The sequence below is a fragment of the Lichenostomus cassidix genome, chromosome 20 (assembly GCF_008360975.1).
Source record: "Lichenostomus cassidix isolate B80296 chromosome 20, HeHo_3.0, whole genome shotgun sequence".
Taxonomy (NCBI): domain Eukaryota; kingdom Metazoa; phylum Chordata; class Aves; order Passeriformes; family Meliphagidae; genus Lichenostomus; species Lichenostomus cassidix.
Window position 1 is genome coordinate 13,492,805 of NC_139500.1, and position 279,980 is coordinate 13,772,784.

Genomic DNA, 279,980 nt, shown 5'->3' on the forward strand with positions numbered 1-279,980 from the left:
TAGTCTCAAAGGAGTCATTCTGGAGATACCCTGTTAAATGGTAGTGTTTCAATTTGGTTTTAAGCTCTTGAATTCAACTGCTCCTTGTTCATAAATGCAGGAGACTAAAACACAATCGCGGCAGCTATTATCTTAAATGTAGAAGTACCAACTTGCAAATCGGGCAGAGTACACAGCCTCTGATTTGGGAGGTGCATGATCACTTCATAGTTCAGTCCCTCCCTAGTCCTGCCCTTTTTGTGCATCAATGGGGAGTCTCTGCTTTAAGATATCTTTTAAGAACATGTCTTTCAGAAATAGTTCTTGGGAAACACGCACAGTCCTTGTTCTTATCAGAGGACCTTGTAGTCTTGTTGCCATGTAGTTCTTGCTTCTCTAAACAGCTCAGGCACCCAAAAAGAGTCCTGAACTAATGCTGCCTTATAGTGAGGGCTTGATAGTTCAGCGTGCTCTTGCTGCAAGCCTGCATTGTCTCCTCACTGGTGGAAGTGCCACAGCCTGGCTTTTAGTGGGAGTGCAAAGCCAGGGATCTCAATCTCCAAGTGCTGAGCCAGGGCCAGCCTCCATTCTCACCAAGGAAAATCTGTCTGTTCTTGGTGGAAGAAACACCTCTGGCTATTTAGGTCCTTGGGATGCCAAGGGAAGAGTGCAATAGCAGACAGCTTCTGCTACTTGTGAGTGGCCATTTTAAGTAAATGATCTCAAATAAAAACTTCTTTATTTTCTCCACTGTATCCCCAAACTTGCTCAAACTTTTAGTCTGCTACTTTCTTTTCCTCTCCGCTCAGCTGAAATCATTAACTTCCCATGAGAATTGCATAGCCTGCTAGTTCTAGGTCACCCTTTCCTGCTGGCATCTGTCTGCATCTTAGCTGCTCACAGCCATCAGTAAAACCATTGTATACTTGAAATGCTCCAATAAATGTTGCCTGAATAATCCACTGTGCAGCTTCTGTGTCCTCTGGTCTTCGATTTTTTTGTAAAATGGTGGAAGTGTGGGATTCCTTTCAGAGCTGGATTTTTTGGTAAAGTTTATGGGGTTCTCAGGTCTCCTGTGCTGCACTTTGAGAAGAGGCCAGAAGCATTTGCAGTGGTAGCTAATGCTTAGATCCATGCTTCAGCTAAGCAAGCTAAGCTTAGCTGAAGCATATTGTCTGAACAACATGCTGAACTTAGCTGAACACATGTTGTCTGTGCAAGCTGTTCTGCTCCTTTAGTCACTGTCCCTGCCCTGTGACACACTGAGCCACTGCTCATCCCAGAGTTCTCAAGTGTGGTCTGGAGCAGGACTTGGAGCACTGCTGTACCATGTGCAGAGAGAGTGCAGAGCTGCTTCCCTGCCCCTTTGCTCTTTGCCTGTGCTCCCACCAGTTCAGTACAGTTCTAGTGGCTGAACCTGAGTGAACCTGAGCTGGGGAGGATTCTCTGTTGAGGATCATGACCATGAACAGACATTGGCCTCTGGATTTCTTTAATGCTTCTGGTAAAGAATTTACTGATTGCTGTTGCTTAGCTGCAGGCTTTTTATCTCTTCAGGTTCCTATTTTAAGGGGTGCCTCAGGGGCTAGGAGCAGGTATCCCCTGTGCTGGTCAGCAAGAGAACTAAAGCTTTGGCATCTGCCCATGAAGGAAGGAGTTAAAAAACTCAAGGGGATGTGGCAGCCAGTAGAAGGGAGCTGAGCATCTTACAAATTAAGAGAACTGTAAATATGGGGGGGGAGGGGGGAATTGCAGAGATTTGAGAGGTTGACATAGGAATGGTCAAGCAGAGAACATGGTTTGGTGCTGGGAGGACAGGAGCAGGGAATGCTGTGGGAGAGCAGCACTTGGGCAGCTCCCCTGCCCGTGCAGTTCTGCACTGGCACAAGGAACTTACTCTACACTCTCCACTCCTTGGTGGGAAAGAGTGAGCTGGTGGCTGGTGGGGGTCAGTGCTATCTTGGAGCCTCAGCTCAAGGAGAAAAGGGTCCTTCCTGTACTGGAGAGCTGGGCTATGGGAGCCCCAGCTGTTGGGCTACAGTTCCAGCAGGAGCTGTAACCGTACGGAGATGACACAAGGATGCAGAGAGGAGGCTGTACAGTGGAACTCCCTGCTAAGCTGCAGACCGGCAGAACATCACCTTGGCTTTCAGCAAAGAGCAACCAGTCCCTGGCAGGAGGGTGAGAGATATCCCCATGCCTAACCTTGCTGAGAAGGCGGGCAGCAAGTGTGTGGTGGGGAGGAACTGGTAAAGGAGTTTCTGGTGGTCCTTGGGCTTCAGGCCCAGCACTAGCTAAAACTTAATGCAAGCTACTGTGAGTGTTAAAGGGAGAAAACCGGGGAGGGCGCCAAGGGGTGCTGGCGGGTGGCTGTGCCCCCAGGCATCTGGAGTCCTGCCAACCCCAGCTGTCAGAGCCCAGCTAGACTCACCACTGGCACCAAGAGGTGCCTGTTGGGGTGGCAGCACCCCCCCAAGGAGCCTTTCTCCCCTCCATGGGGTGTCACCATCTCTGCAGTTCCCCAGCTCGATTGCCAAGCTGGCAAAGGCTGTGCTCACAGTTGTTCGCTTTCAGCTGCCCACAGGTGTCATGGAGGCTTATAAGGTGCAGAAAAAAAATATATTCAAATAAACTTATTTTATAAATCAATTAAACCTCAGCCAACAGTTGCATACAGATGCATGCTGTGAAGTAGAATTGGAACTACCTGACTGTAAGAATTATCAAGATTTTAGAAGGGTATCCTGGAATGCATAATCCCCACATGGTGAGCCGAGGGCTCTCAGCCTCAAGGAGTTTCTTGCTGATCCTTGGGGAGAGTCCCTGACTGCTGATCCACAGCTACGAGGAGCGACTCCGCTGCCCCCCGGCATGGCTACATCCAGAGCCCTCTCAGATCTGATCTGTGGTCGGATAGAGTCACATTAACCCTCACTGACCGGGGCTCTGACCTTCTGCCCTACCACAGCCACAGGGGCCGGTCAGGCTGGACCCAGCCGTGACATGACCGAGTGGGGTGGCAGATCACTGGCCAGAGGGGCTGAGGTAGCTGCTCCTGCCACAGTCAATTGGTTTGGGTTTGTCATAAACACCAGAGAGTCTGAGGCTGGGTTGGCGTGTTGATCCTCTGCAAGAAGGATGCAGTATGGACATAGTTCCCAGACTTGGAGAAGCTGCAGTGGTGGGGAAGAGACCCCTCCAGCTTCTGGAGATGGGGAGACTGGAGAGGTGCCTGAAAGTGGAGCAGGCTGAGACTGGCTTGCAAAAGCCAAACTATGCTACTCCAATCCCTGTTCCTATTTGTTTATCTACTATAGCCGGCAGTGGCCATGATGCCCCCAGGTTGCTGGAGGCACAACCAGGACTTTGCCACTGCCACGGCAAAAGGAAGATTTCCAAGTCTCTGCATGGAGGAGCACTGTGCCAGTGGAGCGGTTCACGCAGGGGATTAGCTGGCTCATTGGAGGATGAGAAAGTAAGACACGTACCTCTCAGGTGATCTCCACAGAGCCCAACAGCCCAGCACTCCACATGCTCTGCCTCCCAAAACAACAGATGTCCAGGATACGTTGGGGCAGTAGATGGATTTTTCAGATCTGGCAGCCAACAGCCAAGTGTGTGTGCCAAGTCAAGAGAGAGGACAGTATTGTTGCAGGGATAAGGAATTTTCACAGACTTGGACCATGGAAAGAAACAACTTCTTCCATTAACCAGTTATTTTACTGCTGGTTTTTAGATCAATCTCCAAAAGTGTAGGGGGAAAAATGAAATGTTTCAGCCAGTTTGAGCTCAGAAACATCCATGTAAAACCAGGGCCCCTGCCGCATGTTTGTCCGCCGCAACTCTTTGCCAGTTGGGGGCTGTTGGTGACCACAGCTCAGGCCTGTCCCAGGCATGGCTGGTCCTGTGCCACCCTTTGGGCCCCCCGCAGCTCTGTGCTGGCTTGCTGTGCTGCCCAGCAGCCTCAGCCCCTCCTGACACCTGTGCCAGTGCTGCTGAAGCCAGGAGCAGGGAGAGACGCCAGTGCCAGGTGAGCCTGGCCAGCTGCACCTGCAAACACCAAACCAATCCCACTGTGCTGCGGAGAGGACCATGATCTCCAGCTCTCATCCCAGAGACACACACACGAGCAGCCTACAATGGAAGGCTGTGGGAGAGGAGACACCAGGCTTCTCTGGGACAATGTCACAGCATCTCTTGCTGATGGTCCCACTGGGTGCTGGTGCCCCCTTGCCCTGTGGCAAGCGGCGACGTGTGAGCCCCCTTACTATGGGCTGGCTGCGGCAACGACATAATGTCCATGCACATCCCTTGGAAAACTCTTCCAGCCTTCTGGAGGCAGAACCGAGGAATCTCGGATCCAGCTCCCTGGAGGCTTGGCCCGGGAGCCCGATCCAGATCCCCATCCCGGGTGGCTGTCCCGAGCTGCCGTGCGGGCACGGCGAGAGACCGGCCCCCAGCTCCCGGCCCTCAGAGCTCAGCCGCCGCGGGGAGGAGCCGCCCCTGCCTGGCCCGGCCTCTTCCGGCGGCTCCGCCCGGCCCGGCGCGGGGCGGCGGTGTTTGACCCAGAGCTGTGGGCCCGGCCTGGCTCGGCTGTGGGACTCGGCTCGGCTCGGCTCGGCTCGGGGTGTCCCGGCTCGGCGTGACCCGTCTCGGTGTCTCCCGGCGATGGCGGTGCCCGCAGCGGCGGAGGCGGGGCCGGGCCGACAGCGGGCCCTGGCCGCCGACTCGCCCGTGGACTACATGAGCATCACCAGCTTCCCGCGACTGCCCGAGGAGGAGCCGAGCGGCGCGGCCGAGAGCGGCCTCCGCGCCCGCAAGGAGGAGGACGCGTTCCTGGGCGAGCAGGACACGGGTGAGGGGCGGCGGCAGAGCCCGCCCGCGGCCCCCGGCACACCCCGGCCCCCGGCCCCGCGCCCGGAGCGGGGCTCCCCGGGCTCCCGCTGTCCCTGTGCCCCGGCCCCGCGTTCACCGTGAGGGACGGAAGGCAGCCAGAGATCCAGGGGTTCGGCACAGAGCATGTAGGGCAGCCTGGAATGTGCTCTCCCACAGCTTCCGTGGCCTTCAAGCCTGGATTACTTATACATGGCCTCCTTGGATGCTCCTCGAGCATCTCTCCATCTGGCATGCTCCTTAAGCACCCTTCCAGCCTGGGGTGCTCCTTGCACATCCCTCTATTTGGGATGCTCCATCCCTCCGGTGCTTAGCTGGAATAAAGACAGGTGATCATTTGATCCATGAGAAAATTCTCTGGCTATTTTTAACTGATTGCTTGCTCCTCCATAGTTGAGAGAAATGTTTCTTCCCCATGCCATGTTTCTTCAAGCGGCGCTGCCCTTCCACCCTGGGGCTGCTTCCCAGTCCGGGTGCCTGTCAGCCCCCAGGCCCGAGTTTGCACAGCCCCAGGCTCCCCTTGCCCTCTGCCCTGTCCCACCGTGCCCACGGGTGAAGCTCCCATTGCCCATTCCTACCCTGTGCTCTCCTGGCCATCGGGGTGAAGCTGCTGCCTGCAGGGGTGTGGGAACAGCTCTCTTGGAAGCACAAGGCCTCTCATTGTACCCCCAGAATCTGGTGCAGTTTTGGCTGTGTCAGTGCCTGCAGATGGGGTGGCTGGAGGAGCTGCTGCTCTCCCAACACTTGTTGCAGGAGCACCTGCAGAGCCCTCCAGCAGCTCCAGTCTCTGCTGTCCCCTCTGCAGCAGTTCCAGAGCTGCGGTGGCCCTGGTTTTCCAAAGCATTGGCTCCCCCATGGAACCACATCTCCTTCACAGCTCCTGTGGAAGTCAAGTGGGATTTGGTGGCTTCTCTTTCAAAGCATGGATGCCAGTAGTTGGGATGGGCAGCTGTGCATTGGTGGTGCAGGCTGCTCCTGGCTCCCAGTGCTCCCTTCTGACCCCTTCTAGCTGCTCCTATCCCCAAACAATGGTGCTGCTGTCCCTATGCAGCACCGGTGGTCACAGAGACTAAAAGTGGGATGTCCATGGCAGAGAATGGAGGTACTTTTTGTGGTGGGAGGGCTGTGGTCTGCCCTCTGCCACAGTTGCTTCCTGGGTGTTCATGTCCCCTCATGCTGGACTGGCCTGTCACCAGAGCTACAGGAGCAGAGCAGAGTGACAGTGTCCTGGAGAGATTGGGCAGAGGAGTCTAGCTCAGTCCTCACTGTTTCCCTACAGATGAGGCTGGAGCCTTGCTCAGGTGTGCCAGGGGCTTGTATGTGACGTCCCTCCCAAATGGCAGCCCCTGGCAGGCCATTTGGGGCCCCCACCGAGGCCACCAGCCAGTCCTCCCACTCCAGCTCACTTAGACCAGACAAGACAGTGAGGGGCCCAGTGTGTGCTCAGAGGCTCGGGCTGGGAAAACTGAGCCTTTCCCAGTCCCACTCCTAAAACACTATGACACATATGAGATTAAATTCACCCTGAGGGGATTCCCTGGTTGTGGGAGTTTACTCCTTATTGCAGCCTCACTGAAATAAAAACTCCCTCCCTCCCTGGCCTCTGGAGAGCTACAGCCAGGTCGTGTTAATGCCCTGGCAAGCACTGGGCTGGCAGTGCCCAGGGCGATACCCCTGCCAATGCAGATGGACAGGCAGGCAGGTGATGAGGGATGTGGGCTTTCCTGCTCACTTCCCTCTCCCTTTGCAAACCCAGGAAGCATCTCCTGTATGGAGAGACTGGCTTCTCAACTTGTCTTTTCCACTTTGTGCTCCTCTTTTTCCCACTATGGGTGCACAGGGCACTGGAGCCCCTGAAAAAAATTCTTCCTGGATGATGCCCTTGAGCTACTTGGTCCCCTTCAGAGCCCAGCAGGGATGGGCACATCCTCATGCTGCCCCAGCAGCTACGTGTTCCCTGCACCAACCGGGATGGGCAGGGCATCCTCAGCCGGTGTCATTCCCAGCACAAGGGCAGCAGCTGACACAAAGATTCGAGGCATCTTTCAGAGTAAAAAAGAGACTTTTTCATCCTGCTGAGGCCCAGGAAACCCTGCCCCACTGCTCTGCTGTCTTGGAGCCGGGTGTCCAGTGTGCGGCTACATTTCACAGTGGGCCTCATCTGCCAGAGGAAGCAAGGAATTAAAGCAGAGTCCTTCCTGCAGCGGAGCGAGTGGATGTTCCAAGGCCTCCGGTTTGCAGGTTTGCTCCTCCCTGCCCTCACTTGCTTCCCTAGAGGTATTTTCTGTGCCCAGGCCAAATGTTTCGCTTTACCTCTGTTTTGCTCAGGTGCTTTAACTCAGTCACAACTCCAGCTAAAGCTGCTGCATTTTTAAAAATATCTTAATTTCCTGTTCTTCAGTCCCACTGCATTGCAGAGACCTGTTTACTGTGTTAAGAACCCCTCCAAATGGAGCATAGGAGTGGGCCTATCACTGAAGACTGATGAATGGACTGAAATGGAGTAAAATTCAGGGGTTTTCTGTCTCTCTTAGTCTCCAGGGAAGTCAGTTTAGCTCATAACTAGAGCTGAAGGAAGGGATCAGTAAAATGACCCAAAGCAGTATCTGAGCCAGAAAGACTCCTGAGAGCTGGCATCAAGAGGGAACGTGATAGCCATGCTGGACGTGGCTTGGTGTAATGGTAGTGCTGTGTAAACATTGCAATAAGAGTTCCGAGTTGCTCAGTAACTCACACTTGTTTTCTCCCTGCTGCCCACAAAGACCCAGACTCCTTCCTGAAGTCTGCGCGTCTCCAGCGCCTGCCCTCGTCCTCTTCGGAGATGGGAAGCCAGGACATGTCCCCGCTCCAAGAGACCAGTAAGGACCCCTTCTCGGGAGACTGCAGCTGCCGGCAGGATGGGCTGACTGTCATCATCACTGCCTGCCTGACCTTTGCCACGGGCGTCACTGTGGCCCTCATCATGCAGATCTATTTTGGGGACCCTCAGGTAAGACAAAACAGCAGCTTTATGATTGGGCTTTGGCTCCAAAGATAGGAAAGCTCCCTAGCTTTCTTTCTGGTCAGCAGTTTGGCAAGGGGAGTACTGCAGAGCCATGGCTGGTGTCAGCGAGGCCCTGGGTGCTCATTCTCCCTCTGGTTCCTCCTCAAATTGGCTTGAAAGCTTTTTTCTGCACTTGGGGGTTGTGCTTGGAGAGCCAAGCTGGACTCTTGGAGCTTGTCCCATGGCCTGGGTGGAGGGGGGGCTGTGCCAGGCAGGCTTGACAGTGCTGCTGGGGGGGAACAGGCAGCCCCACTGCTGGGACTCCAGCTGTGATTTGAGCCAGATGGGAGCGCTTTCAGAAAATCCTTAGTTAAACAGTAGGCATCGTGTCCACTCGGAGAGAGTTTTATGGATTATGGGCATACATGCCCAGATTCACCTCTGGAATATTCATCCAGGACCAAGAAGGGAAATAGCTAAAAACAGAGGTGAACCTCCTCTTAATCTGTCCCACAGTCCAGTGCTAGATTGTAGAGCCAAGGCAGTGTGGCCATGCGGTTGGATTCACATACAGAACTTCTGCCAGGGTCCCAGTCAGCAGGAGTCACCACCACTTCTCCATATGCTGCTGTGGCCCTTCTGTCTTCACATGTCCCCAGGCCAGCATGGCTCATGCTCAGATGCTGCAATTTGTGCCATAGGGATGAAATCAACTCTTTAAAACATCCTGTGACTGCATGGGGACACCCTTGGCACAAGGATGAGATCAAGCTGTGGTCCTGGGGGCGTGCTGCATTCTTTGCAGTTGTATCCCCATTCCCAGTGACTGCCTGGCTGCAGCACAGGGACAGCTCTGGGGTTGTGAGGGATAGAGGGAGATGTGGCCTCCCCAGCTTGGCACGCAGACTGTGGAAAGCTGTCTGAGCAGGTGGCTGAGATTACCGGCAGCTGCCCTGGGGCAGGGATGTGCCAAGGGACTTCCAGCTCCCACCGGCATTTGATGGATCAGCTACGGCCTCTGCACTGGCCCAGGCTGTACATCCCACACTGATGGGTGCAGATCTGGGCAGCACCAGTACTGCTGTCCAGCAAACCCTCTCCTGTCTGGCAGCTGTTCCACCGTGGCGCTGTGGTGACGGATGCTGCACGCTGCACTGCGCTGGGCACTGACGTGCTGGCCAGGCACGGCTCCTCGGTGGACGCGGCCATTGCCTCAGCCCTCTGTGCCGGCATTGTCAACCCCCACACCTCGGGGCTGGGAGGGTAAGTGTGGGGCACTCACCCCCTGCTCTTGTCTCTACATGTCCTCAAGTGAGTGGTTTCACAGAATCCCAGACCGGTTTGGGTTGGAGTGACCACAAAGCCCATCTTATTCCACTCCCTGCCATGGGCAGGAACACTTTCCATTAGACCAGATTGCTCCAAGCCTTGTCCAACCTGGCCTTGGACACTTCCAGGGATCGGGCAGCCTGTGCCAGTGCCTGGTGTCCCCACCACCTCCCCCTCAAATGGAGGATTTCTGCCAAACGTCATATGTAGACCTGCCCTCAGACAGGTCTACATATTTAAACAGGTTTAGACAGGTTTAAAGCCATTCCCCCTTGTCCTGTTACTATGTGCCCTTGTAAAAAGTCCCTCTCCAGCTGAGAAATGTGTTCTTGGCAGTGCTAGGCCCAGGATGTGGTTACAGCACTCTGACATCAGGCAGTGGATATGTCCACATCTGTGCAGGGACAGGGACCCTTCCTGTGCACTGTGTTGTCAGCAAAAGACAAAGACCCCCCAGGCAGGGAAATTTGTGGCTGCCAGAGAGACATCCAAACCCCAGGCTTGAGAGGGCTGGTGAGCCCCACTGTGAGTGTGCCAGGAGCTGGAAGCACTCCAGGCTCAATTCCAGTGCTTTCAGAGCTCGAGTCCTGCCTTCCACGAGCTCTTCTTCTGAGGCTGGTGTGTGAGCCCAGCTCTGGGCATCTGCCAGAGAGGCATGGCAGTGAGGGGTGGCCTTCTCCCCAGCCCTCATCTCCGGGGTGGCATCCACGTGAGCCTGGTGCTCCTGGCTCTCTCTGCAGGAGGGCTCAGGAGCATTGCATAAACTGCAGCCACCTGATCAGTGCTCCAGCTGCACCACCCATTGCTGCTGTAAGAAAAAACCCTCTTTTGTTGCAAAACTGCTCAGATTAGAAAGAAAATCCCAGATGGTCCCAACCTGGTGGTGGAACAGAGCCAGCGGCTCCCTGTCCAGGCAGGCAGGGACTGCTCCAGCCTCACCAGGCTCAGCACAGGGCTGTCTATGTCCTGCATCGGCCCTGCCTTGGCTGTCCTGGTGTGTGCCCTAGGGAAGGACAGCATCATTCCCTGCACCTCTGGCCACCCCCAGGCTCTTCTGGGGCTAGTGACCTGCCACAGTGACCTTTGTCACACTGGAGCTGCCCTGGCCCCAGTGCCACCGGAGCTCTATGGCAGTGGCTGTTTGTCCCGGGTTAATGATAAGACTCTCTCTCCTCCGAGAGCGAAGGGCCCCGACACCCCCTCCCCCACTCACAACAGAACCTCTTAGATGGAAGTGAAGAAAAAACTATTTATTTGACAAAACCACGCAGAGTGCCCTGCAAGGCACAGGGGAAGGGGAAAACCAAGGTGAAAAGGAGTTATTCAACCTGATTAAAAAGTCCTTTTCTCAGATGCAGCCCCTCTCCTCCTCACCCCTCCCGGGGCCGGGTGGAGCTCCCTGGAGAGCTCTGCTGTCCTCTGGCCCTCCTGGGTCTCCGGGTGGCAAAGCAGATCGAAGAGAAGGGGTCCAAACGAGGAAAAAGAAAAAATGGGAAAAAAAACGGGAACAGAGCTCACTCCGACCCCCGTCCAGCACGCAGTCTCTGCTGGGCGACGAATCCTCCCCCGGAGCGAGGCTTGGGGAAAATGTTTTCAAAACAACCCGCGTTTCTCTCTTTGGCTGGGTGTAGTTAAAGAGACAGGACCACACATTTTTTCTTTCTTGGGCATATAAGCAAACGATAGGGGATCAAGGATTATCATAACATCAATCCAAGACACTGTTGCAGGAACAGCCAGTGCTGTGCCCTGATCCTGTCTCGCTGCAGGGGCGGAGTGATGCTGGTCCATGACATCCGCAAGAACAGAAGCTGGGTGATTGACTTCCGTGAGGTGGCTCCCCTGGGCATCCCACTGGACAGGGACTTGCAGCAGGACACCAAGGTGAGAACCAGTATCCCAGCCATTCCCTCCAGGGCTGCTGTCTCCAGGTCTCCTCCCTCCAACTTTCAGGCTGAGGGGCAGATGCCCACCAAAGCAACAGGAGGTCTCTCTCATCATGGGAGATCCTGAGCCCTGCAGACATGGGGAATTTAGGGAAAATCCTTCTTTATCAGTCCTAAAATTCCAGCAGAGCTTTAGGGAGTTAAGAGGCATGTCCTTGTGGCAGCCGGGTGCTGGGAGCTCCAGGAAGGAGCATAATCCCAGGTTCTGCTGAGTTAATTCTCCTGACCAAACTGGGTTGAGAACAAGATTGAATTTGCCTCTCTCCTTCCAAAACCTTTTATTCCGTAATAAAGTGTGTTGATACAGACCTCTTCCACTCTAACTATGCAGATAGTTCCAAAGTGAACATGACTTGCACCTCCTTGACTTGCAAATAGGGACTATGTCCCATGTCCTCATGGAAAGGAGACTACTCTTCCTTCTTGTCCTTCCTATTTTATAGCCAGGTCTGCTTGTGGGGGTGCCAGGCATGATCCAAGGAATGCACCAGGCACACCAGTTACACGGCAGGTAAGACATGAGGCTGGCACAAGCTGTGCCCTGGGGTCCCTGCAGGGAAGCTGGGAGCACACAAGCCCTTGCCATCAGACCACCTTCTCAGATACCAGTCAAAACCATTAGCTAAGGGATATTTGGAGGCTTCTGTTGAAAGATGTTTATTTTTTGGTATTTAATGTAGAAAAGAAAGAATTCAGCTTGGTCATGTTTTCTGCAAAGTGAAATTTTGGCTAAGAAGATGTACAATAAATGTTCTCTTAGAGGTGCAGCTCATTGCCTGGCATGTCTGTGCATTTTCATTCTCTCTTCAGCTGGATCCTAGGATGTGTGCCTGTCCTTAGTGCCCTGTTGGGATAAGGAGGGAAGACTCTGAATTACTTGCTCAGGACCAGAATCTGGCTTGACATTTTGCTCCTGAGATGCCCTTTCCCTGGTCCATGCATTGCAATTCCTCTCTGGGGCACATCTTGGAGCAGTGAGATGATCCTGATAAGGAGGAACACAAGCACTGAAAGCTCAGTGCTCCTTTTGGCCACTGCCAGTCCCAGAATCTGGTATTCCAGGAGCCCCTGACTGCAGAGCCTAGCCTTGTGCTTGATCCCCACCACCCTGCCCCACTGCACCCCTCCAAGGCCCATTTCTCCTTGTCCTCTCTCCTTCGGCAGACTCCCGTGGTCTGAGCTGCTGGGCCTCACGGCTACCATCGCCCAGAATGGCTTTAATGTCACACACGACCTGGGTGAGTACCTGATGGGCAGCTGCCCAGCACAGAGCAGCCCATTGTGGTGGCTGGGGACATACGTGGTTAGTCATGGGAAATCTGGGCTTTGTGGACCTGGAGATGGATGGTGTTGGGAGCTGAGCATTGGTGTGAGCCACAATATGCCAGGGGACCAAGTGGTGGCAGCCAAACTGGAGCCCTTTGCCATGGCTGGGCAGAGCCAGGGCAGAGCAGCCACACTGGGCAGTGCCCAGGGCTGGTGCCAGTGCCCAGTGCTCAGGGAAGGGTGCTGGGGTTTCTTTGGATTTCTTTCCCAGTTCCAAAGGATCCATGATCCAGCTTCCCCCTCGTTTTGCAGTAGGGCCAGAGGGAGCAGCAGGCCTCCGACATCCCCATCAGGCGCAAGGTGACTCCAGGTCTTTTGCGCCTTCCTGACCCGTTTTTTCTGGATGTCCTTCCCCTTCTCACCTTCAGCCAAAGCCCTAAGTGAACTGAAGGACCTGAACTGCTCTGACCGATTCCGGGAGATCTTCCTACCAGATGGGCAACCCCTGCTGCCTGGAATGTTTGTCCGGCGCCTGGACCTTGCGGCCGTGCTGCAGCTGCTGGGGACAGAAGGGGCGTCAGCATTCTACAGTGGAAACTTGACCCAGGAAATGATCTCCGAGGTGAGCCAAGACTGTCCCTGTCACCTGCTGGGCTGGGGCTGCCACCAGATCAAGGTGACAAACTGGAGATAAGCCTAGTGCCAGCACAATGATGGGGGCAGATGCCTTCTTTTCCTTCCTGTCCCTGCAGCAGTGTAAGTGACACACAGGCCATTCCCACAGCCTACAGAAGTGAAACCTCCATTTCCTCTATAACCAGGAGAGTCTGGAAGGAAAAAAAAATCAGTTTGAAGCCCCCTCTGGGCTCTGTTATTTTGGGTGACAAAACCTTTTCCCCCAGAACGAAAGGCTGTTGAGAAACAAGTTGTTAATGGGACTGTAGGGTACAGACTCCAGGAAGATGGTTTAAAAATAAACCTGAGCCTTGTGAACAGAGGATTAGACAAGCTTGGTCCCACTTGGGGTTGCCCTAGTTTAACTCCTGTTAGAGGTGCTCTGGAAAAATGCCAAAAACAAAGTAATTCTGGTAAAAAAAAAAAACAAAAAAAACCAACAAACCATAGCAACTCCTACACTTGTGTGGCTGCAGTCAGGGTTGCTGGGGCACCATTTTTTTCAGCCACCATGGTTCAAGTGATGCTTCTTCAATATCTCATCAGAATCTGAAATGTGTTCATTCCACTCAAGCATCAGACATTTGTGGGCTCTGTGTTTGGAAATCTACAGTTCACCTGGACCATAGCAGAGGTGAAGGATGAGGAGCAGGAAAAGTCCCAAGTTCATGAGCATCTCCACAGCTAAACCCTGCAGTCCCAAGCTTGTGAGCATCTCCACAAGCTAAACCCTGCATTGTCACCCTCTTCCCCTGACCTGGGGGCTACCACTGGGAAGCACAAATTCCCTACAGAGGAAGGAAGGCCCAGGGTTGCCACATGAAAGACCCTGACAAGCACTGGGATCCAGTGCATAATTCCAGCTTTGGTTGCAGAGCAAAGTGCTCTGCACTTTAATGTCACATTTTAATGTTTAGTGTTTATTGTTCCAGTGCAGGGAGGGCATCCATGTGGTGAAATCAAGAACAACTCCAAAACACCCACTCTGCTTCCAGACATAGTGCAAAAAAGTGGTCTCTGGGGAATTTGAGATGTTGTCTGCGGCATGTGGCCGACTGGGGCTTCTCCACTTTCTCTGCTCCTCCTGCCCCATTCCCCACTGACCAGGCTCTGGGGAGCCAGGTCGTGTCTCAGCACAGCCCTTGGGTTCAACCAGCCTTTTCTCTGGGAAGGAAACAGGGATCCCAAGGGAGAGACATCTTTAGCAGCTTTGGGGTTGTTTGACATTCTGGCCCCACAGAATGCCCAGCATTAGTTGTCCTGCTCCAGTGATTCATCCCGTTCTGCCAGAGGAGTTTTCCTGACAAGAAAGCTGGCTGGGTAAGAGAGCAGAGCATGCAGACACCCCAGTCATCCCACCTTATCCCTGAGAGCATTGTCCAAACACTCGTAGAGCTCTGGCAGCCTTGGGGCCATGCCCATTCCAACAGGAAGGCTGCAGGGCAGGGCCAGTTCCCATCTTCCCGAACCGACAGAATGTCCTGGGAGCACCTCTGGGGTGGGTGAGCTTTTGGAGGTGTGTCTTGGTTTGAAAGACAGGTGTCTGTTAAGGAAGGTGGGAACCTCCCTTAGAATAGAAAGTATGACCCCCCCCCCCTTCCCTCCGAATAATTATAACTTTGGAATCAAGGGTTTCCAGGCAAAGATTTGGGAAAAGGAATAACAGTTCTTTACTAGTATCTGTAACGAAGCAAACAAGCAACAGCAACAGCAGCAACAACAAACAAAACCAGAAACTCGGTGGGCAGCTTGCTCTGGGCTGCCCGGCACCCTTTCCCTTTGGTGCAGTTACGGTCACAGCCAGCAGGGGCGCTGTTGGGGTCCCGGCCAGGCAGGGCGGGTGCGATGATTCCCGCGCAGCCGCAGGGGGCGCTGTGGCGCGAGGTCGGGCGAACTCCCCTCAGGCAGTAATGGCGGGCGGGCTGGGCAGCAGGACGGCGTGCAGCAGAGAGCTCCGAGCAGCACGCTGGAACAGCAGAGCTGGCTCACTCCGAGCTAGCCAACAAAGGTGGCAGGAGCTCCGCAGCTGTGGCAGGGGTCGCGGTGTGTCCTGGGGATGCACAGGTGTGGCCACAGTGTAGCAGGAAAGCCGCAGGGCTAGGGAGCGGCAGCCGGACTCCTCCATAGAGGAGAGAGCCCCTGGGTTTCCCCTGAGGCACCCGAGTGGATGGTAAAGGTCCTTCCCAGTCAAAATTTGTTGTTAATAAGGTCCCAGTTCAAACGGCTGCTCTTAGAAACAAAAGCTCACCCAGCAAGGAAGAAATGCAGATGCTGGGCTCTGGCGGTCACAGAGAACCCTCTCCCAGCTGCGGAAGCTCGGCTGTCTCCTCTGGTGACCCTGAAAACCAGAGTGTTACCAGCGGCCAGATGTTTCCCTCCCCTCCGCCATACCTCCGCTACATCTTTTGTCTCTTAAGTATGTGGTCGTTAGTGTCTTAACAACAGAATGGAGAAAATTCCCCAACCTCCCACAAGGTGAGTGCAGAGCCTTCCCTCAATGCTGAACATCGAGCCAGGTCACCAGGGCTGTGAAAGCATAGATTTCCAGGGTACCCTAAGGAACCCGGCACTTGGCTCAGGAATCGCAATGCAGTATGTTCGACGGTGAGGAGTGTGTTCCCCTGGGCCAGCATGAGGAGCACGGAGAGCCTTGGCCCAGCCTGCTCAGTGTGCACTGCTTTGCTCCCATGCAGGTCCACAACTACGGAGGAGTCTTGGTGGAGGAAGATTTCAGCAATTACAGTGTCACTGTGGAGGATCCCATGCACACAATCTATCGAGGTACACCCTGACCCACTGCCATGCAGCTCCAGGGGAAAGTTTGCTTCACCTGGGAAGGGGTGGGAACAGTACTGAACAAGAGCTGAAGTCAAAGCTGGGCTGAGGTGTCTGCAGAAAGTTGTTGCAGGGAGTTTCCTGCTATTCCATGCTGATACTGATGGGTCATGGGTGGTTCAGGAGGTTTTCAGCATTTTGAAATTATTTTTCCCTTGATAGTGTTAAAGTCCAAACATGGTCACATCTCCATGCCACCACTCAATAGAAGCTGGACCACAAACCAGCACCTATGGCTGAAGACAGTTCCAAAAGGGACAAAAGCTGACCTTATGCAAGAAGTTGCTAAAATGTCATTCTTTTCTAGCAGTCCCTGTATATAATCTCCTTATAGCTGTAATGTTGAAAACCCACTTTTTTGGTGGCCTTCCAGTATGTAAACAGGGTTTATTAAAACGAGGGAAAGTGACTTTTAACATGGGCAGATAGTGACAGGACAAGTGGGATGATTTTAGACTAAAAGAGAAGAGATTTAGATTAGATGTTAGGATGCAATTTTCCCTGTGAGGGTGCTGAGGCCCTGGCACAGGTTGCCCAGAGAAGCTGTGGCTGTCCCATCCTTGGAAGTGTACAAGGCCAGGTTGGAGGGGGCTTGGAGCAACCTGGAATAGTGGAAGGTGTCCCTGCCCATGGCAGGGTGGTGGGACTAGATGACCTCTAAGGTTGCTTCCACCCTAAGCCATTCTCTTTTTCTATGATTCTATCTCCTTTCTTCCACACTGTAGTCTAGAAACCAACAGCCAACCAATGAGAACTGAATTTCACAGGTAAAAAGCCCTGTTTGGGCTTCCTTCATCCTTCATGAAGAAACAGAAAGATACAACAGGGATGTTCTGGGAAACCCTTCTCAAATCATGTTGCTTTCTATTATTTCCCCTTGAATCTGGAAGGGTTTCCCTGTCCTCAAGTACACTGGCTCATGGACAAGTGTTCTCACTGGATGGTATCTGACAAAGGCAGCTTCATTCCTCTCCTCTTCCCTCCACAGGTCACCTTGTTTTCACTGCTCCCCCTCCACATGCAGGTCCTGCACTGATCACAGCACTGAACATCCTCGAGGGTTTTAACATCACAAGTCAAGGATCCAGAGGGAATATCTTGCACTGGATGGCAGAGGTAAGAGGAGGTTCAACATTTGGGTTAATTGCTTGTGCTGCCAGAGAATGGTTTATTTATTTTGTGGCTGTACAAAAATGTTTGTGGGTTATTCCCAGAGGAATATGAGCAAATAGACTGCTGAAGTGTAAAACTGAGCAGTGCTGCTGTCTCAGAGGTTGAGCAGGAGGATCTTTCATGCTTAGAAGAACTTTTTCAGAACAAACTGTGGCTTTTTCCCATTTCTGGTACATGATCATCTCTGCAGAATGACCCCATAGCACCTGAGTGTGGTCCCACATAATTCTACCACCTCTTAGCTCCAGTGGCCCTGGCCATTCCAGAGCATCCGAGGGTACTGCAAGGTGTGCTGCAAACAAAAGTCTCTACGTGGTGATGACAAGGAAAATTGACCCAATACTTCATATTTGAAAAGAAATATTTACATTTTTCCCACCTCATGATCTCTGTGGTCCAGAATTTTTCCAGTATTTAGACCTGTCCTACCAAAACATTGCAGCTTCCCAGGAGGTTGTGCAACTGTCTCCTGCTCTGTAAGTAGAGTTATGCTCTTAGATGCTCCACAGATCCACAGGCGTTTATGAGCTGGGAATTTACACAGATTTTCCTCTCCTTCTCCTCCTCTCTTCCTCTACTCTTCTTCTCCTTTCTTTCCTTTCTTTCTTTAGACATTAAAAATAGCCTTGAGTCTGGCAAGCAACCTAGGAGACCCATCTGGTGACGTGTCTATCACTCACACAGCAGAAGGGATGGTGAGGTATGTCTGAGAAGGACAGGCACTGTGACAACTGTAGGATGTGTGGGCTGGATATCATTCCTGTGTTTGCTGTGCCCTGAGCTTTTTCTCCCTCTATTTAATGAAGGAAAGGTCAGGCCCTGAGTGTCGTCCAAGGGCTCACTTTTCCACAAGGATCACAGCTGATACCACAGGGCTCTGGGGATGGGTCACAGGATGTCCTCACTGAGACATCCTGGAGACAGCTTGAGCTTGAGGGTTCCTCTCACTTTGTCACAACTCTACACATTCCCTTTGAGCAGGTCAGACAAACAGGCATCTCTGTGGGCATGGCCACACGTGCCATTTCTGCCTCTCCTAGCCCCACCTTGGGGCTTGGGGCCTTGCAGAGCACCCAGATGTGCAGGAGAGGCCAGGCCTGGGGTTTCAGCCTACCCTCTCACCTCAGAGCCAGGTTTAGCCATGGTTGGTTGCTGGGCTGGGCCTGACTTGTCCTCCTGCTGAGGACTGGCATTCAGCTGGGGTTGTCACCTTGGCCATTGGGGGTGGGTTTACTCCTGGTGAGGGCAAACAGGGGTAGACAGAGCCTTTGGAGATCATTGCCTTTCTGTGCAAACTGAGCCAGCTTGTTACACCTTCCTTCCTTGGGGTGAACCAAAGGAGCTCCCTGTCCTCGAGCAGCCCCTTGGGGACACCTGCCTGTGGCTGTATAGAGATACTAGGACATGTCCAACTCCCCAGCCTCATGGCTTGCTTTACTCTCTCCCTGCCTCCCTGCTGAAGTAAATCAGAAGCCAATGCCTTGCGCCAGCTGATCAATGACTCCCATTCATTCCCATTCGATCTCCGTGTGCCTCACTTCCCCCTGGAGAGTGGAACTGCTGCCAGCCAGGTCCTCGTTATGGGCCCTGACGACTTCATTGTCACCGTGATGAGGTAAAGGATTGGCCTCTTCCCTCCACAATGAACTCAGGAGTGGGAGCAGGGAGGAGGGAGTAGGTTCAGCAGGACAGGATGGGTCCAGACCTGGCTGCTCTGTCCCAGTCCATCCTGCAGCAGAGGAATGGGAGAGATGGGGTGGAGATCTATGGGCTGGGGCTGCTCTGCCCTGTGCAATCTTGGAGCCCTCTCACAGTGAAACGTGGCTGGAGTGGCCTGAATCTGCTCCTTGGGGGAGAGGTAATGGCCAAATCTAGGACTGATGTGGGCATGGAGGCAGATCCATCACAGCAAAGGTAGACCTTAAACACAGGCAGGGACAAAGCTGCTGTGGCTCACGTGGTTCCTGCTCCGAAGTGCATGGAAACTGTCGCTCCTCAATATCACCAGCCCTAAGGAATCACCAAAGAGTCTCTGTCAAGCCAAGGTGGGACAGAAATTTGGAGCCCTGAAAGCCTCAAGGTGTGGAATCTTTCCAAATCTCTGGTATGATTTTTATGAGATTTTTTGTGCTTCTTTTCAGTTCTTTGAATCGTCCCTTTGGCAGTGGAATAGTAACACCCTCTGGAATCCTCCTGAACAGCCAGATGTTGGACTTCTCCTGGCAAAATAAAACAATGAACCATTCCGTTCCCAGGCCGGTAATGAATGATATGACAAATGCTTTATTTACTATCTCCACAGCAGGGAAGATGTGTAATGCTTTATTAATTACTGAGGGACAACAGTCTGTAGAAAGCTGCTATTTTTCATTGTATGAGCCACTGAAAATGAGGAAACAGGGCTCCATGTCCATTATTTATCATTACAATGCAGAATTATCAAGCACACTGTTACCTACTCTCCTTGCACAGATGCACTTTAAATAACTGTTGTCTTGAATTATGAACACTCTTTGTGAATTCTTGCTCTGCAGGTTAAAAAGTAACAGGTAGCAGAAAAAACGTCTTCAGGTCTCAGAAAGAAACAAATACAGAGCTGTGCTCTTGGCTTCCAGTGCTGCCTTATGCATTGTAAAACCACCGCACTTGCTGGGGCGCTTCTTTGGAAGCAGATGACCAGCTCTGTGTTCCTTCTGTAAGAGAATTCTTTTTGACATTTTTTTGCTGTGTCATTTCTTCAACTGCAGCAAAACGTCCTTCAGCCTCGGAAGCGGCCACGGTCCTTCCTGCTGCCCACCATTGTGAGGCCGTCCGCGGGGATGTGTGGGACCTACCTGTGCCTGGGAGCCAACAACGGGGACAGAGCCCTGAGCAGCATCGTCCAGGTCAGTGCTGTGTCCTCCCAGAGCCGCTCAGCTCAAGCCTGAGTAGGGTCCCCTCCTTTCCCTTCCTAATTGTCCCAGGCTGGGTCAAAACGGGTGGCCACAGGTTAACAATCCACCTGTGATGTCACCAGTTCCACACTTTGGTTTTTTCAAATCTCTAAAAGTTGCCAGTTTACTTTTATTGCACCTTTCCTGGTGGTACCACTCATAGTTGTAGAGGAGAAGCATTTTGGCAAAATCTGTAGTGGTTTTTGTCATTCTAATACATGCTCAAAGTTTGTCTTGAACATCATGAAGGAAATAGGGAGCATTTTGTTACTCAGAGAGTTGCAGGGAAGTGGCAGCCTTTTAGCCTTTTTTTCGTATGAAAAGCTCCTTTTAGTGCATTCCAAACCAAATTCCTGCTGCTCAACACTGACTATAAATTGGGCAGTTCCTCTTAGTTTATGATTTGGAATGAGGTGAGGTGCTTGCCAATAGTTTGATTGCATGAACAGCAGTAATGGATAGCTAAAAAGAAAAGCACAAGAAGGGCTCCCAGTTTCCTTACCTCTTGGAAAGCATTATTCAGAGCAAATCCAAAGCCAAGAACTGCTTCCTAGTGCTTTGTTTGGAGAAGTCACATGCTGAACTTTTGACTGTAGCAAACACTTACTTAGAGCTTACATCATGTTCCAGACACTCAACTCTGCTAGTTTGGCAGGAACTATGTGCAAAAAGCCCGTGCAATCCTGAAAATGTCCTACTTTACAACCAACATAATACAGGCCATATTCCAAGGGCCTCTTAGTGTGTGCACACCCCTGCAGTAGTTCATGCAGTTTAGTAAGTGCTTCAAAATGTCCTTTGCCTGCTGCATGTGCAGATGTTGGAGCCACCAATTTGGGGGATGCTCAAGAAATTGGCTTCTCCTCATCACTTTTTCTTATTATTGAGGATAATTTATTCTCTTGCAGGTTTTGGTAAATGTTTTAACGTTTAACAAGAATCTGAGTGAAAGTTTGTCACTTGGTCGACTTCACCCACAGCTTCAGTCCAACACCTTGCAGGTTGACAGTGAGTATGGACACTGGGTGGGGTGCAGCCTACAAATCCAGCAAGTTTAGGAAAAGAGCAGGATTTTCTTAACACACTGCAATGGAAGTGCCACAGCTTACCGTGTTTTAGGGTCCCCATGGGTGCGGAGGATTTTGGGGAAGACAAAAGTCAGAATTCAACTTCTTCAAAGCCTGTAGCCCTTGCTGAGCCATGTCCTCTCCCTCTAGTCCTGGAATGCTCCCTGACCCCTCCAGCACCATCTATTTGAAGCTCTTTCAGGTGCTTCTCTCCAGCCTTCTCTCTGTCCCAGCTCACCTCCTGGTAGTGGCCTTGTCCTGTCCTTAAATCCTTCTGGAGATCAGATGCCATTGAGGATTTCCAAATCAACAAGATTGCAGCTTCAGCTTCACCCATACAGATGCTCAAAACTTCCTGCACTTTATTCCCACTGCCATAAATTATGTTCCTTCATTTTCCAGTCCATGTCTCGTAATTCCAGCAGCTGGGAAGAAGGCAAGGCTTATGGCAAAGCTTGTAGCTTGACAGTGCTGAAAACACAGCATCAATGCTGGCACTCTGGAGTCTGTACTGTCAGCTCTTGTCCTTGTTACTGCAAGTCTTGGTCTATTTGGTGTTTTTCACGCAGCCTAAATCTTACCAGAGCGAACCATAAGTGAAATTTGGCTCTCCTTCCACTACAAATAGTTTCTGGGCTTTCCCATTTCAGAGGAAAATCCAAAAGGGGTCTGTCCTGGAGTGTGCCCTGTAGACTGGGAAACTAAAATGGAATTAAATCTTAACACTTCACAAGGTCCTGGCTTGTGAGTTTTTCTTGTTGTATTTGTCATCAACAAGATACACGTTAAGACACAACATACAAAGCTTAAATACCAGTGGGGTTTCTGGGTCCCTGCTCCATTTGTCCAGCTGCACACCCAGCTCCAGGGCCTCTACTCATACAGAAATTGCAAACCATCAAATGAACTAAATAAAAGCAGAAGAGGAGCAACCTGAGGTAGATGTCTGGAAGATTAAGAAATATGTCTGGGGAAGCTGGGAGGCTTAGCACAAAGTTTATAATTTGGCAACTTGTTTTACTGTCCTTTTTTTGAGCTATCTTGCATCTTATTTTGACTAACAATTGTTAATATTCTTATTTGTAACTAAAAATGGGCACTGCCTCTAAGAAGGCACTGTTCTCTAAGACGAATAACTACAATTGGTGTCAACCACATCTTTTCACCTTCTTCCAAAGGGGAGAATCTTTCATATCTTTACATGGTCTTGTAGATCCTCTCATACCCCACAGCACAGAACAGTGGTCCCTGGCCCTTGGCTTGCCCAGCTGGAACCTTCTGAAGGGGCTGCAGGCAGGTTCCCCCACTGCAGACCCCAGCAGGGTTAGAGAGAGCTTTGCATCAAAGGCAGCACTGGCTTCAGTTACCAACTTCTCTTCTCAAATCCCTGCAGGTGAGTTTACTGAAGAAGATATTGAATCTCTTGTGGCCAGGGGCCATCAGGTGAATAAAGTCCCAGTGCTGTCCCTGGTTCACGGGGCCAGGAGAACCAACAGTTTCATCATTGGCCTGAAGGACCCCAGGAGTGTGGATGCTGCTGGAGCCACAATCTTGTAGCACCTCCCAGGGAATGTGTTCTGTGACCAAGGCTGACACACAACCCCAGTGATGTGAATGTTCTGAAGTGGCCTCTTCTCCAGCCTCACACACTGCTGGGAAGATGTTCTGCACTCCCTTACGCCGACAGCACCAGAGGAGTCAGCAGCACCAACTGAGCTCTCTGAGTTTTTCTTTTATTTTTCAACAATTTGGATTGCAAGCCGCCCAGTCCTTGTTATAGAAGTGGCAGGAGCACTCTTTTTTTTTGGCAGTCTTGCTAAAAGTTCACTCTTTCCAAAGCCCTGTTCTGGCCAGAATCTTAATTTTAGGGAGCAGGAACATGAGCAAGGGGAAAAAAAGGTGTTGCTGCTGTTGTTATTATTGATGATAATTATCTTCATCTCCCCGTCTTTCCCGAGTTCCTTCTTTGCCTCTAGTGTAAGCCAGTAATTCATACAGCTCAATGTAGTGTTTGTAGGTGCCTTCAGCTGGAATATTGGGGAGTCCTCTAATACTCCATCTGGGCCAGCTGATTTTTATGAGTGTGCAGCTTCCCAGGAAAGTTCCTGTACTCACAGTACTACATACTTTGAATTTTGGCAGTGAATATTTTGAATCCAGTTGCTGCACAGACTCACTGGCAGTCTGATTTTTTAACCAGAGCAGTGGTTTTCAACAGCTCTAACAACTTCTTCCTGCAACAACTTGTGCACCCCACAGTAGTTCTCTTACAGAGGTTCAGCCTCCTCAGTGGTGAATTTCAGCTTAATGGTAACAGGTTTGATCTTCTTAGACACTTCTTGGAGATATCTTAGCAGTACTCCCCAGACTTGTGAAAAACAACAGTCTATGGACTGAAGACCACATGAGCGGAGCACCCACATAGCTTTTGGGTGGGTTCAGAGCTTTCCTTCCACTGCCTTACCTCAGTCTGCTCCAAAAGCCTGGGTCATGCCTACAGAGAGGCTTGGGAATTTCTGCTGACTGAATTCATGGCTGTACCATAGTTCTATGTTTTGGTACTGGTGAATCTTTTGGACCAGCTGAAGAGAGTGAGAGAAAAGGTAGAAACCAAACCAAACACTGCTGAGATCATTTTCTGTCCACAGCATGTAGTGAAAATAAAAGAATGCCCCTGCATTTCATGTCTGAAATTGAGAAAGGAAGAAGCTGACAGCTGACCCCTGTTGATAGCTGCACCACTTCAGTCAGCAACATACAGACATTTCCTGCTCTTTTTTCTGGCAAGTTAGAGACACCTGGCACTAAATAATTCTGGAGTTTGATAATTTCCTGCAGTCTAAATGTGATGTTTTCCTTCATGGTGCAAATTCACCCATGGCCACTGTACATATTATATATGTATGTCTGCTTGTGGTTGTCATGCTCTTTGATTTGACGATCACACCACTCACCCTGACCTTCCTCCCTGTGACACGCTTTTTGTGCCACCCTCTGGCACCCAGTGCCATGGGGAGCATGTGGCTCATTTTGGAGTAGTCAGGGTCACAGGGCAGATAATCGGATTAATTTTTCTTGCCACCTGAAAGCTGTGGATCTCGTAACACCCCAGTGAAGCATGTTGCGCTGAGTGAGAGGTGTTTTCGTGCTCTGATGAAGTGTAGCCACCCATGAGAGGAGCCCAGCCGCCCCCACTGACAGGACCGTCAGTAGCATTTCCCGTTCCAAGTGCATCCATGCCCTCAGCTGTGATAGGGAAAGCACAACATTGTATTTGGGATGTGTTCTGTGCCACCAAGAAGAGACTTTCTTCACCACAGGAACATCAAATCTATTTATTTATTTTTTTGTCATCAACACTAGTGTTGGTCGCTGCCCGAAGATGGAGAGTCTTGGAACAGACCTCTCCAAGCTTCACAGGAAGGGAAGGAGGCAGTTTTGTGTGTTGAACCTCCCTGGAGGAGATCTGGGAGTTTCTGGTCTGTCCCAGTCCAGATCTGTCCCTCAGGCATGGAGGTTCACTATGAACAGATGCAAAGTATCAGTGGTCAAGTCACTGTTAATGCAGGACTTTGCATGAAATGTCACAAAACACTTTGAAAGATTAAATTCTCCTTATTAACTGAATTCGACAACTTCTGATGCTGGAAACTGTGTATATGTTTGGGAGTAAAAGACTTTGGTCTTGATTCAAAAGGGCACTCATGTCCCAAGGTACAATTTCACAGCAGTTATTCAGAATCTTAAAATAAAGCATGTTCCAAAGTGCTCTGCTTGATCATGGCCTGTGTTGCAAAACAGAGAAAATTGAAAATAATTGGAAGATGAGACTTAGGCCCCTAGATCCCAGCTAAGAGAAGTAAAGGTATTCTGAATTATTTCCCATTTTCTTTATTTAAAAGCAGCATCAGTATAGCACAGATGTATCCAACACAGAAACCTTTAATCTGCTAATTGGCCTAGTGTCTCTGGTATTTTGAGCCCATCTGTTGTGATCTGATGAATTTAATAGCTAATGAATTTAACATCTAATGAATTTAAGATCTGATTAATTTAACATGAGGTACCAAGAAATACCTGATGTTTCCCTTGGTACACGTGAGACAGATTGTGCAATAAAGGGCTGTATTGCAGAGATGTGTGTGTGCAGAGTACCTGTACTGATTTCAGCCTGGCCCATGCAGGCATCTGACAGCTCTGAAGCAGAATTTGTCCTGAAATTTTGTCATGGAAGTGTGAGTGAGGAGCTCAGAATGTAAAATACGAAGGGGCTGAGAAAAACAATAATGATTTTTAAAGGAACAAAATAAACACAAATCTGGAAAAGATGCCTTTGCTAAATGTGACAAATTATGATCTGGAATGTGGCCAGCTTGTCTCTGCCCAGGTCTGCATTACTCCCCTTTGATGTGTACAGATTTCACATGGGGACAAGCTGGAGCCAGGCCACTGAGTTTATCCGTGTTTCTCCCAAGGGCTGGATGTCCCTCTCGAGCACAGGTAACAAGCTGCCTGGCGGCTTTGGGCACTGCTGCCCTCCTGGGCACATTGAGCACCCAGAGGGGGACAGGGCAGGAGCCAGCGCTGCTCTCCTGCAGCAAGGGGATGAGGAGGCTCTGGCCCCTGGCCCGTGCCATTCTGTTCCTGTCATTGTCCCTTGGGTGCCCACACATTGGAGAGGGGCTCGAGCCTGGCTTGCTCCCAGCACTCTAAGTGGGGCAGGGACTGCTGGGGTGGTCAGTCACTGCTGGTGTGGCTTGGCACAGGACAAGGGTCCCCTGGGCACGTGCGTGTGACCTGCTGAAGAGCACCTGGGTGCAGCACACCAGGTGCTCCCGCGCTCCGGCAGCTCCCGCAGCGTATCCTGCTCCATCCCCGGGAAATGGAGACTGCCAGGGGCAGGGGAGGGCAGAGAGCAGCCGCTGCTGCCATAGATAGAGCAGCAGGTTCGGGTCCCCCGTCTTCAGGGGCGATGGCCAGAGTCTTGCAGCTCTGCCAGTGTCTCTGAGAGGTCCTTCAGCTGGGGCGGCAAGTCTGAAAGTGCCATTGAGTGTCGGCCGGCCCGGTCACCCTCCGGCCGCCTGCTGGAGACTCCGCCCAGACCATCTCAGAGCTTCCTTCCACTGCTGGCCAACGCGACAGGACTGAGCCCGGAGAGAAAGGGGAGTCGGGCCTCCGTAAACACCCTGAGAGAAAACCTGCATCTCTTTTATGAACATCAAAAACACTGAGGTGTTTGTAAGCTTTTGCAAAGAATCAGATGGAGCATGAAGAGCTCCTGTAGCATCCAGGTACTTTCAGCAGTTTTGGAAAGTTCTTCCATGCCTCAGTGATGGAAATTGGCACCTAGCCAGGGAAAGGAAAGCTCTGTCAGGCAGAGCTGGTTTTGGAGAGGCAGGACACCATTAAAAATGAAGGAGGCACATGGAGTAGGAGCACCAGAGCGCTCACTCTGCCCTCAAAGGTTTCTCCAGCAGCCAGAGCATTTTTAGGCACAGATTGTCCTGGCAGAGCTGACTCTGGTGCCTGGGTTGAGTACCCCATGTTACAAAAACCCCTCGGCAGCCATGGACCTTCACCCACCAGGACTGCTTCTGGCAAAGCCAGGGCTTCCCACCCAGCAGGTCCCACATTTCCAAATCCTTGGAGTCGAGGAGAAGAGATTAACTCCTCTGTACACGTGCCTTGTCTACCACATCTGTGGCCAATTACCCACCTCACTCTTTCTCACCACACTCACAGTTTAACAAAACACCAGATCAAAAGTGATAGTGCCTGCAGTGCAACAGATTTCCCTTCCTTCTCCCCAAGTGAGCATTGTACCAGCATTAGAGGGGATATTATTTTGTTCAAGTCATTGTGTAATATTTAAGTTAGGAAAAATCCAAAGCTTGTCATGATCCACCTCCTTTTTCTGCGTAATACCTGTCCTTTGAAAATATTGCCATATGAAAATGTGTGTAAATAAACCCACCATTTTGATTGTCATGATATCAAATGCATTTGTGTTCTGTTGTGGACAATGAAGCAGCTCAAACATCTGTCTCTGCTGCAGGTAGGCCTCTTTCCCTGCAGGTGCTGTGGTATCAGTATGTGTCATTGTTTTGCAGCAAAGCTTCAGCATCCCAAACAAACTGAGGGTCTGCTCTTCAAGGAGATCCACAAACAGAATGACAAAAAAATCTCAGAATGGTTTGGGCTGGAGGGGACCTTAGAGATCATCCTGTTCCAGCCCTTGCCCTGAGCAGGGACACCTTCCACTATCCCGCGTTGCTTCAAGCCCCATCCAACCTGGCCTTGGACACTTCCAGGGATGGGGCAGCCACAGCTTCTCCTGTGTTGGTTATGGTGTACAAAGGCTGGGCAACACCTAGGAACATCCAGGCTGGGCAATAAGCTCAGCTCTGGAGATCAGCCTGCAGAACACCTTGCTGCAGGGACATGGTGTGGGAGGGCTGGAGCTGTCCCATGTTTCTTTCCTCTTGCCCCTCCACATCACGTTATTCCCGTTTCCCCACTGCCTTTCCTTTGCTTCCTCACACTTGTGACAAGGCTATTTCAAGAGAATTTGTTAATTTTAATTATGTGGAGATTGAGCCAGTTCTGGTCTTTCCCAACAGTGAGCAGAAGCATCAGAAGCCATGGGAAGCAGCATGCTCCAAAGTGTGGAGAGGATGTCCAGGCATCGCGTTGCTAAGGAAGTGAGGGCTTATTTGCACACTCCACGTGTGTAGGCACAGGGAAGTTGCCCGTGTGGGATCTCTCAAGCTCAGAGCAGAAAATCACAGCACTTGGATGGCTTGAGCAGACCTTGGTGAGACACCTCAGTATTGTGCTTCCAGAAAAGTAAGGTTTTGGAAAACGGCATTTGTTTGCTGCGATATTTGAGATGTGCACAGTATTAATGTGCATAATACTGACAAAACCAAGCAAACCAAGAATCCTGAGGGACAGTCAGGCATGACAAGCACAGCAACAGCAGTGGGAAACACAGGGGTTTTTTGGAAGCAGCACTCTGATCTCTCTGTGCTGGGGGTATGCCTTTTGGGGAAGATGAGGCTGGGAGAGAAAGTTCAGTGCAGCTGGTTTGAGTCTCATGAAAACAGGAAGACATGAAGTCAAATGGGGAAGGAAGGTTAATTTTCAGTACCAAAGAATTTTTCTCTCAGCTTCCTTGTTCTTTCAGACAGCCTCAAAATCCATGGAAACTCCCTGACAGGTGATCAGATTAATCAAACATTCCTCGTTACCAGCCCTGTGACCAATACCCGCCTCCTCTTCTGACACCCCTGAGGGTCTCAGGGGTGGGGGGGGGCTTTGCCCTTGTCTCAGCACACTTGAGAGGTGCTGGAATTGCTGCCTCAGAGACTGGGGAAGACACAGAAAGGCACAAGCAGAACAATCCTTGGGCAAAGAATTCCTCACCCTCTGCCAGTAGGGAGCTTGAGAGCAGCACACGCAAAGGAAAGCAGCAATCTGCCTGCAGCTCTGCACACACCAACCAGATTTAATGCTTGAAATAAGTCCTATACTAACCATTACATTAATTATTTCGTTTTGGTGGGTTTTGTGGAATGCAATTATATGTGAATTTATAAAAAGGGTTTTTCTCTATGTTGCAAGCTACAGTGCCCGATGAGATGTAGGTTTGTTGTATTTAAAAGGTTTTGCAAAATAAAGGAAAAACAAACGTTTTCCCTTTTTCACATCATTTGTCCAGCAGTATTCCGCATGAAGCCAAGGGGGGCTGTGAGGGCTGGCTCCAGCTGCACACCCCTTCCTGAAACCAGTCCTCAAGCCACAGAACCTGCTCAAGTTACTGAATCATGCATGCTTTTCTCGAACCACAGTCTTTATTTTCCCCGTAAAGGACTTTTGATTGTTTTCCTGCCCTGAAATAGGAATTGCCACGTGTTTCACTTCTTCCCCAGTGCCAGGCAAGAGCTTTATCCTCACTGCAATGATGGGCAAGAAACCAGACATTTGAGATTTTTTGTACTAATCAACCATTTCTCATACTAATAAAGGATGTAGGAAGAGACAAACCAACGGGCTGTGTCCTGCAAGGGTTCCTTCAGGTATGTAACCCCTGTATGCTGATGGGACATTTTAGGAATCAAACATTGCCCACAAGGGATTTTGGGCCAATAGGACTGTTCATTAGTCACATTAATGGACTTCTAACTAAAATTCACCATTGTGACCTTTGCTGAGTCCATACCAGGTCATTCCCTGGCTTCTTCCCCATCCCTCCAGTGGTAAAATGAAAGAAGAATTCAGTGATATTCAAAGAGTCTGATGAAACATTATGAATTAAAATTCATCCGATTTAAAATCCTCATTTCCCGAAAATTTCCTATAAAGGCCGCAATTATTAATTTTTCTTCAGCTTCATCCGGCAGATACTTCGTCCCCATTCCCAGAAGCAGCCGCCACCGCGGCCCCCCTCGCGGGGCGGCACAGCTCTCCCGGGCCGAGGGAGACCGGCGGGGGTCCCTCTCGCGGGGGGCGCGGCGGGGCCGAGGTGTCCCCGCGGTGTCGAGGAGAGCTCCCGGGCCAGGCCCGGGGGTCGCGCTGCCCCCCCCCCCTCCGCGCGCTCGGGCGCAGGCGCGTGCGGGTCACGTGCGCGGCGCAGGCGGCGGCGGAGCGGCGCTGGAGTCCCGGGCCGCGCGCGACCCCCGCCCCGCGCGCCCCCGCGGCCCCGCGCGCGCCCCCGGCGGCGGCGGCGGGTCCAGGTGAGGGGAGGGCGGGGCGGGGCGGGGGTCGGGACGCGGCGGCGACGGCGACGGCGACGGCGGCGGCGGGGCGGGAGCGGCGGGGCCGGGGCCAGCCCGGGCGGGGCGCAGGCCGAGCCCGCGGCGCGGGGGAAGGGGTGGCGGGGCCTGGCGGGGCGCGGACGGGTGCCGGATCCGAGCCGCCGGTGGCGGAGCGGCCGGGCCTGGGTCGTTCCGGCGTTGCCGGCGGTACCGGGGCGCTCGGCAGGAGCGTGTCAGCGTGCGGCGGGGCCGCGGCACCGGCACAGCCCGTCCGCCCGCGGCCTGCGGCCCCGCAGCGCCCGGCGCGGAGCCGACCCAGCCCGGCCCGCACTCGGCCCTCGGCCGCGCTCCGAGGCGGCGGCTCGGCCCGGCCCCGCCGGCCCGACAGCGAGCGCGTCCGGGCCGGCAGCGCTGTCAGCGCCGGGAGCTGCCCCGCGGTGCGGCCGGTGTGTGTGAGCCCGGTCCCTCAGCCCTGACCTCATGCGGGCGGTGACGGCTTTGTGCCGTGTCAGCCGGGGCGCGTTGACGTTTCGCTTTTGTTCGAGTCTTCGGTGGCTCCTAAAACAGTCCGAAAAAGGCTTTCTGCTAGTCCCCTCCGTGTGATTTCTGCGTTCCTCTAAATTTCGGCTATTTTTAGAAGACCTCTGAAAGCTCAGGGCTCTGGGCTCCTGCTTCTTTGGGGAATGGAAGGACAGAGCTTTTCTGTGCATCTGTAACCTGGCAGCTTGGAGCTGCATGAGCTTTGTCTCCCTATAAGCCTTCAGCCTCTTGATGGGCACGTCTATGCTCGCTCCTTTCACTGGGAACTATAGTTAAAACCTTTCTCAGTGCCTCTTGTTGGTTTTATAATTATTGTGCATGGTTCTGTCTGGTTCTTTAGCTAAAGGCACCTTCCAGTATTTCCTATACGTGAAAACAACCGCACAGAACAAATCTGGCATTTTCCATAGAGGTTACCGGCTGTAATAACCACAGCTTTTGGATTAGCATCTCTTTTCGAGTTACAGCAAATCGTCCCAGCTTTTCTGTGCACCTTGTGGAGCAAGAAACAAAGATCTCAAGGCGTGTGTTCAGAATGGCCGTGTCTGGGGGCCTGGGGACCTTACGCAGTGCCTGCAGCTCAGCATGGAGGTGTTTGTTAAAGATTCTAAGTGTCCATTGAGCCGTGTGGCTTCCTCTGAAAGTTACCCGGCTCTAGGAGGAGATGTTTTACAGTAACACTGTGTCTGTACTCTCCTGTGAGAAGAAGGGAGATCAGAAGGTGCGGGCCTGCACACAGACTGGACCTTCAGCTGAGAAATTACATTCCTCAGTATTTTAAATCGAAGGAAGGGTCTTGTATTAGGATTTGGATTTTGGCTGGAAATCTCCCGGCAGTGCTCTCCAGCCATTCCCTCTGGAAGGCCTGTCCTGTAGGACTTGGGGGAAGGAGTTGTTTGCAGCAGGCTTCCAGGAAATGCAGTAATTTTACATTATTCTAGTAAAAAAGTAGGTGCTTCTCTAAAATAAGAAACAACTGTGTGTAGAGAAGCCAAAGAATTCCAGGTCCTTGTGCATCTTGAAGTGCTGGTTGTTTCCATTTTTCAGTGGCTTAAACATTTGAAAATACAGATTGTGGAGGTAAATTCTGCTGAACAGCTGTAATGCCACTCTTTGTGCTGTCGTAGTACAACAAAGATTCAAGCCTTTGTGGGAGATGTTAAATGTTTCAACATGGTAACTGCACCTTAGATTTGCAGTATATTTTGATTTTCTAGTACCATAGTGATTGCTTTCAGATGGAAGCTGGAGTTACAACCCTATTATACATACTCACTAAATTTAATAGATTTGCAGTGACAAAGGATTTGGTGCTAAAGGGATTGGAGAGTTAATGTGGCTGTAGCAGTTTGATTGCATTGAGAATGGTGAAATTTTATAAGTTGCTAGAGAACCTCTAAAGGGCAGAAGGCGTGATGGGGATGTCTGTTTCAAAATCATGTAGTCTCTGTTGAGAAACACAAAGCTGTGGTGCAGGGAGGGTGTGAGGGAGCAGGAGGCCTGGTGTTGTGTAGGGCACTGAGCAGCAGGACTTGACCCTTGGTGCTGCAAAAACTGGGTTCAAGCATAAGCTTTTTCCTTAGTGCACAGCAGGAGCAGAAGGGATGAGGGAGAGTGCGTATGGCTGGGATAAGGTAAGGGCCAGCAGTGGAAGGAGAAATAACCCCAGATGATACCAAGCTGAGGTAGGGGAGATGCTTCATCAGGCTCCAGATGAGGTGTTCTCCATCTCCAGGCGAGTCTTTCCATTTCCACCCACCAGACAAGCAGCTCACCTTTTTTGTGTTTTGTCTTGACACTGTTACGGATTCTGCTGTGCCCTCTGGAGCAGGTCACTAATGTTCTTCAGCAGGAGCCACCCATTAGTTGCAGATAACTGAGCGTTTCAGCCATGTACACAGTGTGTTCCTGCATGGAGAGCTAGAGATTTAGCTCAAGACGATGAAGACACCTCAGATTATCTTGTGTCCTGGTTAATTAGAGTGATGCTGCTGGAGTTTAAAGTTAATCTAAGCTTTGAATTATGCAGAAGGAGAGTAGTGGAAACCTTCTGGAGGTCCAGGAGCTGGAGATTTTTCTCAGTCCATTGGTCACTGAGAATCATTTTCCATCCAGTGAAACAGCATCCCACCTGCATGCTGAATGGCACATCTAAAATTGCTGCTCTAGTAACCAAAAAGTGAAATAAGTACAGAATTTGTCATGTATGTGTCACAGCCCAGAGGCTGTAACAAAGCAAATAACCCATCTTTATGTATTTGGGGAAAAATAAAGGCAACCAGCGCATGTCACAGTGCTGTTGGTTTGAGAGCTAGGGTGAGGGAGGGAGGCACAGCTCATGAGAGCCACTGTCTTGGAACTGAGACCTGTTGTCTGCTTCTCCAGCTTGCATGAGTGCCCTGAAGCACAGCCCTACACAAGGCTTTGGATAGGATTTGTATGAAAATAGAAAAGTACAGGAGATGAATGATACCTTGTCTAAATTAATTTGTGTAAACCAATAATTTGGGACAGGAAGTTGCTTATGCTCCATTGCATATGTGGGAGCCCAGTCTTTAGGTCTGATGTATGAAAGGGAATCATCTAGTTACTCTACAAAAAGATGCATGCTATTGAATTCTCCATGTCCTAAGCAAATCATTTTAATTTTATAATTGTTATTGTTTTGAAAATCAAATTACCTACTAGGACCACGCAGCTGGTGTAAGATTTTGTTTCTCATTGTGGTTTCTGTGTGGTGCTCACAGAGACTGAGTTAAGCCTCTGTTCTGCATTTACAGAATTCCAGAATGGTTTGGGCTGGTGGAGACCTTAAAGACCATCTTATTCCAGCCCCCTGCCATGCATGGTGAAGTGTTCCTTCAAAGGGTTTTTTGGGAATTCTCTTCCCATCCCTGCAAGAATGCATTGCTCTCCAGTTCTGCTGCATCCACATTTTTTACCAGAAGGTCCTAAGCTGCTTACATGGTTCTTAATGGCAGTAGTGACAGTAAATAACACTTGAAATTTGATTTTTCTAAAAGCCCAGAACAGTTCAAAATAAACTACAAGTTTTTTTTACAGTAAGGAAACTTTCAGCATAATCTTGATTTTAACTAAAGCTGTACCTACTTCTGTTGTATGAAGATTAGTTTTTTAGTCAGGGAAAACGATCTCTTTGCTACTGGGTGTCTCTTGTCAAAGAATTACTTTTAAGCTGTTTGTTTTGGCTTTAATCCTTTCTTCATCCTATATGTAGTTCCAGAATTCTGAAAGCTTCACTGAGATTTCCTAGGCATTTAGTGGATATAAGAAGGAATAATATTGCAGAAGGTGCAGTTTTCAGTCAAACCTTAGTTCAGTACTGATGATCATAAGAATTTCTGAGCTGGCTGCTTAGGAAGCCCTGTGAGAATCTGATGATAAAGGAGCACCTGTGGGGTGTGTCAGCCCAGAAAGGTGTGGTAGTGGTTAAATTCAGGTTTAAGTAAAAAGCTTGTTGTAACACAGTACACAGATTTCTACTTGAAAAGGCATTTTTCATAACTTTTGAAGGCAAGATCAAATACAGTCTCTTGTCAAGATGCTCCTGATTTTAAATAGCATCTCATTTTGTTTGCTGATTGCATTGGTGGATCGTGGTGGAAAGTTATGTACTGCAAAGCTCTGTCAGTATTCACAGTGTGCTTCTTCCAAATGGAAATATCCTTAACATGGGAAATTACGAACTCAGCTAATGGGAATTGATTGACCAAATATTGTGCTGTGTAGGCTGCAGCTTCCAAGACAATTGCTGATTCCCCGTTCCCTTGTGCCTGGCAGCTGCCTTGTTTTGCATCTCAGCTGCTGAAATGGGTAATTTCTGTATGGCTAACTTAGCTGCTTATTCTGGAGTTATCATCTTGCTTTTTAGAGCAGTCCTGAGCTTCTCAGCAGTCAAATTCAGTTGGAATAAAACTGAATGGCTTAGCTGAGGCGTGTCAATAGCAGCTTGGCATGAGTCGTGGGCTTTCAGCAAACTTCATGAAACTTTAACAAATTGATGTTTCATTAAACCTGCTGTCAGAGTACATCAGGATATCACTGCAAAGAGTTGTGTGTTTTATAACAAGCTGTAATTTTACCCTTGTTGGAAACATTCGGATTTCAGTGTTTTATGCTTGAGGGGTTGTGAGAGTGCAGCAGACCAGTGTGAGGAGTAGTGACCAGTTCTATGTCAGTGTGCATGAACAAAGCCTACCTTGCTGGAGACTGACTTGGTTTGTTTTCTTGGTGTTTGGCAAAGCATCAGCTCTAAACAAAACTCTTGCTATAGCTGGAACACTTTGCAGGGCTGTTTCTGTGATTCCTTGGGGTCTACTAAGGTGTATGCTCAGTCTCCAAGTCTGTGTCAAATAACTTAATGTAGTGAAAGTTGGAGTTAATGAACCAACGTTGGTTGCTTATTTTCCTTAATCAAATTTGGTTTCATCCCATATGCACAATGGGAATGGAGACAGCAGCAGGTATTTTTTTCTTCTGCTTCCTATAGCCCAGGTTGACCATCCTCAGTTTCTCACTGGGTCTTGCTAGGGCAGCTTGTCTTTCCCAGTCCTTCCTTGGAGCAGTTGGGTGTTGTGGTGAGGGACACTCAGAAGAGACAACTGGCAGAACAAAAACCCTTCCGATCCTTGTATCATGGGGTTCAGAGGATTTTTCCTCCCTCCAATTCCCCACCCTTTAGCCAAAATCACCCTCACCCTGCTGGGCTAAGGCACAGGTACTCTGCATGGGGACTGGCTGCTTCCATGGAACCTTGGAGGCTTCCTTAAAAACAGGTTTTACAAGGCCTGGCCTTTCCCATGAAGTCTTGGCCTGATGTTGGAGGTAACCAGCTAGTTTGTTACAGGACTCAGTTTTAGGCCATGAAACATCATTTTATTAAAAGGGTGAAAAAGTAGAACTAATGCAGTATCTGCTGTAGAAAGTGAAAATATATTTTCATTTTGGCTTGCACAACAATGTTAAAATTTCCTGTTTCAGATTTTGGTTTTGCTCCTCAGCTTGGTGTCATGGTATTTAGGCAGGTGCATATAGCTAGAAACAGGCCACTGCTTGTGATTTAGTCATCAGGCCTTTGACTTGGTGCTACACTTCTTGAGTTACTAAAAAATACAAGAAGATACAAGAGGTTGAAAAATGTTAGGTGACTATTAAAAGTGCTGTAGAGCATATATGATCTGATTTTATGTAAATCCTCTTTCCTTCTCTCCAAGCTGCTGGATTGGCAGGAGCGCAAAAGCTATGGCACAATAAGGCTTTCAAATCAATTTTGCTTTGTTGTCTGGATGGAAGACAACAAATCTCTGCTTTGTCCTTCTGAGTCTTCTCCCTTCTGCTTCCCCCGTTTGTTTTTGGGCAGTCCCCTTTCCACTGGTGACCAGGCAAGCATGTAAGCAGAAAATCTCCTTGAGAACTGTCGCTGGGCTGTGCCTATAAATCCCGTTGATTTGAGGGGCGGTGTTTTGTTGTCCCAAAGCCATTTAGCTTTACTGCTGTGTTTTTATGATCCCAGGAGCTGGAGTGCAGTTTGGTGAACCCATGACCAGGAGCAGGGCCTGTGCTGGCCACCTGCAGCAACAATGTCTGTCTGAGGTGGTCCTGATGAGCTTGGAAAGTGTTTCTGGAATGAGCTTAACCTGAGCCGGTTTACGTACCTGCTCAGGATGAGCTGAGGGACATCCTGGCTGTGCTGGTTCCTCTGTCCTGAAGATTAGTTTAATCTAGATGAGTTTGTCCTAAGACTTAGATAAATACATTATTCTAGACAAAACTTGCCCCATTTAGAAGAATAAAATGCCATTTCCAACTAAAGGAAGTATTTCATTTTCTGCCTGTAATGAAAGGTTGATTTTTCAAGTTCCTCAGGTTTTGCTGTTCAAATCTGAATATAGTAACATGTGCTTTTTACATTGCTGAGGAGAACATTTGACTTGGTGCAAAACTGTATATTAAACAATTGAGCTATTTACTGTGATGTTGAGTGTTTCTGCTACTTTGCGTCATTGTCTGATGAAATGTGATGGTTTTCTTTCAGGATTCCATATTTGAGAGTTGCTCTTTAACCATGTTTGGCAGTCTGGAATTACCTGAAGTCCTGTTGCACGCCACAAAATACTGAAGTTGTGAAATTTGTTTTGGTAGGTAAAATAAGCCTATGATGCATCTGAATATCTCGTTTTTATACATTCTCCCCCTGCCTGTCCCCACTGCTGTGTGTGTTTGCAGGACTGGGCTGGCTCCAGAGCTGACTTCGCACTCTGCCATACAGGGTTAGGGGTATTTGCAATCAGATTTGTGGCTGTTCCCAGACCTTCCTCCCAAGGAGAATGGTTTAAATGCTTTAATGGTGTTATCTATCTAACACCAACATTTGAAATTACTGGAAATATCCCTTGCTGAGTTGTTTTAGAGGAAATTTTAGCGCATGTTTAAGTTTATTTTTAGGTATTCTTTCATATTATAACAGTGATTCTTAGCCTTGTTTAATCTCCATATTGTTATATGACAGTTGCCTAGAATTTGTTTAAAAGTCTTCTTTTTTGTTTATTTTTGTCCCAAACAATGATGTTATTTTAATCTTTGTATCGTAGAATGGTTGTGGGTGTCTGGGTTTATCCATTGCTCAGGTTTAACAAGCCCCATGATCACTATGCTAGGCAACAAATGAAACAGTTGTAGAAGGATAATACACTGTTAACAAATCTCCAGCGTTGTGATCAGTGTTCCTGGGGTTCATAGGTGGTACACTTCAAATGTAGCCAGTGTGACAGTGTATGAGTGCTTGTTACAGGTTAAAAGAAACCATCGTCTCAGCAGCATTCTGGCAATGCTGAACCTCCTCTGCTCCCATCATGAAAATCTCTTTGTGTTTTTCTCACTGGCACCTGAAACAAAGGAAGCAGAAAACATTCAAGTGTATTATCCAAGATATCCTTCTTGATTTTTTTTTTAGTAAGTTGCTTGAAAACTACTTTTCAGTGATAGCAAAAGCAGTTTCTACCCTTTCGAAATTATGTTGCTACTGCTACCCCAGACTTTTCCTCCTCACTCTCAGTTCTGGTTTCCCCAAGGGATTTGGCACCTTATTTCTTTCTCTTCCCTGTTGCAGCTTTAAATAATGGTCAGTGTGAAGATGAGGTCCCTGCTTAGTGCCAGCTTGTGCCATCTGCTACTGAAGGGCATCAATCCATCCTTCCTTCCACTCTCACCCTTTCCAATCTCTTCTGTAATTTGGAAGAGTACTTTTTGAGATGTAGAGCAGCATCTTATTACTTTTTATTTATTGTGGGAGAGTGCATGTTCTGGTGTGACATCAGTTGTGAAAGCATTTATTTTGAATACATATAAACAGCTTGTAAATCAATAGACTGTGGCAGAAAACCTGGGACAGGTGGCCAGACAAAGCCTTGGTTTGGTTTGTGTGCTCTGTGTAGTGCAATCAGCGGGAGAAAGTAAAGCAAGATATTTCAAGTTCTATTTAAGAGACAAAATGGCGTAAGTTTGGATCAGTTGAGCAAATCTTGGGATAAGAATACCAAGATACCAGTTGGGGTTTCTTTTCTTTGTGTTTTCTTTCACTCCAGAGACCAGTACTTCCAGGTACTCCAAAGCCTGCCAGCTTTCCCATGTTCAGCTGCTCCCCAGCTAGTGACAGATTTTGCTCTAATCCTATCTCTCCAGAGGATTGGATTTTCCAAGCCTTGCCCAGCCACGTGGTGCTGGATTTGTTGTGCAGGCTGCCTGTTGCTGTCAGGCTGCTGGTGGGGACAGCACAGGGCACGACAAAATGCCTTGGGGCTCCCTGTGGTGTTCGTGGGACCCAGCTGTCCATCAGCCCAGGTCTCAACTCTGGCATACTGTATCCTGTAGGAATTTTTCCTCTGAAGAGTCTCTATTTTGCACATTTTAGCGGGTCAGTTGTTTTATCCATATGCCAAGCGTGCCTGGGAGCTCCAGGCTCCATCAGCCCAGGGTGTGCCCTGCATCCTTCAGGTTGGACACTGTGGTCTTTATGGGCCATACCCTGCCACCTCCTGTCCCCGTACAACAATGCAGGTGCATTTTGGCCATCTGTCTGTTATTTGGCTCTTTATCCCCACCTCTCTTACTTCAGTTAGGTATTTTCAATAGTTAGACTGTACTGCATAAGACCAACTTTATAATAAAGAAGTGTAACATTGGTTTTGCTGCTGTAGCCAGTTCCAGGCCAGGTTTGAGGCTAAATGGATGGTTGCCATGTGGTGGCACTGGATTTGCTCTGAGTTTCCAGAAACAATTGTATGATGGGAAATACTAATTTGTAAACTCTAAAGGAGCAGGTGCAGGGACAGGAAGGAGGTTGTGTGTGCTTTTTGAAGGGAGGATAACAGTCAGAGACCTTTTTGTGCTGCCGGGTGAGGTGCTTTAGTTCCTGAAGTGTGCTGTGGTTGTGCAGATCAGTTCGGGTGTGGCTCTTACTCATCACAGGGCCTCCATAACCTGCTGGGAGTTCTGGCTTACAGGGATGTTGAATGACCAGCTTTTTACCTGCCTGTGCTTATGCTGAAGGCTTTCTGTGTTTGTGTGGAAGAGTGTTGAGGGAAGGTACCTGCTAATTAAGGCCACATGCTTGCTCAGGGTTTATGGAAGCCAACCCTATAACCATGAGATTACAGAAGTTGTTAGGATACTGTGCAGATAGGATTCATTTGCTCTGACATCGATGGTGTGCTGTGCACTGCCTAAAGAGGAAAATTCTGCGTGTCATTGGTTTCTCCTGTCATAAGTGATCCCTGAGTACAGGAACGGACTAAATTCCGTATGTTTGGGAGGGAGAGAGGGCAGATAGATGTAGCAGAGATCCTTTGAGGAGCATGATGTAAAGAAAAAATGCCAAGGGATCTGAAGCTACATGTGCTGATCCAGGAGGTAAAATGTAAAGCTTGGTCTCGGTTTGTTTTCTTCACTCACAATATTCCTGCAGTCCTGTGATTCTGTGAGTCAAGTGAAACAAGGTCTGTCGTCCTTTGGGATTTAGCAAACTCAATTTTAATACTGTTTACAAAGGGCCATAACTTCAACATGTCCTGTCAGATTTTGGCACATCCAGGTGAGGCTGATGAAATTTGGTCTAAGGTGCAACATTTGCATGAATTATTTAAAAACCATGATTTAAGCAGCCTAGGAGTCTTCTGCACTTTCACAGTTAAGAGGGAGGCTTCAGACACTTCCATGCAAAAAATATTTGAAATGTTTGTGTTCCTGTAGATAAATTTTTGTTTCTTTGATGTTATGGATTGTCAGGTGTACTCATGTTTCTTGCTGCAGATGCAACACCCCATCACCTCCAAAGAGTTGCACTTTTTCAACATGTAAGAGTCTGTATTTTGAGCTGAGGTTTCTCTCCCTGAAAAGTTTACTCAAGATTTTCAGGCAAATAATGTTCTATGTAGTTTTCATCAAAATATAGTGCTTATATTTCACAGGATGCTTGCCTCATTCCTTGCACAGAATGGCTGTGCTTAGTCATTAAAAAAGCCATTTGTGTAGGACTCCCAGCTCCTCTCTCCCTGGAGTCAGCCGATGTGGAATGAAAGATGTAGGAATGCAGAAGGAGAAGGAGTGCTCTCCTGGTTGGTGTAAAACCACTTGGGTAATGACATTCCCTGTCCAAGAAATTGTGTGAAAATCAGTTAAAACATCTTTTCACAGATTCCTATTAATTGTGATTCTCATTTTCTGGGCACCTGACGTGAAACGGAAGAGTTTGATTTAATGGAGGTGCCAACCACTCAGAGGTGGAATTTATATACAGCACCAAGCAGCAAGGAATCTGGGGGGAAAAAAGGGAAGATTTAATTGTCTTTGTGTTCATCTGGTAATGAATTTTTTAAATCTATGTCTCTATTGCCCATCTGTAAAATTTCCACAGGAATAGTAGGTATATTAAAGCACTATGGAAATAGATCAGAGCCTTTGAAACATTTAATTTATTTTCTGATGCAGAACTGCAGAAGAGCTTGTGAGACAAAATTAGCTCAGTTTTGAATCTGAGATTTGAGGATGAAGGCTGGTGCTGCAGGATGAGAAAGTAATTCAGTATAAAACTGGGGATTACTCCTTTGTGCCTGTGTTGGATTATTTCTGTGTTGGATTGCCTGATGTGGGGTAGGGTTGCAAGGGAGAAAAAAACCTGTATTTTGTAAATATAGGGAGTGTATGTGTAGAGATCTGACCAAAAGCTGAGGGGATTTTGTGACTTCCAAGTCCCTAATTTTTCCTGTGTAACGCTGTCCCCTCAGCAGTGTTATGTGAGTGGGCAAAGAGTGTAGAGCTGAATCTGTGCTTGTCTAACATTGTGAGGTTTTTTATTAGAAAAGGCTGTTTTCTGGCCATTTCTGGCCAGTATCTGCAGCTCACTTTTAATCTCAAAGTTGGCGTTTTAATTTATGTTGGAAACTTGAACCTCTGCCAAAACCCCAATCTGTATCCTATTCAGGGGTATGTTGTCCTGAGCTAAACCTTCTGGGTGGGTTGTGCCAAATACCCACAGCGTTGGAGTTATGAGGTCTTGACAGTCGTGGCTGGTGAATGGATTTGGTTTTGACAGTGGTGGTCAGGAACAGGTCCCGTTTTGTCTGTTTCTACAGATGGTTTGAATCTTTTAGCAATGCTTGCAAAGTGCTGAGTGTTTGAACAGATGTCTCACCTGGAAAGGGTAGTGCCATTGCCCTCATGATGGAGTGGGCAAATGTGTATCTTAACATTGGTGGTGTCCACGGTAGGTTTAGGGATAATTTTGTCATAGATTGTAGTTCTGTAGCAGCTTAGATAAATGTGTCATAATGTCAAAATTCATTGCAAAGTTTAGACATTTTATTAAGCAAAATCCATCAGGTGCGGGACTTGACTTAGTGAATTCATTCTTATCTGGGTGTGATGTGGGGGCATGGGAAGAATTGTGGGTTGTGACAGGAGGAGCAGATTTCAGGTTGTTATGTGCATAAGCAGCTGAAAACACCTAAATCTTTATAAACTTTAAGAAAGTAGGCATAGTATGCCTGAGATTTCCCTGGCTGTGAGTAAAATCTTTCTCAAGTGTCACATTTCTCCTGGTAAAAATGTCTTGTGGCTTTCCTATTGCTTTGCACCTATTGCACCTGCAGTCTCTAAAACTACATTTGGAGGGTCTTCCTATCATTCTGTAATTCAGCTTTTGCTATGAGCTTTATAGTTCCTGGCAGTCAAGCAATGCTTGTCCCCTCTATGATATAGAGATGAATATAATTATTTTTCCTCTGATTTTTTATCTTCTACCTTGCATTCTACCCATCTGTCTTTTAGATCATCTGAAATACTTCTCAAGTCACGTGCAGCAAGATTCCATCAGAAAACCCCTTCTGTTTGTCCTCGTGGAGGAACAGCTTGGACACTGCCATGGCCACTGTTTTCAGCCTCACACAGTTGGTCTCACAGAGCCCAGCACTGGGTCACCAGGTAGGTTTTTCTGTCAATGACCAAATGTGCCATTGAAAGCAGTTGTTCATGTCTTTACACTATTATTATATGTATTATAATTCTTTTTTTCCCTTCCAAGCATCACCTTGACGTCTGACAGGCTCCCATTGTTGGAAACAATGGTTTTGGATGATCTCCCTAACTTAAAAGATACATGTGCCTCCTTGTACTCCTCAGCTATGGAAGACTTAGAAGTGGATTTTGATTCAGGGCTGGAGGAAGATGAACTGAAGCAGGAGGCTGCTCCTGGGGATTCCACAATCTTTGTAGCATTTAAAGGAAATATAAGTGACAGAGACTTTGAGCAGAAGCTGGATACCATACTGGAGAATGTGCTTGGCCTTTTACACATGGGTAATGTACCTTATCATTTTTCAGCTGTCCTTAAAATGCTTATTTAGGTAGTCAGGGTATTTGCACGAAAATTAGATTATATTGGGTTTGAGCTACTTAGTTTGTAATGATATTTGTTGGGGTTATTCTTAGTGAATTTGTGAGCTGTTCTTCTCAGAAATGCAGGCTACAAGTGTCTGCAGTTGTTTTGTTGTTTAAAATTGATTGATTTAGCAAGTTCATTCATTCCTCTTCAGTTCCCACATTTTGACTGGGTTTTTTGTCCTTCATGTTCCTTCATTACACATAACTGTGTTGTATGAAAGTGAAGCCAGGCTTGTCCACTCAGGAGATGTGTTTTGCTGCCCAAATGATCCAATTTAAACTACTGCAGTTTATCTGAGAATGGGTTCACTCTCAAGTACCTGTGATGTTACTGCCCTTCTGCTGACCTACCCTACCTGATTGATTGATTGATTGACTGATTTGTGTTGGGGTATGGGGAGTGCCCTCACATACCCATGAATGCCCACCCAGCTCTGGGGACAGCTACATGGAAAGGGAGTGGTAACAGGCTTTTTGGGACATCTTTTACCAGCGTGGAAAAAGATATGGAAAAATACATTTGTCCACTGTCTGAGCATCCTTGCAAAAGGCCTTATGCTAGTTAGGTAGCCTTGATTGTTTTCTTTAACAGTGTCAAACACCTTTTGAGAAAAATATCGCATTACTTCTGAATGATCAAACGCAATTTCTTAGTCACTTTATTCCTTTCTATTTTGTTCATGTAGTCAGCTGGCATCCGTTTATTGCGTCCTTGCTGTTGTTGCTTAGGGAGATAAAAAAGCTGGGATAAGACAAAAATACTATGAGGAAATATCACAGTTTTGAGCTACAGCTTACAAACAGTTGGAAGTAGATGTAAACTAACAGATAGTTTACTGGTGTGAAGGGATGTGTCTAATACCGCAGATGAATTGTGTACTTTTTGAATGGAAATAAAATCAGTTTATAACTGCACAGAGTCACCTTTGTTATAAAGACGCATCTGCATGCTGAGTCTGTTAGAAATATTAATGCCAAGATCAATAAACCTGACTCAGACCTCAGCTGAGAAAGCAAATTTTTTTAAATCATTGTCAAATTAATTTGAAAACTATCCATGTGTGAAGTTATTTTAACTGATTCAGAGCAAATTAGGATATTCAGAATGTGGAGATAGTAAATAACATGGGGTTATCTTGGCAGATGCAGTGTCTGAAAAATGAGAAACTTGGGTACAAATACATAGAAATACTGAAACTGATAATGCAGTTTTTCTATGTAAAATATCAGAACATTAATAACAGAAAATATGGGACTGTTCAAACCTCCACAAAGGGGGATTAAAAAACTCCTCCTGCCATATTTCCAGCCAAAACCAGGTTTATATGAGGATGAGGATGAATTTAATAATTGCATTAGTGTAGCGGCAGAAGGGGCTTGGTGAATTAGTGGTGAAAAAGAGATTCCTAAATAGGAATGAGATGTTGGCATCCTTAACTGATGTGTTCTTCAGAATCCAAAAGTTAGCAAACATTTAGTAAATCTGAGGTTACAGTGGAGGAGCTGGCTGATGAAAATTTGGATCAATGCTTTCTGTTTTGAGAGGAACTTTCTTCGCAGAAAGATAGAAACTGGAAACTTGTGAAGCTATATTGGGAGTGTGTTTTTAACTATCCTTAACTGCATTTTGTAGCAATCATTCAGGTAGGTGTCACTTTGGATAATGTATCCAAAATAAGTGCCCAACCTTTTTGCTGTTACTTGGAAAACCAGTGATCTATGTAGAAACACTTGTATGTAGAACAGGTTTTCAGAAAACCTGCAAGTAAATATTTTGCATGACTTTGAGAGGCTTTTTGGAAGTGGATTTGACATACTTATTCAGAAAACTAAATAATAAGGTAGAAATCAATGAAATATTGCTAGGACTCTGTTGGCACTGGTTTTGTAAAAACAAAAAATCCCCAAACAAACGAACGAAAAAACAAATCAAAAACCAACCAACCAACCAACCAACCAAAGAAAAAGATGGTTTCACAAACACTGGTAGAGCAAATATTTAAAGATTTTAATTTCTGTAGTCAGGAATCCATCTGGTTCACAAACAAATTTTCTGTATCACAGGGCTGGAGCCCCTCTACTATGGAGCCAGGCTGGGAGAGCTGGGGGTGTTCAGCCTGGAGAAGAGAAGGCTCTAGGGAGACCTTAGAGCCACTTCCAGTGCCTAAAGGGCTCCAAGAGAGCTGGAGAGGGACTTGGGAAGAGAAAGGGAGGGACAGGACAAGGAGGAATGGCCTTAAGCTGAAGGAGTGTAGATTTTAGATGTGATACTGGGAAGAAATTCTTCCCTGTCAGGGTGGGCAGGCCCTGGCACAGGGTGCCCAGAGAAGCTGCAGCTGCTCCATCCCTGGAAGTGTCCACGGCCAGGTTGGACAGGGCTTGGAGCAACCTGGGATAGTGGAAGGTCTCCCTGCCTGTGGCAGGGGGTAGAACTGGATGGGTTTTAAGGTCCCTTCCAACTCAAACCTAATACCTATAATTGCATAAAACTGTTTTATTAGATATTTTCTTATCTTTCCAAAGACTATTTTGATGTTTCAGTAACACTATCAAGTGATTGTCCTGTCTATTGCATTGGTTATCATTTGAGTAGTTTTTTACTGCTGAGTTTTTGGAAAATCCCTGATGTGGCTTGGCAGCATTGGTTGCAGTACACCTGTGTGGGGAAAAATCTCCTGTACCTGAGACTAAGCACTGGCAATTTTCCAGGCCAAGTATTGTGTAATTTTTTCAGCCTTTTAACCAAGTTGTTTCATCATACGTGTTCAGAAACCGCCTTTGCACTGACTCTGACTGTTTTTCTGTTAAGAATCCAACAAGTTAAAAGTGCAGAAGATAGAACCTTGGAACAGTGTCCGTGTCACCTTCAACATCCCCCGGGAAGCTGCCGAGCGACTGCGAATCCTGGCTCAGAACAACAACCAACAGCTCCGAGACCTGGGCATTCTCTCAGTTCAGATTGAAGGTATTTCAGACTGAATCTGCTTCCAAAGCTCAAATTTAAGTAGACTCACAAGGTGTTTTTGTGTACTTGGTTAATGTCACAAAACTTCTAAGTTACTACTTTGGCTTTAATGAGAAAGATAGCTCAAGACTTTTATTCTTTCAAGAATAAAATTTACTACTAATAAAAATGAAAGCTGAAAATGCTCTGGGCGTCAGGAACCCTCCTGAAAAATGTTTTCTCTGTGTGTGGACTAGGAAAGGGTTGGCTGATTTTCTTTCCCTGTGTTTTCATATGAGGCTTTCTTTATGACAAGTTTTCAGTGGATTTCACAGTTACAATATCAATTCTGGCCAATTGTCCACGAGCACCCTTAGGATAAAACTAAGGGCAGGTAATGCTTGTCAAGTAATTTGTTCTTAAAACTGAAATCCAGAAGGGTGGTGTGATGTGTAAGTGTCCTTCTGATGTGTGCAGTGGAGGTGAAGCCTGTTCTTCTTTCCTTGGCATCTCTTAAATGTCCTTTTGCAAATGTCTGAAAGAAAATGTCTTTTTCTGTCTCTTCTGTTCACCCTACCTGTGCACGACTTTAGGGGAAGGTGCTATCAACTTGGCTTTAGCCCAGAGCAGGAGCCAGGATGTGCGGATCAACGGGCCCCTGGAAGCCAGCAGCGCCGTGCGCATGGACACAGGATTCCCCATGCAGGCAGGGCAAGGTAAATCCCCTCAGGGCTTCTTTGTGGAGCTTCAGACATTCAGAAATGTGTTACTGGACTAATGAAACCCCACTGGTTACAGCAACTATTGTTTGCAGAATTCTAATTGCGATTTGAATTAATGTTTGTTCTTGTTCTGTGCTGTCAAACCATGTCCTATGTTATGTAAATAAATTGTTGGCTTAGTTGTGTCCCACAAACATTGGAGTGATTTTGGTGGGCCAGGTGGTTTGGTTTGGGGTATTTTGAGGGTGTGGTGGTTTGGGGTTTTGTTGATTTGTTGGTTAGTTGGTTGGTTTGGGTTTTTTTTACATAAAGCTTATTAAAGCAGATGAGTTGAGTGTAGTGAATTCAGTTTGAAATATGCACAAATTTTCACAGTGTTCTGTTTGGTTCCCTTTTTGGAAATGTGCACAAGCCTTTGTTCAGTGTGCAATAAACTGATTTAGATTAAATCTATTAGAATTATGGGAAGAACAGGACACTGTCATTGTTACTCTCTCTTTTTATTTTCTGATAAATTTTTGAGATCTGATTATAAAGGAGTTTTTGTGGAGATGTGTAGTTTTATTAAGCTATATTTTAAAGCATGGTATATGCATAAAGAATTTTTAACTACAAAATGCAGATTTTATGAAGAGTTTTTACAAAGCAAGCTACTATGTAATTTATTCAAATAGCTGACTCATAAGGCAAAATAAATAACTAATATTTTAGTAAATAAGATTTAAGGCAATTAAACCAGGAGCGCTTTTGGTCAGTTTCTCTAAGATACATTTGTAGCTGTTGATGAGAAGGAATGGAAAGAACACTTCAACTTTGTAGAAACCTGATTAAAGAGTAGTGAAATCTTTGTCCTTAACAAAAAATGTAACACGTTTAAAGAAGGGCTCTACTCTCCACTGTGTTGTTCGGCACCTTCATTTCCTGTCTTCAGGTCAACAACATAACACCAATATAACCAACAGAGCAACAATAGCAAACATTTTATATAACAGCAGCCTGTGGATGTGAAACATTGAATTTTTTTTCTCTTGCAACACCTCGGTTACTTTCTCATTACAGATTTTGCAAAAGTCTGAGTTACATGTACAGCTTTGATACAATATTGTCACTTGGTGCCTTCGGTGACAAGTCAGGCTCACATTAATTCAGGAGTCGGTAGTGTTTCCTTTTATACTCTTTTTAAGACTTTGGTGCTAAAGAAAGAGCTACACCATGACCCAGACTTGTTTATTTGATACCAGGGAATCTGTGTTTTCAGAGAGGTGTGTCCTCGGGTTAGTTCGGACAAATTATTCTTGAAGTCTAAAGAAATATTTTATTGGCAAATATAATTTTTTCTTGATAAAAGAAAAATTCTAAAGTTCTTCTCTATGTAAAAACTGCAAGACTTGATAATTTCTGTTTTTATTTTTTAAGGTTTAATAAGAATGAGCAGTGCTGCAGCTGTCATGATGTCCCAGGGTGGAAATGTGCCCTCCTCTATGGTGGCAAGTGGTGCTAGTGCTGAGCTGCAGCCACGAACACCTCGGCCTTCCTCACAGCCAGGTGGTAAAATTTAGTCATAGTACTGATCTGAAAATGTTCTTGAATTTTGGTTCTTCAGCTCATAGACTTGAGTGTGTACTCATGAGAGTGCTCCAGAATTGTCCTGGAGCATTTTCCCTGCCCTTCTGGGAGCTACTCTTTGTTTGAAAACCTCCCTTCCCCCTTAATCTGTTAAATTTTTTCAAATAATGTGGTTGCGTGATAAGTCACCAGCTTGCCCTGGTATATTGTTCAAATGTGTTAAGCAGTGGCAGTGGTATTTTTGCAGTTGAACTGTTGTGACTGAGCTTTATGTTTTGTTGAAGGTAAGAGAAGGATTAATTCAATGAGGCAGGAATGTTTCTGGTGCTCTTTCCCCCCCCTCTTTTCAGGAAGGGTAGATAGACTGGAAGTTTAAGGATTGGGGGTCTCGTGGTTGTGAATTTTTACAATTTATTCTTCACAGGTTCCCCAGGGAAGTGGTCATGGCACCAAGCTTGACAGAGTTCAGGGAGTGTCTGGATGGACCACCAGTCCTGTGGTTTGATTTTAGGTGGTCCTGCCAGGAGCAGAGATTTGGACTCAATGGTCCTTCCAGCTGAGATATTCTGTGATTCTGCAGTTCTCAGTGTATTGAAGGCTCACATTAGGTGAGCAGCTGTGGAGCTGCTGTGCTTTATTTTAGAGGGTATAAATTGATAAGACGTGGCTTCTCTGGAGCATGAATTTTTATGGAGTAAGCAAATGCAAGCTAGCAATTTAGCCTTTCTTGTTTTGCGATGCATTTTGTCTACAGTAGGTTATTTTTTTTCTTAATTTTCTTTGCTATTTTAATAGATGCAATGGACCCACTCTTATCTGGGCTAAATATCCAGCAGCAAAATCATCCATCTGGATCTTTAGCTCCCCAGCTCCATTCAATGCAGTCAGTTCCTGTAAACAGGCAGATGAACTCAGCCAACTTTCAGCAGCTGCAGCAGCAGCAGTTGCAGAATCGGCCTCCCCAGCCACATCAGCAGCCACAGCAGGGTATTCGACCTTCATTCACTTCACCAGCACAGGTTCCAGTTCCCCCTGGCTGGAACCAGCTTCCTTCTGGAGCACTTCAGCCTCCTCCAACCCAGGGAACATTGGGTACATTGACAGTAAACCAGGGCTGGAAAAAGGCCCCGTTGCCTGGACAAATGCAGCAGCAACTTCAAGCAAGACCATCTCTAGCAACAGTACAAACTCCTACTCATCCTCCACCTCCATATCCTTTTGGAAGCCAGCAAGCGTCCCAGGCTCACTCAAACTTTCCCCAAATGAGCAATCCTGGCCAGTTTACTGCTCCTCAAATGAAAAGCCTTCAGGGAGGCCCTTCACGCGTTCCTACACCACTACAACAACCCCACCTGACCAACAAGTCTCCTGCTTCTTCACCCTCCTCCTTCCAGCAGGGCTCTCCTGCCTCATCTCCAACTGTTAACCAGACGCAGCAGCAGCTTGGACCAAGGCCTTCCCAGAGTAGCACACTTCCCCAGGGATTCCAGCAGCCTGTCAGTTCTCCTAGTCGTAATCCTATGGTGCAACAGGGGAATGTACCCCCCAACTTCATGGTGATGCAGCAGCAAAACCAAGGTCCACAAGGTTTACACCCTACTTTAGGAGGTAAGAAGTACTGAGACCTTCTTTTATTTTAAAAAGAAAAGAGACATAAAGTGGCTAGAACTACTGTTACTGTTAGTTTTGAGAAGATCCTTTATGAGACAGAATAAAGACATAGATGAAATATGAGGTGGGTATTGGTGAATGAGCACCAGCATCACTTGGTTCCTACTCTGCCTCTGCCCTGTAGTGTCACAGAGATGTCCCAAGGGTCGGCTCTGGGCTGCTGCAGGGAGGAGTTGCTGTGTGCATTGCTATTGTTACTGCCAGTCGTCCTCTTGACAGCTCTTCTGTTGCCTTTAAGCAAGTTTAGTATGTTCAGAGATGGTCATGGGGTGTTGTTTAGGCTTGGGGTTGAGGAAACAGGGTTTTTTTGAGACAGAGTGCAATAAACATTTTCTTTCTTCAGCTTCCTCTGTCACCATTTACATTTTCTTCTAGAGCAGTTAAGCACTGTTTTGTATCTTCCTTTCTAAGCTGTGGGTGTTTCTTCTTGACCCTGTCTTTGTCACCAGCTTCTTCCCATTTAAATAGGAAAGAGCTATTATTGCCGTGCTGTTGTACTCCCTATCGTAAAATTCAGAGGTTAAGGAATGTTTGAATTTCTTATTTGGCTGTGTTGTCTTTAATTTTCTGTTTGGACCAATCCACTCACATCTTTTCCTTACTACTCCTAGAGTTCTTCTCTAACAAGGAAGGAATTTCTTTTGTCAGTCCCAGGATCTCTTCTGTGTCCTTGGTGTGTTCTTCCCCTAGAGCCCTTGGTGTTTCCATGCAGACTTGTCATGCTTCTCTTTGCTCACTCATTTCTTCATCTTCCTTTTGGATGGCTGCTCTCAGGTCCCATATACATGCTCTTGCTTAAGCCTTTGAAATAATTTCTTTATGTACTTACAAAATATAGACCATCTTCTTTTTCCACCTACACACACATAAATGTATTCTAATTTCTTGCCTTCTCATGCTGTACATCCACAATCTGTCCAAAAACTGTAAGGAATTCCTGTTTCTTGGTCTGCTGATCTGGACAAGCTTCTTGTTTTCACTGTTTGTACCATGAGTGTCATTTGAATTCAGATGAATTGTCTCAGTTTCAAGGTTCTCCTCTTAGGATCTGCCAGTGCTCTACACTTGGTGTATCTTATTTTGTCTCCATTTGGAAGCAGTTATTCATTATTTATCATAGTCACATTTCCCTCCAGTTTTGCCTCACTGGCCCCATGTCCGCATCAGAAATCCTGGCCACGACCTTTAGCCAGTATAATCTCCGTGTTCTCCTTCCTTCCTAAGTAAACCTACTACAGACTAACCCCTGCTTTTTTGAGTTAAAAATGACGCCACAAATAAACTATAAAAATATGTTACTTGGTCTCATTGTAGACCAAATGTGTTTGGTCTCATTGCTATAATCAACAATCCTGCTGTGAGCTGTATCCTCAGCTGATTTTAAAAGACAGGATTCCTTGGTTTCAGCAAAGCTGTGTTGCTCCCACTGCTGAGACTTTTGCCTCATTTCTGTACACGCTCATTCTTTGCTGCAATCTATATGTTAATTTAAGTCATCATCATAGATCTTTCCATTTTTAAGCCACCTTGCATTTAAAGGTTTGGTGTTAATGAATGCATTCAAACACTTTGTATTTCACATAGTCAATTCAGCAAATCAGAATTTATATCAGATTTGGAATAGGGCAAGCTAACACATTCTTTTTTTTTTTTGGTTCAAGCATTCCTATGCGCAAAACTTCCCTCAAAGTTTAGCAGAACTAAAACCAGCGTCCAGTGATGTGGTGTTTCAAGAACATGTGGTGTCTGTTTCTGTATTTGCAGATGTATTTGGTGTTTGACCTGTAGACTTGATGACGTTGAAATATCAATTACAACCTGAGACCAGATAATTAGCACAAGCAATACAATTAATTGTGCAAGAAAGTTGTAACTGTAGAAGTCACATTCTGGCACTGGATCAGAAAATAAAAGGGGATGGTGGGCACTGTTGCTTCTAAGTCTGAGGCATTGTGTGTTTGACAGTGAATTAAAAAGAAGTGGGTTCTCTTAAATCCATCCACACTGCTGCTCACATTGGCAGGTAGAGGCGAGGTTTTTCTTTCCCAGGGCAGCAGTGCTGTTTGGATGTGCCAAACTGTGGGTGTTGTGCCAGATAAGGGCCCAACACAATTCCTTGGTCTTGCAGCACGAATAGCAGTTATATGAATGAGCAGCAGGTCTGGATGTGCAGAACCATGAGGTTCCTCAGACCTCTCTGGGATGAGAGGATACTTTAAGTGTGTGTGCACACAGCAGCACTGATAGGGAGTGTGTGCCTGGTGTCGTACTGTCAGAGTTGGTGAGAGGAGCACATCACTAACAGAAAAGCCAGTTATTTGTGTTTGTGTCCATGGAGTAACTTAAGGTCCTGCTAGGAGCTGAGATGCAGTAGAGCAGAAGCCAACAAACCACGTAACTTTAATTTCTAGTTTCTAAAAAGTAAAACATGGACTTCTCGCCTTCTCTGGGCAGTAGGTTTTGTACTTAAATTACAGTTTGAAATGAATCATAGTAATTCGTTAGACAGAATTATTGCACAGGTAAGAACTCTAAATGTCTTTAGTGGGTTTTGTATTTTGGCAAAAACCACTTTCTGCCTAAACCTGTCATGTGAAAGCACAGACTCAAAGGTATTCTCCAATTATAGGTTTTGTCTGTTTTCCTCCCTGTTTTCCATACTTACTAATCAGAAAATTCTCATGTTCAGGAATGCCCAAGCGGCTCCCCCCGGGGTTCCCTGCAGGCCAGGCTAACCAGAACTTCCTGCAAGGTCAGGTGCCTTCCGCAGCCCCAGGAACACCAGGGAACAGCGGAGCGCCACAGCTGCAAACCAGCCAGAACATGCAGCACACAGGTCTGACTGCAGTGGAGTGTTCCGCAGCTTCTTCCATTTTCTATTTGTAGCACGTGATGCCTTTTCCTGTGTCACATGGATCCCAAACCATTAAACTCTTGCCATTAACAAGGAGCTGCTGGCTGGGGCTACAGCAGCACTCTGGGTGGATGAGGAAAAGGAAAGCATAAGGCTGCTCATGATTCTCAAACAACCCAACTGTTGTTGATGAGGACTGTGGGTCAGGGCTCCTGACAGAAGTAGCTGTTAAGAAATTGAATGGAAGGTAGCACTGAAATTTGGAGGTGAGGGGTAATAAAGATGCAACACAAAATGAACTTCTCCATTAAAAAAAAAAAAGTAATTATCTTAGAAGCAGAATAGCAAAGTAATCTTGTTCTGGCTTGAAAAGATTAATCATTACTTCCTTCAGAAATCTGCTTACAGTGTGAAAATGAAATCTTTAGTTCACAAATGTCTCCATTTAACAATTCAGTTACTAGTCTTTTGGCTGGATTGCAGATACCCTGATACTGTCATTTCATCAGTAATCTGTGTGCATTTGTTCTTTAACCCATTATAAAATAACCTCAGGGTTTGAACCTTATTTTGGTTAGGCATTATTCTGCTGAGTTATGGACAATTTTCAAATTTAGGTGCAGGTAACAACTAAAATTAAATTTCTGTTCTGTCTTCTGCAGTGGGTACAAGGGCAGTACCAGTCCGAGTGCTTATTTTGAGATGTATGGTGTTCTAACAACTAATGTGTATCTATTACATCAGATGTTGCATCCCAGAACTGCAAATATGAGATATTCCAGTTAACTGGAAAAGGGAGGAAAGTTGGAACGCTCAACATTAAAAGGTGTGAAACCTCTTTCATCACTCCAGTTAGTTTCTTACTGGTATTTTCGTTTTATTTTCTTAAGGTGGCCAAGGATCTGGACCTCCTCAAACTCAGATGCAAGCAGCACATGGCCCACCAAATATGATGCAGACCAATCTAATGGGACTTCATGGAAATATGAACAACCAGCAGGCTGGTGCTAGTGGGGTGCCACAGGTTAACATGGGAAACATCCAGGGACAGCCTCAGCAAGGACCACAGTCCCAGCTTGTGGGGATGCATCCGCAGATCGTATCCTCTCAAGGACAGATGGTGAACATTCAGGCTCAGGGATCTCTGAACCCTCAAAACCAGATGATACTTTCTAGAACTCAGCTCATGCCACAAGGCCAAATGATGGTGACTCCACAAAACCAAAATCTTGGTCCCTCTCCCCAAAGGATGACCCCACCCAAACAGATGATGCCCCAACAAGGACAGCAGATGATGTCCACACACAATCAGATGATGGGACCTCAGGGCCAGGTCTTGCTGCAGCAAAATTCAATGATGGAACAGATGATGACCACTCAGATGCAAGGAAATAAACAGCCTTTTAATACTCAAAACCAGTCCAATGTTATGACGGGGCCAGCTCAACTGATGAGAGGACCAACCCCAAACATGCAAGGAAATATGGTGCAGTTCACTGGGCAGATGATGGCACAGCAAGGCCCCGTGAATGGGAATCCTTCTCAGGTGATGGGAATTCAAGGGCAAGTTTTAAGACCCGCTGGACCCGGTCCTCACATCTCTCAACAACTTGGGGATACTGCTACCACAGCAAACAATGATGTGAACTTGACACAGATGTTACCTGAGGCTCCTGTGCAGCAGCCAAACATGGTGCCTTCTCATATGCAAGGAATGCAAGGAAACAACAATGCTTCAGGGAGTCATTTCTCTGGCCATGGGCTGCCTTTCAGTGCGGGGTTTAGTGGAACTCCCAATGGGAATCAGGTTTCCTGTGGGCAGAATCCCGTGTTTCCTGTCAATAAAGATGTGACGCTCACAAGTCCGCTCTTGGTTAACCTTCTCCAGAGTGATATCTCAGCAGGGCACTTTGGTGTGAACAACAAACAGAATAACCAGAATGCCAGCAAGCCAAAGAAGAAGAAGCCTCCAAGGAAGAAGAAAAATAATCAACAGCTAGAACAAACAACGTAGGTTTAATATTACAGTGGGTTTTTTTAAGGGGCATGAAGAAGCTCCACAGGCACCTTGTTAATATTTTATGAGCAAGTAATGGGTGAGAAAGGACCTGTATTTAATTCATGTTGTAGCAGTTTCCCTCAAGAGTCTGTCATTGGAATGTTTGTTCAAAATTAAAAATAATATGCAAATATCCAAACTCAATTATAAACCAGATTTTACCAGCACTGCTTCTTACCTTTGCTGGGTGAAGGAAGCTTAGCATGTGGCCCATGGTGCTACAGCCCTTGGAAGAGGAGGCTGCCTTTTTTAAGCAGTCTGACAGCTATGATCAAAGGGTGAGAAGTACATTCAGAAGAACTAGAAGCCTCTGTATAACATGTACAGTAGAGATTTGGGGGGGTTGTTTCCTGAATTATGTGCATATCCTGACACATTTCTGGCTGGAATTGAGCTGGACTTCTCTCTTGGTTGCAGCTGCTGTTAGAATTTAGAGGGAGGAGTCTGGTACTTTCTGGGTATGAGGTTAACAAGTCCAAGCAATGCTGATCTTCCTGACCTAGCAGAGATTAGGAAGGAAAAATCTCCACAACCCTTGAGAGGGAGGAGGCCAGTAGAAAAAAATGAAAGATAATGAATGAATGTGTCCTTTTAATGAAAATACAAAATTACAGAATCTCTTCTTCCCTCTTTGGCCAGCATGTTCGTCCTTGGCCAGCTGTTGTGTAACCATTTGCTGTTGACAGTCCACTAACTGCCACCCAGCACAGGGGGGTAGATCCTGCTGCTGTGCCATTATTCAGCTCAAATGGTGAAGGCAGATATGCTTTATCTAATTATGCTGATGCTGCAGATGAGCCCCAAGGGCATTGACAGGAATCCACCTGATGGAACTTCAGGGGATTTTTTTCAATCAGGGAAAACAAGGAAAAATGAAAAAGCTTTGCACAGAAAATTATAACACAGAAATAGCCAAATATCAAAATTAAAACCAAGCAAAAAGGTGGCAATAGCACATTAAGTTCCTGGTGTGGCTCTGGTTCCACCAGTCTGGCCCCTTTAATCTTTATGTCTCTAACCTGAAGTTTATGCTGCCTTTCCTAGGGACACTTGTTCAGTTCAGTGCAAAGAAAAGATGGCATCAAGTACTAAGCAGCTGTTCAGTATTTTAATTTTTCCCTTGGTTATTCAGTGTGTAGCCCTGGCCTGCATTTTCTGCACAGTGTCAAGATTCCTTTGTGAAGATGGAATTCATAATCTCATGGACATTTTAATTGTGGACTGAAACAACTCACAGCATCTATAGCAAGTTATCTTCTGTGGCAATCATCAATTGGCTTAACTAGTACAAAAATAAAATGCAGAAATGCTATAAGGTAAAGCAAAGCATGCTAATTTAATAGGCCTTGGAAAAAAGCTTTTCAAGCCCCTCTTGTATGCAGTCATGGTATGACTTGTCCGGTCCTCACTGCTACTGTGTGATCTCAGATTACAGCTGGAGGAGGACACACTGTGGCCAGATGTGGAAACCTGGGTAAAGTAACTTGGCCAGAACCAAGTGTGTGGCCAGTCTGCAGCTTTGGGGTGACTTACACCAGTTCCTCCAGCCCAAATAGATTCCAATAAAACAATGGTAACCACTGCTGTAGCAAGTGCCTTGCTATGGAAGTGACAGAGGATTCAGGGGGAGCAGATGAGTTGGCACCATCTTCTGAAACAAAAAATCCATTCATTATTAAAGAAAACTCTTCTTAGAATTTTGTTTTCATTGGTCTCACTGATGAGCACCCAGCCTCAGTGTGGCCAGGGAATATCAATAAATGGGTCTATAAAGCTCTTCCTCTGAGCTTACAAAGCCTTACAAGACTATTTGCTTATTAAGAAGTTTTTACAGTAGAAGAGGTCTAAATTACAGCTTTTCTAATGAGCTGTGACAGCTCAATTCCTAAATAAGGCTTTGAATCAGATTTTGGTGTAATTAACAAGGAACCAGAATGTTGTTCTGATATGGATGAGCATTTTGGTTCTACATGGACTGTATAAAATACGTGATCCTTGCAGAAGCACTGAGGAGGGAGCTGCCGTTACAAAAGTTCCTGAGTTTAATCTCCAGCAAAAGAAGGGAGTGAAAGCTGTCTGTAACACCTTCCTGCCTCCCTCGCTTTCAGCTTCCCTCACATCATTAGGCAAACTCAGCATTTTCCTGCCTTGGAATTGGCAGGAATTAAATCTGATTTGGATCACTTTCTCTTACATCAGAAGCAGATAGGATGCTTTTCATCTCAGCTTCCTCTCTGTCATTCTTCCGCAGAAATTTTAGAATTCAGAGTAGCAAACCTTGTGTGGAAATGCAGATAATTTGATCAAAACACTAAAAAGAAATAATTTCTGGGAACTAATAATATAGCAACAAATGTACAGTTAGTAATATGGAATGCAGACTGAGTCGTTGCAATGTAAATAGGGTAAGTGAGCTATTGAAGAGTTTATTCAGCTGAGTCTAAAATAGTTTCAAGGGTTTGCTTAATTGAGCAACTTTGCATTGGAATGAAACCCAGGACATTTTGGTTGTTTAAAAGTGTTTGCATCTGTCTGCTGAACCTGAAGACTGTGGGCAATGGGATGTAAACTGAGGAACAAGATGCTAGTTGAAATGGGATTGTGGAGAAAACAGGTTGGTTAATTCTATTTAATCCATGCACGAACAAGCAGTTGTTTAATGTTCCCCTCTGTACAGACTATGAACACGCTGTGCATTGGCAGAACAGAAGTAATCCACTGTGGAAGGTCATTCCCAGTGCTGCCACTCAGGTTTGCAGTGTTCAGAGCAGGTGGTGACAGCACTGCAGGACAAAGAGGCTTTTCCCGACCAGACTCGAGGGTTTCACTGCAGTTCTGGAGGTGCCAGTCCCCTGGCAGAGCTGGGAAATGCCCTCCCTCAGCAGCAGGGGAGGAGCCTCTTTGGACCGCCAGAGCTGCTGCTCCTGGGCCGGGCTGGCTCTGCCACACCTGGCTATCATTGTATGTTTGCCCTCCTTGTGCTGCAGCTGCCACCTTTTTTGGTTTGGTTGGTTTGGGTTTTCCTGGAGTTCTCTCTCCACTCTGATGAGGGATTTGTATCTGAAAGTTGTACTTCAGAGTGCAGCTGGTGGAGCAGAGGTGCTGCTGATGACAATCCAGACTGTACCTAGCGTGCATTTACTTTTTTATGGTTTTTTTATATCTAGAGCAATAGAAAAGAATAAATACGGAATATTTTTTCCGGAATATTACTTCTGGAATAAATTACGGAAAATCCCTCATACAAACATCTTGTTATTCATATTCTGGTTATTTTTCATGAGTGATGGTTGCTAAACATGCCTGGTGAATTGCACCTGTATTTGATATTCAGTTGATGTTTAAATTTTCCATCAATGACAGAAGCAGCCTTTTCTACCGTAGCTGCTCGTTGCTAGCAAACCACGCTCAGGTCTGTTCTGCTAGATTTGCACAGACCCATGTGGCAGGAGGTGTTTGCTGAGGATGCACTGTGCACCAGGTTTGTTTTCTAGGTTAAACCTGTCTGTGCTGTGATGCTGTGTAACAGCTTTGAGCTGAACTTTAACTGTAGCATTTTTAATCTCCGACCATTGTAAATAAATAGCAAAATTGACAAATTTAAGATTGCATTCACAGTTTTGGGCATTCTTTCAGTTCATGTGGCTGGCACCTGCACCAAAGGCTGCAGCTTCTCTGGGTGATTTTGCTGCCAGAATTTTTGATTATTCGTGGCTGTTAATATAAGGCTCTGGGGCATATCTCTGCATTTTGCCAGTTTTCATCAAATTTATTGGTGGATGTATGTAAGCCTACACCACCTGCATCACAAGAATTGGTGATGTGATGGATTAGACACAGCATTTCACTCCAGGTGCTTTCCTTGGCAGTACTTGCCCTCAGCAGCAGTGTCTGGAACAGTTCCATGTTTGTCCCATTTTCACCTTTCTTCTCTCTTGTTTGATGGTCTCCCCAGTTTTGACCTATAAAAGTTCAGGGATTTTCAGTCACATGCTGCTTTTTGGAGGTTGATCAGGTAGCTGATAGATCATTAGGACAGGCCAGGGTGTCTCTATGTCAGCTGTATAGGTGCCAGAAACTGTTACTCTCAAGTAAAATTAAAAAGGCTAAATCTCCCCACCTTTGTGTATTTCAAACTCATATTTTGCTGAAAACATTACTTTTGTCCATGGCATTTCTGCATGATTCTGCCTCTCTTTGTTGGCAGTGTACTTTTCTTCATGTCTTAATTTTTCTTTAGGGCTTTTCTTGCATAGATCTCCCCATAGCCTTCATATATTCTTGAAGGTGATAAGCAATTTAGTTCTTCTGCTGTTCATCCCTCTTTATTTTACATCCTCTGACCATATATATTGATAGCTATGGAAACTTGGGGGTTTTTTAAGTCTGTAAAAGCTGTCTTGATATAGTGGAAGTATTGGGCATTGAATCTGAACAATTTTAAATTGTCCTAGAGAGTCTCCTGAAGCATCATATTCTTCAGAAGAAGGACTTGGGGGTGCTGGCAGATAAAAAACTGAATGTGACCCAGCAGTGTATACTCACAGCCCAGAAACTCCCTGTGTCCTGGGCTGATCCCCCAGTGTGGATAGCAGGTCTGGGGTGATTCTGCCCCTCCGCCCTGCTCAGGTGAGACCCCACCTGCAGAGCTGCCTCCAGCTCAGGGGCACAAGAAGGACACTCCTCTGGAGCAAGTCCAAAGGAGGCCACAAAGATGATCCAACAGTTGGAGCTCCTCTGCTATGGAGACAGGCTGGGAGGGCCGGGGGTGTTCACCTGGAGAAGGGAAGGCTCCAGGAGAGCTGGAGAGGGACTTGGGACAAGAGATGGAGTGACAGGAAAAGCAGTAATGGCTTCCCACTGCCAGAGGGCAGGGATAGATGGGATATTGGGAAGGAATTCTTCCCTGTGAGGGTGGGGAGGCCCTGGCACAGGGTGCCCAAAGAAGCTGTGGCTGTCCCTGGATCCCTGGAAGCGTCCCAGGCCAGGTTGGACAGGGCTTGGAGCAACTTGGGATGGTGGAAGGTGTCCCTGCCCATGGCAGGGGGTAGAACTGGATGGGTTTTAAGGTCCCTTCCAGCCCAGATCATCGTGTGATCACTTATAGCGCCCCAATACCACACAGGTCTGTACTCTGGAGGGTGACTGCAATGCCTGGCAAGTCAGTGCAGTTGGGCTGTGATGTTATCAGAGGTCTTGGATACCCTGAGTCACTTCTGGGTGCAGAACTGGAAGAAAAGGTGCTGCCATTAAAATAAATTAAAAATGCCTCTACTCAAGGCACTTGCTTATCAATACAGATGTCATAGGGAAGCCTGTTTAGTTGAAATATATATAGTTCTATCATTTGGGATATCCACTGACATTATCTTAGTTATAAAGCTCAGATTCAAGGTAGAAATAAATATTTAAGATCAACAGAGCACCAGGCAACTTGTTTCCTTTTCCGTAGTACTTAAGGCAGTGACTCCACACCAACCTGGGATGTATATTCCAATCTCGCATGTTATATCAGAGGCATTTCAGTGAGTTATTCTAGGTCTGTGGAAAGTGCTAGAAATTAATTACTTGAGTACTTAGTTGTAGAAGTAGAAACCAAACACTGGTGTATGGACTGGATCTTAATTTCAATTATTTTTCTTTCAGTTCTTCAGAATCACGTCCAGCTGGCCTGGAGGAGAGCGATCAGTCGTCGATGTCTGGAGACCAAGGAATGAATTTAGATAAGCCAGGCCCTAAACTCTCAGATTTTGCAAGTAGGCCACCAGGTAGTAGAATTTTTCTGTGGATTATCTGAATGTGATAACTATAGGAGAGCTTTTAACTGATCTTTGTGACCATTCTATTTTATTTGTGCTATCACACATTCAAGTTCAAACATTTTTTCCTCCTAGTAAGTCACTGGTACTGTTGTTTTAAGTGTTTTCTTTGGATTAGCTCAAAATGAAGAGGTGGTCACATTCTCATGTATCATCCTGCGGGTATCATACTGAGTACTGTAGAGTTATTCAGTGGTAACATAACTGATAAAAAAAATGTTGTGCTTCTAGCTGTAGCACAGACTGATGTCTTAAAAATTTAGCATTGACCAATAGCTGATTTTTCAGAAGAAACAGGGGTTGTAGTTGGAATGATCCTTTGCATGTAGAGAGGATTAAATCTAAGGTCTGCAATAGGATTTATATTATAAACCACATGGGGTGTTCTTAGCATGTTTTTGACCGAGAAACACATGGCAGATTCTACTTTGTACTCTAGGAAATGTCAGGTCTGTAGCAGGTGTGCTGGTCCATGACCCTTAGGCGCTGTCAAACTCTGATGTTTGTTTTAAGGAGTAATAGTGAAAGGAAGCCCATGGGCAGTTGCGGAGACTTCTCAGGTGGAGTAAACCTGCGTTAGCAGATGATACAATACATTAAGAAATCTCCAGTTAAAGCTCATGCAAGTCATACATTAAGTAAAACTACTTTCATTAATTAAGTAAAATATTTGGCCTTGTTTGTAAAGTCTGTTTTGTTAATGTGGCTCTCATCCAAGATAAACAGGTTCCAGGCTGTACTTTCTACCCAATCCTATTTGTTACAGAAATTCTGCTTCCTCTGATCTTTGGTTGGTTTTAATGAATGTGTCATCCTGTTGTCTTAGGTTATCCATCTCAGCCAGTGGAGCAAAGGCCACTTCAGCAGATGCCACCTCAGCTCATGCCACACACGCAGCAGCCCCAGCCCCAGCCCCAGCAGCAGCAGCAGCAGCAGCCCCAGGCAGCCCCACAGCAAGGCCAGGCACCCCCACAGACACCGCAGCAGCAGCAGCAGATGATGATGATGCTGATGATGCAGCAGGATCCCAAATCAGTCAGGCTGCCTGTGCCCCAGGGGGTTCACCCCCCCAGGGGGACCCTGAACCCAGATGCTCAGCGGATGCCAATGCAGCAGAGTGGGAATATGCCAGTGATGGTGAATCTCCAGGGGCCTGGGCCGGTGCCTCCATCTCCTGACAAACAGAGAATGGCCCTGCCTGGCAATCCTCCTCTGGGAAATAATGCTAGAAAAATGGTTTATCCCGATAATGTACAAAATCCTTCCAGCTCACCCCTCAGAGAGGTGTCATCAGTATCCTCTCTGCCAGAAGGAGGTGGCGCTGAGGGCCCTCCAACATCAGGAGCTCAGAATAATTTGACATCTCATTTAGTAGTTTCACAGAACCAGTTAATGATAACGGGACCCAAGCCTGGACCATCCCCACTTTCAGCTGCCCAAGGTGCAAGTCCCCAGCAGCAGTCTAGTTCTCTGCCTAGTGCTCTTACACACCATTTTCCAAACGTTGCTGCCCCATCACAAACTTCAAGGCCTAAAACCCCAAACAGAGCAAGCCCAAGGCCATATTACCCTCAGACTCCTAATAACCGTCCACCCAGCACAGAACCCTCAGAAATTAGCCTGTCTCCAGAGAGGCTCAATGCTTCTATAGCTGGTCTGTTCCCTCCCCAGATCAATATTCCTTTACCTCCCAGGCCTAATCTCAACAGAGGATTTGATCAGCAGGGTCTGAATCCCACTACTTTAAAGGCCATTGGACAAGCCCCATCAAATCTCACAATTAACAGTCAGTCCAGTTTTACTGCCTCACAGTCACACAAATTGGAAGGTGTGGTCATTAATTCGGGCAAACAAACCAATGCTGGAGCAACAAAGAGAGCAAGTCCAAGCAATAGTCGAAGGTCCAGTCCTGGATCCAGTAGGAAAACTACGCCAAGCCCTGGCAGACAGAATTCAAAAGCAGCTAAATTATCACTGACAACTCAGCAGAATCCATCTCTCTTGCAGAACATGGAATTACAAAGAAATATGATGGCTGGTCCCTCTTCTTTGCCAACACCTGTGACTACAAGTTTTCAAAATAATTCCATGCTAAGTAACCAGAATCCTGCAGTTTCTGTACCTGCTGTGACTGGCATTCCTGAAGACAATAAGGAGAGCCTTAGTGTGCCTCAAGATACTGAGAGTCAAAGTGCACAAGGTGTCCAAGGTAACAAAGAGCAGCCCAGTATTGAACTGAAAGGTGTCCCTACTCCAGAAATGAAAGTGGTGGTTCCTGAAGAGCAGGCAAAAAAAGATGGGCAAGACTTAGACAGCAGTAAGCTCCCAGTCATGGAGGAAAGTAAAACCGTGGTATCTCCAGCTATGAGAGAGGCACCAACTTCTCTAAGTCAACTTCTTGACAATTCTGGAGCTCCTAATGTGACCATTAAGCCCCCTGGGCTGACTGGTCTTGAAATGGCACCAGTAGTCTCCACTGGTGAGGAGCTAAAGAAGACAGCTGTCATTCCTCCACTGCAGGATTCATCCTTGAGCAAGGAGCCATCTAATTCACTTAGCCTGCCTCAAAATAATGAGCCCTGTCCAAATACAGGGCACCAGGAACCGGGAGAAGTAAATTCAAGTGTGGCACAGAGTGTTCCTCCAGTAATGCAGAGGCCTGTTAGTTCTTCTATTTCAGGTCCTTTACCCCCCAACCAGATAACAGTTTTTGTGACTTCCAACCCTATTACATCTGCTGCTAATACATCAGCTCCATTGCCATCCCACTTGCAATCTGCATTAGTGTCCACTGTTGTCACCATGCCCAATGTGGGGAGCAAAGTGATGGTTTCAGAGGGCCAGTCCGCAGCTCAGTCCAATGCCCGGCCACAGTTCATCACACCCGTGTTTATAAACTCGTCCTCGATCATTCAGGTGATGAAGGGCTCTCAGTCCAGCACGATTCCAGCAGCCTCCATGACTTCCAACTCGAGCCTGATGCCTCAGTCGGTCGCAGTTGTTGGTCCTTTGCATATCCCACAGAATATCAAGTTCTCCTCTGGGCCTGCTCCTCCCAGCACCTCATCCAGCAGTCCTGTGTCCAGTATTCCCACCAGCAGATCACTTGTTCTGAATCCCTTGGCATCTCCTGTCCAACTGCCTTCTTCCACTCCAACTCCTTCCAGTGCTCCTTCACACCTTCCTGCTCAGCAAGCCAAGGACTTCAGCCCAGAGGAGACTTCCCAAGGTGCTGGGTCGGGTGAGCAGTGCCCTGTGCCAGCAGCCCAGTCGGGAACTGTTGTTTCCCCTCTACTTACGAGCAGCCCAGGATCTGGGAACAGACGCAGTCCTGTTTCATCCAGCAAGGGAAAGGGAAAAGTAGACAAAATTGGCCAGCTCCTGCTGACTAAAGCATGCAAGAAAGTCACCGGCTCCCTGGAGAAAGGGGAAGAGCAGTATGCTTTGGATGGAGAAACAGAAGGTCAGGCACTAGAAACGTCGGTTCCAAGTAGTTTGGGAACAGAACAACCACCAGCAGAACTCGATAACAAAAGTGGGACACCTCCAGCGCCCAGCCTTACAAAACAGAGTACTTCTGGGCCCGGCAGCTCGACCCTCAGTCCCGCGGCGGCCACTCCCTCCTGCGCGTCCCCGGGCGCGCCCCCGAGCACTCCCGCCCCCGGCGCGCTCCCGGCCGCAGCCCCCCCGGCAGCGCCGGAGCCCCCGGTGCCCAGCGCCAACGGCGGCGACCCCGGCGGGGAGCCGGAGCAGAGCGGGAGCGCCGGGGCCGAGGAGAAGGCCGCAGCAGCCCCGGAGCTGCTGCCGAGCGCAGGTGAGTGCGGGGCTGCCCGGGGGAGGGAGCCTGGGAAGGAGGGCGCGTCCGGAAAGCCCAGGGGCTGCTCTCCGTGAGCACCGTGACATGTGGGCGCTGCAGCTAAGGCTGACAGCTGCTAGTCTTGCTGCTAACGGCTCAACGATACACAAGCTCGTATTCACCGAGATTCGAGTTACAGATGTTCTATTTCACTTTCCATTTACTGCTTCAGTGGGGTATTTGCCATGAACGTGTGATTCAGTAACAGGAGTGACTTCGTGTAACTACTGGAAGCAAGGAGCAAAAGTGGATGTATCAGTGATGACAAATACTTAGGGTGTCTTTTACACTGATAGATCCACTGGTATTCTGCTTTGGTCTTGCCAGAGACGTTTGCTTTTGTAAATTATTTAAATTTATTAATCATTATATTTTGAATTAATCCTAATAATACTATTTCCCTCTCTGAATAGCCTTCATCCTCTAGGGAAATTACTGAATAACCTCCAGTACAGAAGAAAAAACAACTCACACCAAAACACCTTTTGTATAGGGAAAAACTTAAATGCTCATTTCAGAGAAATTAATGAAAAAGTTAACTGCATTAAATTTGAAAACATAAAATACCTTCACATCTGAGCTTTGCTGTTTTAATTTGAGTGTCTGGCAGACTTTATATATGACATTGATGCTATTTCTTGATGCCATTTTTAGCCTATTGAATCTGGTGTGGGTATTAACCCATCACTCTTGAAGTGAGCTGAGTGTTGTGCTTTACAACATGAATTAGATACAGAAGATAAAATCATGGATGATAAAATCCACAGAAGTCAGGGGAACTGAAAACCTTGGCCTGAGTGTGACGTTCACTGTGGCTGTTGGATGTTGTAGCTGTATGCCACTGGAAAATGGAAATGCTACCTTTGAGCTTCACAGAAGGAAGCTTTCTAGGAGAAAAATGGAAGTGGTGTTGTTTATTTAAGCAGGAATGTTTAACTTTTTGTCTTCCTGTTCTCTGTAAGTTCACTATCACATAGAAGACTAGAAAGCATTAGCGCAACAGAAGTTATTTTTCCATCTGATTTTTTCACTTGGCAACCTGATGTTAAGTCACATCATCTTATTGCCAAAGGCCTTCAAGGGCAACTCTGGAGCATATTGTGCACTTTAATTGAAAGACTGAGGGCATGGATTAATTTTAAAAGGTACTATTTTCCCCCAGAACCTCTGCTGAAATGAGCACTAAAATAAAGGAGACTAAACTTGAAATTTTAGGACTTCCTTTAATGTCTCAGTCTGCTGAAAAAGTGTTACCTTTTAAAATGTGGTTTATGATTCTTCATTTTGTCACTCATTCTGGTTTGAGAAAACTTGCTTGGGGTAGTTTTGCCAAAGTTTGTTTTAAAAAGGGGGAGGTGTGTGGTGGGGAGGAAGTGGAGGGTAAATTAAAAATATTGCATCTGTAAATGCCAAAGTGCAGTCAGCTGGGAGAGAGAGCATTTTGTACCAGCCTGATCACAACACAGGAACTCCTTTGACTCCCTTTGACAGTAATGCTTTTTCCCTCCACTTTTATTCTAGCATCCTCTCAACACTTAACACAGAAAAAAAGTTCAGTTGCAACATCAGAAAGTACTGTTCAAAGAACAGGTAAATCTTCCTTTGGAAAAGCAGAATAGAGGTGAACTAAACCCTTTATGTTTGGAACTGAAAATGCATTTATTTGAATGCATATTCAGTGGTCACTAACACACTGGGTAGTTTGGGGGTTGGGTGAGGGTTTTATTTTTTTCATGCTTTTGGGATTGTTTTGCTTTGTTAATTACATTGTGCTTTTGGAAGTCTCCAAAACCTTGTGGGAGATTTAGGATGGGGTAAAATAAAAAAAGGAAAAATCACAAAGGAAGGTTTTAGATATTCAGTGGTAAATTGGAGGGACTGGATTTGTAATGATACATTGTGTTTAAATTTTGAAGTTCTATTCAGAGCTAGTAAGAAGGTGGTTTTTTCCATTGTACCCTTCTGAATATAGAAATATGTTCATATCTTGCTGGGAGTGTGTCTTAGAGTTGTAATCTTTTCTGTTCAAATTTTAATGCCCCCTCAGCAGTGTTTCAGGATGGAGTCCTGGCAGCTGGCTTTTTGGTGTTGCCATCTATTATCATGGTGTTTCACTGTCAGTTCTGGAGTGTTTTAAAAAAGTAATTCCCGAGTTGAGTAGGGAAAACAGATAGATATGGGCTTACTTATGGAAAGTGTCATTCTCCATCCATTTGCCATCTCTCATCTGATTAGAAGTAGTTTCCAGAAGGTAAAAATGATACAAGATTGTTTTCTTTGAGCTTCCACTAAAACAAAGATGGTCATACACTCTGTTGTTTCACATCCGACTCATTGCCCTGTGCTGCTTTGACTGTACTGGGCAGTTCCTGCTGGGGAAGCACTGATGCTATTCATTTTGTGCTTTTGGATAATCTCCCTGTTCAAATTTGGGGTAGGAAGAAAGGTCTTTCTTTATGTTATTTAGTCTATTCTTCCTTTGTTCCCAAGACGTCTGTTTTTCCCAGACGGAGCTATATCCATTTACACTGAAGAGGCTGATGTTCCAACACTGCAAATTTACCCTAGGAGGACAAATAATACAAATAATACCCATTTTCTTCTTTTTTTTTTTTTTTTAATACCTCTGTTCCTTGTGCACACTGTAGCAAACTTTGGGTGCTAAATTGATGTCAAAGGCAAAGCCCCAGTTAGTGCCCCACTGGCCCCAAGGTTTGATGGGGGATTGAGCTGTGGGCAATGAGACAAAGCACAGGGAGTTAAATCATGACATTGCAATGGTAATCCCTAAATCTCTGGCAGTTTCTCATGAGAGGGGCTGTGTTTAGGTATAGGTCTTCCCTCTCAACAAAGGATCTGGTGGATATGGAGAGAATTGAAAGACAGTAAAAAGATGACATTTTATATGCTGAAAAGGAGAGCTGTTTACTGAGGTGAAGACTCCAAAAAAACCAGACCTGTGTGTATAAAATCACTGAAAGAGAGAGAGAAAACAGGTCAGGCTTCTCTTTGCATCATCTCCCCTGAGATATTTTCTAATTCTGTACAAGTGCAATTGGGCTTCAGAAATTTGTCATTAAAAGGTATTGCTGTGAGAGGCGGTTGGGTTAAGGCAAATTTTTACATGCGCCATAGAGCGAGATGGGTACTTTTAAGGTTTAAAAACTAATAAAACTAGAAGGTTAAGAAGAAATAAGCTGTCTAAAATGGAAGTTTAAAAAGGGAGAAGAGTGTAGCCCTTGTCAGGGAGTTTCTCTGCAGTTTTCGTCTGCGGGGCTTTAACTTTTCCCTCTTAGCTGGTGCAGGCTGTGATCAGACTGAGCGCTTGGCCAATGTGGTGTTTGGTATTTTGGCTTGCTTTGCTTTGAGAGAAGTTTATCCTTGAGATCTAATACGTAATAGAAAAATGTGAGCTAGTCATACCTTGTGAGTGAGTATGTACTTCTACAGCAGACTTTAAAAACTATCTTTTTCTTTTGTAGAACTTGAGACAAATGCTGCAGTAGTTGCTGGTCAAAGGTAAGGAGATAGTTTGTAGATTCAGAGTAGATATAGCTTTCGTGTGAGGAAGTCTCCCTTTCTCTTTGCTTCAATTGCTCAACCTCTGCTACTGCTTTATATTTTCTTGGCCATACCCTTTCTTTCCTGCTCAGAAATCAGGCCAGTTGAATGTTCCAAATCATTGCTGAAATGCAATGAATATAAGGTAACTTTTTCCTAAGTCTGTGCTTTGGGCAATGTTTCAACCTTTCAGGCCTCGATGTTTAATGTTCTGGAAGGGTCTTGATGGTTGCACAGCAAATCACAAATAACCCCCCAAAACCTGCAGCTTAGCTGTTATGGGAATTTTTGTTTTCTGAAAGGAAGTATTTCAAAAGTTTGTTCTTCTGCCTTAAGGATTGTTTTCAACATTTTTCCTCTATTTGCTTGTTAGCACTCTGCCAAAGCCTGATAGGAAAGTCAGGTAGAAACTTCATGTTGTTCTGATTAAGACATTTGGTAATTACCAGATTGTATTTCAAGCAGTTGTGTTCTGTCAGAAGAAAATACCATTTCCAAGATCTACTTGGAAGATTCTAAGCACCCCAGGCTCTCACTCAGCTGGCAATGAGAGCCCCTGGGGAGGTTTATGGCTAACGGTGCTGGCACAGATGGCTGTATTTTGGACAGTGCCCCCATGGGTGGAGCGACCCCGTAGGCCAGGGTGAGAGTGGCAGCCCCTTGTTGTGTTTCTCAGGAGATGAGGCAGTGCCTTCCTTCATAAGGAAGGGAATGCAGTACATTTCCTCAGATCAGGAACGGCTCTGAATGGAACATTTAACCATATCTACCTTTATTTGGATTGACATCTTTCAAAGATAAACTGAAATTTCACAGTGATGAGTCTTCTTCAGGTTAGAATTTTTCTGAAAAGCTGAAGGTCGGACATTGGCAGCTGAGCAGGTTCTGCAAAGGAAGTGTCCTTGTGTGACCATCTCCAAATTCACCCAGCACATCAAATTACCACAAGGGCATTTCTCAGGGTTTTTCTGATTGATGCTTTTCTGAGCAAGACTGGAAAAGAAGGAAAGTTTGCAGGCAAGCTGGGTCTAGTGATGGCTGATACAGTGGGCAGCTTTGGGCTCCTGGAGTTGAACCACACAGGACAAACCTTGATAGAATCACAGATGATTTGGGTGGGAAGGGACCTTAAAACTTACCTTGTTCCACCCCTTGCTATGGGCAGGGCACCTGCCACCAGACCAGGTTGCTCCAAGACTAGTCCTGTCTAGCCTTGGCCACTTCCAGGGATGGGGCAACCACAGCTTCTCCGGGCAACCTGTGCCAATTTCTCCTTAATATATAATCTAAACCTACTCTCAGTTTAAAGCCTCTAAAACCCTTTAAAACCTTATGGGACTAAAGCACTAGAAATATTTTTGCTTGGAGTAACTTGATTTCCTCCTATAAAAGGAAGGAAGTGATGTGCTAGTTCCCCTGAGACAATCCCTGCTCCAGATTTAGTCACTAGAATCTGTAAAAATTACCTCTTCTAACAGAACTTCAGGTGCTGATGCCTGTTTGCTTCCCTCCAGGAGTCCTCTGAGGTAGGTGACTGCTGATTCAGCTGTCCCAGTTCCACAGGAGAAGACCAGTTTGACACCACTGTGGGGGATCCAGTTTATAGATTGCCCATAATACTTCCTTTAAGGGAAAATAGATTTCAGTATTTATTTTATATCTGAGACAATCTACTGCCCATAGTCTCCTCTGCTGTGTGTCCTTGCTTGAAAATGTTTGCGTCCCCTTCCACTGAGAAATTATTTTATTTCAGGTTTCTGTTACTTAACCCTAAGGTTTGTGTGGTTTGAGTCCTTGCACTCAAAGCAGAACTTGTCTGAAGGGTGACACTACAGTGGGACTTCTGTCACACACAGGTCACCCTGCGCTGTGTGTTCACTCCAGTCTGTGATTCAGCCCGCCTTTCTTGAAATCCTGCAAGTGGCACCCAAAGGGCCTGAAATGAGCTTTCTTCTTTTCCATTATCAGCAGAATAATTTATTTAGTTAATTACTTACCTTTGAATTCACAAGAGAGAAGTTTAGTTTAATCTTCTGAAACTGCTTAGTCACCAGAAATTGTTTGGCATTAATGCATTAAGGAGAAAACACCCAAAGCTCAGGATGAGTTTACAGGGTTAAGAAAGATAAAATAAAAGAGGTATTTAATTACAAAATGCAGCACTCCATTTATTGTCTCTGTGGCAAGAAACAGATTTCCACAGTACCTAAAACCATAATTTTGTAGCAGAAAACTTTTCTGTTACACAAAAAAAAAAAAAAGAGGATTTTGACTTCAAGCTTTAAAATTTGAAGTTTTAAAGAAACTTTTTTTTTTTTAACACATGAAGAAATTATTTGGATCAATGGAGTAAGTCTTTTTAGCAAAACTAAAAGCTGGCATACTCCCTGAAGAGTTCTTAATTCCTCCTGATGTTCATCTGCAATTTCAGTTCTGTACCCCCATACTGCATCAGTCTCTAATGTAACCTGTTTGCTTTTCCTAGACTTCAGTAATGGTGGCACCTGTGGAAAACAGAGCAGACAATTTATAATGCATCTAATTTTTTGGTCTTCTAATGTTGAAAATATTCTCTTTGAGGACTTTTCAATTCTGTATCCTCTGATAATTTTTGATAGAAATGGACTATACTCTGGCTTACTCAGGTCATTCTTCATCTGGTAGAACTTCTGGTATCTCTAGTGTTTCATATCTTCAGTGCTAATAGTCCGGAACTGGTACCTGTGTCGGGCCATCCTCCAGCTTGTCTGGCTTGCATAGAAAAACATAATTCTTCTCGCACTTCATCAGAAATATTTTGTCCCACTTTATTAGTAATGAGACAAAAGAGAATTGTGAAAAGTCTAAAACTCCAAGCAGAAGAAATTCAAGAACAGAGGATTCTGCCGCTTCACAGGACACTGTAGAGAACGGGCAGCGCAAGAGATCCTCGCGACCCGCCTCTGCATCCGGCACGGCAAAAGGTAACATGCACAGCTGCCCTTCCTGGGGAGAGGGCAGCTCCTAACCTGCTTCCCCAGGTATTTGCCCCGGCAGTAGCTGCCTTGTAGCACTGGTTTGCAGCTCGTACACCTTGGGTGCTTTATCTCTAGTTTCAAGGATTTAGCCACAGGCTGGTATTCAAAGCGTTTCCCGACATCTGCACTGGCAGTAAATCCTGTATGAATTCCTCTCTGGTACATCTGTGGAACTTGCTTTCTGCAGCGCTCGCCACCGTAGTGTTCAGCACCTTGCCTAGTAGAAGTTGAATTCTCTTGGCAGAAATGTGTTGCTGTTGGAAGGACTGTACTCAGATCAAAAAGTGACATCTTCCTTTTCCTGAAGCCTGAAAGACACAAGACTTAAGTCTTCCCACGTGCACAGTCAGTTCTTGCCAAGTCAAATGCCATGGTTGAGGCATGCTCCAGAGGCTGCTGGTGTGGCAGCCAGGAGCATCAGGGAGTGCTGTGATCTAGCACAGAGCCTCAGTTCTGCTTCCCAACAACACCTGAACTCTGAAGTTATTAACCCATGGCATTAGCAGGTGCTGACATACCTTACTCCTACCCAGGTTACAGTCTTTAAACATTTATGTAGTGTTTGTGTGATATGCATGGCCCAGTGCCAGGCTGAAGCTAATTCTGTCAGCTTCTTGTGTTTAAGGGTCAGAAAAATGCTGATGGACCAAAGTTATGCAAGAGAGTAGAGAGAGACCGTCAAGAGGCAACATTCGACCAGTGTTTTAAAAATAATATACAGAACAAAGAGATATTAATATAAAATTATTACAAAAGGAAGTCAAGTTGAATTCAGCCACCATTTCCATACTGGAGGTACTAAAGTGTGATGGTAAGAATATTGTGTTTTCAGAGTTTCAGAGAAGCATTCCAGCTTTATGTCATTGTGCAATGACTCCTAAAGATTACAAAGGGGACCTATATGTTCTGCACTTTTGTGACTGCTGAATTTAATTACATTTACTTCTCATGGCAGGACTGTGCAGAGGAATGAGTCTGTATTGTAAAAATAAATTCTCTTTCATCATGGTGAAGAAAAGTTTGAAAAATGTGAAGCCAGTGTAAAATCCCTGCCTGAGTTTGAGGGGATCTGGAGCATGTGACCTGCCCCACATGCTGTAAACCTAAAGATGACAACCAGTGACACATCAAATTCTGAAAATGTGGGAACAGGAAAGTGCATCAAATGTAAATAATACCAAAACTCTCACAGGGGTTTGTGCTGACTATGTAATTTGTTTACCTCTGTAAATAAAATCCTTGTTTTTAAATCATGCATCTGAAGCTGCCACAGTGTCCAAGGGCTTTGCTGGACAGTTGGGTGCAGCTCCTTGGGGACACCTGACTGTGCTGCCCTACCTGCAGGCACACAGCTGCTCCCGAGCTCTGAAGAATGAGCCAAAGCAGGTGCTCTGTGGCAGAGGACAGGCTGCACATTAGTGAGGTGGCTGCAGAAGTGTCACCTGGTTTGCCACCTGTGCCTACTCTGTTGTACATTTTCGTTAGTGAATCAGAGCTTAATTATTCTGGCTTGGTTGCTCCTGTCCTTATTATGTTATCGGTGTCCTGAGAAAACCCCTAATCCGTGGTAAAGGGAATGTGAGACTGGGAGGAGTTGCCTCTTGAGATAGAGGCTGTTTAAAGTTGTTATAAAAACAGCAATTAGGAAAGAAACAATCAGCAGGGAGAGAGAAGCAGACTTTGACCAGCTGGAGTAGGAGCTCTGTTTCTAAGTCTCGGGAAGGAGGAGGCAGAAGGGTCACTATGAGAGAAGAGAAGAGCACACACGGAGGGTCAGCCCTGTCCTTGTGTGTCCGGCACACTCTGGGATGCAGGGTTTGGGGAGGAGCTGGTGATGCTCCCAAAGGACTGGGACAGGGACTGAGCACTGCTGGCCCATTCCTCCTCCCAAACATGGAGCCTTGAGCAGCAGCAGGGGTGGCAACAGCTGGTGCTGCTGAAGCTAATTCAAAGTCAGCCCTGCTGCCTGGAGGGGCTCCAGGCTGGAGTCGAGCCTGTGGAGACTTTTGAAAATTGGTACTATATTGGTGTTTTCCCTTTTTGGAGTACTTTTCCAGTAAGGGCTACTTTTATTAATTACTGAGTTTGTTAAATTTTGAAATGTTGATTGTTTTTTCTAATTCCACGTGTAACAGCCATGGAGTTGTACTGCTGCTGTTCTAATTTTAGATGGGCTTGGAATTTTTTTTCCCTTTTGACTCTTAAAATACACACAGCTGCAATAGTTTTTGGAAAACATTGTAAAGAGCCAAAGAGACATTGCCAACGTTTAAAATAATGTTTTAAAAAAGATCTAAAGATGCAAATGCCCTTGGTCCTTACTCTTTTTTCATTTTGAAATGGAAACTTAGTGCCTTGGTAAGTGCACTGGACATGTCATCTGCTGTCACCGTTGCTCTGCAGGTGTTAATATTTGTGTCTTTCTGCATCATCTGTGTTCCTGTGGCTCAGTGTACACTGCAGAGACTTGTTTTCTAATGACTTGCTAAGAACTCAGACAACTGGTTTGTTAACTGGCATGGTGGGCTCCAAAACACCTCCCCAAGTGGTTGTATGGCCCCATCTCCGTGGCGCCTGGGGCTGTGCTTCCTGCTGGGATTACAGCTCCCCTGTGGCACAGGGGAAACTGGACTCAGGGGACAGTTCAAAATATTTGGCTCTTCTTTTAAAGACTGTTCTGTTAGGGCTTCATAAATGTCCAACCTATGCTGCTGGTGTCCGGAGAGTGGCTCGGGGGCCCTCATGTGTGACACGACTGTCAGGGTGATTGGCCAGTGGTGTTACAGCTGCTGAAGAGTCAGTCCCAGTGCTGGGGAAGTCCTGCTCTCCAGAGGTTTCCACTCTGGTGTGAGTTTGGAAAAATGAGAGGGCAATCTGTGCCCCTCTGGGGAATGGCTTACCGACTCCATATCCATGCTTTTTTTCTTCTCTTGATTTCAGAAACGAGTGCCAGTGCAATGCAGTCAAAAAGAAGAAAATCCAAGTAAATTACTGCATGGAAACATGAGACTTGTAAATGAGTGTGAATTTACCAATAGCAATTTTGAGCTGTGATTTCTCTTTTTTAAATAAAATTCTGTACAGTAAGTCATTTTAATATTATACTGTTCCCAGTAAATGATTTTTTTTCTAAAAAACAGATAAATAGATATAAAAACTGGGTTCTTCTAAAACCCCCTGGATTTGCAAAGTGAAGTCCAGGGTTAGCACACTAGGGTAATGTGTTTGTATGAAATGGAAGGGGAGGGGAAGACAATTGTAAATTTATTTGTTTCCACATTTCATAAACAATTTAGAATACAGGGTTGTCATTTTTAGGTATTAAAATAATGTAATGTGCTGTTGTTTAAGTACTGTATGTGAATAGAAGTCAGAGGGTTTATAAACAAACCCCATGTTGTTTGGAATTGTAAATAATTTTATTATATAGTAGATCTGATGTATTTGTTGTAGAAATGGACCAGTGAAACAAAAAATAAATTTAAGGGTTTGTATAATGTGGAATCCCTTATGCTCTAAATAAATGTTATTGTCCTATAAATTGCGTGGAATTATTATTAGCAACAACAGCAGCAGCATCATTCCAAACAGGAGGATTGAAGGGATTATTTAGAGCTCTGGGCCTGCAAGCTCCTTATATGGAGCTTTAGCAAGGAATTTGTTTAACCACAAACAAATTAACTGATGCAGCTGTTCCTGCAAAGCAAGGGGAAACAGGAAGGACACCCTGCCACCCTCGGGGCTGGAGGAGAGGAGCCTCAGCAGCCTGGCTCCCCACAGAGGGCTGCACAGCAGGGAACAGGCAGGGAAAAGGCCCAGTTCCATGGGGTAAAGGCTTCTGCCAGGCAGCAGCCTGGGGTCCCTTTATCTGGGTAACTCTGCTGCCATCGGCGGTGGAGGGTTGGGATGTGCTGCCATGGAAAGTAGGTCAGGCTCTGTGTTCCCAGGAGCTGCCGGGGAGAGCCCGGAGCTCGGCTGTTCCCATTGCCTGGGCTCTGTGTACACATTTCCACCTTTCCTTTCTTGCTGAATTCAAAAATATATATCTCAAAAGGCTGATAAAATATAAATTATCATTAAATATAAGTTGTCAGCTTTTATAATCACAGAAATTATGTATTTGTGCATAAGGTAACAGGCATTGAGTGAGGCTGATGTCACAGAATCACAGAAGCATTGGGACTAGAAAAGCCTTTTAAACCATCAAGTCCATCTGTTTCCCCAGCACTGCCAAGGCCAGCATTAACCCCTGTCCCCCAGTGCAGCATCCACACTTTTGAAAAATCCTTCTAGGAATGGGGACTCCACCTCTGCCCTGGGCAGAGTCCTGTGCCAGGACCTGACAACTCCTTTCATGAAGAAATTTTCCCCAGTATCCAACCGGAACCTCCCCTGGTGCAACTTGAGGCCATTTCCTCTGTTCCTGTCCCTTGTTCCCTGGGAGCAGAGCCCGACTCCCCCCCTGGCTGTCCCTTCCTGTCAGGAGTTGTGCAGAGCCACAGGGTCCCCCTGAGCCTTCTTTTCTCCAGGCTGAGACTCCCCAAGCTCTCTCAGGTGGTCCTGGTTCTCCAGCCCCTTCCCCAGCTCCGCTCTCTTCTCTGGATACACTCCAGCCCCTCACTGTCTTTCTTGCCATGAGGATGGGAGATGCCTCACCAAGATAGTCACTGCCCTGGTCCTGCTGCCACACCATGGCTGGTACAGGCCAGGTGCCCTTGGCCTCTTGCACACCTGGGCACACCTGGCTTATGTTCAGCTGCTGTCACCAACACTCCCGAGGCCTTTCTCACCAGGCAGCTTTCCAGCCACTCTTCAGGGTCTCCATCCTCTCTGCCAGAGTGTGGCTTCTCTGTGTCCCTGCACAAGCACAGTTGATGCGGGTATGGGAGCACAGCCTCAGCAGCCCCTCTTTTCTGGGCTCCTGCTCCCCCTTGGGCTCCACCCTGCTCCATGCTTGGCATCACTGCTCCTGTTGCTGCTCAGGTTGATTGGGAAGTTTTGGAGAATGAGGACAAAGTCCACAAAACTGGAAGGTCTTCACAGGCAAGGTCCATGTACCAATAAACCAGGGGAAGAGAGGGGATGCGCTTCAGTTTGTGGAAAACACCACTTTGTGGGGAGCAGAAAAGCTTGAGATCAGGGTCACCATTTACAGGGACATGGACCTTGGGAAAGGAGAACTGCAAGATCCTACAGCAGAGAAGGCGCCTTGAATGGAGCGAGGGGCTCCTTGGTCCCCTGAGCAGTGCTGGACTGGGGAGCAGCTCTGCAGTCAGAGTGCTGAGCCAGGTTGTGGCCAGGGAAGGCAGCCCATAGGGCAAGGAAGTGATTGTTCCCCTTGGCACTTGGGGATCTGGAATGTTATCACCTAGTTTCCACCTCCCACCCACCTACAAGATGTTGATAATACAGACGAGACACAAGAGAGGGCCACCAGGACGGCCTGGGGCTAGAACACCTGGCCAAAAGGAGATATTGAGGGAGATGGGCTTCACCACCCTTTCATGCTCTGGAGAAGATGGAGCCAGGCTCTTATGAAGGTGGGTGCTGGGAGAGAGGGACATCACCAGGATAAATGGAAGGCGAGGAGGTTCTGACTAAACAGAAGAAAATATTCCCTTTGGGATGCAATGGCAGGATCATTCTCTTTGGAGAATTTCAAGCATTGGAGAACAAAACCCTGTACAATGTGGTCTGAATTCAGTATTTGCCCTGCTCTGAGCAGGGTGTTGGACTGGACCTCCTGACCTCCATCCATCCCAAATAAACCTAGGCTTTGTCTCCAGCTGCCAAATTTGGTTTTCCCATGAGAAGGTTTATCAAAGCTATGAAAGCTCACTCCCAACTATTTTTTTCATTCCCAATATCTAATCTAACATTTCCTTGGAGTGCTTTTCCCAGCAGCTGGAGGGTCACAGGTGTAACACCAGGAGTACTCCTTGGCTTGGCTCTGCTAGAGGAGCAGGCACAGCCACTGGGCTGAGCAAGCCCCATCCCACCCCTGCCCAAAGCTGCTCGTGGCTGTGTCTCCTCTCATCTTGGGTATCTCCAAGGATGAAGACTCCCCAGCCTCTCAACCGGCTCCTGTGGCCAACCACCCTTGCAGTGAAAAAGCATTTTATATTTAAGTGAAATTTCTTTTTTCTTACTTCAATTTGTGCCTCTCACTCTGTTCCTGTGCTAAGAATGTTCCAGTTCTGTCTTCTGTACTCCCCCCATTAGGAGTCCACATACAGGGCAGGATCTCCCTGAACCTTCTTCAGGCTGGGCAGTCCCAGCTGTCTGCCTCATCTCCAAGCCTTAAATCACTATGGAGGCATCTCTGCCTCTCATGGGTGCAGAGAACATCTCGCACAGTGCTTGGAGAAACAGCTGATGCTGCAGAGATTGGCTGATCTGGGATTTCTCAGAGCAATCAACATCTGCTTCAGCTTTGTCATCATCTGCTGAGCTGTAGGGTTTGGTAATGGGGAAGGGGAAAAAAATCCTCTCCAACCCTTCAGCCTGTGCCAACCCCTCTCCTGTCCTTGCTTCAAAGAGGACATTTTTCTGTTACTTGTCTCTTACACCATTGACTTTTAAAAGCTTCTTTTTAAAACTAAACCATTTTGCAGACAGATTTGCTTGCAGGCTTTAAAGGAGTACTCACAAAATAGATTTTAAATATATATATTTTTTTTATTTCTTGTGATTTTTCTTTATATTAGATTTTTTTTTCAGTCAAGAGACAGCATTACAACCTAAAACCAAAACCAGGTTACACACACACAAGCACACTACACAACATATCCCAGTCATGTCCTTCAGTCTGTCGACACATGGCAAATGTTAACACAATGTCCTACGAAGAGGAGACACCCTTCCCTATGAACCCTGCTCACACCAACTGAACATACAACACAGAAAAAGGACGGATTTTGTTAGCTTCGAGTTTCAGACGAGCTCTCAGTCCCACAGCATAGGTGATGTAGAAAACATGGGGCTGGTTGTTCCCTCTTCTCCAAGATCCCCAAGTGGTGGCTGTGTCCTGTGTAAGGCATCCAGCAGAGCCCAGTGTGGGAGCTGCTCTGCCCCGGGCTGCCCACGGGCACAGGGCGGGAGGGCACGGGAACATTCTCCAGCGCATTTTAGGGCTTAAGGCAACCTTTTCCAACCATCTGTCCTGGCGCTCATCCTTCCTGTTGCACCTGCTCCTGCTCCTGCTCCTGCTCCTGCTCGCTCTCCAGACACAGCCCGGTGAGCAACTGGGGCTTAGGCTGAGCTTTGCAAAGCTGCCTAAGAGATTTAGTATATCCAAAAAAAACACCCCAAAGTAATCTTAATGCTTTTTGGGGCATTCATTCTATTGGGCTTCTCTGAAAAACTCCATGGTAACTTTGAAAAAAACACAGAAACACAGAAATATTGAAAACTGACTCCCTGGTCACCTCTTGCATAGGACTTGTAACTGCAGTTCAGTGATTTATTCAAGTTCTGTAATTGTGTTTTAAAAAGATGCCAAACCATGAAAAAGGGTGAAGGCACATGTACAGTCAGTCCAGCACGGGGGTGGGCAATGCATGGGCATGAGTTTTACAAGCAGATACCTGGGTGGATACATACAGATAGAATATTGCAGAGCTCGGTGGCTCTGTACAAGTACAGTTCTCATACAAGAGGAAATTTCACTGGTTTACTGCTATGCCTTGTGCTGCTCCCTCATCCCCAGACTTCCTGAAGCATGAAGCTGAAGGTAAGATTTCAGTGAGACCTGGGCACAGCTGCTCATAGCTTCCCCAGCGAGGATACATGAGATGAATGTGAAAAGCAGAGGAACTTGGGGCTGCCCTGTGCAACCCATTTTTAAGCTACACTTAGAATTTACTGGACTGTTTTCCCCTCCATTTGCAGAGAAAAAATCTTCTCCCCCACATGTAATTAAATAGGGTCAGAGTGAAAGCAGAGTGAAAGGCAGAAGGATTTCTAGGTTTAGCTGCAACAGTCAAAGCTTTGCAGCCCATTTTGTGCCCTGGAGCATGAGGCAGCATCCCTGTATAAAATATGGGGTTGGAAAAGCAACCCACTTGCCAGCCCAGGAGGTGTCAGCTCAGAATGAGTGTCAGGGGACACACCTGGGTGTCACCACTCTGCACAGAAGAACTGAAAAGATGATCACACTTAAAACCACCTCTGCTATGAAACAGAGCTGCTCATTCTCATAATCCTCATTCCTCTGAGGCAAGAGTTATGGATTTAGTTAATGACAAATGTTTTCAAGAAGCAGAAAGAAAGGCAGATGGAGGATGGATGGCCTGGAACAGGGAGACCTCCCGCCCAACCATGTCAGGCTGTCCAGAGCCCGCAGCTAGGGAGTGCTCTGAGATCCTGGAGGCGAGCGAGGAGAAGGTGGCATCTCCAACAGGTTTGGGGACACCTCTCACCAAAGGAGGCACTCTTTAGGCAGGCAGAGCCTCTCCCACTGTTGCATCCAGCTCCTACAGCCACATTCAGGCGACCTGTGGCAGCCACTCCAGTGACAGGAATAGGATGAGGACAGAGCCCATGAGGATGACAGGAGATTATTGACTTTGTATGGAGCAGATCTGAGAGATGGAAAGATGTCTCCCATCTTGAAGAAGACAAGCCCTGAGGGCATCAGCCCCTTTTAAGGCCTGTTCCTGTCTCCAGTGGGTCTGACCATGGCAGTCCACTGGGAGGGAGGGGCTGCCAGTGCCATGGGTGTCCTTCCTCAGGTTCCAGTCCCTGCCAGCAGCTGTGCTGAGGAGGTCCCTGGACAGTTAAGCAGTGGAGAAGGGCCTGGGGGGAAGCTCTGAGAAGCCAAGGGGATGCTGGGGTGCTGGTGCATCCCTCCTGCCACCAGCAGCTGTTTCTGAGTGCGTGCAGCAAAGGAGGAGCAGCAAAATGGAGGCACATCAGAATCATCATTGGGAGTGGTGGCAGCTGACAATCCCCAGTGGCTTGAGAGTCCCCGTGGCACCAGCTGGGCATGGATGGCCTCTTGTTTTAACCTGGACACTCAGGGAACACTCGAGGACTGCCACCAGCCATTCCCAGGGCAGTGGGGCTCAGTGGCGCCTTCTGGCAGATGCTGAGAACCATTTCTCTTGACTTGAGATGACTTATGTCTTCTTACTGTTTCCTAATTATTAGATGTTTGATCTTTGGGGACTCATATGTTTTTCAGTAAATTCACATGAAGTTTAATTTTACTTTATGCAGGGCAATGGAATTGATACTGATCAGAGGGGCAACTGCAAAGCTCTGGGACTCAAGAGCCTAGAACCTCACTGGAGTATTCCTTCCTCCTTTTTTTCTTACTGGTGTGGTAAGACATCTAAGTGGGTGTTTTGCTCCCCAGTAGGGCTGGATAGAAGAAGAAAAGTATCAGTATAATGTAAATGTAAAATTATTGATTAGAAACACACCTAAAGAGAGAAGATTCCCACAGCAATGATCTTTGGGATGAGCTATGCATTTATGACATCCACAGGGAGAAGGAAACGCAGACTCCCATGGAAAGAATCGTTTTCATTTCAGACCAAGCTTTGCAGCAGAGTTTCTTAGAAAGCGCATTTGTGAGTGCAAGTTTCAGAGCAACAGGTGAGGAGGACTTTTGCCCCTACTCCCCTGGCAGCCCCCAGCCTTGCAGTGCCAATTGAGAGCCAGAATTCAGTGTGAGGACTTTGTCGTGGCTGCCGGTGAGGGGTCCTGAGTGTGCCGTGGCCACAGCCTGGCAGTAAGCACAGCCCTGGGGGCCTGGGGGCACTAGGGGGGTCCTGGTGCATCCCAAGAGGTGGCACTTCTTCAGCAGGGCTGCCCTCCTGGCCCTGTCACACTTCAGGGGCTGATCCCTCATGCCAGGATGGGGCAGCTGGAGCAGAACAAGGCAATGAGATGCAAATCTTGCTTGAAGAAGATTCCAGCACCACGGGGGCTACAGTGGTGGAAAGATCCTTCCCTCCATAAGGGGTCTGCTGTCTCCACAAGCTCCAGACATCACTGACAGCACTGCCCCAGGCTGTCCCAGTGCCCCCAAGCCTGCGATTCCACTATGGGGCTGGGATGCTGATGCTGGGCTGGAGCCAGCTCAGGTGTCTGAGCCCAGCACTGCCACACTGCCCAGCAAGGTTGCCATTTACTGAATAGGGATTTGCCCAGGTTTCTCCACTGGGAGTTCTTCTCTTTCTTATGCTTTCATTGCAAGAAATACAAAAATTCTTTTCAGTTACCTGCATCACCATTTCTCCAGGTGATTATTCTGATGGCTTCCCCATCCTGGTTGTCTCCTGATCCCAGTGATGTGGTGGGTCAGGCCATAACACACAGCTCTGCTGCACCTCCCAAACCCTCGGATGCTCAGTGCTGAAAATCTGTATCTGCTTGTTCACAAGCAAGTCCAAAAAGGGACCAGCTGCATTCTAGCAGCTGTAAAGGTGAATTTTCAGGGCACAAACAAATGAAGAGCGGCTGCAGCCCAGGAATGATCCCACCGTGAATGGCCACAACTTTTCCACACAGGAGTGTCAGAGCACCCTGCAGCTTCTCTCACCACCATGTGCTGCCACAGGCCACCTCCCTGCAGCATCCCAGAACCAAACCCTACATTGCAGCAGAGAACCTGGGAAAAAGACATTTTTAAAGACCCCACCATATTGGTTTGTCCATGCTGTAGTTTCCCCCTACACAAGTACAGAAAAGAAAGCGAAATTCATCTCACCTGTCCCAGCAGGACCAGCCCAAGAGCTCCCTGCAAACCAGCACCTTCCCACTGAGAGCACCACACAGTGAATCACAAACACTGGGTGCAAAACCAAACCCTGACAACCTCCTACAAAATTCAACCCACACCCCAAAACAAGCTACTGAATACCCACACTGGGCTGTGAAATATCTACACATGCACACCTGTGCACACACAGGAAGTTCTCAGTTTTTAAGCACCTTTCATTTGTTTTAAGATTCAAAGAGAAAAAGAACATCAGTGAAAAATAGTTTTCTTGCTCTGGCAGCACTGGGCAGGAGGCTCAGGACCAGGCCAGGCCTTGTGCTTGCTGCTGGGCAGGAGCAGAGCATTGCAGGGCTTCTGCAAAATACAGGTTGGACACACCTTTGCCACAGCACAGGGAGGACGGGTCACACTGGGGGTGACAGTCGCCTTGCAGAGGTTGGCAGGCGAGTGTTACATGTTAATACATGGCAAGAATGCAAACAAACAGAGAGGGGCTGCAGGAGAAGCTAATTTGCTGTGGTTTGTGCACTCTGCTGAACGGCCAGAGACTCAGGCTCTGGATTAACCTCTTCATGAAAACATTATTAATAATTTATTAATCCTTTATAAACATACTCTGAATATAAAGTGTGATGATAGTTCTGCTTCATGTCCTGTGCTGGCTGGGCACAGTGTCATGAAAGACACCTCAGACTGGCACAGAAACAAGAAAGGGAAAGAAAACAGTTTAAATTTGCTTCTGAAAACCAGGATGGAGGAATAACATTGCCTGTTCAAAATGGGCACTGGGGGCTGCGTGCTGGTGACAGTGCCAGGCTGAGCCAAGGCCCCCAGGAACTTGGCCAAGGGCTTCTGGCTCACAGCAGATAAGTGGGATGCACGGGAGAATTTCCATAAGGGATTTCTCCTGAGGTACCATTTCCAGCAGTCAGGCAGGCACAGGAGAGCCTGGCAGGTAAAACATGGCAGGATCTGCCCCGAGGCCCCCCCCAGCCGATTCTTCTGGGAGCTACCGAGGGGGCAATGGGGTGGCAGCCGGGCTCTGATTTCTGGAGTGCTCTGGAGGGACTGGCAGCAACTCGGATGCACAGGAGGAGAATTTGCAGTGGAGGGGCTGGGGGCTGGACAGTTCTTGGCTTCTCCACTTCTTGGTAGGTATTGGGGCTGAAAAGAAAATGCTTCCTCTAATGCTGCTGCCCAGTGTCCACAGAGCAGCTCATCCAGTGACATGGGAAGAGCGGGATGGGAAGGCAGCACCTCATCAGACATCTGGGAGCTCAGGCTCAGCCCCTGTCTGTCGTCACAAGCACCTGTGCCAGTGTCTCTGCACATGCCCTGCTCCCAGCGCATCCCAGGCATCATTGCAGGGGGAAAAAAGGCATTTTTTTCTGACGTCCAGGAAGCCAAAGGATGTAAACGCTCCCCTGAAGTCAGGAGATGTCATTCTCTTCGCCAAGAAGACACCAGGGATGGGACAGGGTGATCTGCAGTGTGGTCTGAGGCTCGGCGAGGGACAGAGGTTGTGGTGAGGCCCAAGGAGGACAGGGAGATGCTGAGGGCAGGGAGTTCCCCAGCTCTGTGCTTTTGGGAATGCCCAGGCAGCGCAGTGAAGGGGAAATGCTGCAGGTGAGCAGCAGTATCCGACTACTGCAGTCCAGGCGCCCTGGCCCAGAGCTGGGGGCTATTGCTCCTAAGAAGGTCCATTTTGGTTTTAATCTCATTAAAAGAATTAATAACTATCAGCTGTCTGATGCTGGGTTCACCACAATTCCTTCAGCTGAACCCCCAAGCTGATGTTAAGGGATTGCAACACGGTGAGTGGAAGAATCTCCTGTGAAATCAGAATTTTCTAGGAGGTTGTAAGGGTATTTCTTGTCTCAGAGGGTGAAAATCCAGACTGTGAGCCAGCCATGAGCAGGCCTCTTTCCCAGGGCACAGGGTGCAAAACCAGTTTCTAAAAGGAGGGACCGGAGGGGCGGGGTTCAGCAAATTTCTGCTGTATTTGGAGCCATCACAGCTGGTGCTGGAGCCAGTGAAAAGTCTGGACCATGTTCTTCCAAATGCAGGAGTCCATCACAGAGAGGGGAGAGATTTGCATTAAAAATTAGCATTGCCTATCAGTGAAATTTGGCCCTTCATGGGAAAGGATGCAATTTTTAGTGGGGAAAGAAGATGCTTCCATTACAGCTCCTGTAACAGCAATCCTCTTGTTCAAGCCTTCCCCATCCTGACCCGTTGCAGTGGCTTCCAGATCCATCTTTGTCCTCACTTTAGCCTCTTCCCTCCGGCCTTCTCTTCAGCATCCTTTCACCACCACCATCGACGTGCTTTGGCCACCTTGGGGAAGCTGTGCAGATCCCTGCCTCCTCTCCCCTTCCAGGGGCTGACACCAGACAGACAATGTTCCTTGGCTTAACAGTGCCCCTTCTGAGTACAAAGGTACAGAAAGAAATATATACACACACATATACAGGTGTATCCACAGGGATACAGGTGTGGCTGGGACAGGTGACTGGCTCCAGGAGGAAGGGGCTCACTCAGATGGGACCACCAGCCACAGCGATGCCACCCAAGGCTGGCCACCCCTCCTGGCACGGCAGCCAAGGGCTCTGGCATGGCGCTGGGACAGTACTTTGATTCCTGAGATTCCTTTAAAGGTTGATTTTAAAAAAAACCACCATGAGGCATCAGGAGCCACTTGGCTGACCCAGCCACAGAGATTCCACCAGCGCTTTTGACCAAGAGCCCCTTCAGGACTGGCAGTGGGGGGTTATCTTATCATGGTAAAAATGTAGCTAAGAAATCAAGGAAGGAAGAAGAATATTTGCTGGTTTTGCAGGGCGGAAGCATTATTTAGTGTCATTGATGAGATTTTCCTAAAAATCCCAAATCTTGTGGCTTCATTGCTCTTGTCACTCCTGCTCAGTGTCTCTGTGACATCCCAGCCAGGCTGTACATGAAGTGTCGATGTAAGGAAAGGCACTGATGTCACAGGCTTATCAGCACAAACAGGTTTCACAGGGAACAGGTGGATTTTGGGAACAGGTGATTTCACTGGGAATAGTGATTTCCCACGTGAAGGCTGGCGAGGTTGTCGAGGAGGGGTGGCGTGGCCCTCCATGCCGGTGGCTCCAGGGGTTGTGGCCCAGACAGCATCGAGGACGAATGGTGAGGGGCGCGGTGAGGGCGGCGGGCGGAAGATGAGGAGTGCAGGCCAGGCGTGTGGGCGCGGGGTGTGGAGTGAAGCCGCCGCCGTGTCCCCGGTGTCCGTGGGGGCCGCGCTCCCGGAGCCGGGGCCTGCCGGGGGAGCCCCTGGGCGGGGGAGCGAGGTCAGTAGTTGCAGTGGCGCTGGCAGGGCTGGTGGACGAAGGCCCCGGGGAGCTGCTTGGCGCGGCGGGGTGGGCGCTGCCGGGCCCGGTTCTGCCGCTGCAGAGCCTTCTGGCCCAGGCGGTGCCGCTCCGCCAGCTGCTTGGCCCGCTGCGCCCGCTGCGCCTGGCCCGCCTTGTCCAGCGCCGCTGCCTTCACCGCCAGCGCCCGGCCGTGGTGCGCCACGGGCCGCTCCGGCCGAGGCTCCGGCACGTCCCTGTGGAGATAGCGGGGTCAGCGGGACAGCACTGCCCTCGTCCCCCGGCAGGGAGGCCACCGCAGTCACCAACCCCCGCTCTGCACTCCCTGCCCCGGGACGGCCCTGCTGCCCCAACAGCCTGCCGAGGGGAGGGATGCTCCTGCAAGGAAGGCTCTGGGATACACGGATAAACCCAGACACTGCCAGGAACGGGGTGTTTCCACAGACCTCCACTATGGCTAAGTCCCTTGAGCCAGTCTGTCTCCATCCCACGGTGACCCCTTTGGCTAGTCTCAGGTTCCCTTTAGCCCTTCTCTGCCCCCCTCCAGCACTGAAGAGCTCCTGAAGTTCTGGAGATCAAGCTGTGGCCCTTAGGCAGATTCTGGAAAGAGAGAAGTCCTGAAGGAATGGTGTCACCTAGACAGGAATGGTGTTCACTAGCCAAGACTGGTGTCACTTAACCAGGAATGGTGTTCTCTAGCCAAGAATGGCATCCCCTAACTAGGAGTGCTGTCCTCTAACTAAGAATGCTGTCCCCTAACCAGGAACAGTGTCTCCTGGTCTGGGCCAAAGCTCACCCCAAATTGTTACTCCTCCCCTGCCCCAATGAGGGGTTCCAGAGGGAGGTCTCAGAGGGCTGGGACTGGGGGGACAGCAGGGACCTCATGGCACCACAGCAGCCAGGGCTCATCTGGCAGCGGCCTGGCTCAGCATGTGCACGCTCCAGGCTTTTTCTGGGCTGCTTGGCAGTGGAGGGCAGCCCTGGTGGGAGGCCAGAGCTTCAGGATGTGCCCCCAGGAATGGGTGTGGAGGGCTCCAGCCCACAGGCCTGGCAGGACAGAGGGGCCATGTGGGGCATTTCTGTTTAATTTCCCTACTGCTAAGCTGAGGTTTGGGGCACGGAAAACCTGGTGGTATCCCCCACTGCCCACAGGTGTGGGATACCCCTGTGCTGGGCCAGTCTGGGGCCAGAAAGGGGGGACTGTGAGGGGGCTGCAGCATTCTCCTGCCTGGGGGACCCAGGGGTCTTCAGGGGACCACTGTGCCCAAAAGCCATCCTGTCCCCTTGGGTTTGCTTTGCTTGGGCCATACCTATGCAAAATCCCAGTGTAAGCCCTGCCTGACAAATCCCCCTCCACCCCTCAGAGGTGGGAGGGTGACAGGTGGCATCAGCAGGAGTGGCACTGGTGGCCGTGCCAGAAAACTCTGCTGAGGGCAGGAGAGAGGGACACAGCCCTCTCCCACCACAGCCTAATGCCAAGCTCATGTCCTGCACCAGTGGCCACCCAAATATGCTACTGAGACCCCTTAGCAGAGGATTTTGGGACACGTGGGCTGCCAGCCATGCACGGTGCTGGCTGGGGCACCCTGCCAGACGTGCAGGCTGGATGTCCTCCACTGCCCCGCTATGTCCCTGGGTGAAACACTCCTGGGTGCGGGTGGGCTTTGGGATGGCAGGACCGACCATCCACCCTGGTCGCCCAGTGGATGCTGGGGCTGCCAGCCCACCAAACAGCCTCAAAGTGCACTCACGCTGCAGCATCGTCCTCGGGGCCCTCCCCATCCACCTCGAGGGTGCTGGTGACGTAGACAGACATGCTGGGGTGCTCGATGAGCAGGTCCTCCATGGGGCTGCTCCCCACGCCATCGGGTCCGGGCTCCTCTGCAGTAAAACAGGGGGGAGGGGTGACAAACCAACTCTCGTCCATCAAGCAGGGACCGGCCGGAGCCGGGGAAGCGGCCGGTGGCGGTGGCGGACTGGGGGCTGTCGGGCGCGGTCGCACCGAGCGCCCGGTACCGCCAGCACCCGGGCGCCGGGCGGGGCCGGGGCGGGCACGGCTGCCTGGGGCGGGGGTGCAGAGCCATGCGGGGCGCAGCGGGGAAACACACACATACCATGTACAGTGGGGAGGGAGGGGGAGAGAAAGGGGCATCGTTAGTGCAGAGACACCCACCGCCACCACACCGCCACACGCGGGCCCGGCACCGCGCGCCGGCCAGAACCCCCCGCTCCGGGGACCCGGCTTGGCACGGAAAAGGGTCTGCTTAGACAAGATGAACTAAAAAGTGGGGAGACCAGCAGGGTTTACTGCAGCAATGGTTTTTTCCTTCTCAAAAGAAGTTCAGCCAGTGAGAAACGCTGCTTCCCTTGTTCTGATGGCACCTGAGCCGGGCCGCGCCGAGCCGTGCCGGCGAAATGCCGACACGCCTGTGCTCACAAACACCACCCAGCACTGCGCAAACATGGAAACCAAGCACACACAGAGCAGAAAAACAGTCCACACCTTTTCTCTGGAAGAAATCATGGGAATAAATTCTTCAGCAAAGGTTTTCACTGTGCCTTCAACTTCAGCCTGTTAGGGGCCAAATTTTGAGCGGCTGATCCAGAAGATGACTCCCCTCCAGACTTCCATACCTTCCCCTCCTCATTTCTACCTGGCAACAGCACTTGGGCCGGTGCTTTTCTGAGCTGTCTGTGCTTGGAATTACTGGTGGTGTAATGAGAAGGGAGCCTGCACCTAATGTTGGGATGCCCATACCCATTTCCACACTCATCAGCGGGATTTGAGGGAACTGGTGTCTGTGAGGGGGAGAGGCAGTGCAGTATCTATATAAACATGTGACCCTGCAACTGGGTGAGGGAGCAAGAGGAAGCACAGTTGAATCTTCTTGCATGGAGAAATGCAGAGCATGGAGCTGGGTATTCCTGCCTTGGTGCATCCCCAGCTCCTCCTGCAGCTGATGCCCCAGCCCAGGGTTCGGGACAGGCCACATTTGGCCTTGCAAATACGAGAACATCTTTCTCCAGGTCAGAGGATATCAATCTATTAATAGTTGTTGACATGCTGGGCTAGAGATTTTTTGTCAGCCTGGAAACAGCCACTGAGCCTGGCTGGAGTGTCTCTGGTCCAGCAGCACTCCCACAACAGGAGTCTGTGGACACGGGGAGCAGGGGGCTACCCTGTCCCCATCCTTTGCCAAGGTGGGTTTTAGTGTCACAAGCAATATTTTGGGATCTTCAAGCACCTTGGTGATGTAGCCACATCATGAAAAATGCTCTTTTTTCCCTCCCTAGGTGCTGAGCAGAGCCAGGCTGAGCAAAGGGGTGAGAGTGGCATCTAAAACATTTTGGGAAGGTCTGAGTAATTTGGGTGCATTTTGCGACATGGGGGCAATGACCTGGGCTGACAGGGGCTGAATCCAGAGGCTCCCTAGGCTGTCCCTCTGCTGCTGGCAGGGAGCCAGGCTGGGAGCTGCTGCTGGCCACCATGGCTCCCAAGGCAAGGATGGGGCTGGAGTCTCCAGGTTTGGTTCTTGGATTTCTTGGTGTAACTCAAGCCCCAGAAATAGAGCTGAAAGAATCCAGTCCCCCACTGTTTAGGGATTGCTGTGGGAACAGACTGCAGCTGAACTAGCAGTGGGGTGGCATTCACAGGCAGACACTGCTGGAAGCCAGCGCTGCATCGAGAGCCAAGGCACTTCATCAGAAAAACATGGGACTGTTTTGTGCCCTGTGTCAAGCTCTGGTCCCCTCTGAGCCAGCTGCAGTCTTGACCCAGGGATCAGGGCACAGCCCAGCATTTCTCTGGCTGGGGAAGCTCCTGGCTCCTCCTGACATGCTTTAGGCCTGCTGCAGCTGCTGCCAGCTGGCCCCAACACGTGGCGGCTGCATGCCTGCTGCTCCAGGGACCTCCTTGTAACAGCCCCCTGCCATGGCACTGCTGTGATCCTCCCCGGACAGTCACCTGAATGCCCAGAGGACAGGGACTCTTCCACAGCTGCCCATGCCCACACCACCCATCACCTCCAGCAGCCCTTCCCAGTGCTCCCACCAGGCACTGGGCTGGCCCTGTCCCCCCACCCCAGGCTTGTCCCTGCTCTGTTTCCCTCTCCAGGTCACTGCATGTGGGAAAAAACCCTAATGGATAACTTAAATCACAAAAACAAGCACGGGGAACAGGCAGGGAACATCTGCTCAGAGACCTGCTGCCTGCAAGAGGGAGGACAAAAACCTCCTCCTAAACCTGCAGGATACATCTGTGGTCCCCTAGGCTGGGGCATCACAGCTACCCAGGGCTGCCAAAGCAGAGCACAGCCATGGGGAGCTCCTGCACAGGCAGGAGGGTTTGTCTCCAATCGCTGCTGGATTTGCAAGGAAAAGGTCATAAAAACATCATTGCAATCGGCTGAGTCATCAATCTGCAACAGAAACCCCAAAGTCTGAACAGAGCTGAAGATCTGCACAGGAGGAATTCAATCTGCCTGGTTGCTGTCAAACAGGGCTCTGGATTGCTCTGGGAATGGAGAGCCTTGTAGGCTCTCTAGGGACAGGGACCTGGTGCCAAACATCCCTTCTGCTTGGCATGGGCACTGGGAATAATTTGGGAAGATAACGCCTATGGAGTTGAGATTTCCTCCCCTCAAATGACCCAAGCATAGCTAGGTCGCTGGTGGCACATCTCCAGCTGTGACAGGCACTGCCACCTGCCCTCACATGGGGATAATGCCAGTGCCCCAGCAGTGCCCTGGGACTGGGGTCTCCCAGGGGAGCAGTCTCCTGGTTTGCTTTCAGCAGGAGCAGGGCAGGGAGCAGCTGAGCCTGACTCTTCCTGGAAAGTGCTGTCCAGGGCAGAGCTCAGCTGAGGCCATAGCAGTGCCACAGCCGGTGGCAGAGCCCTCCAGGGCCTGGGTCCCCCACCCCACTGACCCCACAGCAAAACTCCAGGTGATCTCCCTGGCTGGTGCGTTGCCAGGGTCCCCTCCTGGCATGGAGGAGCCCAGATGCTGCTGGACAGGAGCAACCCCAGCTGGAGATGCTGCCTCCCACACTGGCAGAAAGTTAAGAACCATCTCTGGGAGAGGAAAGGGAAAAAGGAGGAGCAAGTCAGGGGCTGCTGCAGTGATCACGGGGCTGGGCACCATGTGCAGGACAAGGGGACCAGGGGAGGAAAAATGAAGGGCAGAGTTGATCCCATGTGGTGTAAGCTCATCTGCTGACATCTCAAGGGGTTTACCCAGCTCTGGAGAAACAAGGTGCAGCAGAGGCCGTGGAAAGCCAGTTCTGCTGCTTTCCTCACCTGCAAGATCAATTATGAGCCAGCCATCCTCCTCCTCCTCTTCCTCGACAAAGGGTTTGGATTCCTCCAGGCCCTCTGGTGTGTTGCTGTCACTGAAGAAGAGGCTGGTGAGACGCTGAAACATGATGGGGAGAGGTCCAGCAGGTTGAACAGGGAGGTAGAGCTACTGCTGGGCACCAGCTTCCAGGCACGGACACAGGAGAGATGGGCAGGGAGGAGAAAAACAGCCCTTGAGGTCTCGGTGACAGTGATGCTTGGCTGCCAGAGAAATCAGAGCTAAGTGGTGTGTAGTGCAGTTGTGAGGTCCTTCACTTGGCTTCAGTGCAAAGGCCTGTAAAAGGAAGAGAAAAAGGAAAAGCACATTAAAACAGGCTGGTAATGTGGCCCTCCTGCATTTCCAGGGCTCAGATAGGCTCAAGGGGACAGCAAAAAGATGGCTCTGGCACTGATCTGTGCCATGGGCTGTCCCAGCTGGTGGCATCAGGTGTCGTGTCTGAAAGCAGCAGTGAAGGGCTGGGTGCCTGTGCCCTGCACTTTCATCAAGCCCCACATTGTGTCCCAGTCCTCATAGGTAGGGTATCCCAGGAGATCCATCCCTTGTAGGTGGGGGACACTGACTTAGGGACACTGTCCCTAAGTCAGGCAAACATGCAGAGTCCCTCGCAGAAGGCAGGGCGAAGACAGCATTGTCTCAGAATCCCAGACTGGTTTGGGTTGGAAGGGACCTTAAAGCCCATCTCATTCCACCTCCTGCTGTGGGCAGGGACAACTTCCACTATCCCAAGTTGCTCCAAGCTCCATTCAACCTGGCCTTGAACACTTCCAGGGATCCAGGGACAGCTACAGCTTCTCTGGGCACCCTGTGCCAGGACCTCCCTGCCCTCACAGGGAAGAATTACTTCCCAGTATCCTATCTAACCCTGCCCTCTGGCAGTGGGAAACCATTCCTCCTTAACCTGTCACTCCAGGCCCTTGTCCCAAGTCCCTCTCCAGCTCTCCTGGAGCCCTTTTAGGCACTGGAAAGTGCTCTGAGGTCTCCCCAGAGTCTCCTCTCCTCCAGACTGAATATCTCCTGCTCTCCCAGCCTGGCTGCAGAGCAGAGGTCTTCCAGCCCTTGGAGCATCTTCATCGTCTCTTCTGAACTCACTCCAACAGCTCTACATCCTTAGGTTGGGTCCCCAGAGCTGGAGGCAGCTGTGCAAGTGGGGTCTCACCTGAGTGGGCAGAGGGGCAGAATCCTCCCCCATCTGCTGCCCACGCTGGGAGATGAGCCCAGGATGCTGTTGGCTCTCTGGGCTGCCAGCACACACTGTTTTTCACATCCAGCCTCTCATCTCAGCCCTTGGTGGGTCTCTGCTTCATCTCTGGTCAGCTCATCACTGTTTTACCCCTGGGGAAGCAGATTCCCCCCAGCATGGGGGGAAGTCAACACTCATTAATTTCATCCATGACTGCCAAGCTCCTGGATGGGAGCATGGGAATGGCAGCCAAAAGGTGCAGAGTGTTATTTGTGTGTCTTTTGGGCCAGAGACATTAAAAGGGCATTATAAGGGCATAAAATGCCATCAGAAGCTCAGTGCAACGAGCTGGGTGCTGCCATGATTGGCACACTGATGTGGGTGCATTTAAAGGGTAAATTCCCAGGTCATGGCAAATCCCCAGTTCATGGCCCTGTCAACCAAGGGGCCATGGAGCCTGTGAGTGATCCTCCACCCAGGGGAAACCCCATCTGCTCTAGGCAGCATGGGATGGGAAGGGTACAGGAGGCACCATGTGTCCAGACACATCCCAGACCCCAGCAGCTGAAGTTCGAGCTCAGACCTGCCTCCCAGTGAAGTGGCTTCCCCAGTCCCAGCATCCTGGGAAGGTGGCTGTCCTTGGCACTGCAGTTCTGGGGCTCAAGCATCCTGTTATTCATCCCTGTAGGATGGCAATGCTTTTTGCAGTCTCTGGTGCCTCGGGAGGAACAACACCTGCTCTACAAGGCAGAAAATGAGAAATCACGGGAGCCTTCCCCCTGGACCTCAGGAGCTCTGACCTCTGCCACCCCTAGATGCAGAAGGGAGTAATGGAGCATGAAGCAGCCCTGCAATACCCAGCTCTCCCTCCCTGGTGTGGTCAGGGCAGCAGTTTGACACTTCCTGTCCCCTTGAGCATGTCTCAAGCCCCTGGTGACTTCAGTTGCCCCAGAAGCACAGGGGCAGACCATGAGCCATAGCCATGCCTTACTCTGGATCTCAGTGCTCAGGGGTCCAGCCCAGCTTCCCACTCACTCTGGGATGGCTTGGATGAGGCTCATGGAGCCTTTCACCAGGATGAATCGGAGCTCAGGGAGGACGCCCTGCTCTGTGCCCTAAGAGGGTCCCTGGCTTCCCCTGGAGGCACTGAGCAGAGAGGGCTTGGTCACTGAGACATGACAGAGTTGTTTCTCTGACCCCACAACCACCACGATCACAGCAAGGCCTTGGCCATTCTGTTACTCTCCAGTACTCCCGATGAAATCGGGCAGACACCCCCTTTACCTGGATCATTAGAGCATAACCATAAGTTAGGGAAACAACACGAGGAGAGGCTGATGCCCAGCTGGGCTTTGAATGGACTCATCAGCGCTCCACGCTGGGCACAGTGGGATTTCCCTCCCATGGGATGTCCATGTGCACCTATCCCCCACGGGCCAGGCTGGTAAAGGCCACCTTGGCCAGCCTTGAGGGCTGTGGCACACAGCCCCAGCTTCATCATGCCAGCTCTGCCTGCAAACCTGGCACCTGCTTGAGCACTTCACTAGTTAGTAAATAGCTTTTAATATGGCATTAATATTATTTATTTAAGAAGTTTATTAAATATCTGATTGTGGCAGAAACCCCACAGCTCCCAGGTCCCTGCTGGTGATGTTCCAGAGTCTCTTCCATTGTTTGCTCCTTCCCACATGCCCGGGCAGGACGGAGTAGGGCAGCTCGTGGCAGGCACAGGGAGGGTCACAGGAGGCTCCAGTCCCCCAAGGCCACCAGGGCCCTGGCTCAGTGCAAGGCCAAATGTGGGTTCATGTGCTTATTGAGCTGAAGCATTTCCAGGCTGGCAGAAGTGGTGAGCCAAAGCTGACCCCAGTGTCACCAGGCGCATCCTCAGGGTGACACACTGGGGCTGGGGGCAGCAGGGTCCCCTGTGCTGTGCCCCAAGCCCACCATGCTGGGAGAACACTATCAATACTCTTGACCTGCCTCATGTAATTGTCAGTCTTTTTCCCTGCCTAGACATGGATGTCACCCAACAGCAGAGCTGGGGACAAGAGCTGGCACACAGGGACAGGGGAAGGCAGTGGCCCCAGTCTGGTTGCGAGGGAAAGGTCACCCAGAAATGCACCCAATCAGCTACCACAGGCCAGGGGCTGAGCCAGGCAGGGATTTGCCCTGTTGCCTCAGCAATGCCAGCCTGGAATGTTTTGCTGCAGTGAGTGCTTCCCTCGATGTGCAGGCTTGGCTTTGGGAGCCCCCAGCAAGGGACTCATCCTCCAGCAAGCTCAAAGTCAAATGACCAATGATATGGTCAAAACCTTTTCATTTTCTTCTGTTAAGACATGACAACAGCTTTCACAGGATAGCAAGAAAGCTGTTTCCCCCAGAAACAGCTCAGAACACCCACCTGCTTAGGGACCAGTTCCCAGAAAACCACAGGGTGCAGCTAATGGGAGCTGAGGTGCTTGGACTCCCCAGGTGCCCACCCCAACCCAGAGGTACCTTGTCTTTTATGAAGACACAATAGACACAATTATTTTACATTGTTCCCTCTCTCAAATTTAACTTCCTAGGTTAAGGCACAGGGCCTCACAGACAGCTGCCACAGCTCTGGACAAAGTTGGAGAGGTTTAAAAGCTTCCCTAAAAGCAAAACTTGAAATGGATCATTTTAAAGAATCATTCCCTGAAGAATTCAAGTAAATCACCCGCCACCACCCTCTCCGAGCCAGAGAGCGTGGGGTGGCCCTGACACCCTCCCTGGGGGGGGTCCATGCTGTACTGTGGGCCATGGGTGGGCTACAGAGGCAGGATCAGCTCCATGGTGGTGCCCAGGGAGCTGCAAGAGGCTCCTGGCAAAGCCTTGAGGATCAAACCTGCAGGGTCAAGGTGGGAGTGAGGCCAAAATGCAGGCAAGGTCTAAAACAAGCATTAATCCTCCCCTTCACTGTGGGGGAGGATTCCCCCTTCCTGTCTGCTTTGAAAAACTCAGGTTAAAGAAGCGGGATGAGGCTCTGATCTCCAAAACGCTCAGCAGGTTTGTGGGTGACACTGAGCAATGTAGAGCAGTCAATTCCGCAGAGGGAAGGGCTGGGGCATCCAGAGGGTCCAGGGCAGGCTGGAGGAGTTGGTTCATGTGAACCTCATGAAGTTCAACCAGCCCAAGTGCAATGTCCTGCACCTGGGTCACGGCAGCCCCAGCACCAGGCTGGGGGCTGTGTGGGTTGAGAGCAGTCCTGGGAGAAGGACATGGGGATGCTGGGGGTGACAAATTGGATGTGACCCAGCCATGGGCACTGACAGTCCAGAAACCAACCTTGTGCTGGGCTGATCCCACAGCCTGGGCAGAGGTAAGAGGGAGATTTTGCCCCACCCAGGTGAGATCCCACCTGCAGAGCTCCTCCAGCCCTGGAGCCCAGCACAGGAAGGACCTGGAGCTGCTGCAGTGAGTCCAAGAGTCTAAGGGCTGGAGCCCCTTGGCTCTGGAATCAGGCTGGGAGAGCTGGGGATGTTCAGTCTGGAGGAGAGGAGACTCTGGAGAGACCTCAGAGCCCTTTCCAGTACCTAAAGGGGCTCCAGGAGAGCTGGAGAGGGACTTGGGACAAGGGCCTGGAGTGACAGGTTAAGGAGGAATGGTTTCCCACTGCCAGAGGGCAGGGTTAGATAGGATTTTGGGGAGAAATTGTCCCCTGTGAGGGCAGGGAGGCCCTGGCACAGGGAAGCTGTAGCTGTCCCTGGATCCCTGGAAGTGTTCAAGGCCAGGTTGAATGGAGCTTGGAGCAACTTGGGATAGTGGAAGTTGTCCCTGCCCACAGCAGAAGTGTAGAATGAGATGATCTGTAATGTCCTTTCCAACCCCAACCATTCTGTGAGTCTGCAATCTCCCAGCCCCCCTAGAAGGAAGTAGCTCCTGGCCCTGAGCTGCTCCAGACGCTCGCTGGCAGCCACCAACCTCTTCCATCAGCTCATCATGGAAGGCTCAAGGTGATCTGCTCAGCCCTTCAAAAGAGAAAAGACTCCTTGGGTGGCTCCTACCCAGACAGTGAGATGGCCACATGCCACTTCAGTCCCTGCAGGTTCCACCAAGCACTTCTCTGGCTGGGGCAGCAGATCAAGCTCTGAAGTTTATCCAGGTATTTGGAAAGCCTCTGCTTTCCCTGTGGCAAACATTTGCCCCATTTACACCAGGGGAAGAGGGCCAGCAGCCTTATGGGAGCAGCAGCACAGGAGGGACTCGAATGTGTCCCTGACAGGGGATTGAAGTCACTGCTGTGCCTTGTCACCAGGCAGAGGTGGTGCCCACAGAACCAGTTTGGACCAGGAAATGGCTTCTCTGCTCCAGCTTTCCTGTATCTGCAGGTGCCCCATGTCTGTCCCAGGTGTCCCCCCTCAGGACACAAGGGGACTGCCTGTGCACCAGAGCTGCCCCAGAGACCACACACTGAACCTCTGTTCCCTGACAGAGCTGCGACCACCATGACAGGACAGCTGCCATCCTTCCCAGGCTTCCACAAACCCCCTTACTCAGCATGTCAAACCCATTCCAGGCACTGCCAACACAAGGGGACAGCCCAACAGGAACACTCACTTGGGGACAGATGAGTTTCTAAATTAATTATCTTTATCAGAATCCTTCCAGAAAGTCCAACAGCCTTTTACAACAAGCCAGAAGGTATTAAATATTAAAAGTTAAAGTGGGAGTAAGGAAACCACAATGCATCAAGTTATTTTTTCCCCTTCAGAAACCTCGACAAGATAATTAGTTTTCTGAGTCACCATGGCTGCAAATAACTCCAGGAGCTAAGAATAGGGAACAGGATCGGCAGCAAAGCCCCGGGTTGCGCCAGGAGCTTGCCGGGGCAGGAGCTGGAGCATCGCGGGGCTGGCAGCTCTCAAAAGTCACAGTCTACAAGAACAACAGCAACTCGCCTTGGAAATGGCAACAGGCTCTCTGAAACTTTCCATAAATACTTGGCGGCAGGAGGGATGCTGCTGACAGGCAGCAGGAGCGGTCCTTCCTCAGCAGAGCTAAGAATACCCCGTGCAGTCATCCCAGCCAGCAGTGGAGGTATAAATCAGGTGCCTTCCTCCAGCCCACTTGGGAAATGGGATTTTCAACTCATTTAACCTAAATTAGACAAGCGTTTCACAAGCTCACTGTGCTGGATGTATGAAAATCCTAAACCTGGCACAGAAACACAAAACACAGGAGAAGGTGATCTGGCAGCTGGGCAGCTCAGGGGAGCTCTGCTCATCACCCCAAAAATGACCCGTGAATCAACCCTTTGCTGTCCTCTATCCATCTCCATCACGGGAGGGACCAGAGCTGGCAGGGACTTGGCTGGGACACTTTGGCAGGGCTGGATTAATGCATTTGGTTCCACAACTGTGCTACAGCTCCGGCCGATCCCATTGCTTTGCCAGCAGGCTCGTTATGGGTTTCCCTGGGGGAAGCCCTGGGCACAGGGGCAGAGCTATACCCCGAGGCTGCTGCCAGCACAGACAGGCTGATTCCAGCAAAACAGAGGCCAATTCACAGCCAGAGCCTCTTCCGTGGCAGATCGGGGGAGTAGAGGGGGGTAAGGCAGAGAACAGTTTGAAAAATCCCAAAAAAACTCTTCATCATGAAACTCTTCTTATTAATGGCAGACCAAGCCAGGACCTGGAAGGGCAGTCCAGGGTCTCAGCAGGGACTGGAGTTCCCACCTGCTCTTCCAGATCCCACCTGAAGGAGGGGGACCTGCTGATTGAGGGGAAAATGTTTTTCCTAGAGCTGGTCTCTGCATCTGCACCAGCTCTTGTGTCACTGCTGCAGGCAGGTCCTTATCCTAAGGACAAATGTGACCTTGTGCTGTTTGATATTATCATACACAGTCCTGGAAAATCTGCCAGTGGCTGGCAGGATCCAGAAAATTTTAGATTTGCTATGAGCTGTACTATGAAATTTTAGAACTTTCCTCTCTAGGATGCACTGGTGAATGCACTGGACGCCGCTGGGTGAAGCATAATGAGAAGCGAGACATCCCAAGGAGCTGCACACCAGGAGGGGAGCAGCAGCACAATCTTACAACCTCCCTAAATCACAGAGGCTGAACAGTACCTGGCACACTGGACTTTGACACTCCAGGAGCCCTGAGCTCCCCACCAAGCCCACTGAAGGGCCCCTGGTGCCAGAGGGCTCATGGTGCAGTCAGCATTAAAAACCCCTTAGATACAAGTTCATGTCACAGGGTGTTCCAGTCTTGCTATGAGCAGATGTTACCATTTTATTATCTGAGGAAAAACTTTTCTATTTTTCCTTTTGTGTTCAGCCAGAAAAGCAGTCATGGGTTCCCGATAGTGACACTGAGCTTGTGACAGTGTGTGCAGACAGCTTTTTTTTTTTTTTCGTAGGTTTGTTGTTCTGTTTGTGGGGGTTTTCGTTGTTTTTTTTTTTTTGGGGGGGGGGTGGTGAGGAGGAAATATAAAAGGAGAGGAAATATGGAAAGATTTACTTTAGAGCAAAACAAAATAGTTCTTGGCACTCTGTAGATAAGGCCTGGTGGGAATGAGGTCCAGCACAGTCCTGTACCAGAGCCCAACACCTGTTTCTGGGAGGGTTTCTGGGATGGTTTCCTACCCCAGCAAAACCTTGGCCAAACAAGCAACAGCACTTGGCACCTGCCCAGCTCAGCCTTTGCTGGTGCCACTTCAGCACTGGGTGTTGCTGGGCCCAAGGAGACAGTTTAATCCAGTATTTTGGTATCCCAGGCTGCCAGTCCCCTTGCTCAGGTGCTCTGAGCAGGGCTGTAGTTCCCCTAACACAAATGTGTGTATGTACATACATAAAAGAATTACAAGAGCAATAATGCCCTTTTTAACACATTTCTACACTCCACGAAGTCCAAGCTTTTCCACAATAGGTCCCCCTGGATGGGAGCAGAATTAATTCCCAGGGCCTGTCAGGCTCAGCCAAGCTGAGGTGAGAGACATGAAATCCAGAGGAAAGTTGTCCTTTTAGGACTTATAACTTTTTTGAGTTGTCCCAAAGCAGGTGCCCTTAGAGCAGCAATAACAAAAGGAGATACCTGAGGGACTCCTGGCTTCAGCATCCTGGGATGCAGTGGAGCTGCCCCATGGCACAGACCTCAGCCTAGCACTGCCAGCACCCTCCCCTTGCCATGCACAGCCCCTTCCTGGGCAGCACAACTAAACTCAGTACAAATATCAAAGCACACTCTGAATCTCTTTAAAACTGGTGGCATTTACAAAGACAATTGAGATCTAAAGATAGAGGGATTCCAAAGCACCAACGATATGCAGGAAATCAGTTAAATATATAATAGTTTTCTGTATTACAGATCTATTACATCTATTTACATTCTTTACACAAATTTATTTAATATAGGATATTATATATGCTATCTTTCATATAGTATATATAATACATAGTATAGGAAGGTGTCCCTGCCCGTGGCAGGGGGTTGGAACGAGATGATTTTTAACGTCTCTCCCAACCCAACTCATTCGGTGATTCTATGATTCTGTAGCATATTTCGTATATTTACATATATTTATATATTCACATTCCTTTTCCAAAAAGCGACGTTTTGCACCCGAAGAGTGTCTAAACATCACGGGGGATACACATCCACGTTTCCTGCTGAGAAAAGCCACAGCAACGACTGGCGCGGAAGGGACACGGGGGCCACCTATTCGTGATCACCGCGGGCAAGTCCCACGTCCCACCCTCGCCATCCCCCCCCAGGCTGGCGGGGTCACCGCGGGACAAGGGGGCGAAGCGCCGTGACGTCTCAATGTCATATGCAAATGAGGCGACGTCACCACAGCGCAGCCAATGGGAGCGGGGAACGACCGCGAATCTTAATCCGGTGATGAAGAAACAAACAACAGGCGCGGGGGGGCCGCAGCCGGGAGGTCCCGGGACGCCCCCAGTTCCCCCACCCCCGCCGCGCCCGCTCCCCGCACGGGCGGTGCGAGCCCGCCAAACCCCAACACCGCCGCCCCGGCCCCGCAGCGGCCCCCACCCCGTCCTGCGGGGACTCACCGGCCGTGCGGCTCCCGGGAGGCGCTGAGGTAGTGCCGGAGCGGTGCCGGAGCGGTGCCGGAGCGGTGCGGACTCCGCCGTTCTGCCAAGCGCGCGCCGCTCCCCCGCACAAATCGGGACCTTCCGACAGCTGATCGTGACGTCACAAAGAGACCCCGCCCACCGGTCGTCGCAGCCAATGGGAGCGGGCGCATGGAGGGCGGGGCCCGCCCCGGGGCGGGGACGGGGGTCCGGATGGGGAGCGGGGTGTCGGGGGGACGCGAATGGGCGAGGCCGGGGTAGCAAGGGATCTTCCGTACTACGGGGCTGAAGAGGCGGCGGAGACCCGGGGAGGGGGCGGCGAGGGGCTGGGGACCCCCGGAGTGTTGGGGGTAAAGGGGAAGGGCTGAGACCCCCCCGGGGTGCGGGGGGAAAAGGGAGCTCCGGTACCGAGACGCAATGGGAGGTGGAGAAGGGAGATGGACGAAAAATAAGAGCTGAAGCTATTAAAAAAAAAAAAGCGATAGAGCTCAGTTCCGCCCGCAGTGTCCCGAGGACGTGGAGAGGGACAGGAAGGGTGCGGGGGGATGTGCTGGCCCTTGCCGAAGGGAAAGGACCGGAGGCCCGAGGCTTCCCAGACACCCACTCGTTTCTCACTGCTGCGCTGCGGAGGCTTCATCCGAAGAGAAACTTCGGGGGACACGAATGAGGGGGCTGGGGCTGAAACCCCTGGTTGTGGCACCCAACCGTTACCCACCTGCGAGACAAGAGGGAGCTCAGGGGGTTCGTGCAGGCTGACACCAGGAGTGCCACAGCCCCTCAGGATGCTTGGCATCACCAGGTTTGCCTTCATCCTCAGTATGGGCTGACCATGGGACCAAAGTTTGGTTTGACACAGTGCCAAGATTGTCACACGTCAGGAAATTGTCTATGTAAAGATAGAACATTTATTAAAACGGTCATTAATGGAGCAGTTTGCATGTCTGAGTCACGCATGGAAGAGTTAGGACTCATCTGGCACCACAGGTGAGAATTCCCCATCACAAATTCACAAGAGGCAAAATTTAATTGTGTCTTTTTCAGCTCGAGGTCGCAAATTAAATAACATTTAGTCTTCTGTAATTGAAGAATCTTGCAGAAGAGTGTAAACCATTTTGAGAGGAGAGCTGCCACCCTGCAGAGCTCCTACCCCTCTTTGCCAGGAGGGGAGCAGAAACCTGTGAAGCTTGAAACAGCCCTAAGCAGAAAATCCACTCATTTGGGATGTCCATGGAGGGCATTTTGAGCTGGCCACAGCAGTTTCAGTTAATGCGCAAGGAGGTGGAGGTGCCCAGCGCTGCTGGGCAGAGCAGGGGAAGATCTGCAGAAGACATCCAGAAGTTACAGCATAACCACACTTGACCCTCAACCTGATCCCTGCCTGAAGCCAAGAGTTCCTGCTGCCCATGGGGATTCATTTTGCTGCTTTTACTAGTCCTGGTTTTCCATGGAGTGATTACAACATGGCTCCTGGTGGCTGCAGCAGGAGTGCAGAAATTAACCTTTAATCCTGCTGCCATAGAGGAGGGGATATAAATAAATGCAACAGAATTAATTTTGTTAGGGTGAAATGTGTCCCAGGGTAACTTGCCCCGTTTGTGCTGGCATATGCCCTCAAGGGCTGGTTTAAATGGGATGATCGTCTCTCCCTTCTCACAGGGATGGGAAATGCTTCAGTCTCTGCTGCACCCTGTCCTAGTCTTTTACGGCCAAAACAGGGTAGCAGCCCCCTCCCAGGACAGCATGTAGCTGCACGGATTTACTGCTAGGGAAGCTGCTGCACACGTGGTGAAGCAGAGGAAGGAGCTTCTCACCAACCTGGGGCCATCAGCAGTGGCTGCCAGTCTCTGCTGTGCCTGACTGGGGGTTGCGGTCGGGGGCTCCAGCAGTGGGTGACAGATGTGTTGTGTGACAGTGGGAAATTACTTTAAACCTGATGGCACAGGACACAGCAGGCAGGAAGCTGTAGTGGCCAAGCCTTCGTGTGCCTACAAGCCTGCAGTGCTAAGCTGGGGTCCACATCACTCTGTCTTCTGTCTGTACATGGGGATGATGGCAAGGAGAGCCTGGAGAGACTCCCCTCTCAGTTCCCAGGCACAGCAGTATCTGCTGACAGTGAGTAAGGGAAAGGAAACCAGGGTGCCTTCTTTGTGGGTAGTAGGCTGCAGGACACAGGGCATGACCTGGCTTTGACTCCTGGATGGCCCTGACTCTCACGTCGCTGGGAAAATCACACGGAGTTGAGCTGCAAGGCCTGAGGTGGCTGTGCCTGGAGAGGACGAGCAGGCAGCTGACTGCACCTCACCTGCCCACAGGTAATGGGGAGTCAGCTGGAGCCTGGTGTGTCACAGCATGAGTCCACCCCAGCAGGTGCCTCGGGCCCTGCTGCTGCAGCACGTAACTGGAGGCACTCTGTGAATTTAGGTGACTGCTGAAAATAGGAAGGTGATCACGTTGGTTTCTGCTTCACCCAGGAGGTTTAGGGAGCAGCGCTGAGAGCCTCTGGCAAGGTGCAGGGCCAGAGTGTTATGCACATGCTTCATTTCACCCTACAAATGGCATGCAAAGCAGGCAGGGTGCTCATTATAGAATGGTTTGAGTTGCAAGGGCCCTTAAAGATCATTTCATTCCAACCAACATTTACTTGTCCTTTATTAAAAAAAAATACGCTGGGTCCAGCTACCCAAAACTTCTAAAAAAATAAGAGATCAGAAGATAACAGTATGTTTGGGTCTTTGTAAAGCTCCCCAAGAATATGTCTCCACCATTTGGCATTGACTGAGAACTGGGTCCCAGGGCATTCCTCCAACACCAGCTACCTGCTCTGGTTTCCCTGCAGGTCTCTAGGGTGACCTTGCTGCATCCCAAGCAGATGCTGCTCCTGGCATCCCTGGCATGAGTTTTCCCCAAACCCAGGGAGCTCTGCCCCAGCCATTCCTGCTGGTGATGCTGAAGTCACCAGGTAACTGCTGAGCACCTGAACAAGCATTTCTCAGCCATGTCCTGGGGCTATGGGTCAGCAGCTGGCTCAGTCCTTGTAGGTCCCAGGTGCCTGCAGGCCACAATCTGAGTGAGCCACAGGGCTTGCTGCCATGCTGTGAGCTGAGTGCTCATTAGCTGGGGCTGGGAAGAGCAGTTAATGAAGAAATACTTGTGCAGTGTACAGAGACAGTCCTTCAAAACAGGCTCTGTGCCAAACATCAGAAAACAAGGAAATGAATCACAGAATATGCTGAGCTGGAAGGGACCCACAAGGACCATCGAGTCCAACTCTAAAGTAAATGGCCCATACAGAGATCAAGCCACACCTTGATGTTATTAGCACCATGCTCTGACCAGCTGAGCTAATCTCAGGGTCGTTATAAATGAGCTGAAGCTGCTCATTCTCCTTCCCCAGGCCACCTGTCCCAGCCTTCCCTGTCTCCCTGAGAGCCCTTGGGCACCCACTCCAGGGCCCAGGGATGTGCCCAGATACCCACCCAGCCCCAGTGAAGCAGACTGGAAGGTGCCACCAATCACCCACGCCTCTGGTGTCCACATGTGTCACGCCTCAGCTCCTCAGGTGGCTATTTTCATGCTTGTCCCTTGGGATGGATTTGGCTGAGAGCTCCTGCCTGAAGTTGTTTTTCTGTGTTGTAGATCAAGAAAATGCAACATCTACTGGTTCACATCATTAAAAATCCTCACAGATTTCCTTGGGCGTCCCTCTGGCCCCTTGAGTGGTGGCACTGGGGACAGGAAGTGTGAACCTTACTTAAACTGGGAAAGACTACCAGTCCTAGAGAAACCTCAGTGGTCTTGGTGGGGATTGGTGGCCAGAGTAAGGTCTATGAGGCAGAGGCTCAGCGTGGCTTCTCCCCACTGCCTTGCCCCTCCCAGACCTGTCTGGTTCAGGTGGTCTCCATCCCAGGTCCACAGGACTTCACAGCAGTGTCTCCTCCCTTTTCCCTTCTCCTCTCTGCAAGCATCAAAGGGATGCTGGCAGGGAGATGATGCTGTGTCTGGCCAGACACACACTCAGGTAAAGGGTTCAGTTCAGCCCCTGCAGGAGGCAGGGCTGTGTGGATGTGATGTGGCTCAGGTGAATGGTAAATGGGGGTTGTTACCAACTTTGGTCACTTGCTGCCTGGTGGCAGGGACCCCACTACTCCCAGCACCCCAGTGCTCCCAGCACAGGGCTTTGCATTGGCTCCCAGCCCTGGTGGGCACAAAAAAACTCTGCTCACTTCCCTGGCCCACACTGGAGAAGCGCTGTGAGGCACTCAGGAAACCTGTGGTTATTTCAAGGCTGGGGACAGTTCCTCCCCTGGGGACACCTGCAGGACAGGGATGTGCTCTGCAGTGGGCAGGAACTGCTCTGTGCTGCAGGGCCTGGATGAAAGACAGTAATATGAGCAAGGTGCAGAGCAGATGGGTGTGGCTAGCACAGGTTTTTCCCATGAGAAATTTTCTTGTGTTTTATAAATAAAGATAAAGTTTGGATGTTGTTGGAACAGTGTCCCAGAACTTGGGCAGTGCAGGCCTGGCCAATCAGGCCTGGGGGAAGGCTTCTGACTGACCAATCTGGGTGACTTTTGAGAACTCTATATATGTGATGAAATCAAAACAATAAAGGTCATTCCTTCTTGCCACTGAGAACTGATGCATTCATTACTCTGCTAGCTGCTCAACAGCGACAGATGGGTGATGATCATACCTATGGGGCAACCACTGCCCTCCAGCCCCCTAAAAGATATGGATATCCACAGCCCACTTAGCACCGAGGGTGAGGGAAAGAGACAGAAGCCTGGCTCCCCAGCTGCTGTGCCCAGGGAGAGAGCAGCAGGACAGCCTCATGATGCACTTTGATCCCAGAGGAACTGCCCAGCACCTGAGATGGGGATGGTCCATGAGGAGTCTGGGATTTGCCCGAGGCTCTGAGTGTGGAATTCCAGCTGTGAAGGAGCACGGAGGAGTTTACCTAGAACAAATACCACTCTGGTGGTGCACTCTGGGAATGACCACAGCCAGGAGGTGATCTCACTGGAAAAAAATCTGGGTGTTATATTTGCACTTCTCTGACAAAAAGACCTATTTCCCCAAGATGAACATGGGACAGAGGTTGTCGCATAAGAAATGGACTTGCTTCTATATTTAGAATTTGGGTCATCAGCAGCTTTCTGCCAGGAGACACCAAAACAACTTTGGAAAAAGGGCTGCAAAACGGCTTTGGGCCAGGCAGCGGTGTCTGGTTGGGAAGGCTGCCCAGGGAGACAGATATCTGGGGAAGTGATCAGAGGAGAGTTTGGCTGCCTTTCACAGTGGCACCCAGCCGGGACGGGGTGTCCCTCCTGGCTGAGGACGCTGCTGAACCCCCTCCACGAGCAGCCCCGTGATCCCAGCCCAGCAGTGCTCTGACTCAGGGCACCCTGGACTGACACCTCCTTGTTTTCCACAAGCTCCTCGCTTGGCTTGGGGACAGAAGGAAATAGCAGCTGGTGAGATGAGCCCAGTAATTTGACCCAAGGCAATTTTGGGGCGTGTGTTTCAGCATGGAGTAACCTCAGCTGGCTGGGGTGCAGCAGCTGGGGTCACTGCCTGTGAGGTGTGAGGATGGCATGGGACTGGATATGGCAGCACCCTGTCACCCCCTGTCACTGCCACTCCTTGGCATCTCTGTCAGAGCCCAGTGGTGGGAGCAGGCAGCTGTCACAGACAAGGAGAACAGGCAATGGTTTGGACTTTACCGACTGCACTGCAGAAGGAGGGAGTGGGGAACGTAGGTGCTGCTCCACTAACAGCCACCAACCACAGAGCATCTCATCCTTATCTCCTGGTAGGTCCACTCAAATATGACTGATACCCAGCTTTCACCTTCCACACCGTGCCAAGAGAAGGATCCTGCCCCACGACCCTCCACTGCCAGGGAACAGCCAGTCCTTTCTGCTTCATGGTCTCAGCAGCCTTTGCATCCCCTGAGGCTTGTCATTCTCCCTGGATCCCAGGAGCAATTGTTACCTCCAGGGTCCCCCAGCCTCACCCCAAAAGAGCTCATGCCATAAGCCATAGTGAGGGGACATGTTCCATAGGAGGAGGGTGTGCTCCACAGTGGTGGAGTGCTCTCCATAGGGGTGATGTGTACTCCACAGGGGTGGGATGTGCTCCGTATGGGTCGTGTGTTCTTCAGAGGGGTGGGATGTGCTCCATAGGGTAGTGCTCTTCATGGGTAGGGTGTTTTTCATGGGGGATTTGTTCTCCCCAGAGGAAAGTGTGAGCTCCATAGAGTGAGTATGCACTGGAGGTAGTGCCCCAGAGGGCATGTCATGGTGTGGAGGCGAGGAACAGACCCCAGCTCAAGCCTTGCTCTTCCTATGGTCCTCCTGACTCCAGACAGGCTGGACAAGGACCTGGAGCCCTCAGGAGCCTCGAAACTACAGAGTCCCCCGGGACTCTGACACTCCTGAGGGGCTTCAGTGATGACATAGCTCTGTAGCTTCTATAAATCAGGGCAGTTGGATTTTCCGGGGTTTGGATCACATACCTCTGGCTCTTCTGCCTGCTCCTGGGTTGAAGTGACCCCCTCCAGACAGGTGCCATGAGGTGCCCAGTGTTCTGCCCAGCCAATGGTGCTTTATTCAGGTGTGTTCCCAAGTTGCCCTCAAGACTATGTGTCCCAAAAGTAGGATGAGTATTTGAATCAGCAGTCAGGGCATCTTTAAGGTCAAGGTTGAATCCTGCCTAAGCCAACCCCAGGCCAGTAGAAGTCCAAGCCTGGCCATGCCTTCATCACTAAAGGCGCTGCAGCCCACTGGGTCGGGGCAGGTCATGCTGTGATGCTGCTGGGGCCCCGTGTGTGTCTGGGCTGGGTGAATCAACCTGGAAGCTGCCACCTCCCACATGAGAGCATTTCTGGTTTTTTTGACTCCTGCCACACATTTGTCTTGTGCAAGATGAGGTCTTGGCAGTCGGTCCTGCTGCAGAGCGGTGCTGAGCCCTAGGATCCACCCAGGCTGGAGAGGCTCAGCCCTCTATGGCAAGTGGAAAAAGAGGCTGGGTTGAAGCTGAATAAAAGAGCAAACACTCAATCACCTGGCCAGGCCTCCCACAGTTCAGTATGGACTTGTTTGAGCCCCAGCAGTGCCCACCCTGAACTGTGAGCCTTTATGGGCTGAGGCACAAGATAGTGCTGACCATGGAAGACTTCATCCTCATCTTCATCTGCTTATGGTCCCATATATCTGTACCAATTTTATTTTAAATCACTCCCTAGGACAGAGGCAGGAACTACCTACACTCAAATTCAAGCCAATCAAATAAAATGAAACCTGGGTCTTCAATTTCAGGAAGTGGGAAAATTACAGGGTAGAAAATCATGCTTCTGTGGCTGCCCAGCCTTGATTGTTCAGCTAAGGCTTGTTGGAGATTGGTCAAGGTGTTTTGTCCCAGGTGGACCAGTTATTCTGCACTTTGCTGGTGCCATGCAGACATGCTTCTTCCTTTTGGTCCTTGTACCTCATGATACAGGGTATATGTATCATGGATACACCTTCCCTAGCAGCTGGTGTCTGCAGAGGACACTGCTGCTGGACACCACCATGCTGACATGGTGACATGGTGACACAGTGACAGAGCCCCATTCTGGTGTGGAGACAAGGCTGCTTCCTCAGGCTTTCCTCTGGATGCCTGTGCTCCCAATCCAAACTGCATGGACTCACCAGTAGCATCCTCATCCCAGAAAGTCTGAGTAAAGTGGGGAAAAGTGAACCCATCACCCTCTGCTGAGGAGTTCTCTGTCCTGCAGTTTGGTTTTGTCCTGATGTGGAGGGGCAGGTCTCCCCACAGCATCCCAGGAAGGGGCTGGGAACCTTGTGCTTGTGGGAGCAGCCTTGGGATTGCCACTCTGTGCTCAGTAGTCCTGGGCAGGTCACGAGCACCAGCTCTGCTCCACTTTCTCTTTCCTAATGGGTGAATTTTTGACAATCTAAGTTGTTTGTGCTGGAGTAGGATCCCTGAGACATAGACAGGCTTATCCAGCACTCAGTGGCATCCTCAGCCTTGGAGGATCTGTTCCAGCTGGGATGACAGTTGTCCTTGTGCTGAGTCACCTTGACTCTTGTGTCTTCAGACTACAACATGCCTGCCAGGAGAAAGGTCAGCTCACACCACAGTGTCTGAGCTCCCTGTCCCAGAAGTTAGAGGCAGCTAGGAGGGGACCTGCATTCTGCAGCTGCCGTGGGCTCAGCAGGGACCTTGCTGCTACTGCAGCCCTGAGCCTCGGCCTTGCCTGGCTCTCCACTGGGGACAGGGACTGGCTGTCTGCAGCTTTCCCTACATGCTTCCCTGGTCACTGATGCTGGGAGGAATCCTGCCCCACTGGGATCCCCCTGACCATTTGGTTCTTTGGCTGTCTCTCCCTGGTGAGACTTGCTGTCAGGACCCTGTTGAGAAACACTTTATCTCCTTTGTGAAACAAGATTGTAAAGCCAGGTGTGAAAAAAGGAGATGAGGGAACTGGGAAGCTGATGGAGAGCCTGGAGCAAGTTCACAAATTTCCACATGGCATCTCTCCAAAGGAGGGATCTTCTTCCTTGTTGAGCTCCCAATGGCTGTGGTAAGGACTATGGTAGCACCAGGCAGAGTCTTTGGAGTCTCATGGCACAGATGGCACAGCAGTGGTGTGATACCAGACCAAGAGACCTCCTCTGCCTGATGGTCAGAGAAACAGGATGGCTCGGAGGGGCATGAAGTGGGTGCTGCAGGTGCCCGGCACCACCACTGTGCCCCCACCTTGCCCAATGCCGGCCCCAGCCTGCAGGCACCCTGGGGCTGTGCAGGGCAGGAGGACTCTGCAACCTCCTTTCAGCTGCCTCCAGCAGCACCAGAGCTCACTTCCAGGTGTCACCCCGGAGTGAAACCCAAGAGAGCTCCCCATAAGGGAGGGCAGCTATAAATGTCCTGTCCTGTGTAGGTTTAGCTATATTGGGAGGAAGAGAACACTAAAGTCTCCTCTTAATCCGCAGTCTGGTTTTGTGCTGAGACGATAGGAACAGATCCCCTGTGACCATGCCCAGGGTGCCTCCCCCAAGTGCCAGTGTCTGTGCAGACACTGGTGTGTGCATATCCCTGCACGCGGCATATCCTCATGACACCCACCCCAATGACCTGAAAAATACACCACCAGCCAGAGTAAAATTAGCTTGGAGCTATATCCAGTCAGGCCAGCAACTCTGTTTGGGGGCAGTACCAGTGGCGTGGCTGGATATGTTACAGCCACGGCCCTGGTTGGAGAGGGAGCACACATCCCACACCAGAACGGTGTGAGATATGGGACCACGGCTACAGCCAGCCAGGCATGTGGTGAGGATTGGGAGAGAGGGAGTGGAACTTGGCTGCAAATGGCTGGGCTCCATTTTCTCCACATCTGGGATGTTCGGGGTTCATGGTTATTCCCTCCGGCTGAGCCACAGCCACATGCACGGGTCTGGGGAGGCAGCACTGCAGTGCACAGCCACATTAGAGCCATCGTGGAGAAACTTTCCAGCCCACCATTGCACATCTGGTGCCTGACAGGAGATGAGCTGGTGGACATTGGGCTGCAATGCCTGCAGGTCTCAGATGAATCAGGCCAGCAGAGTCCTAGTCTCATCCTGGCTCTGGCTCTCCTCCTGCTGCCCCTCTCCCACAGGCACAAAGCCAGACCACCTTGCAGCCGTGCTGCCTTGTGCATGACCAGCAGTGAGCCCCTCCGCACGGGGCTGTGCCTCGTGTGCAGCCGGCTCCTAAAAACATGAGCACAAGCCACCTCCACATGCTGGCATTCATGGATGGGCAGTGTTAATGGTCATGTTTGCTCCGGGTGCTGCCAAGCACCTGCTTGTGCTGGCAGGGCACCCTCCAGCAGCCCAGCACAGGGGCAGGGAGAGGGGTCCTGCCGTGATGGGGTGCTGGGTGAGCCAGGCTCTGCCAGTGCTGGTTGGGTGCTGCAGGATGGGGCCAAGGTCACCCCCAAAGCAGATGGGAGACAGAGGCTCTGCCCTTCCATGAGCCCTGAGCTGACCTCGGCTGGGCATATCCAGTGTCAACACGCCAGGCTGGGGTGGAGGTAAACACTGCAGAGCTGGGTGACAGGACTGAGAGCCCTCAAGGACTCTGTGGCATTTCAAACATCGCCTCCCCAGGCACTTGGCAAGGCAGAGTCCCCCGCCGTGTATACCTTGGCAATTTACTGAAGGACCGTGTCACCCTCCTGTGGAGCCAGGAGAGGAATTAGGATTGCAGTGACATTGGAGATGGGACTCCAAATTTGAGGAGAAGACAAGGGGAAAGTTTGTCCTTAGTTCTTTGGGCACCATCCCAAGACCTTTGATACACAGATGTTTTAAAATACGCACAATCCCTGGTAACCCTGGGTTACGTCATCTGGGTCCTGGGTGCAGGCTGAGTGCGAGTGTGGTGGCAGACGCAGCCAGATGTGGTTCTGCAGTGCTCACCCTCCCAGATCTAGCTTGGTGGTGGCACTGGTCTGGTGTGACTTGCAGGAGCACCGCACTGGCTGTGCCCAGGTCCACTCCAGAGCGTGGTGGCTCCACTGCCCAGGACCTCCCAAGGGGGGTGTAGCTGCCCCAGCCCGCGTGTCACTACACTGCTCTGTTCCATCACAGCAGTGAGACCTGTCGCCCTGGGATGGGGATGCTGGGAACACATGTGCCTGTCACTTTGCTCCTCAGATGGTGGGCTGTCCAAGCATGGTGCTTTCCAAGGAGCTGACCTTAAAAAGAGCAAAACACAGGCTGCTTTGAAGGTTCCTGCTCTCAAGCATTTCCATCGGGTCTTGGCAGGCACCCTGGTCCTGCCAGCCAAGCTCTCCCACCAGGAGGGTGGCTGTCACCAAGCCCAGCTACAGCAGCCTTATAAGGACCCATCACTGAAACTGCCCTTGGATCCCTCTGCTCTCTCCATGTTGCATGTGGAGATGAAACTCTCAAGAACCACACCAGGCAGAAGATGCCCTTGCACCTTCTCCCATTCTCTCCCATACGAAGCCCGGGTTTCTGCTTCTCTGAAAGTCTCCTCCTCTCAGAAGGGGAGTATGCAAAGACCTTTCATGGTTTCCAGGAGCTTTTCAGAAGCTCCATTAAAATGCCTTAAAAAACAATTTTCTCACCTTTTTTTGAAAATTAAGGAAGAAGCCAAAAAGCTTATTTGCCTAGCTTCTCCTTAACCCCCTTCCAAATATCTGAGTACCTGAGGATCCTGAAAATGGAGAGGCTTTGACCTGTGATACAGTTGAGCACAAGGGCAAAAAGGGGCCCTAAGTCAGCCCATGGCACAAAAATAGAACAAGGGTTATCTGAAAAATGCACTAAATATAGACAAAATGTTTCAGGCCCAGCTGCAGCCAGGCCAGCCCAGCACAGGGCTCAGTGTCACTTGCAAGACAGACAGGCTTTTTAAAGGTCCGTGGTCCCAGCCGATGTGCTCAGACCAGGTTCATGCCATACCTCAGTCGGGTACAGCCCCACCTCGTTCTGCCTCGACTCTCAGGACACCCAAAGAGGGTGCTTCCAGGGTGAGGAGGAGACAGCAAGTCCAGCTTTGTACAACCCTGTATAGAGGCAGAAAGCTTCCATAATGGGTCTGTGCTGGCTTTTGGAGGGCACATGCACAGGTGATCCTGCCGGGAGTGAGACCAACCAGACTCCCACAGCCACCATATTTCTCAAATCACCCAGAACTTCACAACTGACTTTGCTGTGGGTTTAAACCAGAGGGGAAGGTGCAGGCAAGAGCTCCTTTTATTCGAGTCAGGTCATTCAGCCCTATTTACAGCACAGTGGGAAAACTGCCAGTTTTCCAGCACTTGACAGCCCTATAAAAGCCTAGCCCTTCCTTCTGCCCTGGCCAATGTGAAATGGTGACCTGCTGCAGAAGTTTTCGGGAAGGGAGGTTCACACAGTCCTAAGTCCATTAGCATCCATCAGCCCATGTAACATTGCTGCCTCTGGCACCATGCAGAGGAGGTGTCCCCAGTGGGTCTCTCCTTGCCCAGTTGGGGAACTAAAGTCAGGTCCAGGGGGTGATTTTTCCACCAGCAGCCTGCCAGACCCCTTGACCTGATAGATCCACCTCTTCCACATCTCCTGCCCATCGAGGTGGGGGAGTCACTGTACTGAACATGTTCCGAGGAGGACAGGCATGGTCTGGGGAAGCAGAGGGGAGCACCAGCGGGCAGCAGGAGGGAAGGAACAGAATTTTGCCCATGCCATCCCCAGGCACTGGAGGACTGCTCTCCCAGATGTCCAGAGCTCTGAGTGGGTACCAAAATGGATCTATCAGCTTTGCATGTTTCTGGGATTCAGTGATTTTTAGTCACCAGCTCCTGGGATTGAAAAACCCTCCCCTGAGCATAAGGACCAACAAAGGCAGAAGGAAGCTTGTAAAACGTGTATGATCAATCCAACTCTTGCTATCTTTTTGAAATGAGATAGGGAAGTTTCCTTGAAAAAGGTCCAAGATCCTTTGAAGTTCTCATGGCTCATTGCCTGAAGCCTGAGTGAGCCCTGGCAGCCTGGCATCCTCTGACAGTGCTGGCAGCAGATCCAGGGAAAAGCCTCACCTGCTGCAGCGGGGTCTCTTTTGGGAATGAAGCCACATCTGGAGTATGAGGCTGCCTTCATCCCCCGATGCTCACAGATGCATTTTGTTCATGGATTTTTAGGTAAATGCACAGTTTGCCAGGCAGGTCTGATGCAGTCAGCTCAAGGCATGAGGCACGGGAAGAGGCACAGCTCCCCATGGCGCTACCCTCAGGAGCCAAGGAGCTTCCCCAGAATTTCTGCTCCCAATTTGCATCAGCCCTTCCTGACCTCCAGCTGCAGCCACGCAGTTTCAGCCAACAAGGAAGCTGGTTTTGCAACACCAGAAACACAAACACGCCTCCAGGACCTGTGCCCAGATCTCCCCCAATGCCCCAGACTTTCTGAATAACTTCTTTCATAAAAACAGTGTCATGGCAGGGTGTAGATAAGCTCTGACAAACAGTGCCAGGCATTCCTGTCCTCACCTATCCTTCATGGGACCATGATACCTCATCATTAGAGTTGAGACCAGGAAAGGACTGGAAGGCGAGGCCAGCACAGGGAATGGGCTCATGGGTATGCAGGGCAGGCTGGTGGATGAGGAGAAGCTGTAACATGGAGGAGGAACAGGATGGGGAAGTGCTGCTGTTGCTAACCCCAGGGGCTCGTGGCCCTTGCAAGGCTTCTCCCTTCCTCTCTCAGGAGCAGGGTCATCACTGTGAGAGAGGCATTGGAGATGGAGGAGAAACAGCACTTTGTGGGACTCAGAGCTGAGAGTGCTCCAGCAGGCATGGGTCACTCTGCCCACCTGCCCATGACCTGGGCAGGCAGAGGGATGGGGCAGAGCCTCCTCCATGCACCATCTGCTTCTCAAAGTTACGGGCTGGATTCTGCCTGGATGAGGGCACCATGACCTGCATCCAGCAAAGCATGCGCATGGCTGGTGATCAGAGCTGTCTGGGATGAAGCCAGGCAGCACAGGGAATAACTCCCAACACACCACTCCTCTCCTGCAGCACCACTTGGGCAGCAGCTCCAGCACTAGTGTGGGATTGTGCCTAGGGCCCAGGGTTTAACCTCAGGGAAATCTCCCCAGAGAAAGGGCACCAGGGAGGTTGTTATACGCTGACAAATATCCCCCCCAAAATGGGGGGGGATAAAAGCATGGATTCAGTGGAAAAATCACCCCTATATACTTCACCCAGCTCCTGTCCCTGAATCCTGTCCCTTCCTTGCTCCTCATCCCCAGCAGGACACAAACAGGATGGAGAGTGGGGCTGGCTGTGGAGTGGGCAGCAGTGCTTTTGCGTGGGTTCACAGCAGGATGGCCATGCCTGGGGAGTTTCAAAGAGCAGCTATGGGGTCCATGCGTCCATGTGGTGCTCCAGCCAATGGCAAAGTAAGATGTCTATGTTGGATATTGGGAAAAATTTCTTCATAGAATGGATGGTCAGGAATTGGAACAGGCTTTCCAGGGCAGTGATGGAGTCACCATCCCTGGAAGTGTGTAAAAAACTGTAGATGTGGCACTTGGGGACACAATTTAGTGATGGACCTGGGCTAACAGCTGGACTGGATAATCATAAGAGGTCTTTTCTGACCATGTCCCTGCACCACCCTCCTAGGCAGCTCTGCTGCATCCCTTCCTGGGTAGGCATTAAAATTTCTGTGAATTTTATTTCAATAAACCTTGTTCCTGATCTCATCCAAATTAAAGCAATGAGAGCAGAGTAGTAGCAGAAAGAGTATGTCCAGGAGCACTGCTGCTTTTCTGGCCACAAACCTCTTACCCTGGGAACTATCACACACCTGGATGAAAGGCTCCTGGAGAGCTACTACTTCTCCTGTGAACCCCATTTTGCCCCAGTTGGATAACTGGTGTGTGTGTATAACTCGGGTCATTAAAAAAACCCTTTTTACTTCCTGCTCTTTGCACCCGGAGGCCTCTGTCAAGGTGATGCAAGACGTAGCTGCGATTGCAGCCGGGTGGCACCAGCAGCCCTGCTCTCCTGCCCCAGTACACAGGGTGCTGTGCCAGGAGGGATTGACTGAGCTGCTGTAAAGGTAAAGCTGGAGACAGAAAAGGCTGGGAGGAGGGGGAAATGTGGAAAAACAACAGAGAGGATAGAAACCATTCTTTTGGTCACCAAAAAATATTTTAGATGTGCCTAGTTCAGCATCCCAAACACTGCAAATGTGATGGAGCCAGAATGTTGTCACTCTCCTGCTGGGGTTGGCATCAGTGGGGCTGGTTCAAGGGGTGTCCATTATAGAGGAACACTCATAGATTTGCTTCTCTTTAGGAAGATCCTTCTGAAAGCGGTGGGATTCCAACTGCTCCTGTGCCACCCTATAACCAGGAAGCTAAAAGTAGTGTTTCCATCACCACCTCTTTCTGACAGAAATCTGAAGAAATTCAAAGGTGAATCAATTTGACCATCCCAGGGAGGGCAGTGCATCCCCTGCCTTGCTGCTCTGGGGTCAGGCAGCAGAGAAAAAGAGTGACCACGTACGTCACTGGACCAGGGTCCCCTCTGTGTCCACCCACAGCATGGCATGGCTGGGGCTGTGCTGGGTTCATGTGGCAGCAAGGACTGTGTCCAGCAGACTTTCCCACTGCCGTGTAGGCAGCTGGGCTGGGTGGGCACAAGCAAAACCACCAGGGATCACCCTGGGGACAAAAACTGGGGAGGGCTGGCCTGAGCAATCTGGCCAGGCAAGTAGAGTCAGGGGTGGCAAGGAGCAGGAGAGACAGGTTTAGGAGAGAGACAGCACCTCCTCAGAGCTTCCTCCAAACAGCCTGCGCAGCCTGGACTAGTCCTTCAGCGGTCAGATCGCCTGAATTGGTCCTTCTGCAACTAGATCACCTGGACGTGAGTCCCTGTCATGGCCATCAAGCCCTCTGGAGCCCTGTGGCTGCCTGGGGAGAGCGGCAAAGCCAGAGGTGCAGTGGGTGGAAGGCAGAGCAGGGCACCCCCAGGGTCTGTGTGTCCTGCCTTCTGCCACCCCACCAGCACAGGCCTGAGCCACTGTCGGAGCAGGCAGGTGAGTTTGTGTGCAGGTGGGACGATGAGCATCAGAATGGAGAGGGCAGTGCCCAGTTTGCACTCCCCCTTCTGTGAGCCCTGCAGACCACTGTGGTTACTGTGGCAGATGTGGATGGTCTCTGGAGCACGGCACTGTGGTAGCAGAGGTGCTGGGGTGGCACCTACACAGTTTGGAACTACCCTCCAGCTGAGGGGGGCTGCGAGGCTCCATTCCTATCCCTGTGTCCCAGAGCCCCTCCCTGTGAGAAAAGGAATGGCCACCATGGCCACAGAGGCAGGCAGTGGGTGCACCCCAATGGGACAGGCTCCATCCCAGAGGGCCAAGGTGCACCCCAACAGCACAGGGTGCATCCCAGTACTCTCATCTTTCACAAGGCAGGACACAGGGCAGAGGGTTTGGCCTGGGCAGGGCTGAAGCACAGGAGCTCTGGCTGCAGGGATGTTCTGTTGTGGCAGAGACTGGGAGGATATGGTTTTCCAGATGTTGGCTATAAACATCCCATTGCTTTCCTAGAGCTCATAGCTCAGAGACCCCCAACACTCCTGGCCATGGGATGTGGAGAGCATGGGGATGTAGTTGGCAGCTCAGACAACGCGTGACAAGCACAAGGAAAGGGTCCCTGGGGCAGCTGACAGCCAAGTCATGCACCACAGGACAGGCAGGGTGTGGACTTCAAAGAGGCCGGTCCACGGGACAAAACAGGTGGGGAGTGACTCCTCTGGCAGAACCGGTCTGAGGGCTGAGCACCCAGCAGCCATGCTGAGCATCCGGAGCAGTGACAGTCACAGCCAGGCAAGCCATGCCTCATGGAGGCTTGTTGTGTGACCAGAAATGGCCCCAGGTTCAGGCATGGGGAGGATGGACCAGAGGTCACTGGCTGAGTCACTGGCAGGTCTGAGTAACACAGTCCCCAGTTGCAGTCACGGGCTCCCCTCCAGCCCCACTCCCCAAAGCACAGCCCAGCACCTCCTGCCACACTGTTGCACCTTGGATGAACTTCTCCTCTCTCCCTGAGAATGCCTCCCTCCCTTCTTTTCCTCCTGACACCCCGACCTGTGCCAGGAGGCTCATCCCCACCAAACTGGTGACAGGAGGAGACCTTCAGGAGCACTCACAGTTGGTAGGATCTGTGCCCAGGCATGGTCACCATCAGCTCTTCAAAGGAGCCAACCCTCAGAGCTCAGCTGGCGCCAGGAGACAGAGCGGAGTCCTCTGCTCCAATGACACACCTCTGTCCCAGGAAACCTGGCATAGACACAGCAGTGCCAGCACCCCATGTCCAGCTCAGCCAGTGGCCCAGGCTGTGCTGAGCTGGGCACTCCCAGCTGGTTTGTTCATGGCCACCACTTCACACCAGAGCTTGAGGAGGGCAGTGATTTTTTTCATAACCTTAAAAGCCTGGGAGCATCTGGATGTGGCCTTGGCTTGAGGCAAGAACCTCCTGCGCTGCATCTGCTGCCAGGGAAGAAAATATGTAGCTCTGTCCCTGCCCATAGGGTTCAGTGGGGTTTGTTACATGAGACTGATGTTTGCTACCTTGGAAGTTGTGCTGTCAGCTGGGGAAGCCCAGCTGGGGAAGCCCAGCTGACACGACCCACACCAGAGGGAAGGGAGCTCCTCACAGCCCAGGAGCACTGCATAGACCACGGTCCCAGTGCCCCCAGGATCACCCCATACCAGGGCTCTGACAGGTCAGGGTGGTGTAGGTGGAGGGAGGAACCGTCCCAGCCAGACCTGAGCTGCAAATTTTTCTAATTAAGAAATTCAACATATTTTCAATCTGGAAGCAGCCCCACCTCCAGGTGGGAAGAGGCAAAGTGGGCAAGGGAGAAGTCTCCAGTGAAGGACCATTTATGTGGGAATGTGTTTTTGGGGACCCTCCCTTGCTCCTCATCCCCAGCAGGACACAAACAGGATGGAGAGTGGGGCTGGCTGTGGAGTGGGCAGCAGTGCTTTTGTGCAGGTTCACAGCAGGATGGCCATGCCTGGGGAGTTTCAAAGAGCAGCTATGGGGTCCATGCGTCCATGTGGTGCTCCAGCCGATGGCAAAGTAAGATGTCTACGTTGGATATTGGGAAAAATTTCTTCATAGAATGGATGGTCAGGAATTGGAACAGGCTTTCCAGGGCAGTGATGGAGTCACCATCCCTGGAAGTGTGAAAAAAACCTGTGGATGTGGCACTTGGGGACACAGTTTAGTGATGGACCTGGGCTAACAGCTGGACTGGATAATCTTAAGAGGTCTTTTCTGACCTCAATGATTCCCTGACTCTGTGTATTTTTCATGCAGGGCTCAAGACACCCTATGCTCTGGACATGTTCTCCCCTTCACACTGGGAGTGAAAGCTGTGCTGTGCAGAGCTGCTACAGCTGAAACCCTGGGGTTGAGGATGGGATGGCACTGTGCAGGGAGGACATTTCCTGCCCCTGCAGTCCACACATTCTTCCTCTTTCTCCAGGCCAGACCACTGCAAGCTCTGGGTTCCTCCATGCTGGCTGCACTGAGAACTGCTGCCAAGTGTCAAGACTCTCATTTTCCCGTAACAGTCATGACCCTGTCACCCTGCTTGACTTGGTGGCCTTTCCTTTTCTATGACCATCCTCCACTCATCTCTTCCAAAAAAGGATCCTTGATTTTAATTACCAGGTCCCAAGCAGAGGGAACCAGGGGATTAGGACTGTGGAAATGGGCTCAGGATCTGAAGATTAATTCACATATGACTGGGAGCAAGCATCTTCAACTCTCCCTACTTTTGTTTTCCCTTTCAAAAACAGACCCTTTCTCTTGCCTGCACCTATGCAATCTCCAGTAGTGCTAAAATTTACTATTCTTGTCACAAAAACTGTACAAAATGCTTGCTCAGACCCCATGGTGCCCACTGAATGCCATTAATAGGATATTTGAGTTAACTTCAGCTGTAAGATTTGACTAATAAGAGCTTCCTCAGTGGCTCCTTCCATAGAAAATCATGAACTCACAGCATTGTTTGGGTTGGATTTTAAATCCCAGCCCATTCCAACTACTGCCATGGGCAGGAACACCTTCTACTTGACCAGGTTGCTCCAGGCCTCATCCAACCTGGCCTTGAACACTTACTGGGATGGGGCAGCCACAGCTTCTCTGGGCAGCCTGTGCCAGGGCCTCACCATGCTCAAAATAACAAAATCCTCTTTGCAACAGGAGAAGTCCCTTCCCTGCAGGCATCTCTCTGCATGCAGGAAGTGTCTTCTCCCCTGCAGAGCTGCCAGAGGTCCCAGGGCAGGGGGACAGTACAGTCCTTGCTCCCTTGTGCAGAACAGGTGAGGCACAGAGGCATGTGGGCTCTTCCTATCCACAGGTGGGATACTCATGTCTATCCTACCTCCACCTCACAGATGACCAGTCCCTGCCCCTGTCCCCTCTGTCACAGCCTGGCAGCCCTCAACAGCTCAACCCACTTAGAATGTGGAAAGACAACTTCAGGGCAAACACCACCTCCATCTTCCTTTAATCTGGTTTTACACATCCCCTCTTTGCCACTCAGACTGGACTTGATTCCAGCTATTAGAGCTGAAACCCCAGGTGGCAACATGAACCCTTCCAGTACCTGGTCCTTAAATTGACTTTCTCTGGGGAATTCCCAGGAAGTAACAATGGTTTTGTAATACAAATTAATATCCACAGAACTGAAGGATTAGGAAGAGGAGTACTTCTAGATGTCATCCAGGGTCACCAAATGTTGGAAGTCACAAGTCTGCACTTCCTGGGGCTGATGTTGGCTTTGCTGTATTGGTTTGGACCAGGATCAAGCTTTCCACAAGTTTGGTTGGTGTTTTGGGGAGGAGGTTGCCACTCACCTGACTTTTATTTTATCATTTAGCCCATTCTCTCCCATCCCTTCTGAGGATTAACTGCAAAAATATTGATCCAGATACTGGTTTCAGCTTAGCACCGGCCTTCCAAGTCAGGGCTGCTTCCACTCTTAGGACTTAGTCTTAGAGTGGGAAGCACTGCTGCCTTATGGAACACAGCAGGAATGGACAGAAAACTTGTCATAGGATGAATCTGCAATTCCTTTACTTTAAACCAAGAAATATGTTCAGTGTAACAAAAGCTTCACACAAGGAAGTGGGTTCTGTATTCCTGTTGCCTTTATTAATAGAGAATCAAAATTTGTACTTCGGTGGTTTAAAACAACACTGAGCTTTTACAGAGCAAAAATATTTGACCCCCAAGTGCCCACAGGCTCTGCAGCCACCTCCAGCAGCTACCAGAGCCCACACAATGGGAAACCTCTGTGCCATCTGCAGTGTACAGCACTGTAGAACACCATGTGCCTTTTTTACACATTCCTGATGGAAAATAAGGCAAAAGACAAGACAAACCCTCAGGCACCTCCACTGCAGTGCTCTGGGGCTGGATCAGTCATGAGAGGATGGGTCTGGGGGACCCTGGTGCTCCAGGAATGCTCAGCAGCTGGGAAGGGCTGCTCAGGTGCTCTACAGGACCAATATAGATCCCCTGTAAAACGTCCTCCTGCAGCCGAAGACCCAGCTGGCTGGGGGGCACAGGTTGTTTTTTCACCCCTCCACTGGACACTTGGGTGCACAAGCCAGTCCCTGGGTAGGGGGAAATTCAGCCTAGGAACAGTGTATGTGCAGGGAAGGGGGAGCAGGGAAGGGGCGCAGGGAGGGGATTCATTGCTCAGAAATTCTCATAGGACTTCTCTGCATCTGGCTCTTGCCTGAAAACACACACTTGCCTTGAAAACCAAGAAATCTAATGAAATGTTTGAGAAAACACTCTGCACTCGCAGTCCCTGCTGCACACAGAGGCATGGTGCAGTTCAGCAGCTGCCAGCCAAAAAACCAGATTTTTCTTCTTAAAACACACTGACACTCCTATGTAACCATACAAGGAAAGGCAGCATCCATCACATGATCCTGTGGCCTTATCCTGCTGTCAGCAAAGGCTGAGGCAAAAGGAACAAGCCATGTGTCTCAGAACAACAGAGTGAGAGCTGTGCCAGGACTGGGGCATGGGAGATTCCCAGGAAGGTGAACGCAGCAGCAGCTCCTGCTCTGAGGCACTGAGTGACCAGCAGTGCCTGGGCAGCTGCAAGAAACCTGCCTGAGGAAGCATGTGCTTTGTCCTTCCCCACTTTCCCTGTCTGGCTGTCACCAGCAGCTCCTCCTTGGCTGGGACAGTGCAGATCTGAAGAATGTGGGGCAGACCCAAGCGAGATTCACAGATCTGGTTCTTACTAGCTTCCCATAGAGGAAAACATGGCAAGGAAACAGAGTGTGATACACAGAGCTGCTTGCTCTCCTTGCAGTCTCTCCTTGCTCCAGCCGTTACAGACCTGCCTGGTTTTCTTCCACTTGAAAAGGAGGAAGGAAAGGGGGCTGCTAGCTGTGAATGCTCAGCCAGTGTCCTCAGGATACTGGATCTGACCCAACCATTTTGGTATAAAAGTCCTGAAAGCCAATATTCTACTTGATAAGAACAAAACTCATGTGTTAGTTACAAATTACTGAATCTTGAAGATGTGAAAGGATATTCAGTTTGCAAAATCATCGTCCAGAATACTGCAGATCCGGCTGTAATTTTGCTGCCACATCAGAATTACCATTAGGATCCTTGATGTATTAAAATCACAGATATACAGGTGTCAAAGTGCCAAATGTTCTCAGCAAAGCAAAGAAAGTGTTTGACCTCGACAGGGAGAGGGGAGTGAATCGATAGCAACATATTTGATGACTGTTTCATTAGGCACATTAATCTGCCACTAGGATGTAACCGATGTCATGCCCAAGTATGTGATCCTATTGTCTGGGAAAGCATTAACAGCTTCAGAGCTCATCTCGATACAACAAATGGAGCACCAACCTTAAAAAATGCTGAAATGACAGTTAATAATGAAATCTGTGATCCTCAGAGAGCTCTTGAGATGTCACTTTCTAATCAAGCTCAGTCACTGCAGTGCTTCTACCTCCAGGAGCAAGGGACTCTGGTGTTAGAAAAGGTGCAGGGATTGCACTGTCCCTCTCCATTTTTCCAACAGCTTCAGTGCTGGCTCCCACAGTCACCTGCATCCACAGCAGTCACACTCCTTTCACTCCTTTTTAGATACTCTTTTTTTTTTTTTTTTTTTTTTTAATGACAGCAAGATGCGTATCTTGTGGCAGCTCAGCTCCTTGCTCCTCTCTGAATGGGCCATTCTAGCCAAAATCTGTCTTAAATCTTGAAAGAATGGGTTTGAGCTGTTCTTGGCCAGATTCACTCTGGATTTCAAACTCCTTGCAGTTGTGTTTGCACTAATCTCTCTATATCAAGTTGTCTTGGGGTGATTTTATGATGACACTCTATTCCTGATCATCTGCTTTATGCCCAGAAATGGGTCCTGTGGCTTTCAGCCAAGTCCAGGGGAGGGGTGAGAGCCAGGGGAACTCAGCCTGCTTTCTTCAAGCCCTCACTCCCGGCATGCTCGGCCTGTGCCTGGGACGCATCAGCTAGCTTGGTTAGTGTTAGCTGAGGCAAGAAGTTTTCCTCGGACTGCAACAGTAATCCTCCGGCAGCTTCTGTGCTTTCTTCTGGAACTGTTCGGCTTATCATCAGGGGCCACCTGGCGCCGACTGGCAGGGAAAAGCTGCAGGGACACTCCATCTCGGCCAGACCTCGGGAAAAAGCTGAGCCAGCGAAAGAAGGGATTCTAAAATCCACCCGTTTCGTCTGCAGCGAAGAGGAGACCAACAACATCAGAGCTCACCAGGTTCCCATCTGTTTTTTCTCGCCCCTGACATGCTGTGTGGTCTCTTCTTTCCTCACCTGAGACAAAGCCATGACCTTTTTTTTTTCACTAGCACATGGCCAGTGGAGGGGTTTTTTTTCCCTTCTCCTGGCATCTTGGTTTGTTTGTTCTGCTCTCTCTGTGTGTGTGTGTGTGTGTAAGGTTCTGAAGGTTCAATATCTAACAGTTATTCATTTATTTTATGTTGTGTGGGTACTTTGTCAAATAAACTTTTTTTCACTTTCACCAACCGATATTTATTTCATATCGGCAGGAAGGGATTGCTAAAACTCCTTTTCTTAGAGGAAACATGCATTCCAGAGTGTCTTCTCCCAACACTTGTCTCTAAACCGAGACACAAGTGCTCCAGTTGGTCTCAGCTCCAGGTGGTTATTATGGCAATGGTATATTAACAAAGTCTTGTTCCAACTACAGCTTTGTCCAGACTGGATCAGAACAGTTAAGTTGCATCTTTGTCTGCAGTCTGAAAATTTGCAGAGCCTGAGCCTCTTTGGTCTTTGAAGGACAAATCAGTGAAGGTGATTGTGTGGTTCTGATCTGTATGACCTGGACTGACATCAGTAAGCAGTGGGCAGCTGGAGGTGGAAAAGATTCACACCACCTTTATTAACATTCCCACCAGACAGCTGAGTTTCTCCCTACTTACCCTCCTCCCCAGACCAGACAGTGAGAGTGTTGTGATAATATGCTACTTTTGCCCACTGAAATTCCCCATTAGAGAAGTATCCATCTGTTTTCCTGAAGCACCAGGTTCAGTGATGCTTTAGGAGCAGTGCTGGTTTAGGAGTTCTGGTTTGCCTGTTCTCTCCAGGCTTCAAGAGTGAGGCTGAGGTTAAGTGAAGGATTTGAGAGGTGCTATGTAAAATGGTCCCCTGCATGGTGAGATCTTTCCTAGCTGAGGGAGACCCAAGAGGTGAGGTTGGTGGGGTCAGCACTTTTAGCTGACCCCAACACTGGTTGTTTAAAAGCAAACCTTGATTTCCTGGAATTTCTGTGCAAGTGTAACTGTTTGAAAGCCTGCACTTCGACATCACACAACCTCTGGACAGCAGTCACACAGACTGGATCTCGAGCAGACCCCTACTGCTCACAGCCTTGGATGGCTCTGTAAAGACCAGCGGATGTGACACTGCTCCAGACGCACAGTCCGGGAGCATGAAAGCAGCTGCTCTGGACTTGCTCCAGCACAAGCTGCAAGGGCTCACAAACTGTCGCTGCTCTGGGAGAGGGCACTGCTGAAGTGTCTGGTTTTCAGGCAGATTCCCATGGAAACACTGCTCTAGGAAGGGAGCTCCACTGTCACTGGCATAAGCCACCAGTCCCACTGGTGAATGTTGCAGATAACCCCCTGCAACATCCAGCCAAACTCAAGATACTTGCATTCTCCTTCCCAATGCTTAATGGTTTCCTTCTGGCTGGACTGTTCCCAAAGCTGAAAGGAGACAGAACAATTACAAATAATTCATCCAAACCTTGCTGCCAGCAGCATCCATGCTACCTGTGATTCCCCACTGCTGTGGGGATGTTTGTGCTCCACATTACAGCAGCTGGAAAAGGTGAACTAAATACCATGCTACTGGTCTGGCAGGGAAAATGACACTGCTCCTGCAACTTGCAATGGACCACAAAATGATCTGTGAGAACAGAAATACAGAGGAAGGTGAAGGGAAACAACCTGGGCAAGAACTGGTTTGCAAAGTCTTGGGAATGTATAGATAGGTCCCATTTCACTTCTTTCCCGTCTGATTGCATGGCAGATCCCTGATGGACGTAAACAAGTTGGGTTAGATCTGACTGGGAAAAGCAGACAAGCTTCCAGGTGCACAGTGTTCTCTGAGTTCCCAAATCTGCCTGTTCCCATTCCTCATGTTGAGTAAATGAGACAAAGGAAAAAGCACATCTAGTTTTAACAACTACTTTTCCATCCATCACACTCTTCTGGCTTCAATTCTTTCACCAAGTCCTTCACAAATGAAGAAAATCATGTTATTTTGGAAATCTGTATTCTCAGCTTGGCAGTGCACATACCCCATATGTTCCCTCTGTCCCTCCCTTCTGCTTCCTTGCAGCCCAGCTGGACACACCGTCACGGCAGAGGGGCGTCTGCACACAGATGCATTGTCCTGGAAAGCACAGTCCATGCATCACAACACAGGTTGTTATAGGCTGTACATAGCCCTTGGCTGCTCAGCCAGTTGGCATCAAAGATTGTTCTCAAACCCTCCAACTGAGCAATTCTATGGAAAAATAAAGAGCTGCTGAAATACTGACCTGTTAAACCAGGGACCTATGAATTCGACTTGCCTGAAGTGCTTTGCATCACATTAAACAAGACCACTGGTCTGCAAGACCGTATTGACCCTCTGGTCTTTCCTCAGCATTGCCAAAAAAGGTGCAAAGCAGATAACTCTGTCAAGGCAGATACCAGGGTGAGACGTGAAACCAATAATCAAACCCATAAACCTTCACAAATCTGATACAAACAACGATCACCGGCAGGGGATTTTGGCCAGGGGCCAGCCCAGCAGAAGAGTGCCAGGTCTATCACCATGTTTTTCTTGGGAGCTGATCACACACCCAGGCAGTGGAGTGATGGCAAAGCAATGCCAGCTGAAGGGACAGCCCACTTTTTAAAGATGCTGCTGTCAAGGTGAGTAGTTTAGCCAATGCCCAAAAGCTGAACAATGTTGTTTATCAGGCCTTTTTGATTCCTCTTGCCCAATTTCAGGTGTCCAGAGTTTCGGTGTTCAGCTCACGTCATCAGCTCATCCCTTCCCCACCCAGGAGAGTTGTCTGAGGTGAGTTTGTAGCTCTCTGGACAGCCCATCTCTCCCTCATGTAGATGACAAGCTTCCACTAGATGATTAATTGGCTTAAGTTAGCTGGAAGGAATTAGAGCTTACCTGTTTGGTGATTTTATTTTTTAACACTGCCATTTAAAACTTTATTAAAACACAATCTTTCTGGGGACTGAGAAAAGCAGATTTCCTTTCTTACAAAGATATCTGTCTTTCATGTAAAGGAAGTTCCTGGCATATGAAGCCACTCAGAGAAATCTGAAGTGCAGTTTATTCTCTCCTGTCTCTGAACCCAAAGAAGAAAAGCCAATCACTCAGGCTCCATTTTTGATCCAGACCATTGCTAACCTCCATAAAAGACCACAAACCTCATGCTGTTTTCTGTCAGTCAGCAGAAGAAAGACTGGAAGATACCTACAGCACTGCTATTCCAGACTGCTACGAAAATCTGTTGTTTTCTAAGCTAATAAATACAAGCTAATCACCTTTCTCCCAGCAATTTCTAAAAACAGCAATACCCTTCAACTTAACAGCAGTTTTTACCCATGAACACTGAAGTAAAGAAGTAATGAGAACTCATGTAGCCCACACAAATTAAAGGCATATGAATTCATGGGTATTATTGGCAAACCCAAAAGTTGGCAGGTGTTCTAGCCAATAAATTCCAACAGAAGACAACGTGGAATAGGAGATGCAAAAGCAACTCAAGTGTTTATCAGTAAAGGACCCCAGTATAGTGAGACAGAGTATGTAAATGTGAATTTCTTAGGAAAACCAAAGCCACTGAGGACCAGTAATGACAACAATGCAACTACTGCTGTGCAAGGTCCATGGTGGGAAAGGCAGAAGAAAATGTAGTGTAACACTGAAGGGGTTGACTATGGAAAAAAAACATGACAGCATGGCCAAAATAAATGGTGGGTGAAAATTACCCCTCTGCTCTGGGACATGGGACAGGGTGGGATAGATCCCACAGGAACAGAAAGCATCCCTGTGATATGTAAGCCATTGCAGAGGGCCCTGATGAAATCTCAGAATAACAACAAAGCTGTGGTCTTCCAAATGCAAAAAAAAAATAAAAAAACCAAAAACAAACCTGCATTAGACTGGAAGATCTGCCAGGGAGCACTGGAGAGTGTCTCAGGAATCAGAACACCTATTTTGTACAGTGAGGCTGGAAAAGGTGTGGCTTGTTTACCCCGAAAGATGTCACCATTGCATAATTCCAGCAGGGCACACGAGAAGTGCCCAAACCAGCATCTGTTTGCAGGAACAAAGATGAATCATCCCTAAATTGGCTCAGTCTTAAACAGAGTGTTTTATGAAAGTTCTGTGATGCAACATCCCCAGGTTGGATTCATCCCGAGCGCTCCGCATGGGTGCCCCATGTAGGCAGCGCAATCAAGGGAGCGCAGATCTTCCAGCAGCAGCAGCTCTCACTTGCCTTTTTGACTCCATTAGATCTGCTTCTTTTTGTAAGGCAACATAAGCTGGAGGCTGCAGGGCAGGCAGTGCGAAGGTCTCCCTAAGAGCTGCATTTGCTGCTCCCTGTGTGGACCAACAACCACACCAGAGCCCCTCTGCTACACTGCTGGTGGCACCACAGCAGAGATTCCCAAACTTCAGCTCCTTAAACTGCTCCCAGGCCTCAGCACATCAAGCCCTATTTGCATGCTCCTACCAAATCACTTGCAGAGACAAGGTATATCAGGAAGAAATGACATTAGGTAAATCTCCCAATGCTGCAAAAACTACCATTAGTTTGGGGTACACACCAGGATAGAGGAGATCAGGTTTATGCCTCTGTGGAAAAAAAACCCCAAACTGCTGTGCTAACCAAGCAAACCGGAGTTTTTCAGAGTTTTCTGATTTGTGTCCTTTCAGCTCCTAGCTGGAAGTCTCCATCCAGCTCAGCATGAGTCTCTGACTGCCCCACGATTTCTTCTCTGTTCTGCTGTCATCCCTCCCTCCCCCTTCACTGCTGCTGGGGAAGCAGCTGGCTCTGCTGGCTGACTTGGAGCTGCACAGCAACACTGCCAGATCCTAAATTATTGCCTGTGCAAAATCCACCCCAGCCTGGGTCTCTTGAAATTTCCCTTGATTTTCACAAAGCCTCTAGGAACTCCGAGGGTTTCAAAGGTCTGCTCCTGTGTCTCATTTGGCTGAAAATGGCTTCAGAAGTTTCTGCCAGACAAAAGGCAGCACCACAGCATGTGTGTGTTTACTGCAACTCCTTAAAAGCAGCTCTAACTCCCCAAATTAGCGGCCATCTGTAGACAGACACCAATTGATACTCAACCCTCTCATATTTGCCTTACATATTTGATGCTTTGAGGGGGCTGAATATGTGAATTAGCTTAGGAACTTCCCTCCATTGCTAGCCCTGGGATTTCCTCTTGGATAAATGCTGGAGCAAACTCATGCTCCAGAAAGAATTGCTACATTTGTCATGAATTATTCTTTGACCTTTCTTTTTAGTTGGCTTGGCACACCAATTAAACACAGTAAAACTGTAGTGGCGTGATTCCACATCCGATTCCTGCTGCCCTTTGAGATTATCAGCATCTTCCCAGGGCTGCATCAGATGGTGCTGAACAGCACATGGCACAGCTCAGACTAGAAATATCAGCATCCCAGAACAGTAACCACACAACTGTGTACCAATAACTCAGCAGAACAGCAGTTGCAGGCAAGGCTGTCAAGTGCTTTGGATCAGAATTGTCATTTGGAGAGAACCAGCATATGGAAAAGAGTATTTCTCATCAGAAAACTCTAGACTGTTGTGAACAGATACAAAAAAGAAGAATCAGCATTTCTGGCTTCCTATATACTGGTTTATGCACAAATAAACTAACTTGGATGAATTCACCCTGATTTATCAAAGGATGTGCCAGGCTCTGTCAGTCCTGGGGCCATCAAGTGCCAGGGCCAGCCAGAGCCACACTCACAGAGCAGCTTGACCAGCACAACCCACACCTCCATGCCAGAGAGCCTGAGACCAGAGGAGCTGCCACAGAACAGGCTGAGCACTGAAGCTCCCCTTATGGCTTCAAGACCAGATCTGTTGTCCAGTGGCAGTGGATGAGACCACACTTGAGGGATGTTCTGCAAAGACAGCAGCTGAATCCCGACAAGGGAGTGAGCACAGTAGGAAACACTCCTGGGATCATCTGAAGCTGGTTTTGTAGCATGAAGGAATTCATGTTCTAAGCAGCCGTGGTCCAGAAATTGCATGTGACTGACCACCTAATGCCACCAGTCTCTCCAGTCCTGGGGACAGTATGTGCTGGGTCACCTGGGCCTTTAGGCACCATGTCCCAGACGCATTCAGACTGTCTCCATTTCTGCAGGTGGGTGCAACTCTACTCTACAGCTCTGAAGCTGCGTAAATCCAACATAAATGTTGACTTGGACATTATCCAGCTCTTTTCAATGGCAACCCCAGTACACTCAGCAAATTCTATTTTTAATTACATGAAAAGTTGCTGTCTTCACATACCACGTGAAATGTGTTTTCACTGTTGCTCAATTTTTTATGAGATTATCATGTCTTCCTTCCACTTGTCTCCATTCAGATGAAGTGTTGTAAAGGCTATTTTTGTGCGAGAGTGTGTGAACAGGCTGTGCACATACCCAGGCATGGCAATGGAGGAACAGTTGTTGGAGAACAGCAGGAAAGTGCAGAGAAGGTAAGTGGACGAAAGTCTCCCCAGAACTCTTAAGGTCTGGAGCTGTTGAAACCACAAAGACTGAGAACTTGAGTCTACCAAGAGCTTTCTGAAACCACACTCGGCCACGAGCACTCAGTGCCCTCACAACAGTCGTTAACTCTCATCACAGATACAACAAACACTCGGACAAACACCACGGCGGGCTGTGAAATACCTGCTGAAACAAAGAACGGTCTGAGGGGATTTCCAAAAGGTTCAGAAGCCGCCGATGCTCTTCGTCCGAGCTGGGCCCAGCTCGCCAGGCCCTGCTCCAGCTGGGCAGAGCTGCCATCCAGAGGCACCTCAGATCCTCAGGCCGGGAGAAACGGCCCGCGAGGAGCAAGATGCTTGTCGAAGACAGACCCATCCCTGTCCTCCGGCTGAGGAGGGGCTGTCCCGTGTGGGCGCCCTGGGCAACGGTGATCAGTATGGGGCAGGTCGGGGGACGGGGAGTGGAACGCCCGCTTGGGCGCACCAAACGGCCTTCGCGCCCGGCTAACTTGACCCCTCACGGCCGCCATAGCGCCGAGGGCACTGGGAGGCAGTGTAGCGGGGGGCGCTGGGATATGTAGTCTGCCCGGGCGGGCCCGTTCATTGGCGGCGCGTTCGCCGGCGCTGGCTGGGAACTACAGCCGGCGGCAGCGGCAGAGCGCGCGCCGGGATGGCGGCCCCCTTGGTGCTGGCGGTGCTGGCGGCCGTGACGGTGCGCGCTGCGCTCTACCGCTCCAGCCTCGCCGCCTTCATCGCCGAGCGGGTCGAGGTGGCGTCCCCGCTAAACGCCTGGAAGCGAGGTGAGGCCCGGCGAGCCCGGGCCGGGGCTCCGCTGGCCGGGCGGAGCCCCGCGGGGGCGGTGCGGAGGGGACCCCCCGAGCTGGGCGGACAGGGCCTGACCCCGGCCGGACGCCGGACTGAGAGCAGCCCTGTGGGGAGAGCGCCCGGCTGCGCCCTGGGCAGCTGTGCCCGGGAGGAGCCGGTGCTCGGCGGCTGCGGGGAGCGGGAGGGCCGTGGGGCTGGAGGCGGAGGACGGGGCTGGAGCCAGGACGTCGCCGTTCACGGCTGGCCGGGGACACTAATGGCGTCACACATGTACACAAACGGGCGCGTGACCGACCCGGCACAGAGCATGTGGCTCCAGCAGCCTCAACCGGGCCCGTTCCGTTCCGTTGTCCCTGCACAGGGACCGGGTTGTGGTGAGAATGCCACTGTATGCCCCCCGTTCATTTCCCTTGGTCAGTTGGTGTCCCCACACATTAACCAGCGATTCAAACTCTCTCCTGAAGGCTGAGCGAGGTACAGTGTAATCGGGGCTTTTCAGTGGCATTCAGTATAGCATCTGAGCCTGTTAGGAACCTTAATTTATTTTAAAGACAGCCCTTTGGTATCCAGTTACTATGCAGGTTAAATTATTTGCAGTTTTGGGGTGGAAAAGAACGGCCCACAATAAGGGTCAAATGTCCAAATGCATTTGACGACCTTAGGTCTCTCCTCCACTGTATGTACTACTTCACACTTCCTGTGCAATTGAATCTTTCTTAATACCACCTTAGAGCATCAAGGGCAGTATCTAGATAGAAAGGAGAAAATTGGAATCATCTTGAAAAGTCTGGGCTGTCACCATACAGGAAGTTTGTGACAGCCAGAATCTGTTTCTCCAGCATGTCACTGAACTGAGCACCTCTTGTGTTTTCCTGCAGTCTCCTGCCTGTTTCCCGCTGAGCAAATGGACCCATGTCCCTTAGCTCCTTTCACTACATACTGCTCAGTCCCAGGGAGCCTCTCTGCTCAGGAGGGTGGAGATTCTGTGGAAAAGCACACACATGCATTGCGGGGCAAGCTCCATGAATGTGAGGGAGCTGAATTAAGGCTGTAAAATGCCAAGAATTTTCAACAAGATAAAGCTTTCAGCTTTGCTTGGCAGTATGTGTTCATTTGAGTTCTTCCCTTGTGGTTTTGGACATTTTAGGCCTCTCCAAGTCTAATGAGGCTAAACAGTTCAAATACTATATTATGTTGTGGTTGTCCTCTTGGAATTAATTATTTCTCCAGCACAGATGCCATATATCACCTAATAGATGACATAAAAGGAGGGGATACCATGCATGTGATTTATATAGAGTTAAATGCTAAAGATTTCATCAAGACCATTTTTAGCTGAAACAAATAAATAGGTGACAAGTGCCAATGCAGGAACATGCATGGCAGAGCCGGGGAAGAATCAGTTCTGGCTGGCTGTTGGCTCTGGGAGTCACCCATTCAGCGTGAGATTCTTGAGAATCTTTTTCTCAATGGTGTCACCCATTCAGTGTGAGATTCTTGAGAGTGTTGGTATTTTAAAAACTGCAGTTTTACCATCATGAGGTCTCTCACTTCCCACATTACGGGGTTCTAATGCAGGTGTTTTGTTTATTTCAGTGGTCGAAGGATTAGCCCTGCTGGATTTAGGGGTCTCGCCTTACTCTGGAGCTATTTTTCATGAGGTTGGTTTGTGTGCTTGGTTTTAAATGTGACATTCCAGTGGCAGGGGTCTTAGTTTGACTGCTCATGGCCTGGAGAAGGCTGGGGGCCTGTCTGGTCCCAAAGACTGCAGAGAACCCGAAGTTGTGTGGTTGTCTTAGCAAGAGTTGTGCTGTGACCAGCACGAGGAAATCCAGGTAATCCCAGCACACTCTCTGTGCAGGGACAGACATTGCGATATTTGTTACCACATAAAGAAACTCTGAGACAGGGGAACTTTCTAATAAGTCAAATACTCTGTTCACATGCAGCTGTTTCAGTCAGCACAAGCTGCAGCAGGGACAGTGTCTCTGGGAGTCTGATAGGATTTACTGGGTAACAGCACCTGGAGTCTCTGCATTTGCAGAAATCCTAAAGTAGCACAGGCATGCAGTTTATTTACTCCTCATCTTGAAAACGCATTCCTACAAAAACACTTAAAAACCTGTGGGGTTTTGTGCCCTGAAGTGCTCTTAATGATATGAAGGTACACTCATACAGAGTCACCTGGAGTGAAGCAGGTACTTGGTGTCCTCTGAAAACTGGTTTCTTTTCAATAAATTCTGCTTCTTTAGACAGAATTTTTCCCAGACTGTCAGATATTTCCCTGTCACATATTATTTAAACTATCACATTATTTTTTAAGTATTTAAAAAGAAATTAATTTTCTTACAGTGAAAACTGAATTTGCAGCATGTAAGTATAGTACTTCCAAGCTAAGCTTTTGTGTGATGGCAATAATTCAGAAACATGCTCTTCCTCTTACCATAGAAGGGAAAAGCTGTGGGAATAAGAGGATGATAGGACTATAACCCTACTTCTTAATGTTTTTAAAATGCTTCCTCTTTTTTGCATTATGAAGGACTCATCTAAACAACAGGTTCAACAGTGGAACCAGCTATGTAGGAATTTTTTCAAAAGTACTTGCAGATAACCTGAAAAAATAGATTCCCTAGAAAAAAATTACTTTCTAAAGCTGGTCTTTGTGTGCTTTTATTGTAAGTCTACTGCTATTGTAGTAGAATTGAAAAGTGGAATAGAATACAATTTTCAGAGTTGATAGTGTTGTTTATAAAGTGCATTGAGTACTTTGCAAGGAAAAAAGACAGTAAGTGTGTTTTGATTAATCATTTTGCTGTGAAGTACCAGCATTAGACAAGAGGCCAAAGAAAATTACCTTTGGCAGTGTCTTATAGAACTACTCAACTCTTGTAGTTTGTCTCATCACCAGTGTTTTATCTGGACAGTATTTGACATGGATTTCCCTTCTCTGTTTCAGACCCCACTGATAATCTATCTCTTTCACTTCCTGATTGAATATGCTGAACTGGTGTTCATGGTAAGTGCTTCTGGAAACCCCCTCCTGAAAGGTCTCATTCAGGGAAATGCTGAGTGTGACTCTCCTTTCAGTTCTTCAGCCTCTCTGTAGCTCAAATTCCTGCTGAGCTCACAGTTTAATTAGAAAGGCAGCTTTGCCTGCACAAACTCAAATTCAGGGCTTTCCCTTCTTGTACATATTCCTTCTTTTTTGTGAGTTGTTGCTTAGGTAAGTATCCCCACGGAGGGATAGGAAGGTGTTATTTTATTTCAGACTTCAAAGGTTATCTCTTATGGGTAGCCAAATACTTTGTCCCCCCAGCTAAATCCCTACACTGCTGTTTCTCTCTGCCAGACACCAGACCTGCAAGGAACACCAGTGGATTAATTCCCCAATTGTCTCTTGTAAATTGTTCTCCTTCTGAATGATGAGTTCTGCATCATTCAGAAGGACAGAAATCCTATCGCTGGCTGCATGTGGCACCCCATGGAGCCTCTGTCCCCACGTCCCTGCCATCTGCCCTGAACTGTTGCCTGGGCAGTGTGGGGCAGCTCAAGGCACTGTCATGCTGCACTGGTGGCCAGATGTGTTTACCCAGCTGGGCACTGCCCCAGGATAGCTGTGCTCTCACTACACCAGTGTTTCCCTCTATTAAATTTCTGTGCTGCTTTCCATGAACAGTTTCTTTCCTCTTAATTTCCCATTCTCTTGTTTTGTGAATATAAATATTTTTGATACAGCTCATGCCTTCAAGGTAAAGTGGTGGTGTGTGAGAGCACTGTACAAATCAGCCTTTCAGGATTTTTAAACCTTGTGTTTTGTTCCACAGCTGAGTCAAAGGTGAGCTCCTGTTAAATGCTGACCAATGTATTTTTCTCCATTTGTTTATTTGCTAACAATCAGTCTATCCCTTGTTTTTTTAGATAACTGATGTGCTAACTGCTGTTGCCCTCTACTTGGCAATTCAGGACTTCAACAAAGTTGTGGTAAGCTGACTTCCCAGTGTTGCTGGTTCTTTTCTCCCAGGAAAAATAATTATCTTGAGCCAAAGAAAAGATGTGCCAGAGGATGCAGTGTCAAGTTCTTGTTGCAGTAAATCTGGTCATGTTTTAATGATAAACAAACAGGACCAAATGTGGTAACCAACTGAGGCATTTTAAATTTTGATGTGGTATTATTACAGTGTCTGTAGCTACACACTGTGAGTGGTGATCACAGTGGTCTTCTACAGCCTGGGTGTACCCTCTACCTTGCAGAGGGTATCTCTGCACACAGCATGAAGTAATACACAGGCTAGAAATGTGGAAAGGAAGGAATGAAACGTTCCAATGATTCTTAGGTGACATAAATCATTCTAGTGAACATGGTGAAAGTCTGACATCAAATCTTACTTGTTCCCTTCAGATTATAAGGATGTGTATTTGAAGGTGAGTGGTTCTTTCCCAGGTCTCAAAGAACATTTTGTGTAAGCAGTGCTGTGCTCTCTGCAATTCCAGAGGGGCAGGGATTTAGTGTTAACGTCAACAGGGAGACTACATTTTCTACATAATCTCTGTGGTCTTCCACCCAGCTACATGGTTGTTCTTTGTCCTCTGACTTTGAGATTGAGGGAATAACTCAGGGTAGAACTGCAGGCATGTAAAAATCCCACATGAGTTACGTCAGTTGTTGAGAATTTACTGCCAGCATCTCTGTCCTTCTGTCTTACCACGACATAAGACATATTTCAGATTTCTCCTTTGTCTCCATAGAGATCCTCACAGAGCAAGAGAGATTAAAGAGAGGTATCCATCTTCACAACAACAAAGCCTGCATACTTACGGATCTTTAGTTTTCAGGGATTTGTGTATTGAACAGTGAATTTATAAAGTAGGTTTTCATTAGTGATCCAGACAGGTGTTAGGAAGATTGAGACTACTGAACTCTAGTGTGCTGAATTCACAGTTAGCTATGTCAAGAGCTAGACACAGGTAATGAATGGAGTTCAGACAATGAAGCTTCCTCCTGAGTCTCACTTCAACTGTTAAGTATTTGGGAAAAGATTGGTTTTTTGTTCTCTACAACTCATCACATAACCTAAGTTTTAGCTCACACCAGGGGCTTGGATATGCTCCACAATAATAGAAACCCCAGGTAACTGGCTGTGTAATATGAAATAGAATTACACAACTAGTACAGAATAATGACTTTCCTCTTCTGACTGTCTTTGATCATTCTCCCTCGTTCAGTTCAAAAAGCAGAAGCTCCTAATAGAACTGGATAAATATGCACCAGATGTGGCTGAACTCATCCAGACACCCATAGAGATGCACTACATCCCCCTCAAGGTAGCACTATTGTAAGTATTGCTCTTGTAGGCTGCAGTAGGCTGCTTTGGTTCCTCAGCTCCCTTTGAGGTTTGTTTGTCTCATTTGAGCCTTCAAAAACTGTCAAAAGTTGGGTTTCTTTCCCCTAGAAATTCGGAATTTCCTATTGGCCCTGAATAGTCAGTTTGAAAGTGAAAAGCAGATGCATTTCCGTGTGTTTGTTGCCAACAAATAAATTCACTCAGGCCCTTGGAGACATGTCATTAATTGGAGACAGCATAACGTCATTAATTGGGTAACAAGAATGTTGTGTCTGCACAGACCACATTCCCATTTATTTTGTCTGTATGATAATGTTATCAAAATTGATTCTATGCCTTCCAAATGGTGTCTTTTCAGAAATATTAGAATTTTTGAGCAGCTGGACAAAATGCTTGCTGAATATCACAATGTGGATATCCCAAATTGCTTGTAACAGTTATAAGATACTTTAATGTTGTCATCTTATTGATTTCATGTCTTGGTGTTCCTCTGTATACTAAATATTTTTTTATTTCAGAAGGCTTCAACCAAAATAAATAATACACAAGCAAGGTACCTACTGTTACAGATTTTTTAATTGATATTTTAACACACAGAAATTATCCAAATTGTTCTGCATCAGAGAAGGTTCTCCATTAGATAAGTGGACGTTTTTTCTCATTTTCATATGAATTTTTTAAATGGCACATTCTCCATGGCCAGAAAGGTAAAGTGGGTAAATGGCAGACTGTTTTGCACATTGCCACAGCAAAGTTGGCATTAAATTGTACCTGTCCTGCTGTTGGCTGCCCCTCTAGAAACACTGAAAAAGACAGACTGGGGCTCAGAGAAGTAGGAAAATATAAATAGAGAATTAGGAAATCAGCAGCCCTGTCTACTAACTGATGAGTAATTTAATTATTGGCAAGGCTGATCAGTACATTATCATACATACTATACTGGTAGTCCTTCAAACCTTTTTCTTTACTCTGAACCTATTTAAATGAGATTATTGTAATTCTTATTTCCAAAAGGAGCGCTAACGAAAGTATGGCTGCATTTTGGAATATAAAGTTGTTCAGAGTTTTTTTATAATTCCAGTGAAAAAGTGCCAGTCTTGCATAACAGGCAGGTTTTGTGCTCAGATCATGCTGTGGTGAACATAAATGATTGCTCTGCCACAGCAGGAGACCGGTTGGGTTGTGGGAAACTCTGCCTATGTCTCAGATTTGTTTCAATTGTGTTTTCGTCTTACCCTTCTTCAGAAGCAGTGGATGTGACTAGCAGAAGTTTCCTTTGGACCTAATAATCCTGTATCTGACTGAGTAAATGTACGGTGTTTTTGCAAAGCAATAAACATTTTTGGTAGTTGTTTTCTAGGCCAGAACTTGTATTTTGGACATCTTTCCAATGTCTCATTTCTGCAGTGGGCTCCCTGTGGCCTCTGTGTCCAAGGCTGCAATCCAGAGGTCTGTTTTTTGCCTCAGATTAAAGAACTTCTTCTGCCAAGTTAATTTGCTGATGATAAAATGTAAATATACAAAAAGAAAAGGCAAAGTGCATCTTTTTTTTCTTTGAACATCTCTTTAATTAGATGCTGTCTCCTTTGAATGTAACCTGGGCTTTGCTCTTTTTCAGCTACCTGTTAAACCCCTACACTGTGATGTCTTGTGTGGCAAAGTCCACCTGCGCCATCAACAACTCTGTCATTGCATTCTTCATTTTAGCTACAATAAAAGGTAACACAGTGAAGAAAAAAGGGTTCTTTTTGGCTTTCTAGAAGGATTAGAAATGTAGCAAAAATTAAATCCAGGGAGAGCTTCACAGGTATTATTCCAGTCCTGTTTCTGCTGTGTTGCAATAAGGTCAAAGTTCTACATGAATTCATGAGATCAAGAGACTTTATACTCAAGTGAAAACTTACTTTCTTCTCCTCAATGTATTGGAATTTCATCTGAAAACTGACTCCTTTTCCTGGTTGGCTTCAAATAGTTTTCTGTTCAGGAAGAAATGGGTGTGTGTGTTGGAGGACATAAGAGCTCTGTTGCTCTTCTTCTGTACGTGAATATTCACTTAAGGCGTTGTACACAATTTATTTTCAAAGCTTATCCTTGAACTTTTATTCAAAAGCAAGCATTCACCTGCAGCTATTATTTGGCTTTTACTCACAGTTGTAAACATGGTTTGAAATGAACTAATTGAGCTTTGGGGAAGCAGAAGCAGTAACCAAAGACCCAAACCAGCCCAGCTGAGCAGATTACATCAGAATCACCGTTTCATTAATTTTGTGCATAATGGCAGCTTTCTGTTTCTTTCTGACTCTCCAGTGCTAAAATCTTTTAGCAGATATGATTTGTACTAGTCACCTAAGTCTTAAGGAGTTCTCTGTTGGATCAGAGGAAAGGTTAGTCTGATCTCTTGTCTCCAGCAGGGCCCAGACCCAGGCACTGCAAAAAAAAGATGACATAGTTTTTATTAGTGACTCCAAAAGAAAGTTTTCGTATAATTATTGGCTAATTGAGTCAGGAGGAGTTTTCATTTAAAAGCATTTGCAATTGCAAACAAATAGGGTCTGTTTAACTGAACTGATTTTTAAGTGTTCACTGATACCCTAAGACCAATAGTTTGGTCATAGACAAAACTGTAGTGGCTGTCTCATGGTTTCTTACTGACTGGGACTATGGCAGCCTGGGGCTTAAAGTGGGCAAAGAGGGTATCCGGGTTATGACTGTGATTTCTGGGAATCACTTCTTTAGATCTGTGCAGAATTGAACACTGGATAAAATACAGTATAGGAAGGTTTCTGTTGTGAGAGTGTAGTTGAAGAGGGGACACTAGGTAACCCTGTATTTTCTCTTTCCAAGGAGGAAGCAGAGAGAAGCTCTCTGAGTGTTTGCTGTCAGCAGGCTGACAGCTGGCTCAGTGCACTGAGTCAGAGCTCTTGCTGTCTGAGCTCTGTTTTTACAGAGGACTTCCATCACATCTGTAGCTATAACCAGGCTACTGCACTGGGTGCTTGTATTTTTATTGTTTAACCTGAGATCTTTTGGACTTAATTTTGGTAGTTGAGAAATGTGAGTACTCAACTCTGAGCTCGACATGAGATACCTCAAATATAGCTTCCACAATAAAGGTATTCATATTTATAAGACCACTTGGAAAACTGTCAGTCCTTTCTGTGTCTCAGCTTTGGTATCAGTAAAGCAGGAATGCTACTCCATTCCGTTAGCTGCAGACTTTGCTTCCTCTATTGCACAGAGCTTTTCTGAGGCCCCAGCACATTCTGGTGATGAGGTTATCCCGCATGCGCCGTATGGCAGCTCTTACATGCAGATATTACTTAAGTGAATGCATTCCCATGCATTAACAGCAGCCAGCTTGCGCTTTATATAGACTGAAGTATATGAATCTCTTTCTGTGTGTGAATGGCAGGAGATATAAACCACCCAGTTGTTCCTTCTTGTAGAATGAGTCATTCTCCATTCAAAATGTTGTTAACAAGAGGACACCCTCCAGGATACATTCTGCTAAAAACTCCTTTAAGTGGTGTCCTGGTATTTGTGAATCCCCTGCAGAGGGTGGTGTTTCTTCCCACTTGGACTTCCTGTATATATGGCTGTTTATAGTAGAAGTCCTTTATAAATGAACATTTTTTTTTTCTTCACAGGTAGTGCCTTCCTCAGTGCTGTGTTCCTGGCCTTAGCAACATACCAGTCACTCTACCCTCTCACACTCTTTGCTCCAGCATTGCTTTACCTTCTACAGGTGGGTGATTTGTAACTCTTGGTACCTGTTGTCTTCTTGTAGCTGTGGAGGGACAGTCCTTGAGAAGGGAGTCAGGCAGGTGCAGAGTTTCAGAAAAAGTGGCTCTCCACAAGCCATGGCAAGTTTGAACCCTGAATGGGAATGCCTTTGTGTGGAGAGAAGGGAGCAGGAAGTCAGCTACAGAACTGGGTGATGTTTAGCTTGCCCAAAATAAGTGCTGCTCTTTGTGTCATGTGAGTAGCAGTGAGAGGCTTAGACACAGAGAAGTTCTCAAATGCTGATTTGGGGTTTAATGGCAAAAAGCATGTTCTGGAAAGAGGCTGGTTGTCCTTTCTCCCTCTCCGTTAACAGGACCCTGAATCCGATCAGGGCTGACCTTGCTAATTTTTTTCTGCTATGGTAGCAAGGTGAGGCTGTGACGCCAGCAGAGGTTCAGCTCACTTCACAGATCACTTTGTGATAATTTTTAGTATTTGAAATTATTATTCTGAAATACTGCTGTTGTGCATTTCACCAGTGATTTTTCTGTTGCTTCTGATGGTGATTTTTATAGCTTATCTTAACTATTTAACTAGCCTCCTCTCAAATCTCTGAGCTTTCACATAGAATGGTAGTCAGTTCTAATTAATTTCCTTTGTCTGACTATCTGAAATGAATGTCTCTTACTTTTTTTTCAGAAATCTTATTATTAGCCTTTGCAAGAGAAGAAGTGCAGAGTCAGTGTTGCTTTTTTCAGTTTGATGATTTTTAGGAGAATTTATATATTTAGTATTTTAGTCTAGTTTGTTCTCTTTTAACTTCAGTCAAAGTAAATTGGGAGTAAAGTGCAAGCACTGTACATTGCATTCACAAACAAAAAGTGCTTTGATATGTGGTTGCCTAATTTGTATCTTTTAAAGGCAATCATGCCAGTGTGTGTCCTTTTATCTAAATTTATAAATGAACTTTCCTACATTCTTTGTGTGGAGTTAAATCACTTTTCTCCCACCCTTTCCAGTCTTACCCAAAATCGTGGGTAATGTTGCTTACATTATCCCAGCAAGTGATGTTAAACCGACCCTGACAGAAAACCCAGGGAGATCTACACAGAACCCCTGGCGGTCAGGGCAGGCTCTCTGCACATCTGCCACTGCAAACCCCAGGGCCAAATGGAAAAGCCACATCACTGACATGGAGCTGCAGAATGCTGAGCAATTACCAAAGGTGTTGGTCTCTGTGTGTATTTGTCTGTACACAGGCAGTCAGGGAGCCTGATGGAGTGAGATACCCCTGTCATGTTACATGACAATGGCTTGTGGTTGACTTGTGACAAGGACATGTCGCAGTTGCAGGGCTTTGAGGAAGCCAGCTTTCAGAGGGGCTCCTTTGTGTGTACAAATGCAGTGGATGTCCTTTTTCCATGATTTCAGCAGAGCAGGAGTGCCAGGCTTTGTGGTGGTACCATTCGATTGTGGAGTAGGGATTTCGGTCACTCACTGGAGTCAGTTCATGAAAAAGACAGGCACTTGGTGCAGTATTGCAAACATCTGAGGTAGCAGTGCAGCTGTGAGGGGTGTGTAAATCTTACATCTGTGTATGTGCTCACATGAATGACTCCTTGCAAGCAGAAATGACCAGCTGTTCTACTGTATTTTCAAGCACAGTTCTGGGAATACATGCAATGTGTATGACTTAAATGGCCAGAGTGAAGAATAACAAGCAAATTGTGCTTGAAAGCTGCTCCTTCCAGTGCCATAGTGCCAATGTTTGATGCTTTCATTCATTAATTTAAAATGATGCTCTGAAGGCTTTCTTGTGGCTCTCCACCTGATAAGTTGCTTCTGTTTCACTTTCAGCGTCAGTTCATACCAATCAAACTGAAAAGCAAAAGTTTCTGGCTCTACACCATGCAGTATGCATCCCTGTACCTATGCAGCCTGGTGGTAATCATCTGCCTCTCCTTCTTCCTCCTCAACTCCTGGGATTTTATCCCATCTGTTTATGGGTTTATGTAAGTATAAGAATTCTTACTGATGGCTTTTTGTCTGGCCCAGCCCTCCCCACCCATGTTGTCTCTTTCCTATCACACACAGATGTGTGCCTGACCCAGGAAGTGTGGGGTCTGTGATTTAGTGGCAATGCAAGAAAGGAAAGAATATGTGGAGGAAAGCAGCAATTAGGCAACTCCAACTTCAGTTAAATAAATAACAGCACATGTTAAGGACAGGAGATGTTTTCCACCAAGTGACTGGAAATGTACTTGATTGTAGAGCTACCGTGGCTGTAAAATACTCCTCTCTGGAGAAATGTCTGTTTGGGAATGATTTAAATTCTGCTGGGATATCAGAAAGGATCCCTCAGCAGGATTTAAACCTGTTCTCCACATTTTCACCCCTTTGGTTTATCTTTCATAGATTTATAATTTAGGTCCTCTGTCCAGTAGCACACAATGATTAATTAATGTAACAGAAGTAGGACAGTGAAAAACAACCATTTACTGTGACTTTCTTTTCAAATTTCAGCCTTTCTGTTCCAGACCTGACACCCAATATTGGCCTTTTCTGGTACTTCTTTGCAGAGATGTTTGAACACTTTAGTCTTTTCTTCGTATGTGTGTTTCAAATCAATGTGTTCTTCTACACTATTCCCTTGGCAATAAAGTTAAAGTAAGTATGCGTGTGTTTCTCTGCTACTTTTTTTAATCTTAAGTTATCCAGTGGAAGCTTCTAAGGCTGAAGTAGGATGTCTTGATCCACAAGCCTGGAAAAGATTTTTAACAGGGCCTGTCCTCCTCATTTCCCATAGTTTCAGCTCTGTTCCTCTTAAATAGAGTGACTTGGGCTCTGCAGTGGAACTCTGTGTTGCAAGCATCAAAAGAGACAGCAGAAATGGAGGCTCTAGAAGTGCCTGCTCCCTGCCAGCATGAGCCACTGTAGTCAGAAAGCAAGAACTGGCTGGAACTTCAAGCTCTTCATTGTCAGAAAAAAAGGGGAAACTTGGGGACTTTGCTGTCTGACTTCATTGACTTCTTTCTGATAAAAACACCCATTAACAGGCCTGGATTCTCAGTGAGCTTGTCCTTTGTCTTGCACTGGATACATCAGGTGTACCAAAGGGGTAACTGTGAGCTTCTCCTAATCACTGTCAGAGGGCAGGTGCTGATTGCTTCTGGTGAATAAGGTAGAGCTGGGGAGGCGCAGTGCAGGTGACCAATGTGCAGATGTAAATGTGTGCTGAGGGAGGTCCGAGGTTGCTGGGTGAGTGCTGTGGCATATGTGCCTCCCCTGACCCTGGTGCTCTGCAGGCAGCTCTGTTCGCCCCACCCAGCACTTGGAGCCTTGTCTGGAAGAGAGCAGGGCTACAGGAGCCTCTCTGAGCCTGTCCCAGCAGCACATCTGTGCCCTTGCTGATACTTATTTGCAGTTTCCAGAGACCCTATTGCATCCTCTTAGCGTTTGTTTGTTTTCCCTTCCAGGGAACACCCAGTGTTCTTCATGTTTGTCCAGCTCGCCATCATTTCTATCTTCAAGTCCTATCCCACTGTGGGAGATGTTGCACTGTACATGGCCTTTCTTCCAATCTGGAGCCACCTTTACAGATGTAAGTTCTTTGTGCTTGATTATTCTTTATCTGGAATGGGAAAGGACTTGTCAAATAATTAAACTAAATGGTCACCACCAGGCCCTTATGGCTTCTGTGGGGTGCCTAGAAGGAGGCTGAATTTTGAGGGTTTTTTTTCCTCTGGTGATACAGTCCCTAACATGTCTTTAGGACTAGGGTTGAAATTGGTCAAGGAGGGAATTTTCACTTGTACCTTACCTTCCCCCCCTCTCCAGCTTGTTCTGAAGATTAACTTTTTTATAAGAACCTTTTACAGTCCTGCACAAAGGATGTGGCTTATTTGAAGTACATCCATCCTCCAGATGTTTCACTCCCATTTAAAGCTGTGTAATTTGAACAGTGCTCCTGCCATTGGTGAGTCCCTCAGCCTTAAAATGCTGCATCTTGCAGCCGTGCTTCGTTTTGCATCTGCTTGTTTGCTTAGAGTGAAAGTAACTGAATTACTCCAAGCAATTGTTCATTTTTTCTTAAATGCTTCATAAAGACCCTCTTTAGCTCTTAAAATCACCAGAGAGCTTCCTGTGGAGTATCAAGCTCAGTCTTTAGAACCTGCTTCCATGGGGACATTTGGAAGTGCTGTGTTTTTCCTGGCATTTCTCGCTTAAACCAATTGCTTTGACCAACCCTGCCAGGTTGTTCAGGTCTTTCACTACAACCTTCTCTAAGCCGGGCCAAGTGTGTTCCTTAACAGCTCACCTGCCTGTTGTAGGTCACCATCACCAGGGATCGGGAGACTTGGAGACCATCTGCTCTGTGGGTTTCAGACTCAGGAGAGCTGAGGCTGAAGCAGCTGTGATCAAACAGGGCAGGAAGCCTCAGGCTGGCCCCTGAGCATGTCACAGCTGTAGCAGCTGATGAACTTCTGAGAAGTCCTTGCTCAGTGTAGTTCAGTTGCACATTCCAAGCATGCAGTGAGAGGAGCAGTCATCTGTCACATGCTCCCACCCCACAGTGTGTGAACACACCCACGGAATAAGAGGTTTAAAATAGGTGTGAAGAGGTTTGGATGTGACAATGCTCTTAAAACATCAGCTGCCCGCAGCTGCAGAATGATGGGCATGGGCTGAGCTGCAGCAAAGCACAGCAGCACAAGTGTCAGGATAGATTACAGTGCTGCTGCCAAAGGACAGGCATAAGCACTTCACAGAAAACTAAACCTCTCCTGGCCTGGTAGTTCTCAGCTTTTTTAGACAAAGTTGTGCTTGGTTTTTGCCCACCTGACACATATTCAGCCAGACTGATGGATTCCTGCACCTCCCGAGATGATGTATCTGTCAGTGCTTTTGGCCTGTATGAGTTTCTTCCTTTTATGGTGCTTTCATTTCCTTGCCACCTCCCAAGAAAGTCTCTTTTCCTGTGACCCACAGGTTCATTTTTTCCCTTGTTGCTAGCATGAGGCGAGGGATTAACATGCTCTGCTCTCCAAATTGGGATGCTGCTGGAAAGGAAGGCCCCTTTCCAGACTGCTGGTTACTGTGGTGTAGCTATCAAAAAGCCATAGTCATCCAAGAAAGAATGTTTGGCATCAGAACCTAGAAGGAAAGAGCTACAAATGGGGGATTTCACACTGCAGCAAAGGCAGAAGTATTTATTTTGAAGGGAAATATAGTGGATTTTTTTATAACCGCTAGCCAGGAAGGTACTAAAGCAACCTGTGGAAGGTTATTGGCGGGAAGTACGTGTTGGCAAGTGCCTCTCACCCCTGCACACACCCCAAATACTATTGCTGGTTGTGTGACCATGGCTACTCAGTGATACATCATTTTAACAGCTGGTTTTCTTTTGCAGTCCTCCGGAACATCTTCATCCTGTCATGTGTGCTCATTTTCTGCTCCTTCCTGTTCCCTGTTCTGTGGCATCTATGGATTTATGCAGGAAGTGCGAACTCCAATTTTTATTATGCCATCACATTGACTTTCAACATAGGGCAGGTCAGTGGAGCGAGGCAAATGAAGCTGTACTGTGGGTAGGCTGCTGGATGGGGCGGCCTGTCAGCAGCAGTGAGTTCTGCAGGATGGGGCTGTCTCTCTGCAGCCTGTATGGTCCTGCATAGCAGTTTCCTGGCTCTCCTGCTGGATTCTGCCTGCTCCTCAACCCCTGGCATACTAATGGCAAAGAATTCTTGTGGTGTTTGAGCTGTAGCTTAACAATTCAACCTGGCTGACTGCAGGTTCTTTGCTCTGTTGCTGATGGCAGAGGAAGAGCATCTCAGTATGACAGGACCAAGCACAAGTATATGGAGAAGGGGAGCTAAGAGGGGAAATGGAAAAACCTTGGGGCAGCAGCAGTGGGGCCAGAAAACAGATGACACCTGCCCATGCACAGGGACATGGCATCAGTTGTTCTGACACGTGAAGGCACATGCAGGGGATCCAGTGATGGCAGGGTTTCCCTGCCTTTGCTGAGGCCATTCTGGATACATGACTTCCACTGGCCTTAGGGAAAGCAGAGCTTAGCACCCTTGAAGGGTGGAACTCACTGTACACAGGTGCTACAACTTTTTGCTACAACCTTCCTCTTCTCTGTGCTGCTTGTCATGAGCCCTGGAGCAGTTTCACATGTGGGTGAGCAGAATGTTTATTTCGTGTTAAAACTGCCTTTATTTTGAGTGTCCCTGAGCCATTTATGCTTGTCTGCTTCTCCTAAAGCGGGCGAACACTTTGACTAGAGGGAGAAAATCACCTACTTTACGCTTGGTAAATGGGGAAAACACTTGGCGAAACTGAAGGAAACTGCGTAGGGTGAGAGTGAGAACAGAGATTCTGTTAAAAGGGTCTGATAGGAAATTGGGAGTGGTTCATTACTGCTGTGGAATTAAAGGAATATTAAAACTTTAATTAGAGCTGGCAGGTGTTGATGCTCTAAGATAATTTTAATCCCTACCTGAGAAAGTCGTAGAAGATCCTGCAAGGTATTGTGCTCTGTAAATGCAGACAGCAAAAATCTCTTGTCTGATTTCCTTGTGAGAAAGGCCTAGCCTTCATCCCCACTCACCTCAGCTCTTTCTTTTCTCATTTAGACAAGTTAAAGGTAAAATCACCTGCACGGACAGAGCCTGTCAGCAGTTCAGCAAAGCAAGCAGATCATGGCTGTTTCCCTCTCCCTGGCTCTGTTCTCCTTCACACTTTCTCCCCTGACCTCAGCAGTCTGGAGCCCTGTTTCTCTTTTCCCCAGTCTCCACCTGGTCCTCCATCCCCTTCTGTCTTGCCATTGAGCCTCTGCAGCAGCTGCTGTGTTTTTCTGTGCTGTATTGCACAGTAACCCAGGCAGGCTCTGCCTGTGCCTCCCTCTGTGCCCTTGGTACTGCCACATACTTCAGGTGACATAGTGCCAGAGTGATGCTTTAAGTGACATCTGCACACTAGGACACAAGGGAAATAACTGCCAGCTTGGGCTGGCACTGTAAAGGTTTTCCACTCTAGTTATGTGCTTCTGTTTCCATATGGAGAAGGGCAGCAGTCCTGGGGGAAGATCACAGTGCAAGAGGCTAAGTGACAAATGGCACTACTGAGCCACCAGGACCTTGCCACAGCCCAGCCTGCCCCAGCAAAGGCAGCTTCCCAAGGTGGCAGCTTTAGAGAATCCACTGTCAGCCATTCCTGTAACCTCAGGGCTCTCAGGCATGGGAGCAGTCCCACTGTGTGCCTCAGTACAACCAAAGTTGTAGTGGCTTGGGGCAGAGTGGCTGGAAAGTGCCCAGGAGGAAAGGCCCTGGGGATGCTGATTAACAGCAGCTGAACGTGAGCCAGGTGTGCCCAGCTGGGCAAGAGGCCAAGGGCACCTGGCCTGTACCAGCCATGCTGTGGCAGCAAGACCAGGGCAGTGACTGTCCCCTGTGCTGGGCACTGGTGAGGCATCTCAGGTGCCATGTCCAGTCTTGTGCTCCTCCTTTCAGGAAGGACATTTAGGGGCTGGAGCATGTCCAGAGAAGGGAACAGAGCACCAGGAGCAGCTGAGGGAGCTGAGGTTGGGGCTCAGCCTGAAGCAAAGGAGGCTCAGGGGGGACCTTCTCACTCTGCAGCTCCTTGACAGAGGGATGCAGCCAGCGGCAGGTCAGGCTCTGCTCCCAGGGAACAAGAGACAGGATGTGAGGAAACGACCTCAGGCTGTGCCAGAGGAGGCTCAGGTTGGACCTAAGGAGGGATTTCTTCACAGAAAGGGTGGTCAGGCCTTAGAAGGGGCTGCCCAGGGAGGTGGTGAAGTCCCATCCCTGGAGGTGTCCAAGGAATGACTAGACGTGGCACTCAGTGCTCTGGGCTTGGGGACAAGGTGGACATCGGGCACAGGTTGGACTCAGTGACCTCAGAGGTCTTCTTCAACTAAAATGACCCTGTGATTCTGTGACAGCACTTGAATAGAAGGAGACCTGTGGGTGCAGCTGAAATGGTCTATGCAGCTGTGGCACAGCTTGACCTGCTATTATCATACCTTTTGGCCAGTTTATGGAGCTACTGTCTGTGAGTCTCCCTTGGCTTAACATGGTGAGGGGATGATCAAGATGTTCCCAGGGTCACAGTGGCTCCTCTGGGAGCGTGTGCTGAACAGCCCAGGTAGTGCTTAACCCCAACAGGGTCTGTCACCAACACATATCCTTCTTTATTCCTTCCTCTGAAGCACCACTGATGTGTCTGAACATCTCACTCCACAGATCCTACTCGTCTCGGATTATTTCTATGCCTTCCTCCGGCGGGAATACTACCTCACTCATGGACTCCACTTGACAAGGCAGGATGGGACAGAGGCCATGCTGGTTTTGAAATAAGGATTGTGCCACCATTTCCTGGGACATGGACCACTCTGAGGAATGTTCAAAGCCTGGGATACATGGGGTGGGTGGGGAAGGTTGCCTGAATGAGGTCTGACTTTGGGAATGATACCTGCTGAAAGAAAGGGCTGAGGTTCTAGGAATACCCCCCTGAGCTGTGGGCTCAGCACAGAGGCTGTCAGAGCTGCCTCCCCCCTCAGCTGTGCTTTTTTGCTGCAACCTCAGCCGTCAGCTCTGGGCAGTCCAGGAATGAGAGAGTAAAACCTAGGGATGGAGCTAAACTAGCTAGCATCCCTAGCTAAACCTAGGGATGGAGCTCAGACCATGAACGGTTTTCCCCCACTGCTTCTTGGAGATGTTTGCTTCTCCTGGAATCTCCCCCTTCACTGCTTTGATCAGTAATGCTCCTGCTTGGCACAAGGTAATCTCTGGGTAGCTGGTGCCCCAGCCCTGGCTGCAAATTCCATTTCTTGGTGTTTCTGCTGTTGTGGAAGAATCCCATATGCTCAGTCACAGTGAAGGAGTTGGGTGACCAACAATGATGACCTTGGAGGACAGCTGGAGCTGCTGCCACACATGGTAACCTCAGCACTCAAACACAAGTAAGAACCAGAACAGGAGTGGGAGCAGGAGCAGGGTAGGTACCAGGTAACCAACTGCTCTATCCCATTGGAGCAACAGAGGCTTCCATGCCAAGAGCTGCAGAGGCACTGCAGGTCTCAGAAGGAACACTAGTGAGGAAATGGACTCACACTGCTCCCAGTTTCTGTTGGGTGGCAAAGCCTGGCAGTGCCGGGCTCACGCTGTGCTGCTGTGACCACTTGGGGCAGCAGCCGAGACGAGGAGGTGTCAAAATCTCCCTGTAAGGCCAAATCCAGGGGGAGCCTCAGCCACGGCTCTTACGGAGTTCCACAGTTGCTTATCACTACTGGATGTGCACTTGTCCATGCCACCCCTGTGCCAGTCAGTGCTGGGCTCATGGCTGTTCTTGGGGTCTCCCTTAAATCAGCTCCTCTGGTCCCCCCTGCTCCTCTTTGTGCTCAGACTTGCTCACCTTGGAGCTGCTGCTGCTGCCCCCTGAATGTGACACTCTGGGGTGAAGCCACCAGCTCTGCTGGCTGTGTGGTGGCACTGAGATGCGGTGACCGCAGTGTGACAGCCACCTCCAGCATCACCACCGCTCCCAAGGGACATCTGAAGGGTTGGGAATGTGATATGGAAAGCAAACCACACCTGGCACTGAGCAGCTGAGAGGTGGATGTGCTCAGGCAGGTGTGTAAACAGGTGGTCTTTCTTTCCAGACAATTCAAACTTTTGCCTTACTGCACTGGTGTCAGCGCTTTGAGGGGTGGAGCCACGCCCAGCACAGCCCCAGCCTGGGGCCGGCCCGGTGGGGCATGGCGAGGGACATAATAAACTCTGCAAGTTTTCGTGTGCACTATCGCTGTGAGGGGACCGGAGGGTGAGAGGAGGTGTGGGAGGAGCTGAGAGGCACAGGGAGGGAGTGGGAGGAGACTTGATAGTAAAAACGGGTTGGGAGTAAAGCAAGTGAACAAAAAGTAAATGGGTTTTTGGAGCAGGTTGAAACCCCCCTGGCTTTAGGGAAGGCCAGAGGTATGTACAGGTAACCTGGAAGCAGTGTAAGAGAAATTGAGAGGGTGACTAACTGGAGGGAGCTATGGGGAGTGCCCATTTTTACAGCCCCACTTCTCACAAAGCCAGAAATAATTAATCAGGAGGGACACGGTGACAGGAGGTGGCAAGACTGAGCTGAGGGCTGCAGGCAGTGTCCCTGTCCTCTGCAGCAACTGGATTAGTTCCTGGGACTATGCCCACTGCCAGCCCCCTGGGCTGGGTCCCTCTGTGCCTCCTGGGGGCACAAGTCCCAAAATTGGACTCATGCAGTCCTGAGGAAGGTAATGGGGTGAGCACTGGGACAGAGGAGGAGCAAGGGCAGAGGCATGAGCAGGGACAGGGTCAGGGGAAGGGACAGAAGCATGGTAATAGAGAAAATGAAAGGGCAGAGGTAGGGGCAAGGGCAGGGACAATGAAGGGGTAAAGGGACAGGACAAGGGCAGGCAGAGTGTCAAGGACAGGGACAGAATCAGAGGGGTATGGAAGGATGGGGCCAGGAGCAGGGATGGGGCAGGAACAGAGGCACTGGCAGGGGTAGGGGTATGGAAGGGGCAGGGACAGGGGACATGGATGGCCATGCTAAGGCAGCTCAGGCAGGTACTGGGTGCCTGTCCTGGCTCCTGATCAGAGTCCCAAGGGAAGTTTCTGAGACCAGCAGAACCTCCTGGTCTCGCCGCTGAGTTTTGTCAGGGACTTGCAAGCTGTGCCAGACATCAGGCACCCCCAAACTCCCACTGCCATCAGAGCCTGGCAGCACAGTAAGCTCACACCCACCAGGACTGATGGGCCCTGCTGTGGAGATGAGGAACAACCCAAAAACTTAGATTGTGGGCCCAGGGTGTGGGCCAGGCATCAAGGCCATCGTGCCACCATCCAAGGCACGCAGGAAGTCCTGGATTGGCATAGATTGTTGCACTTGGACCCACAGGCTCATGGCCAGGCTGAGTGGTTAGGGGGTGGCATCAGTGACAAGGGGCCACACTGCAAACTGCACCTCCTCCCTCTTCTGCAGGGGCTTCTCCAGAGGCACCTGAGGCTGGTGGACCCCTCTGCCAGGGATTCTTTCCCTCAGCTGCCAGTCCCAGGCTGGCTCTCTGGGAGTGAGGGCCATGTGCCACCAGGGCCTCCTGTACTGGGTTTGTGGGGCCAGGTTTTGGTAGTGGGGTGGCTACAGGGGTGTCTTCTGTGAGAAGCTGCAAGAAGCTTCCCCTGTGTCCGGCAGAGCCAGCTCCAGATGGCTCCAGGATGGACCCACTGCTGGGCTGGGCCTTGGCCAGCACAGATGGTGATGCCTCAGGGACCAGGGATTTAAGTAGAAGAGGTAAGTTACTGCACAGATATTAATTACCCTCAGAGAAGAGCAGAGAGAGAACACCTGAGAGGAGCAGCCCTGCACACACCCAGGGCAGAGCAGGAGGTGAGGCTGGAGCTGCTCCAGGAGCTGGAGCTGAGATTCCCCTGGGATTCTGTGGGGATGCCCATGGTGAGGCAGCTGTGCTCCTGCAGCCCCTGGACGGCTCAGGGGTGCAGAGCTCTACCTGCAGCCCCTGGAAGAGCCCACACCAGAGCAGGGGAAGGGCTCCAACCCCTCTCCCTGAGCAGCAGCAGAAACAACGGGCGATGAACTGAGCATAACCCCTATTCCACATGTCCCTGCACTGCTGGAGGGGAGGAGGCAGAGCTGGGAAGGAGAGAGGTGTGGGGAAGGTGTTTTTAAGGTCTTATTTTATGTCTCATTATGCTGCTCTGATTTTGTTAGTTATAAATTCAGTTAATATCTCTGTTTTGCCCTGACGGTATTTGATGAGGGATCTCACCCGATCTTTAACTCATGAACTTTTGCTGTATTTTCTCTGCCCTGCCGAGCTGTAGAGAGCAGTGAGAGAGGCTTTGGTGGGTGCCTGGTGTCCAGCCAGGATCACCCCACCACACAAGTGTTGGCAGTTGCTGTAGCCATTGCAATAGTTGTGTTGTAAAGAGCAACTCGGCACGAGCTGCCCCGGTGATGCCAAAACAAGGGCACCCCATCACCTTGGGGCTCCTGAGGGGCAACTGGGGCATAAAGAGGTGACAGCCATATGCCACCAAGCACTTGGCTGGAGGGGGACGCCTGCCCACCCATCCCAGCACCATGGAGGTCCACATTCTGGACCCCCCCGAGCCGGGACAGGCTGCTGGCATCCACACCCACCCTGTCACGCACCGATGGCCAGGGAGGGGCCGGCAAGCCTGAACATTAACCCCGGGGCGGTGTCCAGGGCTCCCTGGCGGCGCTCCCAGCACCCCAGAAACACCTGCAAATGCGGGGGCTCCGAGTCCGCTACCATCTCCTGGTAGGTCCATTGCGGCAGGGTCCCACATGGCAGCGGAGAATGAGCTCTGGGGCAGTGCTGGGACAGGCTGGACATGGGGCTGGACAGACAGAGGGGCGCTGCCCTGGGGAGAGTGAGGGACTGGGGCGGTGCGGAGGGTGATGGGCATATGTGGGACATGCCCCTGTAGCCCGCTGACCCCCGAGCATCCAGGCACTCTGGGGGCACATCTCCTTCCAGCCGGGGCTGCACTTGGTTGTTCCTCTTTTCCCCTCAGGAGTGGTGGGCAGGGAATTGCTGCCCACTCGCCCTTGGGGGTGGGCTGCAACCAGTCATCCTGAGCACGTCGCTGGCTGAGACACTTGTCACTAGCGGCTACTAGGACCAGCGCACATCCCTGACTGCATCCACTCTGCGGGGTCAGCGTGGCCGTGGGCAAAGAGGGAAAAGGCCAGGCTTCACCTTTTCTGCTGAGGCTGCAGATGTAGAAGCCTCCCCTGTCTTCTCTTCCTGCTCCTTCTACTCCTCCTCCCCTTCCTCCCCCTCGAGTGGCCATACACCCCTGAAGTTCCCCGTGGTGTGGCAGAGTGCCAGGGCGTGGCACGGCACACCGGGGCTGTCGGGGGCTGTGCGCAACCACGAGCTGCGATGAAGGCTCAGCCTAGTGCCCATTCCTGTGAACTTCGGGCCCCTTCTCCCAGCCCCTGGACAGAGGATGGGAGACACCCCACGCTGGGCAGGTTCGGGAGCTGCTGCTCCCTCAGGCCCGCAGCTGCTGACCTCCAGCTGCCCCCAGCCCGACCAGGAGGAGGAGCTGCCCGTGGGATGCGAGGAGCCGGCTGGAGAGGAGCGGCAGGGCTGCGAGAGAGCCCCAGGAGCAGCCGAGGAGGAGCCCTGCAGGCTGGTGCTGAGCACACCCAGCAGCATCCTGCGGGACAAGGAGATCGACGAGGTGAGGCACCCTCCGGCCAGCACAGGGACCCCACCCTCGTGTTCATCTGCTCCGCACCCACAGCCATGACCGCTGTCCTACCAGGAATTGGTCCAGTGTGAGGCCAGATGGGTGACACTCCCCTGTCCCTGGGGACAGCTATCTCAGCAGCACCCCTTGGGGGAAAGGATGCTTGAGCCATCCGAGAAGGGTTTTCAGGGTGAGGACGCTTGAGGGAACTATCCTAGGAGGCTGCTGGGAGGGACAGGGGCTTGACGAGACACCTTGGGAGGGTATTTAGGGGGAGTGTGCTTGGGGACAGCTCTCAGGAGGACAATCAGTGAGATCTCGCAGGACTGCTGGGGCCGGGGAGGATGCTCAGCGGGTCAGCCCCGATTGAGGCCGCTGTGCCCCAGCTGGGGCCCCAGCTGCCCCCGCGGCTGACGCAGCAGCCCTGGCATCTGCTCTACTCCACCGGGCGGGACGGCTTCAGCCTGCGGACACTGTACCGGAGTGGGGCCCGGCCGAACTCCCCGGCCCTGCTGCTCATCAGGGATACGGAGGCGCAGGTATGGCCGTGCCCTCCCCAGCCCGGCTCCCCTGTGTCACACGTGGCCTGGGCACATCCTCGCTCCGCCGGCAGGACGGGGACATGTCCCGGCGCTGGAAGCCGCCCTGAGCACCGCGCCATGAGAATCCCCTTCTGCTTCCCCAGGCTTTCGGTGCCTTCTCTGCCAGCGCCATTCGCAGCAGCAGCGGCTTCTATGGCACGGGGGAGACCTTCCTCTTCTCCTTCTGCCCCGAGTTGAAGGTGGGGCTGCAGGCTGCCAGCCGTGGGGCACCCCGGGGAGGAGGCTGGCCATGTCCCGAGGACCCGGCCATGCCTGGAGGCATGGGGGACCCGCGGTACTGGGGGTTCTGGGGTGATGTGGCTGCCCTTGGCCGGAGGTGGGAACAGCAGCCAGGGGACCCTGTTGGCAATAGCCCCCCAGGTTTGTCCAGGACTGGGGAGAGAATGCAAATCCCAAGCAGTGTGCAGGGAGGGAGACTCAGGGAAAGAGACCCTACCCAGCTGGGTCTCACCGGGGTCGCTCCACATGGCAGGGCGGTGGCAGCCCAGCCACATCTCTGGCACCACTGGGGGTCTGTGTGTGTGGCGGGGCATTCGCGATGGCAGCTGTCCCCTGGCAGGGCCCACAGGGCTATTGGCAGGAATGGATCAGGACCACAGACTCGGCCAGGTCTTCTGGGAACGTGGGACATGAAGGTGCCGAGCAGGAGCAGAGCCAGCTTGGCTCAGCAGCCCTCAGCTGATCCTCACAGGACAGGGATAGGAATCAGGATGGGGACATTGTGCCCCAGCCCACAGTCCTGACTGAGTGTTGTCCCCATGCAGGTGTTCAGGTGGACAGGCAGGAATGACTTCTTCCTGAAAGGGGACGTGAACCTGCTGATGGTCGGTGGGGGCAGGTAGGAACTGAGCTGGCAACTTAAGCCACTCACAGCCACCAGCCCTGATGGCTACTAGAGGCATGATGGGAGCTCAGGACTCATCACGTGGAGCTAGGTTCGGGCACATGGGAGTGGTTTGAACCCCAAAACAGGCACTGGTTGTCCAGCAGCACTGGCCTTTTCATTCCCTAACCCTGTTGCTTGCTGGCAGGGCTGCTCACTCCTGGTCCGCTCCCTGCCTGCTCCCGGCCTGCGGGCACAGTGGCAGACCTGGGCCAGCTGCTTCTACTGTCTCATCCCCATTTCAGGGGACAGTAATGGAGGATGGGAAGTGGCTGGTCCCTGAGGAGGTGGCATGAAAGGTCTCCAGCCATGAGGGAGGCAGGTCCCAGCTGACTGTGATTTTGGCACATTCTCAGCGGTAGGTTTGGGCTGTGGCTGGACGAGGACCTGCACCACGGAGGCAGCCAGCCCTGTGAGACCTTTGACAATGAGACCCTCTCACACCAGGAGGAGTTCTGCATCCAGGATCTGGAACTGTGGGGTCTGTCCTGACCCCAGCAAAGACACCCAAGGAAAGAGGTGGTAGTGATGGAATGCTTTGGACTGATGTTTTGGGCACAGCTGTTCCCTGACAGCACCCACAGAGCCTGTGGGATGATCCCAGCCTCACCCCTGCCTTCTTCGATCTGTCCACACCAACATTCCCATTTCATGGGGAAACAGCAGTAGGTGGGGTGATTGTGATGGGGACAAACAGCAGTGGGATCTCAGGCTGCTCAGAGCTTCTGACATAAGGCTGGGCAGACCACAGTATCTGCACAGGCCCACAATGGCATGGCACAACTAACCCTAAACCTAACCTTAACCCTAACTCCAACCCTAAACTCACCCCAACCCACCTGGCTGGGATGAGGCAGAGCTGCCCTGGGAGGAGGGCACATGGCAGAGCTGAGCACAGCAGGACCCCACATGGAGGAGGAAGCTTCAAGAGCAGAGTGATGCTGGCAGGACTGAGCAAGCCCAGGCAGCCTCTGCCCCCGGGGCTGGCAGCACTGGAGGTAGTACAGTCACCACTCCTCAATAAATGCTCTCATCCTTGCCCTGGAAGTGTTGAATGACTCCGTGAAGTTGTGCAGGGCCCATGGTGCAGAGCAGGCCGGGAGCTGTGACAGAGCCGGACGTGTCATGTCACATGTATGGCCGCAGCAAGTGTAGGGGGTCTGCCTGGAGCACTGCTTCAGGGACCCATCCCAGCTCTGGCAGAGTCCACACTCTCTGTCTGTCACCCTGTGAGGACGAAGGCTTTCTCCTCGGGAGGGGATGACGAGCAGGATCAAGGTTTGTCTCCATCCTTTTCTGAGTCTTCTCAGATGAAAGACCAGTCTCCTGCTCCCCACATCCTTCCCAAGGATGCCACTGATGAGGCCCATCCTCTTCACCTCCCTTATCCCATGACCACATGGCTTGGCTCACTGGCTTGCTGTTCACAGCTCCTCTGACTGGGTGCCCTTAGAGGCATAGACCCCTCCATCCCCATACCGACACACAGCCCTAAACATTCCCAGTGGCTCTTGCCTGGAACCTACTGCAGCCCTTCAGGGCACCCAACTCAGGGCACCTGGCCCCTGTGCCCTGGTGCCACCCGATGCTCCCCACTGAAAGTGGCTGCACAGCACCATCCTCCTAGGGACCTCACCCACGTGTCCATCAGGACCCTTTCCTATTCTCAGCACTGCCTCACCCCTTGCTGACATGCAGCCCAGTGCTACTGGGGTAGGATCTCAGGCTGTGTGAGGTTGGAGGCATCTCTGCAGGTCACCTTGCCCAGCCCCCTGCTCCATCAGGGGCTCCCAGAGCTGGCTGACCAGTATGTGTCCAGGTGGCTTTTGAGTCTCTGCAGGGATGGAGACTGCAGCACCTCCCTGGGCACCTGCACCAGTGCTCGGCCACCCTCAGAGTGCAGAAGTGTCTCCTGAGCTCGGAGGGTCCCTCCTGCGTGTCAGTTTGTGCCCGTGGCCCCTGGGGCTGTCCCTGGGCACCACTGAGCAGAGCCTGGCCCTGTCCCCTCGGCACCTCCACCCCACTATTTATCCACAGGGATGAGATGCCCTGAGCCTGCTCTGCTTCAGGCTGGGCAGTGCCAGCTCTCTCAGCCTCTCCTCACAGCAGAGGTGCTCCAGTCCCTCCATCACCTTCACGGCCCTGTGCTGGACTCTCTCCACTCTGTCCCTGTCTCCTGTAGTGGGCCCAGCATTCCAGGGCTGGCCTCACTGGTGTGGAGCAGAGCAGAAGAGTTCTAGACCTGCTGGCAATATTCAGCCTAAGGCAGTCCAGGATACCACTGGAACACTTGGCTGAAAAAGCAGTTGTTGCATATTTGTTGGCTCATGGTGAGCTCCTGGATCCTTTCCTCCATGCTGCCTCACAGGTGGATGGCCTCAGCACATCTTGGTGAAGGAAATGACCCTTCCCAGGTGCAGGAATTTGGACTTACCCTTGGGGATCTTCAGGAGGTTCCTGTCAGACCCTTTTTGCAGCCTGGTAAGATCTCTCCGGATGCAGCACATGCCTCTGGAGTAACAGCCACTTCTCCCCATCTGCAAATGTGTTGAGGGTGGACCCATCCACCAGTAATGGACCTCTGGGATTGGGCCCAGCACCATCCCTGGGGTACACCACTGTTAATGGCCTCCAAGAAGACTTGTGCCACTGACAACCACAGTCTGAGCCCAGCCCTCTACCCAGGCTTCAGTCCAGCCCAGCCTGCTTACCCAAACCCCCTTCAGCAGCTTGCTGAGGCTGACAATATCACTGCTCTCCCCTCAGTCCCTGACACAGTCATCTCAGCACAGAAGGTGATGGGGTTGGTCAGGCATGACTTCACCTTCCCTTCCCTGCCAACATCTGGAGCAGCATCTAAAGCTTCCTTGGCTCCTGGAGGTGCCACTCTCCAGGGCGTGGGGAGGGCCAGGTGGCTGCACTGTGCACGAGGAGAGGTGGGATCCTCCTGGCACAGCCTCCCGGAGCCCTGGCCCCACTGCACCCACCCCCAGTGCCCCCTAGGAAACACGAACCAAGAACCTCTTTCAGAGGGAAGCTCTTCCATAGAGAGCAGGTAGGAACTATTTGGAACGGCGCAGTAAGACCATTTTTAGTAAAGTCCACACATTGCAATTCTTTAAAAGAATAGTAAAACCATTGTTTATAAATTTATTCTTCAGAGAGGCTCAGATGAGAAAAGAAATGCTCTCAGAACTTTATGTTAAGTATAAACTTTTGGATTAACATAAACAAAAGATCTTTCCCAAGTATAAAGTGCACAGTTAGTAACAAATTCAAAACAAACCAAATCAACAGTAACAAAATTATATCAGAATGATACTTGACCTTATGCAGACAAGGGAGATAAATGCCTTCAATCTAAGATACTATTTACTGAAGAATAGTAAGTTCTTGAAAAGCTTTTAAAGTGGTCACAAGCCCTTCTAACAGTTAACTGGTTCACCTGCAGGTTGAAATACTGTTAGACAGGACCAGCAGAGGTTACATCTTCAGACACATGAGCACAGATAGACAAGAAAGCAGCAGATGTACATGGAAACTCATTATCCCTCCCTCTAACAGCATCAGTTCCCAGGATAAAAAGGGCAAAGGGGACAATACAGGAGTTCTGGAGTTCTCTCTCACAGCACCTTCCCACTGGGTTATTTTTCAGGACCTACCCTGGCCACCCACACCTGACTGCCTGAGCCAAGTGCTCAATGTCTCTCTCCCCATTCCATATATAAAGGCCACAGATCACTCCAATTCCTGAGCATTACTGAACCTTTTACTTTGTGTTTTTAGTTTTGTGGTCAGACTTTTTCAAGCTTTAGGTTTCATTTAATGAAAGCAGCCTTCCTCTTAGACCTGAGTAAAAGGTGAGAGGAAAATGGGTCTTGATCACTCATTCAACAAGACAGACATTCAGAACACCCACACCAGTACTGCCAGTACAGGAAAACTGTAAGAACCCTCACAGATCAACAAGAAAGAGAAAAGTGACACAGGGACAGCCATGTGATCTAGGAGAACAGGGCAAGGATACAAGAATGGAGGGATTCTGATGAGCCTGTCTGCCCAGTACAGTGTAAAGCAAAGCAAAGGCACACTTGGTGTAGGATGGGTAGAGCCAGGGCAGCACCCTGCTGGCACTGCCCCCTCTGCACACCTGTGTCTTGGCAAACACTTGGGCAGTTTGGCCTTCCTGCAACCACTCATACCACCGGTCTTTTGAGCAGTCTCTGCAGGTCAGACAGTAAAAAATATAACATTCAATGTATCAAAAATACACAATAAAACAATAAAAGATTGCATGGCACTACGATGCATTGTTACTTCAATAAAAATTGTGGTCACTTGTAGCAAGAGGCCTGCATCAGCTTTTTAAATACCAGAAAAATAATCTTTGATTATCAAAGGATTCCTGTCTCCCCTTTTTTTTTTTTTCTCCATGAAATTCACTTTCCTAATATGACCCTTGGTAATTTCTTCTTTACCCCACTTTATTTTCAGAAGCATACTTATCCCTCTCTTCCTCAGGCACTAAGAAAACCCCAACCCCCTCAAAAACCCCATCAAACCTGAGCTGGGATTTCTTCTGCTAGCTCATGCAATAGCACAGCTAAGGAAGGGATCAGGACTAGAGGGAATATTAAAATCTTTTAATAACAATGAATTGCAATTTTTAAAGTTACTCCTGCTACACAGTGCCAATACATTCAAAAGCAAATGAGAACTGAGTTTACTCTGTTGTAGTAAGTTGTTTTTTAGAAGTGCATTTGGAATATGCACTTTAAGTATCTACATTAAAACATTCTGTATTGTAAAACACATTTCTGCATTGTTCTGTGAATTCTTCTAGTCCGTCCAATCAGCTTTTAGAAGAGTTGATGCTCAGGTTTACTCATCTTCTGAGGAAGCAGACTGAATAATGCCAAGAAATCTATTACTCATTGAAAGAAAGCCTTTGTCTGCAGCTGTGTTCTGAGGCTCTCCAGTGTTCATCATCTGCCATGTTATTCCAGGTTTCCTTCATTGGAGTTAAATGAGGGGCAACAACATCACCATCCTAGTATTAAAAGTCAAGAAACATTAATGATGGTACATTCACTTTTGCTTTCCATTCTAAAGCAGAGCAAAAGCAGCTCAATCTCACGCTTAACAGAAAAAAAAAAAAAAAATCAATCCAAGGTCCCAGAAGCTTTGTAAATCAATAAACACTAGTGACTGTGCATCCCAGGGGTGAAAACTGCTGCAGTCAGTGGCTGGGAGACAAAAATGCCCTGCCTATCTGAGAAGCCATCGCCATTGGCAGTCCAGCTCTTCCTAAATTATTACCAGAAAATCCAGAAGATCAACAGGAACTATCCTGGCCACTGGTCTACAAACAGAAACATTAGAGTGTTTCCTCTGACTTCACCAAAGTACTTCATTAACTAACACTGCTGCAATCAGCCCACCCTTGGTGCTGGGATATGCCTTGCACTGTCTAAAACAAGCAAGGTTGGTACAGCAGCTGGTCTGAGGCACTGGAGCTCATCCCAGCCAGATAAAGATCTGTGCTCAGGCACTGCCAACACAGACAATTAGCTGCCTAAGCTCAGAAATCAGCTGGTGAGAGGCACATTGCTGTGCTCTGCAACACACCAGGGCTTGCAGGGTGGATGTGTCTGAACCAGAACAATGCGCTTACAGGATACAACCACACTCCACAACCAGGGAGAGCTGTTGCTTCATGCCCTTCTGAAATCAAGTGCTCTAAAAGGCATATGCCAAAAGAATGACCTAAGAACGGGCCTTACAGAGTCTTCCATGCCTGTATACCATCCTAAGAATACTCATTTTCTGGGTGGTCTCTCATGTTCAAGGATGCAGCTCTTTTCCCAACCTGGTCTAGTGGAAGGTGTCCCTGCCTATGGCAGGGGCTTGGAACAAGGTGACCTTCAAGGTCCCCTTCCAACCCAAACCATTCCATGATTCTATGGCACTTGCAGCTGTCTCCAGAACTAGTTCAGTGAAAACAAAGCACCCCCAGATGGAAGCCATGATAAAACCAGGAGTTAGATGAGTGAAGAGTGAGTGCCTCTGCCACAAAAGCAAGGCCTGAATGCCAAACTTTTTAATGAAAAAGCAAGCTTATGGACGAAGATGAAGAGCTCTAAACAAGAAATACAGTAAGTGGATTTGTTACCTGTGGTTTGGTGAAATCATTCTGCATACACCACTGAATAAAGTACTGTTTTGCAGCTGAAATAATATGTGGATCCTGACTTTTGTAATAAACCCGGACAACCTGCTCCATAAATATTATGGGTAAAAACTTTGAAACCTTTGGAATAAAACAGAAAAAAGCTTTCATATTTCTTGGACTACAAAAGGAAAGCAGGAAGAAACCCCACTACAATCTGTGCATTTTATCCATAGCAATTGTGATATTCCAACTCCCAGTGTATGCCAATTAAAAACTGTTCACATGCAAAGGCTGCCAGGATTCCAGGTTGTCATAGTGCAACACACAGAGAAGACCCGCCAGGCCATGGATTCCACCACCCCTCCACAACTCCTGCAAGAACAACCATGCAGGACTGTGATCACTTCCATCACAGGTGGTGAAAATGCTTTCCAGAAGGAAAATAAAAGCCTACCTGTTCTTTACTGATATTGACTGCCTTGGAAGGATCAGCCTTGCAATAGAAGTGAACCTTATCAATTGGATTCTGTTCTTTCATTCCATAGTCTATGTTGATAATCTTGCATGTAAAACAAAGAAAATGGCATTTGTTAATGTTTGTCTTTAGTTTTCTCACAATAAACACAAACGTTACACACTCTACTCTTGAAAAGAACAATAATAAAATGGAACAGTAATTAACAAATTATTACTTAATAAAACAATCTGCTATTTGTATTTTGCATCTGTTCTTCCACCCCTTTTGCTCTGATGCTGCCAGGTGGATATTCACATTTACAGTGACCAGCTCCTAGTCGTGCCCTGAGACATTCCAGTTTCCAGCACTGGAAGTGTACTGGTCCCTTGCCAGCTCAAAGCACACAACCCACAGAGGCTGCGGCAGAGCTGACAATTATAAACATGAGGTTTAGACAACATTATTTACATCTCCCTGGTACACCAACATTTTTGTGGTCTGCAGGGACCCACTTCTCTGCGAAAAGTTTATGGGATGGGGAAAGCCCAGACAAAGTGCATCAGAAGAGTGAACTGCTCGTGATGAACTTTGTGGAAAGCCATTCACTCTTCCCAGAATGAGCTCAGAACAGGGGTTAAGCTGCTTTGATACTTGTGTGATACTTGCAGACTGCCCCAGCTCTCTCCTCTGTCTCAGGCTCCCTTCCTCCCATCAGTGCTGGCTAGGCATTGGGTGTGCAACACCGGATCACTGTGCCTGTCTTCCTCCCACTGGGCCCTCCTGCCTTCCTGACCTTCCCAGCAGTCCCCAGACGGCTGCCATTGACACCCATGTCCCAAACCCCACGGGTTTCCCCACTGATCCTTTCTGCAGTGAGGACAGTGACAGGAGAGCCCATTTGTCACCAGGAGCGGTGTACAGATGACAGCCCAGTGAGGCTGCTTACTGCCTGCCCCATGCCCTCCCACGGGAACCTCGTTGCCCTCAGACCGTCAAGCTGAACCAGGACTGCAGCTACAGACACCCTGTGGGTTTGTTCTTTCACCAGGGTACACAGGGCCCCCTGTGATCAAGAAGTTTTTACTTCAACTCGCTCTGAGAGGTGTTTACATCAACTATGAAATTCTCAGCCTTTAGCTCCACATCTGGAGGGTCCTTCTTGGGCTTGGAAGTAGCAATGCTTTCTGCCAGGTTATTACTCTGAAAGAAACCAAACCAAAAGATTAACTCAGTAACTCAGATTACTTTTTATGTACTCTCAAGTCTAGGTTAAGGCAACCAACAGGTGACACAACATGTCACTAAACTAAAGCTTTCAATTCTTCGCAGCTTGACAAGACGCAGCAATCTTGTTTGAATTATTGTACACCTTAGCCATTAGTACAAAATCCAGTTTTTAGAAAGAAATCAAGCTTATATAGTTAAGAAGACCCAAAATATGCCAGTCCGTGGAGGAGTTTTACACCTGATGATGGGGCAGGAAGAGAGCAAGAGTTAGCCATCCAGAACGCCAAAGCATGAAAGCAGAAACTAAGTACCTTCAGCTGTCTCACCAATACAAATATTTTGCAATTAAGTTCCCCAAAGCTGAATATTAGACATTTTCACTGAACTTTTAATGAAGGGCTGCAGGATCTTACCCTCTAATAAAACTTTTATATCTATACAATGAAACATAAAAAAACCCACAAGAGACAGACAACCACAGAAAACAAAAAAACAAAACAAAACAAAAAAAACCCAAAATAAAGCAAACAAAAAACCAAAACACCCCCCCCCAAACAAACCCCCCCCCAAAAAAATCCCCAGAAGCAGCAAGCTCCTACACAAACTTTGGAAAGGATGGTCTACTCCACAAACTCCCCTAAAGTTGTCCACTGAAATGTGTGAGTCCCCATTCAAAGGCTGTGGCCTTTATTCAGGGCTGTTGTGTTCTGGGGAAGATGCAAGACTTAAGGCAGCAAGACTTCCTGGGAGTAACTGAGACTCACGGGAGTGCTGCACAGAGCAGTCAGGAAACTGTCCAGAAGGAAAGGAATACAGCTAGGAGCAGCTTGGGTTGGTTTTTTTCTGCTGATTTGTGCATTGCAGAGAGGGGGAGACTGACAAGAACAGAAAATCACACATGTTGCCAGGCTGAGTCATGTGTGTGCTTTGCAGTGACTCAAGAAGCCAAGGAAAGGTTTATTTAGACCAAGAGCAAGCTTAGAGGAAAAACTTGCCAGGAGGGAACTTGCCGGAGGCAGCCTGTTTGTAACTATTTCTTCTCTGTATCAGAATGTATATACGTTAATTTACTTCCTTTCTTTGCTTGCATCATTTTGAAGTTACCTCTCCAGTTTGCATTAATTGGAAACTCAGCCTGAATTTAAGAACTCTGAAGCTGTTTGGGATGTTCCCCTGGCTCTGGCCAGCCTGAGGCTCGCAGAACTGCATGGGGCTTGGAGCAACCTGGTTCAGTGGAAGGTGTCCCTGTTCATGGCAGGAGGCTGGACTAGATGGCCTTTAAAGGTCCATTTCAACCCAAACCATTCTGTGATTCTAAACATAACATTGTGGTGTGTGAAGGAGCAGAGTAGACACAGCTCTGCCTTGAGTAGTCACTGCCACCCTCCAGTGCTTGGGAGGGGGTTGAGCCTCTGGCACTCCTGCCACAGGCACTGAAGGAGGAAACATCCTCCCTCAACCCCTCAGCTGAGCACTCAGAGCTGCAAAGCACTGGCTGGATATAATCATTTTATCAACAGTGATCCAGTGTCCCTTCAAACCAACACCCTGGATACCCTAAGATTCAATGCCTCTGACTGGGCTTTCAAAATGAGAGTTTTTCCTATTATTTACCAAGCTTCTAAAAGGAACTGTTTAAAGATGGAACTAATACCATTTACTCTCAAGCCTGTCTCCTTATTTGTTGGGCCACTTATCCCACCCTTCTCCTCACAAGAGCAGAAATTTGACAATCCATGTACAATCATTTCATGTTTGCTTTCACCTATTTTCTTCTGCTTTTGTAATACAGAATCTCTTAACACTACTTTTTCTTAGACAAAGAACACAAGCAAAAGGATGAACAGCTACATCTAACAGTCCTTTTCTAACCTTATTCTTTAAAAGAGCTGAATTATTTTCACGAGGGCTTTTGGGAAATTGGGCCTAGAAAGTTTTCACCATTACAGCTGAAGTTTGGGGATAACTAACTGATGATCTGACAATACAGTTGTTTTTGTATTGTATTACAAATACAGCACATTAAAAGAGCTGAGCCAGCTGAAGTGAGCTCTAATACACCATTATTTTGAAATAAGACAACAGGAATTAAACTGCTACCTGAAGGGTGCTTTGAAAAGCACTCATGAAAAAGGCTGGAGAAAGTACATGCATGCTCATGCTTAGTATAGAATTTCACACTACGAAATTCAGCAGCTATCATTCAGTTTGATGTTTTTCTCAAAGCAAAGCACACAAATTATGATTAAAAGCAAATGTGTTCCTTATTATTATGAAATTTTCATAAACATCAGATGATGATCACCTTCTCAATCACTGGACTGTAAGAGTGTTTCATAAAATCTTGCATTTTTCAGAAAAGTTTTTCCTGAAAATATTTCTGCAATAATCAGCTTCTGAATTTCCACCTGTTGCCATTCTTCTGACTGTTTGTAGATAAAACTTTCCCCAATTTCTTTTAATATGTTTCAAAGTTCAGCTACTTAAAGACGGGAGGAAAACTTTTGATTCTATTTTTGGAATAACAAACAACAGGAAAAAAAAACCCCGCAAACCAAACAAAGCCCACACGGAGAGAGGGATAAATGGATGGTCAGCAACTTCAAGAACATTTTTATGGGGACAGAATTCAGAGCCTTCCACCATAGGACATTACCTTTACAATTTCATTCTTTGATTCAGGTCGAGTCTCTCCTAAAAACTTGTATAATTCACGTCGTTCTATTTTACGCAAAATTTCTCGTGCCTCCTCCAGTTCTGGATGACTTGAGTGCAGAATTTCCAGGTAGATACAGTCTGCCAAAGTTGCATTGATTTTTGTTATGTATGTCACAGTCCAGTGCCACAGTAAAATGCACACACAGGGACAAAGGTTAAAGTGACGAGAACAACTGCTGGTTCAGGAAAGACACTTTCAGGGAATGACTGAACTAAGTCTGACAATGAGAAGTCACAATATTATCTTAATTATCACTAGATTTACAATTGGTTATTGGCAGAAAAACTATCTCAATTCTCACCCTGGCAACATATTTTGTTATTTCACTGGAAGTTATCTTCTCTTCTTATTTAGCCAGTCTTGTTTAGCAGACTATCCTGAGCTACAGCACTAACTGGCTCAGGACATGGGTAGTCTGTCTTGTAAAAAAAACAAGGAACAGCCATTAAGCCTTCAGGCTTTCTCAGACTTTGGATGCCAGCACTGAAGCTCCCCCTCCTGTCTCCACATGACAGTGACACAATGCAACGAGATTCCCACCACCAGTCAGAGCAAGACAGGTTTCTTTTGATGTGGCTTCAGAGCAGAAAGGTTATTTTTGGCTGTCCTAGAGACTGCTGCCGGGAGGCTGCTGCCGGCCTGATTTGCACCCCACGACTGCACTCCCTGACCAGGAACACCTGGGCAGCTTCACCACATGCTACAAGCAAAGCCTTGCAAGGTCCCACCCTGAGGTGCAACCAGCTCCCAAAACGCTCCAGAAGCAGCAGCCTTGGAGACATGAACCAAAACACCTTCAACTGGTTTTATGCTCAAGGTCAATCAAAGCCAGGAATTTCTCCATGAGGAACCACAGACCAGGTCTCTTCAGACAGAGAACACATAATGCAGGGGAAATAAGAAGCCAATGAACATCGTCCCTGTGTAAAAGCAGCAGTGATAAGGAATGCTTTGCTGTCTCAGCCTTTATTAGAGAAAGGATTTGCTGCCAAATCAGGAGGCAACACATTAAAAACCAACAGTGGTTCTTCACCCACTATGGAAGAAAGCTAAGGAACTTTCTGCTGCAGAACCTCACAGAGGTTCATCATTTCCAGAGGTCCATAACTGGACAGTTTCACAGAAGTATCGCTCACCAGGGACAGCTGAAACACACCTCAGGAGTGCCCAGCTGCAAGCACTAGAGGCAGGAAGGACTTTTAAGAGGAGAACATACTTGTCCTTCATGGTCCACTGTACATCTGATGCTGGTACATTCCTCACATCACTCTCTCCGCTGTTCAACCCTCCTTGCTGAACAGATGGTCCCAGCAAGCAGCTCCTTGCTGTGGAAGACTGTGAGAGGCTAGGGATAGCCTTGCTGTCCTTGCCCTGAGCTGTGCTCCTCACCAGGTACCACAGGTAAGCAGGCAGTTAAAGCAGGACCTGCCAGGCCAGCCAGCCCCCAAGAACAGGCCCAGCCCAGGAAGAACTTCACCTCAGTTCTTTCCTTTCTGCCCAGCCTTCCATGGCTCAGCACTGCAATTCATGTACTCCAACAGCTACTGCCCCTCAAAGCTAGCCCCTCCATGTCCTGCCCTGAGACACAAGTGATAGAGGGAATAGGAGCTCCTCACCTAAGCAGCAGAATTTTAGCATGACAAAGGCTAAGGCACACAGGATTGTCCGCAACAGTGCCCTCAGGCCATGTTCCTTCATCCATGGACCAAAGTTAGAAGTTCTTTAGTCTCTGTGTTGGCCAGCTAAGGCTTGGTGATAGAAACTCAGGAAAGTTGGCTTGGAAGTGCTGGTGAGCAGTAGCTGACAGGTGCTGCAGGAGCTGCCAGTTCCCAAAAGCAGCCCTGAGCAGTGCCTGCAGCAGCCCCTGCCCTGCACACACAGAGACAACCACAGAGACTCGGAGCAGCAGGGCTGCCTGGCCCACAAGAGCCCTTTGGAACATGCCTTGGGAATAACCTCACACTGCAACACATATCCAGTACCTCTCCATCTAACAAAGCACGATGCAGTGCCACATAGAGCTCACTTACATCCCACCTGTGACAAGTGCAACAAACTCAGGGCATGGGCAGGACGTTCTAACACCGCTGAATCTGAACATATGTAGAACATAAAGCTGGTGCTTCTTTCTTTCTCTCTCAACATAAAAGTATTTTAAACTAGAAGATCTTGCTCTCCCAGCAAGATTTGAGAGCACATCTTGGACAGCCCAGGCCTACCCCACCTTAAGCAAACAAAAGCTGTAAAAACAACATTTTAACAGGTACTTATGCTCTTTTACTTAAAAAAATAATTCTGAGACCTCATACCAGTTAGTTTAGAGTAGGCTTCCATGTCCTCCATTGCTGTAGAAATCTGATACACTTTTCCTCCAGAGCCTCTTATTTCAAAAAATTTGTCCGCTTTTTGAAAGGCTTCTGTAATCCTAGTTTGAGACAAAATTATGACTTTAGGATGACATAGTTTTGAAACACCTCACTGCTGAACAGGCAAAAAAGAAACAAATTAGTATGTTATAAACAGAAGACAACAGATGAAACTGTATCCCCAGCACACAGCAAACAGAGATTACTGCAAAATCTCTTGTCTCCATGCTGTCACTGCACATTTCAACAGAAATTTACTGAAGACAGGTTCAGATCAGAATGTAACCTTTAGATGAATGAGCAAGTTCACTATGTTCTGCTTCAGACCGAGTTTAACACTGATGAGACAACTGCAGAACCCTGCAAAACAGTGACATGGTCCCTCAGCTGCAGCAAGGCTGCGTCACAGATAACCACTTCCTTTTACAGACTCCTTGCTTCACAAGTTAGTTGAGAGGGTCCAAAGCATTGTAAAGGGAAAGCATCACAAACATGTAGTATTTTCAGGTGGGAAAAAATTATGTTCTGAAGATGAAGTTCTTCCAGAGTTCCATGTACCTTGCTGTCATTTCCAGCTCAGACACTCTTTTGGAAAGGCTGCTAAAATTACGAGAAGCCAATAACTGAATTTCTAAACTAAAAAATAAGTTTTACTCCTCATATGTAGGTACTGTCAAACCTGATCATTTTCAGTCTGAGTTTTAGGAGCTCCTTTAGTTCAGGAGCTCAAGTTTACCAAATGAAAGTAGTCCAAATCACTCTTGTACTGTGTAATCCTTAACATTCCTTTTTTTCCAAACTCAACAGTTACCCAGCAGACAAGACCCTAAGGAAAAAGTATTTGGGGATATGAGTATTTCTGATTTTCAAGAAAAGTGAAAAGAATAATGTTACAGGGAAAATTCTGTAGACATCAACAAGAGAGGTAAAACAGCAGGTAGTCAGCTGAGTTGCAACTGAACAAATCTTGCTTTACATAAACACAAAGCCAGGCTTCAGCTGAGCTACATAAACCCACTCATGACTTTACTCTGTTAGTAACCTTACTCTAGTAACCACCTGGTTTGACTAAGTGGTCTCTAACTTGCAGATAAGGATTTGACTTCAGCTGTCAGCAGTTTAAAGGGCTCAAGCACACCCTGGTTCTGTTCTTCCTCAGGCCTTGGGTAATTTTCCTCTAATTTAATCTCATGTGGAAGAATGTTTTTGTCCTCCTCTCTTTATGTTTGCTTTGTTAACCACAGCCTCTATGATACTGTAAATACTAAGTCTTTTGGTAAGAATCAGCAGTGGCTTTTATTCTATGTCACACCTTATTGATTATCTAAACATTCTAAACGGATATGGATTGTTTTAAGAATTTAAAAATAAATTGAAAAGGAAGGAAAGGAAAATGTACTTGCATTATTTCAATGATGTTGCCAGTCTTATGCTGGTATGCTCTCCGGTGCAGGCAATTCCGAGTGTGGAACATCTCATACAAATTTCCAACTTCCTGAATCAAAAAAACCCTATCAGCTTTTACTTTTGCCACTTCGTTACTTGAAAAATTAAATCAATCAATCAGTCAAATGAGTCGTCTCCTCCCATTCCCACATAAAGCAGAATGATTATTATTCACAATTTCCAAATTCTGAAACTGTCTCAGGGCACCATGGGAGAGCACAGCACTGAAAGTGACCCCAGGCAGCATGGCAGAGAAGAGGACCCCTCACCCCTTTAGCAGCCCCTCACCAAAACCACATTCACCTCCTGCCCAGAAGGCCTGGCGCAGGATGATGCAGAGCTGATGGGCCTGTAGAGTCTCCCCTGACAGGACCTGCAACAAATGCTTTCAAACAGTGGCTTGCTCTGTCCCCGCCTTCCCCAAACAGCAGCTTCTGAGAAAAGGCTTCAGAGCAGCAACTACTTCTCCCTCTCCTGGGCTAAGGGAGCGTGGGACAGGACCCCCAGCCAAGGGGTGCACCTCCCCCATGTGCCCCCAGGTGCTCTGAGCCCCCCTGGGCTCCACACACTGCTCACCTTGTCACGGGTACAGATGTGCTTCTGGTTTTTCACTTCACAGACCCGAGTGAAGATAAGCAATCGCTTATAGTCAAAATTATTCGGGATTCCCAGGTGATGGCAATCCCTAAAAATATTCCACAGAGTATTTAACAATATGATCATATCTGCACATACAGTAGCATTTTGTCAGTAGGAATTCATAGTAAAATGTAAGATTTGTACCTTGCAAAATAATCCCACTTGTCAACATCAATGCCGTTTTTTTTGTTAGCTACTATCTCATACAGGAAACTTTTCTCCTTTGGTCGACCACGGTAGGGCCACTGACAGGGGAGCCAGGAAGGAAAACATCAGAAACAATAAGAAATTAAAGTGCGCCAACAATATCAAACAGCTTTTTAAAGACAGTGGGAATACACTTTGACTTTGCCTGTGATAAACATCCAACACTAGGTAGCAAAGAACACAAAGACAAGGAAAGAGCTTCCAGAAGCTGTCAGGCATTAGAAATCCAGAACAGGGCCTAAGCAGCTGCCTTCTCAGAATCTCAGGAAGAATAAAACCCATGAACACAAGTATCCATTGCCCATTATTCTACTAAAAGAAAGCCTGAAGCTTTGAAATGTCAAAAAAAGAGTGTAGCAACAAAGAGGGGAAATTTTCGAATTATTTAATTCTGAGAGAATTAGTTAAACACACAAACATGTCACTGTCTTGCAGTCTTCTGCAATCTACAACTTTGTAGAACAGAGTTTTAAAACACTTATCTAGATGTTGTAAGCAAAAATTGTTTGAACAGTCAGCTACTTAAACTCCTACGTCACAAGGAACAATTCAGCCATGAGGTAAACAGGAAAGAACACCAAAATAATACGACACAAGTTGTACATTTTCTTGAAAATGTAAAGATTCTTCAGCTAAAAAAATGCTATAAAGCAGCCTTGAAATTCTGAAAATGGAAAACATTGCATGCAAACATGGCTTCCACATTACCTGCACTACAGAAATACTAAAACTGATGTGAATAGCAACTGGAACACAAGAACGCAGCAGGAAAAAACACATAATGGATAAAAGTACCATAATCACAAAGAGCTCTGCTGCTGGGACATGTTCAGGACACTGTTTATGTCAGGTGCATGACCACCTGCTGTCCATGTCATGACAGAGGCCTGCATCACAGTGCAGAGCCTGCCAGTGCAACCTGCTGCCTTACACCAGGAGGGTGCTGCCATATATCATGTGTGGCACTCCTCTTCCTGGTATGCTGCTGGAAAAGAGGCACAGAATCCAAACAAGGCAGACACGGGGAAAGAACCTGGCACAAGATCAATGGCAGTGGCAGGCACCAAGATTTGTGCGCAAAGGAGCCCAAGAGGATAAAAACCAACTTGTGGATTTTGTAAATTAATGTCTTCCTATAAGATCTTAGATTGAATTTCACTATGCCAAGTTCCCTATGTCTTCCATGGGACAGCTGGAGTACACATGGCAGAACTACCCACTCCTGCAGCAGAAAATAACAGGCACGTATGAACATTTGTGTGTTACTTGGTTGGGACAACATACAAATTCTGATCAGGACCAGATTGTCCTGACAGATCTCCCACTGACTTCAGCTGCTACCAGTTCTTAATTCTGGTGGCAACTGAATGGGTGCTCTTGAAGAGATGACAAGGGCATCTTGTGAAAGTGCCCACACACTTTACTTTCACAAGTAAAGTGAGGAAAAGGACTTAAGTCTTCCACAGAGTGGAAATTATTAACAACCACCATCTCTTCTTGCTTGCTTTTAGAGGCAACTCATTTCTTCAAGTCCTATCCCTGCCTCTGTTTGGTACTGCAATAAATCTAAGCATTTTGCAGCTCTGGCACTTGGGCCAGGCTTGGATTGCTCACTGCCTCATCTTTGCCAGTGCTCAGTTTTGTTATCCAGACTGAGGGAGGCCTCCTTGTCTCCAGGCCAAGCTCCCTCAGCTGCTCCTCATCACACCTGTGTTCCAGACCCTTCCCCAGTCCATTGCATTTCTCCATTGCACCTCAGTGTCCTTCTTCAAGCAAGGGGCCCAACACTGAACCCAGAACTTGAGTTGTGGCCTCACCAGTGCCCAACACAAGGGGAAAGTAACTGTCCTGGTCCTGCTGCCAAACCATGCTACAGTCCACGTGCTGCTGGCCTCTTGCCAAGCTGGGCATACCTGGCTCATTTTCCACCAGTGTCAAACAACCAGCACCCCCCAGGTCCTTTTCTGCTTGGCTACTTTCCAGCTGCCCTGCCCCCACCTATAGCATTCTATGGGATTGTTGTGATCTAAGTGCAGGACCAAACACTCGCCATTGTGGAACCTCACACAATTGGCCTGGGCAGATGGATCCAACTTCTCCAGATCCCTCTGTAGAGCCTTCCTGCCCTTCAGTTGAGCATGACCTGCCTTTCCTAAACTCTGGCTGGCTGGGCCTGATTCCCTGGTTGTTCTGTACATGCCGCATGATGGTACTCATGAAGATCTGCTCCATGACCTTTCCTGGCACCAAGGTCAGGCTGGCAGCCCTGTAGTTCCCCAGATCATCCTTCTGATCCTTCTTGTACATGGGGTCACATTTGCTGACTTCTAGACAACTGGGACCACCCAGGACTGCTGGTAAATGATGGGAAGTACCTTGGTGAGCACTTCTTCCAACTCCTTCAGTAACTTTGAGTGAATCCCAGTTACCAATTAGGTTCACTAAATACAAGTAACATTCTACAGCTTTCCTCTGATCTGAAGGTGTTTGGGTAAGAATTCTCAGGGAGATGTAAGCGCATTAACACACCTGCCAGCACTGTAAGAAATTAACACTACACTGCACTCCTCCAGCACCAATTGTGACAAGGTTCTCAGAATTTTACGGGGCTACAAGTAACATACAGCGGAGGCCAAAATTATCTATTCTTTCAGTGAAGTAAGGACATTTCTTGGGATAACCACAAGAGCAGTACACTGACTTACCGATTTTGCATAGGCATTTTCATCTATAGGCCCTCCAATTTGTTCCTTGATGAAGAGCATATCTTCTTCCAGGACGAGACCATATGACTTCATGACTTCTTCTAGTTTATTGGAAGTGATCAAGTGCTCAAACATTTGAACAGAAGCAGTTTCATGCTATGAAAAAACCCATCCAAATGTTGTATTACATAGTTTAAGCATCTTTCCTGCAGTGTCACAGCCTTACTCCAAGTCAGCAGCACTGCCTGGCAGGGCACATGAGCAGGCTGGTGTAAAGTGCAGCACCTGAGTGCTTTCCTAATCATTTTGCATCAAAGAGAACAGAAAATCACCCATCTTCACAGTCCAGTAACACACTCTCCAGAAGAGAGCTGCTAATTCTGTACGTTGACAAACAGCAGCAAGGTAGTTACAATGCTAAAAGACAAAATAATCAATTTTGCTGTGTAGATTAACCAGTTTACTCAGCTGATTTTGCTCAAAAATTACATGCAGAGAGAGGCTTGAAAGGACTGTGTTGCATTTCATTCACAGCAAACAACTGTTGAAAATCTGTTCAAAATTTTGGAAAGTTTGAACTCTAAACAATGTATTGACCATCCTGGCCTTCGACTAAAACATTATACTGGAAAGGAAGCTGTCAGTTGGTATTTTGTATCTGTAAAGTACATTCTGCAGAAAGTTCTCAATATGCATTTTAAGGCACAACGCTGGCCAAAAATAGTAAGTGCAGCCCTTACAAGGAAATCATCGCATGATTGGGAGACAGCATTCTGATTTTCAATTAAGCCATCAAAATGATGCAATAAGGTAAGGCCAGATGACCACCATGGTCTCAAAAGCACTGGCACTCTTTAAAGATTAATTATTCTGCCTCTAAAAATTTCAGGTTTGTATTTTTACTTTAATAGTGAAAAGCCTACCTTCCACTTCAAATCTGGACGAGTGAGTGGAATAAATCTTCCATCAAACATGTGTGAAAATGGCCCGTGACCTTAAAAATAAAGATTACACAGGTTTAGTCTGAGACATAGATGTCACCAAAAATTTCTTGAGCAAGCTTAGGATCTGAATTCTGTATTTGACTTGTTCTTGACATATCATACAATCTTAGACTGGTTTGCATCGGAAGGGACCTTAAAGATCACCTTGTTCCACCCCCTGCCATAGGCAGGGACAATTTCCACTATCCCAGGTTGCTCCAAGCCACAGCCAACCTGGACACGGACACTTCCAAGGATGGGGCAGCCTCAGTTTCTCTGGGCAACCTGTTCCAGAGCCTTACCACCCTCACAGGGAGCAACTCCTTCCCAATATCCCATCCAACCATGCCCTCTGGGAGTGGGAAGCCATTCCTCCTTGCCCTGTCACTGCAAGCCCTTGTCCAAAGTCCCTCTTAGCTCTCTTGGAGCCCCTTTTACGTGGACTAAGGCCTCTCTGGAGCCTTCTCTCCTCCAGGCTGAACACCCCCAGCTCTCCCAGCCTGGTTCCAGGGCAGAGAGCAGAGGGGCTCCAGCCCTTGGTGCATCTCCATGGCCTTGCTCCAGCAGCATCACATCCTTATGTTGGGCCCAGGGCCGGAGGCAGCTCTGCAGGTGGCATCTCACCTGAGAGGGGAAGAATTCCCCCTTCACCTCTGCCCACACTGGAGGAAACCCCCCAGCACGTGGGGGGTTTCTGGGCTGCCTCTGGTCTTGTCCAGCCTCTTACCCACCAAAGCCCCCAAGTTCTTCTCCTTAGGGCTGCTCTCAATCCTTACTCTCTGTCCTTCCCATCTGTTCAGGTCCCTCTGAATGCCCCATCCCTTCCCTTCAGCATGTGACCCCACCACACAGCTTGGCGTTGCTGGCAAACTGCCCAAGGGCGCATTGATCCCACTGTCCCCATCACTGACAGAGACATCCAACAGTGCAGGTTCCCACACAGGTCCCTCATCACTGTGCTCCACCTGGACATTGAGCCCAGAACAACTCTCTGAGTGCAACCATCCAGATAATTTCCAATTCATCATCTACGAGAAAGACTCAGGGCGAACAAGTATACTTTCCTAAGATACCTTAAGTACTAGTGCACTTAACAGCCAGTTCCAGCACCTACACCACAGGCAAGTACCGCAGCAACACTGCGAATATTAATTACTCTGTGTCAGCTCTGAAGAAAAGCAGTAGTTATGAAATAATCATTACAGTTTTTGAAAGGAACACTAATTTTCATTCTGAAATGTTTTAAGAGACCTGGGGGAATCACAAAAGGAAATGGACACTTCAGCCACTTAGGGTAGAACTCTAAGCACCATTTGGAAACAAGACAAAACACTAGCTAAGAGTGACTACAGATTCACCAAGTGGAACTGTCTCCACAGATGTACTCCAGACCAAACAGAACAGATAAAACCTGTCTTGAAATATGGCAGCCCAAAACAGCTCCCATGTTCTGACCTCACAGCCAGCTTTTCATCCTGGTTAGCTTTCCAAGAGCAACAACCCATCTCAGGTGTTCCTTACCCAAATCATGACAAAGCCCAGCAATTTCTACACAGAGGATGTCTCGCTGGGTTATATCCAGGTCTGGTTGTCTCTCCTTCAGTGTACGAACCAGACATCCTGCAAGGTAGCCAACCCTGTTGCAGGAGAAAAAGAAAGGAATATAGCAGTGATTTAGGATGAACAGAAGAAGAGAAGTTCCCCTGTTCTGTTTTGTTCCATTAAGTCACAGCCCTTATCTGAGAGGCAGCTTACAACAAATACCCAAATCCTGACCTGCGAGAGAATCACAGAAACAAATTATTTCCTGTAGTAGAGTTTTAGTCCTCCGAAAGCAAAAAAACATGGGATACCACACCCAAAACACAAAGACCCTACAGCATCCTGCAGGATTTAATAACACACAACCCCACAGTAGCTGTGTAAGGGAACAGCAGTGCACCAGTGACAGTGAGAATCTTGAAGCAACTCAGCTTACATAGAATTCTTGAATTCCAGTCAGGGCACACTGCAAAAGCGCACAACAGTCACCAAAGCATTTGGTTCTTTTTTCAAACTGCTGCTTTAATAATAGCTCATCGCAATTATTTCTTCTCATTCATTTTAGATTTGAAATTTGATTTAATTGAATGGGACCCTCTGCTCTCATGACACAAAACCAGCAGGAGCAAATATATGGCATGTACTCCCCCAAAGTGTTAAAGCTCTACATAAACTTCTTTTTCTACTTACTTCAACAGTTTCCCTTGCAGAACAGCTTAAAGCAGGACAAAGCTTTCTGTGACAAAGCTTTCTAAATTTGGACCTTTTTATTAGTCCAAATTTCACTGTTTGGTGGTTTTTTACTAGACCAATAAGCACACAAAGTTCACTTCTATTTGTAACATTGTAGGAATCTTTGAAATGATATACAAGAGGAAAACAACTGTCCTAAATTTAACTCTATGGATCAACGTAACTGTTCAAAACATGCTGGGATCTGTGCGAGGAACAGACTACGTCACACCAATATGATGCTCTGATAGCCGATTTATTATTGTATAAGCTCATAATTTATAATACAATTTGTTCCGTACACGTGATCATACCATGATCACGCGTAATTATGATTGGATGCGACACTCTGCTCACGTGAATAATTCTACCTTATGATTGGATAAATATTGTGCGAAAGCCTACGAAAACAAAACTAACTCTTGCTATAGTAACTTATAATTTGTTACCTGCTTCCCTAGTTCTCATGTTGCTTCAGCAGATTTTTCTTATAGTTTCAGCAATTTCAAACTGCAGCTCTTTTGTTCTTTCATACCCTTTACAGTTCCTCTTTGTTCTTTTATACCTTTTACAGTTCCTCCACTACCCAGGCCCTAACAAAAAGAAAAGCTGCTAATACAACTGAAATTTTCAGACTTCTGTTGTGAAAACTTTGTTTATATTCAACCACATTTCTGTCTTTTTGATTTACCAGATACAGTCAATCCAGGCTGCCTCATTCATCTGTCCCATTTGCAAACAGCCATTAGAATCTCATCCTAAGTAAGCCAGACTTACTCCACAATATTTCAGCTCTAAAAAAATGCAACTTTAGGCTGGCCAGATCACCTGAACAAAAACTACTTACTACCTTAATTTCACAGTACCTTGGGATATACCCTTAAAATAACCTCAAATTTGTCATTTATCAGCTTCCCTGTGGAGTGTGAATGACCTAGCAATACTCCGTGAATCCTTGTGTCCATCGTATTTCTGCTTAACTGAATTACAGCTATCAGCCTGACAACCTGCCATTGATTGCATGAGGCACATCTGTCTACAAAAGCAAACATTACAGATCAAACAGATTTTTTGCTGTGCTGGACAATGTGTGAGGATTACAACTGTCTGGCAGATCACACAGAGGAGCCCTGGTACCCTTACTAAGTTTATGCTTTAAAGCTTATGTTTTGACTGGGGGAACATAAAGCACTTACAGTTTTTAGCTAACATTATTCTTAAAATAGAAAAGGGTGGGTAAGGAAACATAACATTAATGCATCTTGTAGGTTTCTTTATCTGTCACTAAAAGAAGTTCAAGGGAACAGCCCACAGTCACATGGCATACCCAGGAACATTTGAGACCAGAAACGCCCCCACAGCAGTTTTCACCAAGGCTCAGACAGCAATGCCCCTTGGATGGCACTCCACAACAGTGGAACCAAATGCAGGGACATCCAGATGCAAGAAATGTGAGTGCCAGAACCAATACCTTACCCTAGGGAGTGTTCAAAGCGGTTGTGAGAGGCTCCCGGAAAAATAAAGTACGTGCCACCCAACTGCTTGATGTACCGGAGGCGCTGGAACTGAGGGGTGTCGATGATCCGAACAAGCAGGGGATGCATTTCAATGTGGCCATGAATAGGATCATTAAAAACCTATAGAAGCAAAAGAAGAAAAAAAAAAAAAAGTGTAATTAACACTTAAAATTTGACTTTGAAAAGAAATATGCACCAAGAACAAATCCTGCCAACCCTATATCAAGATCTATCACAGAATCATGGGAGGGTTGGGGTTAGAAGGGACCTTAAAAATCATCTTGTTCCAACACACTGCCATGGGCAGAGACACCTTCCACTATTCCACTATCCCAGGTTGCTCCAAGCCCTGCCCAATCTGGCCTTTAACACTTCCAGGCATGGGGCATCCTCAACCTCTCTGCACAACCAAATTTATCTTGGAGAACTACTTAAGCTTGACATCCAAAAAAGATAAAACTGCCTGTTTCACATAGCAAGAGAAGTCAAAATCCTTAAAAATATTGTCTCCACCTGTGCAATTCCAAAACTTAGAACTTGTGAAAACTGCTGTCTTTATTAACCTGCTATTCCAATTAAAGCAGGATACTGCAATGCATGTCTGAGATATCCAACAAAAAGGGCTTGGCCTGACATAGTTCACGCTTTTAAATTCAAATGCAATTTTGCTGAGTGGAAATTGTGATTGTTACTTTTTTCATAAAACAAAGTGCAAACCCTCAAGATAACTAAAATATGAAAGAAGTACTCCCTGACAAGCACATATTTTTAGAGACATCTCAGTAACTACAGGGACTCAGTAGAGAAGGTAAACACATTTAATCCTTGCCGTCAAACTGCAGATAAAACAACTTAAACACACACATATTTTGGTAGAATACTGAGGCAAATAAGGTGCTCTCTACCCTTGGTCACTTAGCTGGGAGGGCTCTAGCAGATGTGCAGACTACTACGGAATCTGTGCAGCACTGGACCCAGCTAAACCAACACATACCACTGGGAGAAACAGCTGGACATGGCAGTGAAGGTGACGAGGAATCTGTTAACCCAGACCTGGGTCAAAGCTAATGAAGTAAATCAAGGGAAGGCTCTACACAGAGGGATGTGAATGGGGAGCTTCTCAACATATGTCAAACAGCTCTTCTGCTCATTCAATCCTTCACAACCTCCAGGTGCCCACAAAAAGCTTCCACATGATGATTTTAGTAATTCTTCTGGTTACTGTGGTTTTTCACAGACCACCGACTACCAAGGGCCCAGAGTTTGCTGCTGTGCAAAGGAAAGACATCAGCTGGCAGCATCCAGATAGGAGGGGAAGCAGAGATGGGGAGCAGAGCCCTGTGCAGGGTCTGCGTTAGGACCTGGCAGAACGGGTCCCCACAGAACGGGTTACCTTCATCACCTCCATGTGCTGTTGTCGCAGCTGAGTCAGGCATGCCAGCACTTCCAGTCGCTCAGCTGGGCAGCTAGGAAGGAAAAAGACTCTGAGAGCAAAGTCTGCAATGCATTTCCCTTTACAATTTGCATATGGAATTACTTGTGTGAGTTCATATTACTCTGATATTCACTGATGGAAGAAGATTGCAACTTTTTCAGAAAAATACTGAAAGCATTTATCCTGTTAAAATCAAGTATAGAAGGAAGAGAAAAAATAGCTACAGAAGCTGTCTGTAGAGCAGCATAAGTGCTTCTCCCACTTGCACAGAACTGAGAAATAAAACCACCATGAAACTGAAGAAAAAAATTGTGAGTCACATTTGGAGATAAGTCCTTTAAACTTATGGGAAAGACAACATACAGTGTCTGAATAACTGATGCTTTTTAAGTACTAAAAACTTCCTTAAACTAAAATGTCAGAGTCACAATAAACTATTTTTATAAAAATGTCTTTCAGTTCGTCAACTCTGTACTAAAAGTTTTATTTTGTCAAATTAACTTGAATTTTACATAACTTAATTTCAACTCCAACAGCAAAACCAGCAGTTTAAAACATGTTCTAATTCTGTTGAGACTGATTCTTCTATTTCACAAAGATATTTTGCTATCATGATTAATAAATTATTAAATGTCCCTTTCACAACACACAGGTAAAATTCCAGTGCAGGTACTCTGCTGTAGCCACAGCAGTCCAAGAGCATAAGCAAGACAAGTCTGGAGGGAGAGATTATAAGCTCTATCACATCTATTTTTACTAACTCTGTCTGCAAGCCTTGCCCTTGAACTAAATGGTTTCAGTCTCACTATGACAGCAATCGCTATCATGAGAAAATACTTTTTCTCCAGCAGTTAATCACTCTGAGATTGGTTTGACATTAGTCTTCCAACATAAACTTTAACAGAAAGCAAGACTATAAAGTCAACTATTAGCAAAAAATAGTGCTTGATGCACTACATAATCTCATCTGAATAATTTAAAAATTCACAATCCATAAAATATTAAAGGCATGTGATGTTTGAGCTGTTGGTGAGCAGTGCTTGTCTCAACTACTTGGTATCCCTTTCCCTAACAGGGAGTTCTTGGGCTACAGCTGCTGCTCAGACTGTCACAAGGCAATGCTGGAGCACCTCTTCTATGGAGACAGGCTGAGAAAGCTGGGGCTGTTCAACCTGGAGAAGGGAAGTTTACAGGGATACCTCATTGAAGCCTTCCAGTAACTTAAGGGGCCCTATAAAAAGGAGGCAGAGGGACTTTTTATAAGGGCAGATAAGGGACAATGGTTTTAAACTGACAGAGCACGGTTAGATTGAGTATTAGGAAAAAATTCTTCCCTGTGAGGGTGGTAAGGCCCTGGCACAGGTTGCCCAGAGAAGCTGAGGCTGCCCCATTCCTGGAAGTGTCCAAGGCCAGGTTGGACAGAGCTTGGAGAAACCTAGGATAGTGGATGATGTCCTTGCCCATGGCAGGAGAGTGGAATGAGATGATCTTTAAGGTCTGTTCCAACCCAAACCATTCCATGATTCTAAGATGAAAAGCACCCTTGGTGATGCTCAGACCAGCGTGTGGTCCATGACACAACTCTGAGAGCAGATAAATCAACACTGTGACCAGCAACTATTACACTAATATAACTAATGCTTCTAATGACTTTGTTTTTACACAGAATCACAGAATTAACTAGGCTGGAAAAGACCTTTGACATTATGAAGTCCAACCTATGACCTAAGGTGGTGACCTTATCAGCTAAATCACGGCACTAAGTGTCAAATCCAGTCTTCCTGTAAAGACCTCCAGGGACAGTGACTTCACCTGGGCAGCCCATTCTAATACTTCTTTCTGTTGAGAATTTTTTCCAAATTTCTAGCCTAAACTTCCCCGACGCAGCTTAAGACTGTGTCCTCTTGCCCTGTCACTGGTTGCCTGGGAGAAGAGACTGACCCCCACCTGGCTGCACCCTCCTGTCAGGGAGCTGTAGAGAGTGATAAGGTCTCCCCACATAGCCACCTCTTCTCCAGGATAAACAACCACAGCTCCCTCAGCCGCTCCTCACAGGATTTGTGTTCCAGACCCTTCACCAGCCTTGTTACCCTTCTCTGGACACACTCCAGCACCTCAACATCCTTCCTAAATTGGAGGGACCAGAACTGGACTCAGCACTCAAGGTGTGGCCCAACCAGTACCTAGTACAGGGGAAGAATCACCTCCCTAGTCCTGCTGGCCACACTATTCATATTTTAATATGCTCTGTTCACATCTGTCGTTATCTCAACCCTTTGTGCTCCACATTAGGCACCGACAAGGACTGTCGTGGATTAACCCCAGCTGGGAACTCAGGCCCATGCAGCCACTCACTGCTCTGGTGGGATGGGGAGGAGAATCAGGAAAAGGCAAAAACCCTGTATGCTGTCGGTGTGATCCTGGTGTGACCAATCACCTGTATGTCATACCACAGTGCTCTTCATCCTCCTTGAGACAGAAAACAACAGCAGAGCATTTTTCACCTGCAGTCTACATGGTCAGACCCTCTTAACCAAGACAAATCCTGTTAACACAGGAAACTGGTCTTCCAGGGCTCTGCAGGCAGATTTCCTCCAATAGCAAAAAAGCACTACTGCTGGCTGCTTGGAAATGGTGAGAACTGGCACTTCCTCATCCACTCCCCTCCCTCCTTTGTCCACACCCTCCTGCATGCCACACGTGACAAGGACGACAAAATCCCTTTCCTGCACCCAAAGAGGTCAGTCGGTCAGCGAGACAGCCCCATTCATCATCTGTACTCAGCATGCAGCACACCGCATGCCACACAAAACAACCACTGCCAGCAACATGAGAACACCTGGGAAACCCAAAGCGCTGCCTCCAAGCCCCGTCGGACCAAGCTCTTGCCTCTGAACATCCAGGAACCCGGGGAACTAAAGACATGCATTCATTACTAGCCTGCAACAGAGAAATTATCAAAGTTACTGCAGGACACAGTGCACAGCAAAAGAACTGTTCTTTGTGCAAAGTTGAGATACTTACAAAAAGCAGAATGCTTGAGCAATTCCTCATCCAACTCTCAACAATTTCAGCTTAACAGAAACAAGATATCAGATCTCACATAAGGAAATTGTATAAAAGAGAACCCCGCCATTGCACCACCTGCTCTCTTCACCGAGAGCTCTCCACAGCCCTGTGACCCCATCACCTGCACGCAATGCTGAGGGACTCCTGGCTACCCCATCCTGCTGCCCACATTCAGCACTGACAGACAGTCTCTGACTCCCCAAACCACCTACACATGTCCAGTGTGCACTGGATATCTGATGCTCCTTCCCTGCTAAAGCAACCAGCCTTCTGGCAAGTTGTACATAAAACTAGACACCAGCTAGTCATTTCAGCCAGGCAATTACCCAGTACTTCAGCAATAAACAAAGCCTTCAGGTGCCTTCCACTGCATCACAGCATTTCTATCTGTACTCTTCAAACAGCTGCAGGTAAACCCCTCTTCCACAAAAAAGAGAAACCAAAACTACATTAATGACTCCTGCATATGTCTTACCTCCTCCAAAGCGCAGCACTTCTGCCTTGTCCTGCTGGGTGTCACACCAGCTTTTCATTCTCTTCCAATATCCACGCCCAGACTCCCGCCCTTTTCCACTCTCCCTTCACATGTGGATGTCTCAATAAAACAGGGAAAAGGCCCTTCACCCCCCTGCACGGCATGAGCTCTGGCGAGTTTTCAGCCAAGAAGCCAACCTGCACAACAAAGCACTCTAACCCCCAGCAGAAAGCACAGCTCTGCACTTGTGTGTGCCTGCCAGATTATACACCCCAACCTGCCTCAGGGCCACCAACCACAACATCAGCAAACAGCTGGAGTCAACAGGTGGGTTTTGAGACAAATTTGGAAAAAACAGTATAAACCAGGTTAACAATGGAGTAAAGAAAATATATTCAAAGTTTAAAAACCACCAGGAAGTACATGGTGAGCAAGCAGGCTCACATCCCAGCAGAGGGGAGAAAGAGAGGATCCCCAGTGGGACAGAGAAGGGGCAAAGCGGCCCTTCCGACACACAGGATAGCAGCACACATTCATATTCTCTGCTGTTCCAGAAGAGCAAGAAAGCATATTTACCACCAGAAAGATTGCAAGGGTTTTGGGACCAGTCATTCCCTCACTGCTGGGAACAATCCTTTACAAACTTTAGAACAGCATCCATGTACCTGTGTTCGTGGCAGGTGACTGCTACCAGCCGGACTGGCTGCTCCAGACAGCCCAGGATGGTGGTAGCTCATGGCAGCAAGGACTCGGCCACTCACCCACAGGCCCCTATTCTGCCAGGATACACAACAACATTTCCTTTTCCACAGCAGCTCACGCTGCTGTAGGCACAACAGAGAGCCAAGTCTCAGCAGCTGTTGCAAGGTTGACCTGTTAATGCCCAGGATTTCTCCCAGGGAGATGGGTGACACCCGGCCTCCCCTGAGCAGCACCTCCTTCTCTGTCAAAGATCCCTGTCGCTGTCGTTCCTGAAGTTGGAGCAGCAGCAACTTCAGGCAGAAAGCTCTCGTCAGAACCCCTGGAGCTCACTCTGGTGTTCCCAGCAACACTCAAAAGCTTACTGTGCTATCCGGGGGGATTTTCATTAAACCTGTTCTAATGGATCGAGTTTTATGCTTCTCAAGCTTACTGGGCAGCGAGCGTCCGCGCCGGGGCTGTGCTGGGATCAGCATGGAACAGGAATTGCTCCGAGGGTCCGGCATCAGCCCCACCGAGCTCGTTCCGTCGCGGTCTCTCCCGCACAGCTGAGCTGGAGGCGTTTGGGACTGCCCCGGGCCAGAGCCGCGCTTAGCCGGGCCATGTGCGTGTGCAGCCGCTCCCTGCGGGCACGACCCGCTCGCCGTAGCTCCTGGGCCTCCGCCCCCGGCAGGGCCTCCCCCCTTTCCCCGCGGGCGGCGCTCACCAGACGCGGGTGACCTCAGGGGCGCAGGCTGGCAGGTCCAGCAGCATCCTCCCGGTGACCCCGTTCTCTACCGGAGAAAGAGAAGCGTCAGCGCCAGCGGCGGCCCCGGCCCCAGCCCCGGCAGCGGCCCGCCGTACCTCGGAAGCGGCGCAGCAGGCTGGGATCGCCCACGCCGCAGCGGGAGAGGTGCTGGCAGAGCCGCTCCGTATTCCACAGCCGCGGGTCGCTACGGTAGCTGCCCGGGGCGGCGGGACTTGGGGGCCCTTCGCACCGCGCGCGCTTGGCGGGAGTGCCCGCTGGGCTCCCCATCCTGCACCGCCACCGCGCAGGCGCCGCTGGCCCGGGGGTCCGGCGCGCCGTGACGTCACCGCCCCGCGCGGGCCCTCAGCGGCCCCTCGGCCCCGCTGAGGGGTTCCAGGAGGAGTCCCGGGAGGAGCTTCCGCCCGCCCCCAGAGCCCGCCTCGTCCCGCAGGGCGGCAGGGGTCGGGGCCGCCGCGGGGGATGTTCCCCGCGGCGATGTGGTGTGCTGGTGGCGGCCCTGCTGTGAGGGATTCACGTCGAATACCTGGAACCCAGCCACTGGCACTGTCCGGTCGTCATCCCACATCCCAGCCATCATCACAAACACCAGCTGCCGCGTGGTGTTCCCAAAAGAAGTGATGCCACAGCACTGCTGCCTTCAAACAACGCTGCTGAAGGCACCCAAATCCGAGCTCGTTCAAGATATCACCCTCAAGACATCACCAGCCGTGGAAACAGCCTCATCCCAGCTGCCAGGTGCCCCGTTGCCCCCAGCCATAGTGATGGACACCACAGCCATCCCAGGCAGAGACACGTGGGCTGGTTTTCACATATCTCGTTCACATGTAATGGTCCAATATTCATGAAAACAGCTGAGCTGCCCAAGGCCTCTGAGTGCTGCAAAGGCCCCAGAAGGGGGCTGAGGCTGGCTCCCTGTTACAGACCCCACAGACCATGGCTGGCAAAATCCCTGCTGCCTTGATCCACTCTGACAGTCTTCTCAGAGCTGTGTATGCCACGCGTGCCAGTTGCACCCAGTGCCCGCTGGACGGGGTAATCGCACCAGGACAGCTTCTGGGGCAGCTCACTCGCTGCTCCCAGCGACCACATGTACTGAGGTTGTGCTGGGCACTTCTCCTTGGGAAAAGCCTGTCGCTCCGCTGCTGTGACCAGCACTGACAGAAATAACCCAGAGATCCAGACCCCTGGACATCTCCAAGCTCCCTGAGTGATTCAGCAGTTCTATGATGCCCAGGACATGCTGTGCTCACTGCAATGCTGCATATGCTCCTGGGGGAAGGTTACATATTATCCCTCAGCAGAATGCACACACATCCTGTGTTTACATGGCCAGGTTTGGGGAGCAAGGGGCAGTAGCAGTGCCCTCTGTAAGGATACACCAGAAGCTGTTCCTGTGTTGGGCATGGGCAGATCTTTGCGTCCAAGACGAATCTACTGTGGCACAGCTGCAGCTGGGAGGGAGAAGGCGGAAGATGTGAGAGCCACAGCTCTGCAGGCACCAAAGCCAGGGAAGAAAGGGTGGCAGGATGTGCTCCAGGCACCAGAGCAGAGATACTGCTGCAGTCTGTGGTGCAGGTCATGGTGAGGCAGATGCACCCTGCAGCCCATGGAGGACCCCATGCTGGAGCAATTGGACATGGCCTTGAGGAAGCTGCGGCCCATGGAGAGCCCACACAGGAGCAGACTCCCTGCAGGAACTGCAGTCATAGGGGGATCCCTTGCTGGAGCAGAGGCAGAGTGCAAGGAGGAAGGGGCAGCAGGGATGGAGCATTACAAAGTGACCCCAACCCTCTTCCCCATCCCCCTGCACTTGCAGCAAGAGGAGGCAGGATAGTCAAGCATGAAATTGAGCCTAGGCAGAAGGGGTGATTAGGGAGAAGGTGGTTTTAGTTTTGGTTTTGTGTCTCATTATCTTACTCTATTTTTCATTGGAAATCAGTTTAATTTATTTTTCCTAATTCCTGTCCTTTGCTCATGTTGGTAGCTGGTGAGTGATCTCCCTGTCTTTATCTCAAAGCTGTTTTGTGGTATTTTTTCCCCATGCTGCTGAGGAGGTGAGGTGAGAGTATAGCTGAGTGGGCACCTGGCAACCAGCCACAACCCAATGTAATGCATTTCTGGGAATTGCTGCATCCTCCTCACCACTTCCTTCTCCCCTTCAGATGTGTAGAGGGGAGAAAAAATATCCCCCAACCCCCCCCATCATCTTAATAACAAAAAGACAAAAAATCCTCTATTTTTTCTTGAGGTCTCTGTTTCTGAGGGGCAAAGCTCACATATTCTACTGTCTTGCTACAGTAATTTCCTGTTGTAAGCAAACATCGTGCTTTCTCACTTCTTGGCTTTTGTTAGGAAAGTACATATAATGCTTGCTGTCTGACTTTCATTTGGCTGAGAGTCTCTCTCCCTCCCCTCTGGGTCTCTCGGAGATATTTGTCAGCACTGAAATGAAACTGGCTGAGTCCCACCCTTTTACAGGAAACTTTGTTCTCGGAAGGAGCCCGAGGAGGAAAAACCAGGCCAGATCTATTAAGGAACGCAACCATACAAAATAATTTCACACCTTCTCCATTTCCTCTGTTCTACACAAGTGGCACACAAATGTTAGTGGTGCTTGGCCTTTTAAGGAATAATTCATCACCAGTCAATTTTTTACCTCTAGCAGTGTCAAAAACTGCCCTGTATAGCTCCACCTAACGAGCTTTCAGGGGAGGGGAAGGAGTTGAAGGACACACATGCTATCCACAGGCCCAATACATCTTGAGTGCTTAAAACAAAACAAAACAAAACAAAACAAAACAAAACAAAACAAAACAAACAAAACAAAACCAAAACAAAACTTAAGAGGGAGTTCACTGCATTTGTGGCCTAAAAAACAGCAAGAGAGGAATATCGTGAAAGGACGGGACATCTGTCTTGGATGTAATAAAAAACCTGCTGATTTTGTAACATGAGGTGGACACATGGCACAGCAAAAGGACAGGGACTACCAGTTTCACTCTTGGGTAGCAGGAAGAAAAAAAGGAAATTCCGCATTAGGATGTTGTTCTGGGTAGCACACCCTTGTAATCAAACAAAACACGTGAAACTGGGGAAATGAGGAAAAAGTGTTATTTTTGCACTTGTTTGTGTGCAGTAGAGGTTGCCTGAGTGCCCTCCAATCCCCGCCCGCCACTGCACACACAGGAAACCCAGTTATCTGTACTCATGAAACATGGTGCATAAACCCAAAATGATGCCAGTGGGTCCCCCATGCAATGGCAAACAAAACTCAAGGTGTGTGGTCAAAATCAGGCTGAAGAGGGACTATTCCTGTGTAGAGGTTCTTAATTTTTTCTCTTTAAACGTTCTAAGATGTTCAAGGTTGGGATTGGAAGGGACTTTAAACCTTATCTCGTTCCAACTGCTCCTGCCATGGGCAGGACAATCCTCCTCTAGACCAGGTTGCTCAAAGCGCCATTCATCCTGGCCTTGAGCACTTCCAGCGATGGTGTGGACACAATGAAGCAATGCTACAAACTTGCTACCAAGGAACTGAAAAGTTTACAGCAAAACCAGCTGTGACTCAGCACCAGTTTGTTCCACCTCAGCTGCTTGAGCCCCATATTTACACATTAACTAGGTGAAATTTGTGTGATTAAACCCTTGCAGAGCTGTTTTTCTGTGGCTAGAAACCATGATGGATGACATGTTAAGTGAAGGCAGAGAAGGTGCTTGCAGTAAAGCTGCTGCCACTCAAGTCCTTGTGCCTCTGCTGAGAGGCAGCATCGGATTGCAGGAGCACTGTGGTGTACACGTGCAGGGGAAAATGGGCCCTCTTAAACCAAAGTTTCCCCGTTACTCAGGTGCACAAACCTTCAGGGAGGCACCACAGGAGCCCTGTGCCCCATCAGCTCTGCCCTGCCTTGCAGCTCATATGGAGCAGGGTAGCGTGAGCCCAGGCTGCAGGCGAGCTGGGAACCACAAGCATAGCCTGCCTCTGATGCACCTGTCCTCCAGTGCACTTCTGGTCACTCAAGGAAGTTGAAAAGTTTTAGGGGTTTGGCATTGTGTTCACCTGACACCAGTTTTTCAAGATCTGCTACTTAGGCAATGAGTTATGTGCTTATTGCAAACTTTGATTACTGTAATCAAACTGAGTAATCTCTGTTTACTCAGCATCTTTGGCCTTAAGACATTCAGCTTCTTTCATCTGAGATCCCAGAATTCCTACACACCTACAGTTTCTTCATGGCTTCATATTATGCTCCCAGTTTCAATTCCTACTACTCCTTAGGCATTAAATAACAACAAAAACCCCTCATGAGTCACAAAACAGCAACACAAGAAGAGTAATTCCTAACAGGAAACTAAAGAGAAAATCAGTTTCGATTCCCTGTGTTGTTTAATTGAAGTCTAACCACAAATTTTTCTTAAGGCCACATCTTAGTAAAACATTTGGGATGTGGCAACCTATTATAAACATAGTGCTTATATGTAAAGAGTTAGCAGCTTTATGGTATTCTCTGCAGTGGTATTAGTAACCTTTTAACTTTGACTCTCTAGAAAGCTGGGCTGTAATAAACACAGAAGCTTTGAATCCACTTCACAGAGCATTAAGGAGGTGACATTTTCAGCTGAAGAATTAGTGAAATCCCTCCCCCCCAGTGGAGAGGATGTTTTGTAAGAGTGGAATTTGCAAGACAAGAGCCTAATTTCTGAGTTCTGGCTGCCCACAATGATGTCCCCTCACTGGTAGTCTTACCTTCAGAAGGAAGTTTACAAAGATAAAAACCAAAAGCCAGCCAGGTTTTCAGATCTACAACCCTCAATATCCCTTTGCCTGGTAACTAACCCTGGGTAAGATTAAGGGACAAACAAACAAAGATGGTGTCTACTATAGGCCACCCAGCCAGGACTATGACACTAAGGAACATCTCTAAAACAATCACCCTTGTCCTTGTCTGACTTCAGCTTGCCAGATGTTAACTGGGAACTCCACACAGCTGGTACAAACTAGTCCAGAAGATTCCTAAAACACCTGGATGACAACTTCATGGTACAGGTACTAAGGGAACCAACCAGGAAAGGTGCCATCCATGATTTGTTGTTACCAGAGAGGGTCTCGTAAGTGAACTGGTGATTGGTTGCTGTCTTGGCTGCAGCCACCACAAAGCAATCAATTTTAAAATCTCTGATGACAGGTGGAATAATGTCAGCAAAACTTCTGCCCCGGCCATGAGGAGAGCAGAGCTCAGGCCGCTCAGGGAATAAAGTCAGCGAGGTTCCTTGGGGAAATGCTTTTGAAGGTGCTGGGGTCCATCAGTGCTGGTCACTTTTTAAGCACCATACCCTACGGGCACTGGAACAGGCAATTCGCACATACCAGAAGTCAAGGGGCAAGGCAGAAGGCCAGCTTGGCTGAGCAGGGATCTTCCTCTGGAGCTAAGGCAAAAAAAAGAAAGTATGGTCAGTGTGAGCAAGGTCAGTGACATGAGAGCATTCTGCACACTGACGGGAGCGATTTAAAGGAAACAGACACCAATGGAAAGAATGGTATTTTACTCTGAATCTTAAGGCAATACAAAAGTGATAAATTCAATAAAACTACATGCTTGTTTTTAGCAACAAGCAAAAATAAAGCAAGGTAATGCACCTAATCATTACTATATGACAGACAGGATAGTGATCGAGAAAGATACATCACCAATTGCCCCAATACTTTACCACTGTCCAGAGTTCGCAATCACTGGGGAGCCCCATTTCGCAGTGAGGACCTAGAGAAACCTTCCCAGAAACTGGGAAAATCCTATGCAGTGAGTCCACCCATAGGTGAGTTCTCCAAATTTGCCCCAGCTTTTATAGGCCCAAATTAGCAACTTGAAGTGACTTAATTACACTTTTAGCACAGAAGCAACTGTGTCTGGCGGCACACTTCCCGACCAGCAGGGACCAAGGCTTGGCCAGAGCCGAGACCTTGGCTGGGAGGGTTTCCCCAAAAATACCCTACAGACAATCCTCTATTAATGTCAGTTGGGAAAATTCCTTAAACTGATACATTTCTTGCAGATTCATTTCTTTCACAAAGTTATGTGAAAGTTTCTAAAGCAGCCGGTTTGGTGTTAAACAGCTAGCGTAAGAGTACCACTCATCTATTTATAGCTAAATAATACTGATGGTGTTAGTCATATAATGCCCAGGATTCGTCTTGTAAGTCAACTCTGGCTGAGGCCTGCTGCTGCTACTCAGGCCTAAGCACATCAGGGAGGAACAGAGAAATGGGCAATCACTGACCACGTGAAGTTTAACAAAGAATAGTGCCATCTTCTGCACCTGGGACTGCATAGCCCTGGATGTACAGACAGACTGGGGAAGAAGAGGCTGGAGAGCAGCACCACAGAGAGGGACCCGGGGGTTTGGGCTGAGGGCAGGTGGAACAGGAGCCAGCAGTGCCCTGGCAGTCCCGAGGGCCAGCCCTGTCCTGGGAGACATCACGCCCAGCATTGCTGGTCAAGCAAGGCAAGACTGTTCTGCTCTGCTCTGCTCTGCTCTGCACTGGGGTGGCTTCACCTTGAGTCCTGGGGGCAGTTTGGGGTGCCTCCAGGTATGGATATAAAACCAAAGAAAGAGCACATGCAGAGGAGGGCTACAAAGATGGTGAAGGGCCTAGAGAGGCCATATGAGGTCCGTTGGTTTGTTCAGCCTGGAGGAGACTGAGGTCAGACCTCATCAGGGTCTGCAGCTTCCTCTGGAGGGGCAGCTCCAATCACTGCTCCCTGTGACCAGGGAAAGAACCTGAGGGAATGGCTGGAGCTGTGCCAGGGGAGGATCAGGTTGGAAACCAGGAAAAGGTTCGTCCCCCCAGGGGGTGGTCAGGCCCTGGACAGACTCCCCAAGGAATGGTCACTGGCCCCAAGGCGGCCAGAGCTCCAGGAACGCTTGGACAATGCTCCCAGGCACAGGGTGGGGAACTAGAAGATGTTAAAGGTCCTCTTGAAACCAAGCTATTCTATGATGCTGTGATTGTTGGGATGTCCTGCGTGGGGCAAGGAGTTGGACATTGATGATCCTTGTGGGTCTCTTCCAGCTTAGGATATTCCGTGACTCTGTGATTCTACGAACTACAGATTAGTCTTTTAAAACAAATGCACTGGCAACAAAGAAGTCATTACAGCCAAATCTGCACAAATTGGCCTTTTTCCTTGTAGAGCAGATGAACAAAACTTATTTAAAAAGCTGAGGTCATGCTAGCTTTATGCTTACCTGGAGTGACAAAACCAGCATGACACCAGCTGGTACAGATCTGAACCTGTCCAAAGGTGGTTCTGAAACACATCTGGGAGGAAGGCAGCCAGGAAGAGCACCTGGAGCTCATGGCTGCACTGCTGGGAGATTAACAAGGAGCCCACAGGATTCTCTCCCTCTCGGTGCTTTTTGGTGACTTCATGTAATATATTACTCACCTTCTCCTCCCAGAATCTGCACCTGACTGAAGCACAAACAGTAAAGGAACGTCTGAAGGAAACTTCAGACAAAACACACTAAATAATCATGAATTTAAATAGATGATAAAAAAAGAAATCTCAAAGAAATCTGAGTGAGCATAAAAAAGATGAAGATCTTTGACATTATAGAAAATGCAGATAGAAAGCACTGTTTAATGACTTAGCACAGCAAAACGACATGAAATACAGCAACACAGGTTAAAATACTTTTTAGTTGTTTATTATAAAATACAAATTTACATGTGAAGGCACTTTGAACCGTTAAAAAATTTCCATGTAAGCTATTGTTTCAGTTGCTCAACAAGCCCAAAATAGTTTTTGGATCACCTAAAAAGGTGAAAAATTCTGAACTGCATCCAGTCGTACTACATTCATTTTCCCAATGAAGAAACACTGCACCTAACAACAGGTAATAAGGATTTTGGCCCCATCTGTTGCCTATTCTCAGAGAAGGCAGTGACTCTGTGGGAAGCAGAGACATCAGGAGATCTGCACATGATATCGAATTAAAACCATGTCAACTAAACTCATTATACAATACTATGGAAAGACATGCTGTCATGCTTGACCATACATTTCCAATCCAGAAAGGCTGCAATCCTCCACTTTTTATCTCAAAATCTGAAGAAAAACATTAATCTTGAATAAAATTAAAGGAAATTAAGAGTCTACATGAAACCTATTCCACTGTATGGCCATTTCCTTAAACTGCAGCTCACAGCTTTCCATGGGCAAGCATATTTTTTTGAAAGTTAAAAAAAAAAAATTCAAATATTCAAGTAGTTAATGACTCAGAAACAAATTTGTAAACTTTCTACTCCTTGCTGAGTAGTGTCCCTGCACATCTACCCTTAGTAATCAATTTCTCCTTCATCACTGCTGGCCAGATTCATTAGCTGAGACTGCCCAAAATCATGGCAGTTTTCCCCAGGAGCTGTGGATCTCATAGCACGTAGTAACCCACCCAGCCAATGAAGGGAACAGAGCTCCTCAAACAAATCCTATGTAATTATTGGTTGGGGGTTTTTTTCGGTTCAGTTACACAGAAACTGAAAATTACAGTGCTGAGAAGTTTCTCTAACCTTAAATGCAATTATAAAATAAGATCAAACTACAGTAACGAGTAAACCTTGGCTTTCTCCATTTTGGTAAAACAGACCCTACCAAATCCTCAGTGTTAAAAACTCAGTCACAAGAATTGAATGCTGAATTCATACTTTTTCAGTGAATCCAAGCCTTCAACAGCTATAAACCCTCATATATACACACCGCCTTACATGATGGGCTTACATTCAGTGTAGATACTACACAAGAGGCTAAAGGTCTTCAGGAAAAAAATAAGAGAGACACAATTTGTTAAATGAATTTGTGCATTTGAACAGCTTTGAGATGGCCAAACCCTAGCTGCTGGATTTCAGCTGTAACTGTATTTCCTCATGAGTGAGCTGCCATCCATACGAACAGCATCTAGGGCAGGCTGCTCTGTGGCTTCCAATGCAGAGCACCCACTGGCTCAAGAGAAAGGGAATTCAGGCTCACAGAACTGTATCTCAGTGCTTAAACCAGAGTCCAACCTAAGTCACTGCTATTTGTATTATTAGATTATTGCCTTTGTTACTGCAAAAGCTGCCAGATTCATGTCACAACCTACACTTTTAACTGAAGTTCTGACAGTTCAAAACTGCTCAGCTCTTCCTGAGGCAAAATAATTAATTTCTTCTCCCTCCAGTTACTCCACAGTAAAATCATGCAAAAAATTCCACAGTCTTTTCAAATAAGGCACTTTGAAAGTTTCTTCTCCAAATACCAAAAGCTTGAGGAAACTTAACTGATTTCACTCATTTCCTTATTGCTCTTATTCCAACAATAAAACCAGTATTAGAAGCTGAGTTACACTCAGAACTCATGATGCTTCAAATGAGGCTTGAGAATATCCAATATGGCTTTCACAGAACACTCTTTTCCTAAAGCAGCTCAAAGTTATAGAACAGTGTGGCCTTTGGGAATGAAGATCACTGGCATTTCCTACATAACTCTAACCTTTTGCATCCTGTGGAAGTCAGGTAAAAGTTCATTGTTAAAGGAACTTGCCAGCTGTCTATATACAAAACCAAGAAATAAATAGCACAACAGCTGTATCCAGCTCTGCAACTTAGAGATCCCACAGAAAACAGGAAGTTTTTCAGTGATTTGCTCTTTCACTGATGACATCCTGCAGACGTTTTAGTAGAACATCATCATTTTCCTGGCAGAGTCGCTTCGTGGGGGATTCCGTGTCACTATCGATTGTTATTGCTCGCTTCTTACTCCTATGTTCACCTTGTTTTATCATATTGTTGATGTCCTTCAAACTCTGTGATCAAGATAAAAAAATCATGAGTTACTCTGACTCCATTTCAAAATTGCTCTATGTCTGAAATATCAGAGAACAACAGGTTATCTTGCATCTCTTAGTGATGGAGTCTACATACAGAATTCTACCTTTCACTGCAAAGTGAGAGACTAGATTAATTGTAACACATTGGAACTGTATTAGACCACATCCTAATTAGGAGACTACTTAACCCTCTCTCAAACTGAGTGTTTTCAGCCTCATTTTCCCCTCTACCTTGGAAGGGCTGCCATTGAATTTGTAAAGCAGAGCAGTTCGAGGTGTAAGGCAGGTGCCATTCTTGTGAGGTGAAACATAAACCGAGTGCTGCTGGGAGATGCGCCGGGGAGACACCGGCTGCTGTCGGATGCTGGGGAAGGGCGACAGTGGAGGTGCTTCCATCTGCAAGAGAGGACATGTCTGCACAGCGGCTCAATAGGAGCATGTGTGAGAGAAGGAACTTCACAAAAGGAAAGATTAATACACTTCCAGGTCTTCTTTAGAAGATCTTATCTTGTGACAGTGAAACAACAGATCAAATATCAATCAAATAACAGAATTAATCTTCCATATGCCTTACACATATGGTCCACAGGCATTTGAGCAAATAGGCGTTCCATTGATGTAACTGGGTTTGCAAACTGAGCAGCATCTGTATTTGTCCTCTTGAAATGCTGTTAAAGCAAGTGTTCATACCATTACCTATCTGACCTGACCCACACTAGGTGACAGAACAAAGTTATTGACAAATGTTTAACTGCCAGGAAAAACGACTCTGTGAGTATTAATTCCAAAATATTTTACTTACCACATGATCCTGGTTTGTGATATTGTACTTCAGTGCAAATGACTTTACTCTTCCTACATAGACTGCATTGTAAAATGTAATAAGATCTCCTCTCTCCTCTGTTTCTGACTCATTTGAGTTCTCTGCTGCAGACTGTCCCGAAGAGCTGCCAGCTTTCACAGAGGAATCTAAAAACAAGAGAGCTTCAGATCTCAAAATTACAGCACTGGCAAACCAGGCACTTCAGAGTTGAGCTTACAATGTTCAGCTGGCAAGAACTTGTCCATAAATTGACCGGTCAATGAGAGAAATTAAAGAAATGTGCATAAGGCAGGAGCAGGGTGTGCTGCAGGTGGTTATGCACATCAGGAGGAGCTACCAATCATTGTGAGCAGGCTTGTGGGTTATGGCTAAAAAGGCCAGTATCAACCTTTATTCCAAACATGGAAATACCTGTAGCGAGAAACTGTAGCACAGCTGACCCCTTCTTCCATGCTTATTTTGGAGAGTGGTACAAAGCCATTACTTGCTCCTAAGTTTTAAGCAGTCTGAAAGCTCCTGGCTTTTGGCTTCTGTGAAAGTCTCTAGTGATCGGCTAGCAAAGAAGAGCTTGGTGCTCAACTCAGATTTGCACCGAGGAAGTCACAAGACCATTTGTTCAGGCATGTTCTGTTAGGTGGGAAAAGCTGCAGCCACAAAGCAAGTGTATTTCTATAATGTTTGCTCTCCCCTAATTAGGCTGAAGTGCTACTGAATACAACCTTCTATGTCTCCTCCATTCTGCTGACTGCCAAGTAAAACTGAGCAGCACACAATAAAGTCACTGACAATCAGTGCATTGAGACAAACATCAAAAGCTCCAGCTGACACCCATAAGGGACTCCTTTGTCTGTCTGCCTTCCTTCCCTCACAACACAAGCACAGCTCCTGTGAACTGGTGTCAAAAGAGCAGGAGTTAATACTGCTTAAAGAAGATATGAGTCCATAAATTGAAGAAAATCTGGTAGGAAAAGCCACCAAAGAACTTTGTAGAGCAAGTACATTTGTCTGACAAAATACCAGAGCCCAGTGTCACTTCAGATACTCCAAGACATCCAAGAACTGTGGAGCTGATAGACAGGATTTTGAGATCAGCATTTTCCTGGGCCCTAGCAGAATACTCAATAGTCCTTTAAAAAATGGCTCTAATACTCATTAAGGCAGATGAATCCTAGCCACAGAAGGAATTTACTACAAAGAACAAACTAAATTCCATGTACATCCTGGCTGCAGATCTGCTCATGGGTTCACACATGATCTCCTCTGCTCATGGGTTTATACATGGGCTTGTGATCTCTCATTTTCCCAACACATCACTCAAAACAGGCACAGTTCTCATGTTTTTCTCAAGTACTACTTTTATCCCTTTTCTTCTCAAACAAAGAGCAAAGAAAATACTACCTATTTGAAAGAAACTTGAATGTAAGAAAATCATGGTCCTGCAGAGTTAGCATTTTTATCTTCTGAAACAAGTTCTCCCTACTTAAGCCTTCATAATAGGTGATATTAAAAAAAACCCACCATAATATTCCAGGTACTGTTTATCTCCATCCTTCTTTGTTAATCAGTGTTGCTGTCCAAGAAGAATTACAGTATCATTGACATACTAAGAAAATACTTCAACCCTGAGCAACCAAATTTAAGTAAATGAAATGAAAGATTTTTTCCAACTAGGAAGTATATTTTCCATATCTAATACACAGGAGAGCTACTGACAAGATGGTTTCTTTTTCAACAATACTTTTATTTTTCTTTAATATAATTAAAACTGTAAAACTTGCTCCACTTCTTATTACTCGACAGTTCAGTTCTTCAAAAGCCCCCAAGGACATTATTGAAAAAGAGCAGATTCCTTTGCTGTACTCACCTTCTGTCATCTCTGCATCTGGGTTTGCATTTTTGTCCAGTGGGACATCACCAGAAGTATTTCTCAACAAGACACTCCTATAAACCTACAAGACACCAGGGAAAAACACTCTTGTCAAGGAAAGCAAGGAAGTCAGGAGACTAGAGGAAATCCAGCTGAATAGGAACGAATATTACACTGCAGATGATTTGACTTTTCTCTTATGAGCACAAACACTTCAAAAGCCACCCCTGAGCTTTACAGAAAGTAAAGGCAATGCTATTGACTCACATGGCTGTTTGCTTGTGGCTGATTTCTGTAACTTTTCATTATGTCCTGAAAAGTTCTTTCCTCTTTGGTTACCTGGAAAAGAAAAGGCTGTCAACGACCAAGTGCAAGCATGATGGCTGGGCTTCTCAGGTTCAGTATGCAGCTTTTTGATGAGCATTACTATGAATACATAATTTTAAAATTTATCTCTGGTGATGAGAATTTGAAAACAACAGGGATTTTTTTTTGTTCAAGAATTCCTTGTTTCTTAACTACTAAAGGTTGTTGTTGCTTATGATGCTTAGGCATTATTCCTTTTCTGACTTTTCTATCAGGTCTCACACTGCACTGGAGACAGCACTTGAAAGCCTGTATTATAAAAGACCTCCAAAACACGGACAAATTACATTATAAAATACAAAGAACTGACTATTCAATGGTTTTGCTATCAGTATTGACATCAGATGAGCCTAACCCATGCTGCAGTTAAGAGCACAGGTAGTCACAATTTAAACATCAGTTTCCCTCCACATCGTGCTCCTCTTCATCTGCCTGCCTCAAGGAAAGGTAATCCAGCCTCAACAGATTATTTTCACCCTCCTGAATGTTGTGTCTGAATTAGGCTTGATGGACACTGTAACCATCAGCTCAAGTTTGAGTAAAACCAATAGCCCAGTTTCATAATCCAATTTAACACCACCTTAAATTAAAACTGGGAAATGCAGTAAGACATGAAGAACAAGTAACAGGCAACAACCTCAATTCCTGAGCCTGAATCATCAAAAGCTAAGAGGATTTTAGGGGAATAGAAACCATCCTACATACATTTGCTCCTGCAAATTTCTGTAGCTATACTGGAGTTTTTAGTTCAGATTATACAGATAGTCAAGACGACAAATGGGACAGAAAACAAATACAGGGCAGTAAGACCACACAGTGGTTTATGTGTCTCAACCAGTGCTCACTGTGAATGCACTCAGGAAGAGAAGAAAAACTCTGTCAAGAATTTCAATCAAGAAGTCAAGTGGGCTAAGATATGCAAAACAAGGAAAAAACCATACTGGGACTTCATCCACTTCTTGGAAGGACTTTCTCTTTCCCTCCAGTAATATAATATGAATGAACGAGTCAAACTGTTAACTCTGAACACACCTGACATTTTCAATTGAACATAAAATGCCATGAATTTCTTAAAACTACGTTACCTTAGCCATGATATAAAAAGCACAGAGCAGGAGCTGGTCCAAATGTCTATCTTTCATAAGATCAGCACAATGAACCAACGTGAATTCAAAGCATGTCCATATCTTCCTGCGCAAGTCATTGGAAACATCCAGTTTTAAGCACAGATCACGCAAGCGCACACTTGCCAGATGATACACCTGGAAGGAAAAGACAAACAGTAACAATGTAACAAAGTAACACAGTAACAGTGAAGCCAAACAAGCTCATCCTGGCCCGCAGAAATGAAAGGTCTCAAAGCGGCGCTGTTGTATAAGGGACATGAAGATGATTAGAGGGAAGGAACACCTCTCCCATAAGAGAGATCTGAGAGGGTGGGGGTTGTTCAGCCTAGAGAAAGAAGAGAAGGCTCCAGAGAGGGCTTAGAGCCCTTTCCAGTGCCTAAAGCAGCCCCAGGACAGCTGGAGAGGGACTTGGGAAAAGGGCCTTGAGGGACAAGACAAGGAGGAATGGCTTCCCACTCCCAGAGGGCAGGGTTAGATGGGATATTGGGAGGGAATTCTTCCCTGTGAGGGCAGTAAGGCCCTGGCACAGGTTGCCCAGAGAAGCTGTGGCTGCCGCATTCCTGGAAGAGTTCAAGGCCAGACTGGATGAGGCTTAGTCTAGTGGAAGGTGTCCCTGCCAGTGGCAGGGGGTAGAGTGATTTCACCTTTTAGGTCCCTTCCAATGGAAACCATTTTGGGATTCTATGATTCAAAGACTGAGTTGTCCACTCCTCAGTTGTTGAATCTCTAATACTTACAGAAAATCCACCTAAAAACATGATGTCCATAGCTTCTAGACCATATCTCTCACTAATTTATTAGGTACTTTATGCTGGAAAGCAGGAAGGTGTGTCATTTTCACTTGCTTTACTGAACAGGAGCAAGAAAGGAGAGTAGGAAAAACCTATCATTGTGAGTATGATGATCACTGTAAATGAAAGGTCGAAATTTAAAGACAAATGTAAGTCAAAGTTTTAGTTCTTCTACATAACAAAGAGGAACATGTTGCCTATGACATGGTTAGTCAAAGACATGGCTACACCTGAAGTACTCCCCAGCTGAGACTAAAACTTCCAAAATGCAATGTTCCCAACTGGCAGGTGGCTGATCAATTCTTAATCCTTTCTCAGAGAGACAGCCTGTCACTGGCAAAATAAAAGAACCAACAGTTCAGACAAAGGATGTGGCTTACAAGTGTTTCCAGAAATTATTTTTTGTATTAAGATGTACCTTAAAGATTGTTCATTGTAGAACTTCTTAAATTATATTGTAATACAGATAACCTCAAAGGGAAAAACCTCTGAAAATAACTTCTCTAGCAAGAAAAAAACAGCCAAAAAACCCCCAACCCCTTCTAATATTTTTGAGAGTGATTAATTTAGGGATATATTCTTTGCAGTCATCTAGATCACATTACCCTGCCTCCTCCAAAGACCCCTCACACAATTCACACTGAAAATGAAAGCAACTAGAGGTAAGTCATCTGAAGTTTCTCTGAAGCACACCTGGTTCTTAATTTACCCCTTACATCATGCATATTTCCAGTTCCTTTTTTCTAGAAACCTTTAGCTATTGTGTTATTCATCACTGCTTTCTGAGCCCCCAGCTTAGGAGTATCAGCACAGTTGGACAGACTTTAAAGTGGCAAAGGAGAATCTTCAGATGCTGGATCCACAACAGTGCAGCTCTGAATAAGCAAGCCACAGGAGAATCATCTCATGTTAGATATGTCTAACCCTTGCAAATGTGGGGGGCGTCAAAACAGACAAGCGAAGTAAAATCTAACAGTATGACTTTGATATTTAATTATGGAGGCTCCTAACTAAAAAAAGTATCATGGGTGGGAAGAGGAAAACTGGACTCTACAACACTCAGCATCTTTTCCCTTCTTCTTTAAGGTACATAAGAACAGCATGTACCAAGGGAAAGGCACATGAAGACTGAAATGTAATGGGAGTTGCAGGTTCCATCATGGCCATGAGCAGAAGTACAGCACCACTTCTGAATGAAGACGCTCACCTTCCTGTAGAACAGTGCCAAGGAGCCTGTTCTCTTCGGTTTGCTTGCTGCTGGCAGCTGCACTTCTTGTGCTTGGTTCCCAGGAGGGTGGCAGGGAGCCTGAGCATCCACTCTACATGGCTGGCTTAAATTAATGGAAATGGGGATCAAGGTGATCCCACCCATGTCATTTGCAATACCTGGAGAGGATACACACATCCAGAAATAAACTGGTTGCTCTCTTCATGCTGCGGAGTCAAACAGTAAATCAAACTCATTTATTTATTTCACTCTAAAGATATTTCATTCTCTGTACTACACTCTAAAAAGTCTGTCCCTCAGAGTCTTCAGGAACGATAAAAATTACATTTCTGGTAAGGTTTAGAAGAAGAATCTGAATATGAATGATCTTTTCTAAAGCTTATCTGAAAGAACAAAGTTCACAAGAAATCACAATTTCTGTACTTGGTGTTCCACTCTTTTGGGGGAAGGAGGGCTTTTTTTTTAAATTTTTTTTTTAATTATTATTTTACTTGTTTCTTCAGTAGTCAAACTGTCTTGCCGAACACCTCCTTAAAACATGAGAAGTGCGCAATTTTTCTTTTCACCTTTAACTATAGACCAAATTTTTAAATTAAATGGCTATGAACTCATTGATCATGTAGCATTTTCAGAAATATTCAAGCATCACCCAACTTCAACAAAACAGAAGTCTCAGAGTATTTTGCTAATGTTAACATGAAACCCTTATCCAGAAGTTCCAGAGCCTTTTGAGATCACAATAGACAAAATTAAGACAAATTGCAGTAAAACGTTATTGGATCTGAGAACCAAAGCACTGGCTTAATCTGTGTGAGATGTAACTGGAAGGAGCACAGACTCCATGAACTTTTTTCAAGAGGAGAAATTCGCAGTATGTTTGCCAGGGATTAGAAGTCTCCAAGATGATGTCAGTATAAACTTAAGCTTGTTGTTGCTGTTGACAAAGTGAGTGTTTTTTAAAAAAGGGAAAGCAATACATGTTCAAGATGTATGGTTGGTCTAAGCAGATCTTAAGAGCAAGGAAAACATCTAGAAGAGAAGAAAAGCAGCAATTCCTACCATGCAGTGGGATAGTGACCTTCTGTCCTGTTTTTCCTGGTCCTGTGGTGGTTGTCATGGTCAGCACTGTCTGGCCAGGAGATGCCGACACATTTTCGGCACCAACACTTGATGCTGGAGCAATTGTCAACTTAGTTCCTTTTGTTAAGATTTTTTCCATCTGCATTTCTTTGGGGTTGTCATCTCCAAAGAGCCTTCTCTTAGCACTTCCAGCTGTAGGAGAACTGTAGCGCTCGTGAACGGAGATTGGAGACAACGGCTGCATGTCTGGCATGTCAAGGAGGAAAAAATAAATGCAACAAAACCACCTTAACAGCAGCTTAATGGGAATACTTCTACAGAGAGAGGAAAGCTACCTTCCAACACCACCACCACAGATCACTTGTAGCTAAGGCCTGCTCCCAGAGTTCACTGTTCTGAGGTGCTAAGATCTACAGTCTGACTGACTCCTTTTATTTTGCAGTCACCCCAGATGGCACAGCTCTGCCATCAGGTATCACACGGAAGTTGAGCAGTGATTCTGATGCACAGAGACTGAGAAACACAAAGGATCACAGGTACTTACTCCAGTCAGCTCAGCAATTAGTAATACTTACAAGTGCTACTCCTGTGAACACATTCTTCTACAGGAACCCTGACCACATTCCCGGGACATGCTGTCTTCCCTGTGTTCTGGCTTTCAAACTCTCTCTAAACTGACCCAAGTCAGGTGACTCCACCCTCACCCACCCCCAGTTCCTCTCAGGCCTTTCTGTTGCTTTCAAACATTTACTCCAGTAGTAAGACTCAAGTACACTAACATACACAGGCTTCTGTTCACAGGCTTTTTGCACTTCTGCCACAGTCTGTGACAATACCAGTGACAACGGTTTCTCATTTCCCATGATGCAGAAATTTTCTGGGTAACTGGCCAGGTAAGACTGATTGGAGACCTTACTTCTAACACTGCCAAGATGGTTCTCTTGGTACCAAGGACAAGTAAACATTTCCTATACCCACCATTCTCCAGGTGAGTTTAGGAGGAGCCTCTGGTACCAGATTCTCATATACAAAGCTGTATCTCACACGGCTTTCCCCATATATAAAATATTATCTCCAAGTTGGTTCCTGTTCCATCAAACTGTGAACTCTAACACCTACAGCAACTGCTTGCACACCTCCTTCCTAAGGAATACTTAGAAAAATACCAAACAGCCTTGTTTGTTGCCAGACAAACACCAAAGGAGACAACATCACACAGCACATCAGTCTGTGGTGCACCCGCAAGAGTATGGACCATCGTCTGGGATACAATGAAAGCAGCAATTCCTAGCTAGGGAAGCATGCAAAGGAAACAACAGTGCTGGCACTGTTTCTGCAACCTCACTGTCAGAAGACAGTTCTGTGTGAGGTCCAGGAATCAGCAAAGATCAGTTGTTCTGAAGAGAGAATACTGTAGGCAGAGTATTGTCTTCCACCCCTCCACAATAACAGTTCTGTAGGAAGCAGGAATGAATGTAGCTCTGTCACTCCATTTAAAAAAAAAAAAAAAAAAAAAAAATCATCACCTAAAATCCAGTCAAACTCACTGAGAATAAACAAATAAAGCAAAAAAATAAAAAAAAAAAACTTGGAAAAATCTGAACGTCAATAAACAATTAGATGGCAACCCACCTGAGAGTAAGGTCACCCTGGCATCAAACCAGCAGCAAAATCTGCTCCAGTCCAGAAGGGAAGCACCATCACCACTGTCTGCTGCCATTGAGACACAGCACTGGTTTGACTGGGTGCATCTAGACCTTCCCTTGATCAAATAAAAGACTTCACAATTCTGAACACTCAATTCAGATTCAAGGTTGCTTTTAACAATTATAAAGAAGTTTAAAACCCCTCTCCCCAAATTCACACATTCAAATCATATCGGAAGCCTTGAACATACCTCGTCTTAAACTCCCACCAAGATCTGTCCGAACCTCTTTCACTCGAGGATGAATTATGGGAGATAATGGCATCATAGGCAATTGCCCAAGCCCACTTCCTCCATTGTTGGCTTCAAAATTACTGGGAAATATTACCTGAGAAATAAGAAATGTCAGTGTGAGATAAATGAATTTCCCTTCTTTGTGACAATCTATTAATGGAAGATTTTCTGCAGTAATGGTCTCATTTGAACAGTTTTCTGCATAAAACAGTAAGTGAGAAAAATAGCACTAATTTCCTAGTAACGGGAAGACATATCACATACTTCTTCACAGGTTGGGACTTTGTTTTCTGAGGCCTCGAGCGCATTCCAGAGTGCCGAATTCCGAGTCCAGGCAAGACTCTCCAGAATCTGTTCCTCGATGCTATTGAGGTGCTTCACCATGTCTCTGGAAAGTCCTTCCTCAGACCGAATGAGCACTTCAATTACCTGATGGTAATGACACACACACACACAGAGTAAAGTCACATCACTCATGTTTAACACCATCAAACTGTTATTTATTTCAGGATCCTGTTCAAAAGGTTACCACAGAGCGCTCCAGCCTCCTCTTTGCATCTTCATCTTCCCCAACCCTCTTTTAATCTTTTTTTTAACCCCCTTTCCCAAAGCGATCCAGGAGCTGGAACAGGACAGCAGATATGCCATCAGTGCAGAACAATCCACTCCAGGGATTTTTAGGGCCCTCTCTCACCACTGCTAACCGTGCATAGAATGAAAGCACTGGGCTTTCACAGCGCTGACTTGGGAGATGTGAACAGGCACAGCTGCTCAGCAGGGGACATGACAGCCCCAGCATCCCAGCTTTCCTGCCCTTCAAACAAGCAGCCCATAACATGAGAAGCTGAAAACCACTGCTTTGAACTTTCATTTAACAAACAGTCAGAACTCTTAACATGGACAAATGGGGGCAGAACAGAGTTGACTGATCCCCTGCAGTATCGTACTCCAACACAAGACCCACTTTGCGTTATTCCTGTCAGAGGAGCATTCAGCCTGTTTTTCTAAAGCTCCAGAGATGGAAAAGCCACAAAACTTGCCTGGAAGACTTATTGATACGTTTAGTTATTCCTGCTACAGAAACTACACCCAGTGAACAAAGTTACAAATGTCAGAAGTCTCTCTTATGTGAGGCCTTTGCAATGGCAATTTTTTTCCAAGAGTGCTGCAAGAATATACACTGAGTAACTGAGAAAATTCAAATCAAACATACACCTGTTCCACAAAGTTGATGTGTACCAGTTTTGATGAAGGGTACAACAGCCACAGCAATATTGACAGATTTATTACAGCTTCAGTACTGCCCTACAGCTGAGGAACAAAGGAAGAAGGAAGAACAGAATATGAACCAGCTTTTCCAAAGGCTTCCATTTTTTGGTTGTTGTCATCTAAACAGAACTACTTGATTTATTCAGGACTAACCACAGTAAGCTGTTAGGCATCCAGCAAAAACCAGAAGCATATGGATAGGTGATAAAAGAATTGAAGTGGTCAAAAACCAAGTTACCTTGAAGGTGGCAGAAGTGTGGTTAAAAAAAGACCAAAAACAGAGAACACCCCAGAAAATATATGCTATATTCTGTTACGCAGAGGAAAAACCCCCAAACTCAGCAAACCAAGCCTGTGATAAATTGCCAAAGGCAACATTTCCGTATCTGCTCTTTCAGAGCTGTATTGCAGTCAATAAATGAGTATCAACAAAATACATGCTTGAATGCTTTAGTCTAGTAAAAGTTGATCAATGGCATGTTATAGATCAGTACCATTCACAAAATGGGCTTTTCTGCTTTGTATTTCAGCCTCATCTCTGGCATTATACCTTCCAAGTAACGCATATCAGGACAGCCAGAATTTTGAACACGCCTAATGCACGCTAGTATCAGTCCTTCTCTTACCTGATTCCCTAGGGAGGAAGAATCAGTAAGAATTATCATCCTCTATGACTCTCAATCCAGTAATGTGCCATTTTTAATACAGATCCTGTCCTAAGCCAGTGTTTATTTACCTTATAGAAATAGAATGGCCTGAGGTCAAGAACTTCAATGATCCAGGGGAAGGTGCGAGGGGAGCTGTAAGCGAAGAGCACGATCTCCAAGCAGCATGCCAGGAGGGAGCGGTGAAAGAGATCCTGTTCCAGGAGAGCCTGGGAAAAATGGCAGAAAATGGCTCTGGCCTCAGGTTTGGGAAACAGAAGTTGGAATTTTATTGCACTAACACTACACAGTGTACTGTTGGAAAGAAGCTGCTTTCTTCTTCCATCCACAACCTCCTTTTCACAGGGAAGTTTAGAAGACCAGAGGTAGAGCAACAACACCAAAACAATAACATTTTGCATGCTATGGACAAATGAACTGGCCTCCTTGTTGTGCATCATAAAGCAGAGTAAATGCAGTGCTGTCTAACATGAAGCATTGGTACTGTTCATTGGATAAAGAAGACAATAAAAGTTATCTGTGCATAAAATTGTGATTCTAGAAGGCAATACAAATTCAGATGTTTAGTTATGACAGTTATACTGGTTTAAATAGTAGAAAGAAAAAAAAACATTTTGGCACCTCCCATGTGTTTCCCCTTTTTAATATTAACAATATACACAGAGTGCTTTACAGTGCTCTGTTCTGGAACTGCCTGAAGATAAACTCCAAGAAATGGTTACAAAAAGTCTACTCTTTCCCTGGTTCTTTACTTACAGTCAGATCTTTCCCACGCAGTCTCCGTGTTTCTTGCACCATTATAGTCTCCAAGATTTTATAGTACAAGATCTCTGCCAGTTTTAATCTGTTTACAGCAAAATCTGAAATTTAAAACCAACAGAGATGAAGTCCAATGCCATTGGCACAAAAGGTCTTAAGAGTAAACTGACCGGTACCTGTCCTCATCCAAGATAATAGTGCATGTGTGCATATATAGACTTTGCAAACAAAAAAATATGTTCAGAAATCCACTAGTCCCAAGTACAGCATGAAATTCTATAAATATTTTATTTTTTAAAATTTAAAATATTACAATATTTCTTGTGATGTAGTTCTGCAATGTGGCAATCATAATTTTCCTACTTGCACTCAGTTTCCTTTAAATTTTAAAGCTAACAAGAATGCAAGTTTACACTTGTTAGGAGTTGCTTTTCCATGACCTCTTGGTTATCCCAGTTTGAACTGCAGCCTTGGTTTTACTCTGCCATAAATTTTTATTTTTTACAGTGTACTGTTTGACAGCAACAGTCTTCTGCTTGGGTATATTTTGGGAAAAAACCAGCTCCACTGCACTAAATACAGAAAACAGTACAGGTATGCATTCTATTTGCCCTGGTTTAGTATTTTGAAACACTCCATGCCTTTCACTCCCTACCTATATGAGATCCTGGCTGCTCATCCGTTGACTGAGTGTAGCTGCAACAGAAGGTCTCACCAAGTTCCTTCACTCTGCTCATGATGCTTTCCATGGGGCTGCGGGCACAAGACCTGAACCGAAGGCAAAGAAAGCCTTGTTTCTATAAATTAATGTCCGTTTATAAAAATAAATATTAAAAACCAACAAACCCCATAAAACTAAAATAAAAAGATATGCAAATTATACTGAGCGTTCCTCATCAGCAATAACGTGTATCACACAGACAGAGGAAAACATAAAACATACACAAGTGTCCTTTCTTCATTTCCTAGCAGGGCCAGGGGGGATATGTAGATCTTGGAACAAATGCAGGAGAAAGCAAAAGATCTACAGCAGCACAATGGGAGAAAGAAGAACCTGCCAGGAGCAAGGCAGTAGTAAGGACGCTAGAACAGGCAACCAACCAAACAACAGCACCCATGAGACCACACAAGCCAGGCTCAGTTTGAGGGAGCACAGAAAAGCTTAGACAGAGGAGGCAGCAGCATCTTCTCATTTCCTACCAAGACTGAGAGAACTGATGGATTCCACATTGTCACTATCATAAGAAAGGGCCAGAGACTCGTCTGGAGATGCTCTTTCTGAATGCTTCCAGATTTTCTAGTAATTCTGATTTAGAGACAGTGGCTTGTGGCTGGTGTCAAATGAAGACACTAAACTATTCTGAAAAGCAGGAACTAAAATCAACTAAGGTTCCTTTGAACAATTAACTTCAAACTAATTAACTAATCAACTTCAAAGCTTTTTCCATGGAATTTTAATTTGAAAAACAAAATACTGAAAAGCATGGAATATTACACAGTCCAAACTACAGTTCCTTCATTTCTTCCAATGACAGTGCTTCCCCAGTGCTTGCTGAACTAGTATCTGACATGAGCAAAGTACTCATCACAGCTAATGCCAAAGGTTCAATAAATTCTTGTTCCCATTTTAATATTTATCTTTCTCTAGACAGACTGGTTTATTATTTGGAACAAGCACATTTTTCACTAGAGATTACAGACACATTAATGTATTAATTGTATAGTATAAATAGTATCAGTCTTTACAAGACTTATCAATGAAACATTCAAAACAAACACATCCTGCTGAGCAGTTGTAAACTTTTAAGAACTAGTACTAAGAAAATTTTCAAAGTATACATAACTCCAAAGATGAGAATCGTAAGTAATGTTTTCACCTATTTACAATGGTTACTTAAAAAAAACATTGCTTCTGCACTTCAAATATTACATGCTAATACTAAATATCCATTCTGATTAATAAAAATACACCTGGAGACCTTACACCATAATACAGCAAGGCCTTAACTTGCAGAGATGTTAGGCAAACACCCAGCATCTTTACAGGTATTTATTATTCAATTACTGCTTTTTATGAGCTATGCTCAGGGAGGAAAGCAGTAATCTGAAGTGTGCTAAGGGAACAGCCACCAGAACATCCTGAGTGGAAAACACAACTGCTGCTGTTCGAGATCAGCACTGACAGTGACCAGGTCACTGTGAGGCTCATGCCATGGGGTTGGACTAACATACTTTGAAGCAGTGTGAAGGAGGAAAGGGGAGCCTGTAGGCTGGTTTTAGTTTTATCTTCCCAACTTCAGGGCCAAGATTACAGCTTGTTCACCCAAACATTTCCGCTCTCCTCCAAAACCTCTGCCATCATGGTCACCACATCTTTTAATTGAGAAGTACTTGTTTAAAATGTAAACAAACAAAAAAGGCATTTGGCTTTCCAGCAGATACATTAACAAGCCAAACAGATAAATTAACATCAGCAAAAGCTGAAGCTCCTTTAACACAATGGTGGTGACAAGTCAGATGGGGGACAGGTGTGTTCAGCCATCCTTCTCCAGATGAAATGATATAGAAAACAGAAGATTCTTCGACAAGAAATAATACAGAAACACAACACAGACCAAAATATTCTGTCCCGAAGGAAAAAAAGCAAAAAGAAGAGTTGCAGAGTTTCGGTGTGTGTGAGCAGTTGAAGGGGACATACTCACTCAAAAATAGCTTTAAGCTGTTCACTCGGTGCATTTTTCAACCCAGCCACCATGCTCTGCAAGCGGCTCACGCTCTGTGTGGCCGAAGCCACAGGAGTGATGACAGCTTCCTTTTCTCTCAGGTATCTTCTGCCAGTCAGTGGAGTTGAAGGTGCAAATGACCTTTTCTGTCAGACAGAGAAAAATAATAAATAGAAATAAACCAACAAAACTGTTCCAATAACCTTCCATGTGAGCATCTCCTGCAAAATTCCTTCAAACTAAAATGACACCACTAGTACAACCACGTGAAGCTCAGAACTGACTGAAATGAGCCACGGTTTTCCTAGGACTCCATAAATAAAAAAACCCCCAAATCTTCAAGCAGCCAAAAATTAACTCCAAGGGTTTTCACAACTACAGTGCAGTAAATCAAGACCTAAAATCTTAAAACCTGTACATATTTAAGTTCATTTGAACATTGAAAACACAGGGCGAGGAAGAGGAACACACCATTCTCAGTCCCTGACTGCATTAGCTGGGTGACACAAGGAGTGAGTGGCAGAGCTGCCCGGGAGAGGTTCACAGGAAAACATTCCTTGGGAAATGGGCCTCCCTTCATCCAAAGGATGATGCAGCACTGAGCCGATGGAGCTGTGTGGACTCCGCTCACTTATTTGTATCCTGTGCTCTGGAAGTGACACAATAAAGTCTTTGGATTTATTTATCTGAACTGATGGCATTCTGAAGATACAAGGCAAATAATGAGAAAAGGTTAAGCCTGCAGTCATTATGCATAAATAGTGATCTTAATATACTACAGAAAGTGAAACTCAAAATCAATAAAATTCATTCCAAATCCCTGTCTTTGACTGCATATGAAATACAGTTATATTTGGGAGAAAAAGCTAAGCCATATGATTCATTTACAGCAGCATTAGCATCTTAAAATAAGATTCCTTATTTTTCAATTAATATGTAAATCAAACAGCGTATGGGTCTTTCACACAGCCAGTACTATTTTTCCCCTTATCCAAGATTAAAATGTAATCAAGCAACTGTTTTCCTGCATGACAACTTCATTAAATACATTTTACATTTGTAAACATAGTGAAACATTAACTCTATTTATAGGCTACTTTTTGTAATGAAGAGAGACACTGTTGAGGTTTATGCCGTGAATCTTATTTTCCATAGAAGAGTAGGAAAGTTGACATTTCCTTTCCTAAGAAAGGAAACAGTGGGAAAACAAATGAATTCTATGTCAAGGTTTCTTGGTATGATTATGGGGTATAAGTGAAGCTTGAATGAAACTCGAAGACCTACATATTTGGGTATTAACTGCTTACTGATTTTTCTTGGACAAAACCAGACTACAGACATGAAAGCACTCTCATCTTGTTTATGAAATAGTTATTTTAAAAATTCCAGAAGAGAGAAGATATCACCTTTTCTCCTTAGCAAGACAGCACTGAAGCCTGTGCTCACCATCTTCCTCTCAGGAAGAAGAAATTCCAAGTAACCCTAATGATTCATAGAGTGTATAAGGATGGGAAAACTTGAAGGAGAACTTCAAGTGAGATTGCCACGTTAAATAAATCACCTTTTCAAAATGCTGCTGCAGATGACACTCCACATGAGCTCTTGTTGCCATTTTCTCTCCTGGCACATCTATAGGGAATTTTTGAGTGCCAATTTCTTCTTCAGCACCAGCTCCCAGGAAAACTCTCTCATCAAAGTCACCCACGGTCAGAACATACTCTTCATACTCTTTATTCAGTGCTTTGCTGAAAGAGAGACACAGGCTTGATAACAAAGATTTAACTGCTGAAGAAACAAAGAAGGTGCCCAAGGAGTGCAGGTACAACCCCAAAGCAACACAGGGTCAGAGTCCCACACCCTAGGCAGCAGTGTTGCTTCCACCTCCCTGAGCAACCTGCCCTGGTCATCCCCAGCTGCCCTTGGACCCTTGATCCTCTTCAGGATCACTGCAGAGATCACTATTCCACCAGCATTTGCATTTCAGTAAGAAGAAAACAACTTTGCTTTCATGCCAGTTGTGAATAAATCAGCCTGGAAGTGGTCAGCTGGTCGGAGGTTAAATCTGTGCACACACAGAGCGACCCATAGGAGCTGCACCCAACTCACTCCATTGGATTTCTGGGTTTGCCACTCTGTAGCCCATAATTTTCCTAATGGTGCAGAGGAGAGGAAAATGAGGAGTTACTTGCCTGGGTTCCATTTCTAAAACCACCACTGACATGTGAGACCAAACAAATCCTTTTTTTTTTTTAATCCAAGCTAACCCAACTAGAAAACAGGAATGTTTAATCCCACCAAGGTTGCCTGGGAAGCCGAATGGAACTTCTGCATGAAAATCAGAACTGGCTTTCATCAATAAATCCTGTCTGCAGCTGGGCCAGGAATGCACTTCCTGCATTTATAATTATGGAATATAACAATGTATTCATGACACAAGCAACTCGGTGATCCCACAGGAAACCTGACTGTATCACAGGTTCAGCTTCTCCATGTCTTTTAGGAGAAAGTAAAGATCTGTGGAAAGTTTGGACAAAAAAAAAAAAGTCCCAGAGATGCTAACAAGCATCTTTCAGATGTACTTACAAAAGTACAGGGACAAACCATATCATTCCACATGCCAGCATTACTGAGGGAATAAGATTAATTTTAAGTAGAGATACTACAAGAAGTTCAATGTTCAATGATCACAGAGAAACAAGTTTGTATCTAAATGGGAAGTGTTATCTGCATTGTTAAAACAATTGAGTCTTTGCTCCAAATTCCCAAAGCGAACCAACAAGTTAAAAGCTCACAAACAAAAACCACAGCCAAATTTATAGGTATTTTTGCAAAAGGCAAAAAAATCCCCACAAGGGATCCAGAACAAAGCAGCTGCTGTTTACATTTTGCATTTAAAGTAGCTTTCAGAGTTCAATTAAAAAAGTTTCTGAAACAACTACACTTGTGTCTCACAGAAATTGTTCACCTTTTTTCTGTAGTTTTGCAGTTGTTGCCTCCTTTTCTTTTCAGTCCTTCTGCTTCATCCACAGATTTATACGTTCAATTAGAGACTGATAAATGAATTGGGAGATTTCCCTACTTAGGCATAACATGTGCATAGAAACACATCCATGACCTTCAGAGCCAAGGTTCTGATCTGCATTACATTGTTCAAAGGTTACAGTTGCCAGAAAATCAGAGCAAGCACCAAAAAAACTGATATCAAGATAGAACCTCTGCAGCTTGGACCCCTGACATCAGCCACACCTTGGATCCAGAAAGTGTTTCAGCCAGAGAGCAGCCTGCTCGTCAAATAATCAAAACCCATTAGCTATCGTAAGAGAAAAGAACAGGAAAACTGAGATTTAGTATACGAAGGCCTGTGCTTTAGACATGAACCAAGCTCCATGATTAAGAACAAAAGCTGTAACTTACCTATTTTCTGTAAAGTTGCAAAGATCCACCAGACAATCTCCTTTTAAGATCTAAGAACAAAAAGCAGAAATATCTTACTTAATAAAATCCAAACCGTTCCAAGTGTGAGGGCATAATGGTTTTAGTCAAAAAGGAAATGGCATTTAGGTGCATAACTGGACTCTTTTTTTTTTTTGCCTAGACCAAAAGGCTACAAATCCATTACCAAGACAGAGGACAAAGCCCAGCTAGATTCAGGCTCCAGACAAACTTACTGTTCAGAGCTAGCCCTGCAATGGAACATCTGTTCACTGCTAGGTTAGGGACCGACTTGATGAGCAACCACAAAGAAACTTCCACAGAGCTTGGAAAACATTTCCAGGACCGGAACTAGACAGAACTATTTGTTCCCCTGCAACCTCAACTTCTTCCTACCAAAGCATTTTGTTCAACTTCAAGACAAGTAGCAGGACCCTCACTCCCATGACAGAGATCCCATACAATTATTTCACAAGGGTATTACTTTTTTTGCCTGAAGAAAACACCATCCTTCATGATTCAGTTTCACACTGCCAAGAAAAGAAAGTAAGGACTCTTCACTGACATAAAAAGCCAAAACAGAGGAGACCTTACAGCACACAGCGTTAAAAATACAAGGGAATGCTGCTCCTGCTCAAATACAAAGAAAACGTGAACCAGCTCAAGCTCCTTTGCTCATTAACAAGCTCCTTGGCTCATTTCCTTTCGTCTCCCCTGTGGAACCTGCATGACTTTAATGGTCTCAAGACCACCATGGAGCACCACCATGTGCTCATAAAACTCGTGAGATGTACCTTCCTATCAAACAGCTTTGCAATGTATGGTTTGAAGTAGTGCTCCTTTATGCCTTTTGCTTCCACCAGGAGCCCATCGTGCAGCTCACAGAGCATGGCAATGATGCAGGGAGGATCCTTGGAGGCTTTGATCTCCAGAGTGTGGAATTCCACTGGTAAGCCTGGGAATCAGGAGGAGGGGGGAAGACAACCAACCTTCAACTTCATTTCAAATGAGCCAAGAGAACAAAGATTGTAAATAATCTGTCCCCACCATACCTTTAAATGATGGATTTAGCAAATCTCTTCTGTTTGGACACAGAAGGGCATTGGCAAAAATCAGGTCCAAGCAGCACAGAAGTAAATGATAGGAATTTACTAAATCATCTCCAATCATACGGAAATTACCTTTAAAAGACAGCACATCACGTCAAGCAACATAACAGAAGTTCACAGCCGGGAATGCATACAAACCATGCAGGGAAAGCAAGTGGCCTACCCTTAGTGTACACAAAGAGAGTCCAGCAGAAGTTGAAGAGATCTTTGACACTGCATGGCACCCGCCTGTCAATAAGAAAAATGGGGAGGAGAAGTTACTCTTCAGTTCCAGGAAGCCAAATCTTGTTCCACAGTACAAATTTCATTCCATTTCCCTGCTCAGAACAACAGCTGGAGCTGCTGTCTCAATTCCACATTAAAGGTGCAGTCTAAGCTACACATCCTGAGTTCAGCTTTCACTGCCCGACAGACAGTGCCCAACCTGGCTCCATGGAGTCTCCTGCACACATGCACAACCTCCCAACCCTGTTCCCAAGCCAAAGGCTGCCTCTGGCCTCTGACCTTGCCACACTATTCTGCTGCTGTCCCACCTCCCAGAGAACCCTCCTGCAGCCACACACGGGCAGGTGACAAAGGCTGTACATATATATAGTCCAGTCATGGTTTTTCCTAAATATTTTACTAAAGCATCAGCCACCCCTTCAGAACAGGCAATTATAGCTTGTACTACAGCTCAGCTGCTGACTCCTGTTTGGAGAACTATCCAAACCCATGGAGCTGAAGACCAGGAAAGACAGGACTCAGCCCACAGAGCAGTCAAAGCTGTGGTGGCACCAACCAGCACTGCTGCTCTGAGAAAGGAACACGAACGGAGCACCAGCCAGAACACTGCACTCTGCTTGCAGATGTGGAGCTACACTGGAGCACTGCAGCAGAACAATTATCCCCCCTCACATCCAGAGCACTCACGTGAGCTGACAAAAACACCTCACACAGCCACAGCTCAGCTCCCTCATCCCCAAGGTAACACTCTCACTACAAAGCTGTCACAGCCACATATTCTGCAGGGAATATGGACAAGCTCCTTTCAAGAAGGCAGATGTTCCATGCATCTATGAAAGATGACACCACCCGTTCCCAAATTTATCATAAAAATGAACACATCAGCTGTAACTTCCTCCCATTTGGTGTTTCCACTCATCTGGCAACCACGGCCAACACTCAGCAGTGTGGAGGTCACTGGGGATGTGACATCCTCTGAGCAGAGGGACCATGGCATAATACCAATCCCCTGCCAGCACTGTGCCAAGACAAAACACCTCTGTGCTACTTCAGTTATTCCTGCTAAATATTTAAAGTGTTGATCTCACTGTACCTTGGAATTAACCCAGCCCATGGTACCTCTCCCCACCACACCTTGACATTCCCACTGCGGGACAGTTCCTGTGTTACAGGAGCTGGATATGAAGCCCAGCTGACCTGTGCTGCACCCACCGGGGGCCAGGGGGGCTCTGCATTGGCTGTACTTCAGGATCAATGAGGCCCCATCCCTTTGGAAATTAATTTTCATACACTGGGTATAACTCTCTGCAGGGAAAAGTCACACCAAATCTAAAAAATACCTCTGCTTCCTGCTTCGATGTGGTTTGGAAGTTTCTTCATAAGGGTTTTGAAATATATCAAAAAATATTGGTTCAAACTTTTTGAAAATCACAGTTGACACTTCAAAATTTCTCTCCAGCCTTTCGACTCGCTCTCGGAATTCCTGGGGGAGGTTTGACATGTCCATCCACTTCTTCATTTTATTAAAAAACTGAATTAAACTTAAAAGAAAAAAGGAAAGTGTGATTTGAGCTTTAACTAACTTCCATTCAAAAATTTTAAAAAGCCAAAATCCAACATATTTACTCCTTTCATGACTGACACGGTTACTATACAAGTTTACAATTTATTTTGATAGACTGCCAAACTATATATATTATCAGTCTTTTGCCTTTTATCACTCTGGGGTTTCTCCTTGACCCTCTTTATGGCATGGGAACATTAATTTGATCTGGAGGATGCCAGCATGGCTGTGTAGGGAAGAGCAGTGGTGGAAAGCAAAGTGCAGGTACAGCTCTCTGTGTGTTGAGGGGGAGACAGAACAGGCAACAAAACACGCCAAGAGTCGATCCTTGTCAAAGTTACCTGCACAAGAACCTGTCAGCTGGGGGTGCAATTAACTGACAACTCTCTGGCAGCTCAGCGGGGAGCAGATCTTTAAATGGAAGGAACACCATTCTGAGCTCCATGCTCCCAGGTCAGAGCCACAGTGGCAGGCGAGCTGCCGCGGGGGCCACGCATAAGGTGAATTCTGCAAGCACCAGTGCTGTGTTCCCAGAAAAACCAGCAGCCCGCCAGCACTCCGTCGGGATTTGGCCTGAATCCTCAATCAGACACACGCCGTACCGGGATGGCACGCGCCGAGGTGTTTGTGGTCAAATTAACTACAGAAAGAAACAACTGGCGTGGGTAGAACAGCTGCTGGTCCGACATAGGTGGTTTCGCAGAAGCCTGAAGTTTTAAATTACGTATTTCCATCTGATTTCCATCTGTAACAACAGCAGATTAACTGCCCTTACATGGCCGCGGCTGGCAGCGCTGGGAGAGAAGGAGCGGAGCTGGGTCAGCAGCTTTGGCAGAGCAGGGCAAGGAAGGGCAGGGGAGGGCATCCCCGGCGCTGAGCGTTCGGCCCGGGCAGGAGCCGGCGCGGCGGGCGGGGTGCTCACCTGAGGCGTGCAGAGCGCAGGATGCGGGTCAGGGAGACGCCGTTCCCCTCCATCGGGCTGCTCCCCACAGTGGGCACGCGGCTCCGGCGGCAGGCGACGTACAGCGCGCAGGCCAACCAGTGCAGCGCCTCGCCCTGCGGGCACGGGCACGGCGGTCACCGGGGCAGCGCCGCGCCCCGCGGGCTCGGCCGGGGCGGGACCGCGCCCGCGCCCGCGCCCGCCCCCGCCCCCGCCCGGACCCGCTCACCTCCAGGCTGTAGGTGCCCCGCAGCGCCGTGAAGTCGCGCAGTGCCTCGGCCGCGCTCGCCGCGTCCAGGTTGAGGTCCCGGCAGAGCCGCTCCACGGCGGCGCCGGGATCCGCGGCCCCCGGGCGGGACATGGCGGCAGGGCGCGCGCCAAAACCGCCGGAAAGGGCAGGGCCGCTAAAGGGCAGGGCCGCTTCCGCCGCGGGGGCGGGGCGGGGCCAGGGGAAAGGACTCGGACACGCGCGGGGGTGCTGCTCGCGGCCCTCCGGCGTCACCCGCGATCACTCCGTGTTATCCAGGATCAGCCGCCTGCAGGCGGGCGCTCGGTGCTGGCGGCTGCTCACGGCCGATCCCCGCACACGGCTCCGGGCGGCCACGGCAGGAGCGGCTTTTCCTCGGCCGCCGTCCCGCGGCGCCCAGGGGTATGTGTGAGTGCAGCATCTCCTCGGCGGCCTCCGGGCTCCACGCACCCCTCTGCCGGGCCGGGGGAGCCGCCGCCACTCCCGGGCTGCGGCCGCGCTCCCCGTCACTCCGCCGCGCCTCGATCCCGGTCGTACCGGGCCCTCAGCGTTTCCAGGTGCCGGTTCCACGGGACCCGGCCGGGCCCGCTGGCAGGAACCGGCGCCGATGGACAGGGCCTTCTTGGGAGCACACGTGTTCGTCGGGAGCCGTGGCCGTGGGAACACCGCCCGCCCCCGTGGGCAGGGAAGCGGCTCTTGCATCTCTGAAAGGGGCTCAAGTCACTTAGCATCCGCAGCGCTGTTTCGGGGATAGAGAGCAGGGCTCTGAACCCGCCTGCCACTGGAGGACACTTGAACCACCTCCGTGCTGCTGAGAGGGCGTGGGAGGAGAGCACACGGAGCAAGCCTGGGGCGGGCGCGGCGGATCCCCCTCCCCACTCTCCGGTACCGGCGGCCATGCGAGGATGCTCAGAGGCGCGTTCAGGAGCAGCCGTAGGGACCCAGCCCCGGCGCATCCGCTCACTTGACGGCCACTGCCCTGCTCCGAGTCCCCGCCCCACTCACAGATCCCGGGGTTGGTTTCCTTGAAAACACCCGTTTGCAAAGCGCAGGGATCAGTTCATGGGATCCACAGGCTGGTGGAGCTGGTCCCTCACCGAGAATCAGCTCAGCTCCGTGCTTTCCAAAATGTTACTTTCCATAAAAAACAGCCTTAATCCAACACCTAAATTTATTTGAAAAAAGATTTGCCATAAGAGCATGGAAAACTGCCTGTCATGAGCAAACAGGAAATGTGTTTCATTTGGAGTAATGAGGCTATGAGTCCCACAGACTTATTTATTCCTTTCGGACCAGAAGCGTGTCTTCCTCTGGGTGAACCAAGCTTTTTTTGTGCATCTCTTTTACCAGAAATCTCTCCTTTTCTGGGGGAAAAAAAAATTACTGTGAGGTTTTCCTTTAAAATTTTGTTTTTCCAAACAGTGCAGGCAATTCCTATACAATGCCTCCTTTTGCCATAGCACAGCCAGCTGAAAAACTTAACAATGTTTGGCAGGAGCCCAGAGAGAGGAGAGGCTGGAACATCTGCCATGGCTCTCACTCCCCTCAGCTGCTCCTGCAACAGGTCCAGGACACTGCTGTTCCTTAAAACCCTCGGAGGGCTTGTGCTGGGCTTGCATGAAATGATGCATTCAGCCAGGCTGGGACTGAGTTCCAGGTTAAACCAGTAATGTCACATCCCATCCAGAGCACTGGCAAGTGGAGCCATGTAAGTTGTGCTGTATGGAGTTGTTAATGAATTAAAATCCCACTGAAGGGAGAACAAGGCAGCATTGGGAATGAGACTGATCTTCTGCTGGCCTGAAGATGTTGCATTGTTCTATACCTTTTCAGGTAAAATCTTCATTCTTCGGGAATTAATGTCACCTACAGCACTGCACCGATCATCTCCAGCCACCGCTGGGAGCACTGTGAAACCACCAGAATCCCTAAAAGCCACACAGGAGGATGAGGATGATCTTCCTAGGCCTGCTGTCCAAATATACAGGGCGCACTGTGCAGACTGATGGGAAGGGGATTGAGAGAGAAGCTGGATTTCTCTGCCCCTCAGTTTTCCAGAGCTGCTGCTCTGCTGGTGGCTGGGCCAGTTTCTTTTCTGGCAGCACTGCCCATTTGTCCAGTGCCCGTAGCCAAGCATGGGTGCCATGGGCAGCTGTGCAATGGCACATGGGGTGTGAGGCTCTTGGGGACCATACCTGAAGTGTACTGCCTGATAAATGCTTTGAGGTTGTAAAATGTGAGGGGATTCGTGGTCTCGTGTCTCAGCCCATGCTCCAGTGCCCTGGGGCTCAAGTGGCTCCTGAAGAGGGGGGAAGCAAAACTTCACTGAAAAGCTCAAGTTTTATTCAATGCACAACAGATGTCATTAGAGAAACTGCCTTCTGCTCACTGCTGGCCAAGATTTCCAACCCCAAACCTTTCTTGTAATTATCAAGAGCCCAGAGTGGGGACATCTGCACTTGGGGCAGGTAAAGCTCCCCCAACCATGGGTCAGTGCTGAGGAAAATACTTCCCACCTTTTTGTGACCATAAAGGGAATTAGCCTGTCTAAATGTGTGATGAAACTTCTCTGTGTCCTATCAGATAAAATCCAGGCAGGGACAGCAGTGGGGATGTGCAGCTGTGTGTGTTTTACTCTCCCATACTCTGGGAAGGGGCACCTGGATCCTGTAAAACACAACGTGGAGCAAGCTATGCCCACCATGCCCATCCTCCACCACATCCATTCACTGCTACCAGCAGGTAACACACCATGTCTGAGGAGACAGAGAGACTGCAGGCACCACTGATGTGACAGCACAAAGCCAGCATGTGCTCCTCTATGGACCACAGGGCTGCCCAGCTCCTGCACATTCTGCTTGCAAATATTGCCCATTATGGATGCCGAGGGGCGAGGCTCCAGTGTGTGGAGCCAGAATTTAAAGGGAGATTTGGGAACTGCAAATTCATAGTTCACACTGCCATGTTGCTGGTCTCTTCTGCTGGGTACTTTTCTCTTTTTCCCCCAAATGCAGCAACAAAAGAACCGGATACAGTGCTTAAACAGGGCAGGTGGAGCAGCAAAAGCACTAGTTTTACTGTCTTTTTTTCTGGATCTTGGGAGAACTGAGCTGCTCCTGTACATCATTCTGATGAAACACCGAGGAATAGCCGCTTTGCTAAAGCCTGAGATCCTCACAGAGATTTAGGACAAGCATTTCACAAAACTTGGGAGGTGCAGGGAACACAGGGAGTGGAACCCAGCACCCCATCTACTGGGAGGGGCTGTGCAAGTGCCAAGGGGTGTAACTGCTTGGAGGGAGGGTGTGCATCATGACTGTGGAGGTCTCAGGGCTTCCACTCACCTTTGTGGGAAAAGCGGGTCAGCAGAGAGCCCTTCTGCATCCTCTGTGTGTAAACTGGCCCTGGAGCTCGGGCTGCTCCTGGGATCTTGCAACCCATGAATTTCCCCACACCAGCAAGTTCACCCTAGGGTGCTGTGAGAGCTGCAGGTTTGGCCCTTCACCATGTGCAGCCCGACTCAGAGGAACACATAGGGCACGAGGAGCAGCCCTAGTGCAGCGACCAGGCCAACCGGGTTCAACAGCTTCTCAACGGATTCATGCTGAGAAAAAGGCAAGTCACGTTTATCACTGAGTCAGGTGAATTAAACATTCACATATATTTGCTGAAAAAAATTATATACATCTGTAGCAAGGCTCTGCCAAATCTGAAAGATAAGCATCATCTACTCACTAAATTAAAAAAATAAAAATCTGACTTTTAAATCTTTTTCTTTTTATCCATGTTCAAGAGCACAGACAGTTTATTTTGTTAGCACATTTGGTGAAGGATGTATGTGTGTGAATAACCATGAAAACCGGTGAAAATTTGGCGTTTGTTGGGATATGATGGAAAAGAAGAAGCAGCCACTTACGCCTTACAGTCTAAATAATCCACAGAGTATATCGGGTTGCAAAAGGGTCACAAAATAGCAAAGAGAAGCCTAAACACCCAGAGACGTAGCATACATGTCTGCTAAGGAAGAACAAGGTATAGAGCATGCTGGCTAATTAAATAAATTTCACTTTAAACCCTGTTCCTTACGCGTGTAACCCTGGAAAAACCATCCCGTAACAATAAATGGACTCGGAAGAGATTTCTGTATCCATTCACAGTAAGGCTTTGAAGATATATGAAGTTTTATAGCATTTGTATTTTAAGGATTTAGGGCAAGTACATGTTCTTCCACTGAATAAAAACAAAGTTAGTACTTAAAAGGTTCAAAAATATATCAATCGTGACTTCTTTTTTTACATAAATAAATTATATTGATTTTGGATTTAACAGCTGAAAAACCCTTTCTGCTTCCACTGGAGGCAAAAACTGAACAAAATGTTAGTTAAATAGAGATAGCAGCATTTCTAAGAAATCTGTCAATAGTGATACAGTATCTATGCTACAAGAATGTTATTAAATAGAACACATTTAATTATTGGGGGGGAGGGGGACTGCACTATGATTGGTTACATACTTAAAAAAAATCATCCAATCCAGTAAACTGGGAATAAATTCATTGAAAATATAAACCAACTGCTTTTTTTGACCACGTGTAACAGACTTCTTTGAGATGCTAATTTTAACATGTACATAATTTATAATCCCAAATGTATAAAAGACAATGACAAAAAGCATCATAAATAAATAATGCAAACTGAAATAGTTATGTCAAAACATTTGGACCATCTGATAAATTAGCAAAACTGCAACAGAAAAAAAAGTAAAAAATACAGTAAATTGTGACAACCAAGTGTGAAACTGATGAGTAGCACGTTCCAACTCCCTCCCAGCCTGCCCTTCGCTTACCGCTGCACCACTGCGGCTTTATTCAAGTCTCAGACCATGAGCTGCAAGTAAGAACAACCCCAAGTGAAAGAAGAATTAAAGGAGGAGTGAGAGGAAGGAGAAATTAGAAGAGTTGCCTGTGGAGGAGTCTCAGTACCCAGAGCTGGAGGTGGGGGCTGGTGGCACTAAAACCCATCCATTTGAAATGCAGATGCTGAAATTGTTTGGGCGACTGGAAAGACTTTTCAACAGCAAACGGAATGGGAAGAAGCCAAAGTAATCTCTTCACAGTCCACCACTAGAAAGTAAGAAACTCAGGCTCTGAAAGTCTCTAGAGTCCTTCTCAGAAGATTCCCCAAGGAGGAAAGCTGGCCTACAGACTTCCCTGTGTTTGCTGAAAGAACGTAGCTTCTGGGGTAAGGGGTGGGAAATACAAAAACTCAGAAAGCCTCCGTGTTCATATAAGAGCATTAAAATTGACATGGCCTGTTCATGGCTGGAAAAAAATACCTTTAGAGCACCTGTAATGCCATAGCTGAGAACTAATGCCAGAGAGGAGAACTGAAGACTAGCAGAATGATGAAGGAAATGGTTGCTACAGGTACAGTAACCCCAGAAGTCATGCAAGTGTGCAAAACCTTTCCAGCTCAAGCTGAAAAGTTCTTGTAACTACCAAGGAAAGGGCAATTAAACTCCACATAACATAAAACCAAACTTTGGTTTTAAAAAATACAAAATAATGTCTACATCGTTCTTTCACTCTCGGCAGTTTGTCTCCAAACCTTTGAGGTGGGGGTGATCAAGAAATTATATCACTACCAGTTATGCTTTTCCTTTCAAATAAATGAATATATGCATTTTCAATCATTAGTTATATACTTCTGTCTATACTACTATTCTAGTAACCATGATAAAATAGGGAAATACTTCAAATCAAAAATACACATTAGCACTAACTATAGCTGTGCTTTTAGCCCAAATACAGGCTTTTCTGTTCAGTGTCGCTATAGACAGAAATACCCTTGTCTGTGTGTAGACCAAGAGAGAAATGCGTTTCTTTTGCTCTTGTTTTTTCGCTGCTTTTTCTTCCAAAGGAGTGAGCAATTTGGGGGGGTGGGGGGTGGTGACTGAGTACTGGATTTGCTATTGTCGGCTGGGATGAACGACTGGAAAAACAGAATGAGAATTCGGTGCCTCCCATACTAGCTAGACAACACTGTTTATCTAATAAAGTGGCAAGACCCTGCAACTATTAACATGTAGTATGTGACCAGTTTTTTTCTGACAGGGAATTAGGTAGATAATATTACTCATGGAAACACAGGTTTATGAAGGTGGAACGGGTTGGGAGGGGAAGTAACAAAGAGTTTATGGGATAAGAAACTCACAAGCCACAATCTTTTTGTGTTTTTCTTTCAATGAAACAAAAGTTCTAATCGGTATTGTGAGCCACTTGGCGCTCCTCCTCTGCTGGTCCATCCTGCTCCTTCTCTGCCACTGCCAGTGGGCTCTGCTCCACACAGTTTTGACTGTTTGCAGCTTCTTTTTCTGGCAGTGAGACAGTTTCTGGCTCTAGATTTGCCAATTCCCCTTTTGCTTTCTTCCTCTTCCGCTTCTGGCTTTCCAGGTTCGCTGCCTCCGAGTGCCTGGTTTGCTGGATGCCAGGCAGTGCCATGCCGATGCCAGGGGAAAGGAACATGGAGGGATAGATCAGTCCAGGAGACATCCCTGGGATAAGAAATGGGTTAAAAGCTACAGGACTACTGGTAGTTATTGCGGATTCTGTCTGATTAGAAAATGAACTAGGACCGGGCTTGTCTTCGGCAAGAGGTTCTTTTTTCCCATCCTGGCTGCCCTGTTTCTCCTCGTTGGCTTTCTCAGCACTCGCTGTGCCACCTTTCGTTGTGCTTGTTAATGAAGTCGGAGCAGTCGCGGTACAAGTCGTCGTCATGGGGGAGTTGAGAAGTCCTCCAACACCGAACATCTGGGGTACGGTTGCCATGCCCGGCAGCATCATAGGCAACATGCTCAGGGTGCTCTTCACATCCTCACCAGCAGGCACTGCTGCAAAGCCAGCAGGAAACCCAACCAGCCCAGTCAGAGGGATCCCTTGCATATTTCTCATGTTCTGAAGTCCCACTAGATCCATCCCAGCAATTAGTCCGTTCATGAACAATGGTCCCATTCCAGAAGAAGAATCTGCTACAACACCGGGGCCTTTAAGAAGTTCGCTCCGGGGCCTCCTCCCTCTCCGGCGTGGCCCAGTGTCCCGGAGCACGGGCTCGGTGAGGATGCGATTGAATTTGTTTTCGGGTAAGTAGCCCTGAAAACGAGACACATAACAGAGAACACCCAACAGTTACTACTGCAGCAAAGGGAATCTGGCTTGTCTGTGCTCTCATCTGCATCCCAGATGGTGTCAGCACAGAAATATTTGCCTACATGGTATGGAATTTGAGAGGTACACACAACTTTCCCCAAGGGATGCTGCCAAACGCAAAACACCCTCACTCTGCCCTGGCAGGATCCTGCACTGTCAAAATGCTCAGGGATGGGAGGAGGAAGCATGTTTTTACCCTGTATTTCACCCCAGCCCTCAGCACCAGCTGTTCTCAGCACGAGAAGCACCAGGGCAGCATGGTGTCAGCTGCCCACTCAGCTCACTGCCCAGCTCTAATTGTGCCTTCAGCAACAGGTGAAAAAATCCTCTTTGAGATGGGAAGGGCCAAATTTTCAATGCTCTGCAGGACAGCAAAACTCATGGGATGACACAGAGTAGACATGCTGTCTGAGGAGCTCCTGGTCAGAGCTTCGCTGAGATGCCAGGGAGCATTCAGAAAGCTCTTCTGACAGAAGAGACATGGGACCAAAACCCAGCAGCCAGAACTGGGCAAGACCATCTGGTTATATAGAGCAGTGTGGGGAGATCCACAGTTTAACACTCCCTTTTTCAGCATCCTCAACACAGACATTTAAACATTCCCCTTTGTGGCTCCCTTGGGTTTCAATATCACCACTCTCTGAACCATTTCCAATGATAAATTTAGGTAGGAAAAGTATTTCCTGTTGACACCTGTAGTGCAGAAATGTGAATTAGAAGCCCCTGGCAGTCTGCTCAGCACAGCACCTGCCCAAGGAAGGAGAACCTTCTGGGAGCATCTCCCAGTGGCATGTGGGAGAAGCCACGTGGGGCTATGACTGCACCTGGGCTCTATGGGGCAGCCAGCCCCAGCCTGAGTGCCCAGAGCTGGCCTGAGTGCCCAGAGCAGCCAGCCATCCCTCCCGTAGGAGGACGGGTATGCCTTCACCAAAAGTTTAGTGCGGATGGGGTGGGAATGCTCATGGGATGCAGCCATTGGAGCACAGGAGAGGTGCCCACGCAGTACCAGGCACACAGTGGTTCCTGTGGAAGAGACTGTCTCCTCAAATCAGGGGAATGAAGAGCTGTCAGCTTGCCTGGGGCTGGCTGCCCGGAAGGGGTCCTGATGGCAGCCTGGATGTGGAGCCCTTTCCTGGGCAGTGGACAGACCATGCCAAATCTCCACCACTATGGAAAAAAACAATTTGAGGACAGTACAAACCTCTAAGCCAATTGATTCACCCTCCAGCCCACTGCAAGGCTGTCACACAAACCACTGGAGCCCAAAACAAGGCAGCAGGTGAGAGGGACTGTAGGAAGAAGTCTGGGAGCAGGCCAGCCCACAGGGCAGAGTAGGGCGATCTCGCAGTGCCGTGTGTACTGAAGGGGAGAGTCCTCCTCCTCCACAAGCTCTGCCACACACCAGGGCAGGGACTGGTGGATGGACAGCGTGGATGAATGTGGGACAGGAGGCTTCGTCCTGCCTCCTCCCTGCCTGTGCCTGACCCTTGAGGCCTGGTGACCTGTGGGGCCTTTGGTGGGCCCGCAGCTGCACAGGCAGAGTTCACAGGAGCTGATGAAAAGCGTCAACTAAAGGTGTTTTTGAAAATTTGACCCATGAGAATGTTTTGTCCACACCCTGCCATCCAGCTCCTAGGGCTTTCCTCTTGCCCCTGCTATCCTAAGCATCCCAAGGCTCTCTAGCCAGGCACGCTGAGCTGCTGAGCCCTGTTCGCAGGGCGCTGGCCCCCCTCTCTCCATGGCCCGGCCATGGGGCTGGCGGTGGCACAGCCCAACCTCCCGCTCTGCCCCAGTGCTGCAGCCATCCCATCCCACATACCCAGCCCAGGGCCTGCCAAGCAGCTGGAGAAAGGTTGTGGGGATGGGGAGGGAAAGAAAACATGACATGATACAGATTTCTCCAAAAGCTCTAACTTACTGAAAGCTTAACAATGTCAGCCCAGTCAGCTGCAACAGCATACTCCAAGTTTGCATCAAGCCACCTTGGCAATTCCTTCAATGCTGGTGCTGTGGCTCCCCCTAACTATAAAACACAGCAGAAGGATGACCTCTATTGCAGAGAGAGTTATGTAAAATAATACAAAAAATATGATTACACTTCCCCCAGCTTTTGCTTTGGGCTGCAATTTGGCTGGGGTGGAGACTCTTGCCTTGCTACACATTTCTGCAGTGTTTGGTGTGTGCCAGCTGCCTCCAGACACACAGCTTAGGGAGAAAAGGCAGGTTCAGCCTCTGTGGCCCAGCCCATTGTCCTCCCAGGAACCAGTGATGGGGACAGAGCTTCTGTAAAAGCCATGTTTGGAACGAGTAAACCCCCCAACTCACATAGGTCTCCAAAGGCCAGTGTGAGGGCAACAAAGGGAAACACAGATGCGGCTGAAACAGCCTCTTTCTGCCTTACGATTTAGTTTTGGTTTCAGATGTGATTAATGTCACATCACCTTCTGACCTAGTCCAATCCTGGGTGTATTTAAGAACTGAATTTGGGTGGAAAGTACTCCTGAACATCCCTTCTTGTTCGCAGAGGTGAACATCAGTGCCCTGGAGATTAAACTGCAGACAAGTAAATCCAAGCTCCTTGCCCAGGAAGCAAGCCCTTCCAACCCTCAACTTCCCACAAGCCCAGCAGTGGGAAGGGTACTGGGTCCAGGTGGTCCAGGTGTGCTCTGGCCTGCACCTCATAAGGAGGAACAAACCAAAGATATTTGCATGGCAGTGTTACAATTTGTGGCATATTGCAATGAATTCAAGTGGAACCATCAAATCCAGGATGGGAAGCACGTGACAGGGCTGTGCTGAGGGTGGCTTTAAAGCCAAAGGCTGTATCCCATTGCTACTGAGGAGTCTGTGCCCCCTGGCAAGGGTTGACACTCCCACATCCCGTACTTCACACAGACAGTTACTTATTTCACAGGTCTGCATGTCCTCGGCCACACCTGTGTCACAGGATAATGTAGATCAGAGATCTATTCCAGACTTTTGTCTCATCCATAGGCTTCTCTGGATTAAATCTTCCCCCCAGGTGAGATCAAGGTCTGCTAAGCATATTGGGACACTGAGGACAGAGCACAGAACAGGTCTTTGCTTACCCGCCGTCCGGTACCCTTATGTACCACTGGCACCCGCTCCTCTCCCGTCAGAGAGCTAATGTCCAGTTTGTTGGGGTCCTTGCAGCGCTGCCTCCTCTGCTTGGGCTTGTCTGAAAAATTCTGGAGTGCAAACAAGACAGCGTTAATGAGACTAGACGGCTTAATAGCCTGGCTGGTTACAAGCCCTGCAGGAGGCCTCATGGATGAGCTCCCGAGGGACAGGGAGTCCCTGCAGGCTGGGGCAGGAGCACCGCAAACAGCACGAGCAGCACGAGCAGCACAAACTGGTCTCTGCCACAGGACCAGCTCCCAAATGAGCCCAACTGATTTTTGTAAGTATAAATGGGTCTCCAGTGTACCCCACTTAGAGTGCTTCAGCCCTTTCTAACTCCCCTCCACCCCCGAAGCTGCAGCCTCCTGCAAGCTCTTATATGTGCATCTGTAAATGGGACACTGCATACAGCCAGTAAAGAGAGGTCTGCAGGTGCTACTTGTGTCATTCTCATACAGACACCTGCTTCTCACCAGCTCAGCTGTGCTGTGTTTCCTTCCTCTTTCAGCTGTTCCCACCACAGAGATACTGCACCATATTCCTTTGGGATCAGAACCCTTTGGAACAGCAGTCTACTGAGTTACAGCCAAGTCACTGTACACCCACTGCATGCACCAAGCCCCACTGTCAATTTGCCCTGCAGGGATGAAGCATTAAAACTGATAGCTCAGATTCCTGAGAGTCAGAGAAAAGACCCTGAGTGCAGTTCATCCTTTGAACTGAGCTGCTGCAGTACCCTAAAGCCTCTCTCAATCCATCCTACCCAGAGAAAAGAGATCCTGCAGGGCTAGCCCAGGGCACTGGGGGCTCGTTGGGAGCAAGAGCTTCACCAGAGGCATGGTCAGACTGGGCAAACTCCAGTACCTCCCAGGAAGGCAAGGGCATTAGGAAGGAGTGGGAAGGCACCTCCACACCTGCTGCACCATCTGACTGCTCCTGGGAGTCTGGCCCTGGGCACACAGCTGTATGCGTCTCTGGACTTTGAAAAGCAAAGGCCATCCTGCTGAGCAAATGCTGGGCTCCTCACCTGTCATCTCTAACAAGCTTCGAAACGCTAATGTCTTGCCTGTACTCCAAGCCCCAGGAAATCCCTTCCTCAGGCTCATGATCCTCCAGGACCAAGATGCAAAGTGTTTTCTGTTTTACCACCACATTTCTTCCTGCTGTTTCACAGCCTGTGCTCTGCCTACCACATGGTCTAACAGGCTAAATAAGCTGAAACCCAGAGAAAACCAACCTGTGAAACCAAGAGGTGGAGGTCTATGAGACAGCAGGAAGAATCAGACAGTCTGTGCACCCCACTCTGTGCCACTGCTTTTTGAGAGCACCCACAGCCACACAGCCACAGGCTGTCAGCCTTCAACACAACCCCTTTGGTCCAGCTCTTAAAGAGAGGAGGTTTCCTCTTGCCTGGGAACCTTATTTATTGTAACAGCACTGACTAAAAAGACCTCAAGTGAAAAAGAACAACATAGACAGACCTTGAGCACCCCAAATCCCTTTTCTCATTTCTGTCCCCATCCCTGGCACTTCTGGAAGACACTGCATTGGGCAGATGGATGCATCGCAGCTGGAGAACAGACCTTGGGTAGCAGGGCTCAGCTTCTGGAGGATGCCAGACAAATACATGCCCAGGAAGCCCTGGAGAGTATTCACAGGCCCCCATTTGGGCATGTTTGTGTTCTGGGGGAAGGGAGAGGAATTCTCCAGCAGCAAGTGCCTTTTGTTCCTGTACAGGGGAACTGCACTCACCTCTCAAACATGCAATAAATCCTTAAAAAGCCCTAATGAACACCACAAACCACGTTACAAGAAAAAACTTAAGAAAAAGGGCAACACACAAGGCAGGCGTGCACACACACACACACACACACACACACACACACACATGCCACTGAATGCCACCCTTACTGTGCCAAAGCTGGGAACATCGAGTGTGTAGTCAGACTGCTGCCGGAGCCAGTCAAGGAGACTCTTATTCGGGACAGCCTTCTCTTGGCTGCCTGCAGCTGGGACTGGCTGTGGACTTGAGGTAGCAGCAACTGGCCCATCAGGGAGGGTACTGTTCTGAGGGGGCTGCGGCTGGTCTTCCTGAACATCCTGCCATGGAGGGAGGAGCAGGGAGAGCCCATCAGCAGCGTGCAGTAATGCATGTGCACCCTGAGAAGCACAGCTCCCAAAGCAGGTCATCTGCTCCCATCACACAGATTAATCCACATACTCCCAGTGCCTCTTCTTTAAACCACTAACCACCTCCACATTACACTTCCACTCCATCCCCAACACTGGCGGCAGGGAGGACAGAGAAAGATGGGAGACACTCCTGAACACACATGGAAACACACTAATCGCCAGCAAGACCAACTTCCCCCCAGATCACTCCTAAAAATGTTCTAGGGGCACTGATCTTGCTCAAAGAGCTTCATTCTTTGAGTGGATCCCAGGATAAAAGGAGAAAGGGTGCAGTAGGATCTTGTCTTCCTCATCTTCCCTAAACCTGAACACTAGTGCCCTGAGGTGGGACAGTTGCTTTTGATAACACTTGGCAGGACTCAAACACCATAGAGTGCTGTAAACCAGAGGAATAACTTTCCTTCCTCCCTGCAGTATGTGCTCTTGCATGGTCCTGCACAAACCAAGCTGTCCTGGAGGAGGTCCTAGAGTGTCATGGGCAGCAGAGCCTGGAGGGGAGAGCTGGGCCATGAAACAAACTGTGCTGATTCCACTGGGTCAACAGGAAAGGGGGGAGCATCAACCCACCTGCAGCCTGTTTGGAAGAGGCCTTTCTTTCAAGAAGATGAGGTCCATCCCTTCGACATTTTTCCTCCTGCCCCGTCTCCTCCTCATGGCAGCATCATCTCTTCGGAGGCTGCCATTTACAATCTGTCCAGTGACAGGATGGATTAACCCTGCCTGTAGGATGCCAGACAAGTCCATGCCCAGGGAGCTCTGGAGGGCATTCACGGTCCCCAGTTTGGGCATGTTTGTGTTCAGGGGGAAAGGAGAGGAGCTCCCCGGGGACCCATCAGACGCTCTGGACAAGTCCACCACTGCTTCACGCCAGCCGTTCAGCACAATGGGTGGATGGACATGGGCTGCTGCCAGCTGCTCCAGGCTCCTCTGTTTGGCATCTCTCTCCATCTCGAACTCATAGGGTCTCCTGTGCTTCCGCTCATCTTTTGCAAAGGCAGGGCTCAGGAGACCTTCCTGTGTGTACCAATGCCACAGAGGGTTATGGCTGCTTCTGTCCTGCCCAGGGACCACAGCTCCTCACACCCACACTGAGCTAATGGTCAGGCTCTCCAGCCTCTCCAAGGAGCCCTGAGGGATGCCCTTTCTCTGGGCACATCACATCTCTTTCCCTGTGTGGGGATGGTGCAGGAGCACCCTCACACACACTCTTATCTCCCAGGGTGTTATAACCATGGCTGCTCTGTCAGCTGCTGGGCCTCCAGGCCAGCAGCTTCTGTCCAACTTGACTGTTGGGGACTAGGGCACTGGGACTTGGGGACTTGACAGGGCAGTGCTCCTTGCACCCGTTCCTTTGGGATACCTGGGGGGGTGTCCCCTTTTCCCTCTGACCATGTTGGGTGCTCCAGCGCTGACTCTGGAAGCACCTCTACAGTTACAAAGGCTGTGGAGCTCTCAGCAACACCTGCCTTCCAAGGATGAAAGCAGGGGACTGAGAGCACAAGGAGCTCACCAGGAGCTGCCACCACGGGACCAAGTGGCTTAAGTCAGGTGTTATACACCCTGATTGGCAAGAGGCCCTTGGGAAACTCCTGAGTACTTCTGGGCACTGTTTCACCTCAGAGTCCCGAGCCTGTCACTGCCTGAGGGGCCCCCTCACCTTTTGTACCTGTGACATTAACACCCCGTTATTGAAGCTGGGATCGGGTGCTTCTGACTCAGCAAAGCTGCTCCTGCGGCCAGCATTGCTGGCCATGGCTGGGGCTGTCAGCAGACTCTGTGCCTCAAACTGCTGGCTGGAGGAAGGCCACTTGCCCTTTAGGATGGCGTGGCAGATGTTGTCAATGCGGTTGATGATCACACGGTCCTGTAAACAGAATTAGACGGTGGCAAGCTGAGACTGGAATGAGTGACCTGTGTATGACAGCTCAGGATTAAAGCCAAGCCCAGCCCAGGTGATCTCAGCTTTGTGGGAAACAGCTTTGGGGGCAAGCATCTCCATGGCACAGGTGCTTGGAAAGAGCATCTCGGCCAGAGCATCAATGGGGTGTGCAGAGGACCAGGAGGTAGAGCTGGAGCTGCATGAACCACTGCTGGCCAGGGCTATGTAGGAACCCTTTCACACAAACTGTGTTCATTTTAACCTCACCTTAGGCCACTCAGAGAAGGAGTAAAGCGTCTTCTCCTGCAGCAGCTGGGCAATGGTTGGTGCCCTGGTATCCTGAAGGTCATCAATCTCCCCAGGCAGGACAGAAGCACAACTCTTGTTCTCTTCCTCCAAGTACTTCTCTGCACCATCTAAAAAAGCAAAGGAGAATAGAACCCACCACCACCCTGCCTTTTTCCCCATCTAGAGGTGGGGAGCATCTCCTCACACATTCCCACCCCAACACCCACCTGGCTGCACAGAGGTCCCAAACAGTCCCCAACAGTCTCCAAGAGAAGCAGCACACCCGGATCAGGGCAGACAGCCTGAGCTGCTCAGGAAGTACCCTCATTCCTCTGAGCTGGGTTTGGGGGGCTTGAATTGCAGTAGCCCCCACCCCTGACCATTCCCAGTTGGGCGAGGAGGAGGGCATATGCATTTCCAAAAGGAGCTGCTTGACAGGCAGTGCCCAGTACCAAAAAGAAAAGGCATCCCACATTCTGTGGCATGCTCTTAGCAGAAGGGCTGCTGGGGCTCAGGGTGGAGAGTTATGGTCAGCCCTGCTGGCAAATGCAGCCCCCAATGTCCAGCCGCAGCAGGTAAAGGGACTCCAGCCTGTAAAGATGGGAGGCCACTCCAGGGGCTGGGCAGCTCCATGATTTGGCTCTGAAGGGAGGACAACAAGTTCCTCCCATCATAGCCAGAGGTGACTGTCAATCTGAGGGAGCTCTCATGACCTTACCTTGGCTCTGGCTGCTGCTGGCTTTCTCCCCGTCATCTCTGTTCTCACACTCTTCTTGCTTTATGCCCTGGGGCTCAGGGTGTAGGGCCTCTGTGCAGCCTGTCTGCCCCAAGGGCTCTTGGCCCAAGGGCTCCCCACCAGCACAGGGGGGCTCTGCCCCTGAGGCCCCTGGCAGAGTTGTGGGCAGGCTGAAGGGCTGGCTCTGAGCCTGGCCCGGTGAGTGCTGCTGGGTGCTCTCCTCATTCAAGTCACGGTCCTCCCTGCCCTCTGCCTCGGGCTCTCCCAGCCCCAGGGACTCCCTCTCGCCATTTACATCTTCTGGGCAAGTGTCCTCAGGTGTGGGGAGGTCAGAGCTTTGCTCCTCACCCCCCAGTTCATGACCCTCGGAGTCGCAACTGGCCCTGGTCCTGGGACCACTCAAGCCTTCCACAGCATCTGCTGCTGCCTCAGAGTTATCATCATCCTCTTCGTCCTCCTCATCTTCCTCGCTGTGGCTCTGACTTGGCCCTGACTTTGCCTCCATTCCTTTCTCCTGCAGCAGACTGATGAACCTCTGCTCAGGAGGAAGCTTTAGTTCATAGTTATGGAGACTGGGACTGTAGAGCCCCACACTTAGGACCCTTTCCATGGTGCCGTGCTCAGGCAGCCCTGCTGCTGGGCTGGCAAGTGCTCCTTTCTGTTCCAAGCCTTTGCTGAGCTTTGCTGGGGTGTTTTGTGAAGGGCTGCTCTTGGGCATAGAAGGTGAAGGCTCAGCTTCATTCTGACTGTCCACTTGGCCAGAGCCCATCTGCAAACCATCTAGGAAGGGAGCCTCTCTCATGACATCTGCATCACAGCTGGACGGATCCTCATCCCCCTCCAGCTTGCCCTCGGAGAGTTTGGCAACGCTGCTTCCAACATCTGTGCAGCTTGGGCTGTCCCTGGCGAGGGAGCTCTGCTCACTGGGACAGGCCTTCTCATCGTACATCATGCACACCAAGGAGTCTGGCAGAGAGCTCTCGTCGTAGTTACTGGAAATGATGTCCCGGACTTCAGACATAAATGTTTCACAGTTTGCATCCCGTGGGCTGCCCCCAGCCTGGGACATGGTGCTGTCCATGGTTTCTAGCTTGATCTGACTGTCGACTTCATTCTCCAGGGTATCACAGGTCTGGTCCACCTGGCTGTACAGGGGAGAGCTGTAGATTTTGGAGTTAGACTGGTAAAGGCAGCACAGGGTTTCTGGGCCTGGGAGCCCTGCTCTTTTATGCTGGGCATAGTTTCTGTATGCATCTAAAAAAGACAGCTGAGGGTCATTCATGATGTAGTAGTCAGTGCGGTTCAGGCCGTGCTTGGCGGTGCCGATCAGCAGGTCCCTGTCATGTTTGCCACACTCCCACCACACGGGCAGATAGAGGCTGGGCCGGCACAGCTTGAGCCGCTCGTGGAGCTGGGGGCATTTGAGCACCTGCTCGCGCACCTTCCGCAGCAGCTCAATGCGGTACAGGGTCCTGGCAGCACGCTCCTCTGTGATGGGCTCCACGTAGATGTCAGGGTCTGGATGACCTACAGCAGGGACAGCAAAGCCAAGGACACAATTAATTGCCTTGGTGAGAGTTCCTCAAAGGCAGTGATAAGCAAGCTGAGTTTTAACTCTTGCTCAGACTGCAGGTGAGGTGGGGCCAGTGCTTGTAGCCACTATTGAGGCCCCTTTTTCCAGTCTCACTACTTTCCAGTCATATTCCCCCAAATGGAAACAGGGGAATAAAACCCCGACTTGAGCAGCTGGATCAAGAGCGGCACCAGCTTCAGAGGATTTCAGAGTCTTTGAGCTCTGCTCCATCAGCACCAGCAATGCTGGAGCTGGCTGGACCTGCCAGTGGAGCAGCTCCTGGGGGTCTGAGACTCTGGTAGCCCTTCAGCCCATCCTCAGGGAAGGGCAGCTTGTGCAGCTCTTCTGATGAGGAACACCTACCTAAGGCACAACACACACACACATACACACACACAAGGAACTGTGCCTAAGAGCAGATCCCATGACAGATCTGAGGCAAAATGTTTTCTGCTGCTGTTGGAAACAAATTGCTTTGTGCCTAAATAGTCTCTAAGCAGCTTTTCATCCGTCATGTCCTGCCTGGTGCCAAGGCAGGGCCTCTGCAGAGTACTCAAAGAAAATGGATGCCCTATGTGTTGGCCAAGTTTCCTGAGCCTCCTGCAGCAGGTCCAGGCTCTGTTTACCCTGCAGCAGAGCTCCACAGTCAGCACAGGCATAGATGAAGTGGACTCTGTCCAGTGGCAGCAGAGAGATGCTCAGAGAACAGCAATACAGCTCACCCAAACTACCCCCAGCTCCAGCATGGAACTGTGGAGGAAGTGAGTGCTGCTTCTCTACTCGTCTCTCACACATAGAGGTTGCTGTCTGGGATAAAATTGGTTGTGATTTCCTGCAAGAACTCCAAGAGATCTATGAGAACAGGGACTGGAGCTCATGGGGCTGCTTTACTCTCCCACTGTGTTGGGAAGGCACAACGTGGTGGGGACAAGGCAGACAGAAATGCATGACTGCTGCAAGCACACAACCTGCCTGGCATCATGCTGCTTCCAACTGTCTCTGAAGCTCCTCCCTTGTTCTGCTCGAGAGCAGTGGGATCCCTTCTACGTGGACCTACCATTACCCCTCCATAGACCATGCAATTTCCACTCACCATCTTCTTTCCATAGAGGGAGACCACAGACATTCTTGCACATGGCCACAAAGCTGTAGAAATACTTCTCCAGGCTCTCATCAGTCTTCTTCTCCAGTCGAGAGATGGCTCGGAACTGGGTCCAGTCAAAGATCTTTTTCTCTTGGTCATAGATAACCCCAAAGGAGGAGACGGTGCGGTAGAAATCTGCCTGCTCCCTCCTGGTCCACCTGTGGAGCAGGGAGGAGACAGGAACATCACTGAGACATGTTCTGGGCCCAGAACAGACAAAGCTCGAGGCAGAGAGGCTCAGAGAGCACAGTCTAGTTACTGACCAACAGTTCTGAAGGAGTTATCAGGAGAAGCATAGTGGGGAGACAACCACAACTCCTCCCTCTGCCCTCTGGTGCACAGGGAGGAGGAGCAGAGGCCACAGGCCCTCTGGCTCTCAGCTCATTGCTGAAAAAAACCCTCTTGGCTATTTCAATAAACCCCCGAGTGCAGCTCTGGGCTGTGCTGCTGACAGGGCGCAGGCTCCAGCAGCTTCAGTAGAGGCACAAACCTATCCCAGTTACTCCCTTCCTGCCACATCAAGCTGTTTCACTTCCATGGAAACGTCAATTCTCTATACCAGGAATTACAAGGGAAAGATATGCAGACACAGTTCTCATCCAACCTGTTCCAGAGGGAAACTGGGACTGGAGCTGGCTGCTGTAAGGGTCCCAGTAACAAACACCACCCACATTACCAATTCGTGTGAACTCTCCCCACTGAAGCAGTGGTGATGGAGTTCAGTTACAGCACTCTTAGAACACAACTTTCATGCTGGCTTGGACCCTCTGAGCTCTCACCTTGTAGGGATCACTCAAAGGGCAGAGATGGTGAAGAGTGTCCTGGGCAAATACAGCCCCAGGCAGAGCCCAGAGAAACAGCCACAGAAAACAGACATGGGTACACACAGTAGGGCAAGGGCAGAGAAAGCCAGAGCACTGATGGCTGAAGAGAGCCTCCAGTCAAATCTCAGCTCCTCTGAATTGCAGCTCTGAGCCAGCACCAGCAAGCAGCTGAGACATGTCAAGAGAAAGTAGACAGGATGATGTCACCCACAGCACTCTCCAGCTGTCCAAAATACACCTGGGCCAGCACTTCCACCCCTGTTCCCAGGGGCTGCAGTCATGTTTCATTTCAAAAATGAGAATAACAAGAAGAAAGTTAGTAAGTATATTAATGATCCAAGTCAAGGAGGCCAGTGGTGAGTTTGTCAAAAGGCCTCAAATTAAAGGCTGGTGGAAAACTCCTGAAAGGAGATCACCCCTACAAAAAGCCCAGAGAATTAAGGAACAGGAGATATCAGGCTGCTATGATGTCCACTGATGCCCCCACCTCAATGAGGGGATGGTACGAATGGAAGAAGTCCAGAGAAAGAGAAAGGCTGAAACAGCTTCAACATGAACAGAGCACAAGGCAGCACACATACAAAGTGGTTACATGGGCTCCTGCTGTGGGGACAGTTTCACAGGAGGCAAAGCCATTGAGGGCTGGTCACCACAGAGAGTCCCAGCCCCAGGACAGCACTGGAAACTGGTGGCAATGGGAGTAGCATCACCCTGCACACACCGTCCCGTGGCTGCAGAGAGCCACTCGGGATGCTGGGACAGTCCCACCACCCTATCTACCACTTATTGGGACACAAATGAAATGGGAGCACAGCACAGCCAGGATATGTCACCACTGGGCTCCAGATGCCATGAGCAGGAGGTAAAGGCAGCGGCGTGAGTGCCACAAGGGTTGGAAAGGCACTGCTCACAGGCGGTGACAGCGCTCATCTGTCGCCCTCTTCCACAGTGTATCCCAAGGACACAACTCTGCTATGACAAGGCTGACCCCTGGCCCAGCAGACACTGGATTTGACCCTGAAGAGCTGTCCCCTCACTTCTTTTCAGTGTCACTATCTACTGCATACAAACTCCAGTTAGCAGTGGAGGGTGCTCCCTGGCTGGGATGGCTGCTGGAGCAGCAAGGCTCGCATGGCTCAGAGCATGTTCCCTGTCTAGCAAGGACACATGAGACTCCATGCCCTGGGCAGCCAACTGCACAGACAGCTCTGATGACATTTACCTGGGTCAGTTCTGGGGGCCAAGGAAGTCAAGTGGGCTTAATCAGCTTTGTGAAGGCTCCTCTGCTGCATTACCTTTTCTGCATTTCTTTGTTCACTGAGTCCATCTCAGAGGCTCTCCGGAACATCTCATCCTGAAGCCAGTAGCCATGGTTACCAGGCACCAGCATCTCAGCACGGGGAGGCAGCTCCTTGCGGTTGCAGCGTTGGTAGACAGTGACGAGTCGCCGCAGTCTGGCCGTGAGAGCAGAGGAGACAGGCCAGCAGGATCTGTCTGAGTCGGAGCCATCCTGGGCTTCAAACATCAGCAAGGACATTAGTATTTAACACACATACACAAAGCCACAGGTTCCCACACCCTCCAGCAAGCTCCAAGAGCTTCCTCCCACCTTCTGCGTCCCATGGGGAGCATTAGGGATCACAGTCATGAGTGGTGGGTCAGGTGACCATCCCTGGGCCTGCTGGCTCTTAGCCTCATGACGTTTTAGTTTCCTTCAGAGAGTCCAGAGGCTGAGAGCAGGGTAGGAATGATGGCTCCAGGCCAGGTCATGCATGGGAGAAGACTGCAGCTCCCTGTTCAGCAGTGGGGCCAGCCAGCCCATGACATGTACCAGCACTGCCCACTGCAGAGACCTTGCATGCTCATCTCATGCAGGCAACTGTACGGATAAGAGCATGCTAATGGCTTCTAGTCACCCTGGGTAGCTTTGGCTGGAATCACTTGGAACCCTGGCTGGCCAGCCACAGGGTCCATCCCTGGGTCACCTGTACATGAGGGCCCCTGTCCAGGTCGAGCTGTCTCACCCACTAACACAGAGCAGTGTGTTCCTCCCACCAAGCAGTGCCTGGAGCAGCGCTCAGGCTCTGGCTGTGCCATGCCAAACCCTGGGAAGCCACAGGCCGCACTGCAGGAGACATGGCCTCACCTGCCGCTGGCTCGTCCCGCTTCTCACTGGCTTCACCCACCCCAGCAGCCATGATGTCCTGCAAAAGGAAACCACCAGAGTGCTCAGCCCCACGCAGAACCCCCTGCACCCACAGCCCACCCGTCCTTGGCAGGTAGGGTGGTGGGCTGGGCAGGGTTGTGTGTCCACTGCCCTTGGGCCGCAGTTGCTGGCTGCACTCAGCACACAGGATCAGAGGTGACAGCTCAGAGAGGCCATTTTGGGCCTGGAGGAAAGGATCACCACAGTGACAGAGGCCACTGCCAGTGGCAGTGTAACAGCCTCCACTGTTCAAACACCTGCACTCTCCTGTGCTGCCTCATTCCCTGCTCTTCCTCTCCCCCAGGACCATTTATTTTGGGACATCCCTGACTCCTTTGCCAGAGCCCCACGTGGCTCCTGAAACCAACAGAGTGAAAGGCAGCATTTCTGGGCATCCCCAGCCCTCAATCTCCTTCAGCTCCCCACAAGGCAGAAGTGCCCAGGTCCACAGGTAACACAGAGAGGTCGAGCAGAAGCTGTGCTCCAGGGAGCAAAGGCAATGCACACGGGACAGGACACAGACAGGGCAGACCAGCCGTGCTGGCTCCCCAGTGCCCCACAGAAGAACTAATGGAGCCAAGCCCACACCTCAGGCCAGGCTGGGCAGCAACAGATGTGTATCCAACTCACCTCCTGTTTTGACAGCCCCTCCAGCTTTTCTCCACTGCTCTCTTCCTTTTCCACACAGCCCCTGAGTGAGAGATTGAATCAGTCCCTGGTAGTGGCAGCACAGCCCCTGTGGCTGTGCCATTCCTCAGCACCAGGAAGCAAATAATTGGTGCTCATGCCATCCTCATACTGGGGACCAGATGCCTTCTGCCCTCCCCTCTGCACTCAGAAGCACAGCCTGCTCCCTCCCTCCTCCCTGTGCACAGCTGACCCCACCACACTGCCCCAGGAGTTAGCCAGGCTGCTGCAAGAGCTCAGCTCCATGCCCTACCCACCTTTCGGCAGCATCCTGTGCCCCGTCACTGACGCCCTGCTCGGCAGAGAGCAGCTTCTCGTCTGGCATGCCCACCTTCTCCAGGAAACACAGAGCCGGGTCTGCCCGCATGGCATTGTATCGCTCGTAACCTGCCGCCATCAGGACAGACAGCACAGAGCAAGGCCTGAGCCTGGTCCACGAAAACTTCCTGCTCCTGGGACACATCTCCCCACCTGGCTCCCACTCCTGTGCTGCTGTGAGAGCAATGCTAATCCCCAGAAATACCTAACATTTTCCCAAAAGCTGCTAATAGCTCTGCAGCCCCTGGGCACCAGGCAAAGGGAAAGGTCAGCCTTCCCATCCCACCCAGCAGCAGCTCAGCCTCTGCACAGGGTGCACCTGGGGCAAGCAGCCCTGTGGCTCCTGTAAGCTGCACAGGGACTCCATGACAAGGGCAAGAAAAGACCTGTGCCTTTCTCCTCGCCCTCACACAGCACACTGCTCCTGGCAAACCAGAGTCTGCCACGAGACCTGGCATGGTCACCCTGGGCACCACAAGGTGCCTGTTCTCCACCCAAACACGCTGCTGGCACCTTGGGAGAGCTGCCCTGGCCCTGTGTGGCTGTGGAGCGTGGCCATAGCTCTGTCCCTTGCAGTGACGTGATGTCTCCTCCAGGTACCAGAGGTACTCATTCCCTCATACCCCAGCACCTACCAGACAGCTGGGTACACACCATGCTTGAAGACGCCAATGAGCAGGGATTTATCAGCCTCAGCATTCCACCAGTCCACCGGGATCTCCACGTAGTCAATGTCTGGCAGCAGCACATCCAGCTCCCTGTGGCAGACAAGGTATGAACGCCCCTCTCCCAGCCTCACCAGACACTGAGGAACAGTGGGCATTGCTCAGAAGGGACAGGGGGAGGCAGGAGCCACCACTCGCTGGCTTGGGGACAGCAAATGAACACTGGCCTGGGGCCCCATCATGACATGGGTACACATCGCTCTGGAGTCAGAGAGCTGGAGCCTTGGTTCCATCACAACCTGCTGCCTTCCTGCTCCTCTTTCTCCAGGGCAGTGGATGCCCCTAGCCTCTCTCCCCTCCCACCCAAACAACACCAGAGAACTGAAGACCCCATCTGACCCAAACAGCATCTCTATGGGTAAACCACTTCACACCTACCAACCCCAAAAGAATGGTGTCTCCCCACATAGAATGGTGCTGATGGAGCTGTGCTGGGGAAGGTAGCAGCCCCTACTTGGGGAAATTAAGCTTCAAGCTCAGCATATCACACTTCTCTGAGAAGCACTGAGAGCTGAGTCAGCAGAAAGGTCTGCAGCTGGCAGGCTGTAGGCTCAGTACCATTACAGAGCCTGTGGGTCCCACTATTACCAGTGCTGGGAGGAACTGCAGGCCACAGCAATGAGGCCTGCTCTGCTTCGAGGCCTGGCCCTGAGACTGGGAGTCTCTCTGGACTCCCACTTCGAATCAAGGGCCCATTTGTCAAGCAGCACACAGAACCATTTTCCTGCAAGGTGTCCCTCTAAGTCCCCACGGCCCTCCAGGCTGGTGCTGCAATCTCAGAGCTGCCTCAGCAGGGCTGCCATGACCACAGGTTCTCCACAGGCAGAGTGGCTGCCTGAGGGTGAAGTTTGGCCTGAGCAAGATCTGGGCATTTGACTCCCATGTCTGATTCACCTGGAGCTGCAGAGAGCCCAAATGTGTCTGGGCCAGATGGCTGTGGCAGTGCTCTAGCCCAAGAAACCTCACAGGGGTTCACCGTTAGGACCCTACCTGGCAGGGGTCCCCTCAAAGGCTTTATCCGCAGCCTCCCCCAGCACTTCAGCCTTCAGGTAGTAGAGCATTCGTACCCGCAGCAGAACCCTGTCCCGGGCAGCAGAGAGGTCAGCAAGGCCAGCAAAACCTGCTTGACATAATGTTTCCCCACATGGAAGGACCCACTTCCTTAAAGCAGGATGGGCAAACGACTATGCAGTGTCACGCCACAGTGCCCAGCCCTGTGACCCACTGGCTGGAGGGTCACTGCTCAGGACATGACTTCCATGAGCTGGAGGAGAATCTGAGGGCAGTCCAGCAGTGGGAGCATGGTGATCCTGTGTGGGCTGTGAGCCCTCCCACCCTCCCAACATTAAAGGCCCTCAGCCCACTGTCTCAATGAGACAGTGTGGGCTCCCACAAAGGGGAATGGTTTTAAACTAAAAGAGATTTAGATTAGATGTTACAAAGAAATTCTTCACTCTGAGGGTGGCGAAGCCCTGGCACAGTTTGCCAGAGAATTTGTGGCTGTCCCATCCCTAGAAGTGTTCAAGGTTGGACAGGGCTTGGAGCAACCTCGGAGAGTGAAGGTGTCCCTGCCCTTGGCCAGGGCAGTGTTATGAGATGTTCTTTAAGGTCCCTCCCCACTCCATGATTCTATGACTCACTTGTTGCAGTGCTGTTTGAGGTGCTTCTTGTAGCTGTCATCATGGAGCACCACCTCAGGGTTGCAGGTAGCGAGCCAGTCTGCATTCTTTATCTCAGGAAGCAGCATCTGGTTCTTTGTCTTCTTCCCCTTCCTGCCTCTGGGAACCGGTGCTGACAAGCCTGTAACAGCGAGTGGCAGCCAGTGAGCACCACAGGCATGGGCTGGGCTGGCACTGCCTGGGCTGGCACTGCCACCAGGCAACTCTGGCACTGGGGGCTGGGTGGGGCAGCAGAGCTGGGAGCTGGAGGGGGCTGTGCAGAGCTCCTGGCTGCAGCCTGGAGAGCCCAGAAGGGGGAAGTGCACGGGGCAAACGCAGAGCATGGGAGAGTCCATCTCTGGGAAAAACCTGGGGATCACCACAGAAACTGAACCAGCTGTGTGTTCTCAGTGCAATGCTTTACCCAAATGAGAACATGGCCCCTCGATGTATAAGAATATCAAAGAGAAGCATGGAAGGGTCCTTGGTCCTGGGCACAGCCCTTGAAGACTAACTTAGACACTACAGCCAGGTGTGAAGGAAACCCTATGGGGAAAGTGATTTCGGATAAGAGTTCAAACAAGAAGCTCTCAAATGATCAAAGAGCAGCAGACTTGCTGATCTGACCTGTAAGGGCTGTTTCTTATGCCATGCATCTGAAGCAGAGCTGAGGGGGAACTGGATCGTTGCAAGGGGACTAAGGTACCAGTGGGAAACAAAATGTGGTCCATCTGGCTGACAAAGATAAAATGAGACCCAGTGACTGGAGATGAACATTAAATACATTTCAACTTGAAATATGATGTGAGTTCACAGCACAGTGTGGAAATAACTCCTGGTGGGGTCACTATTGTTTGGAATCTCCAGAGAGGGATAAGCTACCTCCCTGGGCAGATGCTCTTGAAGTAGAAACTGCAGCCATGAATGGGAAAGGGTGCCTGAGCAGTCCCATCCCATCTGTCTGGTCTTGTGACACCAGTGAAGAAGAGAAAACGTCACCATGTTATCAAATCCTGCATAAAGTCTGCAGCTCCATGACAGGACAAGGGCTGTGGTCCAGGTGGCTGCTGGAGGCCTCCTGTCCCCAGCACCAAACTGGCTTGATGAACTATGGGCAAACGCTGCTTCCTCAGCAGCTTGGCCTGTTAGAGATTGAAAGGCAGGATGGTGCTGGATCAGAGCAGAGCTCTGAGCTGGACTGCCTGGGTAGTGTGCTCACCCTCCAGGATCATACAGATGTGGGATTGAGATCCAGGACACCCTAGCAAGGGCTGGAGCTTGCTGTTGCTTTCTGCACATCAGGGATGGGGCATGACTTGTCCGGTCAGCTCTCTGCAGACACCAGTGGTACCTGAGGCTGCCTGGGGAGCCCCAGCAGTGCCTGCTGTGGCTGCTCTACACTGCACTGTTCTGCTTGTTCTACTCTCCTCCAGCTCCTGACATCAGGCTGAGATGTCACTGCTCCTCTGGCCCAGACCTCATGGAGGTTTCACAGGCAGGAAAAGCCATTCTAAAGAGTTGATGGAGAAGCTCCTGGTCGCGTCTCTGCTCAGTATCCAATGCTCTTGCATTAAAGCAATCCTGACCCTCCACTGAAACCATGTCTTGTTAATTACTTAGCATTATCTAAATCAAGCCCCTTCACACCATGCGATTTGTTTCTGACTCTTACTCTGCTCCCCACAGGGCCCTCAAGCCTACTCCCAGCTGTTCAGGACAGGGCTGTGTGGCAAGAGCAGGCAGCAGCACTGCCAGAATGACTCCCATTGCAGGACGTGACTGGAATCATTTAAGGCAGCCACCGATGGCCACATCCTTGGACCTCACATTGCAAAGCCAGCTGAACATTTCCAGACAGAAGGAAATGATGATGTTGGGTTTTAAGCACCAACTATGATACAGTTGGGGCTCAGCAGCATCACCACTCCAGAACAGCCCCTCCTTGTGCTCCACCATTTGGGAACAGGAGTCCCAGGTTTCAGGCCAGCTCCCTGATGCCAAAAGCAGTCTGGAGAGTCCCAGCCCCCTCACTATCCACTTTGTGCCACAGATCACAAGCACAAAAAAAGCAGCACATGGCCACTGGGCTCTGACTCAGTGAGAGACTCTGCGGTCTCCCCCAGCTCCAGTCACCCGTCTCGAGAGCCACAAGATGCAGGCACTGTGCTGCAAGGTCAGCCAGAGCCCTCTGGCACAGCAAGCAGCAACCACGTGTCCCAGGCCACAAGCCCCAGCAGATCCAGGGAGCCAGCAGCCACTCTGTGCTCACAGACGAAGACAAAGGCCCTGTGGCTGCCTCATTTGAAGGGTGGGCTCTATGGCTACCCCAGCTCCAGGAGAGCGTACAGAGAGCAGCCGCTGCCCTGCAGGTGGAAAGGCCAATCTGCAGTGTACACAACTGAGGCAGAGCCAGAGCCAGAGAGAGCAGGACTGGGAAGCCTCTGGGTGACCTGTCTGAAGCTGAGGATACACTGGGGACTTCCACCCAACAGAACCCATACAGACACCTCTAGCCAACAGATGCAATTACAGATCTGACATGTGGTGCTCATGAGCTCACTGCCCAGGGTCTCCCTGTGCAGGGGAACCCTGACAATATTCACAGGCATGAGAAGACTTAGCAACACCTCTGCTCCCACTACAAGGCTCTCTCTGCAGTGAAAGCCAGAAAATAGCCTCTTCCACTCAGCCAGCCCCTGCTGCTGGCTCTGAGGGTCAGCGTGGAGGTCAGCTCCATGGAAGCCCTTTTCTCTGTGAAGAGAGAATTGCAGTGCTCAAGTACAACCACTTGCAGACAGTTTCCATTGGCTCTGATTTGAATTCTGCAGCTTCAGTCCCACAGGCTGGCACAGGGCAACAGGTACAGATGCAATGGCAAAGAGAACACGCAATACCTGAGTGATTCTGCAGAGCCTGGTTCTGGCCGTCCTTTGTCGGTGTGATGAGATCCCAGATAAAACTCTTAATCTTCTCATCCCCCTTGTAGTGTTTGACGCAATACACCAGCAAGGCTCGACAAATCATCTCCATATCCTTCTCATTCAGGTGCCACTTGAACCGCCCATGGGTCAGGATATCTTTCCAGCGTCCCCAGCTGAAACAGCAGGAACACAGAGTAAACACTCCTGTGCAATTAGAGATCTTGCTGGCACCTCTCTCCAGGAGCTCATGCAGGGCCAGACCCCTGCCAGCTCCCCTGGATAGGGATGTTTTGCCACACATTACAGGGAAGAGAGAGGGAGAGAGGTTTGCAAGATTGAACAGGACAGAAGGAGGAGCAGACTCCGGAAGTGCCAACTGCCAGCTCATGCTTTGTCCTCCTATTCTCCTTCCATCTCAAACATGGGCCCAGGTCCCACCAGGAAGGTCACTGCTGGAAGGAGAGGATGCTGCAAGCAGGACAGACAGAAAGCGGCTGGTGCAGCCAGTGGCCCACGTGAGTGCTGGAGGCTGTGGCTGTACTCTCACAGGGGTGAGACTCACCCAAATATGAGCAGGTTCTTCTCCACACGGAAGCACTCAGCCCGCAGGTACCGCCGCGTCTTCTCATTAAAGCGCCGCGAGCGTGTGGGTCGCTCGTCTGAGTCACTGTCCAGCTCAGAGAACTCCATCAGCTCATCCTCTTCGAAGGAGTTGTAGTGTTTGGTTTGCTTGCGCACCCGGGGTCTGTCAATGACTAGGCTCTCCTGTGAGGGAAAGAGCAGAGAACAATCTCAGGTAAAGGCAGAAACATCTGTATGTGCTCTTCTCCCCCAACACCCAGACTCTGCCCCTGGCTTGCTTCCACTGTGGCTGACTATTACCCTCCCACTGGGATACCTCCTTCAAGTTACCTGTGTGCAGTTTTGCCTGAAAACTAGACAACTCCCAGCCAGCACAAAATTCAGCCTGACTGATGACAGGCTGAAAATCAGCCCCTCTGTGTCCGAACTGCTGACAGCCAGCAGCTGACTCAGCTCTGAGTCACTCCTGGCCCTCTCCGTACTGCCTGTGCCAAATGCTATGCTTAAGGCACTGTAGTCTCTGTGTTGGGGATTACACAGTGGGGCTGGAACAGGAAAAGCAGCTTCCAAGAAGGTGCAGGAGGGAGCAATATGAAATTTAATGGCATATACTTGTCTCCTCTCCTTACCCCTGCCCTGTTGAATGAATTAATGCCATGTAAATCTGCCTGGATTTCAGGCACATAGGACATACACACACACACACATGCACACACACACACTCTCTCCCATTGCTCCTGCTTGAGCAGCAAGCTCTGCAGAGCTGCAGGGCCTCCCTCCTGCTGCCTTAGCTGAAATTACAGCAGCCCTGGGGCTGCACTGGAGCCAGAGGCTCCCTGTGCCTGATGAAGGAGCTAGGAAGAGAGACCTGAGCTGCAGCTGAGCCTACCACCTCAGCAGGGCCAGCAGAGAGGTGGGACCCCATCTATCCCTTCCTGCCTCCCAATAGGCAGAAGCGCCACATGAGAGGCAGCAGAGGAGCAGTGCTGATCTCTGCTCTGTGACCACAGACAGGACCTGTGGAAACGGTTGGAGCTGTGCCAGGAAGGGATGAGGTTGGATATCAGGAAAACGTTCTTCCCCCAGAGGGTGGTGGGGCACTGAAGAGGCTCCCCAGGGAATGGTCACAGCCCCCAAGGCTGCCAGAGCTCAAGGAGCATTTGGAGAACGCTTCTCAAGCAGAGGGTGGGATTGCTGGGAGTAGCTGGGAGTACAGATTGAGCACCCTGAAATATCAGGGAGACACAGACCAACATATGGCTAAATAAATCAGGGCTTTAGCCAGCACTCATGGGTCAGTCCTCCCTTGCAGTAAAATTCTTGATGCCCAACACAAATCCCTTCAGGAGCCCAGACGAAGCATGCAGCTCCTGCCTGGACACCAGGCCACATGGTGTCAGATCAGTTGCAGGGCACATTGGCCACCTATTTCATCCTACCTTTTCGTTCTTGGCGTCTGTATCGAGCTCTGCTATCTTGGCCCACTTCTGCCAGAAATTTGGGTCATCTAAGGAAATGTCAGTTCTGTTTCCTGATGCTACAAAGCTGGCCTAGGAAGGAGAGAAGAGGAGTGAACAGATTGCAACCATCATCCAGGTGTGCCTTCTCCCATTCAGAGATCCCCCACACACCTGAGTGCACAGTCTCACTGTCATGGGGTGTTACATCCCACGTTGGTACATGTCAGAGGATTCTTCATTCACCTAAGGGAGTTGAACTACTCTGTTCTGCAGTCCTGCCTGACCCACCGTAAAAGGAGCCTGGGCTGTGCAAGAGGAGGAGGGACAGATGGCCCTTAGTAGCCCCAGTAGGCACCAGCCTGAGCACAGCCTGAGCACAGCACAGAGCTGGCTCCTCAGGCTCTCTCTGGGGGTTTTGTTAGGCCCCACAGCACACAGCTTCCATGGCACAGGAGCACCTGGCTTTGGGCATCGTGCAGCCCAGCAGCTAGGTCCTGCCACCATCCTGGGCTCCCTCTGCAGAGCCAGACCTCATGGCTGCAGAAGACTGAGGCTGGAGACACAGACTGACTGTGCTGCAGAAGGGCTGTGCTGAAGGTACCATAGCTCCTTCCCACATCACTGGCAGCTCAGGTCTCCACCTGCATTTCTGCTCAGCAAAGCACCACACTGTGGCAGCATCAGTGACAGGAAGGGCAGGGAGGGTGACAGACTCCAGATCAAATAAGCTCAGCCCATGAGTAAGAAGATCAGCCTAGTTCAGGACTGGATCTCACCCAGGCTTTGAACCCACCCATCCTCCCTGAGGAGATGCCTGACCCTGCCCACATTAGCCCTGGGCAGAGTCCAGCTATGGGGCATGGTCTACCACCATGGAGCCCTCAGCCCATAAGAGCAAAGCCTGCACTCTGTAGTGCCCTGACAGGGACATGACAGCAGCTCTGCATCCATCCACACCTCCAACCTGGAGACAGAGCACATCTGGACACTGCCCAGCACCTGGAGTGCAGGCCCTGTTCTGCCTTCTCACCAGCCTGAACCAGCTTTAGAGAGAGAGCTGAACCCTCCTAGGCAGCCTTCCATCACTTGTCAGGCTGGTGGCCCCTCCTCAATGCTCTGCTGACCACCAGAAAGACAGGAGACCACAGCTGCTGCAGCATCCCAGCAAGGTTTCACTCCTGGGCAGTGGGACAGCAGAGCTTGGCCTCCATGCAGACATGTCCACACACAGGTAAGAGGCTGGCCAACCACTACTGCCCTGTGTGCTCCCCTTCCCCCACTCCCCCCATTCCATCCCAGTGGAGCACAGCACACCTTGGCAAATGTGGAGCCCTTCCCCTCAGACTGGATTGTAATGGTCTGTGTCCTGCGCTGAAGGATCTGATCAATGTCTTCCTCACAGAACTTCGACCCCTCATCCTCCTCATCCATCAGCGCACCATAGGCACCCTTCCGCAGCAGGTCCTCCACCTCCATCTTGGAAAGCTGCTGAACCTGTCCAAAGCACAGGGCCATCACCAACCTAGCCAGCAACCATGACCACTACACAGCAAAAAGGTCCTCCCTCTGCTCTAGGAGAAAGAGCCCCAAGCCAATTCAAACTTGCTGCTGCTAAAGCAGAGGTCACTTCAAAACTCTGCCTGAGGGACTGTCAGGAATTTCAGTCCATGCCACCCTGGACATAGCATCCTGTGTCCCCTGTCCCCACAAAAGTGCAGGAACAGCCTGGCATGCCAAAGAGCAGCAGTGTGAATGTGTGAGACTGAGCTCTCCCTCCCCAAAGCCTGCCTAGTCCCTGCTCTGACCTGACAGTGACTTGCAGGGGATGAGGAGAGATCTCCTGCAGTGGCTCCCACCTGGCCCTGCTCCAGCATCCAACCTACCCCATTGGTGCTGCCCTTGCGGTTGATGTCCTGCAGCACGGCTTTATCCAGGCCCAGCTTCAGGCTGGCCTTATCAAACATCTCTCGCTCATACGAGTTTCTGGTGATGAGGCGATAGACCTTCACCGCCTTGCTCTGCCCGATCCGGTGGCAGCGAGCTTGAGCCTGTGAGTGCAGAGGGCACAGCGTCAGCACAGGGATCCCAGCAGGATGGGAACTGTGTGGCTCGTGGTAACCTGTACCAACATTTACACTCACCCACCCGACCCACAGTCAGCTCCTACCCACCACAGCACTCTCACTCCCTGCCTGTGGCTGACCCGGCAGAGCTCTGGTACATCCTGCACAGCTGTGGAGGAACGGAAGATGCCAGCACCCTCAGGCAAGGATGCAGGGCTCAGGTTGGGGCCTTGGCTCTCTGCAGATGTGGCACACAACACTGCATCCATTCAACAGCAGGTATGGACACAGCATTGCCTGCTCTGTGGCCCATCCGTGCTTTCAGAGTCACACCGTGATCTCTCCCACGTCCAGTTCCCTCTGCCCACATTCCTGCCAACTCTCTTGCACAGCGCCTGGTGCCTAGTACAGCCAGTGCTGCTTCCCTGTCCTCCCTGCCTGGCACAAGTGATGGAAGCTGTGCCTCAGGACCTCCTGAAGCCTGGCCCTGCCCAGCCCTTTACCTGCAGGTCATTCTGCGGGTTCCAGTCAGAATCAAAGATGATGCAGGTGTCAGCAGCAGTCAGGTTGATGCCCAGCCCGCCTGCCCGCGTGCACAGGAGAAAGACAAAGCGATCCGAGTCGGGCTTGCAGAAGCGGTCAATGGCAGCCTGGCGCAGGTTGCCGCGCACCCGCCCGTCAATGCGCTCGTAGGTGTACCTGCTCAAGAGAGGGAGAGGTCAGAGCAGCATCACAGCAGGGCCCGAACAGGCTGTGGCTTTCAAATCCATTTCTGCTCCTTCCCAGGGCTGTGTGGGCACACAGGCAGCCAGGACTTACTGGCAGTACCTGTGCCCAGGTGGTGGCTCAAGACCCATCAGCCCATGTGCACTGTGGTTGTTCCCAAAATTGTGCCTTTTATGATGACAAAATTATCACAACCCCATGCATGGTGAAAGGATATGGGGCTTATGAGAACCAGGACCAAGGGAAGGACATACTTCCACCTGGTCACTCTGAGGACTAGCCTTGGACTACACAGAATGGACAGATCTGAGCTGCTTAGCTCTGGGATCTCCACACCCACTAGCAGTAGCTGGTAACTTGGATCCATCGGTATGTGGGCACGGAATGGCCAAATCCCCACACTGTGTTGCTACCACTCTGTATGTACAGTGCATGGAGGTGGTATTGAGGAGCCCTGGTGAATGCTGGAGCCTGTACTAACCGTCTCTGGATGAGATAGTCTTCCAGGATGTCAAGGCAGCGCACCATCTGTGAGAAGATGAGCACCTTGTGCCCACCAGCGATCAGCTTGGGAAGCAGCTTATCAATGAGCACCAACTTCCCGGCTGCCTGGATCATCGCCTGCAGCTGGAAGTCTGGTGCCTCTGGGCAGTGTGTTTTACGGAAGTCTTCCAGGATCTTCTCCTCTGCCCCTGCCAGGTGAAAAGGGGTGTGAGCTCTTGGTGAGGCTGGCAGTGCAGCTGCCCAGGGCAGCAGCAAGGGACCACACGAGCAACAGAACCCATGCAGTTGGAGCTAGGGAGGCTGGCTAGAGACCTCCTGCAGACCCTCCACTCCTGGGACTAAACTTTTTCAGGGCTATCACCAGCTCTTGGCAGAACAAGTCAGGCAGGAACATTGGTCCTGTGTCAGAACATCCCCAAACGCAGCCTCAGGAGATCCCGAGGTGCTCGTCAGCAAGCAGCCCTTGCAGGGAGCTGGGCTGTCTGGGAAGGGAACAGGACAGATCAGTGCCACATCATGGCAGATGGCACGAGGCCTGAGCTGGCTTCCCAGTTGGGCAAGTTCTGTTGGGAGTGACCAGTAAATGTTGCAGTGTTACCTGTGTGTCCCCTCCCACAACTCCTGTGCACAGCCCTCACCATTGATGAGGTATGGGTGATTGCAGCACTTGCGCAGCTCCATCATGGTATTGATGAGGTTGGGCATATTGTGCTGGTTGGCACCCTTGGAGAGGAAGGAGAAATTCTTCTCCAGGATGGCCCGGTAGTATTTCTTCTGGATATTGGTCAGCTCCACCTCAATGATGGTCTCCTGTTTGGGTGCCAGATTCTTCTCTACATCATCCTTCAGCCGTCGCAGCATCATGGGCTTCAGGATAGACTGCAGCTTCTTCACCTGCAGACCAAGTGCAGACACTCACTGCCCTCCCTGCATGGCAAGCACATGGGCACAGAAGAGAAGTCTGCAAGACTAGAGCCCCCCCACAGTGCAAACCCACTGCAAGTGACCCTGGAGCAGCTGCTCAGCATCCAGCCAGGACAACTTCAGCAGCTGGGGTCCTTGGGGTAGGCATGTCAGTGACCAGTAACCACATCAGGAACCTGACGTGGGTGATGGACATGTGGACTTAGTGACCTCCCCATTTCCCCTAATCTCCTGTTGGTCTCAGGGATAGACCACGTGGGAGATGCAGGTGAGCTGCTCTACCCAGGCACATAAGGGCAGCAGGGAGTCAGTTGGGAGCAGACCACTGCCTACGCATGGGCTGGTCTCCTCTCCCCAGAGCAGTGCTGGGAGCTCTGTCAGAATTTTGCTTCTCCTGGCATGAGGAGTCCTACCCACTTCCATGAAGCACATGTCTGAAAGCATGCCTGGTTTGGTCACCATGTGTCCCAGTGGCCTGTGCTACCAGTCACCAGCATCACTCTTCCAGGTACCTGCTCCTCTGTCTTCAGGTCTCCAAACTCTTCCAGGAAAGCTGTCTCTGAAGGGAACTGCTGTGGCTCCAGAAAATTTAGGAGGCTGAAGAGCTCCTCCACAGAGTTCTGCAGCGGGGTCCCTGTCAGCAACACCTTGTGCTCCTGTGAACACACAGGAAACAGGTTGAGGGCTTAACCCCATGAGCTGCGTTGAAGGGGTCCCAAGAGCACAATGCTTCTTGTTTTCCAGCCTCAGAAGCACTCTGGGTGGCCTGGGAGCACACACACTCCCTGTGAGGCTTCCCTGGCCATGGTGACAGCCCTGACCAGGGCACTGCCACACAACACTATCTTGTGGCTCCCAGGATGCTCCTGTGCACATGTTCCAGTCCAGCTCTGTGCAGCAACAGCCAAACCCGAGATCTCACACTATTCCCAGGCTTCAGCCCTGCCCTGGCACAAGACTCTCGGGCAGGGCTGTGCTGGCGCTGGACAGGGACACTGAAAAAGCCCAAGCTTCCATGCAGCTGGGGGCAGGATGTCCATCTTTGGGGCTCAGGGAGAACAAGAGGGAACATCGCTCAGAGCCATGGGACACCAAGGGGCACCAGTGACCTGCTGCTAGGGTCAGTCTCAGCAGGGTGCTCCAAAATCAGTAGGGACAGGTATGGCTGTGCACTGGGAACAAGGAGGAGCTTTTCTTAAGACGTTCACCATGTAGGTATATGTGCAGTAAAAGGAGGTGGGGTCCAGACAAGCCCCAAGATCTGGGGATGTGAGGACTGGATGATCCCTCAAGGAGAATGATCTCCCTCTCACGCCTGACAACAATGGGCTCTGGTCCCAGGTGCATCAGCTGCTCTGTCCCAGCATTGCTAGAGCCTTGGGCTCACTGCTCATGCTAATCCTCCTGCCCAGCCTAGTGCAGGAAACGTCCTCAGGAGTGGTCAGCTAGGAGAGAAGGGCAACTGTTAGGTGAGAGGCTCTGAGGGCACCACAGGACTCGTACAAAGGAAGATGATGTTTTAGAAGGCAGACCAGTAGCAATCCTGCTTTGATCCAAGCTCACAACCCAGCAGGGACATGGACAAGACACAAAAACAGGGGAAACAGGAGGGTCTTTTGGAACGTGTGGAAGTCACAAGACTAATTATTTTCAGGAGCCTGGCTCAGTTACAGGTGAGCGTGACGGAAGCTGGGTACGGCTTGAAGATCCAGTAGGCCTGATGGCCCTTGGCCCAGCAAAAAGCAGCGCTGCTTTTCCTAGAGCTGGAAAAGAGCTGGACATCCAAGCAATTTCTCAGACCAGCTCACTGATCCCTTTTATAACGTGCACAGTGCTGCACCCCTACCCTGGCATACACCAGTCCCATATTCGCACAGCAGTAAGAAACCAGCTAGACCACAGCGTTGCCCAGTGTAGGGCACAAGGCACACCATGGCTAGGGGTGCTGTGCAGGGCTGGCCACCAACTATCCCCATGTGCTGCAGCAGCTTCTGCTGTGCTGCAGGTCTCTGGCAGGGAGCACACCCAGGTGGGAGGGCACAGGGGGAGTTAATATCCCACTTTGGCAAAAAGAAGTTCATGAGGGCTGCCGGGCACCAGTGCCCGGTCCATCAAAGGGACCCCCAGCTAGTTTTCCTCCAGACTGGTACCGGGCCTGAGCTGCTGACAGTGGCATTTGACTGCTCAGCACGGCCATCTCCAGCCCACCCTGCTCGGGGCAGGACATGCTCACCAGGGCCATGAGCTTCAGCCCCTCCAGAAGTTTGCAGTTCCTGTTCTTCAGGCGATGTGCCTCGTCAATGACCACACAGCGCCACTGGATCTTCTTCAGCTCTGGGCAGTCAGCAAGGATCATCTCAAATGTGGTGATAACGACCTGGAACTTGAAGATCCCTGGGAGAGGGTTACCCTAGGGAAACAGAAACCAGAATTTGAGTCCTGCAGGGTGGCAGCACACTGTCAGACCTCCTGTCTGACAGTGTCAGTGTGAGCATCTGCCTCTAAGCTGGGATTTCCCCAGAATAATCTCCCTCAAGCACAGGCAGGTTCCTGCAAGCCTCCTTGATAGCCACAGGCTGTGTAACTCCAAACCAGACACTGCCCCAGGGCAAGCACGTAGGCCTCGACAAGAACCAGGGCTATGCTGCACCTTCCCCGTTCTGCATGAGTTGTGCCTTTTCACTCATACACAGTGTAACCTGAGCCCATGCCACCAAAGGGGGCTGAAAAGATCACCTTTCCCTCTCCAAATGAACAAGCGCCACAGGCAGCTCAGCGCCTCCCAAGTAAAGGAAGCCAGGGCTGGGGGATGCATCCTGAGAGCGTTGTGTGGATCAGTCACCTGTGTGTCCCTGTACACCATCTCGTACTGCTGGATCATCTGCCGGCTGATCTGGCTGCCATGGTAGACAATGGCGTTCATCTCCGTCCAGGTGCGGAACTCCCTCTCCCAGTTCGTGATGGTGGAGAGAGGTGCGATGATGAGGAAGGGGCCATGGATGCCCATCAGGAATATCTCTGAGAGGAAGGTGATTGACTGGATTGTCTTTCCCAACCCCATCTCATCAGCCAGGATGCAGTTCTTCCTGCAGAGATGGACAGGGTCAGGTCTATGTGGCTCTTGGAGGCAGAAACCACTCTGTCACCAACTCTGATGGGATGTCAAGCACATCACGTCTGCCCACACTTCTCTGACCCTGCAGCATGGAGTGTGGGGAGACTTTAGCACAGTGGCCCAAATCTGTCTGGATAAGCCAGCCAACTTCTTGTAAGATCATGGATTCAAAATCAGCATGAAAGCTGCTGTTCTTCAGGTACACACAAGCCACGGAAAGATGCATCTGATGGTCTGCTGCAGATGAGAACATGCATAATCCTGCCTGCCTGCCCCACAATGGGTCACCAATAGCCTGGCCAAAACCAAAAAACAGGTGTATCTTAAGAATCATACCTAAGACCTACTATCTCCAAGACTCATCAGCATTTACAAGGGAGAAACATTCCTAAAGACTCTGTTGCAAAACTAAAGCAAACCCATTGTTTCTGGCAGCTACCTGCAAGCTCCAGCACTTGAAGGACTCCATGGCTGCTCTGTCAGGCCCCCGTTTGTCTGCTCTACTCTCCAGCTCTGCTGTTCCCATGACAGCACACAGAGGGCCTGCTGCCACAGCAGGACTGCTCATGGGAGCACTGGGCTCCAGCCCCTCCTCACCTGTTATACCAGTTAAAGAGCAGCCAGTTCATTCCCTCCAGCTGATACTCCCGCAGCTGGTTGCTGTTCTTGTACTCCCGGGACTTCTCCAGTTTCTGCCAGGACTCCGATGCTGGGCGCTCCTAGGAGGGGAGACCAAGAGCAAGGTTCATGGGAGATGCTAAGGCCCAGTGAGACCAGATCCTGCTGCTGGGGCTGCACACCAGGATGCTTCAAAGCAGTCACTGACAGCTGAGTCATAACAAGGTCTTGGCCTCTGGAGCCCACCCTCAGACCCTGACAAACCGAGCCAGAGGGGAGGATACGGGGCTTACACTGCAGCAGTAGGGACGAGGTCAGCACTGCTGAACTGTGGCAAGACACAGCCAGTCCCTGTGCCCAGGGCTGCGAGATGCCAGCCAGGTACGTTACCTCAGGGTACGTTACCATGTGCTTGATTTCTGGAGGGATTTGGAGGGCTTCAAACTCTTTAATCTTCCCTGGGTCAACATCCTCCTCCAGCTCCCATGTGCTCTCCTCGTAGGGCAGCGAGCACCATTTCACCAGGTAGTGAGTCACCTCCTGCATCACGGAGAGAGGCTCAGAGACAGGGAGGGTCAGCAGCCGTCCACCCACCCTATGCCAAGGGTCCTTGGGGACAGGGAATGCTGCACAAGGGAAGGCTGGGAAGGCTCAGGGTGCTCAGAGATGACCCACAATGTACACCATGAGGCAGGGCCTCCTGCCAAGTCTCCCTCCCTCCCTCCAGGGGCAAGCAAGCAATGCAGCCTCTCACCTCCCCAGTGTCAGGGTCCTTTGTGTGAGCCACCTCCAGAATTCGATCTACCTCCACATAGTCTGGGTTGAACAAATCCTCATCAGGCTGTGATGGCAAACAGTAAAGTGGAAAGTAAGTTACAGGTGATTCCAGGGTTAAACAGATGGGCACAAATAAACAGCTGCTGGGCATCTGTCCCCAGGATGCTGCTAGCTGTGTGCAGCACACCAAGTACGCTGGACACAGGCACAGACATCTGTCTCTGGGCAGGGAGGACACAGGAGCCCCACAGAAGGCAAAGCTCTTTCTTTAGAGCTCCGTGCTGCCCTTGCTGGGAGCCAGGAATGTCCTCTCCAGCCTATCGGCCCCAAGGTACAAATCCTAAGCTGTCTGCTCCAGCTGATATGCAGCATCGAGAGCTGTGACCAGCACAGCACATAGCACCCAATGAATTCCACACCTGCAAGGGGTGACACCTTCGTCTTTGGGTCTCTGTCTCTGCCTCCCTCTCGCCCCACCTAGCAGTAGCCCTTGGACAGACATGGCCTAGGGCTTGGGAAGGAGAAAAACCAGGCTTCTATGTTCACAACTCCCCAAGCCCCAGTTAGTTACAGGAACAGAACATGTGCTCCTTGCTGAACTGTCAGTTCAGTATGTTCCAACACATGCTTTTTTTTTGCATCCCGAGAAAGACCCCAAACAGACTCGTGAGTGAGAAATCTGACACACACCCCCAGCTTTCCAGCCACAATGGAGAAATTTTCATAGCCTACTGGCCTGATTTACACTTGTAAGGGGCAGTTTGAGGAGATACAACAACTATCTCTGGAACAGCAAGATACATTATAGAACCTTTCATACTAAGCAAGATTAATCTGCTTATAGAGCAGAGCAGGGAGGAGCTGCCCTAAGCCCAGATATTTACAGCTCCCTCTCTCCCATAGCATCTCTGCTCCACCACAGAAGCACCTCCAGCCCTGCATGCTGTCCTCCCTCCCACCAAGTAACTCTTGAGCTGGCAGTGCCCAGCAAGTGACATTTGTCACCCTGCTCATAATTCTGCCAGTAACACTACAGGCGTCCAGGGCACAGTCACAAACCCTCAGGTCCGGAGCTGGTCTGGCATTGGCAGGGAGGTGTCAGGGGCAGCTCCTGGCCTGCTCAGCCACTGCACTGGGCTCAAGGTTGGGCACCACTGCTCACTGTGCTCCACTCTCACCTCTGTAAAAATATGTTTCATCTGAGCCTGCTTGTTTCGGAAGCGCTTTATCTTCTGGGAGATCCTGGGGTCCTTCTCCAGCTCCTCCAACGTTGCCCATTTACAGTGGAGGTAAGAGCTGCAGGGGGAAAAAAATCAACAACACATGACCAAGATGCCTTTGGTCCCAAACCCATCCACCACACAAAGCAGTACGGATCTCCCAGCAGTCCAGAGAACACTGAGCACATGCCTATGCCACCCCAAACTAGGGAAAGCAAGGGCCCAAGGCCAGGCCAAGCACTGAAACTGCAGCAGCTTCCCTGCTTCCCACCACCACAGCTGGCTCAGGAGGACAGGGGAAGAAAAACAGGGATGCTGGGGCAGCAGCTGGAGATGGGAGAGAGGTGGGAGCGCACAGTCCTTGCTCCTGCCTGCACAAGGCCCACAGAAAAAAGCACCACAACACTGCACGTACAAGTTCCTGTACTTGACGTAGAACTCCTCTGTCTCATATGCCAGGCCTCCAGGATGAGCCTGAAACCAAGGGAAGGAGAGTCAGTGACAGTTTGAGGTTGTGTAGAAGCCTGGGGGGTACGCTCAGCCATTCCCTGCCTGTCCACAGGCTCCAGGGACTGAGCCTCAGGGATGGTGAGCACAGGCAGGCACTCACGGTGCTGCTGTCCTGGAGGTGCAGTAGCCCTGGGGAACATGATGTGAGACCACCCTTGCACATGGGGGACTCCAACACCTTCTGGGCATCAGCCCAGGCCTGACTCCTCTCCAGAGGCTTACTGGTGCCCAGGACAGGAAAGGAACCACACTGATCCACAGCTCAGAAAGGTGCCAGTCTGGGCATACCCCAGCACCCCACCACAGGAGCAGGAGCACCAACTGCTGCTACATCGCATGTCCCTGCTGCACAGGGCAGCCAGGTCCCATCTCTCCTCTGCTCAGGGTCTTCCAGCCCCACTGACATCTTTGCCACTCACCTCCTTCTGCACCATCCTGGAGGCAAGGATCTTCTCAATGATATTGGCATCATCCTCGGGAGGCTCCTGGGGGCAGAAAAGAAGAGCTCTGTTTTTCTGGCTCATCATGTGCGCCTGGCACTCTCCCAGCATGGAATGGCTGCTTGCTCCTCTCCCAGTCCCCCAGGCAAACAGACAGAGTTGGCACTGGGAGCTGGGGGAGCTGTGCTTGGGGTGCCCTTGCTGGGTGCAAGGGTGTAGGTGCTGCCAGCCCAGCTACACTCACACTCTGCCTGTCCTCCTCAGATTAGCCAGGCCACAGCACTGTCAGGTTTGCTGTGTGGGTCCTTCCAGCTGCACTAGGGCAGCCAGAGAGGGTGGAAAGTCTCCCAGAAAAGAGGAGGGATCTTGGGCACTTCTGTCCATGGACTCAAGGAAGGAAATACGCGAAAACGTGCACATTCCTGCTCCCAGGCACTCTCCATGCCACATCCTGGTCTTGGCATTTATACAGCCCCATAGTGCTGTATGGCCCCAAGGGTCCCAGGAGAGCAGGCAGCATGTCTGTCAGGCCCTGCCACATGCCACCCACATGCTATCATTTGCCCATGGCAACAGGACATGGGCAGCAGCACCTCACCCTACCACCCTTCATGCAGCTCTTCCCGGCTGGCTTGAAGTGCTGCCTTCTTCCCTCTGCAGGCTTCCGCTCTGTCCGCAGAGAATCACCCGTAGATACCTTCTGCTGGCACCCAGGGGCTCCCAGCATAGCCCCTCTCACTGAGCACAGGCTTTGCTGGAGGTGGCCCTAACGCTGTCCTGCTGCCAGATCCGGGGAGGTGGAGGCTCTCCCGGCTGCAGCTGTGTCAGGACCAGCCCTGCCAAATGCCCAGGGACAAGAGAGCCAGGCTTGTGCCTGTCTGTGCTACAGAAGAGACACACAAAGGAAGATTCAGGGGAGATGACAGACACCACAAAAACATGGTGCTTGCTTGACCATTAGAAATACCAGTTCTACTCTGGCTGGGAAATAGTATAGCAGAAGGAGGAGCAAAGTGCAGAACAGAAAGGAGGACTCTGTTCATTCCCTCTAGACAGAGGCAGAGTTTTGACCAAGGCAAAGCAGCTCTGAGGTGTCACTTGGCAGACTAGAAAGTCAAAGAAAGGTATGCAGCAGGCTGAGAAAGGACAGACAGACAGGACATCCCACACCACTCATCTGAAAATGTCTGGGAAAGCCAAGACCATGACCAGGGCCACAGCAACCCTTCCATCCCCAGCCCTCAGGTGATTGCTGCCTTGGCACTGTCCAGGGCAGGATGAAGGACCCAGCACCACAACACAACGAGCAGGGAACAGCAGGTCTACCTGGGCCCCTTGGCTGCCATCTGAGGCCCAAAGAATTTCTGCCCTATTTTAGGAGCTCTGCCCCACACCAGGTTAAGATGGCTAAAGGGAGCATGTAGAAGTGCTCCTGCCACAGTCACTGTGCAGTGCCTGTTCTCTCACACCCCGGCATCCACCCTGGTCCTGCTGGGCTCTGCTTGATCCTCCCACAGAGGGTTTGTGTGAACATGGCCATTGTGGCAGTCCAGTGCCCTGGCACTGGGAGCTTCCATGCTGATCCACAGCCCTTACACTGGTCTGCGGCTCATTGCTGGCTGCCTGAAGGTGGCTGAAGAGCCATGGACTGCCCCAAAGAGCTTTTTAGGACCATGGCCAGGATGCAGGGGGAAAGCTGCAGGTCCAGGCCATGGGGAGAGCAGCCATGAGGTCACAGCACTCACATCCTGCCCTGCCTGTCAGTTCCGATCCTGGGAGCAGCCAAAGACAGGCCCAGCTAGGCAGGCTGGCCGAGCCTCAGAGCAGCCACCCAGCCTGGCTGCTGTTGGACATCAGCCTTAATGACCCATATGGAGCACAACAAACTGAAGTGGAAGTTTAGTACTGAGAGGAGAACAGGTGGCAGCATGGGCAGATGCCAAAGGCAGCTCATACCTGCTGCTTTGAAAATCTCACTTAGAAAGATGACTGCCAGGAACCCAGCTGGGACACAGCCCCAGGCAAAGCTGAAGCAGCACCCACAGCACGTCCCATGGGTCTCATGGGTCATCGGGTCAGGGCTTATCAACAGAGCTGACTAATACCCACCAAAGCCTTGGGAAAAGGGGACTAGAGAGAGGGTTACAGAAACACCATGAAAACGACTAGTGACTGTTATTAATATCTGGCAGCTTTGTTAGTGACCAGAGAGATGGAATGAGTTGCAGGATCCAACACACAGTCACTGACAGGCAGGAAGGAGAAGTCAGCACTCACCAGGAGCCAGCAGTGAACCAGTGGGCAGAAGCAGCAGGACAGCAAGGCCCAAACCACAGTAGCACCAGATGGTCCCTGCCATGCTGCCCAATTCCCTACCATGCTGCCCAGCAGATCAGCTCAGCTGGTAAGGGTCAGGCTGGCATCACTATGCTCTAAGGCACTGACGGAGAGCACCAATGTGGGCAGAAAATGATGACCTGGCACCTACAAAGCCCTCAGCTGGCAGGGACAAATAATAGAGTAATCATGGATAGGAGCTACAGAGACCAGAGCCAAAGGTGGGTAATGAGCAGTGGGTAGGACATGTCCAGCTGTGTGACATGTTCTAGAGGCCTTAGTCTCCAAGCAGGAGGGGGACAGCTGGACGAGCACACCACATGTCCATCTCACAGTTCCTGAAAAGCCAGCCTGAACCCTCCCAGACAAGCACTCTCTCACCCCATCCTTGAGCTGGAACCTGCCACTTTCTGAAGCCTCAGCACCGACATTTTGGGACATCCTGTATGAGGCAGATCCCCCACACCCCTGAGTCCCACACCCAGCACTACCTCTGCCTGCCATGCCAGAGTAGAGGCGGAGAGCGCGGAGGTCCGCCCAGCTCCCAGAACAGCGATTGTCTCGCCATCATCATCTACAACCTTGAAATCCAGGTCTTCATTGTACTTCCTCCTTTTCACCTGCCGTCCCGACCGTCGTTTCTGTACACAGGATTAAAAAAGGCAGTGTGAGAGGGCATGAGCAGATGAAGTACCTCCACCTTGCTTGAGTGGCACAGACAAAGCCCAAAGGCTGCCAAAACTCTTTCCAGGCCACCCCCCGCCCCAGCAGGATGGGGGTGGTAGAAAGAACAGGCACTCCTTGAGATGCTGAGGTCTCCACCCTGACCGACAAAGCCCCGTCAGTCCCCAAGATGGAAGGCAGAGAAACCCTGTAGGAATTCAGACCACGCAGCCCCCCAGGCTGTGGGGCCAACATGCCCCCCTGCACTGCAACAGGAAAAGGAACAGTCCAGAGCCGTGGTGGATAGGGATACTCAAGGCTGAGAGACACGCAGGGCCCAGGGTAGCAGAGTGCACTCGGCCCTTGGCCAACTGCTGACTTCAGGCTGATAGAAGCTCGCCACACTGCTGAACGTGCTCTCTGATTCCTGTGCCCAGGGGTCACATTGTGGTCCCACTGAGAGGTAGTCAGGATTTCACCCACCGGCAGCCAGCTTAGGGCTTTAGACTTACCTGGCTGTCAGCTGACTCCACAGACTCCTCTGGGCTCTGTACAGATGGGCTCAGGAGATCCTGATCCAAATCCAAACTGTTCACTGGTATCTCATTTTTCCTCTTCCCTTTCTTCTTCTTCTCCACAGGGGTGTCTTTGCTGCCAAGGTAGACTGACAATTAGATCATGTTCTAGAGATCCCAGGGGAGAGCAAGCAGGCACCCACACAGAGCACTGCTCCCACCGGATCACCCAGAGGCAGCTCAATGGTCCTGGGACCTCCCCCAGCACCAGGGATCCCCAATTGGTAGTGGTCATTAAGCACACAAAGTGTTTCTCCATCCAGTTCCAGAACACTGGGATAAAAGAGTCCCTCTGCCCTGCCTGGTGTGGAGACTGTGGACTCTCACCAGCCAGGGGAACAGCCCCATAGGGGCTGTAGGAGCTGGGGTTCAGCTCATGCGGTCCAGTGCAGGCACAAAGAGGATCTCCCCACCACCAACCCCAGTGTGCCAGGGCAGCAAGGTGCCTGCTCTGATCACAGCACTCCCAAGCACATCCTGTGCTGACCAAAGTCAGAAATAAAGTTCAGCAGCTCCAGAGGCAACCCATGTCCTGGCACCCCAAAAACAAACCTTCTAGTCTGAGGAGCACTGGTCGCACTTGCTGGCCACCTCCTGTGTGTGCCACAGAGCCCTGCCAGACCCCAGTAAACCTTTACACCAAGCACAAGCTGCTCCAGATCATAGTTCGTGTTCCTGAGCCACAGCACTGAGTCCCCACCCAAGACAACTGAGCAGACTGGAGTGAACCTCCAGCTGGAAGGGAGTTAAGCCCTGTGATCGCCATGGACACAGGAGGAAATAAATCCAACTCCCACAGGTGCAATGGTCCACCACAGCAGTCACTGAAAGCTCCAAGGGCCCATTGGGAAGCTCTGTCCCACCAGGCAACTGTCCTCCATGCTCAGGTCATGAAGGGGATTTAGGCTCTTGCTCCCATGAAACCCACTACCTTCCTGAAAAACATGGAAAGACAAGCCCAGCCCCATGGCATGTTCTCAGGGTAAGGCCCACCTGCACCCCTGTGGCACCAGCACAACCTGCCTGCACAAGGAAATGGGACCAGGAAGCACCAGGGAAACAACTGCTCCCAGCATGCCAGTCCATCCTTATCCTCTGCAAGCAACACTGTTAAGGGAATGACCCCAAAGAGCCGGCGCTTGTCCTGGGGCTGAACAATGGGGCTTCCTCACTTCCAGCCCCACCATCCATCTCCTCCACATCCCAGATCTTCACAGTGGCAGAGGAACCACGAGTTTCAAAGCCATGTCAAAGTTTTAGCTCCATTTAAAGAGACAAATCACTGCTTGCCTGTGACTAGCAAAAAGTAAAGGTAAAAATCTTTTGTTCAGGCCAAAAATGCCCTGGCCATGCATCTACGCCTCAATTAGAGGCCCTGAAAATGATCTGTGAGCAGTGCTTCCACTGAGCAATAACTCCCAAGATATTGATTTGTAAGTCACAATTAACTGTTGCTTCATTCATGAGCCAGTCATTGACTATGATTAGAAATAATTTAGAAGAAATTATGGCACCATTATCTGCCACTTAGAGGGCTCTCAGCAATCATTCCATCTGCGGACTACAAAGTAACTAAAGCCTGCTGCTTTCCTCTCTCCTCCCTGCGCTGCCAGGGGGCCCCAGGCACCTCACCAGCTCTGCCTGGGCACACAGATCCCTGCTCCCTGAAGAGCTTCCAACCCCGACACCCATGGCCATCCCTCACACAGCAGGGTTTGCCAGTAGCTGACCCAGAGCCCAAAGCAAGACTGAGAAAAAGCTCCAAGAGGGGGTGTGGAGGCAGGGAAGCTGTAAGGAGGACCCATGGGCTGGACTTTCCAAGCAGCAGAGCTGGAACTAGGTTCTCCTGGAAAGTACAGATGAGACAGAGGAAGAACCACAGGCTCAGGCTATACTGGGACAGAGCATCAGGAATGCACAGAGCTTTGTGGAGCTCCCTGACACCCACACACGGTTTCTTCTGGTTGCATGATCAGTTACAGAGTTATATTAAATGATCTGTTTTGCATGAAGTGGCCACTTAACCAGGGACCTGCTGGCACCTAGCACAGCAAGTAGATTGCCCTTCAGCCCCCCCTGGTATGCCCAGACCCTGCTGTGCCCAGGTAGGAGAGCCAGAGTTTCCAGCTCTGCAGCTGGGGTTACCCTGCCATGAGCCCCATCTCCGGCAGGGTGACCTGCCCGCCAGCTACTCGCAGCAAGTCGCAAAGTCATGGGCTGCCCTGTGATACTCAGCACCCTGTGAAGGCACTGCTGGCAGCCAAAGGACCTACAAGAGCCATGAATGCCTCCAGGAGTACAAACCTCCATGGCCTTCTCTTCCCCTGGGTTCCCCTGCTTTGGTCTGGTCCCACAGGTCCTGCTGCAGGGCAGATCTCTGTGAACTGCCTGTATGGCAGGACCTTACTGGTGGAGCTGACGTGTCATTAGGAAAATCTGCTCGCTGCATCCCTCATCCCAGGACCCTCCTTGGTGCTCAATACTGCATTTACATGGGCTTCATCCTTCCCTGCTTTGCCCGCAGCCCCTCTCCTTCCCTCTCCACCTCCATTCCCCTGCTGCAGCCCTCCTTGGGGCCTGACGGAGCCCTTCCTTCACCCTCCCGGCATTGTCTACTTGATCTGTCCATCCCCATCTGCTCTGGCTCACCAGCCCGTGATAAGTATCTGCAGAACTCCAGGCTCAAGGAAGCCCACAAGTGACAGCATGGCTCGGGAACCCACTGCAGACATAGCACCCATCTCTGCTCAGCAACCCACACCTCCTCCTGTCCACCACCAGTCCACACCACTGGTACTAAAGGCCACCCCAGTGCTGGCTGCAGAGCCATGGTGCCTCTAGGACCTGGCTGTCAGTGAGCTCTCAAGGAGCAGGGCTGTGGAAGACCAAACACATTGGTGCTGTTGAGACCTATTCTGCTCTCTGCACACATTCTCCATCAGAAGGAAACCAGAGCTTCTGGCCAACCTGTTAATTGTTGTAGCTTCTGTTAATTAAAAGGATAAGGAATTAGCAGAGGGGGCAGTGCTGGGCAGTGCAGTAGAAGGGAGTTCTGAGGCCTCCTCCCACTGCTGGCCTTGACCGCCAGCACAACTCCACAGCTGCCAGGAGGGACAAGTCCTCCAGGGGAGGGAGAGGGGATGGGATGTGCTCCACCGTCCTCCCAAACCCAAACCAAGGGAAGGCACCAGGCTGCTGGCCCCTGGGTGTGCACAGACTCTCATTTGCACACAGTTCAGGGCAAAGTTTTTCTCACTAACGTACCCTCTGCCAAGGCCCCAGGTATGGTAGGCCCTCTGCCACATAGCACCTCAATGTCTGGGTGGGACACACCCCTAAGGAACCTTTTGTCCCTGGCACAAAGGCCAGGCCAAAGAGAGGCCAAGACTCTCCGGTCCTCTTACGGATCTGGCCTCATCCCCAAAAGGGTACTCACCTGTCCCATCTCTACATGGCCAGAGAGCTCATCCTGGCCTCCCAACCCGCACATCCAACCTTCAGACCAAGCACCCTTCACACCCAGCACTGCTCTCTCCCAGCTGCAGCTCCTGCAAGTCCACAGCCCTGTCCACAGCAGGCACAGAGAAAGGGCCACACCACCACCCACCTGCTCTTCTTGGGTCTCACTCTGGGGGCTGGCTCAGAGCCACTCTTCTTGTCTTTAGGCTCCTTCGGGACTTTGGGTTCACGAGGTTTCCGAGGCTTCTTAGCCACCTCCCTCTGCTTGGGCTCCTTCGGTTTCTTGGACTCCTTCACCTTTTTAGGCTCTTTTGGTTCTTTAGGCTCTCTTCTCCTCTTTGGTTTCACCACCACAGCTGCTTTATCTCCCCCTTCCTGCTCTCCTAGATCCTTTTTCTTCCGTTTCTTTTTCACGCCTGTGCCCCCACTGTCCTGCATCCCGTTCTGAGTGCTTGTCCGCTTCTGGGGAGCCCCATTGGGCTCCTCCTTTGGGCACTGGCACTGACCACCTGCGTTTGTGGCCGTCACTGTTGCCTGGTGGGGCACCTCGTCCTGCTCTTCGTTGCTGGCAAAGGTGTCCTGTGTCTTGCACTCCCAGGCAGACGACATTGGGGAGAGGCTCAGCGCTTTTAAGCTTGGCAGCTGTGGAGAGAATGCAAAGGCAACAGGTGAAGCAATTGCCAGTTGGAAACAGCAGGTGCTCCAGGGGAACCGCAGCCCCACAAGGTTCCCAGCACTCAGTGCAGCATGGCAGCATTCCTCAGCATTTGAGAGCTGTGGCAAATGGCCACCGTGAGCCAATGCAGCTCAACACAGAGGACCCCCCCTTCTCTGCCCAACAGAGGCTGACAGACAGAGGCCTTTCAGCTCCCTGCTAGCCCATGCAGGTCCCAAACAGAGGTGGCTGGCCCAAATGTGTGCCCCAAACACTGCCCTGCCTTCGATCGAACACTCCAGACTCCATGGCTAAGACAAGAGCAACCTCTGCATGCAGACCACTTCTTGCCTGCTGCCCAGAGCTAGGGATTGTCCCAGTAGGGCAAGGAGAGGGAATTAGGGATGCCTTGCAGCCTACAGCAACAAAAGTGGCGGTAGCTCTCCCATCTGGGGCAGAGCTTGGGGCAGAAGAGAAGGGTTAGACCAGCACTGCTCACAGGAGCTGCTGCATGCTGGGGCTCCCTCCACGTCAGGAGAGAAAAGGTGCTCTTCCTGCTCCAGCACTTCCTTCATCTCCTGTGAACTTTCCAGCACTGAACACTGAAAGTAATTCAGTTGCCTCCTGGGCACAATTGGCCACAGCAGGTATGACCAGACACCAGCACTCAAGGACCCAGCTCTGCCCAAGCAGCAGCAGCAGCAGGAGTGCCTGTGGTGAGGGCCCAGGCTCATGTGCAGCAACCTTGGCTCCAGGAGGGCAGCTCAGGCTGGTGAGGCTGGCAGGGGACAGCCCAAGGAAGGGAGCTGAGGATGACAATTCTCAATGGGAACCAGAAGCATCCCTTGCAGCAGCTGCCAGAGCAGGAGAGAGCAGGGGATGCACAAAGGAGCAGGCAGAAGCACAGTTGTGTGCAGCAAGGATGGGGAGAGGAACATGTCAGGCTCCGTTTCAGCTACTCTAGCAGTCAGTTCCCATCCCCAGTGCCCCAGCTCCTCTTAACACAGGGCTTGGCCATGACCGGAGGGAAGCAGCAGCCACCGCCAGGCTCGCTCATAACTGTGGGGCTGCTAGGGCAGCACCAGACCAAACCCAGCAGCATGACCAGGGCTGGAGAGCTGGTCCTGTGACTGAGGGCTGGTGGCTGTGCCATGAGACAAGACATGGAGGTATCACATCCTCATGGGGAAGCTGTGGAGGAGCTGGTGAGTGGCCCAAGGCAGCAGCTCCTGTGTCTGTGGGGACGAGGACACTGTTTGTCCACCACCCCACACTCACAGCTGCCCCAGGCCAGGGGTGCTGATTCCTTCACAAGCCCCTTCCCAGGTGCTGAGGTGGAGGTGCCACTGCCTCTGGCAGCAATGCCCTGGCCCTGCAGAACCTCAGTACCATCCAGTTCCTCAAGACACCTCAGAGCTGTGGGAGAGAATGTAAATCTTTACATCTTACAGGCTAAGGGCCAGTGCCCATGCAGGGTTGTCTAGGCACAGGGTGCTCTGTAACACTTGGATTTCTAATTTGGATTAGATGGAAACATTAAACGAAACAGACTGCAAGGGGAAAAGCCCCTGATGCCCCTGCAGCCACCCATGAGTGGGATTGGCTGGCATCGGTCAAGCAGGCTGCATCACTACCTCCAGCCCTGGCTCCCGCTGCTGTCTGCACCAGCAGCCTGGTATGAGGAAGCAGCCATCCTGCCACATGGACCAGCCATCACAGGGCACCAAGGAATTAAGGGGAACCTATTCAGGACCAGTAGAAAATCAGTACTATTGATGCAGCTTCAGAGACCACTGGCTGAGCAACAGGATCAGTCCCAGCATTTGCATTCCTCTGATCTCACAAGATGGGGATCAGCTGTAACAATTTAGAATCACAGCCTGGGTTGGAAGGGACCTTACAGATTATTTACTTCCAACCCCTTGCTGTGTACAGGGACACATTTCACTAGACCAGGCTGCTCAGAGCCCCATCCAATCTTGACTTGAACACCCCCAGGGATGGAGTGGCCACAACTTCTCTAGGCAACCCCTTCCAGTGCCTCAACATCCTTACAGCAAAGAATTTCCTCCTAATATCTAATATTATCAATACCTAAATCTATATATAGCTGTATTTTGTCCTAATATCTAATCTAAACCTACTCTCAGCTTGAATCAATTCTTCTTTGTTCTGTCACCATATGTTCTTTTAAAAAGTCCCCCTCCACCTTTCTTGTAAATCCCCTTATAAGGACAGTAAAACAGAACAGCATTTTACTCACTTGATAAGGATAATAAACAGAACATCATTTATCAAGGACAGTAGAACACAAAACCACAGCCTAGTAGAAATAAAGGATGTAACTTAGGTAAACAGAAGTCATGCAAAATGCAAGCAGGGTGCCAGCTCAGCTCTTCAAGGCTGACAAAGCAGAAATTATGTATGACAAGGATAATGCGATAATGCGCTTACTCAAAAGCGGGGGTTGAGGAATAACCACCTAAAACAAACACCAGACATTGAAGACCCCAAAGAACAATGTAAAAACTTCTGATAAGGCGTGTGAGTATGTCAAATAAAGCCAAGGAAGTCGAGATAGATTATGAATATGTAATCAGCGTGTATGATAAAATCTCTGTTCACCTTCCACTCATCCCACTCAAATGGAAGAAGGATCCCCCAAGTAACCAGCATGCCGCAACAAAGAATGCCTGCTTCTAATACTCAAAACTGTGTTAGAAAGTTTCTATCCAGACAATTCTGATATCATCCCTTTAGGTAAGGCCCCTTTGGGAACTGGAAGGCTGAAATTATGTTACCCCTAAGCCTCCTCTTTTCCACGCTGAACAAACCCAATTCTCTCAGCCTTTTCTCACAGGAGAGGTGGTCATCTCTCTGATCAGCTTGGTGGCCTCCTCTGGACTGGCTCCGACAGATCCCTGTCTATCTGGTGCTGAAGACTCCAGAGCTGGATGCAGCACTGCAGGTGGGGCCTCACCTGAGGGGGGAGAGGGGAAAAGTCCCCTCCCTTAACCTGCTGCCCACACTTCTTTTGATGCAGCCCAGGACACAGTTGGTGTGGTGTGGTGTGGTGTGTTGTCCGACACCGTTTCTGTCGGACAGGCATGTGCAGCCTCTCATCCACCAGCACCCTCAAATCCTTCTTGGCAGGGCTGCTCTCGATCTATTCCTGCTCCAGTCTGGATTGATACTGGGATTGATACCTGACCCACACTTCCTTAAAGATTTGCCAGCTCTGTTCTACTCTTGTCCCAGAGGGCAGTCTCCCAAGGGATCCCACTGACTAGCTCCCTGAAGATCTGGAAATCTGCTTTCCGAACACCCAGTCTCAGCACCTTGGCCTAGGATCCCTGTGAGCATCAGGTGTCACAGCTTGCTGTGTCCCAGGAGCAGTGCTGGTCCCAGTCAGCAGCGATGGCCTCCAGCTGGAGCAGCCTCTGGTGCAGGCCTGGCCATGAACAGGCCAGCCTGTGGGACACAGGCTCACAGCCAGCGCTCACACAGCACTCTCACTGACAGAGAGGTATGGAGACCAGGCTGCTTCCCACCAAATGCTACTAGCCCAGAAACCCGATTCCCAAAGCTGCCTGGTTTGTCTTGAGGGTGTCAGAGACTGAAATAGTTCATGCCTCAAACATTGCTATAAGCTTTGCTCATTGTAACAAAAACAATATAAAGAAGCTACAACCAAAGAATCCTTGGTGAAGATACCTGATTGGGACTTTGGACTGAAAGTCAGACTGCTAAGATTAGATAAAGGGAAACCTATTGTTCAGTCATCTCAGGCTGAAGGAAAGGAATGCATCCATAAAGGCCAAACCCACCAGCTGTGCTGTGAACCATCTCTGGCTGAGTATAGGGGTGGGGGAAACCACAGCATGCAAAAGCCAGGTTTACACAAACTGCCCCCTCCCCCCCACCCCCCCCCAAACGAGGTGGGAGGAGGAGGAGGTTTTGGGTGCATGAAGCAATAAACACCCATCTTCCCTTACAAACTGGCCCAGCTGTGGAACCCCCCAACCCCACTGGCCATATCCACAGGACATTCACATGAGAGGCAGCTGAGGGGGAGTCACAATCCATCACAGACCCCCCCAAAGTGCTAGGCCTTGCACCACAGGAGTGCATGTGATGCAACAGATCCAGTCTGCTGCAAGAGACTGCCACCCCTTCCCCCAGGGGGACATGCCTCGACATTGCCCCGTGGCCTGAGCATATATTAACCCATGGGATTCTGTGCTTTCCTGGGGGACCATCACCACCAAGAAGACCAGCTGGAGAGCATCAACACATCATCATTGGGATCCACGGATAGTGATATTTTCTTTATTCTGTCTCTGTCACCCTCTTTCTGTCCCTCCCACCTATTTTCCTACTTCTTCCCTCTCTCTCTCTCATACTTACTATCAAATAAAACCCATACTATTGACTGGTACATGGTCTCGTTTGCACCTTAGTTCAGGCAGAGGTATTTCTGAAGAACCTTAATAGTTGGATCGTAACAGAGGGGAAAATGCATCATGTCATGCTCCTGAAACCCACAGCAAGCTCTGGCCATACATGTAGGACTGTGATGCCAAGTACAGGCTACAGTGAGGGTCTGGTGCATTGCCACAAGCCAGGGAATGGGTATTTTCTGCTATCCCTTGATGAGGTTCACTTTATCCTGCCATCTTGTCAACAAGAAAAGCCTAAGAAAGCAGTGCCAGCCTGTGCTCCTGCTCCAAAGCACCTTCGCTGCTTGCCTGTGGCAGCCTGGCTAGTCCCTTGTGGCAGGCAGGAGCTCACTGTCCCCATGCAGCTGGTGCCGAAGCATTGGCTGCTGACCCCATGCCACAGGGAAATCACCTCTGATTCCAACGGGAGAAAGGCTGACGGGCCAGTGTCACACTGATGGGGACACAGCACTGCAGAGAGCTCTGCTGCAGCAGCAACCTTGGCCTGAGTGGTGTCAGACACAGGTGTCCACGAGCCATCAGGCTGCACACAGCTGTGACTGGGCTGCTGGTCACTGTCTTTGCAGCAATGGCCAGCACTGACATACTACCACACTCAGACCCCCTTCATGCGGGAGGAACACATGTAGCTGCTGGAGCCTAAACCTGGCAAATCACAGCCCTGGGACACGCCGCACAGCAAGGCAGGCTGGTCTGGGCTGCTCCAGACCAGCTGGGAGCTGCTCTAGGCAATGCTCTGACCCTGAGGGGGCAGGAGTGGGGTAGGGCAGGCAGCATCTCTGTGCCCCATCTACCCAGGCTGGTCCAGCAACAGGCTGCACCCACACCACAATGAACCCACTTGTAACCCCTGGGTGCGAAAGCACCCGGGGACTTCAGTACTACCAATTCATAAGGCATTGGGGAAACCCACTAATTCTGGTTAAATCCTGGTGCCCTCCTAAGTGGCTTCTACTCATCAAGGTGTGAGAAGGTCTCCTTGTCACACACTCTGTACAATTCAGTTTTGCAATCCTCCCCCTGCAGAGGTGTCTTGGCCCAGCTAAGGCACAGGTGACAAGTCACCTCTCCTCACAGGGCCAGCTGGTCTGGGCCAGCTCTCAGGCCACCTGCCTTCTCCTACTCTGCACTTCTTCCAACCCTACTGGCTGTGGGGTGGCAGCAGGAAGCACGTAGCATCAGAGGTACCACAGAGTAGTAGGAGGGTTTCTGCGCTGTTCCCTTTCCCGTTATGAACAACTGAATGCACCCTGGGACAACCTGTAGGCAGATTCCTAACTCTACCAGTGCTTTACAGTCTCCTCCAGGAGCAGGGACAACTCCCAGTGATGACGCATGCATGGCTGGCTCTCCCATGCTTTACTGGGATCATCTTGAGACTTTCCTCAACTTTTCAGCCTCTGTTTCAACTTCAGCATCTCAGATGACTGCAGGAATCAGCCAGCACCTTTCTTTGGTGATCCATGCTGGGAAAGAAGCAACATCTTCACTGTCCTTGGCTTCCTTGCCTTTAACCAGTCACTAACTTACAGAAAGACTTTTTATCAGGATAACGCTTCACTTGTTTACAAGCATTCAGTGAGAAACTTCCTCAACTGCTGGTTGGAAATCCATGAGCCTTGCACCAGCCCAGCCCAACTTCAGCCCTGAGATCCAGTTATCTTAAAAATCCCCAAGAGATTGCAAGGACTAACTCTGCTTTGCAAAAGTCATGTTGACTATTAACCAGTGTAGTGTTTCCAGAAATAAAGTGTTTATTGTAGATCCTAACTATTTACTCAATACCCAAATGAACCTATTGCCCTTTAGTTTCACATTTACTCCCCCCTCCCCTTCCACAGCCCTAATGGGTGATAGCCCCAACACTGTTTATTAGCAATTCCCAAATCTCATCATGTTCCTTTACAATTCCAGAGTAAAGACCATCAAAACAGGTGGCTTATGTTACTTTGCTCAAAAATGTCTTTACCACACTCTTTAATGGCAACCTTCCGATGCCTCTTGCACCAGAGATGGCTCTGGGTAGGAGAGCTTATTTGACTGAGCTGCTCAGCCCACACTTAGCTTCCATGAGCCGTCGACACCTTATTTACCCTGTGACTCCTCTTAAAGGCTTTTTAATCCTGAGACAGTCAGAAAAATTTGTTACTAGACTCCATGTCTTTAGTGATTCCTAAAAATGTGTGTAGCCTTGCCTTGCTATGGGTTTACTTTTAAATTCACAGAGTATGTGTCCTTTTTCTTACTATCACTTTTTAAAACTAAATAGAAACATCATTTTCCATTCAACTGCCTTTTTTACACGTCTTTTTTACACGTCTTTTTTACATGTCCACCTAAGCAAGCAGCTTTATTGCTTCTGGGTATTTTGAAGTGGGGAAGAAATGAAGACGATGACTTCCAGATTTTGGTAAGTGATGCCCACCTCTGAACCTCAGGTACCCAATACAAGCAGACTCTGCTTCCCCAGAACACTTTTTATCCCTAGAAACGTGCCTTTCCACTGCCTCTGAACTGGCATTTTTTGGGTGACGATTGTAACGATTTCACATTTCCAGATTACACTTTTATGTAACGGTTTTTTAATCACAGAGGAATCTTCTATAAATTACATTTCATACAGTCCCTCAGCATCAGCTGGAGCACAAAGCCTTGTTACATGTGTCTAACTACTGTCAAATAGAAGGTCAGGAGACAAAAATGTTTGAAACCTCCCCAGAGAGCTGTGGAGGCTAACAGAGAGCACTTGTAATTGCACGATGCCATTGTAGGGCAAAGCCAAGGTCAGGGTGGGCCTTAATGGTGTGTTTCCTTAACTTAAAATTGTTTTGCTTCATTTACAGTCTCAATTTGAATCCCGAGTTTTTATTCAGGATTTGGGGAGAACACCACCAGGATGAGGGACGCAAAGCGGCTCCTGACCCTGCTCCTCGAAGGGCTCCCTCTATTCTGCCCAACTGCTGAGCCTGTGGGATGCACTGGCTGCCCAGCCCATGAGGCTCACACAGCACACCCAACCCTCTGCGAGCCCTAAAGCAAAGCTGGGTTCACAGGAAGGGACACCTTACAAACTCCCGTTGACACATGCACAAGAGCTCAGGAGCAGTGAAGTTCAGCAGTGTTTTCTCCACATCTGCTCAGGGCAAGGACAAGCTCAGGCCAGTGGGACTTCCCATGGTGAGCCAGGGACAAAACCCTCACCCTCACCTGCCTGCACCAGGTACCTGCAAAGGGAACTACAGTGTACAAGAGGAAATTACAAACAGAAGTTGGGGAGGGGAAGAAGCAATATCTGCTGCCCCGTAATAGTAGCACTGACTTACACAGCTTGTGCACTAGCAGCAGCAGCAGCAGCAGCAATAAAAATAACAATAAAACAAAAAAGTAAAAAAGAATAAAAATAACAACAATAAATAAAATAATAGCAACAACGATAATAATGATAGTAATGATAGTAACGGTAACGATAACAACAGCAACAACAATAATAGCAATAATAATAATAGTATCTGTGAGAAGCAGGAAGAGAGACTCCTCTGGACCCACATGGCACAAGTCACATGACAGCACTGCCAGGACATGTGATGCAGATGAAGGAGAAGTTGCATCTGCACTGCTGGGTGTTGGAGCCTGATCCATGCCCAAACCTTGCACTATCCCATGAGTTTGCGTGTGGGAAGGAGAAAGGACCAAAAACTTCATGCCACCTCATAATCCATCCTGCAGGCTTTCCTCTCCAACAGCACAGTGTTTCCAGCAGGGCAAAGCTCTACCACAGCCTCAGGATCTGAATGGAAGCTCTGTCCAGCAAGGAGGCCACAGCAGAGCCCTTCTAATGGTCACAACACCAAGAGCAGATCCACTTTCCCTGGCAACCAGGCTCAGACAATATTCACCCAACACAGCCTTGCCAGGCAGTGTGACCGCAGCCAGCAGCAGTGGCCATGCCACATGCCACCTTGTACCTAAGTGCAAGGACCATTCAAGCCACGTTTGCTGCAGGCTTGGCCACACTTTTCTGCAGCCCGCTAGGAGACCTCTGCAGATGCCTGCATTTGGGTCCAGGGCATGGATCAAACCCCACAGAGATTTGTTCTCTACCTGGAGTGTCCACAGGGACCCTGTCTGCAGAGGCCATGAAAGGTTTTCATGCTCTTTAGGCACAGACTGCTGCCTGGGGGCTGCCCAGCAACCCACGGCCCATTTCCCCCCACAGCACTGGCCAAAGCCACCAGCCAGGCTGCTGCTGCACCAGTAGCCCAGGATGGGCACCATGATACAGCTCTGCCTCTCTGAGATGGTCACACTGGCCGTCACCAGCCCAGTCTATCCACACAACCGGTCATAGAGTCCAAAGGGAGCAGAACAGGAAGCTTCTTTCACCCAGAGAGTTTTGACAGGCTGGTGAGCCAAATCCTCCAGCAGCCCCATCCCCACCAGTGGCATGCATAGCATAGGCTGTTGTGTTCTGGTTGCCCAGTATCCGCATCCCTTGTTTCCAGCTCTTAATCCAATGCATCAAGAAGTTAAAAATATAAAAGTGCCAACTTCCATCATGTCACCGAGCAGGCTCTGCAGTCACCATGGGATGTGCATGATGGAGGTGGGGCCCGGTTCTGTTCCTGAGATGCTCCACCCCAATGCAGCCCTCAACAACTACAGCCATGAAGCTCTGTCCCGTGACTGGGCCACCTCTGGCAGTGGACACTTGTGTTCCCACCACCCTGGCACAGGGAGTGGGTGGGGCAGAGGGCAGTATTGCTGCCCTGTGCTGTCCTCCCCACTCAGTTCACTCTGGCAGGGAGCAAAGCCTGTGCAGCCCTTGGACTGTGAGGGAGAACAGGCACTCCTGGCTGTGTGTGCAAGAGAAGGGCACCCTGGCAGCTCACTGCTCCCCCTACCCCTCACTCTCACAGAGTGGGTGCCCAAAACTCCTTCATGCACTCAGCACCAGGTGTCATCACACCGGACAGTCTCATCATGACAAAAAAAAAAGCACAGTAGGGACCAGCAGCCCACGAACACAGACTGGGCCAGAGCCACAAGTGCCCTCAGGTTTGGACAACCCCGCACCCTGTGCTGGCTTGCACTGCTCAGGAACCTGCTCCAGCCCCGGGGAACTCTGGTAAAAACCCCCAAGAGCATTTGCAGTACATGAGACAGCAAAGCTCACTTTCACATAAACAGACCCATAAAATCTAGGAAAATCCTTCATTTTATGCAGTAAGTGCTTGAAGCAAAGGCAAGCAGAGCTCCCACAGATCCTCCCAGGGGCCTCCCTGCTGCAAGGGCTGCGCAGCAGCCACACGGTGCCTGCAGCACTGGGCTGTTCAGCACTGCCTCCTGCTGCTATCCGCTCACCGCAGGGGATCCAGCCACTCCTGCCACCTCCAACCCAGGCTGGAAAGTCAGAAGAGCCCTTGTCGGGGGTTGAGTACCTTTGGAATTTCTTCCCATTCCTGTTACTAAGCAACAAATAGTTGGGTGTTTTAGAGCCATCAAGTCTTTTGTAAAAGACAAAAGGTGTGCTTGGGAGGGCACGGTAAGGGAAGAGCCGGCCCTGGGAACACTCTCTCGTGGTTCGGACGCTGAGGGGAGAGGCTGCTCTTTTTCTGCTCTTCGCCTGGGACCAGAGCGAATCCAACTGTGCCCTGTTTTTTTCTCTTCTCCTGGCTGGGTGAGCTTTGATTCAACCTTTCTCCCCACGGGGAAGGGCACGTTTTCTCCCGGGCTGCGTTTCCTCGTGGCTGCTGCCGGGAAGAGTCCCGCGGCCTCTGCTGCCTGCCCCCGCCCTCTGCCGCACGAGACCGCAGCGTCTGCTGTGACTGCAGAAATCCTCGCTGCCTCGCTGGCCGGGGAGAGAGAGAGAGAGAGCCAGCGCCCGCCCCTGCTGCCCTGCTTTCTCGCTGCTCCGAGCTGCTTTCGCTGCCCTGCGTGTTTCTCAGCCTGTCCGCCATTGCAGCTGCCGGACGCTGACCTGACCCTGCGCCACAGCGCCACCTGCAGCCGCTCGGGAGTCATCGCACCTGCCCTGCCCGGCCGGGAGCTCAACAGCGCCCCTGCTGCTTGCAACCGTGATTACACCACACGGGAGAAGGCTCAGCAGCTCACAAGTTATCTGCTATTGGTTTTCTGGTTCCAGTTGTGGTTGCTAACAATTGTTATTGTTTGTTTATAGATACTAGTAAAGAACTGATATTCCTTTTTTCCCATACCTTTGCCTGAAAGCCCTTGATTTACAAAATTAAATAATTCGGAGGGAGGGAAAAAAATCCCATTCTCTGTTCTAAGGGAGGGTTCAACCTCTCTTGGCAGACACCTGTCTTTCAAACCAAGACAGCCCTCCAGGAGAAGGCGGGAGCTAAGGGGTCACAGGGCTTCCCACCTTGCTGTCTCCAATGCAATTCTGCTCTGCTCTCACAGTCTGTGCAGGATGGGAGCATTTCCATGGCTGTAGAATAAGGAGATTTACAGGCACTGTGGCACATTATTTTAGTTCAGTATTTCTCTGGTTATTTAACAAGTCAGAGATTGGCAGAAATAAGGAGCAGAAGACCCTTCAGTGCCCAGGGACAAGCAGGACACAGACAGGAGAGGCAGCCCAGGGAATGATGGTGCTGCTGAGACCTCAAAGGAAATCCATCATTTGTCATTGCTCTCGGGGGTAACCAGGCAGCCCTGTCCCACCTCCACCAAGAGACAAGGCACCCTGGCATGAAAACTTGTAAGTCATGAGACAGCGACAGGTTTCACGAGTTAGTCACAGCTTAGTGACAAATGTACCAGATTTTTGTGCATTACTAAGGAAGAAGAGTTGTGGAAACACAGCCCCTGCCTGTGCTAACAAAAGCCCATCAGACAGTGCACCAGCTGGCAGTGCCCTGCACCCCCAAGACATCCTAATCTGCACAGGAAGAGAGGCACCTGCTGCAGGGGCTACCAAGGGCACACAGAGAGGAGCTCCTCTCCAGGCAGCCCACTTTGAGACCCCAGCTCTCCAGCCCAGGTTTCCTAATCCACTGGCAGCAGACATGGGCAAGACAAAGCACTGGCCTAGGACACCCAAGGGCTTGGGAGACAGAACATCCATTACTTGTTCCCAAAGGCAGTTGACAGCTCCCCTGCCACCCCTCACCAACAGGAAGGATACCGGCATTTTTCCAGCCTTTTCACCCATGGGTCTGAACCTACACCTACATGACCACCAACATGGAGCTTCTGCAGGTGACAGGCTGGGAGGGAAACACATGACTCCTGAGAGCCTCAGAACCACACAAGCATCTCATCTTCTCCAGAGTGACTGTTCAATGGAAGGCAACAGCCCCCCTTGGTGCCATGAGAAGTCTGTTTACAAGGTGTGGGAGCTCCTGGGCTCAGATGTCCAGAGTGATGTGGAACGGCACCCCTTTCTAGTTTACCCCCAGCACTGCTCTGCTGAGCATTACAGGGACCCACCCACCCCTTCAACACTTCAACCAGGTACCCAGAATACCCGCAGAAGCCCTGCTTGGCCCAGCTTTCTTCCAAACACTGAACTTGGTACCCCTCCTTGCTCACACCACTTGCCTTTATCTCCCTCCCAGATTTTATCTGCAGCAGCAGCTATACAAAACAATTTGTCAGTTGAGCCCTGTAAAATCTCCAAATGGTGGGGGAGGATGGTTCTGCTGTGCTTAAACCCTGTATATTTCAGTAATCCCACTTCCAGAGCATGCAAACCTGTCATATTAGCCCAATGAGTGGCATGAATTTCTTACCTGGGCTTCGCTATCAGAGGAGTGAGATCACAGACCCACACTCCAAAGCACCCTACTCTTCTCCAGGCCTTTGCCCTGCTCTGTCAGGAGCAATCCAGCCATGCTGGTACACAAGACCTTCCACACTCCCTTCCTCCTCCTCACCTTGAGGCTGGCTCTGCTTCTTCACAGCATCTTTAGGACACACTCACTACTTCCTGCAGTACTGGTGCTTTGTACACACACCTTCCAATATCTGCAGCATTTGCCTTGCTGCAAGCCCAGAACGGCACACTGACCTCTTACAAACCCTTCCCTCCCTTCCTCCTCCCATCAACCTGCCATGGCAGTGTGATCTGGAGTGCCCCAAGCAGCATGCACTGCTTCAGAGCTGGCTACAAATGGCACTGGCTTGTGCTCTCAAACAGATTTATCCCTTAGCTTCAGTGTTCAATTTAATGGTTACCCATTAAAAGCAGCACGGACACAAATTAGCTCTAGGCAGACCAGTTTGTTTTATACCTCCAGCTATATTTCACCCCCACAGGCAGACGAACAGTCCACCCATGTAACAGGTCCTTTCCCCTCAGCAGCGTGCCAGCAGTCAGGCTCTTCCCCTGCACACAGTTAAGAGAGACCACTGGCTCATAAATCTCCTCTGGGAACAGCAGGTTGTTATGATCTGATGCAGCAATCTAGAAACAGCAGCTTTGTGAGATGGGATTTTTTCTGAGGAAGGGAAGAATTTTCCCTGTCCAAGCTCTCACAGCTCCCAGACATGATCTTCCTGAACCTCACAGCTGGTACTAGTCCTGGAGTATCATGTTAGTAGCAGTAATCACAGCAAATGTGTGGTTTTGTAATGAGATTCCAGCAAGAACCAATGCTATGGACTTTTAGACAAAAGAAGGTCTGCTCTTCCACTGTGGATAGCACCAAATAAAGAGCATTTCCACTACTGAAGAGAAACCCCACCTTGCTCAATGGCCCCATCAGACTCACCCGCTCTGGGCTGCAGCTCAGGTCAAATTTCAAGGAGCTGAGCTGCAGCCCTGTCTGGAATTTCAAGACACCACCACCCCTGCTACCCCAGCCTCCTTCCCACCACATATGAATTGCAACGATTTCCACACAGGACATGGTCCCCAGGCCTTGACAGCTGAACTGGGAGAAGGAGAGAGGGTCACAAACCTGCTTTTCTGTTTTCTGTATTTTCATTATCATCAAATCTGGGATGAATGTTATTTCTGCAAGACACAACACAAAAAAAAATCACAATGATGAGACTGCTGAACCTGAGGCACTCCATCCTTCCACTCACCCCTCCAGGAGGCCGAGCTAACCCTGGGGCTGCTCAGAGCAACAAAGCTGCTGGAGTGAAACACTCTCAGGGACCAGCTTGGGGACATCTGCTCTGCTGAGCCATGGCAAGTGTCCAACCATAGATATTCCCACAGCTCAGTGCTGCTTGAAACCCACTGATCAAGACCAGCATGTCAGCTGCAGTCTCGGCAAGAAGTGGTGCACCTGGGCCTAGCACAGAACACACTCCAGTTCCTCAGAGCACCAGATATAGGCCAGGCCCCGCTGAGACACATGTCGGATGCTGCCAGCCCTGCAGCAGCAGGGGGAAGTAAACAAACCAGCCTCTGCCAAGCAGCAATGACAGCAGAAAGAGACTGGAGAGGATGCAGGAGCTCAAGGTGGGCTGCAAGCCCTATGACTATGACCACAGAAGAACTGCTATGTGGACAAAGATGGGGCAAGAAAGGAGGGGAAGAGCCATGTCTCCCCACAAGCAGCCCTGGGTGCAGTGCTGGGGCTGGGCTGGCTGTGTTCCTAGGCCCACAGCGGAGAGGATGCTGCATGAACAGCACTCACCTCGCAGCCTACAGGAGGAGGATGGGCTGAGGGAGAGGGGATTTCTTCGCAACTCCCCCACACCAGACCTGGCCAGAGGGGCTGCAGTTGCAAGTCCAGCTCTTAGCAGCATCTTAGTGCCAGAGGTGACCAGGTCCCCACACTAGCCCCCTCCAGAGGACCAACGAGGGGTCTGTGGCAATGCAGCACCATGACAGCTCTCTGGGGCAAAACAGAGTGCTCCCCCAGGCTCCCTGCAACAGTGGCTGTGGTCCAGCTGGGCCAGCAGCACTTTTTAGCCGATCTCTGCAATTGCCACAGCTCCTAGGCACTGCCAAAGCAGCTGTCCCAAACACAGAGGAACAGCACCCAGCACCCCCATCCGGGCTTCATGCACTCTCAGGACCAGGCCATTGGTGAGCTGACACACACCTACCCAGGTCTGATTTCTCTGGGGACTGAGCATAGGTTGGACACTGCCAGATGCAGGAGAAAGCTGGGCTGACTGTCTCCCTCCCACCAGTGCTGTGGTGGCAGGAAGGCCAGAAGCAGCCCCGCCACATGCAGGGTCACCATTGGAAACAGCACCCATCCTGGGTGGATGGGGCATTGCTGCAGTTCCCCAGGATAAATATGCTATGACAGTCAAGGGGACAGTGGGAGGTCACAGCCTGTGCCCTCCCAACAGCAGTACCAGCCACAGCACACTCAACAGACCTGTTGGCAGTATATGTTTTTTGGGCAGCCAACCCTCAGCAGCTGTCTGCTCCGCAGTGCCACCAACGGGTGCCGAAGAGCTCAAAAGCATTTGACAAGTGTTTTAAGACAGAAATCCCACTAACACCTGCCTCTCCTTTCCCTCTTGTACCATGCAAACCCCACTCCATGAGACGTCAGACTCACTGGCACAAGGGTGCAGCTTGCACTGCTGCCAGCCCACAGGCCAGCCCCAGTGACCTCCCAGCACCCCCATCCAGGGTCTCACCCTCCCCAGCAGACAAACCAAAAGCCAACAGGTCCTACAGGTGGCCAGTGCTCAGGCCAGTGTGAGGTGACCAATTCTGCATGTTGATGCTGCTCCATGGCTCATGCCACCACATTGAAAAGAAGAGACAAAGGCTTCTAACTCTGATCCTGGCTACGTGGCATGGGCCAGGCCAGCATGGCCCGCGTCTAAGTCAGGTTTGATGGGAGCAAGAAAAGGCACCCAATGCCACGACCTGAACAGGGACATGTTTGATGGCATCTGTGGACAGAATGACATAGGACTTCTTTCTCATGACTAAGCCTGTCCTGTACAGCCCCTCCTGCACTGCTGCAAATGTGTCCCAGAAGGGACCAGAGGACACAGGGCTAAGTCAAGCTGGAAGACACATGCAGCTGCAGTAGAGGCACTCTCCAGGAAGGACCAAGCAGAGATTTCAGACCAAGTGGGTGCAGCAGCTCAGAACAATCCTGTTGGGCTCCAACAGAGAGCAGCCCCATCCCAAGGGTGTGCTTGGAGCCAGACTTGGGTTCGGTTAATCTTTCACAGCAGTCTCTGTGCTGCAGGAGGCTCCAAGGCGCTCAGCTTCCCCCTCCTTGCCAGCAGCACATGAGTGCACTGGTTGTCCCCCACCTGCCTCAGCTTGGCCCCCAGCAGGGCCTGACACCACCCCCCCAGTCAAGCTGCTCCTACCCTTGCTCTGCTTCTCAGCCCTCCCCTCAGAGATTTTAGTAACACCAAGTCACAGAATATACTGAACTGGATGAGACCCATCAGGATCATCAAGTCCAACTCCTGACCCTGCACAGGATGCCCCAAGAATCCCATCATGTGCCTGAAAGCATTGTTCAAATACTTCATGAAATTGGATAGGCTTGGCGCTGTGACTACTTCCCTTGGGAGCCCGTTCCAGTGCTCAATCGATTTTCTGCTGGAGTAACCCAGAAGATGGATCTGGGGCACTCCAGCTCTTGCAGCAACTAGCACTCTCTTCCTGCTCTCTACCTCCTTTCCATCATCAAAAGGCTGTGAGGTTCCTCAGAACCCTGGCAAGGCATGAGCTCCCTTCTGTGCTTAAGGAGCTCTCCCCACTACGGCCTTGCCCCAAAGAATCACTCCTTGATACTTAACTAAGTACCTGGCAGACACTGAGGGTTTTTGCAGGCCAGCCAACCTGCTGCTCCCAGAGCCAGAGCAGAACTTACATCACCCAAACAACTTCCAGGCTATAGGCTGAGCCCTGGCACCTGACATTACAACTCTAAGGTGCCTGCGCATGTCTCCAGTTGACATAGCTGTGGGGACAGCACCAAGACAGAATCCAGCAGCATAGGATGCTCCCACAACTGGAGAGCAGGACACTGGTAGCATTCATCTGCACCCTTTTGGGAACCACTGCATCTCACCACGGCAGCTCTGTCCACCTCCAAAGCCTGGAGCAGGGGCACCACCCACCCAGAGAGACTATGGGGGTATCTGCAGCCCTCTGCTCCTACCCAGCAGAGCCAGGGTCCCACATGGAGCACACAGGACCCAAGAGGTGCCAGGGAAGGAGAAAGGCTCACACATTGCACAGCAGCAAAACTTCTGGCAAGCTAAAATCAAGATAAATACCTTGCTACAAGTTCCTTGTCATGGGGCTAGCCCAGGCTGGAAGTCTCTCGTTGCATGGCCCAGAAGAGGCCTATCACTCAGCTCTAGGCTTTCAGGGCACTTTTAAATTTTTTTAAATAAAGAATCAAATTTAAAAATCATCTATCATGCTACATTGAGTGGCCCAGCCCACAGCATGCTCATTGCCTTTTGTACAGTTAGCTCAGGCAGCTGCAGCAGCTGAGTGAGGGCTAGATGATGCACAGACACTTGATGAGCAGTGAGCAGCCCAGCTTTGCTGCTCCAGAGCCCAGCAAAGAGCTCCAGGGCCCTGCTCGCATTGGCCCTGGTACTGTCACAAAGCCCTGGCCCCTCCTCCCATGGGCTGCTGCTCCGGCACCACCCCACCCGCTCCTTCCCAGGCACCCAGCACTCAGGTAGGGCAGGATCCTGAGCAGGCGGCACCGGGCTGGCAGGACAAGGACAAAGGCTGCGGGCAGGGAAGGGCAGCCGGCACCAGCAGCCAGCTGCCCAGAGGAACGAGCTTGAGGCTTGCTTCATGAGCCTCATCACCAGTGGCAGGAGGCAAGGCACAGCTTCTTCACCAGGACAGGGAGCTGGCAGCTGGGCCCTGCCACATGTCCAGTGCCCCCAAGAGTGGCTGTGGGGGGCAGGGATGTTCCTGGGCTCTCCAGCAGAAAGGAAAGCCAGGACCCCACTGCCAAAGCAGCCCTCTGCCTGTAGCCTGCTGTTCTTCCCAGGGCACCTTTGGACCAGGCTGTGGGGCAGGGTAACCTGTCCAATCGTAATATCTGTTTTCTCCAGGGTGTGCCATGTGACTCAGGAATAACTTCTCCCACATTAAAGTCAGCGTCAAGGAAGGCCTTTAGCAGTTCCCTGACTGTGGCAGGCTGCAGACCACCCTCAGCTTCGGGGGTTTACAAGAGGCAGCACAGAAACCTAGTCACTGGGCAAGCCAAGCAGGGCTGGCAGCACTGGCACTCAGCAATGCAGCAGGAGCTCTTGGCCAGCCCACTGGCATGCTCTGAATGAACATCTGGACCAGAGGAGACAAGGGCATGGGTTCAAGAAAGGACATGAGAGAGCAGAGCACGAAAGGGGGTTTCTTTTTGGGTTGACCAAAGCAGAGCAGTCATTTATTGGCACACACCTTTGTTTCTACTCGGATTCACACCCACGGACAGCTGTGAGGGACACAGCCAAATCCAGAGGGGCCCCTGCACAGCACCCACTCTGACAACAGCCGAAGGCAGCTGCCAGGCCATGTGCCTCCTCCTCCTCTCAGCAGCATGGGCTACCCAGAGCTACAAACACAGCCTTGGAAGGCAAGTGCCAAGGAGTCCTCACCGCTGGCCATAGCCCAGGACAGACGGTGTCCTGAAAGCACTCAGGCCACAGCCGGCATTGGACAGCCA

General features: G+C 49.2%; 9 protein-coding genes and 1 long non-coding RNA gene across 42 annotated transcripts in view; 6 read left to right on the top strand and 4 right to left on the bottom strand.

Moving 5' to 3' along the window:
* RAB5IF (RAB5 interacting factor) overlaps positions 1-948 on the top strand; it is a 6,097-nt gene extending 5,149 nt beyond the window's left edge. The window contains exon 4 of the mRNA XM_085078995.1: positions 1-948. This exon is cut by the window's left edge and continues 777 nt beyond it. The gene's annotated coding sequence lies outside the window, so the exon portion shown is untranslated.
* Positions 949-4,446: 3,498 nt separating this feature from the next.
* On the top strand, positions 4,447-24,847 carry GGT7 (gamma-glutamyltransferase 7). Of its 3 annotated transcripts, none has more exons than XM_085079689.1 (15): positions 4,447-4,834; positions 7,635-7,861; positions 8,967-9,118; positions 10,954-11,068; positions 11,574-11,641; positions 12,295-12,368; positions 12,825-13,018; positions 15,765-15,852; positions 16,931-17,022; positions 17,691-17,779; positions 18,542-18,694; positions 19,221-19,338; positions 19,827-19,964; positions 20,921-21,020; positions 22,473-24,847. In XM_085079689.1, the coding sequence occupies exons 1-15, from the start codon at positions 4,648-4,650 to the stop codon at positions 22,634-22,636; spliced, it is 1,959 nt and encodes a 652-aa protein (XP_084935815.1). In that variant the 5' UTR covers positions 4,447-4,647; the 3' UTR covers positions 22,637-24,847. The 3 variants fall into 3 exon arrangements, with proteins under 3 accessions (XP_084935815.1, XP_084935814.1, XP_084935816.1); XM_085079688.1 differs by having other exon boundaries at positions 4,449-4,834; positions 16,895-17,022; XM_085079690.1 differs by having other exon boundaries at positions 4,696-7,113; positions 16,895-17,022.
* Positions 24,848-29,696: 4,849 nt separating this feature from the next.
* Positions 29,697-73,940, top strand: NCOA6 (nuclear receptor coactivator 6). Of its 9 annotated transcripts, none has more exons than XR_014856044.1 (16): positions 29,698-29,814; positions 36,431-36,533; positions 41,719-41,871; positions 41,972-42,246; positions 45,140-45,295; positions 45,868-45,990; positions 47,413-47,541; positions 48,358-49,170; positions 51,923-52,069; positions 52,978-54,097; positions 59,793-59,914; positions 60,792-63,779; positions 65,343-65,411; positions 67,304-67,340; positions 70,197-71,210; positions 73,340-73,940. XR_014856044.1 is itself a non-coding variant. In XM_085079465.1 (16 exons), exons 4-16 carry the CDS (start codon positions 42,012-42,014, stop codon positions 70,486-70,488), a joined length of 6,102 nt encoding a protein of 2,033 aa, XP_084935591.1. In that variant the 5' UTR covers positions 29,698-29,814; positions 36,431-36,533; positions 41,719-41,871; positions 41,972-42,011; the 3' UTR covers positions 70,489-73,940. The 9 variants fall into 9 exon arrangements, 8 of the variants coding, with proteins under 8 accessions (XP_084935594.1, XP_084935591.1, XP_084935590.1 ...); XM_085079465.1 differs by having other exon boundaries at positions 70,197-70,345; positions 70,475-73,940; XM_085079464.1 differs by having other exon boundaries at positions 70,197-70,345; positions 71,025-73,940.
* Positions 73,941-77,056: 3,116 nt separating this feature from the next.
* TP53INP2 (tumor protein p53 inducible nuclear protein 2) lies at positions 77,057-128,459 on the bottom strand. 3 transcript variants are annotated; one of them, XM_085079477.1, is made up of 5 exons: positions 128,147-128,459; positions 99,786-99,956; positions 89,772-90,102; positions 86,227-86,536; positions 77,057-84,711 (listed from the first exon to the last, which is right to left on the bottom strand). In XM_085079477.1, exons 3-5 carry the CDS (start codon positions 89,893-89,895, stop codon positions 84,459-84,461), a joined length of 687 nt encoding a protein of 228 aa, XP_084935603.1. In that variant the 5' UTR covers positions 89,896-90,102; positions 99,786-99,956; positions 128,147-128,459; the 3' UTR covers positions 77,057-84,458. The 3 variants fall into 3 exon arrangements, with proteins under 3 accessions (XP_084935603.1, XP_084935604.1, XP_084935601.1); XM_085079478.1 differs by lacking the exons at positions 99,786-99,956; positions 128,147-128,459 and adding an exon at positions 99,050-99,179 and having other exon boundaries at positions 86,227-86,356; XM_085079475.1 differs by lacking the exons at positions 99,786-99,956; positions 128,147-128,459 and adding an exon at positions 99,050-99,179.
* A 112-nt stretch (positions 128,460-128,571) lies between these two features.
* On the top strand, positions 128,572-147,677 carry PIGU (phosphatidylinositol glycan anchor biosynthesis class U). Of its 2 annotated transcripts, XM_085079472.1 has the most exons (12): positions 128,572-128,762; positions 130,384-130,448; positions 131,744-131,803; positions 132,706-132,768; positions 134,011-134,120; positions 135,748-135,848; positions 137,777-137,874; positions 139,710-139,864; positions 140,376-140,519; positions 141,329-141,453; positions 143,263-143,405; positions 146,123-147,677. In XM_085079472.1, exons 1-12 carry the CDS (start codon positions 128,633-128,635, stop codon positions 146,234-146,236), a joined length of 1,308 nt encoding a protein of 435 aa, XP_084935598.1. In that variant the 5' UTR covers positions 128,572-128,632; the 3' UTR covers positions 146,237-147,677. The 2 variants fall into 2 exon arrangements, with proteins under 2 accessions (XP_084935598.1, XP_084935597.1); XM_085079471.1 differs by lacking the exon at positions 130,384-130,448 and having other exon boundaries at positions 128,635-128,762.
* A 2,077-nt stretch (positions 147,678-149,754) lies between these two features.
* Positions 149,755-153,679, top strand: TLDC2 (TBC/LysM-associated domain containing 2). Of its 2 annotated transcripts, XM_085079474.1 has the most exons (6): positions 149,755-150,207; positions 150,983-151,138; positions 151,534-151,686; positions 151,833-151,928; positions 152,514-152,587; positions 152,989-153,679. In XM_085079474.1, the coding sequence occupies exons 1-6, from the start codon at positions 150,175-150,177 to the stop codon at positions 153,122-153,124; spliced, it is 648 nt and encodes a 215-aa protein (XP_084935600.1). In that variant the 5' UTR covers positions 149,755-150,174; the 3' UTR covers positions 153,125-153,679. The 2 variants fall into 2 exon arrangements, with proteins under 2 accessions (XP_084935600.1, XP_084935599.1); XM_085079473.1 differs by lacking the exon at positions 149,755-150,207 and having other exon boundaries at positions 150,480-151,138.
* A 2,067-nt stretch (positions 153,680-155,746) lies between these two features.
* On the bottom strand, positions 155,747-182,076 carry SAMHD1 (SAM and HD domain containing deoxynucleoside triphosphate triphosphohydrolase 1). Of its 7 annotated transcripts, XM_085079423.1 has the most exons (16): positions 181,866-182,076; positions 181,729-181,795; positions 176,738-176,810; positions 175,304-175,464; positions 173,075-173,190; positions 171,494-171,564; positions 170,571-170,726; positions 167,803-167,903; positions 167,596-167,704; positions 166,977-167,068; positions 165,517-165,632; positions 163,145-163,284; positions 160,372-160,461; positions 159,259-159,363; positions 158,805-158,942; positions 155,747-157,682 (listed from the first exon to the last, which is right to left on the bottom strand). In XM_085079423.1, the coding sequence occupies exons 1-16, from the start codon at positions 182,035-182,037 to the stop codon at positions 157,560-157,562; spliced, it is 1,830 nt and encodes a 609-aa protein (XP_084935549.1). In that variant the 5' UTR covers positions 182,038-182,076; the 3' UTR covers positions 155,747-157,559. The 7 variants fall into 7 exon arrangements, with proteins under 7 accessions (XP_084935549.1, XP_084935552.1, XP_084935553.1 ...); XM_085079426.1 differs by lacking the exons at positions 181,729-181,795; positions 181,866-182,076 and adding an exon at positions 181,456-181,656; XM_085079427.1 differs by lacking the exons at positions 181,729-181,795; positions 181,866-182,076 and adding an exon at positions 180,989-181,099.
* A 7,382-nt stretch (positions 182,077-189,458) lies between these two features.
* On the bottom strand, positions 189,459-213,945 carry RBL1 (RB transcriptional corepressor like 1). Of its 5 annotated transcripts, none has more exons than XM_085079418.1 (23): positions 213,768-213,945; positions 213,521-213,654; positions 212,375-212,575; positions 210,973-211,037; positions 210,753-210,881; positions 210,495-210,655; positions 209,683-209,732; positions 207,830-208,013; positions 206,248-206,414; positions 204,201-204,313; positions 203,543-203,646; positions 202,858-202,995; positions 201,117-201,281; positions 200,811-200,946; positions 200,546-200,626; positions 198,893-199,159; positions 197,813-197,991; positions 195,773-195,949; positions 194,589-194,660; positions 194,319-194,403; positions 192,434-192,600; positions 191,863-192,027; positions 189,459-191,607 (listed from the first exon to the last, which is right to left on the bottom strand). In XM_085079418.1, the coding sequence occupies exons 1-23, from the start codon at positions 213,897-213,899 to the stop codon at positions 191,437-191,439; spliced, it is 3,243 nt and encodes a 1,080-aa protein (XP_084935544.1). In that variant the 5' UTR covers positions 213,900-213,945; the 3' UTR covers positions 189,459-191,436. The 5 variants fall into 5 exon arrangements, with proteins under 5 accessions (XP_084935544.1, XP_084935547.1, XP_084935546.1 ...); XM_085079421.1 differs by lacking the exon at positions 213,768-213,945 and adding an exon at positions 212,940-213,343 and having other exon boundaries at positions 213,521-213,656; XM_085079420.1 differs by lacking the exon at positions 213,768-213,945 and adding an exon at positions 212,940-213,392 and having other exon boundaries at positions 213,521-213,655.
* Positions 213,927-216,025, top strand: LOC146428887 (uncharacterized). Its single transcript, XR_014856036.1, has 2 exons — positions 213,927-215,493; positions 215,619-216,025. It is a non-coding gene; the product is annotated as an uncharacterized LOC146428887 (long non-coding RNA).
* A 1,935-nt stretch (positions 216,026-217,960) lies between these two features.
* Positions 217,961-279,980, bottom strand: part of CHD6 (chromodomain helicase DNA binding protein 6) — an 89,212-nt gene continuing 27,192 nt past the window's right edge. The window contains exons 1-38 of one of the 9 annotated variants that reach the window (XM_085079411.1): positions 275,988-277,283; positions 275,298-275,353; positions 261,404-261,897; positions 257,734-257,872; positions 257,050-257,199; positions 254,201-254,266; positions 253,687-253,745; positions 253,230-253,347; positions 252,029-252,115; positions 251,680-251,814; positions 251,254-251,375; positions 250,384-250,627; positions 249,775-249,951; positions 248,054-248,197; positions 247,256-247,511; positions 246,595-246,805; positions 245,891-246,086; positions 245,208-245,372; positions 244,639-244,818; positions 243,304-243,414; positions 241,845-242,047; positions 241,256-241,455; positions 238,344-238,503; positions 237,694-237,783; positions 236,633-236,736; positions 235,918-236,047; positions 235,604-235,664; positions 234,914-234,971; positions 234,063-234,282; positions 231,893-232,101; positions 229,209-230,753; positions 228,470-228,618; positions 227,981-228,187; positions 226,891-227,337; positions 226,042-226,230; positions 224,079-224,198; positions 222,908-223,012; positions 217,961-220,932 (exon numbers count right to left, since the gene is read on the bottom strand). In XM_085079411.1, coding sequence (XP_084935537.1) covers positions 220,042-220,932; positions 222,908-223,012; positions 224,079-224,198; positions 226,042-226,230; positions 226,891-227,337; positions 227,981-228,187; positions 228,470-228,618; positions 229,209-230,753; positions 231,893-232,101; positions 234,063-234,282; positions 234,914-234,971; positions 235,604-235,664; positions 235,918-236,047; positions 236,633-236,736; positions 237,694-237,783; positions 238,344-238,503; positions 241,256-241,455; positions 241,845-242,047; positions 243,304-243,414; positions 244,639-244,818; positions 245,208-245,372; positions 245,891-246,086; positions 246,595-246,805; positions 247,256-247,511; positions 248,054-248,197; positions 249,775-249,951; positions 250,384-250,627; positions 251,254-251,375; positions 251,680-251,814; positions 252,029-252,115; positions 253,230-253,347; positions 253,687-253,745; positions 254,201-254,266; positions 257,050-257,199; positions 257,734-257,872; positions 261,404-261,897; positions 275,298-275,353; positions 275,988-276,099 — 8,310 coding nt within the window. In that variant the 5' untranslated portion in view covers positions 276,100-277,283 and the 3' untranslated portion in view covers positions 217,961-220,041. Of the gene's footprint in view, positions 220,933-222,907; positions 223,013-224,078; positions 224,199-226,041; positions 226,231-226,890; positions 227,338-227,980; positions 228,188-228,469; positions 228,619-229,208; positions 230,754-231,892; positions 232,102-234,062; positions 234,283-234,913; positions 234,972-235,603; positions 235,665-235,917; positions 236,048-236,632; positions 236,737-237,693; positions 237,784-238,343; positions 238,504-241,255; positions 241,456-241,844; positions 242,048-243,303; positions 243,415-244,638; positions 244,819-245,207; positions 245,373-245,890; positions 246,087-246,594; positions 246,806-247,255; positions 247,512-248,053; positions 248,198-249,774; positions 249,952-250,383; positions 250,628-251,253; positions 251,376-251,664; positions 251,815-252,028; positions 252,116-253,229; positions 253,348-253,686; positions 253,746-254,200; positions 254,267-257,049; positions 257,200-257,733; positions 257,873-261,403; positions 261,898-275,297; positions 275,354-275,987; positions 277,288-279,980 lie in introns of those variants that run through there. The other 8 variants (XM_085079410.1, XM_085079409.1, XM_085079413.1 and 5 more) reach the window with 8 other exon arrangements.

Excerpts from the sequence above, each read along its gene's own strand:
- GGT7 (XM_085079688.1), top strand. The coding sequence starts at position 4,648 with ATGGCGGTGCCCGCAGCGGCGGAGGCGGGGCCGGGCCGACAGCGGGCC. Across the intron at positions 11,069-11,573 it reads ACTTGCAGCAGGACACCAAG|CCAGGTCTGCTTGTGGGGGT; the intron begins GTGAGAACCAGT and ends CCTATTTTATAG. Across the intron at positions 21,021-22,472 it reads CAACACCTTGCAGGTTGACA|GTGAGTTTACTGAAGAAGAT; the intron begins GTGAGTATGGAC and ends AAATCCCTGCAG.
- NCOA6 (XM_085079463.1), top strand. The coding sequence starts at position 42,012 with ATGGTTTTGGATGATCTCCCTAACTTAAAAGATACATGTGCCTCCTTG. Across the intron at positions 45,296-45,867 it reads TCTCTCAGTTCAGATTGAAG|GGGAAGGTGCTATCAACTTG; the intron begins GTATTTCAGACT and ends GCACGACTTTAG. Across the intron at positions 49,171-51,922 it reads TTTACACCCTACTTTAGGAG|GAATGCCCAAGCGGCTCCCC; the intron begins GTAAGAAGTACT and ends TCTCATGTTCAG.
- TP53INP2 (XM_085079477.1), bottom strand. The coding sequence starts at position 89,895 with ATGTTTCAGCGTCTCACCAGCCTCTTCTTCAGTGACAGCAACACACCA. Across the intron at positions 86,537-89,771 it reads GCTCATAATTGATCTTGCAG|GCAGCCGTGCCCGCCCCGGC; the intron begins GTGAGGAAAGCA and ends CCCCCGCCCCAG. Across the intron at positions 84,712-86,226 it reads CCCGAGGACGATGCTGCAGC|GGACGTGCCGGAGCCTCGGC; the intron begins GTGAGTGCACTT and ends CTATCTCCACAG.
- PIGU (XM_085079472.1), top strand. The coding sequence starts at position 128,633 with ATGGCGGCCCCCTTGGTGCTGGCGGTGCTGGCGGCCGTGACGGTGCGC. Across the intron at positions 130,449-131,743 it reads CTGGAGCTATTTTTCATGAG|ACCCCACTGATAATCTATCT; the intron begins GTTGGTTTGTGT and ends TCTCTGTTTCAG. Across the intron at positions 141,454-143,262 it reads CTGGAGCCACCTTTACAGAT|TCCTCCGGAACATCTTCATC; the intron begins GTAAGTTCTTTG and ends TTTCTTTTGCAG.
- TLDC2 (XM_085079473.1), top strand. The coding sequence starts at position 150,902 with ATGGGAGACACCCCACGCTGGGCAGGTTCGGGAGCTGCTGCTCCCTCA. Across the intron at positions 151,929-152,513 it reads CCTTCTGCCCCGAGTTGAAG|GTGTTCAGGTGGACAGGCAG; the intron begins GTGGGGCTGCAG and ends GTCCCCATGCAG. Across the intron at positions 152,588-152,988 it reads CTGATGGTCGGTGGGGGCAG|CGGTAGGTTTGGGCTGTGGC; the intron begins GTAGGAACTGAG and ends GCACATTCTCAG.
- SAMHD1 (XM_085079423.1), bottom strand. The coding sequence starts at position 182,037 with ATGGGGAGCCCAGCGGGCACTCCCGCCAAGCGCGCGCGGTGCGAAGGG. Across the intron at positions 181,796-181,865 it reads CCTGCTGCGCCGCTTCCGAG|AGAACGGGGTCACCGGGAGG; the intron begins GTACGGCGGGCC and ends TTTCTCCGGTAG. Across the intron at positions 176,811-181,728 it reads CCTGAGGTCACCCGCGTCTG|CTGCCCAGCTGAGCGACTGG; the intron begins GTGAGCGCCGCC and ends TTTCCTTCCTAG.
- RBL1 (XM_085079418.1), bottom strand. The coding sequence starts at position 213,899 with ATGTCCCGCCCGGGGGCCGCGGATCCCGGCGCCGCCGTGGAGCGGCTC. Across the intron at positions 210,882-210,972 it reads TCTCTTTGTGTACACTAAGG|GTAATTTCCGTATGATTGGA; the intron begins GTAGGCCACTTG and ends TGTCTTTTAAAG. Across the intron at positions 208,014-209,682 it reads TGCAACTTTACAGAAAATAG|CAAAGCACTGAATAAAGAGT; the intron begins GTAAGTTACAGC and ends TCTCTCTTTCAG.